Below are 288,358 nucleotides of genomic sequence, written 5' to 3' on the forward strand. Positions count from 1 at the left end.
TTTGTATGTCCTGTGTACGACTTCTTCAACAAGGCACACGTTTTTGTTCATTTTGATTATTTCTAAATTTTTGCTATTATAAAGATATGCCAACCTTAGCATGATCCAAATTACCCTATTTTTATAATAGTCAGTGAGAAAAGCAATGATCTCTGCTCCTTCCTGGCTTCATGAGAATAAGATGTGACATATCTTAGAAGTCGACAACTCCACTGGGCCTGATCTGAGAGCTCACCCTGGATCGGCCCTTCTAGAACTTTATAGGGTTTCAAAGACCACCGGAATCTACAAACCAGGGCGATCTGAGAATGTTCTGCCAGCAAGACAGACAGATAAGTCTCCAGCTTCTCTAAGAACCAACAAAGACACAGTATTTGAAGAAAAAGGGTTGTTTAGCTTGAATCTTTGTAAGACATTTGCAAATAAAATGTGAGCCAAATTAATTACGTAATTTAAAAACCTGCTAATTTCAAAGCGTCCTAAAATGTAAAACTTGAAAATGGTGGGATCATGCTAAGAGCCTAGTATGAAGATGGTCTAGTAGCATATGAGTGGAGAAGAAGAAAGGAATTTGAGGTGTAAAGATGTTGCAGAAAATTTTGGAATTCAGTGACCCCACACAGATAACCCAAGTGATCAGGCACTTTTGAGGTGAAGGTTCATCACATTTCCTTGGAAAACAAGGTGTCCATCTTTATGTCTGTCAGTCAGCCTGGAGTGTGGAAGGCTGTTATGAGGCAAAACAATCTGATCATTTGCTCTTTGAGTTCGTGCTGTCATTAGCACTTTTATTATAAACAAATAAAAATTTACGTGTCCTGTAGTGAGATCTCTACGGATGCAACACTTCCAACCAATCTACTTCTTGGGGCCTTTGAGGACACTTTACATCACTTGTTATAAACTTCAGTGCCCTGAGTGGCTCTCTGAGGCAGAAATGTGAGGAGGGAGGAGTCCATGAACTATTTTCAATATTTGAAAAGATATGTGGATTACTTACTATAAAGCATCTTGGGCTAATACAATGTCAATTTCTCTTTGGGTTGATTTCTACCAGCTTAGGATACTTCTAAGTATTATCTCAAATGGATTGCTCTGATTGACATTTTTCTAGGTCTTTGATTAATACATGGAAGGGAAAGCCAATTGTTTAATAAACTCGGTCTGTTTTCCCTAATCACGTAGGAGTTCACGGTGGGTAGTAAAGGGAGTCTCTGAGGGAACGAGCGTGGGATGCAGAGCAGAATGTCCTCTGTGGTTCTCTGTGCCACTGCCATTGAGGCAAAACCTGCCCAAACAAGAAGATACTCTTGACGCTGCAGTTGACGGCGTGGTGGGGATTTCCTAGGAAAATCCATTCAAATCTTAGATCATGAAAGAGAGAGATGACATCTATGGAGGGTGGGTGGGGCGGAAGCCATCCATTGATGACTGGGGAAGAGGCATGAATGTGACAAAAATAGGGGCCTCAGCCAAAAAAGATGATTCATGGCTGATTCAATCTGGAGGCCCCTCACTTGATTTTATTAGTAGGAAGAGAGGCAATGGGGGATATGGGGGTGGGGGAGAGAAAAGAAATTAAAACACCGTGATCCCTTTAATACGGTCCAAGGTTTACTCTGCATAATCCAGCTATATTTTTGATAAGAAATTCATGGCTCCTCTGTCCCCAGTAACAGAACGGTGATCTTTATGGGGCCGGCGTGAGGAAGGTGGTGGGCACAGCCCCCGTCACATTAAACTGTCTCATTGAAGAGGCAATTTGTTTGATATTAAGAGTTATAAAAATATCGGTGCAGAGCAGTTATGCCGGGGATATTGCACAAGCCAATCTGAATTTTAATGTAGTCTGAGCAGTAAGCACCGTATTTCCCGTGCCTATGCCACACTCCCTCTCTGCAAATATTTGAAGAGAAAAAAATAGAGGTTTTGAGTGTCTTGCCCTTTTCCACTTCTGCCTCGCACGGGCTCATTCCTCACCAGATGTGTGGGAGCTGGCAGGGGTTTCTGGGTGCCTGGGAGCCAGCAGCATCCTTGAAATTGATAGCAGAGAGAATTAGAAACATGGCCACGTGGACCGGCTTCCCACACCCGCTGTTCACGCCCCTCTCTCACGCAGGCATCCATCCCGGTCCTGCTCAGGACTCAGCCCTCTCTGTCCACCAGCCTCTCAGGATTGTCATTCCAGGCATCCTTTAGTTTTCTTAATCCAGTGGAATGCCATTTCTCAAGCATCCCACCCGCCTCAATCGTCTAAATCCACCCTAAAACGCTCTTCTTATCTTCTCACCATGCCCTGGTCCCATCCCCTCTCTTCAGCTAGCTTCTAGGTGCGTACTTTGACCTCTTCTCTCTGTCTCCTTCCATCAGTCTTCTCATTATTTCCATTTACTGTCATTCCTCTTCCTTCACCTCCCAGTCACCTCATCCCTGCCTCTTCTCCCATAAATATCCATTCAGCCTTACAGATAGATCTTTCTGAAACATGCTAACCAATTAATTTCACTTCCACAGGGCACCTACTTCTCATCAGGCACTGGGCTTGTAGCTGAAGGAGACACAAACATGAATGACTGGTGGTCTCCACTCTCCAGGGACACACAGTGCGGTTGGGGGTGGGGCGGGAGGGGCCAGACAAGCACTCTGGTCATTTTCTTTTTTTTTTTTTTAATTAAAAACTTTTACTGTTAATTTACAATGTTGTGTTAGTTTTTGCTGTACAGCAAAGTGAATCAGCCATACATACACATATATCTACTCTCGTCTAGACTCCGTTCCCATATAGGTCATTACAGAGCACCAAATAGAGTGCCCTGTGCTATACGGTAGGTTTTTATTAGTTACTTTTAAATATAGTGTGCATATGTCAATTCCGATCTCCCAATGAATCGCCCCCCCTTACCCCCTTGGTAACTGTAAGTTTGTTTTCTGCATCTGTGACAATTTCTGTTTTGTAGATAGGTTCATTTGTACCCTTTTTTAAGATTCCACATATAAGTGATACCATATGATATTTGCCTTTCTCTGACTACTTTACTCAATATGACAGTCTCGTTTGGAGCAAAATGAGGTAAGATCCCCAAGAGGCGTCCAAACAAAAGCAGCAGAGGACCTAAGGAGGGAAAATCAGAAATACGTCACAGAAGGGCTGGCTAAGCAGCTGGGCCTCCAGAGGGGATGAGGGGACGGGTGGCGACTGGAGAACTGGGTGGAGAAGAGTATATTTCAGACAGAGCGAAGAGAGGCTTGGCGGGAGGGATTCATGGGGAATTTTTAAGAGGTAGTGAGTCACCCAGTTTGGTTGAAGAGGCTCAGAGAAGTTCAGAGGTATGTCCAAGCTAAGGAGAAGTAGAGTATGATCTAGTACCTGGGGTTGTCTGATTCCCAGTTCAGGACGCTTTTCAATATACAACAGCAGTGGTTCTCAAAGTGTGGTCTGGGACTCCGGGACTACCTGAGACCCTCCCAGGGGGCCTGTGAGGTCCACACTACTTCAGAATCGTTTGCTTCTGCCTCGCTCACTTGTTCCCAAGTGTACAATGGGTTTTCTACTGTACATTTGGAAGATCTGCAGAGATCAGTGAGCTAACATTTTCCAAGTGACCAATGTGTGATGTTACAAATCACGCTTGGGTGAAACATCCACTCAGGATGCAAATCAGATTGATGCATTTAAAAGTAGGAGGGAATAAAAACCTCGTTGATAGTGTTTCAGACTCCACATTGCAAATCACCTTTAAGAAAGTGCCATTTGTTGAATTGTGAGGTCGTGTCAAAGAAGAATGCCCACAATTATCCGAAAAGGAGTTAATAAATGCTCCCCCCCCCCCCGTTTTCAACTACATGCCTGGGTGAGGCCAGAGTTTGTTCGATACACTTCAGCCAAAACAACATATGGCAACACTAAGCGTCAAAGCAGGTGTGAGGAGACAGCCGTCTCCTATTAAATCAAACACTGAAGAGATGTGCAAACGTGGATACTAATGACCTTTGGCTCACTCGGTTTTCAAAATATATTTTCCATAAAAATATATTACCTATATTAACATGAATGAGTTTATTATTACTTTAAAATGAATTAATATATCTTTTTAAAATGTGCCAGTTTTGACTTATAAGACGACAAATATTGATACCTGTAACCCACATAAACAAGGCTCTTGGGCTGCTCAGTAATTTTTTAGAGTGTAAAGAGACCCTGAGAGCAAACTTTTGAGAACTGTGGGACCAGAGCTTGTCTCTGAAATTTATTATTTATCCGTTTGATTGAGTTTGGCTCAGAAATAGTGAACCCACTCCTTGACTCCCCCTTCCCCGCCCCGTCACCCCTCTCTTGCTCTCATACTCCACCCCCTTCATTCACAGCAGCCCTATCCTTGAACCCCTCCCCTCCTTCTGGAAGTTTCCTTCCTCTCCCTTCTACCCAATTTCCCTTTCACAGCACCTCACTCCTTCACTTTCCCCAGATTCCAGGTCCAAACTACTTACATTCCTCAAGCTTGCCTCCCTTTCTCATCCGCTCTTATCTCCTTCACCTCAAACTCCCTCTCGAATCTCTCATCATTCTTTCGCAGACAAGCTCCCTGTTCCTTCTGGCCATTATTGAGGCCATACACGCTCCTCATATTTCCTCACCAGCTTCTTCTCAAAAGGCTTTATCTGTGGCGGTGAGAACTGTCCGCACCTGTGCTGAGAATAGAACTCATCAGTTTCTTTTTGGAGTCACGTGACATTCTTCCTGCTCTTCCCAGCCTGGCCTCTGGCAAAGGAGGAGGCATGTCTTGGGTACAATGAAACGAACCCACCCGGGCTTGGAGGCAGATCCCAGCTTTGCCACATGTTAACAGGATGCCTAATAGCCACCAAATCACTCCATCTCCCTGAACTTCAGGTCCTACCTTTATAAAGTGAGGATAATACGACTCACCCTGCGGAGTTCTTTATGAAAATGAAATCAGAATATACATACATGGCGGAGAGTAAGTCCCCATGAAGATCCACTATTATTTTTATTTTTTTTTTGCGTTATGCGGGCCTCTCACTGTTGCGGCCTCTCCCATTGCGGAGCACAGGCTGCGGACGCGCAGGCTCAGTGGCCATGGCTCACGGGCCCAGCCGCTCCGCGGCATGTGGGATCTTCCCGGACCGGGGCACGAACCCGTGTCCCCTGCATCGGCAGGCGGACTCTCAACCACTGCGCCACCAGGGAAGCCCCAAGATCCACTATTATTATCAGAAAGAAACTTGACAGTAATCAAGAAACGTGACTTTTACAAACTAGTTAATTATTTGCCTTGATAATGATAAACTAAGGTAAACTATAACCTAGATCATTAGTTCTCAGACTTCCACATACAGCAGAATCACTTGGGCAGCTTGGTGGGTATAGGGAGGTGCCCCCAGAAATCCCGATTCAGTAGTTTATGGATGGGGCCTACACATGTATATATATTTTTTTCATAAATTTATTTATTTTATTTATTTATTTTTGGCTGCACTGGGTCTTTGTTGCTGTGCACGGGCTTTCTCTAGTTGTGGCGAGCGGGGGCTACTCTTCGTTGCGGTGCGTGGGCTTCTCATTGTGGTGGCTTCTCCTGTTGTGGAGCACGGGCTCTAGGCACGCGGGCTTCAGTAGTTGTGGCACGCAGGCTCTAGAGCGCATGCTCAGTAGTTGTGGTGCACGGGCTTAGTTGCTCTGCAGCATGTGGGATCTTCCTCGACCAGAGGTCGAACCTATGTCCCGTGCATTAGCAGATGGATTCTTAACCACTGCGCCACCAGGGAAGTCCCATGTATATATTTTTAAACGAATTCTAATGCACGCCAAACACTGGAGCAGGTATTTCCTGAATTGTTCTGAATCTCATATTTTCTCACTATTTTATGGCACTTTCCAGTTCTTAAAAATCTGCCCAATTTGTGTTTGATAATTTTTAAAAATATTGAATATGTTTTCATATGCATCATATTTACTGATAAAGGGGCTGGCTCAGTATTTCACCATGTTCTCATAACCACCACTCCCCACCCCCACCAATTCCCCTTTAACAGGTGTGCAGGGAAGCCAAGGCACCTTGGGTATTATTTAATGTTGCTGAACCTTTATTTCTTAGCTTTAAAGCGGTGACAGCCATATCTCTTGAGGATATTGTGAGAATTACGTGGACTAGTGGGGACCTTGTGTGATGTGCTATCCAAATGATACTTTAAATTATTTCCTTTTGTGCAAAGCCCATTTGCCCATCGATGAAAAGGAGGAATTGGAGTCAGCAGTCTCCAAGGCATTCACTGTTTTTGGACCATCCTGAGCTCCCGAAGACTCTGAGCACAGTGACGGCTCCGGGTGGGCTGGGGGAGAACCGGGGACTGACTTCCTGCTGCATCCTTCCTCTCCCATCCAACTCCAACCAAACTGAGCCTCTGACCAAGCACTGTCTGTACTCAGCTGTCTCAAATGCGCTCAATGCTTTGGAAGTCCTGTCGTCTTGTTTTTCTTTTCTCCCTACTTCATTCTTTGGACTTGTTTGATGTACTTTGACCTGGAGGAGTCCTTATGTAATCTGAATGCTCCTTCACCACACTGCCTGTGGGTGCAACGAGGTCACAGTGATCTGTGTGCCTGGTTCCTGGTACTGGCGAGATCATTTCCGGCAACTTGAGGCCATCATCCCCCCTCCGCCACCCCCTCACCTTCCCATGGCTCTTCCCATCCATCTCAGGCAGTGCCTGGGGTGTCATGATGCTCTCATGAATCTCTTTGCTCTCGTCATCTGCTGACGCTGCTCGCTTCTTGGCGGCGCTCCCATTGTCACTCCGCTCAGGTGGCTTGTTGAAGTGTGGCCACCACCTGTTGCTCCGGATGGCTATTTGCTGAGAATCTGCAAAACAGGAAAGGAAGAGGCCCCTCTCTTCTGTGAGTCCCTTACAGCATGTTGGAGCAGAGTTGCTTGAACCCTAAGACTTCGCTGCTCACTTAACTGCGCATATACACAGCCCTTTCTCTGTGGAAGAACATCCCAGCCACCAGCGAGGCTGGGCAGACTGAGTGCACAGAGTGGAGGTCTCGCCCTGTGCAGAGTCCTTTCCATCAGCTGCTCAGGTCCCGTGTCCAGATTGATCCAATGGCGCCTGGAATTCCTCACAATCTGGCTCCCATGAAGACCCCATCAATGTCACCTGTGTACGTCCAAATCCCAAACTGTTTTCTCAGGAAGAGTCTTAGCCCTGCGTAGGTCAGTCAACATAGATAGACTCTGAGTGGTATGGAAGGGGAGAGTGCAGGGAACCCAAAGTCTCATCCTGGATGTACAGTTATACCCGAAAAGCATGCTAAAGTGGGCAAAAATCCTCTCTCCCATTCTTCGTGTGAGGAGCATTTTTAGGTAGGTTTAGGGTTGGAGTTTGTGGGTGGGTGGTGGGAAAATGAGCTGGCCTTGCCTCTGGGGAGAATTTTTCCTTTCTTTTTGTTTATTTATTTGGAAGATAGCATCATAAGATGAACATTGAAGGGAACAGGAACTCTGAAGTGTCTTCTAGACAGAGGTAAAGGAAAAAGCTGGGAAGTCCAGTAGCAGGAGAAGGTGAATGAACCAGACCACCTGTTCCCACAAGCAGGCTGTTGAGATCACCAGTGATTCCCCATCACGGCCCCTTCCGCAGCTGTCATGTGGATGCTACTCAGTGAAGGGCAGTGGTCCAGAATCAGGAGAAAGGGACAGAGAGTGGATGGTGTGAAGGTAGGGGAGCAGGGATATGTTTTCAGATTGGTTTTGAGGATGAAAGAAACCTGAAGAATTAAGAAGAGCCTCGAAATTACTGTGTCCACCTTGGGAAGATAGGACAGAGAAGACCCCTCTCCCCAAGGAGAAGCCAGTGTGGGGATCATCCATCCAGCACCCAACACTGACTCTGGAACACACCTGTATCAGGGAACTGGCAATGGAGATGCCTGATGGTGTCGTGAAGGAAACACTCTGGGGCTCCTAGCACAGAGGGTGCGCCTGGATCAGGAGTGGTGTGTGAGAACGGAGAACTCGGAGTCTGGAGTCCTTGCTGAGAAAGAACAGACAGGACCCAAAGAGGGAGTAAATGCCAAGAAAAGAGAAAAATGAAGAGCGATGACTGTGCCGTCCTAAGGCTAATTGAGCTGCCAGCAGTAATAGGGAAAGTGGAAAGGGGCTCTGGTTTGGAAGGAAAGATAACAAGCTCTGCTTTAGACAAGTTTTGTTGCAGGGGTTGGAAGGTCAAACAAATAGAGATCTTCCATGGACAATAAGAAATATGAGATGGGAGAGGGCCAAGGGGTCAGGGTTTGAGATGGACGTTGAACGGCCGTAGGATAATGGGAACAGGGCAGAGCTGCTTAGATAATTCATTTCTCTGCTTAAGAAATATCCACTGGGTGCCTACTGTGTGCTAAGCATGGATCTGAGACCTGGGGATATTGCAATGAATCTGGCAGGGCAGGCATCTTGAATGATTTGTGTAGATGAAGAGAGTAAGAGATGTCGACTCCAGGGGAAAGAGCGAGCATCAGACTGAGAGGTCAGCCTGTGATGCAGGAGGCCAGGAGAGGAATGAATAGCATGATGGATCAGGTAAGGCCAGAGTTGACCCACATGTAACGTGAAATCCAAATAAAGTGGCCTAAATAAAGCAGGGGTGTATCAGTCTCTCCCAAAGCAAGGAATGTGGATGTGACAGCGAAGCACTGGTGCAGGGACTCCACCAAGTTACTAAAGACCCAGGCAACCCACCCCTCCAAAGCCATATTGGCAACGGCCCACATCATGTGATCTGAAGGTCAACCATGGTCCCTCTGTCTCCAACTTCAAAACTCTATATTTCTTCCTTCTCTGGTTTAAGGCTGTGTTTTTCAAAGTATATTCCGTGGAGCCCTAAGGAACTTTGGAGGTACCTCAGGGGCAGCAGAGGGGGCTGGTCCTCACACACACTTGGCCACATAAACAATGATATATGATTATACATATTTGACACATGCCCTGAAAAAGGAGTGTTTCCTGGAGATCAGATTGCCTGAGCAGCTCTTCTCTACAGTAAGCAGGGGCTCATTTGCTGACACCAGTACTGCCAGAGGCGTGCTCTACCCAGGCCCCTACTGGTGTGTGTGTGTGTGCACATGTGTACATGCATGCTACTCATGCCCAACTGACTTGTGTGCACTCACCTGTCCATCTCTCAGTGCCATGTGCCTTTTCTCCCCTCAGTGACCTGAGCCCTTACCCATTTGAAACCTGGGTCTTCTTTTAGATTCTTGGCCTAAAACACAGTATCACATTGTAAATCCGTTTAGGACTTGCAGTTAAGGGGCATTTGAGGTGGTGCGGGAGGAGAAGAAAGGGGAAAGGAGAAAGGTAACCCAGAGAAGAGACATAGGGTGCCAAGACATGCTTGCTTCCAGAGAGGAAGTCTTTGGGGAGAGTTGGAAAAGACCTCAACGTTTGTTGAAAGAGCAAATTCTGTGCCTGACTCTGTTCCAGGGGCTTTCCCATAATTGTCTCATCTTTGTACCAGCCCTGCAAGGCAGGTGATTTTACGCTCATTCTATAGGCAAGGCAACATGCCTCTGTTTATAGATTTAGTTACTGTGACAGCCAAAAGAGAACACACGTAAGAGAACTTTACAAACCAGAAGCGCTGTCCATGTGTGTGGGTTGTTGGCACTGGCTAACTTTCTAGTTGACCAACTTAAGGAAACTCACTCACCCTCTTCCTGCCTCTAGTCTGATGATTAGGAGAACGAACCACGGAAGGGAGAAGGCCCAGGGTGATGTCTCTAGCCCCAGGGAATAATAAGATGCAAGGGCTACTCTACGAGCCTCCAGACCAGCAGTGTAGAAAGATAGGCAGACTCGGGTTTGAATCGCAGGTGCACTGTATACCTCTGGCTGCTTACTTAATCTCTCCAAGCCTTAGTTTTACATCTGTATCATGGGATCTCTAATAGGACCCACCTCGTGGGGTTGTTGTGAGGAGTAAGTCAGTGAACGCATGTAAAGAACTTTGCGGTGTCTATCATATCGAGAAGTCTCAGTGGCTGTTAGCTTTGGTTACTATCGTTTACAAATGGGGAAACTGAGGCACACTTTTTCCAAATCCCAACCTGGGAGAGGGATGCTTCAGCAGACTTTGGACTGAGATCCTTGGAGTTCAGACTGATCCACACTCCCCTTCCTCCCCTGCTTATGGCCCAGCTCACTGGAGCCCCTTATGTTGTTTACACATGTTGTGTGGGAAGTGCCATTGTGGGAGGGCATGTGAGTGAGCCTTTATGGCCTGAGGAGGGTTTGGAGTAGTGTTTCCCATCCCTAGGTCTCATTTCCTAGTCCAGAAACATTTATTCTACTCCTCACTTTTCTCAGTGCCCCCCTGTAGTCCTCCCTGCCCTCTCCCTTTGTGAAGGGTCTGTTTCTACTCTTAGCTTTGAGACTAACAGCTGGGAAATTTTTTCCATCCCAAATTTCTAATTTTAGTCATTTATAACCATCTCAAAAGTTATCCAGAGGGATGAAATGTCCCTTATTTCATCACAGCCCCCAGATAGGATCTTTAAAGTCTTTCTACCTTTAACTTTGAAAAAAATCCATGGAACTATTTTTGAGGCAGGTAAGCATGAATGAGGGCCTATGACAGAGAGAGAGAGAGAGAGAGAGAGAGGTGGAGGGATACGTAAGTTTTTATTTATTTTTTTGCTGCTCTGCTTGGCATGTGGGATCTTAATTCCCTGACCAGGATCGAACCCATGCCTCCTGCAGTGGAAGCGCAGAGTCTTAACCACTGGACCACCAGGAAATTTCCAAGTAAGTAAGTTTCTTTCTTGGCTGACGTACCCAGAACAACCAGACACTATGGATTAGAGTCAAAGTCCTCTGGGGGTGGTGACTGGCCCCAATGTGGGGAACCCCCAGGAGCCGTGAGGCTGAGACACTGACCCAAACCTGAGACTGGTCAGGACATAACACAAGAGGCATGGAGTAGGTGGGGTGTGTCTCTCAGGGGCACAGATCTCCCAGCAGCTTGGTCATGGTACTTTCCCCAGAACTGAAATGTGCATGTCTCAAGTACCTCCTAGTGAAGAATTTGAGTGGAACTCTCCTGCCTTGGTGACTTCAAAAGGCCCCAGGAAAATGTAACCCATTTACTCATATTAGCCATTAACATTTCAACCCAGAAGAGTTTACAGAACCCAGGATATTGGAGTCTGAGACGAGCAGGAAGCAGCGGGGCTGAGGAAAGAGACGGGGCCCAGTCCAGGGCCAGGTTTGGAGGCACTGGTGACCCAACGACTTGGAGGAGAGGAATGCTGAACTATTGGATGGACAGATTTTGTATGGTCTTCACGTCCTCCTTGGGCCAGTCCATTTTTTTTAAGACCGAAGGCCTGGAAACGGAGGTGGGTTGGATTGTGAAGGAGATGAGAAGGGACAGAAATCAGGATATTCTCCAAAGTCAGTATGTTAAAAGGCAAAATCTAGAAGACATAATCCAAAGGAACTCATATTTGATAGTGAAAAGTCAAGGGTTCCAGAAATAGCACAAAGACAAAGAGATACTGGCTGTGCCCAGGCCATAGGAACAGACACTCATACATAAAAAATTGTGCCAAGCCGAGTTCTTGGCTGGACTAACCAGTGACAAGGGGTCTGCCTTCTTCGAGATCCTTTGAAATCTCTTTCTGTTGATGCTGAGGGGCCTTCCGGGAAGGAAGAACAGTTCAGACACCCCTGAGGCAGACTTTGAGCTCTGCCTCCCACTCTCACCAACTCATCCTCAGTATACTTGACTCTCAGGGCTGAAGCCAAGTCTCCCAGTTGGAACCTCTCACCTTTAGCGGGTGGATGCCCCTCATGCAGAGCCTGAACTTAGAGAACAACACGGCTGTGGGTGTCATGACTTGAATCTGCCAGTGTTATTTTATTTTCTCCTCTCCTGGCCTGCAAGATCACCCTCTGTGTTTAAACAAACAAAAAAAGCTAGAAGGACGATGACAACTACAACAACTAAAGAGAGTATTCTCAGTGTCTTGACTCTCACCTGTCTGTGGGTTCAGGTGATGACACCTTAATAATAATTTTGGAGCTCGCTAACTTTGACTCCCACTTCTCCGTGCAATCTTTTCCTTCTCTCAAACATTTCTGTACTACCCAAGGGGTAGTGTCTATAGGCATTTTAGTTTGGCCTGCTATGGTGCTGGCTTCTGTTATTTTGGTCTGTCATCTCTGCTGGTCAGCAAGAGCCTTTGCTCTTCCCAGAAATGCCAACACTGGGGGCTCTCTCATCCGAAGCCACTGCTCAACCACTAATGCTCTTAGGAAGTGAGAACATTGTACCCTCTGTGCTCAGTTGGGGGAAATCTCCAAGCAGGGCTGCCTATACCCCCAAAGAATCAAAATTTACTGGAACACCTGTTTCAATTTATAGACACACAGAGCTATTTTTTCCCTTGTGTCCTCAAGGTAGCTGATTTGGGACAAGTTCCCGAAGTAACTCATGCTGCACAGGATACCATGACCCTCTAACCCTTGGTGCTACCATTGAGTCTGGCTTGCTTTGAAAGATTTTCTTCCTAATGGTGAATTACCTTACGAGGTCCCTGTCATTCCTTCCTACAAATGGGCTTCCAGGGGGAACCACCCAAGAGCTCATCAGACATGTTTGTTTATATACAGACTCCTACAGACTCAGTTCAAGATTTTTCTGGGAACCATCTCAGCTCTGCTATAAGCAAAGACCCAGACGGATTCTTGGGAGAGATATATTTCTCAAGTCCATCTACCAGATTGTACCAGAGTCTCTGCTCTGTCTCAACTGGGAGACCCTGTTATTCCAGTTAACAGCATTGACTAGGCAGATAGCCCAGGGTCAGAGCTTTCCTGAGGACCAACTCTGCTGAGAACTGGCACCAAGGAGAGTTACTCTGACTTATCCTGACACCACTGTGAGGCCCAGGACCACCTTCTCTACCCATGGGCTTAATGGATCACAATGCTGGGCAATACACTCTCCCAAGTCCCTGTACCAAGTTATCCCGTCACTCAAGATCTCCAGCCTTCATGGAAATACTCTCTTCTCTCTTATACAGAAGAGGAAGAGGACCTCAGGGTCCCAGAAGCGAGAGAGATTTTTGCTTCAATCAGCATGACCTATAATGCAAGGAAGCTGTAACCATGTTCCAGAGCGGATGTTCCTAAGATAAGGCAAAGAGCCCTGTCTAAGACCCATGAAGTCTCACAAAGTGCCTTCTTCTTGGTCACTTACTACTTGCAGGCCACGCATATGTCCCTCATCAGTTTCTTGTCGTAATACCCTCACTGCCCATGATTTTTCCTCTCTTTTCCTTCCTTCCTGTATCCCTTCCTCCACCCCTCCCTTTCCTCTCCCCTTTCCTACTAATTAAATACTTACTATATACCTTACACTCTGCTGGATACTAGAAGGATGAGAGATGGGTAAGACATTGTCCTTGCCCTTGAAGGGCAAGCACATCATACGGTGGGGAAGGCAGATGTGTACACAATTAACTATAATAAAATATGTTGAGTGATATAACGGAGTCCTGCCCAAAGTGTCATGGGAGCACAGAGGAGGGAGTGAAGGAGCCGCCTTAGAGGTCAGCGGGAAAAGCTTCACAGAGAGGGTGATTTCTGAGTTGCCTTTTGAGGAGTGAATAGGAATTTTCCAGATGAACAAAGACAGGAAGGGCATATATCAGGCAGGGGGAACAGTGAGAGTCTGTCATGGCCAGAGCAAAGCGTGTGGATTGGTTTTGAGGGTTTGAGAAACACTTTGAAAAGGTAGCTGACGATCGGGGTGTGATGGGCTCTGAGTATCATGCTGAGGAACTGGCATCTTATCCAGTACGTGATAGAAAGCCAGGCACAGGATCTTTCTTTCCAGGACATTTTTTGGTCTGGCAAGGCTGACAGAGCCAGACTCAAGGTGGGCAATGAAAATGTGTATATACTAGTGGTTAATCAATTAACTGATCGAATATTTATTAATGGTCAGTGTGCACCAGGGTCTGTGTTAGATACTGTGGAAGTGCAAAAGAAGCATCATGATTAGATCATGAGGTCATGAGGGGTTCACACTCAGAAAAATTTGAGGGTAAGAAGAAGGAGTACAGTATGAGATCATGTGGTTGAATGGCTGTGAGTCAAGGGCGGGAGAGAGCAGAGAAGACTGAGTGGGTTTGAAGGATCAACAAGAGGCCATTCTTCACTCCAGAAGCCACATGGGCGAAGAGATGCATTGAGCATGGTGTGGACAGTGCAGAATCTGGCCTGTCTGGACACATACTTGGAAAGAAGATGGATACAGACATGAGGTCAGGCGAAGGAGGGCCTTGAAGTCAGGTAGAATAGTCTAGAACCTCTGGGTGAGGAGGAACTTTTTAAAGCCTTCTAGAAAAACTCTTCCTACCTTGCTAATCCCACACGTGGGTCTCTTTTATGATAACCCTACCTGTGATCATCAATCTTTGTTGAAACATATAGAGACAGGAGCAGACAATTTCATCCTTAGATGTCTCTGACTGTTGGAAAGGTCTTCTAAAATCTAGCTCATGATTTCTTTTCTTTCTTTCCCTTTCTTTCTTTCTTTCTCTCTCTCTTTCTTTTTCTTTCTTTCTTTTTCTTTCTTTCTTCCTTCCTTCCTTCTTCCTTTCTTTCTTTCTTTCTTTCTTTCTTTTCTTTCTTTCTTCCTTCCTTCCTTCCTTCCTTCCTTTCTTCCTTCCCCCTCCTCCTTCCTTCCTTCTTTCTTTCTTTCTTTCTTTCTTTCCTTCTTTCTTTCTTTCTTTCTTTCTTTCTTTCTTTCTTTCTTTCTTTCTTTCTTTCTTTCTTTCTTTCTTTCTCTCTTTCTTCCTTCCTTCCTTTCTTCCTTTCTTCCTTTCTTTCTCTCCACCACATGGCATGCAGGATCCTAGGTCTCCAGCCAGGGCTCGAATCAGTGCCCCCTGAATTGGAAGCATGGAGTCTTAACCACTGGGCCACCAGGGAAGCCCTAGCTCATGATCTCTTGTGTCCTCTGGTTCCAGACATGTCCCTCTGTGTCAATCAGCTTCTGATCCTCCTTGAGGATTTTCAAATTAAGCTCAAATGTTTAGCCTCCCTTCTTCCAGTTTGGAAACTCTGTTTCTTCAATCACTCTTCCACAGGGAGGCTGAAGCCTGGGGTCTCCTCCCAGTTTCGGCTGGTACATGATGCTGTTCCCCCAGGGCTGATTCTTCTTTCAGGTGGGGTCTGCTCGGTCCTATGCAGTCTGGACACAATTGAGTAGGTGGTGACCAGCCTCTGTCAAATGACTTAGTGGAAATGTTTTGTGAAGATGAGTCTGGCCTCAGAGTTCAGGGTTGGGGGCAGGTGAAACCTGGGGGACCTTGGCAGGAGTCCAGGCATAAGAGCTAGATCAGGGTGATGCTGGGTCAGGGGATGAATAGGAAAGAGTGAAGCCAGGGGACATTTCAAAACTGATAAATGGGAGAAGAGACAATGATGACTCTAAGTTTTCTGATCTGAGAGCTTGGAAAAATGGCAAATGCATGGGCAGAAATGGGGTGGAGGAAGGGCGGCTGACTGTAGGGACGAAACTGAATGTGCCCCAAGAGCTGGGCACTTATACTGAGGTGCTTAGAAGTGGTTGCCAATGTGTCCTGGGAGCCCAGGAGTGTGGTCAGACTAGAGATAGCAGTTCGGAGTCATGAAAGGCAGGAACCTGTATAGGGAGTGAAAACACACAGAGAAGGAGTGAGCCCCCAAGAAAGCGCCCATAGAAAGTCTACGGTGGGTAGATGGGAGGGAAAAAAAGACACACACGAGGGATACAGGCAATGAGCTGTCAGAAGTAGAGCAGTGTCAACGATGCCAGAGGAGTAGAGGGCTTCCAGAAAGAAGAAGTGGTCAGTGAGATCAAATGCCCAGGAGGACAAAGAAAATGAGGCCACCCGTCTTACCCAGGGGGAGAAGGGGGACCAACCTCAGTAGGATGGAGGGGGGCAGAGCAGCCCTGGAGGAGATGCAGAACGGACTGGGTGGTTACCCCCTCCTCACACCGTCACACTTAGACGTGTATTTCCCCTTTGTCTACCTTCCTACCTTCTCTCCCAGTTTCCATGCCGGCCCACCAGTGGTTTCTTAGGTGGCATGGCTGGGTCACTTCCATAGGGCAGGAAGCTGGGCTGTCCCACTGTGGGGTGCTGCCCCTCAGGCTGCCCAGCCCCGCTGTGAAAGCAGCATGAGCTGCTGGTGCAGGAGAAGAACTAAGGTGCTGCTCTGGCAATGATATCCTCGTAGGCCCCCAGGGATGCAGCTGAACTGCCCACATCTATTTTCCTAGACACCCGAATGCTGCAGTTTCCAGAGGGCAGAGGGTGAGCTCAGAGAAGCTCCAGCTCCAGCTCTTCCTGGTCAGCCCTGTCCCTCCCAAGGCTCTCCAACTTCACCCTGCCCTCTGCCCTCCCATCCCCCACATCCCCCTCACCCCCCAACCAGTGCCTCCCATTAACGCCCTTCTTCTGTCTCCCCAGCACTGAGCAGCCATCTTTCCCCTTGTCCATCAGTTTCTTTCTGCCCAGGAGGTCATCCCAGGCTATGCCAGGGGCAAATGTGTCTGCTGAGGCTAAGGGGTTATTTTCAAGCTTCCCCGGCAGAGACCCCAGAATTCTCGCGACCAGGGAGGCAGGTTAGGCCAATCCTGCTTCTCCCAGGATGCACTGGGAGCCTGGGAACCAGGAGGGAGGGAGGAGGCTCAGCTGAGGAGCTCAGGATTTAATTCTATGCATCATTAAGTAGTCCTCTGAAAGTAGTGTCCCCCTATACATCATCCATGCTTAGTAAACAGCACGCTGACATTACATTAGCGGCTGGAAATGAATTTTCTCTTTTATAGGGAAATTGAGAATCCGCCAAGAAGAAAGAAAGAAAGAAGAAAAAAACCCTCAAAACCAATTATCTAGGCATTTATGAGTTCCACACTGGTCCCTTTCTCTCTCCTCTCTCACTCAGATGCAAAGAAGCATTTAATATTTAATATATTAAGAAAAGAAAGAAACTTTGATAGATTATGTGGAATCTGGCATTAATTCCCTCTGCCCCTCCTTACTTTCTCGTTCTCCCCTCCTGAAAACCTACGCCTGATTCTAGCTGACATTTAAATGGATGAAGGTGTTCCGATTTCCTTAATAGTGTTGACATTTTGGAAATATTTCTGCCTTTTCTCCCGCTCCTCGAAATAATAATAATAATAATAATAAATAAATAAATATTGGAGCTGATCTTCCCCCTCCACTTGGCACGCGGGCTCCAGCTCTGTCCTGCTCTCTTCAGTGTTGATGAAATTTACATTCCCCGTTCTTATTTACAAGATCAAGTGTGGAGAGAAGTCAAAGTCCTCCTTGGGAGACAGAAGGGGTGAGAATGGGAGTGAGTTTGTGACTGGTCAGGAGGGAATTTCGCTGATTTCCCCTCTTCCTAGGGCTCAGGAAAAAATTATTTCTCTCTCCTGTCCCCTCTTTCCCTCCATCCCTGGCAGATGGCTCTTCCTTCATGTGATCGCACTGTCCTTCCTGTACGTAATGTGTGGTTTGCTTCATTTGCAGACCTGCATTCACATGCCAGGTCTTCTACCACTTGGAAGCATGGCCCTGTACCCTGCTGGTTGAACATGAAGAGAAGGACATGAACCTGACTCCGCCTGTCCTCTATTCCCTGGAGTTTGTGTAGCCTCTCTCGCACTGTGCTGTGGTGCGTTCCCATGTCTATCCTTCAAGGTACCCGAGTGCGGGGTCCACGTTACTTTATCTCTGTATCCCACTTCAAGTGCAAAGCTTATACATAGTAGGTGCTTGAAAATACTCATTTAATGGAAGGCAGGCAGGAGAGAAAGGAAGGAGAAGGGAAGAAGGGAGAAAAGAGGAAAAGGAAAGAAGAAGGACCACTGACAATGGGAAGTTCTCATCAGCTGACATTCTCAAAGCCCTGAGGCTTCACGTGGTCCCCAAACAAAATTCAGTCAGTCGATGTATTGAGTTTCATGATACCCACTTCTGTGCTGATTCCTGCCCACAAGTTTCCCATGATTTAGTGGCGGTTGTTTTTTGCCCTCAACGTGGGTAGAAATATCTGACAATACTTGTAGAGAGCCCAGTGCTCCTTAGAGATGTCTTTTTATGAATATCAGCTGGAAGGAGATTAAATTAGATGGCCCTGGAGACTGGCCCTGCTCAGTCTACTTTATCTCTCAAGACTCAGTTTTCTCATATAGAAAATCGGGTAGTAATCCCGACCTGAGGGCACTATTATGACTGTTACAAGGATAACGCACGTTCCCGGATTAAGATGGTGCCTGCACGTACTGAGTAGTCAACTGGTCAACAAGTTGTAACCGCCCTGTTTGCTGTTGTGAGGCACGTCATCCAGTATCTGAACAATAACAGCTTTCACCAATCAGGCTAAACTACCAATATTTGAAAATAGTCCCGAAAGGAAGAAGGAAGTAACCATCAGATCCAATTATGAGTTCTAACCTATCTCTTCCTCGAGTTCTGCCTTTACATATGGATGCAAAGAAGCATTCAGCGTATAAACAAAATAAAGCAACTTGGATAGATTTTTCAAAGAGGAGTTTCCAGCAGTGTCTGCTAGAAGAATTTCAACTGAGTTTTGCCTACTGCACCAGAATTACTATAGGATCAATGCAGACTGTGGCCTGAGCGATTGGAGGTGTGATTAATTCCACCCAAGGTTCACACTTCTCTGTGCATGACTTTCCACCCGCCTCACTCACCTCGCTGTATTTCTGCACGTCTTCCTGGCCTTGTCACCTGCCTGTTTTTATTTGCAGGGCGCCCTAATGTGTTTTCCAGGGATCAATACCCGAAAGAATTTTCATTTCAAATGCCGTATTTTCACAAAGCTGGCTTCTATTCAACCTTCTAAAGATATCTCAGCCCAAACTTTATGGGCCCACTTTATCCCCTGGGCTGTGTGTGGCCCAGGCCAGGTGTATTGTGTGCATCAGATTTGCTTGGCTTGAGAGGACTCAGCGAGACTTCAGGGCTCGGTTTAAATTGCTTTTTTACATCCTAGCCATAATCAGCCTAGAGTCTACTTTGTATTTTACCCTTCCTTCTGACTTTGAGATCCCTACTCTGCTAATCTATTGATACTTGAGTTTTGGAGTCACTGACTTAGGTTCACTGCTTTTAACGCATATCAGGATCTGTTCATTTCAAAAGAAGTATGTGTCCAACATGTGATCTGTCAAGTGCTGTAATAGGTGCAGGATGAACAGATGAATAGGACACACTTCCCTTCATCAAGCCTACAGCCTAGAAGGGCCGAGAAGGGCATCACGCTTGCAAATCAGTAAAGAACGTCCATAATCAAAGTACGTTTGAAAGACCGAACAAGGGTCAGGGCAAAGCACGAGTGAGTTGGAAAAGAAGAGGCAATTCTCCAAGCCGACTAGTGAGGGTGGGGTAGTGGCGAGAGGACTGTGTAGAATTAATAGTCAGTCTTCTTTCCATTTAATAAAGAGGGATTCAATCAGGCTTAGGTTAAATTAGATGATTCTAATTTTATCTTATTGAGTGCATTCAAGAGATGAGAGAAAGGAAGTTCTGCTTGCGGTTCTCAAGTCTTGTTTAGCTTCCTGCTTCTTTCTCCCATTTGCCCTCGAGCTTCTATTAAATACCTTGATGTTATTTAGGCCCTGAGCTGGCCACTTCATTCAGTCTTGCATCTGTCCACCCACCCATCCATCTAATCAATCCTCCACCGTTTATTCCCTCATCAAGTTTTCATTATGCATCTGTAATGATCTATGTGCCAGGCGCTGGCTGTCTAGACTTCAATAAGAAGCACGTAGTGTTGGTACTGGGCTGAGGTGTGTCCAGAGCACTAGATGGTTGTCCACTCTGAATTATAAATATTACTATTCCTTGTCTGGGTCCTCTACCAAACTCCTACTGACAATATAGCCTTTATAGAATATATAAGGTGGAAAGACTTGCACAATGAACACCAGTATAAGCATCACACAGCTCGAGAGTTAGAAGATCACCTGTGGAACCACTGGAGACCCCAGACCCCTTTCTCCCAGCAGGGGTGACCAGTATCCTAAATTCTGGGTCCATTATCCCTCTTACTTTTCTTTGTAGTTGGCCCTGAATCTATGTATTCCAAACAATAGATTGCTTAATATTTCATAGTTTTGAATTTTATATAAGTGGCACCATGCAATATGTATATTCTTGTGCAGCTGAGTTTGTTCTCATTTTGTTCAGTAGATGTTTGTGAGGTTCCTGTGTGTTGATGTTGGCATGTGTGCTTTCTTTTCATGGCCGTATGCTATTGCAGTGCAGGACTATGTCAAAAGTTATTCATCCATCTTCCTGTTAATGAACATTTGCTTGGCTGATGTGTTTCCAGTATATTTTTCTATTATAGTAATGCTGCCACGGACATTCTTTTCACTGTCTCTTGCTGCAAGGGCCAAGTGCCTTTTGGGGTATATATCCAAGAGTATAACTTCAGGGTCACAGGGAACGCTTATCTTCCAATGCAATGGATGCTGCCGAATTTTTTTCCGACGTGGCTGTATCAGGGTACACTCCCACCAGTAATAAGACTTTGCTTGCTTCACTTTTTCCACCAACACTTGGTATTATCAGACTTTTAAATTTTCGGGTGCAAAGTTGTTTCTCATTGTTGTCTGAATTTTAATTTTCCTGATTACCAGTGAGGTTGAGTGAAGTTTTGTATGTTTATTGGCGACTTGCGTTTCCTCTTCGGTAAAATGATTATTCATGATTTCTTTTGACTATTTTTGTCAAATTGTTTGTCTTTTCCTCACTGATTTGCAGAAGTTCTCTTCTGAAAATCTGTTGTTGATTATGTGTTGCAAATATTTTCTCCCAGTTTGTGGCTTGTCTTTTTATTTTCTTTATAGTGTATTTTGATGAACTGACGTTATTAATTTCAACTTAGTCAAAGTTAACAATCTTTTCTTTATGAGCTTTATTTTTTATATTGTGTTTGCAGATAAAAGTATTTCGTCTCCTGAGGTCATAAAGATATTCCCCCCCAGTTTCTTCTAAAGCTTTAAATTTTACTCTCCACAGATATTAAGCTATCTTAAATTGATTTTATATATGCTGTGAAGTAGATTAAAATTTAGTTTTTCTTTATGGTTTACCAGTTGTCCCAGCAAGATTTGTTGAACTGTCTATTCTCTCTTTGTTGATCTGCAACACCAGTTGTATTCTATATGAAGCGGTGTCCGTCCACATGCAGGTCTGTCTCTGGGTTCTGTAGTCTATTTCACTGGATACTTTGTCTATCTCAGCCCTGCTGACGGACTAGAAGACTCAGTGAAGCTCTTGAGTCAATATACTATGAGAAGGAGCCCCAAACATTTGGTTCACTGAGACTTTTCTTTACAGGGGTGGTATAGTGAAAAGAATATGGGGCTTGAAGAAAAGAGTTAAAATTCCAGCCCTGATAGTTATTTGTATGACTTTGGGTACATTCTTAATTTTTTCTGAGCCTCAGTCTCCTTGTCTGTTAAATGGGAATACTTATTTCAACCGTAGAAGTTTCATTGAGGATTGGATTAAACTGTGTATTTTAAAGGATGTGAAAGTGCCTGGCGTCAGGATGGTCCCAGAGGATGTGCTCTGGGAGCACTCCCAAATGGATATTTTCTAATAGCTCCAGTCCAAAGTGAGTCAAGTCTCGGAAGTACACTACACGAAAATAAGACGTAGGCTCCCAGATGAATCATCAGTTTTAGTTCACGAAGCGCTCTTCCTCAAACCTCCTGATTTAGTTCCAAACTCATTTTAGAGGGCATGGGGCTGTGAAGTTTCTCTGCTAAAAATGATTGAGGGTAACTGGCAGAAGGAGACTTGCTATGTGTTACTGAGCTGAGAACGGCAGATGAGGAAAAATGTCGTGCAGGGATAGTCATCGCCAAATGTTTAAAGTCTAGGCTCTGTAGTCGAACTTAAAGACTCTCTTACTATTTATTGGCAACATAATAACAATAATATATCTTTTGGCCATTTTAGAAGATTGGTCTGTTTTATTCTTGTAACACCACGAGGCGCTCTGAGGTTGGGTGTTGACTCTGGGAGTCTGAGACTTGCTCAAGTTCACAGAGCAAGTGAGGTTCCCAGGACTCAGACTCGGGTTGGCCAACTGGAACTCTTATTACTACACAGTGGTGACTGCCTGTATGTGCTGAACCAGTTTCAAACACGTTGTCCCATCATCCTCATAGATACAATTGTAGATGAGATTGCACAGTTCAATTTGGGGTTCAGAAAGCATTGTTACTAACTGAGCCCACATTTCTAGCAGAACTGGGGGTGGGCATTCTTCCCGGCAACTGACAAACTCTCTCCACTCTCAAAAATGAGAGAAGCTTTTAAAGTTTGTTTGTTTTTTGTTTTTTTTTTTTACACAGAAATGTTTTCTAACGGATTCCCCCTCATGCATTTACTGTAAAGTTCTAGCGAGGGCCAAGGTCCTCCAGGTGTATATTGATTGGGGGACAATGGTGAGATTGGTTAGACACCTGTTCACATGACAAGATGGCACCAGGAGATCCTGGCCAGGCTTTAGTAACCTCAAGGATGTGTCTGGATACTGCAAGCCTGGCAGCCAATGGTGGACGTGCTCGAGAGGCTGCTGTAGCTGTCTGTGTTGGTGGCCTTCACCTCTGGAGTGCTCCTGGACTGGCAGGCACACCAGCTGCGGCGGCGTTACCTGGACTGGAGAAGGAAGAGGCTGCAGGACAAGCTGGCGGCGATGCAGAAGAAGCTGGACCTGGCCTGTGACTCTGTGTGGCCACTTCGCCTCGGTTGTGGGGCTCCTGCCCAAGCAAGCCTGCCCTCATACTTTCTGCCCACAGTACTGGGCTCTTCCCAGAATCACTTGTTGAAGATGGATATAGAGAACTGGGCAGAGAAAAAAAGGGATGTAGCCTAGGTCTCCTGGCCCTTGAGTCCTACCCTGGCAGCACCTTGAGAGTAGCATTCTGGGAGCGAAGAGAGTTTAGCAGTTGCCTAAGAGAATCCCAAGTTTCTGAGGCTCTCCTTAGTGGCTGTTAGTGAATCTTTAGTATCAACTTTAAGTAATTTCTGATGCTTTATAATTCTCCTTCTTGAGGAAAAGTATTCTCCACCGAAATAATTCCAAGTCCCTTTCCAGGCCTTCTGGAGGTGTTTTCCAGCCCTTCTAAGTAACAGGACTTGACTTCACCTACATTCATTAACACCAAGGTTTCTCAGTTTCTGTAGCTACTTTCACCACCATGCTTGAGCATCTGTAAAGGTTTGTGTTTAACCTTCCACAGGAACCTTCTCAGTCTACCCACTCCCATGGAATTGCCTCCATTTCCTATGGGTGTCCAAGAAGACTCTTCACTCTTTGGTCACATTCTGCCATATTTGGGCACTGTCATGATTCATGTATATCTTGAGCCATCTACCCTGTCTCTGGCCACCTGAAACTCCTGCCCTGAGTAGCCTACTGGTTCTTTGGCACAGTGGTACTCATTAAGCTCAGAGGAATCAATGGGTGGGCTATTGTTTGTCAGGGCACAGGAGAAGACTGGAGCTGGGCTCCTTTGGACCAGTGCAGACTTAGGCTGGCTACCTTGATGCTTTCAGACAAACTTCCTATTCAGTTCTCATTGACCCCTTTTCTGCAATTGTGTGCTCAATCTTCTCAGCTCTCCTTAGCCTCTAACAATAGTCAGCAACCCACTTCTGTTGCTTCCCTTTTAGAACATGGCCTTGATTCATGCCTTACTGAACACACTGGTACACAGAGCGATAGGCTGCAGTCCTAGGGTCAGAAAAAGGGCTTAGAAGTCAGAAAATCTTGGACCTTGGGAAAGTCACTTACCTTTTATGAACCTCCCTTGTCTTACATGTAAACCAGAAATAGTAATACCTCCCTCTCAGGATTGGTGTACAATTCAATGAGATAATAAACATGGATAAGTTCTGCACCCCATAAAGCACGAAGTGAGGGTCACTACCAGACCCCCCTTCTCTGCACCTTCAGACCTTCCAATATTTCTGTCTCTACCAGCAAATTGTTCTGTTTACCTTTCATCTTGCCTGCTCCCTTCATCTTACCCTGGTTCCAGCAGATTCAATCTTCTCCTCTTCATCCTCTCTACTGAAAAACACCCCTCTTCCCACCTCCACGGCAAGTAAACAATGTTTCACGTGACCCTGTTGCCTGCCCCTACTCCCACAAGCCACTGTCCTCCTCCCTTTCCTTTTGTAACATGAAGTCACACTGCTCATTGCCTGCTCTTTCCATGACTCCTGCATTTTTTTCCCAACTGCTCTCCCCAAGCCAGCAGATTTGTCCATCTTTTCTGTTCTTATCATCCTTAACCCCTCTTCAAAATCTCACATTGCAAGCCATCTTCCTGCGTCTTTAAACTCCTTCTTCTCTAGGTTTTCACAGCACTTTAAACTTTTACTAGAATGTACCCTTCTTGTATCCTCCCTAACGCTTTACCACTTCATGGTTTCCTGTCTCCTTTTCTGACTCAGTATCACCCTTGTCCCCTTATAAGTGGCTTTTCCTTAAGCCTAGGTGTCTGTCTTCTGCTCCGCCTCAAACAGGGAATCATCATCTCATCTTACTCCATGCTGGTTTAACCACATGTGCAATATTGCCTTTACTTCTAGTATCATCTTCTATGAGAGTTATTACAAACTCAGATTTATTCAGCAGGGTGACCAAGATGGTGAGGGAGCTAGAAACAGCTCACCTTATGGAACACTTGAGAGAAGGGATATTTAAACCTCAAAAGAGAAAATTCAGCGGAAACACTCCTTGCTGTCCTAAAACATTTGAAAGGAGGTAGAAAAGGTTTTTGTCTACTGACTTGGTTTCCCACAGAAAACAGAGAAGTTGAAGACAGGTAGGTACGGAATCACTAGCAAGCAATGCCTTCCAGTCCTGTGAACATGTTAAGAGCACAGGCTCTGCAGTCAGATGATACGGGTTCAAATCCCAGTTCTACCACTTCTTCTCTGTATGATCCTGAGAAATCTAGTTCATTTCTCTGTGCCTTCATTTCATCATCTGTATAATGAGAGTAGACAATGATAGTCACTGGAACAAAGGTTTATTATTCGCTGTGCTAGTTATTGTATAGGGATATAGATACAGTCATGCCTAGTGATGACTCACAATCTATTGGGAAAGGTAGGTGCACACATGGGTAATTAAAATACAAAGCAGTTCACTGAGATAGAGGAACAAAAGAAGATCACACTGACTGAGGGGATCAGGAAGGATTGCTTGGAGGAGGCGGAAGCGGTGTGAGTTAAGACCTGGGGATGAGAGAAGGCAGGACTTGTTTGAGGACTGGCAAATACCCCATCAAATGGCACCTCACTTGGAAGCCTTTGCTACGAAGCCAGTACTTTCTTGCTTGTCCTTCTCAAAGCTTCAGCATATACCTCAGGCTGCCAGTCAGATTTTCATATCAGGTTAGGAGTTTTTCAACCTACCCTGCAAATAAATCTTTGTTCCCATATTACCTGATCCCAAAAGCCAAACATTTGATCCACGGGGCAGATGGTAGAAGAGTAGGGGGGAAAGCCTGAGGAGAGGACAGTGGAGAGCATGCCTACTGACCAGGAAGCCAACCAGAGGGAGGAGCAGGTCCAGGGCAGGCAGGAGATGTCCTTGACCTGGGCAGCTGGAGCATAGGTACACAGGTGTCCCTCATGTTCATTGTCTAGGGCAGAGCCACGTGGACAGTGGGCTCCCCATGAATGAGTGAGTGCATGAATGAATAAATGAACATACAGCACCATGTAGGCTTTCGTGTATGTTATAGTATATTTTTACATATAATCTGGGTCAAGAAGAGGTGCAGACATTAGAACAACCTGTGGTTCTCACTTGCTGTTTTCTGGTGAAGTGCTCGGTAATCCTCACACATTGCTGGATGTCTAAGAAAATAACATCTTTGCATTCTGATGCTGTAAAATATTGTTTGGATTAAAAGGGCAGGAACACATTGATGGATCTGAAATTTTTTTTCTTTTGGCTTGGAGATGACAGGGCAATCCATCAGACAACTTCCTTAGCTCCCTGTGACATTTCAAGCTCAAATGTTATAGCTTTCTTATTTTTTTCTTTTCTCTTTTATTTCACCCCCTGGCTCTCTATTGAACTGTGCCTCTAGGAAATGCATCCTGTAGATGTGGCTTCTTTGACACTTGTCATACACAGGCACACAGTTGAGGCTTGTCAGGTGATGGCTGGGAATACTCAGACTAGCTTAGCAGGTTGTGCTAAAGTTGAGGTGACTTCTTAATCTACGGGTGATGCTGTCCCCACCTGTGCCCTAGAGCAAGCAGTTCTTAGAAAACAGAGCAGGCCCTAGACAATGACAAAGGATTCAGATGCCTACATAATGTGATTTCAGAAGCTGGATTGTGTGCACAGAGAAAGCAAGTTGCAATGCTTGGCTTCTTTACCTGTTTCTGCCACTATGCATAATGTAAACTCGGAAAGACTACTTAACTTCTCCAAGCCTCAGCTTCTCTCCTTTTGAGAGAACAAATAAGTATAAGAATAAAATGAGATAATGATCTGGATACATTGTGAAAATATAGAACATAAGTAGGTAACATACACTCTCTGTATTAGTTATCTATTGCTGTATAGATATCCCACAACTTAGTGAATTCAAATAACAGGCGTTTGTTATCTCACATTTTCGTGGATCAGGGATCTGGGAGTGGCATAACTGGGAAGTTCTGGCTCACAGTCTCTAGAGACAGTGTCTAGGGCTGCAATCATCTGAAGGCTTGACTGGGGCTGGAGAATCTGCTTCCAAGATGGTTTGCTCATGTGGATGTTGGAAGGAGGCTGCAATTCCTCAGCACGTGGGCTTCTCCAAAAGACTCCTTGGGTGTCCTCGTGACGCGGCAGCTGGATTCCCAGAGTGAGTGATCCAGGGTAGAAGCCACAATGTGCTTTGTGAGCTAGGCTCAGAAGTCACAAGTTGTGATTTCCTCAATATCCTAATGGTGATACAGGCCAGCCCCCATCAGCCTGGGAGGGCACTGCGCAAGGGCATGAATTCCAGGAGATCATCTTGGAGGCTGACATCCACACCCTCTACCAGTTTACACGGTTCGCCTGAAAAATGAAGAGATTATGGCTGATTGTCTCTAAGGTCTTCACATTATGACCTGGTCCAGATAGCTCTCCTTCAAACCCGCCACGCAACCATTCTCCTCTCCCATCTAGCTTAGAATTCCTGCTACACTGTCAACCCCTTGCTCCACACTAAAAATTCAGTTTCAGTCTTCAATAAGGTTCTGCAGAAATGGATGTGCATTGCACCTGAGGGAGTTCTCTGGAGCTGGGTTGCACTGGTTTGTCACCCGCTCACAAGTGCAGCCCACTGCAGTTTCCAGAGTGCGGTTGCATCCTCATTTCATGTGACACGGAGCCCCTTCTTTGAGAGTCAGTAAGGAGGTGACCAATGTGGACAGTGAGGGAGAGGAGAGTCAAGGTCTCCAGCTTTGGCGATCTGCCTTGCATTTTATATTTTCCAAAATGTGTTTGTTTCTGGGCTCTCTACTTGATTCTGTCAACTCTGAAGGAGACAGAGCTGGCGTTGTTTCTTCCATTTTGTAGATTGAACAACTGAGGCTTAGAAAGTCCTAATTGAGTCATTCGCTGAAATAGGGAACATGGGAGGAAAAGATACTGGATGGTTAAAACGTGGAGTCTGGCTTTAAATGTCTTGAACTTGAGGTGTCTGCAGTGTGTTAAGTGAGGTTAATGTACAACCTTGAATACAGCTTCCAGATGATTAACCGGGCATAGAACAAGATCTAATATCCTGATTATTCTGCTTTGTCTGCAGATTCCTCCACTCCTTCCAGCTGTTCTACTATTCTCTGTCTTCTTGGTCCCAGATGTCCTGGGTTGGTTTCCTCAAAGCCATCCTCCTTAGCTTCATGGACCCCATTGGCCTGGTGGCACACAGCCTCGAGGGCCCTGCAGGGTGACTGGGAGATGCCTTCTAGTGGGGAGGGTTCTGACTGAGGGTTCCATGAGCCCCTTGAAAAGAGAGGCAGAAAGAAGCTTCACCAACCTTCAGCCAAAGGAGAGTTTTCAAAACATAGCTCATCCATCCATGTGGACCACCATGTTCTAATATTTCTGTAAGGTCCTGGGGCCCAGGTCTGCCTTTACCGCTAAGTTAGCTGCGAAGTAGAAGAATTGCAAGTAAAGGCACCTTGGGACCAACTCCCACAGACCTGGTGTCAGCCGCTGCTCTTTGCTGGAGCACCCTAAGCTGTGAATCTTAGGGTACTGGAGCACCCTAAGCTGTGAATCTTAAGCTGTGAATCTTAGGGTACTGGAGCACCCTAAGCTGTCCCCACCCTGTCAACCCCGGCTTAGACCACAGACCCCAGTGAACTCTGCTCCTGCCTTTAGAACTCTTCAGAGGATCCCCAGAAGTAGGGTTCCCCAAGGCCGGTCTCCCCACATGTCCAGTCCCACAGACCCTTCGAGCAGCTGCGTCTCCAACCTTATCTTCCCTCTGCCTCCACGGAAACCTGAGAAAGACGGAAAGGGGGAAGTGGCCTGGTTTCCCAACACAAATAACCCCGCAGAGCTTTCTCAGCAGTGACCCTTAGCCTGTTGTGTCAGCCTCAGGCTGAAGGAGGAAGGAAATAGACCTTCTATTGAGTATTTTTCTTCCCCTGTCAAGAAGATCAGAGGAGCTGAGACGAGGAAAGAAAAGGAGTCAAAAGCAGCTTGTTACCTCCTTTTTCAGGATTCGTGTTGCTCTTCCCCTCCCCTCTTGAGCTCTAAGTAAACAAACTCCCCAGCCGAGGAAGGCCCCAGGCTCCACTCCAACCAGGCCATAAATAAGAGCCCTTCAGCCTTTCACTCTCGGGCAGCAGAGAGGGCACTTCTCAGTGGAACATTTGATAGCGGGGGAGGGTAGGGGCAGAGCGCCCGTGTTAATTGAATCCCAATTTCCTTCTCCCAGGACCGCTCTTATCTTTTTAATTATACAAGGCCTTTCATCTTCCTGAGGACTTGTCTCTGTCATTAATGCATGATCCTGATTAGAGATAGCGGTCTGCTTGGAGTAATGGGAGCCTCGAGCGGAGGCCTTTGGAAACGCTTTTGCTTTTTTGAAACACTCAGGTTTTCCCAGGGCAAATCCAGGTGAGACGGGAGATGCTCTGGGTTCCTCTCAGCTCTCAGGTAATCTTCCTCTGGCTGTCAGTGTTTGAGATGGTCGACTCTGAGGTTAGGGACAAGGGCCTCTTGAGGCCCATCTCTGCTGCTGTGGCCCAGCAGGGAAGGGACAAATGAGCCACTTGCAAGGTAAGCAGTTCAGAGGGAAATCTGTCCAGCTGTATTCAGAGGATGCAGGGCACCAAGGTCAGAGACCCAAAGAGTTGGGGTATTCTGTATTTCCTAAATGTCTGGGTATCCACTAAGTGCTTGTGACTGGAAATGGGTTCTCACGGGCTTTTCCTTCACATCACAGAGATGCATTATCTCCAGGTGACAATGGCTCGGGACCCTCCAGGGTTACATTTCTCTTCCACCCCTGCGCTCCCAGCTGCCCTGTCAAATGGCTAATGAGTTGTAAACCAATACTTAGTGGTGCAAAGAACATGTCCTATTTGAAGGGATTTGCCTCGTAGTCGGTGTTCAATCAAGGTTGGCTAAATAACTTTTTACACGCAGGTTCTGAGAGCCATTCCACTTAAAACATGAATTCCCAAGTAGTTATGGAGCAATTATAGCTCCTCATTTATAGCTTTAAATTCTATTGGAATTTATTTTTCTGGGCCGCACTGTGGCCTTTGGGGTCCCTTCACCAAGGCAGTCTGATATGTCACGTGTGCCACACTGGCCCCTGGATGTGCAGAAAGATGGGTGAGGCTGAGTGACTGCAAGGAGCTTAGTGCTCAGCTTGGAAACATCCTGTCAGTTTAAAAAATATGGTGTAAATATATGTAAGTAAATATGTATATATATGGTAATATATATATTGTATTATATATTATACAACTGTATGTATATACACACAATATCAATACAACTATATAAATGTTCATACATATATGTATGTATGTGTATATATATATATGGATGTATGTATATACATATATATATATAGAGAGAGAGATTCTTATCTTCAGATAAGTCAGCTATGATTTCAGCTATATACATACACATAACACGTACAAATATACAGTTGAAATCACGGCCGACTTCTCTGAGGAGGGGAATCCACACAGCACCATCAGCCAGCTCTCCATCCCAGGTGTGCATTCTTGCAGGTTCTGTTCTGAGTCCCGTGTCTCATCAGCTCATGCCTACAACCACCTCAGAGGTTCTGGAGGCAGCCTGGCAGTTACTCGTGAAGACCTCATAACTAGGAGGTTTGGGAGTCAGGATTTCAATCCAGGTCCAACCACAGAGCCTGGCCCCCCACCCCTGAGCCCCATGGCCCAAACTTCCCTCCTTGCTTGACGCCACGGTTTGCTCCTGAAAGAGTGCCGTTTTGGTCATAAGCCCGCAAGGCTTATGGGAGACATAATGAACCTGGACGTGGTCCAGAGAAGCGCAATTAAAATGCTCAAGGGGAAGGAGAGCCTTCTGTTTGAGGACAGACTTAAAAAAACCAAACAGTGAAGTTTGGAAAGAGGAAGGGTGATCAGGGACGTGATGGGAATCAGTGGGTGGTGGAGGGAACGAAGCAGGAGGAGATAGGTGAGCCTGCCAAGGGCACACTCGCTGCAGCTCAGACGCAGCGGTTTGGGGACAACAAGAAAGTTCTCCTTAACACGTTCCATAGGTTTGCTGCCTGCCGTGCCATCCCAAGAGATGGCACAGGCTCAAAACATAAATAGATTCCCAGCCTATGGATGTACTGTCGTGTGTTTGCTACAGAACATCTGGTTTCCCACTGTCTGACTCGGACTACCTCGGTTTCTGATGGTCTAGACCAGGAGTTGGCAAACTTTTTCTGTAAAACAGCATAGTTATTTTTGGCTTTGTGGCAACCCTGTCCCAGCTACTCAGCTTTGCCAACATAGTCCCAAAGTAGCCATAGATAATAGGTATAAATGGGCTTGACTCTGTGCTAATAAAACTTTATTTACAAAAATAGGCAGCGAGCTGAATTTGACCCGCCAGCTGTAGTTTGCTAACCCTTGGTCTAGGTAAATTCATAAAACTCATAGGTGGGTCGAATTATACAATTTAAAACCGGGAGGACTTTTGGTGACCACACCCTCACTTTATAGAGCAGAAGAGTGACATCGAGAGATGTCAAATGAGCTCCCCAAGTCATACAGCTAGGTACCCATAGTGGGCTATTAGGGTTCTTTGGTTGTTCTAGGGGAATATATTTATATCCTCTGGAGATGATGTTATTGAGGCTGGCAGTGAAGCGTTCTCCTGCTGGATACAATGGTCCAATTTGGCATTTCTGATTCTCATTAAGTATGTATTCATGGTCAAAGACTGCCTTTTCTTAGAAAATGTTTCAGATGTAGGAGGATCTGGAAATATAGTTTACCTTAAGAAAACTAAAGACTACTTTTATTTATTTTTTAATTGAAGTATAGTTGATATACAATATCATATAAGTTATAGATGTACAATATAGTGACTCACAATTTCAAAGGTTATACTCCATTTACAGTTATTATAAAATATTGGCTATATTTCCTGTGTTGTATTCTTGTAGCTTTTTTTTTTTTTCTTTTTTTTTGCGGTACGCGGGCCTCTCACTGTTGTGGTCTCTCCCGTTGCGGAGCACAGGCTCCGGACGTGCAGGCTCAGCGGCCATGGCTCACGGGCCCAGCCGCTCCGCGGCATGCGGGATCTTCCCGGACCGGGGCACGAACCCGCGTCCCCTGCATCGGCAGGCGGACTCTCAACCACTGCGCCACCAAGGAAGCCCCTTGTAGCTTATTTTATACATAGTAGTTTGTATCTTTTAACCCCCTACCCCTATCTTGCCCCTCCCCACTGCCCTCTCCCCACTGGTAACCACTAGTTTGTTCTCTATATCCGTAAGTCTGCTTCTTTTTTGTTATATTCACTAGTTTGTTGTATTTTTTAGATTCCACATATGAGTGAAATCAAACAGTATTTGTCTTTCTCTGTCTGACTTATTTCATTTAGCACAATACCTTCCAAGTCCATCCATGTTGCTGCAAATGGTAAAATTTCATGGTTTTTTTCTTGGCTGAGTAGTGCTCCGTTGTATAGATATACCACATCTTCTTTATCCATTCATCGGTTGATGGACACTTAGGTGGCTTCCATGTCTTGGCAATTGTAGATAGTGTTGCTATGAACATTGGGGTGCATGTATCTTTTCTGATTCGTGTTTTCATTTATGCATGTATATACCCAGGGGTGGAATTGCTGGGTCATCTGATAGCTCTTTTTTTAGTTTTTAAGAAACTGCTCTACTGTTTTCAACTAAAGGCTACTGTTAAATTCTTGGAACTCAGAAAACAAGATACTCCTTGCCCCCTCCCCTACTCCCCTGGTTCTGAGATGGGAAGACATTTTATTTCTTGACAGACTATGCAAGTGACATTGACCCTCAGAGCCGAGTCCCTTGACAGACTGGTGTCTGTAAATGGAGGTTGTAATTGACCTCCCTTTGGTCGACGGGTGTTCCTGGTGGGGCCTGTCCCCTGAAAACATTACCCTCTCACATTTGGACCAGACTTTCCTGAAAACAGCCCCTGCTCTCCATGCTCTGTTGGCAAGAGTCAGGAACTGCCTGAATTAGATGACCCTCAGAGCCCTTATGGGGAAGACTCTGTGTGTGTGTGTGTGTGTGTGTGTGTGTGTGTGTGTGTGTGTGTAGCTGGTGGGGGGAGGGAGGGAAAGGAGCAGTGGTTGATAACACAAGAATGCATCTGTGCTCAGAAAGCCACTATTACATTTGTGGCTTGTTTTTTTTTTCCTAGGGCCCATTGAAGGTCTCTCATGAAAATAACTCACTCAAGTAACCCTCTAGAAGTCCGAAGCCTTGAGCGGAGACAGACACATAGCTGTCCCAGATTTCGTGTCTAGAACTTTTGACAGCAGACTCAGTATTGCCCTCTGTGAAAGGGAACTGGGCTCTGTGCTCTTCGACACCTTAGCCAAATGGCTTCAGGTGACTAAGGCAGCAAAGGTGAGGTGAGAAAATAGGGTATTTCACATTTGGATGAATTGCCTCTGAGGGTAACTTCATGCTTCATGGATAGAAAAGGAAACTATTCTACATACTTTAAAAGGAAGTCCATCAGCTGGAGTTTTGATCCACATGAGTGCCCCCCAAGATGCCTGGTGATGGCGGTGGGGGGAGAACTGCAGTCTGAGAATCCAGCTGGGTTCCAGCTACTCGCTGAGCAACTCCTGTACCAGAGAGATCTCCACCCTAGGACTTCACAAATCTATGGGAGAAAAGTCTCTGTAATAAACTGCAAGATTTCCTACCTGCTCCTTGATCCCAAGAAGGGAATCAGGCTGGGCATATAAACAGGTGACTAGAGCAGGCCTGGCTCTTGCAGAGGGAAAAGGCTGTTTCAAACATGGGCTGAAGAGGCAGGAAGTCCTGGATTGAGATCCCAGCTCTAACTGTTACCAGCTTTACATCATTACGGGAGTTATATTGTTGGTAGATCTCAGACTTGGAGCATCCTGACTATAGCAGGACCACAGTAAATGTCGTTTTCCCTTTTCACCCTGTTGGTTCCCACACTTAGCAGCCCTCTTGTTCAACCTCCCACCCTGTCCCTGACACTCGGTGACAGGGAGGCCTACACCTCATGGGGAAGCTGGTGCTGAGCAGCTCTAGCTGCTACGTCATACTTGAGTCTATCGCCTGTTCAGCCCACAACTGCTCTTCAAAGTTTTTGGGTGGGAGGGGTGTGTGTCACGCTGTGCAGCATGAGGGATCTTAGTTCCCTGAGCAGGGATCGAACCTGAGACCCCTGCAGTGGAAGCGGGGGGCCTTAACCACTGGACAGACAGGGGAATCCTCGCTCTTCAAATTTCTTTTTTTTTTTTTTTTTGCGGTACGCGGGCCTCTCACTGTTGTGGCCTCTGCCGTTGCGGAGCACAGGCTCCGGACGCGCAGGCTCAGCGGCCGCGGCTCACGGGCCCAGCCGCTCCGCGGCACATGGGATCTTCCCGGACCGGGGCACGAACCCTTGTCCCCTGCATCGGCAGGCGGACTCTCAACCACTGCGCCACCAGGGAAGCCCCCAAATATTTTTAATACTTCTTTTTCTGATTATAAAGATGATGCATATGCATTGCAGAAAACTTGAAAAGCATAAAAAAATGGATATGAAAGAAAGATCACTGATAAATATAACATGCAGTGATAAGCACTGCTAGTGCTTTGGTGTATTTCTTCCTATTTGTGGAAGAAATATGCATGTGTTTTACAAAATTTGCATTTCGTTATAGGTTTTGTATCCCGCTCATTCTTTTCCCTGACATTGTGAACATTTCTCATAGCACTGAATAGTCTTCGAAGACATATTTTTAACGGTTGCCAAATTGTCTGTGGCATGGATGTATCACAATGTGTGTGACCCTTTCCTTACTGTTGGACACTTAGGTTGTTTCTAAATTTTCGATATTATAAATAACATGGCAGTAAACATCATTGTAGGAAAATCTTTGCCACATTCTAAGTACTTCTTTGAGCTAAATTCCTAGCAATAGAAATCCTGGACCAAAGAGCATGAGGATTTTAGGGGCCTTGGTATGGAAGGCCATGCTGTTCTCCAAAAAGCGTGTCAATTTCTATGGACGGGGTGTGTTTCTCAGCATCTGCTGTCACACCCGGGTTGGAGCAAGCATTCTTCCATATGACTCCGCGATATCAGAAGGTAGCTGTCAAATCTCCGGGATTCCTGGCTCTTCTAGGTTAAACAGCCTTTTCCTTAAAAATTCTTTCAGTGCTACTTTCTAAGCTCCTCGCCATATCATTCTACTGATTAGAGAATATTCTGGTTTGTAATTATAGTCTTAAAAATGGGCTACCTAGGGGCTTCCCTGGTGGCGCGGTGGTTGAGAGTCCGCCTGCCGATGCAGGGGACACGGGTTCGTGCCCCGGTCCGGGAAGATCCCACATGCCGCGGAGCGGCTGGGCCCGTGAGCCATGGCCGCTGAGCCTGCGAGTCCGGAGCCTGTGCTCCGCAGCGGGAGAGGCCACAACAGTGAGAGGCCCGCGTACCGCAAAAAAAAAAAAAAAAAAAAAAGGGCTTCCTAAAACAGAGCACAACACATCACATGTGGCCTGACCATTTCTACCTGCTGTATTTGGGCTCTTATACTTCTGTTAAGGGAATCTAAGGTTGCATTTGTTTTCTGTTTTTCTTTTAGCCGGCTGTTGGCTCAGATAAGTTTGTGGCAAGCTGACAGTTTGCGGTCTCAATGATCTGATTACTGGGGTCTCTTCCGTTTGATTCTTGTTTAGCTGAGCTTTTGAGCCTAAATCCAGGACTTACATTTATCCGACTGGTAAGAAAGAGTTCAGTGCCCCAGCCTGTTTAAATTCCGATGCTGCCCACAGAAAGCAGGTCCTTGGTGCCTCAGCTGTGTTTCCAAAACACATTGCCCACTGGGCTCCATCTAGGGCTTCTGCTGGCCCTGTTCCTATGCAGAGGTCAGGAGAAGGTCGTGGGGTTGTTGAGATCTGGGCTGCCTGGCGCCACCCTGGCCAGCAGTCCACTTGCAAGCGTTCTCAAGGGTAACTGGGATCTTGGCTTGAAACAACTCTCATGAAGAGTGCAGCTGATCCCTCGGAGAAGGACTCTTGAGTGACGCTGGGTGATTCCACCGGCAGGGTGGGCCCTCCTTGGGGGCCACGGGACTCTGCAGGTGGGGCACCCACCTGACTGGGCTTCTCTAGCCAGATCTAGAGGCAGGCCCTGAGACTTGGCCACGACTCTGGCTTTGCCTCTCTTTAGCCTCTTTCCCAATACAAATAGAATATAATTCCTTTGTGAAGCTTGCGCTTCACTCAGTTTTATGGGCAGGCCTGGGGCCCAACTTGCCCTCCCATCCCAGCTCTGACCTGAACCCCCAGGGGCTTTGCACACCGATGTGTGGCTGGCCTGGTTCCATTGCAGCCCTTCCCCATAACAGCCGCTGTTTGGCCACCCACCAGGCGTAGGCCTGTGTATTGGAGCATGGTCCAGGTGGGCAGGGGGCTCCCGGTGGGCTTGTCTCCTTAGCCCCTCAGACTCTTCATCTCATGGGAAGACCCATGGCTTAGGACGCAAGGCCCTCGGAGTCAAAGGGCTTAGGTCAGGGGCCTTGGTTGTCCTGGGGTCCAAGGCGGTATTGCTCGTGGGTGAACGGCATTCAACTAGCTTTTCAGTCCCTGTAGATGTCTGTGCTTGTGTGTGTGCGGAGGGCACACCTGGATAGATGGCTGGAAGGAGTGGTTGCACAAGTGTAGACAGAAAGCCCAAACGGGAAGGGGCTGGGTCCACGTCTAAGGCGCTCTGCCGTACCGATAGCGGGGAAACTGCAAGGCCATGGAAGGATGTTGAGATGGTGGGAAAGACGTTGGCCAGGGGTCAGGAAGCCTGAGCTCTCATTCTGGGACTTGGTCACCAAATGTTCTGACTGCAGCCCCAAGGCATTTCGGCTCACCAGAGTCTAGGCTCCCGGGTACAGAAGACCACGTCTCCACGTGGCTCCAGGTCTCCTGAAAGCAAATATTCTCCATACACAGCACTCGGCATGACACCCATGCCCTACGCTACCGTGCCGTCCACTTCTCAGTCCCTGGGGGACAGCCTTTCTCTTTCATCTTTGGAGTCACCGGGCTCCCCCTCCCACCTACATTCAGTGTTTGGTTTCTATGAGTAGGGATAATGCAACTCTTATTTAATTCAAATCACTTCCATTCCATCCCATTCAGCTCTCTCCCGCCAACTGCATGTCTGTCCTCTATTGCTGTTTTGAAGGAGATAAAACGGAAAATATAAACATCCGTTAAGAATCAGCCCCTGCCTTATACTTTATATTTTCAAACTGCTTTCACATAAAGGATTTCATTACAGACTCAGGCAGCTGGCGTCATGAAATATGGTCTCGGATGTAGAATCCAATGAAAATCAAATGAAAAGAAATCCTGAGAGCAGAAGGGAGGAGAGAGCAGGTCCACCAGGCCTGCTGCCCCATTCCTGCTAGGCCTGGGGCATGACTGGGTGCCTGCCTGTGGCCACAGCTAGGTCATCTGTTTGGAAATATCTCCCCTTACTTCTAAAATTCTCCTTTATTTTAAAATGTCTTCTTCCCATTTACATACTTCTTGGAAATCAGATCTTAAAACCTCAGAGCTGGAAGAAGCTCTAGTAGTCATCACCTAGACCAGCAGTTCTCAGAGTGTGGTCCCTGGGTCAGCAGCATCCATCCCAGCTGGGAACTTGTTCGAAATACAGACTCAGGCCCCACCCCTACCTGTTGACGGGGTAGGGTCCGGCCATCTGTGTTTTAACAAGCCCACTAGGTGATGACTCTGGTACCCACCCAAGTTTAAGATCACTGGTCCTGACCAATTTCCAAGTTTCAAATGGAGGCCCTGTGGGCAGAAGGGCCACTTTCCTTGCCCCACACGCGGTCAGCTACGGAGCCCAAATGAGAAGCCGATTCCCAAGCTCCATCCTGCACATGTTGCCCTGCCGCCACAGGCCCTCTGTGGAGCTCTGGGCAGTCTCCTCCACAGAGCGGTCCCTGCAGCCTGCTTCCCACTCCATATCTGTGTGCACAGAAGATGGGCCAGGCTGGTAACCACTGTCCCCCACGACATGAGACACCGGTGCTTCTTACCAGGCTCATGGCCCGCAACCTTACCGTCCTGGATGGCATGAGACGTTGAAAGTCACAACCTCTGAGGACACCTGATTTCTGAAAATCAGCATATACATTCCCACCTGCTCCTGGGCTTCCTTTGATCTTTTACCCTAGACTCCAGCGCTTCCCACTGACCCAGCAGAGTCCCCCCGTTCTCCTCCCCAGGGCTCTGGGCTATCACTAGTATATTACCTTGGGTTATAGGAGCTGGGTAGGCCTCCCCCTCTTCAATCCCTGCCCAGACATGGAGTCCAAAAGATGGCAGAGCTGTGGGCAGCTCGATCCCGGATACCAGCATTCTTGAGGTGGTTTTGAAAACTGTAAAAAATATTCCGCGTCAACACAGGGCATGAGTAAGGGGGTGTTTACTGAGCAGCTGTGCTGTACCAGGCTCCACAGTAGGCCTTGCCCCTCCCGACCAGGGCTCTGGGTCAGTGGGTCTGCAGGCCTACACTCAGGCCCACTTCTACCCCCATGATGCCCGCATCCTCCAGCTCTACCCTTTCCGTCCCCCTCCCTCTCGATTGCCCACAGCTGTGCCATGTGGTCTGTGGGTCATCCCTCATGGGATGTGGAGAGGTGCTCATCGAGGAAGGCAAAGTCACCTGCCAGAAAGGAAGGCTGGGGTAGAATCAGGCACCATGGGAGGCTGGAGGAGGTTTGGGGCAACTCAGGTGGAGAATGTGCTCAAAATGGACACGAGACGATTAAAACTGCCCAACTGAGGAGGGAAACAGAAAAGGCATGATGGGGCCTTTGGTGACGTGACATGACCCAGGGTTTTCAGACAGAGTCTATGGATTTTCGAGAGGCAGGGGTTCCAGCAGGTCAGGGAGGATGGTGACGGGCCTGACCCTGAGGGCCTGGCTGGACAAGACTCAAGCCCAGAGGACTGGGTGATGGGTGGCCTAGAGTGGTCGGGGAGCCCAGCGAGGGTGGAGAGGCAGTGGGTGGTTGTCAGTGAGGCTGGGAGGAGGAAAGGACGGTGGCCAGAGTGAGGGAGCTCTCGGGGTGAGGCTGCTGCCCAGACGTTACACCCCAGGGATGAGAGCTGGTAGGAAACGATAACTGTGGTAGCAACATTCATTGAACCCAGGTATCAAATTACCCTGTGATAAGCATTTGGCATGTATTTTCTCATTTACCCCTCATGACAATTTTTCCAGGGCCCGTAATGTGCCAGATACCACCCACGGTCCTTCACATCCCCATTGCCATTTCTTCCACGTTACGACACCCCAGGTGACAGATGTGGAAAGTGAGGAACAGAAATGTTTTGTGACTTGCCAAGGGGCCACAGCCAGCAGAGAGCTGAGCTGGTCCTAGACTCCAGTTCTGTCCACTGAAAAGCCACAGCTCTTCTGGAAATATCTCCCCGGCTCTTCCGCTCAGAGAAGCTAGGACAGCCTGAGGCAGACGCCACATGGGCCCAAACTTTTGGTTCCTCCTGCAACCCGTGCAGGAGAAAGGAAGAAGGGAGCAAAGAGCTGGCACTTGTCCCAGAATGCATCAGGCAGAGCCCCTCCCCATTCCCCTGCATCCCCATCACTCCAAGTGTGGCAGCGTAGAGAGCTCACACGATTGTGCTCAGAAGCTAGATGCTCCCAGGTGAGCCTTGTGCATATCTTGGATAACCGCGTGTGCCACGCGGAACTCTCAGTGATGCCATGAGGGCCAAAGGAAAGAGAGGCTGCTTGACGGTGTGACTAAGCTCAATTCGAATGATGGTGGCTTGTATTTGTTCATCTGACAGGTGTCTATGGACCACCTGTCAAGCCATCATATGAGTGCTGGGGCCAGAGCCATAAGTCAAAGGCGAATTCCCAGTGACATCACAGCAATAGCTAAAGGGTGACGAATGCCACAGTTCATGACTCCCTCAAGTCATTTGTAATCCTTGAGGTCACCCCGTCCTCTTCGTCCTAACACACTCCAGGATTGGTTCCTGACCAATCGATACTGCCTTGATTCTTCGATTGAGCAGATTTTACCTGGGATCAATCATCCAAAATGGGGGTCCTCGAGAGGTGGTCTTTTTCTGTAGCTCAGGCCACCCTGAAATAGCCCTGGGGGCAAGCCTGGGGCCTCCCTGCCTTTCCTGCTGATACCCACTGACTTTGCGCTCCTTCTAGAAGAAACCTCACACCTGCCCCTTGTAATAAGACTTCCCGTCACTTAAATGACCTCAGGTGTACAAATCTGGCAGGGGAAGAAGAGTTAAATCTTGCACAAGTTGGGTTATTTAGGCAAATAGAGGAGAGAGACTTTCTCGGCAGATGTGCTCTTACCTGGTCCTATGTCGTGATTTGGAGTGCGTTGACATTTTACCTAGCCATGAGGCTCCGTCGGTTCTTGGTGCGCATCTTCATTATCCTCTAATTTCCCAAGAAGATGTCCATTCTGGTCCCAGCTCCTCCACCATAAGGCGTCTGGATCCCTTGCTGGAGTCCTGGGCAGAAACAGAGAAGAACTTGAGTTAGAAGATCTGCTGTGTACTGTCCGTGGGACCTCAAGCAAGGCCCTTAACTTCTCGAGTCAGAGTTTACTCCACTGTGAAATGGGAATAAAAATATTCAGCCAGGCTGTGTTAGGGTCAAATTAGCATCACCACCAACCCTCTTACCCAAGTGAACGTTGGCCCTGGCCGAGGCAGCATTTATGTGCATTATCTCATTTAATCCTCACAATTCTGATACAGATGCTGGCAGTAATTTTACTTTTTTAAGCGAGGAAATGAATTGCAAAATGCTTAAATAACTTGCTCGAAGCCATGCAGCTAGACGTGATAGGGTAGGAATTTGAACCCAGGCTGGCTGACTTTAGGGACTGAACTCGTAAGCCTCTGTACTGCTTCCTAGGAAGCGGCCTTTTCCTGATTCCCAGTCACTGTTGAATCGTCTCATTTTTTTCTGTCTTCTGCCTTCCATTTGGCTGACTGGATTCAGTTAATACTTCTCTGGATTCAGAGAAGCAAGGTGGCATCTCTTCCGTGCACCTACTTTTTTTTTTTTAAACATCTTTATTGGAGTATAATTGCTTTACAATAGTGTGTTAGTTTCTGCTTTATAACAAAGTGAATCAGCTATATGTATACATACAACCCCATATCCCCTCCCTCTTGCGTCTCCCTCCCACCCTCCCTATCTCACCCCTCTAGATGGTCACAAAGCACCGAGCAGATCTCCCTGTGTACACCGACTCTTAACTCTTTCTGAGCAAACTGCTTTAAGCCTGGGACCACATTCAATATGGTGGATACCTGGCTCTTGAGTATCAAATAGCTGGTGAGGGTCCCAACTGGGCCTGAGAACAGGAGACAGTGTCTCATGGAATGAACTCAATTTGCGCACTTTCCCAGGGCATTGGGGAGGAAATGACAGTGACTTGTTGCTTGGGAAATGCCGATGGGTGGCTTGGTATCTTGGGAATGTGCTCGGGTGACCAGGGGATGTTTTTCCAGCCTCTCCTTCTCCTCCCCATTCCTAGGGTGGTACTTTGGACTCTTCACCGCTATTCCCAGGCACAAAAGAGAAATCTGAGTCCACTGTTTTTTAATGCTTTTAGTGCTGGTTTAATAACCACAAACCTCTAGTTGTGTATCAGTGTGTGCCTGATTCAGTGCGAGGTATTCCATGCTGTCTAATTTATCTGCAATTCTAAGAGGTTGCTATTACATGAGGAATCAGAGAGGTCAAGAAACGTCCCCAGAATCGTAGAGGTAGAAATGATGAAAGCAGGATCCAGACACAGGGTCTGGACTCTTAATCATTAACTTACATTATTATGACTCATCTGAGTCACCAGGGGCACGTCCCCACCAGCGGAGGCACCCTCCCAGGATGGGCCCTCTTGCTTTTTTGCATGGAGCTTGATTCTGTGTAAGGTTCCATCGGTTGGTGTCTGGCCGGGGCCAAGTTATCTGGCCTCTGGTCTGCCCATGTGTAACGCCCACGGACTCATCTCTCAGAGTCTTTGCAAGAATAAGTCAAAGGAAGGTGATGAAATACACTTGCAACTCACCAGGCATTTATTCAGCTCCAAGTATATCTGGGTGCTAAATAGTAATGCCGGAAGTGACTCAGGCACAGATCCTGACCTCTGGAGAGTGTCGATTTGGGGGAACTAACAGTATGAACTCAGTAGCTCAGATCCAAGGCAGAGTATCCTGAACTCAAATAAAATACTTAGGAGAGGTGGAGGAGAAAATAATCCCAATATTGGGAAATATTTGGAGGACGCAGTCTGAGCCAGGGCTTTGAAGGGAGGATGATAAGATACTTCCAGAGCATCAGGCTAAGAGGAGTGGGGACACGAGACGTGAACGGGTGGTGTGTGTACAGGCACCATGAGTCTGTCTGTCTGTCTCTGGGCTGATAGGATAAAGTAGTGGCCAGTCTATGAAGGTTTTCAAGCCATGATGAAGACTTCAACATGTACCTTCTAATAAATGAGAAGCTCTTGCTCGCTCTGAACAGGGGAGTGACATGATACCATCTATTTGGGGAAGACCCTTCTGGGGTTTCACTGGAGGCTGGGAGGTGGGTGATGGGAACATTGCAAAAATCTAGGCATGGGGTGACGGGGACCTGAGCGAGGGCCGTCTCAGAGGGGATGGAGAGGAGGTGAGGGGCACTGAAGACATTGGAAGAGGAGATGTACAACGCTTGGGCAGGGAGGAGAAAGAAAGGGCCTTTTCTGACATAGTATAGTTACTCTCCACCCCTGCGGCTCACAGCCAGCTTCCCCCGTGCGCTGGGACGCGTACAGTCATTGACACCTCGCTCTGTTTCGCTGGCCTTCTAACTTTGCTCAGAGCCATAGAGCCTCTTCCTCCCTCTGCTTTCCACATATGGATGATTTTCCTTAGAATGACTGTCATAGTCATAACTATAACAATTATGGAGGCAATAATAAGATTCTGAATCGATCGAGAGCCTTTCTCCCGAGGATGCTAATTTGTGTGAGGTGGGGTGGAAGGAGTCCTACCAGAAATATGATTAGATCCAGTTTGGTGGAAAATAACCGTTAGCCTTGAGAGGATGTAGCCGTGAGGGAACTGTATCTGGCCTCTGCTCCTGAAGAAGAACTCACCTCCCACCTTAGTAAGGGTAAACTGTGCTCCTGCTGCCTGGAGAGCTTCTCCTGGGTGCACATTTGCTGGTCGTGATGGAGAAGGATGCTTTGTAGCACTTTGTCTTCCCTCCCCATCTCTGGGAAGCCTTCCCTGGGACCTCTGGTGTACAATAACCCCTCTGTTCCGACTACAGGCTCTCTTATTATTTGACCACACAGTTAGGTTCTAATAATAATAACACATAATATATCATAGCATTTTATGAATTACAAAGCCCGTTTGAATTCATGACTTCATTTAATTCTCACCACCACAGAAACTAGTATTATTATGATCACTCCCACTTTACAAATGCATTTGTACAAACACGCACGGAGCGCCAGTCATGTGCTGAAACTGCACACTTACTTCAAGATTGAGTGACTGACAGAGACCTAACCAGGATTCAGACTCAGGTCTTCTTTCTCCGAGCCATTTTTTCTTTTCCCTTTCCACACTGCCCTCTTTATTTTTAACCGGGTAAACTACCAAGTTTTAGCACTTTATTGCTGCATGTTTCACATATTAATTTTCTGTACCCAAACACATGGCAAAAATTTGTAAAAAATAAAGGACCTTACAATTGCAATTTATTATTATTATTAAACAATATTTTGGAAGAATATTAATGTGCCCATTATAAAGACAGAACAATTAGGAACAATGTAAAGTTTTAGACTCCTTTACAATGGTTTGATGGCTGGTCTTCACTGCATGTAGGTTCTTCAGACAGGTGTGGAAGCTTGGAAAGCCAGGAAGGCCTAATGGCTGACAATTTCTCCAGGCTTTCTGCGTATTCTCCGTGTAAGGTATTAGAGAAGAACCTCAGTTGGCCAGGTATGTGCTGCCACCATGTGGTGGAATTTGATATCTTCTGGTCTCACTGCATCTGCACCTCCCACTAGGGGCCTTGCATCCACTTAGCATGTTATTTGCTGATGGCCAGTTGCACCGCCACGTACTCAATGTTGGGGATGTAGAAGTGAAAGAAAAGAAAGAATTGTTGTCTTATTGGGGCTTACATTCTGGGGTATGTGTTGGGGGGTGGGAAATAAATAAATACAGAAAAAAAAACAAGATTACTTTAGTGTTAAGTGCTCTAAAATGGACCAAGACGATGCAATGCAGCGACTGGGAAGGAGAACTACTTCAGCTGGGGTGGGTGGTGGGGATCAGGGAAGGCCACTCCGAGGAGGGGACAGGGATGCCGAGAACTGTGTGACGAGCAGCAGTCAGGCCCGTGAGGGTGGTTCCCAGGCAGAGGGAGCAGAATGAAGGCCTGTGGGGCTGGATCACAGTGTGTGATACAGAGAGGGCTTTCAGGGGAGGGTGGAGAGGTGGGTAGAGGTCACATCACACAGGGCCTTCCAAGCCATTCCTTGTGCAGTGGGAGCCACAGGAAGGTTTTAAGAAAAGTCTGACATCATTTGCAAAGCCACGGGAGGCTTTGTGCGCTTCTGCCCGGACTATCCATTAAACTGAACAAGCAGGTACAAAGGCCATGCTCAGACCTTCTCCAGAAATTGTAAAGAGACCCATGCTGTATAGGTGTACATTTGGATCATGAGGGGAATCTTACAAAATACTGATGCCCGGGTACAACCCATGGGCAATTACATCAGAAGAGCTGCAGGTGTGGCCCAGGCCTGGGTATTTCCTCCAATCTTTTCCAGTGATGCTATGCACCACGAGAGTTCAGAACCACTGTGTGTTGGGGAAACTTGGCCTTGGCTGAAGGTGGTCAATGAGAGCCTGGCTGTTAAGGTGAGGGCTCAAGAGGGTCAGTGGGGTTTCTGAGACAGCTGACGACCACTCCCATGGACTGTGAAAGGAGAAGGAGAAGAAAACAGGCTTCAGAGCCCTGGGTAATTTTTTTCTTTTTTTAAAAAATTGAAGTGTAATCGACATATAACATTATATTAGTTTCAGGTGTACAATGTAATGATTCAATATTTGTATATATTGTTAACGCTCATCACCATACGTGCATTTCATCCCCATCACTTAGGTATTTTGTAACTGGAAGTCTGTTCTTTTTTGACCCCCTTCACCCATTTCATCCCCCACCTCCGCCACAGCCTCTGGCAACCAGCAAACTGTTCTGTTTCTATGATCTTGCTGGGGTTTTTTTTCATTTCAAGATTCCACATGTAAGTGAGATCAGATGGTATTTGTCTGTCTCTATCTGACTTATTTTACTTAGCATAAAGCCTCAAAGTTCACCATGTTTTCACAAATGGCAAGATTACCTTCTTGTTTATGAGCCCTGGGTATTGATGAGAAAGATTAGAGGCTAGTCTGGACTGGACTTGGAAAGTGACAAAGTGACGCACAATGACTGCACGATTGAATTCATTACAATGGAGGAAGGAGAGGCACAAAAAGGCCCAGATTGGAAGGGAGCCAGAGCAGAGGCCTGGGGACTGGTGGCCCTGGACAGGGTTGACAGTGTACTCCGGTGGCCCCTTGTACACTCATCCTGTCTTCACGCATCCCACTTCACCTTGTGTCCCAGATGCCTCTTCTCTCCCCAGAAGTCTCAGTCAGAGAAGCTGCTCACAGACCCAAGGCCAAGTTCCTGCATTCCGGCACCTGGTCTTATCTGGGAACACCCTTGCAGGCGCCAGTCTCCGATGGATGAATCATCAACGCTCTAATGGTCGCAAGTGACAGAAAGCCAACCCAGAGCTGCTAAAGCAAAGATGGAGTTTGTCAGTTCAGGTGAGAGTTTAGGGGTGTGACTTCAAATGTGGCTTGATCCCAGAACCAATCACTATGGCTAAGGGAACGCAAGGCTCTGGTCAGTTTGTTATGACTCATGGTCCCATCCCGGGAGCGGGGGCTGGACTCAGTACCACCATCAGAAGAAAAGGGCTGAGAGCTGGGAGAGAACAGTTCCCTAGAAGAAAGCTACCAGGTGCTGTTATTCCAGAATCAGGGGCAGTGGATGCTTATGTGATCCAATGAAGCCAATATTCCCTCCCATAAAATGGTAGAGGAATATGGAGTTTATAACCTGTCTTGTCCATTGATCATCTGGGTAACTGTGGACTGGGCTTGGAAATTTGGAGAAACACTGAGGATGTAACCTCATCTCGATTGACAGATGGTAAAAGATACTTGTCATTGAACATAACAGATGTTACATAACAGTAACAGAACAGATGCAGAGTGGAAAATGACTTGTCTGTTTCTTCCTACCTCAGCCCACGCCCCACTACAGTAATTCCTTAGGGGAGAGCTATGCCCACCCACAGTGACAAGGAGAAAGAGGAAGAAGGATTCCCCTTCCCCAACATGGTTGAGGTGATTTATAGGCACCTGTTATGTAAGCTGGACTAGTGCCTCATTGTAAATGGTAATGGGGATGTGATGCAGGCAAGGAACTAAAATCAGACTGAGAGCCCAGTGACTGAATTAGAAATGTTATACGGAAGGGGAAGCAGGGCTTGGTTCAGTACCAGCAGCTAGACTTCTCAGGTTGAAAAGCACTCTCAAGGTGAGACGTGAGAAGAGCTGACGGAGGTGGAAGCTCGGGGGCCCCGGCTGGGCAGGGTCTGAGCTAAGGCAGGAAGAACACTGGCACAGGGGTTATCATGCAGTGATGCTCAAGCCATCATTATTGACAATAATGGAACGCCTCTGAAACGCTCTTGGTCCTGACTAAATTGGGAAGAAAATGCCTAAATTTCTACTACTCATATCTACAAATCCAGAAAACTGTGATTAGAGATCAAGAAAATAATTAACATTGAGAGATTTCAGCTTGGACCTAGTGAGGGCCCAAGCAAGCAGTAGATTCTTCAGCTCAGGCTCTCCAGGTAAATAATAGGCAGAGAAAGAAAAAAAGACAGAAAGATAGGAAGGAAAGAAGGAAGGAAGGAAGGGGGGAAGGGAGAGGGAGAGGAAGAGAGAGAACAAGAAGAAGAAGGGAAGGAGAAGAAACAGGAACAAGAGGAGGAGGAAGAAAAAGAGGGAGGCGTGGGGAGGGGAGGGGAGGGGGGAGGGGAAGGAGAAGGAAGGGGGGAGGGCGGTCACAAAGGAGGAGGAGGAGGAGAAGGTGGGTAAGTGGGGGAGGGAAGAAGGGAGGGAGGGAAGGAGAAAAAGAAGGGAAAGAAAGAACAATTGAAAGGAGAGTGGAAGGAAATCAAGCAAGCAGGAATGTAAGAAAGGAAGAAAGGTTGTCATAGCAGGTTTTTCCATATGCAGCAGTGTATAATTTAAAATTAAAGTGGACAGGAGAGGACTTCCCTGGTGGTGCAGTGGTTAAGAATCCGCCTGCCAATGCAGGGGCAGGGGTTCGAGCCCTGGTCCCGGAAGATCCCACATGCGCAGAGCAACTAAGCCCGTGCGCCACAACTACTGAGCCTGCGCTCTAGAGCCCGCGAGCCACAACTACTGAGCCCACGCACCTAGAGCCCGTGCTCCGCAACAAGAGAAGCCAACGCAATGAGAAGCCCACGCACCAAAATGAAGAGGAGCCCCCGCTCGCTGCAACTAGAGAAAGCCCGTGCGGCAACAAAGACCCAACACAGCCAAAAATAAATTTATTTTTAAAAAATAAAAAAAATAAAGTAGGCAGGAGAGCACAGTGGGAAACCTAGAAGCCCGCCCCCCCCAGCCGCTCCATTTCCTCACCACCCCACACTGGCTTAGGGTCGCTCTCTCACCCCCACACTTGCCTGGGGAAGGAAAAGAGGCCGAGGGAGAGGAGAGCTTTGTTAGAGACTACAGCTAGCTCAAGGCATTCGTGCTCTCAGCTCTTCTACTTAAAAGCTCTAAAGCTTTAAAGAATTCGTTTCTCAGTAAGGTACGTGATACAATTAGACCCTCAGAGGCACACTGGGAGTCATTAACAGCTGAATAAAGGTAACAGGGAACAGACTTACAGAATTAGGAAAAGAGACCAAGCAGAAAGCAGCTAACTTAATGTCCATAATTTAGACAGCAGTGCAATTTAACAACCGTATTGACAGCCTTGAACGTTTGTCAAGGAGCAATAACCTCTAAGTTGTAAGAACCCCTAAGGACAGGAAAAATGGAAAGAAGAACAAAATCATTTTGTTTTTGAAAAAAAATTAACTTTTTCAAAGTAATCAGGTTTGTAAAACCATCATCCTTGCCGATTTGTCACACGTAGGAGAGAAGTCCGATAAAGCAGCTGGACCAATGGGTGTTAACACTTGCCGTCAAGCTCTTCTTACCTTCACTCTTGCTGTTCATCTAGTGGGTTCTCCACGGGCGTTTTTTTCTACTGTCTCCTCTGCCACAGCTGCCAGTGTTCCTTGCCCCATGGGCCCAGCTGTGGGGAAGGAGTTCCCCAGCAGTCGTAGCTCCTAAATTGACTTTGGGTAGCCTGGCATGGTGGCTCCCAAGTCTTAGTGGTTGCAAGTGACAGCAAATCACAGGTAGAGTCACCTGTGGGAGCTGGCCCCACTCCCAGAGATCTGATTCTTGTGATCTCTAATGGGACCCAGGCACTAATCTGTTCAAGGAAGCCTACAATGTGGTTCTAGTGGGCACTGAGGTTTGAGGACTTTTCAGTTCTCTAGTCCTTTTAATTCACAATTGGTGAAGTTCAGGAACCTTGGTGGAGTTTTTTGAGGGCTTTGTCTGAAGATGTGTGGAGAGGCACTTTCTTTCATTACAACTCAAAGGGGTCTCATCCTAGTGGGCTGAGGAACAGTCTCTCACCTCCCACTGAGGGTCCTCACTGCGAATTCCTGCAGGCAGAAGCTTGGGCAACTGTTTTTGTTGGCTTGCTTGTTTATTTGTTTCAGATGTGGGCATAGTGCAATATCAAATTCTAGCACACACACACACAATACACAGACAGACAAGGAGAATGCATATCCAGTGACTCCATAGTCATGAACAAAAAGGAGACATGAAACAACTATTTGCAGGTGACGGATATACCAGAGATGAAACCAGTGACTGTACAGGATGCAGGGAAAGCAGCAGCAAGTATAAAATACGTAACATTAATCCAGACTTTAAAAAGAAAAATAAAATCCTCCATGGAACACCTACCTAAGTAATTAAAATAGTTAGAAAATCAAGAAATCAGTCAGCCCTTGCAAAAAACTAATTGTAACAGTGAAAAAAAATTGAAACTGGAAGACATATTAACCCAAAAATGAAAAACCAAGATTTGATTCTTTATTTAAAAACATGACTAAAAGAGGCTGGCTTGAGCAACCAACAAAAAAGAGAAAGAATATTATGAGAATATTAACTTGTTTTAAAAAGGCAATTATCATCATTTAAAAAGGCAATTATCGGGCTTCCCTGGTGGCGCAGTGGTTGGGAGTCCACCTGCCGATGCAGGGGACATGGGTTCGTGCCCGGGTCCGGGAAGATCCCACATGCTGCGGAGCGAGTAGGCCCGTGAGCCATGGACGCTGAGCCTGTGCGTCCGGAGCCTGTGCTCCATAATGGGAGAGGCCACAGCAGTTAGAGGCCCGCGTACTGCAAAAAAAAAAAAAAAAAAAAAAAAAAAAAGGCAATTATCATCATAGAAAACCCATATTTTTCTTAAATGTTATACATCAGTTCATGTAACCGTAATAGCTACAAACTACTATGCAAATTAAATTAAACTGTTTGAGAATCCAAACTTTCAGAAAGTCTAGCCCTTGGGTCATAAGGAAGACTTATGCTGTCCAAGCTAGGAGGTTCCAAGGGCAGGTGAGACCATGCCTGGGGGACCACTACAGTAGATCCCCTACATACGAACCTTCAAGTTGCGAGCTTTCAAAGATGCGAACTTATGTTCGCCTGTCCAATCACGTCAGGCGTGAGTGAAATTGCACTCCATCTCCTATTGCTGACAATCCTGCAGTTCTACCATCTCCCACCTCCTCCAGTCAGTAACTCTTCTTGCCTGTTCCCTCGACGCCAGCCCTGGATGCCAGCTGTTGTACTGCACTACTGTACTTTTCAAGGGACTGGACTGTACTATGAGATTAAAATTGTTTTATCTTTTGTGATTTTCTTTAATGTATTATTTGTGTGAAAAGTATTATAAGCCTATTATAGTACAGTGCTATATAGCTGATTGTATTAGTTGGGTACCTAGGCTTTGTTGGACTTACGGATAAACTAGACTTACAAACACGCTCCAGGAATGGAACTCGTTCGTATGTAGGGTACTTACTGTACTACCATTGCTACCATTCCCTCCCACCCACCACAGAGGGTGCTGTTGACCCCTATCCCTTCCTGTCTGATGGCTGCTGGTCTAAGTCCCCATATTGGCCAGGAAGGTTTCTCTGAAGGAGGGTGGCTCTGCGGTGACCCCATTCCCATGGTACTACTAATACACAGGAATATGCACCTGGTACTGCATTTCCAGCTACAATAGTACAGCGGAATTCCCAAGCATAACAGTGCATCCTTCTTTGAGATTCCTAGATGAGATCTGTTTCCTTACATTGATCCAGATATGTCAGTTATCATCCCTGGTTTGTACTGATTGGAGACAAATAATATCAGGGCTTTGCCCTACTCTCTGCTGATTTGACCATAACTGGGAAACTATATTCCACTCTGGGCACCACACTTTTAGAGGGTCATAGGTCACCCAGACCTCATCAAGAGGTGAATGGCTAGGACCCTGCATGTGTTTCATTCTCTTGGGGATCAGTAACTAAAACTGGGGATATTTAGACTAATTTCTTTAATCTTAGTCTTTGTTTTATGAATTCATTGTGATTATCACCAGTCTTTATTCAGTCAACAGAATATTTTGAAAGATGACTGCTATGCTCTGAATGTTCAGAAATGTCTAAAATCCATATGCTGAAAATCTAACCCCCAAGATGATGGGATCAGAAAATGTGGGACAAAGCAGAAAATAACACAACATTGTAAAGCAATTATACTCCAGTAAAGATGTTTAAAAAAAAAAAAAAAGAAAATGGGGGCCTTTGGGAGGTGATTAGGTCATGAGGGTGGAGCCTCATGAATGGGATTAGTGCCCTTATAAAAGAAGCCCAGAGAGCTCCCTAAGTCCTTTCCACAGTGTGAGGTTACAATGAGAAGTGTGTGACTCAGAAGAGGGCCCTCACCTGATTAATTGGCACCCTGATCTCAGACTTTCAGTCTTCAGAACTGTGAGCAATGCATGTCAGCTGTTTTTAAGCCACCCGGTCTGTGGTTTTCATTACAGCAGCACAAATGGACTAAGATAATGACTATTCTTTTCCTTGCTGTTTCTAATTTATGTGTTAATTTTTAACGATTTTATTTATGTGGGTTCTCATTTTTTCTCCTTAGAATTGCACTCTCTTTCAGTCTTATTCTGTTTTGTTTATGTTCTCATCTTTGGGCTCTTATTTTGTTGAATTAAATTCCTATTGACTTACTCTATGGTGTAAAACAATTGTGAAGAACTTCCTTCAGTTCTTTGTGGCATTATCATTGCAGCTAAGTGATCCATCGAGTACAGTGGGCACAGTGCCCAGGACCCACAGTACTTTTAGGGGCCCAGAGAAATGTATTAATTTTTATTTCTTTTAAAATCATAAAAAAATATATATAATAATATTGAATACATAATATTGAATTCACCTTGAACTTAAATAGTCTTTACACCATTGTGGTCATAAAATACACTTTTTAATATTTTTCCTATGGAGGAAGGGGCCCACAGACACAAAAGTTTCTAGAACACATAAAAGTTATAATGTGACCCTGATTTTCGTAACTAACAAAATAAACATTCATTCCTTAATATCATTTATTACATTGTTCATAATTGAATTTCTCCATCATAATTGTTGTTGTTTTTTTTTTGTTTTTTTTTTTGCGGTACGCGGGCCTCTCACTGTTGTGGCCTCTACCGTTGAGAAGCACAGGCTCCAGACGCGCAGGCTCAACGGCCATGGCTCACGGTCCCAGCCGCTCCGCGGCATGTGGGATCTTCCCGGACCGGGGCACGAACCTGTGTCCCCTGCATCGGCAGGCAGACTCTCAACCACTGCGCCACCAGGGAAGCCCATAATTGTTGTTTTATAGCAAGCTTCTGAGCATAAGGATCCAAATAAGCTTAACGATTAAATTTGGTTGTCGTGACTCTTGAGTCTGTAATCTACAATGGCCCCTCTTTCCTTTAACCCCCTTGCCAGTGACTTGTTGCAGACATCAGATTAACTGCCCTAACCCGGTTGGTTGTCTTCCTACTTGGACTTGTCTATTTGCTTCTTTGTGGTGTCATTTAACTTCTTTCTCTGTTTACTATATTTCTTATAAAAGGAAGTTAGCTCCACAGGCTTAATAAATTTATGTTTGACTTCTGTGGCAAAAATACTTTACAGAGGTGCAGTGTGCCTCATGTCACATCACAAAGGAAGCTCCCAATGTCTGTTGTTCCGATTTTCTTTTTTTTTTTTTTAAGATAGCTTTTTTGATATGGACCATTTTTTTTTTTTTTTTTTTTTGCAAAAAAGCCTTTACTGGATTTCTTACAATATTGTTTCTGTTTTTATGTTTTGGGTTTTTGGCCACAAGGCATGTGGGATCTTACCTCCCTGACCAGGGTTCGAACTCGCACGTCCTGCATTGGAAGGCGAAGTCTAAACCACTGGGCCGCCAGGGAAGTCCCTGTTGTTCCGATTTTCATGATGCTAAGATTAATCATTACATTCAGGTAGTGACAGATAATGATTTAATGCATTAGTAATTGTTGCCTGAAAAAATGTTTTTCATTAGGCTTTGAAAATGGTGATTTTTCTACTTCGTTCATTCTTGTCACAGCAGTTTTTCTCATCATTCAGAACGATTTTGCTCATATAGTTTATATAAATAAGATAGGATAAATGCTGACGTTTTCCTTTGAATTGCCAGTTTTCATATTAAATAGTTGTTATGGTAGTTGCTTTCATTGCTATCCAGTGGATTGTTCTCCTTTTCCTCTAGCTCTCCTGAAAATCTTAGAAGAAATAACAATCTGATAACAATGAGTGTGTCCAGAACCAGCATGTGATCCTCTCAATACTAGTCTTTACTAAAAGGAATCAGAATTTCTTAAAAGAATGGCTGATTCCGGGTCTGGAGCAGGAAATATACAAGATGATCCTGGCATATTTTTCATGCTAGAAAGCTAGGAAGTTAAAGAGTAATGGCTTGGGTCAAAAGACATAGACATACATATGAAGGGGTTCTTATTAACCAAAAGTAGAACAACATGAATATCAAAAAAGGATAATGAAAGCAATTGATTAAAACAATTGACTCTATGAAATGTATGAGTTCACTATTGAGAGGGAGAAAGAGAGATAGACAGACAGAAATACATGTATAATGTTTCAGACATTGTCAAATTTCCCTCCATAAGGGTTGCACCATTTGTATCTCTTCGAAGAATGTATGAGTATCTGTTCCCATACAGCCTCACCAACAGATATATTGTTGAATTTAATAGGTGAGAAGTGGCATTTCATTGTAGCTTTAATTTACACTTATTATGAGATAGGTTGAGCAAGCTATTCTTATGTTTAAGATCTATTTTCAATTATTTCCCTATGAACTCTGTGTTCTTATGTTTCAAATTTTTTTCTATTGGATTGTTGGCCTATTCCTCAATCAACTTCTAAGTGCTATTTGTATATTAGAGAGAGTAGTCCTTTGTCTGTGATATAAGCTGCAATATATTTTCCCACTTTCTCATTTGTCTTTTGACTTACCTCTTTACTTGTGGCCATTTTAAAAATCACTTTATTGATGTATGATTGACATACGCAGAACTGTATTTATTTTGCGTATACAATTTGATGAGTTTAGAGATAAGTATATACCCATGTAACCATCACACAATCAATGCCATAAGCTTATCCATCACGTCCAAAAGTTTCCTCCTGTTCTCTATCTATCTATCTATCTATCTATCTTCCCATCTATCTATTTTTTGTCTTAACACTTAGCATAAGATTTACACTCTTAACAAATTTTTAAGTATACAATACAATATTATCAATTATAGGCATTATGCTCTAGGACTTAATTGCTTTGCATAATGGAAATTTTGTATCCTTTACCAATACCTCCACATTTCCCTCCCTCTCAGCCCCTGGTAACCACCATTTTACTCTGTTCCTAGGAGTAAAACTGTTTTAGATTCTTTATATAAGTGGGATCAGGTAGTATTTGTTCTTCTGTGACTGGCTTAGCATAATATCTTCTGGGTTCATTGATATTTTCACAAATGACAGGATTTCATTCTTTTTTAAGGTTGTATGTAAGCAAATATCACGTTTTCTCAATCCCTTCATCCATTGATGGACATTTAAGTTCCATGTCCTGGCTATTGTCAATAATGCTGCAGAGAACATGGGAATGCGTACATCTTCTTGAGATCCTGATTCAAATGCCTTTGGATATAAACCCAGAAGTGGGATTTCTGGATTATATGGTAGTTCTATTATTAATTTTTAAAGAAACCCCCATATTGTTTTCCATAGTGGCTGCACCAATTTATATACTGACCAACAGTGTACAAGTGTTCCCTATTCTTCACATCCTCACCAACATTTACCTTTTTTTTTTCTTTTTTTTTGCTATGGAGTTGTAGGAGTTCATTATTCATTTTAGGTTTTAACTCTTTAGCTGATATATGGTTTGCAAATATTTCCTCCCATATTACAGAATGCCCATTCACTTTGTTTATTGTTTTCTTTGCTGTTCAGAAGCTTTTTAGTTTGATATAATCACATTCTTTTCCTTCTGTTCCCTGTGCTTTTGGTGTCATATTCAAGAAATCATTATCAAGGCCAATGTCAAGAAGATATTTTCTCCTTTGCTTTCTTCTAGGAGTTTTACAGTTTCTGGATTTATGTTTAAGTCTTCAATCCATTTCGAGTTTATTTTTGTGTATGGTGTAAGATATGGATCCAATTCATTCTTTTGCATGTGGATATCCAGTCTTCCCAGCACCATTTATCCCTTTCCCATTATATTCTTGGTGTCCTTGTTGAAGATTAGTTGACTGTTTACATGTGGGTTTATTTCTGGGCTCTATTGTTTCGTTTGTCTCTGTGTTTGTTTTTTTCCCCAGTTTTACTGAGCAATAATTGACATACATCATTGCATAAGGTTCAAGATATACAGCATGATGGTTTGACTTACTTATATTGTGAAATGATTACCATAATAGGTTTAGTTAATATCCACCATCTCATAGAGATACAATAAAAAGAAAAGAGAAAAAAAGTCTCCTTGTGATAAGAACTTTCAGGATTTGCTCTCTTAACCGTCTTCCCATATATCATACAGCAGTGTTAACTACAGTTATTATGTTGTACATTACGCTGCTAGTATTTATTTATCCTGTAACTGGAAGTTTGTATCTTTTGACCATCTTCTTCCAATTTCCCCTCCTTCCACCTTTTGCTCCTGGTAACCACAAATCTGATCTCTCTGATTTGGTGATTTTTTGTTCTTTTAGACTCCACATGAATGAGATCATACAGTATTTGTCTTTCTTTGTCTCACTTATTTCACTTAGCATAATGCCTTCAACGTCCATCCATGTTGTTGCAAATGGTAGTTTTTAATGGCTGAATAATATTTTTCTTGTATGTACATACCACAACTTATTTATCCGTTCATTTATTGATGGACATTCAAGTTGTTTTCATGTCTTGACTATCGTATATAATGCTATTATGAGCATGGGGGTGCAGATATATTTTTGAGTTATTGTTTTTGTTTCCTTTGGATATATTCCCAGAGGTGGAATTGCTGGATCATATGGTGGCTGTATTTTAATATTTTGAGGAACCTCCATACTGTTTTCCACAGTGGACGTGACAATTTACAATGCCACCAACAATACACAAGGGTTTCCTTTTCTCCATATCATGACTAGCATTTATTATCTCTCAACTTTTTGACGATGGTTTTTCTAACAGGTGTGAGGTGATATTTCAGTGTGGTTTTAATTTGAATTTCCTTAATGACTAGTGATGTTGAGCCGTTTGTATATCTTCTTTGGAAAAATGTCTCTTCAGGTCCTTTGCTGCTTTTTAAAATGGATTATTTATTTTTAACTCTTATTGTATGAGTTCTTTATATATTTTAGATATTAACCCCTTATCAGATATATGGTTTGCAGGTATTTTTTTCCCATTTCATAGGTTGCCTTTTCACTTTGTTGATGGTTTCTCTTACCGTGCAGAAGCTTTTCAGTTTGGTATAGTTCCACTAACTTACTTTTTATTTTGTTGCTTGTGCTTTAGGTGTGATTTCTGAAAAATTGTTACTAAGATCCATGTCAAGGGGCTTTTTTCTTATATTTTCTTCTAGGAGTTTCATGGTTTCAGGTCTTACATTTGTCCATTTGTCCCTAATTCATATTGAGTTATTTTTTGTGAGTGATGTACAATAGGGGTTTTTATTCTTTTACATGTGAATATCCAATTTTCCCAGCACCATTTATTGAAAAGACTGTCTTCTCTCCATTGAGTATGGCTCCTTTTCAAATATTAGTTGACTGTATATGTTGGAGTTTATTTCTGGTCTCTCGATCCTATTTCATTGTTTTATTTGTTTGTCTTTATGCCAGAACCATACTATTTTGATGACTGTAGCTTTGCAATAAAATTTGAAGTCAGGAAGTGTGATGCCTCCAGCTTTGTTCTTTTTGCTCAAAATTCCTTTGGCTGTTTTTAGTCTTTCTTGTTTTCATATATGAATTTTAGGGTTTTTCCCCCTATTTTTGTAAAGAATTTCCTTGGCTTTTTGACAGGAATTGCACTGAATCTGTTGATTGCTTTGGGTAGTATGGCATTTTGACGATATTAATTCTTCCAATCCATGAACACAGGATGTCTTTCCATTTATAGCTTTTAAAATTTCTTTCATCAACGTTTCATACTTTTCAGTATACAAGTCTTTCACCTCCTTGATCAAGTTTATTCCTAAGTACTTTATTCTTTTTGATGCTAATGTAAATGAGATTGTTTTCTTGATTTCCTTTTTGGATTGTTCATTGTTAGTGCATAGAAACATAGCTGAAATTTGTATCCTGTGACTTTACTGAATTTGTTTATGAGTCCTAACAGTTTTCTGATGGAAATTTTAGGGTTTTCTAGATGATCTATAAGATAAAGTCATCTACAAACAAATAATTTTATTTCTTCCTTTCTAGTTGAAAGCCTTTTTTTTTTTTTTCTTTTTCTTTCCGAATTACTCTGAGGAGAACTTCCAGTACTATGTTGAACAGTAGTGGTAAGAGTAGAAATAATTGCCTTGCTTTGGATCTTAGAGGAAAAGTTTTCAGCTTTTTACCCTTGAATATAGTATTAGTTGTGGGCTTTTCAAAATGGCTTTTGTTGTATTGAGGTACATTCCTTCTATATGTAACTTATTGAGAATTTTTTTTATTAAAGGGTGTTGAATTTTGTCAAATGCATTTCTTGCATCTATTGAGTTGATCCTGAAATTTTTATCCTTCATTCTATTAACCTGGTGTATCACATTGATTGACTTTCATATGTTGAACCATCCTTGCATCACAGGGATAATTCCCCCTTGTTCCTGATGTATGATCCGTAATTAGTTAAAATTAATTAGTTAATTTCCACTTATGTCTCTTAGTTCTCTGAGGGTCATTATTGTCTAGCTCATTATAGAACTAGTACTTGTGGCAATATTAAAAATGATTCAAAAAAGAAATCACTGCATTGTGTATATCTCACCTCCTTGCTCCTAATTAGTGAAAAACTCCGGTGCAGGTGAACATTTAGGTCCAGAGTGAAATTTTCCATCACTGCTGCTGAATGCAGAACTGGCAAGTTTAGTATCTGCCAAGCAAGCAAGCCCTTTATCTGTTCCACAGTCACTAGGAACACACCAAGGATGAACGTTCACTACCTTTCATTCACTGTGATGGTTGCATCGGGTATCCCCTGCTTTTGCTGGGTCCATCAGTGTGGGAACTGCCCTGTACACTTGGAACTCACAACTCATCCATTTTCCCAACTGCTTTGAATTCTTGCATGGTACACAGGCCTACTCTGCTACTATTTGTGGACAGAAAGTGCACCTGCAAACATGTTTGCGGGGACATAGGCTCTTTCTGGAAGGTTACTCATGAAACTAGAGCAGTGGCTGACTCTAGGGAGAGAAGCCGGAGGCTTGGGAACCCCTGTGAATTTTACATCATGCGCTCCTTTGCCTGGGACACATAAATGAATTAATTGAAATGGAAGAAAAGGAAGAAAGATGGAGAATTATATCATGGGTTGATCAATAGTGACTTAATGGGTGAAAACTGAGTCCATGAAGGTGACTGTACCTTTTATGGCATCTGAAAGGTCTAAGAGATCACTGAGTGTTGACCTCTATAGTAAAAAAGAAATAAAAGATTGAAGACCCGTATTTTGACTGAGGTAGATTACACTTTTGTGCTACTCTGTGCTTATCAGATTGCGTGAGTGTTACCATGTTCATTTATTCACTCATCCAACAAAAACTCGTTGTGGTTTACTATGTTCCGTGCACTGGGCTGGGTGTTTAGGATAAACAAAAGAGAGAATAAAAATTTTAATAAAACAATCTTTGTCCTCAAATAGCTTATAAGATGGGATAACCCTGAGAAAGCAGAGACTTCATGAAGACTGAGGGGATGGAGAAGTATGTTCTCCCAAGGCGCCAGCTCTCTCCCCTCTGGGCCCCCGCACATCCTCTTCCTGCTATGTTCTCCTAAAGCCCTAGAGCTCTCCTCCCCACATCCCACCTCTTACTGTTTTCCTATCTCACTCCTTTCAGCTCTCAGCTGAGAAGACGTTTCTTTGGAGCAGCCTTCCTAACCTCTCAAGTCCAAGGAGATGTCTTTTCACGCGTGGCCCAGGGCCCCTGCTTACTCCTATCAAACACATGACACTGATGGTAACGCAGCTGGTTTATGGTTTATTATGTTAGACCCTGAGCTCTGCTCTTTGCTAAATGTCAGGATCTGGCACAATTTCTGACCCTTAAATATTAACAGAATGAAGGAATCAATGGTGGCTATTCAGCTTGGACAACAGAACCCTTGCAGGACCAAGGAGTCAGGTGATCTTGCCTTAAACTTATGAAGTCCTGTCATGGGCTTTGCGGCAGGAAGCAGAATCAAACTGATGGGTGGAAATTCAAAAAGGCAGAGTTTGCCTTTGTATCTGGAATGTTGTCATAATCAGAACTAACCAACTATACAGTAGGATGTACGAGGGAAGTAGAAGTCTTTCATCACAGGCATTTTTAAAGTAAAGCCAAGAAATGGATGGTGCCAAGGGTGTGTTCAATGTTTGCTGATGCCAGAAATACAGTTATGGTTGATCAGTTAAATCTACTGGAAAGTTCATGGCAGGTTTTTTTTTTTTTCATATTTGTTTTAAAATACAAGAGTAATACCAGTCCATACTGAAGAATTTGAAAATCATATAACATTAAAAAGAGAAAAATGACAACAACTGATAATCCTATTAACAAGGATAAACTCTCTCAAATTTTGGTTGATTTCTTTCCTATCTTTCTTTTATAGTCAATATTGAAATGTAATAATAATTTTAAAGTTATCTTGATTTTTTCACTCAACAATATACGTTTTTCTTATATCATTATTTTTAGTTACTATTATCAATTTTAGTGAGTATTACTATTTAAAAGAACCATATGCTTTCCCCTCACCATTCTTTTTTTGAATTCTTGGCTAGTATTTAATTTTTCCCTAATATAAATAATGCTGAGATGAACAGAATATGTAGATTTCTAGTCATTTTTAAATGAATGTCATGTAAGTAATGCTTAAAGAATGTTACAGTCATAATTAGCCAATACAAGGCTTAAAGGGATTATTTTTGAACATTCCTTCTTAAGTGTGTTCTCTAGGAGGTTTTCCTGATAAATTATTGTTAAATTGAAAAGGTGACTCTTTCTGACCTTCTCTGATAATCACAACTGATGAGGAAAATGGAAAAATCCAAGAAATTCTTTGCCTTTAAGTGCAGGGAAAGAGTACCTTACAGCGACCAAATAGAAAATAAAAAAATAAATTAAAACCCCAGCCTTTGTAACGATCGCATGTCTTCCTCTAGTGGTCAAAGTGGGTAAGTGCAACTTCTCCAAACACAAGCACCAATATTGCTTAATTTATATTTACAGACTCACGAGATGAAGAATTAGGAGGAATCCTAGCGAGTACATAGTTCAATTTCCTCATTTACAAAGGAGCAAAGCAAGTTTCGTAAGAAGGAAGTGACTTGAGCAAGGCCATACAGACGTTAGGAACTGAGCTTAGAACAGAACTGTCGTTTCCAAATGCCGTGGTTGATGCTTCCTGACGGTCCAGCCCTACTCCAGATGCTGCAGCTCTGTCTGGTTTCCTCCTCACCACTCTTTCTGGACCTGAGGGGTGTGTGTGTGTGTATGTGTGTGTGTGTGTGTGTGTGTGTGTGTGTGGCAAGGAGGGTAGGCATTAGGAGTCCTTCCTTGTCAATAATCTGAGCATCGTATAAATAAGCTGCTACCTGCATATATGCAGTTTTCCTAGCTACACCCCACCCACAACTTCCCCCAACGCAACTTCTTCTCCTGATATTGTATTGGGACTCTCATACAATCTGAAAACAAATGTTGCCGCAGAGTCTTATGGTCCTTCCCACGGAATATGACCTGAGCACCAGGCCCTCCCCCTCCCCTCCACCCCCGCTTCCACCAGCATGAGGAAACCTCAGCGGGGCTCCTGATGCCTCATTCTCACCTGGGCTGCAGGGGTGCTCTCCAGAGGTAGGGTCTTACAAAATGAGTTGTGCATTCATTTCTCATACCTTTAAACTCTGAAAAGCTCACGTAACTTCTGGCAAGACAGGATTCTAGAGGACCAGAATCTTATTCTTCACAAAGATCATTTCTATTGGGTATTAATAAATCATAATGGGAGACTTTTCCTAGGCTGCAATTTCCCTGGGAACAGCAGGGCTGAGGTTAATTTTGGAGGATCATGGGTTCCTACACAGAGTTCCAGGTGGATCCTTTGCTGGATCACAAGCACACTCTATATTTAATGGAGCTTTCGTGTATGCAAGTCGGCTGGGCAGAGGAAGAAAGAAAGAGAGCTGAGGAGACAGTCCAGACGTGCCAACATTTAAAGGGAGAGCAGAAAAATGTATTCAGTAAAAGACAGCTAGAGCCATCAGAGAGGAAGTAGGAGAGTTAAGAGAGAAGAGACTCACCCAAACAAAAGGAGAGGATTTGAAGGGGGGGATGAGCAACAGTGTCTGATGCTGCAAGCGGAGCAGGTAAGAGAAGGGCTAAGACGTTGGAATTGGTGGTTGCGTGGCCACTAAGGGTTTGGCAATGGTGATTTTGCAGTTTCAGTGACGTGGTGAGGGCGGCATTCAGTAGCAGCTTGAGGAGTGAGAGGATGGTGAGGGATTGGAGGCAGTCAGTGTAGACAATGCTTTCAAAAAATGCTCTTTTTTCCAGTTTATATATATATATATATATTTAAATTAATTTTTATTGGAGCATAGTTGATTTACAATGTTGTGCTAGTTTCTGCTGTACAGCAAAGTGAATCAGTTACGTCCACTCTTTTTTAGATTCTTTTCCCATATAGGTCATTACAGCGTATTGAGTAGAGCTCCCTGTGCTGTACAGCAGGTCCTTATCAGTTATCTATTTTATGTACCGTTGTGTGTATATGTCCATCCCAATCTCCCAATGTATCCCTCCCCTCCCCTTTCCCCCTTGGTAACTATAAGTTTGTTTTCTCTATCTGTGGGTCTATTTCTGTTTTGTAAATAGTTTCATTTGTACCACTTTTTTTAGATTTCACATATAAGTGATACCACATGATATTCGTCTTTGTCTGACTTACTTCATTCAGTATGACAATCTCTAGGTCCATCCATGTTGCTGCAAATGGCATTGTTTCGTTCTTTTTTATGGATGAGTAATAGTTCATTGTATACGTGTACCACATCTTCTTTACCGATTCCTCTGTCAATAGACATTGAGGTTGCTTCCACATCTGGGTATTGTAAATGGTGCTGCAATGAGCACTGTGGTGCATGTATCTCTTCGAATTATGATTTTCTCCGGATATATGCCCAAGAGTGGGATTGCTGGATCCTGTGGTAGCTCTATATTTATTTTTTTAAGGAGTCTCCATATCTCCATAGTGGCTGTACTAATTTACATTCCCACCAACGGTTTAGGAGGGTTCCCTTTTCTCCACACCCTCTCCAGCATTTATTGTCTGTAGATTTTTTGATGATGGCCATTCTGACCATGTGAGGTGATATCTCACTGTAGTTTTGATTTGCATTTCTCTGATAATTAGTGATGTTGAGCAATGCTCTTAACTTAGCAAGTAAAGGGAGAGAAAGAAAGAAAAGTGTGGTAGCCACAGGGAATCACAAATCCAAGGCAAGCAGGCTGGTATTTGAGCATTTTGATTGGCTTAGGAGGAGAGCTCAGTGAGGGGAAGGTTGGAGATGCTGCAAAAAGGGGGACAGTGGATAAAGGTAGATCTGGAGGGGCAACAGTGGAGGGACAGTCTTCTTGTGAGACCAGAGAATGGTTGGGGGCACTTCCTCTTCTCTTAGAATCTTCCATACTCACTTTCCTCACGCAGGACCCAGAGCAGCAGGATACAGGAAGCTCATCTGAGTCTCCACGTCTGTGCTGTTATGTGCCTGAGGCTGATACCTGGCCAGCTGGGCCAGCAAGGATGAGTAGGAGGAAACCAAATAGCCCTTCCCCTACCCCTTAGCTTCTAGTCGGGTGTGAATTGTGTAGACTAAAGAAATCGTTCTTTGATCCTGCTGGTTTAGGTCTCAATTTGCCTCCTCAGCTGAGAATCTCCATTTTCGCTCAATTCTATTAACTAATTCATCTCAACTTTGGGGCTCTCATTGTCTGGAATTTATCTTTATTAAGTACTTTCACAGGTCAGCATGTTGGTGAGGGATATCATTCTATTTTTCAGGTGATGCTTTCTTCCAGAATATGTTCTGTCTGTATTTGGTAAGCATCCTTCTTTTCTTACAGTATGTTTCAAAGTTGCATTTAAAAAACTGGTATAGAGTGAAGTAAGTCAGAAAGAAAACATCAAATATCGTATATTATCGAATATATGTGGAATCTAGAAAAATGGTATAGATGACCTTATTTGCAAGGAAGAAATAGAGACACAGACGTAGAGAACAAACTTATGGATACCAAGGGAAAAAGGGGGGGTGGGATGAATTGGGAGATTGGTATTGACATAAATACACTATTGATACTGTGTATAAAATAACTGATGAGAACCTGCAGTATAACTCAGGGAACTCTACTCAGTGCTCTGTGGTGGCCTAAACAGGAAAGAAATCCAAAAAAGAGGGGATATAGGTATACGTATAGCTGATTCACTTTGCTGTACAGTAGAAACTAACACAACATTGTAAAGCAACTACACTCCAATAAAAATTAAAAATATATATATGCACATATACATATATTACACTTCCTATTTATTTTTATTACTATTTTTTTTTGCGGTACGCGGGCCTTTCACTGTTGTGGCCTCTCCCGTTGCGGAGCGCAGGCTCCGGACGCGCAGGCTCAGCGGCCACGGCCCACGGGCCCAGCCGCTCCGCGGCATGTGGGATCTTCCTGGACCGGGACACGAACCCGCGTCCCCTGCATTGGCAGGTGGACTCTCAACCACTGTGCCACCAGGGAAGCCCTACACTTCCTATATTTAAAAAAAAAACCTGGTATAGCTCTTTCTAATGACTCTCTTGGCTCTGATGCAGCAAATCTTCTTGAATCCCTTTCTGTTATATCTGGATCATTCCTTCCTTTCTAAGTTAAGGTTTGAACTCTGACTATTGGATTCTGGACAGGTTTCTGTCACTTGATGGCATGGGGACAGGGGAGAGTTCTCATACAACCTTGGTCTGGGGACCCAAGAGTTGCTTTCCTTTCTCTGTCTGTATGTGGGTTCACACAACCTATGTGGTTACAAGAACTGCTCCAATAGAAGGATATCCCTGGGGTTCAGATTATTACCTCAAAATCACTTTGGACCTGGAAATTCTCACTTCTACAAGAGGCACACTCCTGACAGTTGGATTTATAAGTTTCACCAATTTTCCTTTATCACCCATGTCTTGTTTTCATGAATTTTTCTTTCATCACCCATGTTTTGTTAAAGAAGAATCAGAACCGGGCAGTAGTTAAGTGATAAAAACAGGTTTTGTCCAGGACAATTGCAATAGGGGAAAAGAGACCTCAGTACAGAGGTTCAGCTCTGAATATAGACAGCATGGACAAGAAGTGTGGCTACAAGCTCTGTGGATGAAAAATTACTAAGAGGAAACATCAGGGGTAAGGGGATGGGATGGTCTGGCTAAATCACCCTAAAATTGGATAATGCAGAGACAAACATGGAACCTAAAAGTCTGTATAGCACAGGGAACTATACTCAGTACCGTGTAATAACTTATAATGGAAAAGAATCTGAAAAAAGAAGATATATATGTATAACTAAATCACTTTGCAGTACGCTTGAAACTAACAACATTGTAAATTAACTATACTTCAATCAAAAAAGAGTTTTTGCAGAAAAACAAGAACAAAACAAATAATCAGGGCCTATTTGAAGAAGGGTTCAGGGGAGCCTGAGTAGAGTTTGGACAAGGAGAGAATCTTAGTTAGTTAGTTACTTAGTTAATTTTATTTCCTATCAGGTTCACTGGGGAGAGTGCTGTGCCAGGTGAGGACAGGGGACCTCTCTCAGCTGCAGGGGAGGAGCAGGGATTGGGGGTGGGGAGACCTGTGATCTGCTTGATCAGTGAGATATAAGGTGATTGAGGGTGCAGTCAGTGTTTCCCTAAAGAATTGTGAACCCTCATAAAAAGACAAGAGGTGAAGAGCAAAGCCCTGCCTTTAATCCTGGAAGAGTTATGAGAGAACATGATGCTCAGAGCCATTGCAGCCCTCTTGAGTCCATGAGGTATTAAGCCCAAGATCAAAAAACCAATGAGGTGAAGGTGGCCAAGCAAACATATAGAAAGAAACGAGGACGTTTCTGCTGTCACTGAGCTGCTGCATCAACTCTACAAGCTCCAAACCTCAGGCTTCTTGTCATTGCTTAAACTTCTATCATTTTTTAATTTGCTTCTAAATTTATTCTAATTTATACAGAAAAGGCAGGTAAAAGGAAGAGGCTGGTGGGACCTTAGATCTACTCTTTAGTAGAGGAGAGTCATTATCAACATGTGTGTGAGTGCTGGTGGGGATTTGGAGGCATAAAAGCAGGAAACATAAGTAATGCTCTCCCAGGCATGTCATGCTATGCCCACGGCTAGAGAAACCCAAACCACTCTGAAGAGTTCATGAATTCTACTCTTTCTCTATCTTTATTTCTCTTTTTATATCTTTAGGATGAGACAGCCTCTTGTTCTCCTTAATCCCTCCATCCTCCAGGGGTCATTCAAATAGAATTGTGGTCAAGAAACAGGAAAAGTTGGAAAAGACCAAGTCTGTGGAATATATGAGTCTCCTCAACACCAAAATTGTGTTCCAGGTTTTCCCTCCATTCTCAGCTGTTCCTGCAGGGGAGATGCTGACTCATCCTGCCATTTCCTATCAGGGTGCAATCGGAGGATTTACAAAGAAAAATTAATGCTCGATTCCTGGGATGGGAAGCAGGAAGATGGTTCTGGATTTAGGATTCACAGCATGGAGGAGTCCAGAGTGAATTCTGAGAGGGGCTATGCATGTGGGAAGAAAGAACTTAGACCCCAGACCTACGGCCACAGCCTTAGGAGCTGGAAGGTGAGGCCACTGGTCAAAGAGCCTCGGGGATCTGAGCTGGTTCTCATCAGGAAGTCCATTTCAACAGTGGACATGCCTGCTTGTCTCTCTTGATCGATCCCTCCACATGGTCCCCGAAACAATGGCTGTCAGGTCCCTCAGTGGAGGTTGGATGGATCCCTCTGGATGAAATAGGCTTTACCCAGGGGTGTGTGTGAGCTTGAAAGTGAGACCCCATTCAGAAAGCAGATGGGTTGCTGATCAATAGAATAAAATAACAGATGAGCATAGGAAATCCTCAAGAGTTTATACCCATTGTACTAACATCTTCTAAACTTCAGGAGTTTCCCACTTACAGTCAATCTACTCTGTAGCTGTTGAAATCTAACATCTTGTGTGATTCTGGGCTGGCTAAGAAGAAAAGTATCACAGGAGAGCTAGTTCTTGCCTTTTTCTCCAAGTGTGGTTAGGATAGAAAAGTTCCCTCCTAAATAATTTGTTTTCTTTACAAGGGTTCCAGCCCCCATCTCAGATCAGAAACCCCACAGCCACAGAGGGCTATCTGAATCCTTTCTTTGGTGCCTCTTCTTTTGCATCCCTCCCCTGTCTGCTGCACCAGCACACCCTCTGCCCAGTCTCTCTGTATGGGTCTGATGCACTCCCCAGTCTCTGAGCACTTCCTACCAGGATGTTACTGCAGACTTAGGGGCAGCTCCTCTGGAGCCTGGCTTTCTGGATAGCAGGTCAGCAGGGAGGCTGTGGGGCGAGACCAGATTAGTAAACCCTCTCTCTTAAGTGAACACGCATGCTCTGTGCATGTCCCCTGCTGTGCACCATGAATGCCGCTTTATTATTTTAATTTTTAGCAGTGAGTGGAGACATCATCCTGACCCAGATGCCCAGACATCAGGACAGAGAGTCACCATTTCCTATCAAGCCAGTGCCAATGTATACAGAGAAATATCTGGATCTGAATAAAACGTGGACAAAGGTTTGAGCCCTTTATATCTCACATCTCTACCTTGGCCCCTGCTGTCCCAGCCCAGCAAAGCAGCAGGGGAAGTAGAACCTACTAAGCCTTTAGCATCAGCGCCCTGGAGCCTGGGGACTCCGGGCAGTGTTACTGCAGGCATGACTGCAGGTAGCCAAACCACAGTGGTGCAGCCTGTGCAAAAACACTCCTGCTGCCTTAGGGCCTGAGTTTCTAAGGAACCTGCTTGCCACTAGGCAGCCAGTATCCTGTACCAGAGAGATGCAGCTCACATGGAGCTCCTGAGTGAAAATACACATTCTTTTCCAGGTGGATGTAGAAGTTGCTGTTGGTACCCTCAGGCTTTCCACTTCCGTGCGCCTCTGCTGACCTCCTAAACCCCATCTGTGCCTCACTGCTCACGCTGAATAAGGGGGAAACAGCTGTGCCTGCATGTGTCGCAGGTCAGAGGGCCTGGAATGAGCACCTCCTAGGACAGCCCTCAACAGAAGGAGGTGCGTAAATACCTCAGCGCCCTCACATCTCAGGTGGAATAACTCAGGGACATTCACCTTGTTTCCACGGTGGGGTTGAGGTCCAGTCAGCCTCAACAGCAACAGGCCTGCTGATGTGTGCTGTCACGGTCCATCTTCTCTTCCCTCCTCCCCTGGCAGTGCTCCCTGCACCTCTCACATATGCTGCCTGCATGGACATCCTTGCCACTGGCAACTCAACCTGACCATAGGCAAGTTCTTATTCTTGGAAGGCATCTCTGCTCTGAAATTTTTCCATTTCTCCTTTACTGATGGATAGGAAAACTTAGGAAACATTTAATTTCCCCTTACCAATCTCTCTTAGATTAGGTTCAAGCAGCAAGTTTTTTCTTCTGTGGCACTAAATCAGAGGAACCTCTGCACAGACGGTTATGCCCTGTGAATTCCTCATTAGAGGAGTCTCTCAATCCCTAAGACCCACAGACCAGAGGGCCCCTGAGTCTCAGATTCCTCCCAGCTTTATGGATTCACATATCTGTGTATTGCTCCCCGTTCTCTCTTCCTCCTAGCCATGTGCTTTACGATGTTCATTTAGGGGAGAACTAATTTATGTTCTGGCGATATTAGAGGGGTTGATGATCTGAATTATGTCACCCCGCAGTTGCCAAAGATGTCCACATCCAAATCTCTGGAACTTGTGAATGTCACCTTCTATGGCAAAAGGATCTTCGCAGCTGTGATTAAGTTAAAGATCTAAGGGGATATTACGCTGCATTACCTGGTGAGGTGGTGCTAAGTAATCACAGGGGTCTTTATAATAGGGATGTTGGAGGGTTAGAGTTACGGAGAGGAGAAATGATGGAAAGAAAGGCCAGAGGGATGTGAGGAAAAGGCCATGGGCCAAGGAAAGAGAGTGGCATCTAAAAGCTGGAAAAGGCTGGGAACAAATCATTCCATTTCGCTGCCACAAGGAACATAGTGCTGTCGGCCCCTGATTGCCAACCAGGGAGACCCAGCCAGACTTCCCACTCACAGAACTGCAAGGTAATAAGCTTCAATTATTTGAAGCCAATAAGGTCGTGGTGATTTTTTATAGCAGGGAAGTTATATGAGGAGAGGGAACATCTACTGCCTCTCTGGGTGGATAGATATTCTCTGTTCTCCCAAAAATTTCTGACTTTTTATCATTTGGTGTCAATTTTGATAAGAGATGGAGAACATTTTACTGCAGGAGAAGCAGAATTTCTCTTAGGGAGAAAAGTCTCTTGGATAAGATGCCTTGCTTAGCTCTTGTACAACCTGGGTATCTGAGAGTTTGGGGTTAGCTCCCAAAGCACATGTGAAAAGGGGGAAGTTGTTGTTATCTTTTTTATTTATTTTTATATTATGCTGGATTATCTGGGGAGGTTGAATTTCTTCATAGGACACAATCTTAGCAGGGAGAGACAGAGGTGGAGAAATGGGAAGGACACGTGGAGATGAGGAAGCAATCGAGGCAATGCAAGAAGTGCCTCTTCTCACAATCTGGAATAATGTCACTGAGAGTTTGCAAAGGTTTGGAGAGAGTTGTGCTTTATAGGAGAAACCGCTGAGGGCTGAGTTTAAGGTGAAGGTCAGCATGGTGTGGGGCAGGAGCCCCAGGGAGCTGTAATCTAACAAGGTCCTTCTGGTTTTGTCTTTTCTCCTACTTTATAGGCCATGAGCTCATTTATGGGATGGATGTGGCCTCATGGAAGGAACAGATTTAATGTCACACAGATCTGACTTTGAATTCCAGCCCAGCACCCGCTGACCATGTGACATTGGCCAAACCACACATGCGCTCTGATGAACTCTTCTCTTATCTGTGAAATAGATCACTACACACGTAAAGGGGTGTTGTGAGGGTTAACCAGATGATGCACCACGATGTGTGTGTGTGTATATATATATATTTTGTGTGTGTGTGTGAAGAGTACCCAGGTGGTCTATTTTACGCACCCTTGAATATTTTAGAATGAGGGTGCTATGGAAGATATTACTAGCCATATATTATCATTTCTACTGAAAGTCATCAATATTATTCCACAAAATAAATACATCCCTCACTGTAGCCTGTGACGTTTCATGTGCATTTTTTCTACCGTAAAATCTCTTTTCCAGAGATTTTTCTTTTCTTTATTTTTAATGAGGAAAAGGGATTTTGAGGGAAGGAGGTGGGGAAGACAATTAGCTTTCCCAGGCAGCAGATGGGGCAGTGTTCACTGCTCATGCTACTTCCCTCTTCCCTAGAGCATCACAGGACCCTTCTTCCCCTCGTCTCCAGAGCCAGGGGTGAGGCTCCCACAAGAATCACCCAAGGGGCAAGCTCCAAGGGGCAGACTGAACTCCCTTTTTATGCCTCTGTTTTCTAGGCTTTGCCAAACTTTGGAAAAAGTCTGACTCTGCTTTGAATGCTAGGGAATTCCTCAATTTAGATAGATGAGAATCTCAGTTTCCAGTGCTCAGGGCATTTCTTATCAAGAAGGGGATAATTACTGAGGAGCTGTCACCAGACCACAGGCACTGTGTGTAAACCCAGCCTTCACCCTCCTTTCCTGTGTCCTGCAGAGCCCGTCCCATTCCCTGCAGGGCTGGTAGTCTCAGAGCAGTGAGCTTGGTTCACTGACCTCATATCTGGTGGTCAGTGTTGGCTGTTGGCTGAGGGGCCTCAGTTCTCTTCCACATGGCCTCTCATCCTCCAATAGGCTAGATCAGCTTTCTTATATCCAAGAGGGAAGGTGGAAACTGCAAGGTACTTGAGACCTAGACTCCAGAACTGGCACAGGGCTCCTGTCATCACATTCTGTTTGTCAAAGTGAGACCCTAGACCCAACTTGATTCAAGACATGATGAATTAGACTGCAGTCTCAATCGGCGTAACATATTTTCTGATCTACCATAATTGTCTTATAACTTTAATTATTAATTATAAGTTTAACAAACATAAAAGACCCCAAATAGCCAAAGCAACCTTCAGAAAGAAAAACATGGAGCTGGAGGAATTAGGCTCCCTGACTTCAGACTATACTACAAAGTTACAGTCATCAAAACAGTATGGTACTGACATAAAAAAACAGACACATAGCTCAGTGGAACAGGATAGAAAGCCCAGAAATAAACCTATGCAACTATGGTCAATTAATCTATGACAAAGGAGGCAAGAACATACAATGAAGAAAAGACAGTCTCTTCAATAAGTGGTCCTGGGAAAACTGGACAGCTACATGGAAAAGAATAATACTAGAGCATTCTCTAACACCAAACAGAAAAATAAACTCAAAATTGATTCATGACCTAAATGTAAGACCAGATACTATAAAACTCGTAGAGGAAAACATAGGCAGATCACTCTTTGACATAAATTGCACTATCTTTTTTGATCCACCTCCTAGAATAATGAAAATAAAAACAAAAATAAACAAACGGGACCTAATTAAACTTAAAAGCTTCTGCACAGCAAAGGAAACCATCAACAAAACAAAAAGACAACTCTCAGAATGGGAGACAATATTTGCAAATGAAGCGACTGACAAGAGATTAATCTCCAAAATATTCAATCTACTCATGCAGTTCTATGTCAAAAAAACAAACGTCCCAATCAAAAAATGGGCAGAAGATCTAAATAGGCGTTTTTCCAAAGAAGACATACAGATGGCCAAAAAGCACATGAAAACATACTCAACATCACTAATTATCAGAGAAATCCAAATGAAAACTGCAAGTTATCACCTCACACCAGTCAGAATGGCCATCATCAAAAAGTCTACAAACAATAAATACTGGAGAGGGTGTGGAGAAAAGGGAACCCTCCTACACTTTTGGTGGGAAAGTAAATTAGTACAACCATTATGGAGAACAGTATGAAGGTTCCTTAAAAAACTAAACAGAGAACTACCATGTGATCCTGCAATCCCACTCCTGGGCATATATCCAGAGAAAACCATAATCCAAAAATATATATGCACCCCAGTGTTCATTGCAGCAGTGTTTACAATAGCCAGGACATGGAAGCAACCTAAATGTCCATCAAAAGAGTAATGGATAAAGAAGAAGTGGTACATATATACAATGGAACATTACTTAGTCATAAAAAAGAATGAAATAATGTCATTTGCATCAACATGGATGGACCTAGAGATTATCATACTAAGTGAAGTAAGTCAGACAGAGAAAGACAAATATCATATGACATCACTTATATGTGGAACCTCAAAAAATGGTACAAATGAACTTATTTACAAAACAGAAATAGAGTCATGGATATAGAATATAAAAGTAGCTTTAATATTTATAACAATTTCTCCATTTTGCTTCATATTTGTTTGTATTTCTTTCAGGTGCTTATCTTTTGACTTCTTTCACTACATGGTTGATTAGAGGGCTGGAATTTCAGGATAGGAGCCTGCTACCTAGTAGAAACACCTATTTGTCTTGGTACCTTCATAAGCCAGGAGTAAAACCCAGAATCTTTTTGCTACCATCATTAAAAAAAAAAAAAAAAACAGGTCAAGGAAAGCAAAAACTTTAAGAAATAGATAAAATGAAAGAGTAAATAATATTTTGAACAGTGAAATATGGAACACGTGTAATTCTACTTGTACCTCTACACCATGGCTGATCTCCGTTAACAAGATTATTGCCATAGGGTTCAGAGTTTAAAGATGAACATAATTTTTGCTCAGTTATTTTTTCAGCATTGTTTCAAGATTTTATTCTTGAATATTTCCCAGAGAATATTCAGACCAGATGTTCTTGTGGAATCTTACATAGTATCGTATTAGTTAATTTGTCTTGGTCAATTAAGTCTGACTTTGGATTTAAATTATCCAAACTTCAATAAGATGGCAAAGTCAACTTTTTCAATTTCTCCAAGGTTTTATTTTCAAGACAAAAGCAATTTGACATTGGCACTATGTTTCAGGAGCTGTTCAATTCAACATGACCTGCACCAGGCTGACACATGAGAATAGTCGTGTTCTTTTCCTATTTAATGAAAGCTGGTGTGACAGACTGATGCCCTGAGCAGTGGTGGTCTGGAACTGTGTTCCATAATGACCATTCTTAAATAAAAGCCCAGGAATGTGTCAATGATAGACATAGGCTGCACTGAGACGTTAAAATAAAGGATCCAGGGCTTCCCTGCTGGCGCAGTGGTTGAGAGTCCGCCTGCCGATGCAGGGGACACGGGTTCGTGCCCCGGTCCGGGAAGATCCCACATGCCGCGGAGCGGCTGGGCCCGTGAGCCATGGCCGCTGAGCCTGAGCGTCTGACGCCTGTGCTCCGCAGTGGGAGAGGCCACAACAGTGAGGGGCCCGCGTACGGCAAAAAAGGAAAAATAACTAACTAACTAAATAAATAAAAATAAATAAAGGATCCAGTCATTGCTTTTCTCAGAAAGGGCATCTCCTTTTGAAATGTAGACTCATGGCTGTGGCTTCCAACATATTGGCTAGTGAGAACCTTAGGTCCTCACACAGAGCTGACAAGACCCAGGAAACCCTGCAGGACCTGGTTCTACCAGGTGAGAAAGAGTCAACAGGAGATGAGTTTTTCTAAGCACCACTCAGAAAAAATAATATAAAATCGTTGTTTTTTCATTATGTTCCATCATCCCAAGTGAATTTTTTCCTTTGATTAATCTGACATGTATATGTGTATATATATGTGTGTGTGTGTGTATGTACAAAACATATATATAGAGAGAGAGACAGAGAGACAGAGACAGAGAGAGAGAGGGACAGAGACAGAGACAGAAAGAGACAGGGAGAGATAGAGAGACAGAGAGAGACATAGAACTATGATAGATTATTCACCAGAGTAAAACAACTGGTTTTCAGGTATTTCATTTTACTGTCAAGTTCTTGTGATTTAAGTGGTCTTTGAAATATAATTCATGAGGTCTCAGGAAAAGACCAGTTCTAACACCTGTTTCTAACATTCTTAAACAGGTAACCTGGGAACTGCACTTACCTGACAGCTCTTGAAACAGCTTGACTCTATGCAGTTATTTGGAGAAAGTTCTGATGGTCATTACTAGTGGGGAAGGAGCTGTTCTCTTATCTAGATCAGCCTGGAAGAATCAGAGCAAGATGACTGTTCCCCTCCCGGATATTGACCCTGGACACACATGTCTTCACTTCAGGGTCTCGTATGCTTTCTTAGAGCCACAAGCCATGTGCAGTGTGTTCTTGCAATCAACCGGGACTTTCACAGTGGGATTCTTCCTCCCACTATTCCAAGCAGTAAGGACTTTTGCTATTGGTTTTCATCTAAACACAGAAGACCTTTATTTCACTTTGCCCAAAGTTGAGCCCCTCCCTCCCTCCCCCTGGCTCTTTCCACACAGCTGCCCACCCCCCAGGGGATTTGCATGTTGTTCCCAAGGGAGGACCTTCCCCTGCAAGTCTGAGATAAAAGCTCAGCTCCAGTCTTGCTCTGACTTATCAGGACTCATCAATTCCAGCTTCTGAAAATGGGGTTCCCTGCTCAGCTCCTTGGGCTGCTAATACTTTGCATCCCAGGTAAGGATGGAGGGGAGATGAGACTGAGGATGAGCTTTGGAGGCAACACTGCTCACCATGTGTGGTCTGTCTGCATGTTAGATGTGTATGAGTTGTCCTGCAGACTGGCATGGGATGTTTAGATCTGTGAGAGTGAGGAAGTTTCCAGAAGAAACAATTACCTGGTCTTTGTTCAGGACTGTGACAATGGAAGTAGGGATGGTGTAGGTAATGTTTAGAGGCCTCTTTGCACTTCGCAGATGTCAGGTTCATTACTGTGACTGTACAATTTTGTTGTATAGATGACAAGCACAGATAATGAGAGTAAAACAAAGTCGCATTTTAGATAAAATAAATAAGAATTGGAAATGATAAAAATGGCTGCTAATATTTTCATGGAACTTGGTACTTTTTGTCATGATTTTAGGATCCAGTGGGGACATTGTGATGACCCAGACTCCACTCTCCCTGACTGTCATCCCTGGAGAGACTGCCTCCATCTCCTGCAAGTCTAGTCAGAGCCTCGTACATAGTAATGGAAACACCTATCTGAATTGGTTGCAACAGAAACCAGGCCAGTCTCCACAACGACTGATCTATAAGGTTTCTAACCGTGACTCTGGGGTCTCAGACAGATTCAGTGGCAGTGGGTCAGGGACAGATTTCACACTCAAAATCAGCAGGGTGGAGGCTGGGGACGCTGGAGTTTATTACTGTCATCAAGGTACACAAACTCCTCCCACAGTGGTACAGCCCTGAACACAAACTTCCCCGCCTCGGGCTGCTCAGCTGCCCCAAGTGCACCTTCTCTGGGGAACTCACAGCAGGTTCTCTGCGTCTGTATAAGAGGACGATGTTGGAGATCTCAGGGGAATAGTTTGCAGCTGAGGGCTCTGTACCACGAGTGTCTCGGCTACATCTCAGGCACCACATGTTAAGGTATCAGCTGCACGGCCTGGTCCTGGCAGAAGCAGCAGGGGAAGGTAGGGGGTCCTGTGTCCTGTAGCAACCAGTTACGTGAAAGGGAGACTGAGGGAAACGTCAACCTCATCCTCTCTGCCTTGTCTACGTTTGTCAATTAAACGCATCCAGTCCAATAATCAGACAAATGACACTAATACATGGCAACAAAAGTTTAACGCGTTTGCAAATGCATAGTCTGGGGTATATTTTCCTCAGGATAATTTTTGGTAATATTGGTAAATTGGTATTTTCCCTCTTTTTCAACTTCCTACTTCTTTATACTTAGATGACCTCCTCCTCTAACATGTTCCAGAAAGTATTCTACACAAGCTGTCCTCAGGGAGACTATGAATGAGAATAATCGGTAAAAATGTTTCATCTTTGAATATTTAAATAGGCTCTTTGAAATTCACAGAAAATAAAAGATCTCAATGCCAAAAGATTTTTTTTTTGCCTCTTTTTTCTGAGTGAAAAGGCTTGCAATTTCAAATGTGGGCTTTGACTATAAACAGCAAAAAATGAATAATGGAGGACATAAGGTTTACTGAATGTGCAACAGGAAAAACCTAGATATGACATTCTCTTTTTACTCCCAAATTGAAAACAATATTGAGAATATTTAACCGAAATAGTATTTTAGATATGACAAATTTGGTAGTATATTGTCATAAGAAAAGTTTTCAAACAATGAATAAGTTCACTGTTTTCACATGACATAGTTATTAACTGAAAATAAACATGAAAAAATGTATTTTAGTTGGAAATGTACATAAAATGTATGCATTGCATAGATTTCATTTACAGTAGTGACCCAGATGAAATCTGACCGAATAAGGGGTCCTGCCACTTAAGTGTCAGAACACAGTGTGATAGAATTATTATAAGGATGAATGGATGAACAAAACAACATGATCTTAATTCTCGTTAAGAAAATGAAGCATTTTAGAGTTGATTGTCTATTCTAAGAAAATGGACTCCATGGCAAGTGTAGTGAAAATCCCAATGTGTCAATTGCATTAGGTTTCAAGGTGTATGGGAAAATATATATAGAAGTAAGCAGACAGGAGCCTTCAAATTGAGGAATTTAAGACTCAATAAATTATTTGAAAATACTAGTTCATCACTGAGTTGAAAGAGGTTGTGGAATGCACTGGGAGAAAAAGGAAGCGAAAGTAGGAAGAGTAGGACTTAAACTTTTCCACAGTCATCTGATCCCTTGCGAGATTGATAACACCCAGAGTTTCCAGGCTCAGAGAGGAGATAAAACCAAAACCAGCGCCAAGGTGGTGAGATAAGTAAAGGAATCCTACAGAACACGAATACCCCAAATGGCTAGATTCTCAAAATGAAATGATCTCAAAAACTGAAAGAGGAATTTTGGGGGAATGATTGTCTGGATTTTTCCTGTGGTCTCCAGTGTCCCTCAGTTCAGATGTGCAGACATATTTCTCTCAGTCTCACAATATGTGGCCGAAAACTATCACTTCCTGAGTAGCAGAGCTAATTGCCTGGGCAAAATAGTAAATATTTGGATTGCCCATCAGTCTATGGACATATATTACCACATACAGATACAGCTTTAGAATATCCTACAGAATCTTCAGGCAGACATATACTTCTAGGAATAAGAAACTTTGTTACAGCAAGGCCCCAAATTGCATGACAGGAAGCAGGCATTTCCCAAATTGGTCATTGTGTGTAATGATGAAAGAGCTTGCTATAAATTTCACCCTTGGATCAAACCTATTCATTCTTGCTATCATGGTCACTTTTTCAAAATATACAGAATATCTTAATGGAGAGTTTCCTAAGTCTACAAGATGCCACACCTAAGCAGCCTCCTTTGTGTAATATTGTGTTTGGTAGGATTAATGGATGCTGTGATCAGATAGATGTCTATTGTTATATGACTTTTTTCACAAAGTAAGTTCCTTGATCCAGTGGCTTCTCCTATGGGCAAACCACAGGCCCTGTGAATCCGTAGATAGTAACAGCAGCTGAGGCTCTGTGGGTAGGGAAGGCTAATCTCTATCCAGATTGCAACTAATCCCAGGAGCAATGCATCAAAACTTCTCAGGGAGGAAGTGATTTGGGGTACAAAATACCACCATGTGGGTGCTGGTATTGATGCCTAATGCTGGGAACACTGATATCCAAAGATGACAGTATGAGATCTACACTGCTCGAGGTGGTGGACGTGGTGGACATGGGCTCATGCTGTTGGGCATCTGCACAGCCTCCACCCATGTCACCAGGGCTGCTCTATTCATGGACACGCAGAGGAAATACTGTAGTAGTTGTGACAAAGTCTGGGGCTACTTAATCTGCTCAGGTATGTAAGAATCTTCTGGTGCTTGGTTGTTCGGAGTCTTGTCTGTGGTAGATGTTCTGCAGCTACTCTGAAATCGCTGTAAACCCTTATCTCGGGCCAGTTCTCTATGCAGACTAAGATGATAACCAGGGGCACTGCTCATGTACCTGCCAGCTTAACATTTTATTTCAGACCCTGCCATTGATTGGGCTGTAGTGTGGGAACTGTACACCTTTGCTCAGGCCAACACATGATACCAGCATAGCCATGGACAAAGCCTGGAGGTTTTTTTTTCCCCTATGGAATTAGCTGGTTTACCACTCCCATGAAGCCAAAATATAAGCCCATGCAGAGGTGTTAGGGCAAGATTGGAAAGTGATATGGGGACCTGGGATACTTGTCCATGGAAATGAAGTGTGCCTGCTGAATTTGCTCAGGCCCAATCCTAAATGAACCATCTCCTTTCTAAGACTGACTGCGGTTGCGACCCATCCACCCTGATAATTTGATGAGTGTGAAATTACCAGGTTACAGTAGGAAGCTCAATCACACAGCTTCTTAATGTCCCATAGACACATCTACCAGAGGTCTGTGACATCCTGTGAGCTGATTTTTGAATAGTGTATAATATTTTTATTTTTTAAGGATGTCATGATCTTGCACTACAAGCCTACAAATCTAAGATGTGAGTTTATAATAGAGCTTTCAGAGTGTGCTCACGATATCCTTATCTAATCCAAATGTAACCTGCACCAGGTGATGTGTTAGATCATTTGGTCCAAGTGATGGAGCTGCTCATATTGCTACCTGAACCTGATGCAGAGTCCTCTCCTGCTGTGGGCCTCCTGCGATCTGGAAGCCTTCTAATATACCTGATCAATGGGATGTGGTAGTCCCCCTACCTCCTAAGAATGCAATGTGCTCTCTCAACATTTCATGAGGCCTACAAACCTCTGTGCTTCACTTTCTGTGGCAGGAGACGCAAGGTGCGATGACTTGCTATCTATCTTGAAGAGCATGTGCCATCCTGCCTCAGACCTCTGGACCCGAGCCATATTCACTGATAGGGCAGGTCATGATTTTTTTAAGTATTTGCATTCCATCCTCTGACCTTGTATATTTACAAGTCACCAAGAGTTCTTGCAATTTTTTGATCATCGGGTTTACTTAAAATGTTTTGATCAGCAGGGAGTTTATAGTGCAACACACTGCGGAACGTCCAGATGATCAACGTTTCTTTGGTCTACATTGTAACAGAGATCAAGACGGTTAACACTGTCCTTGGACAAGACTGAGGATATGAGCTGGTGTTCATTCTAGATGCAAGCAAACTATATCAGAGGACCACCTTAGATTGTGTGTCTTCACTCTGCTGTTCTGTCATGTAAATGATCAAGTATGGACAAAATTCTATTAAAATAATGGGTATAAAGTTTTAGTTATGCAAGATGACTGCGTTCTAGAGACGTGATCTAGAACACAGTGCCTATAGTTAAAATTTGTTAAGAGGGTAGATCACATGTTAATATTCTTACCGAATGTACACATACACACAAACACACACCCACAGCTAACAGCAGCAACAACAAATAAAATGGATGCAAGGAATCTTTTGAAGAATATTTAATATATTACATTTTTCCCTTTAGGTTGTCCTTTGCTTAACCATTTGTAACATTTTGTAGATTGTCGATACTGGAAAACTTGAAGAAATTTAACAGGTTATCTTATATCCAGCAGTGACCAAGGTGCAGTAAGAATGAATCTTAAGTCAACCTGTGTCTTAATGACCTCTAACAGAGAGATGCACTCTTTCAATCACTGAGGAGTAGATCACCTATTCCAACGACCTCCTTTTACACATAAAGACAGAGAAACCAAGAGACCTGCACTCCTTGGAGATAAAAAAATTCACTATTATTTCGTCTCATTGTAAGATGAATCCTGAGGCCCCTTTCATGTCTGTGAGTGCCCTGAGAAATCACTGAATGGGATGTGTTTAGTCTCAATGATATTTGTGATCATGTGACTTTAAAAAAATGAAGTTGCCAGTGGAGACTTGTGCTCACCTAATTTGTAACATCCAGTAAAAGCTTCAAGAGAGAAAGTCACCATCAGCTGCAAAGTATCAACATATTAGTACCCACTTGAGCAGATACCAATGAAAACATGACAAGTCCCCAGTCTTCTCAAACCATACGTCCATCCGTCCCCTGGTATCCTTCTTTGGTGTCATTACACTGAGTCTGAGACAAATTTCACCTCTGCAACCATTAGCCTAAAGGCTCAAAATGCACCGTATTATTACTACCAACAACATAAGAATTTGTATCTCAAAATGTGACAGCCCTGAACAAAGAGAGTCCGCTGATTCAGTTATTTCTTCTTATCCAGGTTACCAATGTCTAACTGGGGAGATCTGGTGGAAAGCTCAGGGAAAGGGACTTAGAAATGTTGTTTATTCCCATCTCAGATGACAGTGGCTGGAACCATACATCCTTCTGTTTTTGCAAGATGTTATATATTTCCAGGTCAGATTAGGACAACTACTACAAGCTATTTGGTGTGTACAATTAAGCATGCGAGAATGAAAAGCTGTACTCATTACAAATATGTTTATGGGACATTCCAGGATAACATGACAGCTAGTTTGGAACAGTCACAATAAACAGGACCCTCTGTATACAACATGATCATCTATAGGATAAAAGGCAACTAAACATGCGTTGATGCACTATATAAAAGGGTGAGAATTTTATAATTCTATTTCAAGAGATCTTGATATACTTGTTTCTCATAAAAACAATTATGGATTTAAGATATAGATTTGAATTTTGCAGCAAACTGTAGCAAAAGGCAAGTTAAAAGGATAAGTCAGGGCTTCCCTGGTGGCGCAGTGGTTGAGAGTCCGCCTGCCAATGCAGGGGACACGGGTTCGTGCCCCGGTCCGGGAAGATCCCACATGCCGCGGAGTGGCTGGGCCCGTGAGCCATGGCCGCTGAGCCTGCGCATCCGGAGCCTGTGCTCCGCAACAGGAGAGGCCACAACAGTGAGAGACCCGCATACCGCAAAAAAAAAAAAAAAAAAAAAAGGATAAGTCAAATGGAAGAATAATGTTTGAGGAGCATATCATTTTCTGTTCTTCATCCTTTGCTCCATTGGCAATTCTTCTGCCATAGTTCATCCCCCAATATTGTTAAGTGCCATATCTGCTCAGTGAGGGTTTTATTTTTTCCCCTGAATCTGAAAATCTAACAGCCAGTGAGGTAGATTCCTCATATCAAATTATCTATATTGATGTTGACACTAAAAAGTACAGTTTTGCTTATTTAATACTTGAAATAAAGACAAAAATCTTATTTTAAGACTGGGTGTTATTTTTAGTTGGCTACTTATTTCTATACCCTCATTCTCAGGAGCTAAATCCCCATTGGGAAATGAAGTTCTGTCTCATCTATGTCTGTGCATAAAATGATTGAGCTTTCTGAAGCTATGGCTTTGGAGACAACATCTACCAGTGTCCTCTACCAGAGTCTGCATTCCCCTGCCTGGGGTGGTGAAATATTATTGTGGCCCTTAACTCTATTCTTGAGATATATCAATTCCTTATTTTCTTCACTATTGAGTCTTAGGAAACACAGAGACGGTATGAAAGCTAGCTGTGTCTTTGTCATATTCTGCGATTTAGATTCTCTTCTTTTTTTTTTTTTAACATCTTTACTGGAGTATAATTGCTTTACAATGGTGTGTTAGTTTTTGCTTTATAACAAAGTGAATCAGTTATACATATATATATGTCCCCATATCTCTTCACTCTTGCATCTCCCTCCCTCCTACCCTCCCACTCTCCCTATCCCACCCCCTAGGTGGTCACAAAGCACCAAGCTGATCTCCCTGTGCTATGCGGCTGCTTCCCACTAGCTATCTATTTTAATCCCGACTTGCCCCTAGGTTCTTCTGACCATTTTTTTTTCTTTTTTTTTTTTTAGGTTCCATATATACGTGTTAGCATACAGTATTTGTTTTTCTCTTTCTGACTTACTTCACTCTCTATGCAGTCTCTAGGTCCATCCATCTCACTAAAACTAACTCAGTTTTGTTCCTTTTTATGGCTCAGTAATATTCCACTGTATATATGTGCCACATCTTTTTCCATTCATCTGTTGATGGACACTTAGGTTGTTTACATGTCCTGCCTATTGTAAATAGAGCTGCAATGAACATTTTGGTACATGACTCTTTTTGTTTTTTGTTTTTTACATCTTTATTGGAGTATAATTGCTTTACAATGGTGTGTTAGTTTCTGCTTTATAACAAAGTGAATCAGTTATACATATACATATGTCCCCATATCTCTTCCCTCTTGAGTCTCCCTCCCTCCCCCCCTCCCTATCCCGCCCATTTAGGTGGTCACAAAGCACCGAGCTGATCTCCCTGTGCTATGCAGCTGCTTCCCACTAGCTATCTATTTTATGTTTGGTAGTGTATATATGTCCATGCCACTCTCTCGCTTTGTCACAGCTTACCCTTCCCCCTCCCAATATCCTCAAGTCCATTCTCTAGTAGGTCTGTGTCTTTATTCCTGTCTTACCCCTAGGTTCTTATGACATTTTTTTTCTTAAATTCCATATATATGTGTTAGCATACGGTATTTGTCTTTCTCTTTCTGACTTACTTCACTCTGTATGACAGACTCTAGGTCCATCCACCTCATTACAAATAACTCAATTTCATTTCTTTTTATGGCTGAGTAATATTCCATTGTATATATGTGCCACACCTTCTTTATCCATTCATCCAATGATGGACACTTAGGTTGTTTCCATCTCCTGGCTATTGTAAATAGAGCTGCAATGAACATTTTGGTACATGACTCTTTCTGAATTATGGTTTTCTCAGGGTATATGCCCAGTAGTGGGATTGCTGGGTCATATGGTAGTTCTATTTGTAGTTTTTTAAGGAACCGCCATACTGTTCTCCATAGTGGCTGTACCAATTCACATTCCCACCAGCAGTGCAAATATCTAGGAATAAACCTACCTAAGGAGACAAAAGACCTGTATGCAGAAAATTATAAGACACTGATGAAAGAAATTAAAGATGATACAAACAGATGGAGAGATATACCATGTTCTTGGATTGGAAGCATCAACATTGTGAAAATGACTATACTACACAAAGCAATCTACAGATTCAATGCGATCCCTGTAAAACTACCACTGGCATTTTTCACAGAACTAGAACAAAAAAATTCACAATTTGTATGGAAACACAAAAGACCCCGAATAGACAAAGCAATCTTGAGAACGAAAAATGGAGCTGGAGGAATCAGGCTCCCTGACTTCAGACTATACTACAAAGCTACAGTAATCAAGACAGTATGGTACTGGCACAAAAACAGAAATATAGATCAATGGAACAGGATAGAAAGCCCAGAGATAAACCCACGCACATACGGTCACCTTATCTTTGATAAAGGAGGCAGGAATGTACAGTGGAGAAAGGAGAGCCTCTTCAATAAGTGGTGCTGGGAAAACTGGACAGGTACATGTAAAAGTATGAGATTAGATCACTCCCTAACACCATATACAAAAATAAGCTCAAAATGGATTAAAGACCTAAATGTAAGGCCAGAAACTATCAAACTCTTAGAGGAAGACATAGGCAGAACACTCTATGACATAAATCACAGCAAGATCCTTTTTGACCCACCTCCTAGAGAAATGGAAACAAAAACAAAAATAAACAAATGGGACCTAATGAAACTTCAAAGCTTTTGCACAGCAAAGGAAACCGTAAACAAGACGAAAAGACAACCCGCAGAATGGGAGAAAATACTTGCAAATGAAGCAACTAACAAAGGATTAATCTCCAAAATTTACAAGCAGCTCATGCAGCTAAATATCAAAAAAACAAACAACCCAATCCAAAAATGAGCAGAAGACCTAAATAGACATCTCTCTAAAGAAGATATACAGATTGCCAACAAACACATGAAAGAATGCTCAACATCATTAATCATTAGAGAAATGCAAATCAAAACTACAACGAGATATCATCTCACACCGGTCAGAATGGCCACCATCAAAAAATCTACAAACAATAAATGCTGGAGAGGGTGTGGAGAAAAGGGAACCCTCTTGCACTGTTGGTGGGAATGTAAATTGATACAGCCACTATGGAGAACAGTATGGAGGTTCCTTAAAAAACTACAAATAGAAATACCATGTGACCCAGTAATCCCACTACTGGGCATATACCCTGAGAAAACCATAATTCAAAAAGAGTCATGTACCACAATGTTCATTGCAGCACTATTTACAATAGCCAGGACATGGAAGCAACCTAAGTGTCCATCGACAGACGAATGGATAAAGAAGACGTGGCACATAAATACAATGGAATATTACTCCGCCATAAAGAAAAACATGAAATTGAGTTATTTGTAGTGAGGTGGATGGACCTAGAGTGTGTCATATAGGGTGAAGTAAGTCAGAAAGAGAAAGGCAAATACCGTATGCCAATACATATATGTGGAACCTAAAAAAATATATTGGTTCTGAAGAACCTAGGGGCAGGACAGGAATAAAGACGCAGACATAGAGAACAGACCTGAGGACACAGGAGGGGAAGGGTAAGCTGGGACAAAGTGAGAGAGTGGCATTGACATATATACACTACCAAATGCAAAACAGATAGCTAGTGGGAAGCAGCCACTTAGCACAGGGAGACCAGCTCGGTGCTTTGTGACCACCTAGAGGAGTGGGATAGGGAGGGTGGGAGGGAGATGCAAGAGGGAGGAGATATAGGGATATAGGTATATGTATAGCTGATTCACTTTGTTATACAGCAGAAAGTAACACACCATCTTAAAGCAATTATACTCCCATAAAGATGTTTTTTTAAAAAAACTCACAGTCAATATTCTTTGAGACTCTGCATTGAAAATTTTATGAACTGCTGTATCACAAACTGCCGTTAGATGGCAGACATATGCTGAATAAACACAAGACATAATCCTGTTCTCAGAAATACTGAGAAGGTAAGTGACACTGTACCATTTTCAACAGGAGCCCCTAAGGCTTGAATAGCTTCTGGCATGGTGGGGACACCTGGGGAGGAGCTGTCTTCTGCTGAGTGGTGGAGAAACCCTCCTAAATGCTTTGTGCTCTGTGGCTGGAAGCCCTGCCTTGTCCCTCCCCTCTGTGATGGCTGTGTCCCCAGTGCCCATCTCTACCCGCCTCAGGAAGCACCTCGGGAAAATGGGGACGCCAGCTTTTCTCCTCTTCCTCTTGCTGTTCTGACTCTGGTGAGGAAGGAGGACTCAGGCTTCAGCCTCAGTTTCTCTGAATTGAACATGCACATGCCCTTGAAGAGGAAGTTGTTAGCCTGTTATTTTCTGATCAGAAATGCATCAAATGGAATGAGCTACCTACATGCTTCGTTTGCATATTGGGGATGTCAATGTTTGCTCTCCCACTGCGATGCCACTGGGGACACTGTGTGGACACCGTCTCCAGCCTTCCTCCCTGTGTCCCAGGAGAGAGGGGCCCCATCACCTGCAGGGCCAGCCAGAGAATTCACAGCGTCACGGCCTGACATTAGCAGAAAGCAGGACCAACCGCTGAGCTCCTGCACACTGACACTTACCCCTGGTCATGAGGCAGTGGGTCTGCACAGACATCACTCTTATAACCAGCAGGAGAACTGCCTTCAGGAGTCCTGGGACACTCCTCCTGTCAGCACTCTGAGCCCAAGCCTAACCCAGCTTTCTCTCCTGGAGCTCTTAAGCTTCCTTGGGCCATCTCAGGGGAATAAGCCTGGGCCAACCCCCTCTCCTCCTGACCCTCCCTTCCCACCTCCTCTATGGGCACCTCCAGTGCATCTCACCTTCATCACTGAGTGAAGCACTTTGGTGTGTTCTATCGACCTCCTACTCTGAATTCACTGATTTCAATTCATCTTTATGTCATACACATGCATTCTCATGTTGAGATTTGAGGCCCTTGTTCCTCACATCCTGACCCATTGTTATCCTGTAGTTCTAATTCCACTCCATGAATCCTTGTGGAGGAGTCGTTGTTGGCAGGTTGAGGTTATTGGAAAGCATAAAGTAAGATACAAATACTCAGATGCTAGCAATAAGGGACAGGGGAAGGCCTGGCCCATTGAGAACAAGAGTCCTGGCAGCCATGAGAAGCAATGAACCCTGGGGCAGGGGGGACATCCCTCCTCACTCCGAGTCTGACCCAAGGCTGAGAACAGGCTTGAGTGTTCTCAAGTGGAGTGGTTTCGTTTGTGTGACTACACTTGCACCTGAGGTCACCTGTGCTGCTCTTAGGGAGAGAAGCCACCAGGGGAGGTTCTGCCTATGGGATGAGCTCTGGAAAGAAATATTTCTCCTCTTGAGTCCCTGGCACACTATATATCTCCCCAGTGCCTACAGCTTCACAGGGTCCCCCAGACCTCCCTCGGATCACTCAGAGTCCTCAAAAATGAGCAGGTCCCTGATGGCCCATCAGGAACGTGGGTGTGGGGTCCTGGGCTTCATCACCATCAGGCTCTGTAGTGGGGAAGTGGCCATAGAGCAATGAACTCACTGTTGATTTGAAAGGTTCATGCTCATTTTTCAAAATATAAAATCATTTTTATGACCACCTAGAGGGGTGGGGATAGGGAGGGTGGGAGGGAGACGCAAGAGGGAAGAGATATGGGGATATATGTATATGTATAGCTGACTCACTTTGTTACACAGCAGAAACTAACACGCCATTGTAAAGCAATTATACTCCAATGAAGATGTTAGAAATATATATATAAAATCAATTTTATAATGCAATTTAGGTTATGGTAATTTAGCAAAACAAGGGAAAACAAGAAATGTGTCACACTTATACCAATTTGAGGATGTTGATTTATGTTACTAATGTATGTAACTTTAATTTGATTTAACAGTCTCTGCCAAAATAAACTTTATTTCCTATAACTTAAAATGTTTATATATGCTGAGAATATAAAACATAGGTAAAAGACATTGAAGATGATTCAAAGAAATAGAATATATCCCATGCTCTTGGACTGGAAGAATTGACATTGTTAAAATGGCCATACTACCCAAAGCAATCTACAGATTTAATGCAATCTCTATCAAATTACCCATGACATTTTTCACAGGACTAGAACAAATAATCCTAAAATTTATATGGAACCACAAAACACCAAAATTACAAAGTAATCCTGAGGAAAAAGAACCTAGCTGGAGGCATAACCCTCCCAGACTTCAGACAATAGTACAAAGTTACAGTAATCAAAACAGCATAGTATTGGCACAAAAACAGACCAATGGAACAGACTAGAGAGCTCAGAAAAAAAGCCACACACCTACTGTCAATTAATCTTCAGCAAAAGAAGCAAGAATATTCAATGGAGAAAAGACAGTCTGTTCAGCAAGTGGTGTTGGGAAAGTTGGACAGCTCATCTAAACCAATGAAGTTAGAACACTCCCTCACAAAACACACAAAAATAAATTCATAATGACTTAAAGCCCTAAATATAAGACATGGCACCATAAAACTCCTAGAAGAGAACATAAGGAAAACATTCTCTGATGTATATTGAAGCAGTATTTTTTCAGATTAGTCTCTCAAGACAAAAGAAATAAAAGCAAAAGTAAACAAATGGGACCTAACCAAACTTACAACTTTTGCACAGAAAGGAAACCATAAACAAAATGAAAACACTACCTACAGACTGGGAGGAAAATATTTATAAACGATGTGACCAAGAAGGGCTTAATTTCCAAATATACAAACAGTTCCTACAACTCAATGTCAAAAAACTAACAATGCAATCAAAAAACTGGCAGAAGACCAAAATAGACACTTCTCCAAAGAAGACATACAAATGGGCAACAGGCACATGATAAGATGCTCAACATTGCTAATTATTAGAGAAATACAAATCAAAACTACAAAGAGATATCACCTCATACCAGTCAAACTGGCCATCATCAAAAAGTCTACAAATAGGAAGGAGCTTCAAGATGGTGGAAGAGTAAGACGTGGAGATCACCTTCCTCCCCACAAATACATCAGAAATACATCTACATGTGGAACAACTCCTACAGAACAGCTACTGAGTGCTGGCAGAAGACCTCAGACCTCCCAAAAGGCAAGAAACTCCCCATGTACCTGGGTAGGGCAAAAGAGAAGAGAAAAAACAGAGACAAAAGAATAGGGATGGGACCGGCACCAGTGGGAGGGAGCTGTGAAGGAGGAAAGGTTTCCACACACTAGGAAGCCCCTTCGCGGGCGGAGACTGTGGGTGGAGGAGGGGGAAAGCTTCGGAGCCACAGAGGAGAGCTCAACAACAGGGGTGCGGAGGGCAAAGCGCAGAGACTCCCGCACAGAGGATCGGTGCCGACCGGCACTCACCAGCCCGAGAGGATTGTCTGCTCACCCACCGGTGCGGGCGGGGTCTGGGAGCTGAGGCTCGGGCTTCGGGAGATCGCAGGGAGAGGACTGGCTGCCTCAACACAGCCTGAAGGGGCAAGAGACTTTTTCTTGCCTCTTTGTTTCCTGGTGCACAAGGAGAGGGGATTAAGAGCGCTGCTTAGAGGAGCTCCAGAGACGGGTGCGAGCCGCGGCAAACAGCGTGGGCCCCAGAGACGGGCATGAGACGTTAAGGCTGCTGCTGCTGCCGCCACCAAGAAGCCTGTGTGTGAGCACAGGTCACTATCCACACCTCCCCTCCCGGGAGCCTGTGCAGCCCGCCACTGCCAGGGTCCCGGGAGCCTGTGCAGCCCTCCACTGCCAGGGTCCCAGGATCCAGGGACAACTTACCCGGGAGAACGCACGGCACGCCTCAGGTGCCTCTGCCGCGCAGGCCCGCGCCGCACTCCGTGCCCCTCCCTCCCCGCGGCCTGAGTGAGCCAGAACCCCCGAATCAGAGGCTCCTTTAACCCCGTCCTGTCTGAGCGAAGAACAGACGCCCTCAGGCGACCTACACGCAGAGGCGGGGCCAAATCCAAAGCTGAACCCTGGGAGCTGTGAGAACAAAGAAGAGAAAGGGAAATCTCTCCCAGAAGCCTCAGGAGCAGCAGATTAAATCTCCACAATCAACTTGATGTACCTGCATCTGTGGAATACCTGAATAGACAATGAATCATCCCAAATTGAGGAGGTGGACTTTGGGAGCAACTATATATATATATATTTTTTTTTTCCCTTTTTCTCCTTTTGTGATTTTGTGTGTGTGTATGCTTCTGTGTGTGATTTTGTCTGTACAGCTTTGCTTTTTACCATATGTCCTAGGGTTCTGTCTGTCCGGGGTTTTTTTGTTTGTTTGGTTTTATTTTGTTTTTTTTTAGTATACTTTTTGGTGCTTGTTATCATCGGTGGATTTGTTTTTTGGTTGGGTTGCTCTCTTCCATAATTCCTTCTTTTTTTCTTCTTTCTTTTATTACTTTTTAAAATTGTTTCTAATAATTATTTTTTATTTTAATAACTTTATTTTATCTTCTTCTTTCTTTGTTTCTTTTTTTTTTTCTCCCTTTTATTCTGAGCCATGTGGATGACAGGCTCTTGGTGCTCCAGCCAGGAGTCAGGGCTGTGCGTCTGAGGTGGAAGAGCCAAGTTCAGGACATTGGTCCACAAGAGACCTCCCAGCTCCACGTAATATCAAATGGCGAAAATCTGGCAGAGATCTCCATCTCAACACCAAGACCCAGGTCCACTCAACGACCAGCAAGCTACAGTGCTGGACACCCTATGCCAAACAACTAACAAGACAGGAACACAACCACCCATTAGCAGACAGGCTGCGTAAAATCATAGTAAGGCCACAGACACCCCAAAACACACCACCAGATGTGTACCTGCCCACCAGAAAGACAAGATCCAGCCTCATCTACCAGAGCACAGGCACTAGTCCGCTCCACCAGGAAGCCTACACAACCCACTGAACCAACCTTAGCCACTGGGGACAGACACCAAAAACAATGCAAACTACAAACTTGCAGCCTGTGAAAAGGAGACCCCAAATACAGTAAGTTAAGCAAAATGAGAAGAAAAACACACAGCAGATGAAGGAGCAAGATAAAAATGCACCAGACCTAACAAATGAAGAAGAAATAGGCAGTCTACCTGAAAAAGAATTCAGAATAATGATAGTAAAGATGATCCAAAATCTTGGAAATAGAATGGAGAAAATACAAGAAACGTTTAACAAGGACCTAGAAGAACTAAAGAGCAAACAAACAGAGATGAACAACACAATAAATGAAATTAAAGATTCTCTAGAAGGGATCAATGGCAGAATAATGAGGCAGAAGAATGGATACGTGACGTGGAAGATAAAATAGTAGAAATAACTACTGCAGAGCAGAATAAACAAAAAAGAATGAAAAGAATTGAGGACAGTCTCAGAGACCTCTGGGACAACATTAAACGCACCACCATTCGAATTATAGGGGTCCCAGAAGAAGAAGAGAAAAAGAAAGGGACTGAGAAAATATTTGAAGAGATTATAGTTGAAAACTTCCCTAATATGGGAAAGGAAATAGTTAATCAAGTCCAGGAAGAACAGAGAGTCCCATACAGGATAAATCCAAGGAGAAACACGACAAGACACATATTAATCAAACTATCAAAAATTAAATACAAAGAAAACATATTAAAAGCAGCAAGGGAAAAACAACAAATAACACACAAGGGAATCCCCATAAGGTTAACAGCTGATCTTTCAGCAGACACTCTGCAAGCCAGAAGGGAGTGGCAGGACATAGTTAAAGTGATGAAGGGGAAAAAGCTACAACCAAGATTACTCTACCCAGCAAGGGTCTCATTCAGATTTGACAGAGAAATTAAAACCTTTACAGACAAGCAAAAGCTAAGATAATTCAGCACCACCAAACCAGCTTTACAACAAATGCTAAAGGAACTACTCTAGGCAGGAAACACAAGAGAAGGAAAAGACCTACAATAACAAACGCAAAACAATTAAGAAAATGGGAATAGGAACATACATACATATCGATAATTACCTTAAATGTAAATGGATTAAATGCTCCACCCAAAACACACAGACTGGCTGAATGGATACAAAAACAAGACCCATATATAGGCTGTCTACAAGAGACCCACTTCAGACCTAGGGACACATAGAGACTGAAAGTGAGGGGATTGAAAAAGATATTCCATGCAAATGGAAACAAAAAGAAAGCTGGAGTAGCAATTCTCCAATCAGGCAAAATAGACTTTAAAACAAAGACTATTACAAGACACAAAGAATGACACTACATAATGATCAAAGGATCAATCCAAGAAAAATATATAACAATTGTAAATATTTATGCACCCAACATAGGAGCACCCCAATACATAAGGCAAATACTAACAGCCATTAAAGGGGAAATTGACAGTAACACATTCAGAGTAGGGGACTTTAACACCCCACTTTCACCAATGGACAGATCATCCAAAATCAAGGTAAATAAGGAAACACAAGCTTTAAATGATACATTAAACAAGATGGACTCAATTAATATTTATAGGATATTCCATCCAAAAACAACAGAATACACTTTCTTCTCAAGTGCTCATGGAACATTCTCCAGGATAGATCATATCTTGGGTCACCAATCAAGCCTTGGTAAATTTTAGAAAATTGAAATCGTATCAAGTATCTTTTCCAACCACAATGCTATGAGTCTAGATATCAATTACAGGAAAAATTCTGTAAGAATACAAACGCATGGAGGCTAAACAATACACTATTTAATAACCAAGAGATCATGGAAGAAATCAAAGAGGAAATCAAAAAATACCTAGAAACAAATGACAATGAAAACACAACGACCCAAAACCTATGGGATGCAGCAAAAGCAGTTCTAAGAGGGAAGTTTATAGCAACACAATCCTACCTTAAGAAACCAGAAACATCTCAAATAAACAACCTAATCTTACACCGAAAGCAATTAGAGAAAGAAGAACCAAAAAAACCCAAAGTTAGCAGAAGGAAATAATCATAAAGATCAGATCAGAAATAAATGAAAAAGAAATGAAGGAAACGATAGCAAACAAATAAAACTAAAATCTGGTTCTTGAGAAGATAAACAAAATTGATAAACCATTAGCCAGACTCATCAAGAAAAAAAGGGAGAAGACTCAAATCAATAGAATTAGAAATGAAAAAGGAGAAGTAACAACTGACACTGCAGAAATAAAAAAGATCATGAGAGATTACTACAAGCCACTCTATGCCGATAAAATGGACAATCTGGAAGAAATGGACAAATTCTTAGAAATGCACAACCTGCCGAGACTGAATCAGGAAGAAATAGAAAATATGAACAGACCAATCACAAGCACTGTAATTGAAAGTGTGATTAAAAATCTTCCAACAAAAAAAGCCCAGGACCAGATGGCTTCACAGGCGAATTCTATCAAACATTTAGAGAAGAGCTAACACCTGTCCTTCTCAAACTCTTCCAAAATATAGCAGAGGGAGGAACACACCCAAACTCATTCTACAAGGCCACCATCACACTGATACCAAAACCAGACAAAGATGTCACAAAGAAAGAAAACTACAGGCCAATATCACTGATGAACATAGATGCAAAAATCCTCAACAAAATACTAGCAAACAGAATCCAACAGCACATTAAAAGGATCATACACATACAGCAAAAGAAACCATAAACAAGATAAAAAGACAACCCTCAGAATGGGAGAAAATATTTTCAAATGAAGCAACTAACAAAGGATTAATCTCCAAAATTTACAAGCAGCTCATGCAGCTCAATATCAAAAAAACAAACAACCCAATCCAAAAATGGGCAGAAGACCTAAATAGAAATTTCTCCAAGGAAGATATACAGATTGCCAACAAACACATGAAAGAATGCTCAACATCATTAATCATTCGAGAAATGCAAATCAAAACTACAATGAGATATCATCTCACACCAGTTAGAATGGCCATGATCAAAAAATCTACAAACAATAAATGCTGGAGAGGGTGTGGAGAAAAGGGAACCCCCCTCTTGCACTGTTGTTGGGAATGTAAATGATACAGCCACTATGGAGAACAGTATGGAGGTTCCTTAAAATATTAAAAATAGAACTACCATACCACCTATCCCACTACTGAGCATATACCCTCAAAAAGCCATAATTCAAAAAGAGTCATTTACCACAATGTTCACTGCAGCTATATTTACAATAGCCAGGACATGGAGGCAACCTAAGTGTCCATCAACAGATGAATCGATAAAGGAGATGTGGCACATATATACAATGGAATATTACTCAGCCATAAAAAGGAACGAAATTTAGTTATTTGTAGTGAGGTGGATGGACCTAGAGTATGTCATTCAGAGTGAAGTAAGTCAGAAAGAGAAAAACAAATACCATATGCTATCACATATATATGGAATCTAAAAAACAAAAAAAAATAGTCATGAGGAACGTAGGGGCAAGACGGGAATAAAGATGCAGACCTACTAGAGAATGGACTTGAGGATATGGGGAGGGGGAAGGGTAAGCTGGGACAAAGTGAGAGAGTGGCATGGACATATATACACTACCAAACGTAAGATAGATAGCTAGTGGGAAGCAGCCACATAGCACAGGGAGATCAGCTCGGTGCTTTGTGACCACTTAGAGGGGTGGGATAGGGAGGGTGGGAGGGAGGGAGATGCAAGAGGGTAGAGATATGGGGGTATGTATATGTATAACTGATTCACTTTGTTATAAAGCAGAAACTAACACACCATTGTAAAGCAATTATACTCCAATAAAGATGTTTAAAAAAAAGTCTACAAATAATAACTTCTGGAGGGGGTGTGGAGAAAAGGGAACACTCCTACACTGTCGATGGGAATGTAAATTGGTGCAACCACTATGGAAAATAGTAAAAATTTCCTTAAAATAAAAACACAGTTACCATATGATCCAGTAATCACACTCCTGGGCATATATCCAGAAAAGACGAAAACTCTAATTTGAAAAGATACATGAACCCCAATGTTCACTGCAGCACTATTTACAATAGCCAAGACATGGAAGCATCCTAAGTGTCCATCAACAGATGAGTGGATAAAGATGATGTGAGATATATATAGATATAGATATAGATATAGATATAGATGAAGGAATATTACTCAGCCATGAAAAAGAACAAAATATTGCCATTTGCAGCAACACGCGTGGACCTAGAGATTATAAGACTAAATAAAGTAAGTCAGAGAAATACAAATGTTATATGATGCCACTTGTGTGTGGAATCTAAAAAATAACACAAAGGAAACTTGCAAAACAGAAACAGACTGACAGAAATAGAAAACAAACTAATGGTTACCAAAGGGGAAAGGGGTGGGGGAGAGATAAATTAAGACTATGGGATAAAGAGATACATGAGGATCTTAAAACAGGGAGATTATCCTGGATTATCTCTGGTTTACCCCTGCTGGTGAGTCCTTGTTCACTCAGGCTGGGGCTATTGACATTTGATAGGTCCTGTAGATAAAAATATTGAAAACTTTAGCCCTTGCTTTCAAGGAAGACACTGCCTTTTGGGGAAGATGATCCCTTAGATATACAAATGACTACAGTATAACTGATTTAGGCTGTGGTTATAGATAAAGACAAAAGGGACTGTAGTGGGAAAAGGGTGGAACACTGCACAAAAGAGACACTGCATGAGCAAAGTTTTTACAGAGGAAAAGGGATTTTCATGGGTATAAGATGGGGAAGAGTATTTCTTTTCCCCGGGAAGAGGTTGGGGTAGCATCTCACTGCTGTTATGAAGTCTCACTTTAGGGATGTCCCTTCCCTAGGGCATCACAGAAATATTCTTCACTCTTGTAAGGAAGCAAAGTAGAGGGAGGCCCTACACTTCTTTCCAAGAACCTCAGCACCCTTGAAGGGTCAGACTGAGTTCTTTTTCTCATGTCTCTGTTTTCTAGACTATGACCTACTTTAGGGAAAGGCTGACTCAACTTTGGATGCTGAGGAGTTCCAAAATTTAAATGGTTGAGAATCTGTTTCCAGTGGGCACGCCATCTCTCACATGGGCAATGACCATGGCGGGGGGTGGGAATCAAGGAAGGGAAAATTTTTAATTAAAAAATGCAGTATATATATATATTCCATTTTATATATTATATATTCCATTTTATATATTATATATATAATCTATAAAAGGAGCTGTGAAAGGAGGAAAACCTGCCATTTGCAACAACAGGGATGGACCTCGAGCACATTATGCTCAATGAGGTAAGTCAAAAAGAGAAAGACAAGTACTGTATGATATCACTTATATGTGGCATCTAAAACAGTTAAACTTGTAAGAAAGGGATGATCAAATCAGGAGTTTTCACCAGGCCACATATACTTGTGCAAACCCAGCCTGCACCCTCTGCTCCTGTCTCCCACAGAGCTCGTCCCATTTTCCTGCAGAGCAGTGAGGTTGCTTCCGTCACACATAACACATCACTCAGGTCCTAGTCCTGCCCCAACAGGATCAACAGGGCTGGGTATGGAGCTGATGCTCTGCTGACCACTGGCAGGTCTGCCGCAGAGAAGGCTACTGAATCTCTCTGCAGCTTGATGCTGGCTCTCTCTGCTCCAAGGCTCTGGTACTTGCATGGACTATTCTGTGGAGGTCAGGGTGACATCAGTGAGCTGTCACCTCCATGACCACACAGGGCCACACAGAACTCCTCCCACTCTCAGACCCCAGGCTCATTTTTTCCATTAAAATCGATCTCAACCTGCTGATTCCTTTCTTTGGTCACTAAAGATGCTTTTGTAGAATCAGCAAAAGTCCCTACCTACAGTGAGGAAAGAATATTCCAGTTCAAAATGCTTCCTTAAATTCCTGAGGATTCTACATGCAGCAGTAATGAGATTGTTCAGCCTGCTTGTTTGCCCAGGTCTCATGTTCTCTGGGAACATGTAGTTCTAAAGTCAAAACAGTCAGAGTGACCACAGGACTGTGTCCTGTCCCTGGGGAACTGCCTACCACCTCATTTCCCTGCTGTGTTCAGTTCACCCCTTATGGTAACTGACAGGGTCCTCCTAAGGAAGGTTGCCAACAGACAGATAGACCCACAGAAAGAAAGAAGGGGCCCAGACTAAACCAGACAGGCAGGCGTGCTCCATGATGGTGCAGAAGACTAAAGGAGACTCCTGACATCCCAGGAGGTCTTCACGAACCTCACTCCCACAATCATCGCTCAGTCTTGTCCATGAGAGCCCCAGAGCTACAAACTTGTCCCAAAGACCTGAAAATAGTACAGAGGACTTGATCTGAGACCCTGAGACTCCCCAGCTTACAACACACAGGAGAGAACCCAAGGGCCCCACTGTGGTCTCTGAGGGTAGCAGAACATCATCCTTCCTCTGGAGACGTGGGCTGGACAGGCTACTGCATTGTTAGGTCAGCAACATATACCCATATGCTCTCCGTCAGTATGTGGCTTCCCATATTAACGTTTTCCTTCAGCAACAACTTAATTTTAATTGCCAGTCTTTGTCGGTAGTGGTTGTGTATATTTGGAAATACATTCTCTGTGATGAAGCCTGGCTGACTTGGCTTTCCTGTGATATCTGATTGGCTGGCTTGGTCTTCAATCAAGGGTAAATTTGGAAACTGGTTAGAGCAGAAAGTAAAACAAGCCCCCATTTCTGTAAGAACAGACCCTTGGGTGACCACTCCGCAGGCATCTGGCTGGCTCTGGAGTGAGCTCTGTCCCAGCCTCTGGAGAGGAGCCTGTGAAGGGGGCAGCCTCACTGGTACCACCCAGTCCAGCCTAAGAGTCTTTGGGACCAGAGGCACCTCCCTCACCTCCAAGTCCTCCTGCAGCTGTAGGTGCAGTAAGCCTGCTGCCCCCAGAGGGCTCTAGAGAAGAGCTCTGGTCAGGCCATCAGACATGCAAATCAGCTCCAAGGAAGCCTGTGTTTATTTAGTCCCAGGGCTCAGCCTCAATTCCAAAGCAGTACTATCTCCTGCCCTTTGGTACAGAAGCAACGGATTCCGAGGACACTCCAAGATGAGCTCCCAGACCCAGCTCCTTTGTCTCCTGGTGATGGGTTTTCAGGGTAAGCATGTTTCCCACTGCAGATTCTGAGCTAGAACTTTAGCCCTTGACAAAGAGATCATGTGCTCATAGGGCTTTAGAAATTACCATGCAATATGTAGAGTTGGTTTTTTTTTTTGTTTTTTTTGTTTTTATTTATTTTTGGCTGTGTTGGGTCTTCGTTTCTGTGCGAGGGCTTTCTCTAGTTGCGGCGAGCGGGGGCCACTCTTCATCGCGGTGCGCTGGCCTCTCACTATCTTGGCCTCTCTTGTTGCGGAGCACAGGCTTCAGACGCTCAGGCTCAGTAGTTGGGGGTCACGGGCCCAGTTGCTCCGCGGCACGTGGGATCGTCCCAGACCTGGGCTCGAACCCGTGTCCCCTGCATTGGCAGGCAGATTCTCAACCACTGCGCCACCAGGGAAGCTTACTGTAGAGTTGTTTTGACTTAACTCTTATTAGCATCCAAGGCAGAGCCCAAGGTTGACAATGAGGCAGAGGCACAAAGAACCTGGAACCTGTCCTCTTCCCCTGAGGATGATGGAGCCCTCTGTCCATGCCCCCACCCCATGTCCACCCTCTCCTTAGAGGTGCACCAGGGACCCATTTAGACCAGAATGAATGGACTCATCCCTCAGCCCCTGAGGATGGGACTGTCCCATGTTCTGTCACCTTTCACAGCTTGCCCTTGTCCTGAGGACATATCAATAGCCACTTCGATGTGGATTCTGAGTCTTTGAGAAAAGTAACACTTTGTGTTGCCTTGGTGGGGTGTCCTTACAGGCTGCTGGGGACAGATCACACTGACCCAGACTCCAGAGACCCTGGCAGCATCTCAAGGAAGCTTTGTCTCCATAACATGTAAGAGCAGCGTGGAGGTAGGTACCTCCATGGCCTGGTACCAACAGAAACCCAAGGAGCCTCCCAGGCTGCTCATCTTTGGAGCTTCTGCCCGGGCCTCAGGAACCCCGTCCAGGTTCCGAGGAAGTGGCTCTGGCTTTGACTTCTCCCTCGCCATCCATGGAGTAGAAGCTGAAGATGTTGGGGTGTATTACTGTCAGCGGCACATCAGCCCGCCTCTCACAGTGACAGGCCCTCAAACAAAAATATCATTTCTGGTCTAATGATGCCCACTTGGTGAAAAGACACCTGCTTCCTGCAAGAAGCCACAATGTGAGATGTAAGATGTCCATATTTTAGATGGCCATGTTCTAAGTTTCTGTGCTGGGTGAAGCAGGGGCATGCTGGAGACTTATTACCTCACATTTAAACTGGATCTACATAGGGGAAAGGGTGGAGGAGATTGGAGCCAAGCTGTGATCCAGACAGAAACTTTAAAGTGATCTTGTTGTTGTTGTTATTTCCATTATCAACTGCGGCATAAAAGAACACCCCCCAAATCACAGCTTAAAAAAGCAACAGCTTATTATTTCTCGTGATTCTGTGGGCTGGCTGGGTGCTTTCTCTGCTGCTTTGCCAGGGGCTCACCCATGCTGCTGCAGTCAGCTGAAGGTCACGCGGGCTGAAAGGTCCAAGCTGTTCTCAGCCACAAGTCTGCCTATTGGTTCTGGTTGATGAGTGGGGAGTCTTGGTTTTTCCCTTAGGCACATGTAAGGGAAGTGGAGGTTGGTGAGAGACCTGCACCTCAGGTGCAGGCTCTAAACAGTGAATTGACTATAGAGAATTTTAAATAAATAATAATGCTACTTTTTATTATCACTGTGCACAGAAAATTCTGAACAATTCTCCTCCCCGCAGGAAGGACCACTCCCACTCCCCTAGCCATCCTTGTCATGCCACTGGATGGCCTTCTCACATGTCTGGTGGTCAGTGCCGGCTGTTTGCCCAGAGCCTCAGTTTTCCTCTATGTGACCTCTCATCCTCTAATAGGCTACATCTGCTTTCTTACATTCAAGAGGTGAGATGGAAGCTGCAACACTATTTGAGACCCGCTATCCAAAACTGGCACAGGGTTCTTTTAACCACATTCTGTTTGTCAAAGTAAGACCCAAACCCAACTTGATTCAAGGCTTGATGAAATAGACTGAAGTCTTGATTGCAGAAACATGCAGCAATGTTTTTCTGATCTACCATAACTGCCTGACTTATAAATTTAAGGACGACAAAGAAGAATGGCTGCAATATTTATCAAATGCTTATTATGTTCCAAGAACTGAGCTAAGTCTTGCTATGAGAAGGATGTGTTATTCCCATCTTCCAGTAGAAAACGTGGTGGCAGAGAGAGGTTATAAGATGTGTTCAAGGTCATCCAGATAGTAAGGATAGATTCTAATCAGAAAATCTGATTCATAGAAGGCAGTGAGTATTATGAGGACACAGAAGGATTCTGTGTGGGTAGCTGATTGGAAAGATTCTGTGAGAGGCAAGGACACTGGAACTCGACAAGGCTCCACATGTAACTTGCTGAGGACGGGGTTTGGGATCTCTTAATCCCTTTTTTTTTTTTAATCTTTGTTGGAGTATAATTGCTTTACAACGATGTGTTAGTTTCTGCTGTGCAACAGCGAATCAGCTATATGTGTACATATATCCCCATATCCCCTCCCTCTTGAGCCTCCCTCCCAACCTCCCTATCCCACCCCTCTAGGTGGTCACAAAGCACCGAGCTGGTCTCCCTGTGCTAAGTGGCTGCTTCCCACTAGCTATCTGTTTTACATTTGGTAGTGTATATATGTCAATGCCACTCTCTCACTTTGTCCCAGCTTACCCTTCCCCTCCTGTGTCCTCAGGTCTGTTCTCTATGTGTGCGTCTTTATTCCTGTCCTGCCCCTAGGTTCTTCAGAACCAATATATTTTTTTAGGTTCCACATATATGTATTAGCATATGGTTCTTAATACCTTTTTGTACCTTCACTGACAGTTCTGAAACTAATCAGTGTGACCGACTAAGATGACATTTGATCACTTAGAACCAGAGGGAAAATGTGATATTTTATTTTATTAAGATGATGACAAAAAAAACCCCAACAACAACAAGAAAATAACATACAAGCGATAGAGAAAACACTAGACTGAGGCCTTTTGATCAGAGATTAAGACTCTTAGTAGGGAGTAAACTGACCTTCTCCTTGCAGAAGACAGAGAAAACCAGGAAAGGAGGTGTGAAACAAAGGTACAATCTTGGTTACTCAAAGGAAACCTAAGAGGAAATGATGATTCTTTTTCCTGAGTGCCAACAGGCAGAAGGAATATTCTCATTCAAAAATAAATAATTAAGAGTGATTATAGTTACAGCATACTCAACACAGTAGGCTGGGAATCCTGGAGCAAAGAGAAGTGGACAAATAATCCCAGATCTCCGATATATCCCAAATCTGACCACCCCTGATCACCTCCACCTTCACTGCCCATCCTGGTGCAAGCTTCCACCATCTTTTACCTGGACAAGGGCCACACCCTTCCCAAAGATCAACATGTCTATTCTCAAGTCAGCAGCCAGGGCAATCTTTTAAAATGTGAGGTAAGCTTGTCCTCTGTTCAAAATCTTGCACTAGATTCTACTTCACACAGAGGAAAAGCTCAAATCCTTACAATGCCTATCAGGTTCCAACTGACCAGGACCCTCCCTGTTACTTCTCAGACCCCATCTCCTATGGCTCTGTCCACTGACTCACTGAGCTTCAGCCTCACTGGCCACCTGGCTCTGCCTTGAACAAGCCACACACAGTCCTGCCCTTGGACCTCTGGTCTTACTGGTCCCTCTGACAGCAAAACATTTCCTCCAAACACGCATTGTGTTAACGCCTCATCCGTCAGTTCAGCCCAAAGCTTCCCTTCTCAATGATCACCTCAATCCTGCATGAATAGTACATCCTGCTCCACACTTTTGTTCAAAGCACTTCTCAACTTTATTTATTTCTTTTTTTACATTTTTGGTCACACCCTGTGGCTTGCAGGATCTTAGTTCTCCAACCAGGGATTCCACCCTTGCCCTTGGCAGTGAAAACTTGGAGTCCTAACCACTGGACTGCAGGGAATTCCCAAGTTTATTTATCTCTTTTTGATGTTTACCCTTTAGAGTGTGATTCTCTCTGGTAGAATTTCAGTTCCATAGGGTCAGGGACATTTGTTTCCTGTGAGCATTGACGTATCTCAGCGTTACCCAAGAGTACCTGGCATATTCAAGGTGCTCAATAAACATCGCTGCATGAAGGTTGTACATTCTCATTAAGAAAAATGACCACAAAGAAAGTAAAAGCATCCCCTCTAAGACAGTGTATCATTAAGGTATTAAATTTGTGCTGTGGTATTGCACTAAAGTAAGCAAGAAACAGAGTAGCTAAGGAAAAGCCCATGCATCTGATACCAGGAAACCTGGTAAGTCCAGAGTAAGCTAGAGTGAGGATTTCAGAGGTGATATAAAAGCACACGAAAGGGCTTTCTTGGTGGCGCAGGGGTTGAGAGTCCGCCTGCCGATGCAGGGGACACGGGTTTGTGCACTGGTCCGTGAAGATCCCACATGCCGCGGAGCAGCTGGGCCCGGGAGCCGTGGCTGCTGAGCCTGCGCGAGCAAAAAAAAAAAAAAAACAGGCTGTGAATTTAGTCCTTTCATGTACTTTTTTTTTTTTTTTTTTTTTTTTTCGTTATGTGGGCCTCTCACCGCCACGGCCCCTCCCGTTGCGGAGCACAGGCTCTGGACACGCAGGCCCAGCGGCCATGGCTCATGGACCCAGCCGCTCCGCGGCATGTGGGATCCTCCCGGACCAGGGCATGAACCCGTGTCCCCTGCATCGGCAGGCGGACTCTCAACCACTGCGCCACCAGGGAAGCCCTATATGACATTCTTAATGGAAAGACGAGATAATAAAAAGGTCAGTGGTTGCCAGAGATTGGGTGCAGTGGGGGACAAATGAAAAGGCAGAACACAGAGATTTTTCAGGGCTATGAAAATACTCTGTATAATATTAAAGTGATGTATAACATTTCATTATACATTTGTCCAAACCCACAGAATGTACAACACCAAGAGTGAACTCTAAGGTAAATTATGGACTTTCAATGATCTTGATGTGTCAGTGTAGGTCCATCAATTGTAAGATGTACCACTTTAGTGAGTGATGTTGATAATGGGGGCGGCTGTACATGTGTTGGGCTGGGGGCATATGCGGAATCTCTTTACCTTCCTGTCAATTATTCGACCAATATATTTTAAGCGTCATTTATGTTGGTGGTGTGGCAGTAATTTGTTCCCTTTCACTGCAGAATGTCTTATATATGAATATATCAAAATTAATTTATTCATTCTTTAATTAAGGAGTTGTTTTCAGCTTTTATGAATATAGCTGTTTTTGGAATATTTTCAATGTCTTTTGTGGACTTACGTACTCATCTCCCTTGGGTGCGTTCCTAAGAGTGGAAGTGCCAGGTCATAGGATGGGGATGGGTTTGGTAAAACTGCAAAATAGTTTTCCAAAATGGTGAACATATTAAAATCCATCAACCACGTATAAAAGTTCCGGTTGCTGCAATCTTTTCCAATATGAGGTATTGTCAGACTTTTTAAAAAAATCTGTATTGGTAAACCTGAAGTGATGTTGTATTTAAAATTTATATTTCCCTGATGACCAATCATGTTGAATGACTCTTTATACATCTACCTATACATGTTTATGCATATTTATGTAATATGAATCATATATAATATATAAATTATATATCATTTGAAATTCTTAATTATAAAGCACTCTATTATCTCTTTTGTTCTCTTGTGTTTGCTTCATGTGTTTATGTGTGTGTTCTGTTCAATAAATTTTTGCCTACCTTTAGGGCCTAAAGATATTTTCCTATACTTTCTTCTAAGAAGCATCAGTATTTTACCTCTCACATGAAGACTATACTCTAATTCATATTTTTGCCTGGCGTTAGATGGGTCAGAATTTCATTCAAATTCCTCATGTGATTTACATTTCCATATCTAATAGCTCCTCACCACTTATTGTGAAACAAAAACAAACAAACAAAAAACAAACAAGCAGCTCAATATCAAAAAAAAGAAAACCCAATCAAAAACTGGGCTAAAGATCTAAATAGACATTTCTCCAAAGAAGACACACAGATGGCCAAAAAGCACATGAAAAGATGCTCAACATCACTTATTATTAGAGAAATGCCAATCAAAACAATAGTGAGGTATCACCTCACACTGGTCAGAATGGCCATCATCAAAAAATCTACAAACAATGGATAAGAGTGTTATCAGAGGAGGAGGAACCAAGATGGCGGAGCAGAAGGACGTGCTCTCGCTCCCTCTTGTGAGAACACCAGAATCACAAATAGCTGCTGGACAATCACCGACAGGAAGACACTGGAACTCACCAAAAAGATACCCCACATCCAAAGACAAAGGAGAAGCCACAGTGAGACGGTAGGAGGGGCGCAATCACAGTAAAATCAAATCCCATAACTGCTGTATGGGTGACTCACAGACTGGCGAACACTTATACCACAGAAGTCCACCCACAGGAGTGAAGGTCCTGAGCCCCACGTCAGGTTTCCCAACTGGGGGGTCTGGCAATGGGAGGAGGAATTCCTAGAGAATCAGACTTTGAAGCTAGTGGGAATTGATTGCAGGACTTCGACAGGACTGGGGGAAACAGAGACTCCACTCTTGGAGAGCACACACAAAGTAGTGTGCGCATCGAGACCCAGAGGAAGGAGCAGTGACCCCGGGGGAGACTGAACCGGACCTGCCTGCTAGTGTTGGAGGGTCTCCTGCAGAGGCGGGGGGTGGCTCTGTTTCACCGTGGGGACAAGGACACTGGCAGCAGAAGTTGTGGGAAGTACTCCGTGGCGTGAGCCCTCCCAGAGTCTGTCATTAGCCCCACCAAAGAGCCCAGGTAGGCTCCAGTGTTGGGTTGCCTGGGGCCAAACAACCAACAGGGAGGGAACCCAGCCCCAACAGTCAAGTGGATTAAAGCTTTACTGAGCTGTGCCCACCAGAGCAACAGTCAGCTCTACCCACCACCAGTCCCTCTCATCAAGCCTCTTAGATAGCCTCATCCACCAGAGGGCAGACAGCAGAAGCAAGAAGAACTACAATCCTGCAGCCTGTGGAACAAAAACCACATTCACAGAAAGATAGACAAGATGAAAAGGCAGGGAGCTATATACCAGATGAAGGAACAAGATAAAACCCCAGAAAAACAACTAAATGAAGTGGAGAAAAACAATTACAGAAAAAGAATTCAGAATAATGATAGTGAAGATGATCCAGGACCTCAGAAAAAGAATGGAGGCAAAGATCGAGAAGATGCAAGAAATGTTTAACAAAGACCTAGAAGAATTAAAGAACAAACAAACAGGGAGGAAGAATAAAATAACTGAAATGAAAACTACACTAGAAGGCATCAATAGCAGAATAACTGAGGCAGAAGAACGGATAAGTGACCTGGAAGACAGAACGGTGGAATTCACTGCTGTGGAACAGAATAAAGAAAAAAGAATGAAAACAAATGAAGACAGCCTAAGAGACCTCTGGGACAACATTAAACACAACAACGTTCGCATTATAGGGGTCCCAGGAGGAGGAGAGAGAGAGAGAAAGGACCCGAGAAAATATCTGAAGAGATTATAGACGAAAATTTCCCTAACATGGAAAGGAAAGAGCCACCCAAGTCCAAGAAGTGCAGCGAGTCCCATACAGGATAAACCCAAGGAGAAACATGCCAAGACACATACTAATCAAATTGGCAAAAAAAGACAAAGAAAAATTATTGAAAGCAGCAAGGGAAAAACAACAAATAACATACAAGGGAACTCCCATAAGGTTAACAGCTGATTTCTCAGCAGAAACTCTACAAGCCAGAAGGTAGTGGCATGATATACTGAAAGTGATGAAAGGGAAGAACCTACAACCAAGATTACTCTACCTGGCAAGGATCTCATTCAGATCCGATGGAGAAATCAAAAGCTTTACAGACAAGCAAAAGCTAAGAGAATTCAGCACCACCAAACCAGCTCTACAACAAATGCTAAAAGAACTTCTCTAAGTGGGAAACACAAGAGAAGAAAAGGACCTACAAAAACAAACCCAAAACAATTAAGAAAATGGTTATAGGAGCATACATATCGATAATTACCTTAAACATGAATGGATTAAATGCTCCAACCAAAAGACACAGGCTTGCTGAATGGATACAAAAACAAGACCATATATATGCTGTCTACAAGAGACCCACTTCAGACCTAGGGACACATGCAGACTGAAAGTGAGGGGATGGAAAAAGATATTCCCTGAAAATGGAAATCAAAAGAAAGCTGGAGTAGCTATACTCATGTCAGATAAAATAGACTTTAAAATAAAGAATGTTACAGGAGACTAGGAAGGACACTACATAATGATCAAGGGATCAATCCAAGAAGAAGATATACCAATTATAAATATATATGCACCCAACATAGGAGCACCTCAATACATAAGGCAACTGCTAACAGCTATAAAAGAGGAAATCGAAAGTAACACAGTAATAGTGGGGAACTTTAACACCTCACTTACACCAATGGACAGATCATCCAAAATGAAAATAAATAAGGAAACAGAAGCTTTAAATGACACAATAGACCAGATAGATTTAATTGATATTTATAGGACATTCCATCCAAAAACAGAGTTTACACTTTCTTCTCAAGTGTGCACGGAATAATCTCCAGGATAGATCACATCTTGGGTCACAAATCAGCCTCAGTAAATTTAAGAAAATTGAAATCATATCAAGCATCTTTTCTGACCACAACGCTATGAGATTAGAAATGAATTACAGGGAAATAAACGTAAAAAACACAAACACATGGAGGCTAAACAATACGTTACTAAATACCCAAGAGATCACTGAGGAAATCAAAGAGGAAATCAAAAAATACCTAGAGACAAATGACAATGAAAACACGATGATCCAAAACCTATGGGATGCAACAAAAGCAGTTCTAAGAGGGAAGTTCATAGCTATACAAGCCTACCTCAAGAAACAAGAAAAATCTCAAGTAAACAATCTAACCTTACACCTAAAGGAACTAGAGAAAGAAGAACAAACAAAACCCAAAGTTAACAGAAGGAAAGAAATCGTAAAGATCAGAGCAGAAATAAATGAAATAGAAACAAACAAAACAATAGCAAAGATCAATAAAACTAAAAGCTGGTTCTTTGAGAAGATAAACAAAATTGATAAACCATTAGCCAGACTCATCAAGAAAAAGAGGGAGAGGACTCAAATTAATAAAATTAGAATTGAAAAAGGAGAAGTTACAACAGACACCGCAGAAATACAAAGCATCCTAAGAGACTACTACAAGCAACTCTATGCCAATAAAATGGACAACCTGGAAGAAACGGACAAATTCTTAGAAAGGTATAACCTTCCAAGACTGAACCAGGAAGAAACAGAAAATGTGAACAGAAAAATCACAAGTAATGAAATTGAAACTGTGATTAAAAGTCTTCCAACAAACAAAAGTCCAAGACCAGATGGCTTCACAGGTGAATTCTATCAAATACTTAGAGAAGAGCTAACACCCATCCTTCTCCAACTCTTCCAAAAAATTGCAGAGGAAGGAACACTCCCAAACACATTCTATGAGGCCACCATCACCCTGATACCAAAGCCAGACAAAGATACTACAAAAAAAGAAAATTACAGACCAATATCACTGATGAATATAGATGCAAAAATCCTCAACAAAATACTAGCAAACAGAATCCAACAACACATTAAAAGGATCATACACCACGATCAAGTGGGATTTATCCCAGGAATGCAAGCATTCTTCAACATATGCAAATCTATCAATGTGATACACCATATTAACAAATTGAAGAATAAAAACCATATGATCATCTCAACAGATGCAGGAAAAGCTTTTGACAAAATTCAACACCCATTTATGATAAAAACTCTCCAGAAAATGGGCATAGAGGGAACCTACGTCAACATAATAAAGGCCATATACGACAAACCCACAGCAAAAATCATTATCAATGGTGAAAACTGAAAGCATTTCCTCTAAGATCAGGAACGAGAAAAGGATGTCCACTCTCACCACTATTATTCAACATATTTTTGGAAATCCTAGCACGGCAATCAGAGAAGAAAAAGAAATAAAAGGAATACAAATTGGAAAAGAAGAAATAAAACTGTCACTCTTTGCAGATGACATGATACTATACATAGAGGATCCTAAAAGTGCCACCAGAAAACTACTAGAGCTAATCAATGAATTTGGTAAAGTTGCAGGATACAAAATTAATGCACAGAAATATCTTGCATTCCTATACATTAATGGTGAAAAATCTGAAAGAGAAATTATAGAAACACTCCCATTTACCATTGCAACAAAAAGAATAAAATACCTAGGAATAAACCTACCTAGGGAGACAAAAGACCTGTATGCAGAAAACTATAAGACACTGATGAAAGAAATTAAAGATAATATCAACAGATGGAAAGATATACCATGTTCTTGGCTTTGAAGAATCAATATTGTGAAAATGACTACACTACCCAAAGCAATCTACAGATTCAATGCAATCCCTATCAAATTACCAATGGCATTTTTTACAGAACTAGAACAAAAAGTCTTAAAATTTGTATGGAGACACAAAAGACTCCAAATAGCCAAAGCAGTCTTGAGGGAAAAAAAATGGAGCTGGAGGAATCAGGCTCCCTGACTTCAGACTATACTATAAAGCTACAGTAATCAAGACAATATGGTACTGGCACAAAAACAGAAATATAGATCAATGGAACAAGATAAAAAGCCCAGAGATAAACCCACGCACCTATGGTCAACTAATCTATGACAAAGGAGGCAAGGATATACAATGGAGAAAAGACAATCTCTTCAATAAGTGGTGCTGGGAAAACTGGACAGCTACATGTAAAAGAATGAAATTAGAACACTCCCTAACACCATACACAAAAATAAACTCAAAATGGATTCGAGACCTAAATGTAAGACTGGACACTATAAAACTCTTAGAGGATAACATAGGAGGAACACTGTGACATAAACCACAGCAAGATCTTTTTTGATCCACCTCCTAGAGAAATGGAAATAAAAACAAAAATAAACAAATGGGACCTAATGAAACTTCAAAGCTTTTGCACAGCAAAGGAAACCATAAACATGATGAAAAGCAACCCTCAGAATGGGATAAAATATTTGCAAATGAATTAATGGACAAAGGATTAATCTCCAAAATATATAAACAGCTCATGCAGCTCAATATTAAAGAAACAAAGAACCCAATCCAAAAATGGGCAGAAGACCTAAATAGACATTTCTCCAAAGAAGGCGTAGAGATGGCCAAGAAGCACATGAAAAGCTGCTCAACATCACTAATTATTAGAGAAGTGTAAATCAAAACTACAATGAGGCATCACCTCACACCAGTTAGAATGGGCATCATCAGAAAATTTACAAACAACAAATGCTGGAGAGGGTGTGGAGAAAAGGGAACCCTCTTGCCCTGTTGGTGGGAATGTAAATTGATACAGCCACTATGGAGAACAGTATGGAGGTTCCTTAAAAAACTAAAAATAGAATTACCATATGATCCAGCAATCCCACTACTGGGCATATTCCCAGAGAAAACCATAATTCAAAAAGACACATGCACCCCAGTGTTCACTGCAGCACTATTTACAATAGCCACGTCATGGAAGCCACCTAAATGTCCATCGACAGACGAATGGATAAAGAAGAAGTGGTACATATATACAATGGAATATTACTCAGTCATAAAAAGGAGCAAAATTGGGTCATTTGTAGAGACGTGGATGAATCTAGAGACAGTCATACAGAGTGAAGTAAGTCAGAAAGAGAAAAAGAAATATCATATACTAGCGCATATATGTGGAATCTAGAAAAATGGTACAGGTGAACCGGTTTGCAGGGCAGAAATTGAGACACAGATGTAGAGAACAAACGTATGGACGCCAAGCGGGGAAAGCGGCGGGAGGTGGTGGTGGTGGTGGTGGGATGAACTGGGCGATTGAGATTGACATGTATACACTGATGTGTATAAAATTGATGACTAATAAGAAACTGCTGTATAAAAGAATTTTGAATAAAAAATAAAAAGAGATTTTGAACAATGTAGAGGAGACATAGCTTCTCCTATGGCTAAGGGAGGAGGTTTATGTTTGAGGCTGAAGCACTGTAAGAGGCTTGCTATAATACTGCTGGCAATACTAGACTGCCACATCTTCAGGCCGGACGCTGCCTATGGTGAGAGGGAAATCTGTCGTGGACTCTCTGCCACTAAATCAACCAGGGCTCCCAGACGCCTGGATGGATGCCCAGGAGGTGAGCAGCTCAGGAGGCTGTTCTGGTTTCTGCTGGTACCAGGCAAAATAGGTTTTCTGGTTGGAGTATAAAAGATTCTGGCTGGACCTGCAGTTGATGGTGACCCTCTCCCCTGTGGACACAGCCAGGGAGCTTGGAGACTGGGTCATCACGATGGCCCCAGAGACACCTGCAATCACAATGGACCAGTGACCATATATTGCATCATAAATATATTAAAATATATATCTTAAAAATGTACGGTTTGTTCTCTGTCAAACCTAATCACGCTGTTTTAGGTAAAATGGTTTATTCATTCTGCATTGTAAAATCAATTTTTTGTTTTATAAAGATATTTCTCCTTTAAATCTCTCCCCTGAGACCCAGAGAACCAGGAAGATGAGAAGTCGTGGCTCTGGCATCATCTTGATGCTGCCCACCCGTCTGATGCGCTCAGGCCCCATTTCCAGGAAACCCCATGAATAGAGCCTGACCAGCCAGCCTAGGGTTCCAGGAGCCTATGCAAAGCATCAGAGCATGAAATCAGAAGTGCCTGTGCAGTCAGTTGTAAAGACAAATAATGAAAATAAGGAGACAAAAATATCACTACCCCAGGAAATGTGATTGTATGCCTAAAAGAGGCCCAGAAACTAACTTAAAACTGTGATTTTCAATACAATTCGCCGAAATTCCCAAATGTAAAATTTTCTTAATACAGCTGTACTTTTTCAAAATGGTTGAAGGAAACTTGGAAACATTAATTAACTTATAATAAATAAATTAATTGTGAGTATGTCTACAGGACTTACTTAAAACATATAAATATGGCATCAGTATATAAAATATAGTCATGTCACTGAATAGAATGAAGATATTATGCACACATTTGTATCTATCTCAGATTCTCTTTACAATTTTAAATTCATATTTGAAGTTCCTCTTGGACAGCTCATAAGCTCTCAATACATCCAAATTAAATCTCTCATATTTCCCTCAACACATATGCTGTATTAGAAAACGAATCACCACATACCAGTGAACCACCCTTGTTACTAATCTTTAGGTCAATCAGTTAGTTTCTCAAATATCATTTTAAGTCCTCTCAGATTTCTTTCTCTGACCTAAAGTAAATAGCTTCAGCTCCCAAGCACTGCTAGAGCAGTTCTTTATTTATTCCTACTCCAAATGAAATATATATATATAGAATTACACAAATAGCAAACAGTATCATGAACTCTCCTAGGCACAGGACATTTTGAACAACTCCATCAGAACACTTGACCTCAGAGAGCTTTCAGTCTAATGGGAGGGACAGATAATAAAGAAATAAGCTTTCTGCTGTTCTTCCTGGCCTCTCCCTCTGAGATTCCTCCCCTGAAGAAATGTCATCACACAGGGTGAATGGGGCAATGAATGTGCAGGTGCACTTATTTTATCCTCATCCTGCATCATAAAAAAGAGTCAGAGGAAAGCGGAAAAAATCAGTGCAGTTTAACACTTGTGTTTCCTGGGAAAATAAAGTCAATTGTAGTCTCATTGATTGTCAGATATTCGAATCATCTCCTGATTACAAACAGTGGTCTTTCAGTTCATCATGTCTCTGCAGCATGAAACTACACAAGACACAGGTTGGTGACAAAAATCAATACACTGTATACAAAAATGACCTGGATCTGGTTTTAGAAGAGCACTTTATGTTTAATACTCATGTCTCGTAAAGGGAACCTTCCTCCATTTTACCCTTCTCCATTTTTTCTTGAAAAATGAAGTTTTCCTAGATGAAAGAGACATCCACTTATTCTTTTTGTGCCTCAGATTTATAGTGACTCCTCCTTGAGGCACTTACATATTCCTCTTGTAATCCTTAATTCAGAGCCTCACTCCTTGGCTTGCAAATTGCCGTCTTCCCTCTGTGTCTTTACATGCACTTCCCTATGTGTGTGTGTCTGTGTTCCAATTTCTCCTTCTTTAAGGACACCAGACATACAGGATTAGTGGTCACCTCTCATTTTAACTTAATTACCTCTTTAATGATCCTATTTTCAAATACAGTTACATTCTGAGGTAATTACCACTGGCTATTACAACATATGAATTTGGGGGTTATGATTCAGCCCATAACGTACAGCAATATCCAGAAGCAATGTTCTGCTCTAGTCACTGCATCCTATCAGGTGGTGCATGATTTCAATCTGTCCCATTACTGATGATGTTTCCTTAGAACCTTGAATGAAGGTAGTGTCTCCCAGACCTCTGAGGCATAGTTACTTTTGCCCCTTTGTACTTAATAAGAACGTATGAATAAGTTCTTTGATACTATATGAATCCCTATTCCTCATCAAAACATCAATATGAACTCATGGATTCCTATTTTCATCAATGGGCTATAATATGTTACCATCATTAATTATTTTGGTACTCAAAGTTTCCCAGATTTGGCCAGTTGGTGAACCATTGAAGTTGGCTTCTATTTCCTTCTGCCACAACCCCATCATTCTTTGAGCATTTCTTTAGTTTCTGGAACTAGATGGTCCAGGCTCATCTGGCTTTTTTCCTGTCCTAAATCCAGAATCAGACATTTCTCCAAGAATTATTGGTTCCTTTTAGTGGAGAATGGTATTTAGACACCAAGATTTGAGCACTATGGATGCTATTTGGGACCGGGGTGTCACTGCTTCCAGCTTAGGGAAAATTTATCTATCTATCTATCTATCTATCATCTATCTATCTACACACACACATGTATATACACGTGCACATTCATATCTGTATCTACAAAAGCCCAAGGGTTTACACTATCTCCAATTCCAATCTACACCATAGAGTTTATTCTAATACTCTCCTTCGATTATTCATGACTCTTTCTCTAACGCTGATAATTTGACTCCAAGTATCATTGTTGCGTTTAATTACTTGATCAAACTACTTGATCAAATTGATTTGAAATCAATCTCCGGTGGTGGCCGTCCCTTCCACCTCCTGTGCAGACAACTCCACCTCCCTCCCCACACACACATATACCTTGCTCCAGCTCTGATAGCCCTTGCACAGCCACCACCATTTTGTGCCTCCTGCATGGGTGGGCTCCTCACCCAGTCTGGGCTCTGACTTCTGCACTGTGGGCCCCCACCCACGTGAACATCCTCCCAACCACCCACCAGCTGGCACACCCAAACTGGGAAAATAGTGCCATCATTCCCTGCTCTAGCCCCAGCAACCCATGTTGCACTTCCAGCTCCACCCCACACAGATGCCCTTTCCATATTATGGGCTCCAAACCCCACAAGGGTCTTCCCCCTTCATTTTCCTATGTGGTTGCTTCCTCATCATGCTTGGGCTCTAATGTCCTAAATGCAAACATTGAAAACTATGTTCTCTTAAGATCTGGAAAAGATTTGGTGATAGTATGGTAGAATATGCAGGTTTAGGGAACATAGTAGATGCAAGGGTATACATGAACATTTGGTCTAAGGAAGACCTTAACTTCTAGAGGAGAATAGCTTGGGTTGAGAGGAAATAGAGAGCAGTGATGTGTGCAATGCAGAGAGCATCTAGCATGTAATAGCAAATAGAGTTAGGAAGGTGGCTGATACTTCTCAGATGTAGAGAGAGAAAATTTCTGACTTTGGCTGGCCTTGATGGAAATTGTGGGACAGAACATTCATAAGTGCTTAGCTGGAGGTGAGCAGTTGGTGATGACAGATAACCAGTGCCTGGTCCTTTCTTTACAAATCATGACCTTGCATATTTTTATTGCTCTTCTACTTCATAGCATCTCTCATTGGTACTGCTAATAATTTATCTTATCAAGAGCATCAGAGAGTCAAAGAGAAAGCCTCTCTGGCCTCAGTATCCATAGGTTCTAAGTTGAAGGAGGTTATAGAATTCCTTGCAGTTTCTGGTGTTGTGTCATACCTGAAAAACCCTGCCTTAGTTGGAGAGACAGCAAGAAAAGCATGTTCTGAACTCTGAAGAGAGCAAAATATCACTCTAATGATAGGACCGCAGACAACCCAGCATCATCACTAGTTCCCCAGCTCTCAGAATTTTAAGACAGGGGACGGACCAAACCCTACTTGAATGTGCTTCCAAGAATCATCAGCAAGTTTGGATTCATAGCAAGAAAACTTCATCAAGTCATAGATTAAACAGAAAAACGAGCAAATTGCATTAACTATATAGCAATCATTTGACAAACGAATGAAAAGTGACCATACTAGGCTTCAAATCTGTCTTACTAGTAGTATGGTCTATGTGACCTGTTGGTTTGTCTGGGTATGAGACTATTTACCCTATACATATATAATACTGTGAAAAGTGTGTGACATAAGCTTCTCCTTAACAAAACTGTGATCAGTGATCAAGAACCTCCTCCCCACAATACAGAAAAAATTTTACTCTTAAATGATACAACTCGTATTAGTACAAATCTTAAGTACAAATTCAGATATGTCCCCATAGCTCAGTGGTATAAAGAAGATAAATAATATTAATAAATGTGGGCTTCCCTGGTGGCGCAGTGGTTGAGAGTTCGCTTCCCAATGCAGGGGACACGGGCTCGTGCCGCGGAGCGGCTGGGCCCATGAGCCATGGCCACTGAGCCTGTGCGTCCGGAGCCTGTGCTCCGCAACAGGAGAGGCCACAACAGTGAGAGGCCCGTGTACCGCAAAAACAAAACAAAACAAAACAAAAAAACTAAAAGCTGGTTCTTTGAGAAGATAAACAAAATTGATAAACCATTAGCCAGACTCATCAAGAAAAAAAGGGAGAAGACTCAAATCAATAGAATTAGAAATGAAAAAGGAGAAGTAACAACTGACACTGCAGAAATACAAAAGATCATGAGAGATTACTACAAGCAACTCTATGCCAATAAAATGGACAACCTGGAAGAAATGGACAAATTCTTAGAAATGCACAACCTGCCGAGACTGAATCAGGAAGAAATAGAAAATATGAACAGACCAATCACAAGCACTGAAATTAAAAGTGTGATTAAAAATCTTCCAACAAACAAAAGCCCAGGACCAGATGGCTTCACAGGCAAATTCTATCAAACACTTAGAGAAGAGCTAACACCTATCCTTCTCAAACTCTTCCATAATATAGCAGAGGGAGGAACACTCCCAAACTCATTCTACGAGGCCACCATCACCCTGATACCAAAACCAGACAAAGATGTCACAAAGAAAGAAAACTACAGGCCAATATCACTGATGAACATAGATGTAAAAATCCTCAACAAAATACTAGCAAACAGAATCCAACAGCACATTAAAAGGATCATACACTATGATCAAGTGGGGTTTATTCCAGGAATGCAAGGATTCTTCAATACATGCAAATCAATCCATGTGATACACCATATTAACAAATTGAAGGAGAAAAACCATATGATCATCTCAATCGATGCAGAGAAAGCTTTCAACAAAATTCAACACCTATATATGATAAAAACCCTTCAGAATGTAGGCATAGAGGGAACTTTCCTCAACATAATAAAGGCCATATATGACAAACCCACAGCCAACATCGTCCTCAATGAGGAAAAACTGAAACCATTTCCACTAAGATCAGGACCAAGAAAACGTTGCCCACTCTCACCACTCTTATTCAACATAGTTTTGAAAGTTTTAGCCACAGCAATCAGAGAAGAAAAGGTAATAAAAGGAATCCAAATTGGAAAAGAAGAAGTAAAACTGTCACTCTTTGCAGATGACATGATACTACACATAGAGAATCCTAAAGATGCTACCAGAAAACTACTAGAGCTAATCAATGAATTTGGTAAAGTCGCAGGATACAAAATTAATGCACAGAAATCTCTGGCATTCCTATACACTAATGATGAAAAATCTGAAAGTGAAATTAAGAAAACACTCCCATTTACCATTGCAACAAAAAGAATAAAATATCTAGGAATAAACCTACCTAAGGAGACAAAAGACCTGTATGCAGAAAATTATAAGACACTGATGAAAGAAATTAAAGATGATACAAATAGATGGAGAGATATACCATGTTCTTGGATTGGAAGCATCAACATTGTGAAAATGACTATACTACACAAAGCAATCTACAGATTCAATGCGATCCCTATCAAACTACCAGTGGCATTTTTCACAGAACTAGAACAAAAAATTTCACAATTTGTATGGAAACACAAAAGGCCCCAAAGAGCCAAAGCAATCTTGAGAACGAGAAATGGAGCTGGAGGAATCAGGCTCCCTGACTTCAGACTATACTACAAACCTACAGTAATCAAGACAGTATGGTACTGGCACAAAAACAGAAATATAGATCAATGGAACTGGATAGAAAGCCCAGAGATAAACCCACGCACATATGGTCACCTTATCTTTGATAAAGGAGGCAAGAATATACAGTGGAGAAAGGACAGCCTCTTCAATAAGTGGTGCTGGGAAAACTGGACAGGTACATGTAAAAGTATGAAATTAGAACACTCCCTAACACCATATGCAAAAATAAACTCAAATTGGATTATGGACCTAAATGTAAGGCCAGACACTATCAAACTCTTAGAGGAAAACATAGGCAGAACACTCTATGACATAAACCACAGCAAGATCTTTTTTGACCCACCTCCTACAGAAATGGAAATAAAAACAAAAATAAACAAATGGGACCTAATGAAACTTCAAAGCTTTTGCACAGCAAAGGAAACCATAAACAAGATCAGAAGACAACCCTCAGAATGGGAGAAAGTATTTGCAAATGAAGCAACTGACAAAGGATTAAATCTCCAAAATTTACAAGCAGCTCAATATCAAAAAAACAAACAACCCAATCCAATAATGGGCAGAAGACCTAAATAGACATTTCTCCAAAGAAGATATACAGATTGCCAACAAATACATGAAAGAATGCTCAACATCATTAATTATTAGAGAAATGCAAATCAAAACTACAATGAGATATCATCTCACACCGGTCAGAATGGCTATTATCAAAAAATCTAGAAACAATAAATGCTGGAGACGGTGTGGAGAAAAGGGAACCTCTTGCTCTGTTGGTGGGAATGTAAATTGATACAGCCACTATGGAGAACAGTATGGAGGTTCCTTAAAATACTAAAAATAGAACTACCATACGACCCAGCAATTCCACCACTGGGCATATACCCTGAGAAAACCAGAATTCAAAAAGAGTCATGTACTAAAATGTTCATTGCAGCTCTATTTACAATAGCCAGGACACGGAAGCAACCTAAGTGTCCATCGACAGATGAATGGCTAAAGAAGATGTGGCACATATATACAATGGAATATTACTCAGCCACAAAAAGAAACGAAATTTAGTTATTTGTAGTGAGGTGGATGGACCTAGAGTCTGTCATACAGAGTGAAGTAAGTCAGAAAGAGAAAAAGAAATACGGCTAACACATATATACGGAATCTAAGAAAAAAAAAAAAGGTCATGAAGAACCTAGGGGCAAGACGGGAATAAAGATGCAGACCTACTAGAGAATGGACTTGAGGATATGGGGAGGGGGAAGGGTAAGCTGTGACAAAGTGAGAGAGTGGTATGGACATAGATACACTACCAAACGTAAAATAGATAGCTAGTGGGAAGCAGCCGCATAGCACAGGGAGATCAGCTCGGTGCTTTGTGACCACCTAGAGGGCTGGGATAGGGAGGGTGGGAGGGAGGGAGACGCAAGAGGGAAGAGATATGGGAACATATGTATATGTATAACGGATGTACTTTCTTATAAGCAGAAACTAACACACCATTGTAAAGCAATTATACTCCAATACAGATGTTAAAAAAAAAAACAAACCAATGAGTTAATGATAAAATCAAAGAGAAAATCCTAAGAATGGAAACTAGCTCTTTTACATTGTTTGTCTAATTTTAGACTTCATTACTGCCTAAGGATTCTCATATTACAGGATCATTTTTCTGATAACAAAATTGGGGTCAAAAAGAATAATTTGTCCACAATTACACAAGAAAGTATTCTAACCCAGGTTGGCCTAGTGACAGGGTCTATATTATTTCTATACATCATATTCCACAGCCACTCCTTAGAGCTATCTTATATAACCTAAGTTAACTTAAGTTGAAATACAATGGTATTAGTTGACCAAATATTTCATGATCTATGAAATATAGCCTATATTACAGTCAGAAAATCTCTTAAGATATGCAGCTCTTTCTATAGACTGAACTAAAAGTGGTGGTCATTATTATACAATTTTTAAAAGCAAGGCTCAGAATCATAGTCAAAAGTATGCAAATATGTATATAATACATATATGTTAAATTAAAATATACATACATATGTTAAACTACAGATATGGAGATAAGAGAGATAGAGGTAGAGAAAAAGGAAGAAAGAGAGACACACAAAGAGACCAAAATATTTATATAGGGGTAATAAGTTTACTGGTGTATAGGGGTTTTGTTTTATTTTACTTTTCTACCTAAATTCTCCATAAAACATTCATAAATCTCGTATGGTTTTTAAAATAATTTAAGATTGCTCTGTACCTGCTTTTTTTCTCTGCAAATCTTACCATGACTTTTTGACTAAAGACAATAAAATCTGACGTGGCTTGTAATACTGCTTTTGTTATCTTGCAACCTCAGGGATCCAGGGAAGACTAGGTGGCCATTTGCAGTCTTGTTGGCTTATACAGCATTGCTATCTACTGACAGAACTTCATAACTGCACCCTGACTTCAGCGTGAGGCGAGTCACAGTCAGCAATGTGACACTGTTTCTTTTAAATTATTTTCATTTTTAATGTTTATAGAAATGGTCAACCTTATACAAAGATATATAAAACACACATACATTGGAGTATTTTGAAGCGAAACCATTAAGAATTTCAGTACACTGCTCACTGATGAGGACCTTTCCCCAAGCAGCCACCATGCCACTATAATACAGAATTATGAGCAATTCCCTAACATATCTAATAACCAGTTTCTATTCAAATTCGTTGATTCTCTCTAAATATGTTGTTACAGAAATTTCGCTTCGGTCAAAGTCCAGGTCCAGATAACTGTATGGTTAAGTTTTACCAAAACCTCAAAAAAAAAAACCCCAAAACCCTGTATTTTATGAAAATTGTCCAGGGAATAGTAAAAAAGAGTAAACTACCAGTATTTAGAACTATAAATCATGTCATGAGGCTAGGATAATCTTGAAACCAAAATTAAAGACTGAACATGAAGAAAGAACCCAAACACATTTATTGTCCTCGATGTAAAACTCTAAGAGAAAGTATTAGAAAGCTGTATCTGTTAGAATTTCACTTGGCTGCACACAGTTGGAGTCTAAACAGGGAATCTTTATAACATGAGGGAGTGTTCTTTTCTCACAGAACCTGGGGCAGGGGACTCAGGGATGGAACAGGCTCCTTTCCCTCCTGCCCCCTCACCCTAGTTCGTGACCTTCACCCTACTTATCACAAGATGACTTTTCCAGTGTTCCAGGCAGAACCACTTGGACTTTACCGGTGTGGGTGGAGGTGGGGCCACTGTCTTTTCTGTGACATTTGCCTGTCTCTGTGGTTATTGTCTAAAAGTTTTCTGTCTTTCTAGGCTGCCCCTTTCCTAGTCCTTTGGCAAGAAAGAGCCAGCATTTGTTAAGGCTCTTTCTTGTCTAAGCCCATTTGTGTTCCCAAGTTGCTAGTTTCTCCAACACCTGCTCTGTGATATATGAGGCAAAAAGAAAACCTAGGCAGTTTTCTGTCATTTTTCAGATCCCAAGACCCCTACATGGTCTGCCTTATTCTCTCTACCTGTGTTAATTTCCTAGGGTCGCCATAACAAAGTACCAAAAACTGGGTGCCTTTTAAAGCCACAAACTGGGTGACTTTTATAACAGATACTTATTCTCTCACAATTCTGGAGGCTAGAAGCTCCAAAGAGGGTGTGGGCAGGGCCATGCTCCCTCTGGAACCTGTCAGGGACAATCTTCCCTTACCTCTTCCTAGATCCTGGCAGTAGCTGTCAATCTTTAGCATTCTGTGGTTTGCAGCTGCATCACTTCCATTTCTGCCTGTCATCACATGGCATTCTCCCATCTGGGTTTCTGTGTATTTTCTTCTTTTTATAAGAACACCAGTTGTATTGGATTAGGGACCAATCCTTTTCCAGTATAACCTTATCTTAATTTAATTAATTATATCTGCAACAACCTTATTTCCAAATTAAGTCACATTCTAAGGTACTGGGTGTTAGGACTTCAACGTGTCTCTTGGGAGGAACACAATCCACCCCATAACATCATCTTTCAGAGTATTATTTTTTTTAACAAGATGCCTGGGGTTTTTAGCTGTACTTGGTGGGAGGAATAAGGAAAAGTACTTCTTTCTTTTGGGAAGTGGAAGTCACCTTGTATATTTTTTAAGCGTTCAAAAACAAAAAATAGCAGCAACAATAAAACAAGGAACCAGTATCAGCTTTAGGTGGAATATTCAATGGTCCAAATATACATCCACAGTTCAATAGTGAAGACAACTGAATATACAGGGCTTTTAATAAATTTATATGCATAACTACTCATATAGTAAAAGCTGAAGGCACCTTATATTTACTAAGCACCTATCTTGTTCTTGACAAGAAAGCAAAAACCCATTCCCTGTAAAAGGTGACTTAGCAGTTCAGCTGCCAGGTCACTGGAGGGCAAAGTAGAGAGGGTGGTACCCTTGCCCATCCACCCATGACAGGATTCCTGCTCTAGGAACTGAATCATCAGTTCCTTAACAATTAAATATTGTTTGTTAAGAACATTAAGTGTTTTAATAATTAAATGTTGTTGCTGAATGCCTTAAAAATAACAAGGTGTCCAGTCGTTTAAATTTCCCAGGTTTCAAGTTGAGGATGTGAACCAGTTAAAATGTAGGGACTCTATAAAACAATCTCATTCTAGCTCCATATAGTTTGTTTTTGTTTTGTTTTGTATTGTTGTCTTTTTATGCCAATACCATACTGTTCTGACTACTAAAGCTTTGTATTATAGTTTGAAGTCAGGAAGTATTATGCCTCCAGTTTTATTTCTCTTTTTCAAGATTGCTTTGGCTGTTTGGGGGTCTTTGTGTTTCCATACAAATTTTAGGATTGTTTTTTATATTTTTGTGGAAAATGCTATTGAAATTTTGATAGGAATTGTATTGAATCAGTAGATCACTTTGCCAAGACTATGAGAAGGAGTCAATCTCACAAAAAGACAAAATAATCAGCAGTAATTTTTCTAAGGCTATAATAGTAAAGACCTGTCCAGAAGAAAGAACTTTCTGTATTTGTCATCTCCTTTCTGTTTAATTATTCCATGTAAATCTAAGTGCTACAATCTCTCTCCCCACCTCAGTCACTGCCCTACTGCTCTGGGAGGTATAAATAGGATGTGGCAGCCCTTGGGATGAAGCCTGCATGGCACTGGGCAGGAGAGACCCTGCACCCATCTAGAGAATATTTGATAAGATATGTGGTTCTCCATGTTCTTCAAGGATCTGTACATATTTTGTCATACCTCATGACATTATGTTACCGCTGTCTGCACAACAGTGGACCCCAGCAATACTAGTGTGGAGAAAAAAGGAAGGAAGGAAGGGAGGGAGGGAGGGAGGAGATACTTGTTGATTTATCCATAAACATTCTAATTTTTCTAATTAAATTATATATCCAAGTAGTTTCAATGTGACATATTCCCAAATATACATATTTATCAAATTCAGTTTGAAGAGCCATCACTGAGTACTCAGTATAGAGGCACGATGGCGAATACAGAAGTATTTCAAGCTGTTCAAATATGATTATAAAATTCCATGATGTAAGGCAGGATGTGGGAAGTATGATAAATAGCACTTTACCAAAGTGATTGCCTACCTACCTGGAGAGTTTGGGTCACTCGAGTTTTACCCTCTCCTTCAACAGCCAAAATCTCTTAGGCAGCAATGGAGAACTTCATTATGTGTAAAGCTCACCATCCACAAAGCCTCCATTCTAGCCTGGAACTCCAGCCCGATTCAGTGGCTGACTGTGAGGTCAATTTTCCTTTCCTAATCAGTAGTCTTGCAACTCATTACAGGAGCTTTAAGCCGAAGATGGCCTTCGTCAGCCTGTGTTCCTCCGAGACAGCATGAGACAGAAACCCTACCCTCCACTGCCAATTAGAACTTCACACAAGTGAAAAACCAATTTCCAGTGCATTAAGTCACTGAAGCTTTGGATCGTATCTATTAGAGTAGCTATCACTGCTCTTAGTTAATACACGTATCAGGCTGAAGATTATTCCAACTAGCAGCGTTTAGTGGAAATCACAAACTGGTTCTTAGAAGGCAAAGGTTTAGACCCTGACTGTGCTCCTACAACCTCAGTATCATTAAGGGGCCTTTGTTTCCTCAGTTATAAAAGTCAATAGTTAAGGCTCTTTTCTATATTAAATGTGATGTTTGTATCCTGACTGAGTTCCGGAGCAGCTGTCACGCTGAAGAAAGAAACGTGTTTTCATGCTGCACAGACTCATTTTTCATTCTGTCACTGGATTTCAGAAAATGCATTAAAATGTCTCCTCTGACTTAAGGGAAACAGATGGCAACTGTGCAAACAATTTTCCTGGTTTACGAAGGTTTTGCCAAGTGCCTCAGGAAACGTAATGGAAGTACTTTAATTGGGAGGCAAGGCTCTACAAAGACCCTCCAAGATCACACTAAGCCTATATACTATTCAGTCTAACATGGTCCCAGGCTCAGCTGCAGCCCAGACAGTCCCAGTTAAGGCACCACCTTCAGAAGCAGTTTTCAGGGCTTCAGAAATTACCGAAAGTGATCACCAGATGGCGCGCCAGAGCAAGAGAGGAGAAAACAGCAAGTACCATGTGACTGCTGAACAATCCTTGTTCATTTCACTCATTCATTTGGGTAAACATGTATTGGACACCAAGTGTATGCCAGACACTTGTTAATCACGGAGAGTGCAGCGGTGAGTGCGATCCCTCATGAGATGCCTGTGCGATGCAAGAAATAATGAGGGATGTGAAGAATATTCTTTTTCATAGAAGTGGAAGATATGATATCCTGGGCAGAGACAAGTGTCAATGATACGTTGTGCGTGGTTATTTTTGCGATCTTGGTTTTTCCCTAGGTTGATGTATCCCGGTGTATGTGCCTTACATTTGGGTAGACTCCTCCTGGTTTCTGGTATTAATTTCGTCAGCTACTCCTTGTCTAGTACTTATCCAAATTCCCAGCCACGCCAATTACAAGATTGATTAAATATTTACCCTTTCTCCTCACTTCACTTTAAAGGGCCATGAAATTTGCGGTTCAAGGAATAGAGATGAGCCTTTCTAATCTGTAAGGGTCCTAGGTTTCATTTGAGGACTGCTCCAGTCCACTTGCAGTATCACAGTCATGCCAAATCAGAGAATAAATTGAAAAGTATTCCATATCTGTGTATCTCCTTGACATAGGAATTATCAGTTTCAAAAAAAAACAAAGCTTATAAAGAAACTGCTTGAAAACTGTCTTGTATTAGGTTCTTTTGGAGGAGGTAGGTCTTTGACAAACTCCTCAATTTCTTCTAAAATTAGTGTCTATCTCTTCTTGGGCAAATTATTCTATTTATTTTGGGAGATAAGGAATTGTGCCCTTCATTTAGATGTTCAAAAAAGCAAAAGCCTATCTGGGGGGAGGGGAAATTGGATGAAGGTGGTCAAAATGTACAAACTTTCAGTTATAAGATAAATAAGTACTAGGGATGTAACATACAACCTGATAAAGATAATTAACACTGCTGTCTGTTACATATGAAAGCTGTTAAGAGAGTAAACCCTAAATTCTCATCGCAAGGAAAAGGATGTGTTTTCTACTTCTTTAATATTGTCTCTGTATGAGATGATGGATGTTCACTAAACTTACTGGGATCATCATTCCATGACGTATGTAAGTCAAATCATGATGCTGTATGTCTTAAACTTACAAAGTGCTGTACACCAATTATATCTCAATAAAACTGGAAGAAAATATTAAAAATTTAAAAACAAAATTTTAAAAAAGCAATGGCCTATGGGGGCTTTAATCTGAATATGGGTAGAAAATGAGAAGAATAAACATTCTATCAAACCAACACTGCCTAACCTAGAAACCCTGGACAAGTGGGTTTCTGGAAAATAAAGTAAGAGGACGAGTCAAGCATGAAGTGAGGAGGGGCAGAGAGAAGGCAATGGTACAGGAATCATGACAGCAGTCAGGGAGATCAATAATCCCATTGCCATAAGAATCTGAAACAGGAAGGGACCACACGTTTGAGAAGCTTCTGAGACTCCTTGAAAAGGTGCAGCCTTCACCAACATGTCACAGGGAGGCCCGGGCAGTTTTATTTGAATAACAAAAAAGGGTGAATTAACTGATTAATGAATAAACAAAATGTGGTATATCCATGCAGTGGGATATTATTCATGCTATAGCAGAGATGAACCTTGAAAACATTAGGCTAAGTGAAAGAAGCCAAACACAAAAGACCACATATTATGATTCTACTTTTATGGAACGTTCAGAATGAGAAAATATAGAGAAACAGGAAGTAGATTAGCAGATGCCAGCAGCTGGGAAGGATGAGAATACTAAGAGGTGGTAGAGAAGGAGAACCGGGTTTCTTTTTCGAGGTGATGAAAATATTCCCAAATTATGATGACGGTTGCATTTGTAGTGTGATATGGTGAATATACTAAAAAACACTGAGCTGTGTATTTTAAATGGGTGGATTGTATGGCATGTAAATTATATCTCAATAGCGAGGTTACCCCCAAGTCACTACCAAAAAAGGAAATGGAAAAAAATAATAGGATGGCCCCAGAAGGCTGGAAGAATGGGGGAAATCCAGGCAGCACGTGCTTTAATTCTTTTTTTTGTTTGTTTGTTTTTGTGGTACGCGGACCTCTCACTGCTGTGGCTTCTCCCGTTGCAGAGCACAGGCTCCGGACACGCAGGCTCAGCGGCCATGGCTCATGTGCCCAGCCACTCCGCGGCATGCGGGATCTTCCCGGACCGGGGCACGAACCCGTATCCCCTGCATCGGCAGGCAGACTCTCAACCACTGCGCCACCAGGGAAGCCCTGCTTTAATTCTTAAAAGCTTTTTGGTATGCTGTAATCTCTTTCTCATTCTCAATGTCTATATGTGTTTTTCTCTTTTTCTTTGGTCACACTGTCTAGAAATTTGTCTATTTTATTGATCATTTTCAAATAAATATCTCTTGGTTTTATTCACCAAAATAGCTTTGTCTTTTATGTGCTTCTGTTTTTATTTTTACTAATTATGTCCTTCTACCTGCTTTTGGTTCATCTTGTTCTGTGGCTAGCTCCTTGAGTTTAATGCTTAGTTTATTATGTTTGATCTCCTGGCTCTTTTTCTTTAATAAATTCATTTATTTTATTTTTGGCTGCGTTGGGTTTTCGTTGCTGTGCACGGGCTTTCTCTAGTTGCGGCGAGCTGGGGCTACTCTTCGTTGCGGTGCGCATGCTTCTCATTGCGGTGGCTTCTCGTTGCAGTGGCTTCTCTCGTTGTGGAGCACAGGCTCTAGGCACGCGGGCTTCAGTAGTTGTGGCGCGTGGGCTCAGTAGTTGTGGCTCGCGGGCTCTGGAGCACAGGCTCAGAAGTTGTGGTGCACGGGTTTAGTTGCTCCGCGGCATGTTAGTTGCTCCAGCATGCTTCCCGGACCAGGGCTCGAACCCGTGACCACTGCATTGGCAGGCAGATTCTTAACCACTGTGCCACCAGGGAAGTCCTTTTGGCTCTTTAATCAGTAAAGAAAACACATTTTCATTTGAGACCCACTTTGATTCCATCCCATGAATTTTAATATGCAGTATTAAATACTAAGAGTATTTAATAAATACTTAATATTTAATAAATAAAATACTGCATTTTAATATGCAGTATTCTCACTGTTGTTGACGCTTCAATAATTCGTTGCTCTGTAATTTGATATATTTCCTTTTTAAGATTTTTAGAGTGGTCATTTTTTTAATTTCCAAGTCAGTAATCTGTTAGTTGGCTACTTTATGGCTAAGTTCTAGGTTTATTGCGTTGTGGTAAAGATAATGTGACCAAAATGATTTCTACTTTGGGACAATGTATAAATGTTTCATTCCCTTTTTGGTCCAGTACACAGCTAAATGTTATAAATATTCCATAGGCATTTGAAAAGATTATGTTTTCAATGTTATATACCCAAGTATCTACTGATATATATGTGTGTGTATATATTATATATATACACATATATGTTAAAATGAATTGAGACATATATCTCTTTTTCTTTTTCTAATGGGGGTCAGTATGTGGATTAGAAAGAATCTATTTGAAGCTTGTGCTTCTCCACCAGGGAACTTAGACAGAAATATTCTCAGCTACTTTTGGAAATGTGCCTTATTACATAAACACACTTGGGAAAGAGGCAAATAATCTTTAACATGTTGATGCCGGCAAAATTATTTCACACTATTGTCAGTTCTGTTATTCCACACCGGATAGGATGATGGGCCTGGGAAGGAATGAAGAAGGGAGAGAGATTCCAGTTTTCATTGTGTTGGTCCCAACTTCTTTGTCTATATAGAAAGTCTTCTTCTCTGCTACTTACTAAATGTAACCTTGGACAAGTTACTTAAGATCATCCTACACCAGTTTCCTCATCTCTTACATGAAGAAAGCAACTATCTAACAGAATTAATCTCACAATCAAAAACGGTGATATATATATATATATATATATATATATATATATAAAGCACTTAGCACAATACTGACTGCCAGTAATAGTTTAATAAAAATACCTATTATTCCCAATAGGCAGGAAAAAAAAAAAAAGAAAGTCTTCTAGTGTAATCGTCATTTTCTCAAGTTCTTACTGTGTCTCTAATAAAAATTTTTAATGTATTTTGATGCATTTTGACTCGGTATAAAAGTCCATCACTATTAAATCTTCTTGGTAAATTGTATCTTTTATCTATAGGCAAAATATCCTAATTCACCAGCTGAGGATTCAAAATACACGGAAGAACAGACAGCAATGGACATTCCATCTCCTAGCTGCATCCTTGCACCTCCTAAGAGCAAACCACCCTCCCCTTCTGAGGAATTACTTCTTTCCGATTAGGCGGAGTCAGCTGAGGATGTCATGGGACTGACACTTTCCTTAGCCAAGGGGTAGCCCTTGACCCAAGCTGGGCTAAACCAACCTCCCCGCCTGCTGAATCCCGAGGAAAAGGACCCAGAGACTGAAAGCATTTCATTCTATCTAATCACTCAACCTGAGCAGGCCGTTCCCGACATAAGAACATTTGAGGATGAGCGTGAATATAAGTTAGAGTCTTGGAGGCACTGCCGTGACTTCAAGTGAGTTTTGACCCTCCCCACCTTCCTTCCCACCACTGCCACCACCAGCCTCTCTCTCAGCCCCTAATGGTCCCTGAGCCCCAACGGACACACCCCTCCTTGGGCCCCAAGCCCACCCATTTCCTGTCCTTGGGAAAACTGGCAGTCTCAATACCCAGTGCCTTGCTCTCATGCTTTGCAAATGGTATTCACAAAAACAGAACAATCTGATATAAATGTATTTCGCACAGTCTGAGCTCTTCAGTCTTTTTATTATATTTGATTTTGTCCCTGGAAGTGTTCTTTCCTCTAATTCTCTCTCTCCACTATTACACATTGCCCTTCCTTCAGCTAGCAGTTACCTGACAATCCTCATCCATTGCATTAGTTGTTCCGATCATTTTATGTTTCAGTTTTAAATACATCTCTTTTCAACAACATACGGCCAGATTTGTGTGTTACATTCACTGTTCTTGGTCTTTCGGTTGTAAAGTTTTTCTCATTTATATTGTCAAGGTACAAATTTTTCCAAAATAATTTAACGTTCTCATGCATATATATGGTGAGCATGTGTCAAAGATTCATTTAATTTATTGATGACAGAACCAGATGATAAAGCTGGTGAAAGGAGGTCATAGATAGACACACACACACACACACACACACACACACACCTATCAAGGCCAGAATAAGATTGCTAAACAAGATTCAAAACTGGTTAATGTCCTACAGAGCAATAAAACCATAAGGCTTGGAGTGGTCTTCCCGGACAAAAATCATTTGTCATTTTCATGATATCAGTTTTTTCTAGGCTAATAGCTAACTTTTTGGAATCTAGTTTTGTTTTTTTTTTTTGCGGTACGCGGGCCTCTCACCGCCGCGGCCCCTCCAGTTGCGGAGCACAGGCTCCGGGTGTGCAGGCTCAGCGGCCATGGCTCACGGGCCCAGCCGCTCCGTGGCATGTGGGATCTTCCCGGACCGGGGCACGAACCCATGTACCCTGCGTCGGCAGGCGGACTCTCAACCACTGCGCCACCAGGGAAGCCCTGGAATCTAGTTTTTAATCAGTAATAAATGCAGGTCAAACAAACTTTATTTCTCTAGCAAATCAAAGGACCTTGAAAGGACATATAGGGTTGAAGAAAAATCATGTATGACAGTTATTAAAGAATGGTAAGGCTTGGGAATTTCCTGGCAGTCCAGTGGTTGGGATTCCTCTCTTTCACTGCCAAGTGCCCAGGTTCGACCCCTGGTCAAGGCTCCCACAAGCCACGCAGCACAGCCAGAAAAATAAAAAATGGTAAGACAGACCCTATTCCGGACCATTACCATCATAAGTGTAGGGACCACCACGCAGCAAAGGGGTTATACAGAAGGGGAGAGAGATTGGGCTTCAGATACAAGGACTAGTGGGAATTTATAGCCAAGGAGCAGGGTAGGGGTCAGTGGATAGACAATTTCTAAGAGGAAACATCAGGGGTAATTCTGATTCTGGCTGAACCAACCTGATGGGAGCCTTGCTGAAGGCAGACCAGGGTCCTCAGACATTACCTGGGAGATGATGGAATATAAGGAACTCAGTTAGATACCAAGGAGGATGCAGGATGGGGAATTCTGGTTAAATTGACTTAGCAGGATTCTTGCTAAAACTGGACAATGCAGTGATAAACACAGAAGCCCAAAATTCAGGGCCTGCTTGAGAAGAGAGTTCAGAGGAGCCTGAGTAGAGTTTGGTCAAGGAGAGAATTTTTCTCAGTAGTCATCATTTTGCCTTATCTTCAAGCTTTGGATAACTTAACTTTTATTATAGTTTGTTCTATTTGGACTTGGCCTGCCCATCTTATTTTATATTTCGGTTTATCATATTTTTCTCTTGATTTTTTATTTCCTTGTCCTGAATTTTGCTACTTTGGTTTTTTTTTTTTTTTTCTTCTCCTGGTGCTTTGGAACACTTTTATCCCATTGTTGTTGAATGCCTGTCACTTGACCCCTTTTTATTTCCATCACTAGTCACATGGCCTGAAGGGCAAGTGTCAGGCATCCGGGTGTTACTCCACATTCCACCAGCCCCCATCCCACTTCCAGTCCCAATGTCTTTTAACTCTGAGGTGCATGTGATTTTTTTCAGGGCTTTGTGGGGAAAACTAGTGTTGGCTGCTTCAAGGGCCCCTGCCTATTTTTGTGATGGAATGGAAGATTCTAGATTCTAGTTGCTCCATCATTTCAATCATGTAATTTAAATCTGTGCAGTTTTCCCCCATTCTTTTTTTCTCCTAACAGGATCCTTTGTGATGCTGCAATCATGGAATCCATTTATTCTCATTTTTATATTTTTTCTGTCATTGCAAAGGGAGTTTGAGAGTGGTGGACAGGTCCAGCATATTCAATGTAAAAGTCCACATTATTCCTTGCTTCAGTTGTTGGGTTTCTTGATTTTTCTTTTTGTTTCTTTGTTGTTTGTTTTCTCACCACCCGGCCCTCTTCCCATCCTTCCCTCTTAGGTTCGGAACTCTAGTCTCAGCCAGGATGATCCAGGCACTTTGGGGTGGCGGGTGCGTTAAGGGGAAGGGAGTGATCTGTGCTTCTTTCCCCAGCACCAGACTAATAGCCCTTAAATGCAATACTGATTAGTACCGGGAGAAGAGCCAGGAACCAGCCTAGTTTAACCCCACTTAGAACCCAAAGGAGCCAATTTAAGAAAGATACAGTTTAAGATGATGAATTAAACTCACACATTCAATCACAATACGCCCTCGTTTAAAAAAAAATTAAGGGGCTTCTCTGGTGGCGCAGTGGTTAAGAATCCGCCTGCCAACGCAGGGGACACGGGTTTGAGCCTTGGACCGGGGAAGATCCCACACCTCCCAGAGCAACTAAGCCCGTGCGGCACAACTACTGAGCCTGTGCTCTAGAGCCTGTGGGCCACAACTACTGAGCCCGCGCGCCACAACTACTGAAGCCCGCGCGCCTAGAGCCCGTGCTCTGCAACAAGAGAAGCCACCGTAATGAGAAGCTGGCGCACTGCAACGAAGAGCAGACCCCGCTCGCCGCGACTAAAGAAAGCCCGTGCGCAGCAACAAAGCCACAACGCAGCCAAAAAGTAAATGAATAAATAAATAAATTCTTTAAAAAAACAACAAAATTTAAAAAAACCTAAAAATAAATTTTTTTTTAAGAAATTATTTTAAAGAAATAAACCCACAGGGAATTCCCTGACGGTCCAGTGGTTAGGACTCTGCACTCTCATTGCCAAGGGTCCGGGTTCAATCCCTGGTCAGGGAACTAAAATCCCACAAGCTTCACGGTGCAGCCAAAATAATAATAGTAAACAAACCTACAAGGACAAGAAGAACAGGGCAGAGTCAACAGCAGCAAAATATTAGGTTGAGTGGTAACCGCCTTAACTGACCCGTGGAGCTGAACAGAAGCTCAGCTTCTCAGAAGAGCTGGTGGAACTAGAAAGCAAAGAGAGATTGAAATCCTTTTGAAATGGGATCAGGATATACATATTAAGGGAATGAGGCAACATCGCAGAGTGGGCAGGAAAGATGCAGAGCCCAGGTCCTTAGTCAAGATAAGCAAGACTGGGGTGGGGGGGGGCATGGTCAGAGGGGTGGAAGGGGGCACTCAGTGAGGGTCCCTCAGCCAGCACAAAGCACAGTGGAGTGTCCATAAAGGACCTGAGGATTTTGACAACAAAGGCAAAAAGTGTGAAGAGCCAAACCTGAATTCACGTAACTCCACAGCTGCCTGCGGAGCTGGTCCGTGATGAGTTTCTCTGAATAGGGTGAGAGGAGACGCAGGGCTGGATGCCAAGCAGACAGACAGGGAGCCAGGGAACTCCAGGGCCGAGCTCAAAGGGCTCATCACTAGTGGAAACCCGCTGCAAACCACAAGCCTCAATATGTAAATCTCCAAGGGTCCATAAGCCCTGGTACGTTGCTGCTGTTGTCTCTTTCACTCTAGAACGTCAAGAAACACCTGCAGCCTTAATGTCCTCGTGGAAACAAGATAAGTGTCTACATTTTCCAGAGTGGGACCAAAATCTTGAGTCATGTTTACGGCACACGCATTTGCACATGGTTGGGCAAAGGACTTTGCTTCTCTCAGCATGTCTCTCTTCAGAGATGAATGGAAAGACACAGCTCCAAAGCAGCGAAGCAGCAGCGAGTTTTCAAGTGACCTCCTCTGCCTCCCTCCTTCCAGGCTAATGGAGCCATCCTTGCCCCCTTGGAGACGCAGGGCAGATGTCCATCTGTGGCACTCTAGCCCGAAGACCGGCAATTGATCAGATTCTGAGCACCACTGAATGTGGACTCCAGAATTTCCTCCCTTTTGGAATATCAGCTTAAGTCAAGTACAAATGACAGACAATATGATCCTAAGGAGGGAGGGATCAAACTGAAGTCAAAAGAATCACCTGCCTGGGACTCTACTGTGAACGATGAGCTGAAGAAAACCTTTGAACCACAGACTTCAGGATGGATTATCAGACACAAATATTCAGCTGTCAGGTAGGGAAGCCCCCATCCTTCAACCTTTGCGAAGAGCAAAGTTGTGTCATTGTGTCTCTAAAATGCTGGGTGATTTACTCTATGGTACTGGTGGGAGGCAGACCTCTCAAATAGGCTGGTTAATCATGTCAAATAAAAACCAAAAAAGGTGTTTTTTGAAATATTAGACCTGAGGAACATTGATAAGATAGATAGCTTATCAAGAGTTTTCAGGGTGGGGCTTCCCTGGAGGTGCAGTGGTTGAGAGTCCGCCTGTCGATGCAGGGGACACGGGTTCGTGCCCTGGTCCGGGAAGATCCCACATGCCGCGGAGCGGCTGGGCCCGTGAGCCATGGCCGCTGAGCCTGCGCGTCCGGAGCCTGTGCTCTGCAGCGGGAGAGGCCACAGCAGTGAGAGGCCCGCGTACCGCAAAAAAAGAGTTTTCAGGGTGACTTATAAACACGCACTTAGCCTCTCCCTCTCTCTCTCTCTCTCTATCCCCACAAGCAGTTTAGAATTTATTCTAAGAATCTAACTTTGTTGCGGGCCACATGGAAAGCAGCTTCAGTGATGAGTTTGTTGGAATTCTCCCCCAAATTTTCTATTTCCATCACTCATGCATAAATCCAAGAACCTCTCAGACTAGTTTATTGACACGGCCTTTCCTCAGTAAGTCAATCTTATCGAGGTCCATCCTGGACACTCTGTAGAATGGTAGATGCTCACAGATGCTTCTAAGACATCCTTTGCCTTCAAATAATCCATATTACATGTCCTCGTGGAAACAAGATGAGTGTCTACATTTTCCAGAGTGGGAGCAAACATCCATATTAAGGATCTCAACCACTTCTCAGTGATACACGTGATGTCATAGCAAACATGACAACCATTCCTATTGATCCTACTGTGTATGATCAACAAACTGGCTTGTGCCACAATGGTTCTTATGATAGCCATCTTTTATCAGTAGCAAATTCTGCTTTATAATGCACTTCACTTTCTGCTTGCACGCTTCACTATGTCTCCAATTTACTCACTTAAGAATATATTCTCCAGCCACACCCACATCTCCTGCACAGAACCAGAAAAACCCCTACCTTTTTGTATTCTTAATCTAAAGATTATAAAAAAATATTTGAAAAACAAAGAAAACTTAAGAATATGCAGATATTATTTAAAAATTATATTTATACATTGCACATAAATACTGAGAATTCTACTGGGCAATATCAGACTTTACTTTTTATCACAATTGGTACAGCCTTGGTGTTTCTGAAAGCCACAAAATGAATGTATTCATATAATTTTTAAAAATCAAATAATCTGCAATATACAGGACAGTAGAAAATGTCACTACTCCCCTTTCTTCCACAACAACACACCTCTGTAATCGATTTCAGGAGATAACCACTGAGCACAGTTCATTGTATTCCCTTCAGCAATTAGCCTGTATTCATATCCATACATATTCAATTAAAATTTCCACTCTCCTCTCTATCTCCAGTTTGCTTTCTTTCTTCATCTTCTGGTGAGATTCACTGCTGATTCTGCTATTCAAGGTAACTAGCAAAGCTCTCAGTGTCAAAATCAATGAAGGCTACCCTAATCTTCAGAATTAGTATTACAATTTCCTTTGTAAAACTTACTATTGCAGTGGTCTGTATTAGTCCTTGGTCCATTATAATTTATCAGCTCTGATCTATTATTGATTTTCAACTATCTGTGGTAGGGTTGTATTTTTGTTTTTCGGGTTTTTTTTTTTTTTCATTCATTCTGCAAATGTTTGTTGAGCATTTACCAAGCGAAGATGCTGGACTGGGCCTTCCAAATATAAGACAATGAAACATCAACCAGCTTACAATCCAGTAGGGTAGAAAGAATCTGACAGCAGATAAGAGCAACTAGGTGTTCTAGGCCCAGTGACCTGCCTCTGTACTCTACAAAATTGAGTCACTTGCTAGGAGATAACCCAACAGAAGGTCTCTCTTGAGTTGAGTCTTGAAAGGCAATTTGTTGTTCACAAGCTCATGGAGGTGAGCAAAAGTGTCTCCAAGAAGAGGGAGGGTTTTGCAAAAGCTGGAGGTCACAGAAGTACAGTAAGGACTTGAAGATGCTGGGAGCAATGTATGCTAAGGTGGGAATGGAAGGTTAAGAGGGAAACAGGACTGCAATAGGCTGGACTCACAGCAAAATGAGGTCTTCAGGGCCCTTGATGCGGTTACTGTGGAAACACCAAGGCACGCCATGATTCCCTGGCAGCTCCAAAGACAGCATGCACCTGGTTCAGCTCATTGTGGCATGGTGGGTACCCCTCTAGCTCTACCTATCCTGTGACAACAGACAACCAACCAAGTAAAGTCTGCTTTTCTACTCTTTTGATCTTTGTTTTTGTTTCACAGGCCATCTATAGCTTCATTCCAAAATAGATTTCAAAATAAGACATGGGCCTTTGTTTGATATGTATTTAGCCTTTTTTGAAAAACACGGTGGCAAAGGAGAGGTTCAAATAGGAAAACATTCTTTATTAATATTATTAACGAAAGAAGCTAAAAAGTTTCATAATGGCATTGAATGAGGTTTATCATTTGCAAAAGCCCCCCACCCCACGAGAAGGTATAAAGAAGTGCACTTTTTTTTTTTTTTTTTTGCGGTACGCGGGCCTATCACTGCTGTGGCCTCTCCCACTGCAGAGAACAGGCTCCGGACGCGCAGGCTCAGCGGCCATGGCTCACGGGCCCAGCCGCTCCGCGGCACGTGGGATCCTCCCGGACCGGGGCACGAACCCGTGTCCCCTGCATCGGCAGGCGGACTCCCAACCACTGCGCCACCAGGGAAGCCCAAGAAGTGCACTTTTTAAAATGAGCTTATTTATAAAACAGAAATAGAGTCACAGATGTAGAAAACAAACTTATGGTTACCAAAGGGGAAAGGCAGGGGAGGGATAAATTAGGAGTTTGGGATTAACAGATACACACTACTATATATAAAATAGATAAACAACAAGGTCCTACTGTATAGCCCAGGGAATTATATTCAATATCTTGTAATAATGTATAATGGAAAAGAATGTGAAAAAGAATATATATATAAAAATATATGTATGTGTGTATATAGCTAAATCACTTTGCTGTACACCTGAATCTAGCACAACATTGTAAATCAACTATATTTCAATTGCTTAAAAGTACAGGGTTGTTTTTTTTAATGTGCTTATCTTTCTTTGTAATTTATATTCAACCTACTTTCCAAAAAATAAACAAATTAATAAATAAATAAACAGCAGTCCAGATGTGGGAGACTGCTAAAACATGGGACCATCAGGCCATAGACATAAAGAAATCATCTTCTAGGATTTTAGAGCTCACCTAAGAATGACAAACATTCTCTGTCAGGGAAGCCCCAGGGCCTCCACTCCTGCTTGAGAAGGGAGTTAAGCTTCAGTAGCTGACCCAGGGTTCTGCTCCCCTTAGGTGAGAAGGGTTTTTGCACAGTGAGACGATGGACAGCTATCACTGTGGTGGACGTTCAGTGGAGGAACCAAGCTGGAGATCAAACGTGAGTAAAATCTAAACTTTCCTCTCTCGGTTGTCTGTGTCTTACGGTCCCTTTGTCTCTGAAGTGATCCGTATGCTGACTCTTTGAAACCAGACTCTGAGATCCTCCAGGGCAAAGCTACAGTCCGTAATCAAACTGGAGAATTGATTGCACATTTTCTATGAAGAACAAGAGTCAGGCATTGGGTGAGAATAACTTGTCTGAGTGATAGTTTCAGAAATTTATTGGGGAGCAAAGCATATGTTTTGAACAGAGCTTTGCTCAATGCTCAGGAAGGGACACAGTTTTTGTACAGGAGCGAGGTTAAGAGGAAACTTTGTGTATACTTTCGGCTCAGGAACCAAAATAGAGATCAAACGTAAGTATTTTTTTCAACTGGTTCTTTGCCGTTTCTGTCTAATTGGTTTGCTTTTTGTTCCTTTTTTTGCGTGTTTTCATTAATTAGGTGTCAGGGATAAAACAAATTTCATTCCCAGATTAGGTACAGAGGAGGGGAAATTGTTCTACAGGAGGCTAACTGATGACTAATTTTTAAGATTTCCAAACCAAAATAACTGAATTGGGGAAGGGGACTTGCTGCCCTTTCAGGGTAGGGTTTTGTGCGAGTGGAAGTTAAGGGGAATCACCATGGTTCACCTTCAGCCCAGGGACCACAGTGGAGATTAAATGTGAGCACATTTTTGCTCAGTTATTTGTGAGGTTTTTGTCCTGCTGTATCCTTTGTGCAAATTTGTGACATTTTGGTTAAATGAGCCATTCCTGGTGACCCAAAAGTTAAAAGGCAGAAAACCAGAAGATAGTCAATTTTTAAGCTGAACAGAAAAGTGGATGAATTTGTAAGGAGAGTAGGGTTTGTGGAGAGAAAGGGGAAGAAAAATCTGGATTTTTCTGTGAATTAGCCTTTTTCCTGTGATTGGCTTCAGAGGGAGGTTTTTGATCGGGGGGGGGGGGGTGTTAGCTCACTCACTGTGGCTTATACGTTCGGCCAGGGGACCAAGGTGGAAATCAAACGTAAGTGCACTTTTCTACTCCTCTTTCTTATAGAGTCGTGAAATTTGGGGGTTTTCATGCTTGGGATGTGAGTTGAGGTCACTTTCGAAGAGAATGGGATTCTTCTGAAAATGAGATCAGAAAGGGACTGAAAATCAGGTTGTCTCAGAAGAGCAAAGAGCTAGTTAGTTGACGTGGCATCTAAATGGCCAGATTTTCTCTGTATCCGACAGTCAAATGACTTTAGCAGCAAAAACAGATTTTTGTTGAGGGGAAAGTAATTAAGTTAACGCTGAGGATCACCTTTGGCCAAGGGACACGTCTGGAGATTAAACGTAAGTAATTTTTCTCTACTACCTTCTGAAATGTGTCTGGGTCTAAATGCCAGTGTTGACTTTTAGAGGCTTAAGTATGAGTTTTGTGGAGATGGGTAAATGAGAACATTTGAGATTTTTTATCAGTTTCAAAAGTTAAACTCAGCTCCAAACCTGGGTTTGTAGACAAAAAGATTAATCTACACCGAATGACTCAAAGGGAAAAAAAATTAGTGTCGATGAAAAAGGAATACTTGCAGCTCTAAAAGAGTTAAAGCGAATTAATTTTCATTGAAATGTGCCAAATATTGTATTGATTTTTGCTTGTATGTACAACACGGAAAAGTAGAGAAATGTATTTCTTAGTCTGTTTTCTCTCTTCTGTCCGATATATTATTTTATAAGAATAAAAATCAATAGGATGCATTACAAAATCAGTAAGAAGTTAGAAAAGCATACTTATTTGTGTTAAAGTTGCCGCTTAATTGCGCATCAGAAGCACCGTCATTTTTAGAGGCTAAAATGAGTGCTAAACTGTCAATATTTAGAAATTCTATAGAGATTCTATACCTTAACAGATTACTCTTTTTTAAAAAGCCACATTTCTATATTAGACTAAACTGGAAATGATCTCTTATCATAATGGAGGAAAGACGGTTTTCCCCAAAAGCTCAGTTTTGAAGTAATTTGTTTAAGTGAAGGAAAATAAAATAATTGCGTTTTTCAGATGCCCACGGACATGTAGAAAAATAGGAAATATTTTAATTAGTATGTTCTTTGTTATTACTTGCTGGTGTTTTTATACTGCAGAGGAGGCCGTGGCACAGCTAGGGTGGTCTGTAGACTTCTTGGCGGTCTCTTTTCGTGATTGAATGACGTTGGCGGCCGGGTCCCAGGGCTCTGGTGACGGCGCACCTGGCCGCTAAATGCCGCCAAAGGCCACGGCAACCCCGCGATCGCCTGTTCAGCTGTGCTGTGGCCCTCTTTCCTGACACAGTGATACAAATAATGTCGCTAACGGAAGAGAACAGAAATGTGATGGGCATGAGTTAACATGGGGAAAACAGGGAGAAACCTGATTTTTATTAGCGATTCCAGAAATGAAATTCACATTATATCCTCTTAATAAAAATTTCCAGTAGAAGACTATAAAGAACTTAAAAGCTATTTTTTTGCAGTGATATGTAATTTCTTAAATATCTTCTCATCAAATGTATTTAAGTAATAAAGGCTCAATCCAAATGAAATACATATATATACATATATATATATATGCATATATATATATGTATATATATATATAAATTCTTTCAGGGCAAAATCGACACCAGCAAAAATATAACCGAAGGCCAGCAACAATCTGGCCGTTCAGGTTTTGATCAATTAATTTTTACTGAGTTCAAAATAAATATCATTAAGATATATTTGCTGACAAAAAATCAGATAAATTTGTGACATGTTTTTAATTTTCAGAAATTTAATGGCTTCAGTAGGATTATATTTCAGGTGTACAAAATATCTAACCATATGTAAATGCCATTGATAAAAACTTAATAGAATATATTTTCCAATCCCCACATTCTGTGATTAGAACATTTTTAATCGGGCTGTTTTAATTATATACTCTTTAACATAGTTTAGTTATTTGTTATTGTCATTGTTGTTTACTCCAGGTAATTTCAAAAGCAATACTTGAAAAAGATTATTCTTGGTTTGTGACAACCTGACGACTATTTTAGGCCATTTTAAAACTCTTTTCAAACTATTTAAACCATGTAAGTATTTTCAACTGTTCTAAAACTGTATTTAGGGCCTTTTAAACATCTTTTAATAAATTTTAAACTCCATTAGAAAGCTAGTAAGAGGTCTTACAAGAGTTTCCATATCAAATATGCTAATTGTTTAATGCAAGATAGAAAGTTTAAAGCTATCAAAAATTGACCCAAATAGGATATCTTCATAGAATATTTCCTCTCCCTTTTTTCTAGAATTCATATTATTTTGCTACTAAGGCTATTTTATAAAATTCTCTGAAAAAAATAGTGATGATGGTTAAAAGAGAAGAAAGTATCAAAACATTAAAATTTCAGTATCTTATATTAAACTGCTTGGTTAACATGGAGGCTTATAGCTTTATAAAGGTTTATAGCTTTATAAAAATCTCTTCACTTATCTGTGACTTTTCACAGCAAAAGAAGAGTCTTGGTTTGTTATTTAACTCATGCTCTCCCACCTGAGGGCTTGAAGGCCCACAAAGGGGATTCCCAGCAGGCCATCTGCCAGCTGTTCATGGTCAGAAGTGAAGCTAGCCAGTTCCTCCTGGGCAGGTGGCCAAAATTACAGTTGACCCTCCTGGTCTGGCTGAACCTTGCCCCATACGGTGACAGCCATCAGGCCAGGACCCAGGTCTCCCTCTGAGGCCTTGGCGAGGAGTGGGTGAGTTGCTGGCCTGATCGCAGAGGGTGAAGTGGCCGATCCCCCCACCGACCTGGGCCCAGACTGAGTTTGGGGCTCACCCTGCCTGGTGGGTCTGACCCCAACACGCCCGAAGGAAGCCCAGGAAGTGAAAGGCAGCCTGATATCACTGCACAGAACTAGGAAACGATCTGCGCAAGTCCTGTTCTCACTTCTAAACTCTGACGGGTCCAATGAAGTGGTTTTGTTTCTTGGCCTGAAGCACTGGGTTCTCTGCAGGAGGTAGAGAACACAGATGAAGGAGAGAAAGGTGAGGTCAGAAGGGCATGCAAAGAGCTTCGAAAGGCTGCAAAGACTTCAAACAGAACAATTTAGAACTTTCTTAAGGGGTAGGGGCTAGGGAAAAATCTCCAAATCATGGCGATGAGAAATATGCTTCCTGGCTTCCCTAGTTGCTCCCTGGATGCCACAGAATAAGCATGCTGCTCTCTGCATGTCTGTCCCTTACAGTTCCAGGCTCACCCACAAACAATGCACCCAAGTGGAGAAGTTCCCTGTTACTTAAACACCACTCCCTATGCTTCCTTCCTCAGGGTCTGATGCTCAGCCATCTGTCTTCCTCTTCCACCCATCTGAACAGCAGTTAGAGACCGGAACTGCCTCTGTCGTGTGCTTAGTGAATGGCTTTTACCCCAAAGCTATCAAAGTCAGTTGGAAAGTGGATGGAGTTGTCCAAGCCAGCAACATCCGGGAGAGTTTCACTGAGCAGGACAGCAAGGACAGCACATACAGCCTCAGTAGCACCCTGACGCTGTCCGGGTCCGAGTACCAAAGCCATAGTCTCTACACCTGCGAGGTCAGTCACCAGGCCCTGGCCTCCGCCCTGGTCAAGAGCTTCAATAAGGACGAGTGTTAGAGCGAGAGGCCTGCAGGCTCGTCCATCACCTGGGCTGGGTCCCAGCCCCCTTCCTCGCCTCTTCAGGCCTCGGGCCCTTTTCCCTATTGCAGTCCTCAAGCCCATCTCCCCACCTCACCGTCCTCCCCCTCTTTGGCTTTAATCATGCTAACGTTGGGGGGAAAATGAATAAATAAAGTGAATCTTTGCACCTGTGATTTCTCTCTCCTTCCTGAGTTAAGCTTTTTAAACATTGTTTTTCTTTTCCTTTCTTAACATGTTTATTGGAGTATAATTGCTTTACAATGGTGTGTTAGTTTCTGCTTTATAGCAAAATGAATCAGCTACACATATACATATGTTCCCATATCTCTTCCCTCTTGCATCTCCCTCCCTCCCACCCTCCCTATCCCACCCCTCTAGGTGGTCACAAAGCACCAAGCTGATCTCCCTGTGCTATGCGGCTGCTTCCCACTAGCTATCTACCTTACATTTGGTAGTGTATATATGTCCATGCCTCTCTCTCGCTTTGTCCCAGCTTACCCTTCCCCCTTCCCATATCCTCAAGTCCATTCTCTGGTAGGTCTGCATCTTTATTCCCGTCTTGCCCCTAGGTTCTTCATGACCTTTTTTTTTTTTTTCTTTAGATTCCATATATATGTGTTAGCATACGGTATTTATTTTTCTCTTTCTGACTTACTTCACTCTGTATGACAGTCTCTAGGTCCATCCACCTCATGAAGATACACAGATTGCCAACAGACACATGAAAGAATGCTCGACATCATTAATCATTAGAGAAATGCAAATCAAAACTACAATGAGATATCATCTCACACCAGTCAGAATGGCCATCATCAAAAAATCTACAAACAGTAAATGCTGGAGAGGGTGTGGAGAAAAGGGAACCCTCTTGCACTGTTGGTGGGAATGTAAATTGATACAGCCACTGTGGAGAACAGTATGGAGTTTCCTTAAAAAACTAAAAATAGATCTACCATACAACCCAGCAATCCCACTACTGGGCATATACCCTGAGAAAACCATAACTCAAAAAGGGTCATGTGCCACAGTGCTCACTGCAGCTCTATTTCCAATAGTCAGGACATGGAAGCAACCTACATGTCCATCAACAGATGAATGGATAAAGAAGATGTGGCCCATATATACAATGGAATATTACTCAGCCATAAAAAGGAACAAAACATTGTTTTTCTAATGACCCAGTTTATCTTCCAAGGCAGAGGTCCCCAGTGGGCCGTACGGTAGGAGGTGAGTGGCAGGCAAGTGAGAGCAGCTTTGTCTGCAGCTCCCCAATAGCCTGCATTACCACCTGAACCATCCCCAACCCCTCCCCCCACCCCCCACCCCGTGAAAAAATTGTCTTCCACCTGGTCCCTGCTGCCAAAAAGGTTGGGGACCGCTGCCAGCAGTTCTAAGGAACTAAATATTGAGTTGCTAAAAACTACACCATCATTTATAAAAATCATCATCCATTCCACCCTACCGTACTGTCCTCTATCAGACACTCTTCCATGAAACCCATAAGCCACCTATCTTCCCAGTCCTCTCCTGGGTCATGCTATGAGAGGCTTGCTTCTTTTTTTTTTTTTTAATTAATTTATTTTATTTTTGGCCACGTTAGGTCTTCATTGCTGCACACAGGCTTTCTCTAGTTGCAGCAAGCGGGCTTCTCATTGTGGTGGCTTCTCTTGTTGCGGAGCACGGGCTCTACGTGCACAGGCTTCAGTAGTTGCAGTGCATGGGCTCAGTAGTTGTGGCTCACGGGCTTAGTTGCTCTGCGGCATTTGGGATCTTCCCGGACCAGGGCTCGAACCCATGTCCCCTGCATTGGCAGGCGGATTCTCAACGACTGCGCCACCAGGGAAGCCCCCCTTTTTTTTTTTTAATTGAAATATAGTTAATTTACAATGTTGTGTTAGTTTCAGGGGTACAGCAAAGTGATTCAGTTGTACATATACATATATCCACTCTTTTTTAGATTCTATTCCCATATAGGTCATTACAGAGTATTGAGTACTGTTCCCTGTGCCATACAGTAGGTTCTTATTAGTTATCTATTTTATTGGGATTGAGATGCTTGCTTCTTTGATTCCCCTCTTCAGCAGGCCCTCAGAGTCCTTTTAAGGGTGATGGTTCTTACTGTCACATATTCTTTGATCCAGTCGAATCTAATTTACCAAAAGCAAATGTATCAAAAGAAGGGAACAGCTAGAAAAAGAGTCATCCATGTAAAATAACATCTGTGTAAAATAACAAAACAATGATAACAACGTAAGTGAACAAGCAATAGGAAATGTTTAAGTCCATTATGGCACTTCAACTTAAGGGAATATGATGCCTTCATTACATTTTACATACAATACGTATTGAGGGCCTTCTATCTGCCGAAGACCATGCTGACTGCTTTCCACAACATAATTTAATTCTCACTACGTTACACGGTTAAAAGCGTTCATTAAAACGTGAGTCAGGTTCTATAAAGCTGAGAGATATTCATACTCTATAATCCAGCAATCCTACACCTGAATGACTGTGTCCCTGTCCACCAAAAAAGCTCATGCAAGAATTTTTCAGAGTAGCTTCATTAATAAAAGCCAAAAACTGGGAACAATCTAAATGTCCACCAACAGGAGAATGGGTCATTAAGTTGTAGCATGTTTGCACATTGGAATACTATTCAATAAGAGAACTAATAAACTACAACTGTACCCAACAACAATGATGCATCTCATAAACATGACATAAGCAAAAGAAACCAAACACAAAAGACATGTCCTATATATTATCATCTATATAGAGTTCAAAACCAGGAAAAATACAACTAGAAATTGAGATAGGGATTACTTTTGGCTGGGGGGTGGGGTGAGGTAGTGCCTAGGAGACAAGAAGGGGCTTATGAAGTTTTGATAATGCGATGTGTGCCACTTTGTGAAACTTTATCGAGCTGTAAAGTTATGATCTGTGCACCTCTCTGTATATACATTCTACTTCAAGATAAGTTCACATAAAGAAATATACTCAATTTACAGGTAAGAGAGGCTAAGAGGCATAAGTAATAGGTCAAGGCCACATAGCTGGTAAGTGGTGGTCCAGGAATCAAATCCCTACCTGCCTAATTCTGCTCTCTCTCTCTCTCTTTTTTTTTTAATACTTATTTATTTGGCTGCGCTGGGTCTTAGTTGCGGCATGAGGGATCTTTAGTTGTGGCACGAGTGATCTTTTAGTTGCAGCATGCGGGATCTAGCTCCCTGACCAGGGATCAAACCCATGCCCCCTGCATTGAGGGCGAGGAGTCTTAATCGTTGGACCACCAGGGAAGTCCCCTAATTCTGCTCTCTTGACACCTATACAATTCTGCCTTCCAGTACTTACACTGCTGCACAGAATAGAGGGTCAAATGCTACCTTCCCAGGGACTCCTCCTCTATCCGGCTAACCAGGAGCATACATACGTAGAAATGGAATGGAACAGACATTCAACAATGGGCAAAGGATGGAATTAACATGGACCAGGTATTGGGATCCCATGTATGAAAGGTTATGTGTTTGGGAAGCGGGGGGCAGGAGGGGCACATATAAAACCAACTTTGACTGTCCTCCCCCAGACCCCAGCCCTTCCCCTCTCACCTACTCATCCATCCAAACATTTACTGAGCACCTTTCTTAGCCTATACCCCGAAATAGGTACAGAAGTAACTAAAATGCTGTCCTTTCCCTAAATAAATTTATAACCCAATTTTTCTTCTTTTTTCCTTTCCTTTGTCAGTCCTGGAGCACGTGGGAAAGAACACTCATGGAAAGAAGTGGATAGAAGGACAACACTGACACTGTACCTCTTGAGAATATTCATTATTATCACGTCTTTGAAATTTTGGGGGTCTGAGTAGAGTTCAGAAAGACTCAGTAATGTCCCTTCAAATGACATAAACTTTCTCATTCATCTCTGGTGGCAAAACTCAACAATCAATGGCACGTCTGATCCCAAGCAAGGGTCTTCTCATAAAGCAAAACTCTGAAACCAGACCCACCACGACCCAAAGAAGTGAAGACAGGTGTTATGGGTTGAATTGTGTCCCTCAAAAAGATATGCTCAAATTCCCAGTCCCTATAAATGTGACCTCATTTCGGAATAGGGTTTTTGCAGATGTGAATACTGAAATGCTGGTGAAGATGCAGTGAACTGGATCTTTCATACACTGCTGGTAGAAAAGTAAGATGCCTCAGGCAACGCTCTAGAAAATAGTTTGTCAGTTTCTTAAAAAACTAAACAAAATACACCAGCAATTGCATTCCAGGGCATTTAACCTCCCAAAATGAAAAAGTACATCCACACAAAAATCTGTACCTACTTTTCATAACAGGTTTGTATGTATAACTAAAAACTGGAAACAACCAACATGGCCCCCGATAGGCGACGCAAAAGGTGACTCAGCAGATCCCTCAACATGCTTCTCAGTAGGCTGAACAAATTGTGATACATCCATGTCATGGATGCCGTGTAGCAATAAAAAGTACTGATACATGCAACAACTTGGATGATTCTGAAGTGTACTATACTGAGTGAAAAAAAGCCAGTCTCAACAGGTCACATAGTACATGATTCTTTTTTTTTTTTTTTAATTGGGGTATAGTTGTTTTATAATGTTGTGTTAGTTTCTACTGTACAGCGAAGTGGAGTTCCCTGTGCTATACAGCAGGTTCTTATTAGTTATCTATTTTACACATATTAGTGTATATATGTCAATCCCAATCTCCCAATTCATCCCAACCCCATCCCCCGCTTTCCCCCCTTGGTGTCCATACAGTGTTCTCTACATCTGTGTCTCTATTTCTGCCTTGCAAACCAGTTCATCTGTAACATTTTTCTAGATTGAACATATATGTGTTAATATACGATATTTGTTTTTCTCTTTCTGACTTACTTGACTCTGTATGACAGTCTCTAGGTCCATCCATGTCTCTACAAATGACCCAATTTCGTTCCTTTTTATGGCTGAGTAATATAGTACATGATTCTTTTTCCATAACGTTTTTTTCTTTTTTTTTTTTTTGGCTGGGCCAAAGACCGCTGGACTGCCAGGGAAGTCCCCTACATAACATTCTTGAAGTGACAAAATTGTAGAGATGGAGAATAGATTACTGGTTGCCAGGGGTGAGGGATGGTGGGGGGAAAAAAGACTGAATGTGACTATGAAGGGAGATCTTAGTGGTAAGGGAATAATCCTGTTTCTGGATTGCAGTGGTGGTTCCATACATCTAGACACGTGATAACATGACATAAAATGATACACACACATTGTACCAATGTCACATTGCTGGGCTTGATACTGTGCTGTAACCATGTTAAGAAGTAACCATCCGGGGAAACTGAGTGCAAGGCACACCAGACCTCTCTGTTCTATCTTTGCAACTTCCTGTTAATCTATAATTTTTTCAAAATAAAAAGTTTTAAGGACTTCCCTGGTGGTCCAGTGGTTAAGGCTCTGCACTTCCACAACAGAGGGTGCAGGTTCGATCCCTGTTCAGGGAACTGAGATCCCGCAGGCTGTGCAGCCAATAAATAAATAAATAAAAGGTTTTTAAAGAAAGTTTTAAAAAAGGAGGTCATTGGGAGATTGGGATTGGCATATATACACTACTATGTTTAAAACAGATAACTAATGAGAACCTGCTGTATAGCACAGGGAACTCTGCTCAATGCTCTGTGGTGACCTAAGTGGGAAGGAAATCCAATAAAGAGAGGATGTATGTATACATATAGCTGGTTCACTTCGCTGTACAGCAGAAACTAACACGACATTGTAAAGAAACTATGCCCCAATTTAAAAAAATAATAAAAGAAAATGCAAATAAAAGAAAAAGGAGGTCATTTTGGATTAAGGTGGGCCCTAAATCTAATGCCTGGTGTCCTTCTATGGAGAGGAAGATTAGAGATACAGAGACACACAGGGAAAAAGCCAGGCAGAGATTGGAGTAACGCAGCTGCAAGCTAATTTACGTCAAGGATCATTGGGGAGCCACCAAAGCTAGGAAAGAGACACGGGGTGGCTTCTGCTTCAGAGCTTCAAGGAAGAACCACTTTAATTTCAGGCTTCTGGCCTCCAGAACTGAAAGAGAATAAACTTCTGCTGTTTTAAGCCACCCAGTTGGTGGTACTTTGTTACAGCAGCCCAAGCAAACTAACATAATGGGGATGACAGAGATGAGAGTTCGGTTCTCAACAAACTTCCATCTGTACTGACAAGTCAGCCTCAGTAAACCATTAATGCTCTTACAGTCTAATAGGACAGCCAAGTGATGTACAAGAAGGTTACACCAGCCCCATGAAGCAACAGCATCAGACAGGAGAATGGTTTAGGGAAATGGGAAATGACCAGTAATCTGTGGACCTGTGGCACCTTCTATGGGAAGATGAAGAGGCCTGGCAGGCACCTGAGATCCCTGGGGTCCGGGGTCTCAAGAAAGAACAAAGAGACTTGTTAGGCTGCGGACACAATGGAAGAGTTAGACCTTGGAATTGTCAGTTCTTGAATGAGGCACAGTGTAAAAAGACAAACAGATAAACATCTATCTCCACTTCCCCTTTCCCTTTCCTCTTTCTACTAGAATAACCCAAGCAAGAGATGGTGCTGCTTTGAAAGTAGGGCTAAGAGGACATGCTGACAGTGTGGATGTGGGGAAAGACAGAGGAAACAAGGGTGCATCCAGGGTTTTTTGCCTAAGGAATCGGAAGGATAGAGTTGCTCTAATGAAATAAGAAAGCTTACAGAATGTGCAGGTCTGGGAGAAAAGACAGGAGCTCAATTTTGATCCATCTGGAATTAATTTTGCATATAGTATGAGGTATAGGAGTCAACATACATTTTTTTTCATGTAATATCCAGTTGTTCCAGCACCATTTATTTTTAAAGACTTTCCTTTCCTTTGTTGGATTACTTTGGCATATTTGTTGAAAAAAATTGACTCCGTAAAGTAGGGTCTATTTCTACGCTTTCTTTCCCATTCCATGGCCTATTTGTCTATCCTGATACCAATAGACATTGCCTTGATTATTGATGATTTAAGAGCTCTATTTTGGACATGTTAAATCTGAGATGCCTATTAGACAACCAAGCAAACATGGCAGGTAGACAGCTGGATATAAGAACCTGGAATTCAGAAGAGAGAGGTCAGTACTAGAGACATAAATGTAGTGTCATCACCATGCAGATGGTGTTAAAAGCCGTCAGATTGCAACAGACTGTGAGAGGGTACCTAGCTAGTGAGCACGGATAGAGAAATCCAAGCACTGAACTGGGAGGCACGCCAACATTAAGTGATTACTGAGATGAGAAGGAACCAGAAAAGAAGACTGAAAACGATTGGTCAGAGAAGAAGGAAAATCAGGAGAGTAGTGTTGTCCTGAAATCCAAGAGAAGAGATGTTCCAAAGAGGGAAAATTGATCAGTTGTCAATTGGAATGAAAATGGACCATTGGATTGAGTGACGTAGGGGGTCGTTGGTGAACAGATAAGAGCAGTTTCTATAGAATGGCAGGCAAAAGTCTGATCTGAATGGATTCAAAAGAAAATCGGAGGAAAGAAAGTGGAGACAGTGGGCATGAACAACTCTTTCAAGGAAAGAGTTGGAAAAGGGAAGAAGAGGAGTGAGGCAGTATCTGGAAAGAGAAGAGAAATGACAGCATTTTTGAATGTGTCGGGAGCAAAACTTGCCACCCCAAAATGTCTCTCTGGCATGTGGATTATTTTGAGCTGAAAACAATTAAGGCTCAAAAGACTCAGGAAGAAATGTTGACCTTCCCCCTAACTGCCTAAAAAAATTTAGATTGAGGGCCTGTTCCCAGAGTAGAGCTATCACCAGACATGTCTACAAAGAACATGAGCTGCGTGTGGTGGGGAAACTCTCAGAGATCAGAGTCCACCCCATGTCCCATTATCTCTGCCTGGCCCAGCAAACATTTATTTACCCACCATTTACCTTTCCATCTCCATGTGAATTGCCTTCCGCCCCTTTCAAGTCCCAAGCCACTGCCCCCAACATCCTCTTTCGTCTTTAGCTGAAGATGGTGATTAAGGTGACGGTTGCAGCCATTTGGACGAGTTGCTCAGTTTTTCTGGGTCTCTCCCACTTATGCAGGTTATTAAACTGTGTTTTTCTCCTGTTAATCTGTCTCAGGTCAATTTAAATCTCAGACCAGCCAGAAGAACCTAGAAGGGTAGAGGAAAATTTCTTTCTTCCTGACATATGTTTATGAGAATCATCTAGTAGAGAAAGAAGATCTGGTGCTGTAGGAGAGAGAAGGGAAAACTACTGGAGCATGTCCTTGAGAAGGTGAGGTGGGAAAGGGGAAGCACAGGTGGAGGTGTTGCCCTTAGCTAGGAACACAGACAGCTCACCCAGTAACAGAAGAGAAGGGGGTGTCATGGGCACTGATGTCCTTGCCTCATGGATGAGGAAACTGAGACTAAGAACGTTATGTCAAGTACTTAGTATTACAGAGCTCATGCGAGGTAGAACCATGACTTAAACTACGGTTACCAAGCCCAAACCACCATGTCTTTTTCATAGTTTTGCACGTGGCAGGTTCTCTGTAGGTTTTCAATGTTATTGGTTTGTAATCGTACCAGTTAGGCCTCAATCAACTCCTGTAATACTAGCAAAAGGGTTGGGCTGGATGGTGAATAAGGATCTTCTCTCTCTATGAGTCCTTTTCAAGAAAGTATACAAGTTTTTATTTCATCAGGGGCTCACAGAGCAAATGAGGAGCTGCCTCCAATCCCTGACACTGTAACAACATGTTGATGGTCAAGGTAGGAAACAAAGAATACACAGAGAAGACCTTCTGTAATACTGTTGGTGGCTCAACACATGTTGAGTTGTAATAGGTTTGTACTCTATGATAGAGTAATGGATAGTAATGTCTCAACACTGACAGAGATCATGTCACTGAATCCTCCAACAACCCATGGGTAGTTTGTATTATAAGGAAACTAAGACTTAGAGTAAACACTGTGTCCAAGTCACACAATCAGTAAATACCAAAATCAGTTTTCAAACTCAGGTAGCCCGGTCAGGAGCCCAAACTCTAAAGCACAATCCCTTAATAACCACTATTCACAGCTGCCATTTTCAGGGGCAAAGAATCATTGAATCCTAGAGTGAGAGGAGCTTAGAAATCAAATCTCTCATTAACAGACGAGGAGACTAAAAAGCATGGCATAGCCATGAATTGAGATTCGAAGCCAGTGTTCTGTTTTGTTTTTACTAAATGTAACAATGAGCTCATTACAGACTTCTTAGGGGGAGGAATTCAAGACCCTCAGCAAAAATGGAGAGTCAGCCAAGCCTAAGACAACTAGGTATGTTGGTCTAGTTTGGAAAAATAACTCATTAACCAAACGTCCCTCTTAGCGCCTCCAATGTTTTTCACCATCACAGTGCTGAGGCCCCCAAACCATGCCCAGACCACCCCAACCCCAGATTGGTTCTTACTGAGTTTCATGGTGACTGGCCTGAGAAGACCAAAAAAGTAATGACATCTTACAAAGGAGAGCGCCAAGGACGAAGATAGCAACTGTCATAGCAACGGTCACACCGCTTTGGTCAAGAAGATCTTTTGGGGAACTGAAAACAGAACCTTGAGCACAGCTGCTGGTTTCAGTCCCATCCTCCCTCAACAGGCTGGGTGGTACACTCCACGCCCTTACAGTACTTTCCACGGCCCCCTGCACCTGGGGCCCCCATAGCACCTGGCTAAGTCCGTGTCCAGCACTGCAATGGAAGTAACATGGACCCTAACCTTGTTTAATACCATTCTACCAAACCCCACTGCCCCATCTCCAGTCCTAGAATTCTCCTACTTGAAAACCTCAGCCCAGAATGGTCAGCATCCCCTAAGTGGTCTGATACAGTGATAGAATCTACATACACAGCATGTGAGAAAAAAGTTGTGGGCAAGCAGGTTCCTCATGAGGCCCACAGAGGTCCTGGAAGTGTTTGAGAGCAGCAAGAAAAAATTCATGCTGAGTAGTTTGGGCATCTCAGGGATAGGAGGCTGGGAGGGATAGGGATGAGTCACAGAAACATTTCAGAACATATTTCATAAATTTCCTAGTGCCCAGGACAGAAGCATTCTCTGCTCTTGTACTATCTCCCCCTTCCATCCATGCGTGTAGCCATCCACACATCCACCCGGCCAGCTGTTGGCCCTTACCCTAGGCACAGGGTTAGCTGTTTGCCCTTCTGCCCCAAGCAACCCTAACTACTATAGGAACTACCCGTTGGAGGCCCACCTTCATTCATTCCACAAACCTTAGGACTAGTATCTTCACTACCGGGCTCTGTGTAGCGCTATGTTCTGCAGAAACATAGTAAACAACACAGAGCTCTCAACCTCAAGGAGCTCCCAGCCTAGGGCAGAAACAAGTTAGCAGAAATCCCACACAGAGCAGTGGGATGGAGGGTGGGATGTCTAAAGAACCCTGTGGGACCACACAGGATGGGCCCATAATACACGTTGGAGGTCAGGGAAGATACATACCTTCATCCTCCTGCCCAAACATTAGTCAACCTGGGATTTACCTGACACCAAGGATATCCTCACAAATCACTCCAGGGCTCCAGCCCTGTGACTGGGAAGCCACAGGCTAAGGACCTCTGACATGGGGACTCATCACTTCAAAACTTAGTTACCTCCTCTTGGTCTTAGGTTCTTTGTCTATACTAAAGCAACAGAAGTAAAACCTCTGTCTCAGTATTACTATGAACATTAAATGAAATACTGTATATAATCTACTTAGGACAGGGCAGGTCACAGAGTATATGGTCAATCCATGATCCTTTCTGATTCTTAATTATTAATAGGCTCTCGGATTCCATGGCTGCGTTCAGTGGATATTCTCCCTGCAGTGATTCCACAAAGAAACCTTTTTTTAGTTTGGTTTGAAATCTTCATTTCTTCCAATTTGCAATAAGACATCACAGTCCTTCTGTTCCTCTTTACCTATTTGACATGTAAAGAAAGAAAAATCTCTCAATCTGAAAAATAGAGAAACTGAGCCATGGAGTGAAGGAACTATTTGTTGCTACAATGTCTCACCCACAGGCCTAAGGATCAAGTTCAGTTCAGGGTATTTCCTCCCCCAGCGCATCGTTCCTGACACCGTAACGGAACATAAGAAGGTTGCAGGATTAAGGTGGAAGGTGCATTTCCCAAAAGAACAATATTTCATGCTGAAAAAAAAAAGAAAGAAATGTGCTCTCCAGATATCACCACGTGGTTTCAAGTGTTCCAACCATTCAGCTGTCTTCCTCACCAGAAGGACAGTGAACTAAGAGCGTGTCTATAGCCTTGTGGAAAGGATACTCTGGAGTCTAAGGCATCACAAACTCTTCTTGGACGGAAGACCTGGCTTCCCACCCACTTGGTTCATGGGCAGACAGGTGATGGCTCATTTACTGAAATCCTCTAATAACCGAAACTGGGGTTTTTGCCCTTCCCTGTTGGAAAGAGACACATAACAAGGAAAAAACTAACATCACGGATAGAGAGGAATAAGAAAATAAATAGATAAAGAGCTTGGGGAATCAGAATATATTCAAGCCATTGTCTTACAACTTCTGACCTGACACCTATTCCTGGATTCTTTCGTTCTATAGACATTTATGAGCACTAGGGTCTGTGTCCTGGGGGCTGGGAGGTAGGCGAGGGAAGATGCACCGTGGAGGGGAGTACACAGCTGCCCCTGACCTCATGGGGCTGCCGCATGACCTACCAACACTCACCTTGAGCCCTTTAAGATCCTCAGTCACCAAACAGAAGCTTAAATCTGTTCCCTGGACCTGAATAAAATGAGGACCTCCTCCTACTCCCATTCACTTCTCTATACTCTCCACAGACTCAAAGATCCACATATGGGTTTCCCACATATATTTTCTTTTTTTGGCCCACAATCCAGACATGAGGAAATTCTGGACTGAGGATCACCAATCCAAACAGACAATCTGCCCCAGACTTCTACATTCCGGAGAGCTGTTTAAGTTCTCTTCTTTTGTTTTAATCAATAGAAAATATTTCGTGTGTGTGTGTGTGCAGTGTTTTATTTAGCAAACTAATGTTTATGATTTTATTCCAAAGCGTGTTGAATTAAAGCACATTTTGTACAGGATTCGAGGGAAAAGGAAAATAAAGAGAGCTGGAAGAAAGACAAAAGATAACAGAGATGGGAACAATGAGAGAGACAAAAAGACAGAGAAACAGAGAGAAACTGGGTAGGCTCTGAACACAGTGGTCACCAGGCCTTTCCCCTGAGGGCCCAGCCCAGGCTGCGGGTTTCTGAGAGAGGCTGTGCATTGAGGTGATGATCAGCTGGTCTGCCATGCACTGTATCAGGGTTCCAATGCTATATGATAATCTAGCAATTAAATAATCTAGCAATGATGATCTAGCAAAGAGTCTCCTATGACTTTATTGACTAGAGCAGCCACCCTGAGATGGAAAGATTTCCTCGGATTGCAGCAACTGCAAAGAGAGCCCCAAACCGAAGGGCTGGATGGGACTGAGCTTTCCTGCCCTGATGTGAGCTTGTCTTCTCCTCCCTTCCCCCTCCCTACTCTTTGAGGATTATAAATGCTTGAAGACACAGTGTCTCCTAAATTGACTGTAAAAATCCAAAGTTCTTGAAACAGGAGAAGCTTAACAGACAGATGTGAAAAATGATACAATGCAACCCTCCTCGTCCCCAACCAACACACACGCAGACCCACAGACACACGCTTCTGTCCAGAGCATTTCTCACCCCAGCCACTGGCTCCCTCCACTCTCAACCTCAACATGGTTTTCTAATATGCATTTTGCTCAGAAATATAGTAACCCCTAATTTTTAGGTAAGAAAAAGGAATGCACTTCTTCCAGTTACTGCGGTCAGAGTTAATAAGTAAAATCAAACAAGTTGTGTTTTCTCTAGGCCTATCTGATATGACAGTTGCAAATAAACTTCTCACCCGTGTTGTCAGATTTACGACACACTCCAAAATGATGAGGCACGAATGGTTTGTTCAATGGAACAGTATCAAACTTGTTAACCTCATAAGTCATTCGTTATTTATCTGCAGGTATGTCTGAAAATCAATGAAAACTTGGTTCTATTTTCAGCTGACCTCCAGATATCCCCCAGATATCCCACCTTCCCTAAAAGATCATCTGTGAATAATGAGAAACTCTGCTGATTTTACCCAGAGTCTACTCTCTTGATTCCCCACATCACTGTGCTCGGTACATACGATCCATCACTTATGTATTTGATTTGTGTAAGACCCAAGGATCTCTGCCTTTATTTCCCATTAAAATATAAGCTCCTAAAAAGGAGGGCCTTCTGTCCATTATAAAGAAACTGGCACTGTTTTGCTCAAAAGCTGTGCACCAAAACGATATTTGAGGATCACAATAGTAGCTGGAGAACCAACTGAAAGTCATTCTTTATTTCCATGCTTTGGTTTATGATTCATCTACCATTTATTAAGGACTTGAACTAGAATTTTCGCACCTTCATTTTTATGCAGTTGTATACTTGTCGCAGTGCTTGGCACAAGGCACAGTGCCTTGGTTGCAAAAGCGTTTGTTGAATAAATAAATGAGTGAATGAATAATGAATTGTTTACGGTTGATATATGTTGGGAGAACTATTATAGGGGTTGTTTTTCTGTGTGCGTGGTTGTGTTTGTTTGTTATTTGGATAGACCAACTCACAGAGTGTGACAGTATTACCCCAGTTTACAGATGAAGAAACAGAACCGGAAAGACTGAGAGACTTGCCCAAGTGGAAAAGCCATCTCTCAGATACCTGCCCTCTGATTTCAAGCCTGTTCCTCCTTTTGCTCAACACAACCACCTGCCTGGAACAACATAATTGGATCTGACCATCCAGGTCCTCCTAAAGAGTCCCGCCTGGACTTGGAATCCACCTTCCAAAAGTGAACTTCAGGGACTGGTCTTCCTGTTGCTTTGCTATCCTTCTATAGCACATCTGCTCTATGCTGCCTTCAGTTCCAATGAATGTAAGCTCCGATTTCATGTAAGGATAGGAGATTGCACCTTCTGGAGCCAGCCACCTAGAAATGAAGTGTCATTTCTCACAATCCCATATCATCTAATCCAAATCCACCAACACCACACCCTACCCAGCACCATGCCATTCTCTCCACCTCTGTGCACACACGATGGGCACTTTCTCTTTGAGTGGAAAGGAAGTACGCTTTTGGGCAGAATGGTTTGACCAGAGGTGAGAAGTCATTGAGTTGACAGGAAAGAACTGCTTATTTGCACCAAATAACTTAGAATCACTGCTCTTTCACAACTGGAAATGACTGTTTGTGTTTCACACCAGACAGATTTATCAAACAACCTCATTTAGTTTTAAGAATAAATCTTTAAAAAAATTTTATGTGTATAAAGTTACTTCCAACATTTACTCTAAAAGGAAATATTGGAGCTATAAAAATTCAAGGATTTATTTAAATTTTGATAACTTTTTACTCTTGAGTGTAGAATGTTTTATAGACAGGGGACTCTAAAAGAAAGGAGAGACTCACCGAGAAGAATGTCATTTTTACAATGGCCCTAAAAGTTCAGGTCACTGTGAGGAGATATAAGGACATGGAAGTCACAAGTTCTACCCTCAAGAAGTCTGTGTAAAAAATAAAACATAGGGCTTCCCTGGTGGCGCAGTGGTTGAGAGTCCGCCTGCCGGTGCAGGGGACAAGGGTTCGTGCCCCGGTCCGGGAAGATCCCACATGCTGCGGAGCGGCTGGGCCCGTGAGCCATGGCCGCTGAGCCTGCGAGTCCGGAGCCTGTGCTCCGCAACGGGAGAGGCCGCAACAGAGAGAGGCCCGCATACCGCAAAAAAAAACCAAAAAACAAAACCCAAACATAATCCTTGCCCCCCCCCACAAAATAAGTATAGACATGGGAAAATTAGAATAGTGCCAAATTGAGCGCTATCACCCTGAGAAGAGCCAGCTAAAAGTATCATAGTGATTGGGATTTGGTTTGAATGAATCAAGAAGTTTGGATAAAAGAGCTGGAGGTGAATTCACAGACCACTAGGACTGAAGAGAAGCGGCCAGAAAAGTCAGTCTACCCTCTTTAGTGTAATAAATATGGAGAATAAGCCCTCGAGAGATTGACTGACTTATTCAGCACTTTGTAATTTGACTAAGTAGATAACTAGTTAACTTCCAATGACTTAGCAGTTGAAGTTGAGCTGAGACTAGAAGCCAGTCTTGAGGCTCTCTGCCCATTTCTCCTTCCTCTAGCAGACTCAGGCAAGGAGGCCTTGAGAAGTTGGCACATCGAGTGAGTGGAAAAGGGCTCCAGGCTTCCCCGTGGTGGCAGGAAAGATTAGAGGGCAACCTGGGCCAGGCTGCTGTGTTAACTTCTGATTCGGGGGGAATGACTGATCCTCAGTCACTGGCCCAAAACATCCACATGTTTTCTGGACTGGTTAGATTGGACTAGTTTGCATTGGATGGGCTTGCACAGAGTCGAATCAATTTGACTTAAATCGAATTGAAAGCTGGAAGACCACTGAGGGTCCCAGTTGTGTTGCATCTCCTCAGATTCTTCCCCTTAACAAGAACCCTAAAAAAAAAAAGGGTCAGAGTTAGGGTTAGGGTTGGTCAAGCTCTAGCAGAACCAGCCCTAAGTATTCATGACTTGACCTATAGGGCAAGTCACTGCATGAAAGCAATGTGTTCCTGAAAGGTCAATATATTTTTAAGGGATATTTATGAGGAATTCTTTTGAAAATAAAGGGTCCGTCTGCCAAAATAAAACATAAATTATCCATTTGCCAAGTTGACTGTTGGTATATTGTTTTTTTTTTTAACATCTTTATTGGGGTATAATTGCTTTACAATGGTGTGTTAGTTTCTGCTTTATAACAAAGTGAATCAGTTATACATATACATATGTTCCCATATCTCTTCCCTCTTGCGTCTCCCTCCCTCCCACCCGGTATATTGTTTTTTTCTTGAAGAGATATGAGCCTCTATTGGGGCCGACTGATTCATGGAGGAACCAGACATTTTCTAGAGAAGTAGCAGGACAAATCCACGAAGTTCAAAATCAGAGCTCTCAGGGCCTCTCCCTCCTTTTGGATTCAATATCAGGTTGTAGGGAATTTAGGAAGAATTGTAAATGTAATGGAAGGAATGTAAATGGAAGAGGACTCCACAACCTACTAGACTTATACTTTTTTCTCTTTAAAAAAAAAATCAAGTCATTCAAGACAGAGATCACATTGAATATCAGAGAGGAAGTCCTACCCCAGAGAAGGATGGAGCCCTCACCCACGCACTGGCACAGTATTCAATCCGAGCCGTTATTCAGTATGAAGTTATTCAAAATATTTGGTCTATGTCAATTCTTAAAAGTGAAAGACTACTAAAGAGAATGTTTTCGAAATTTATCCATAAATCCATAACCCTAATACATCTATTATTTTCATTCCTCACATCATATTATTTTCTAATATTTATTTATGTATTTCATTCATAGTGACAGGGGTAATTCACATCATTACCACAATTTTGTGTTCAACTTCTTTCACTTGCTGTTCTTCCCAGCACTTCTATTTTTGACTTAGATATTATATTGATCATTGTGAAAGATACACATCATTCTCTCTTATTGATACTGCATAATTTTACTCAGCCTTTTCCCCATTGTTGGAACCCACAGCCTATGGCCTTGACTCTTTCTTAGAATGGTCAGCTATGCTGGCACACCACTCTCCTTGAAAACTTGACTCAGAGACCATCACTGTGAGAATTTGCCTGCTCTGCTTGGGGCATCTTATCCCCAGAGCAACAGCTGGTCATGTCCTGATTTAAGCTGTTCTCTAATTGTTTCATATGTTTATTTAGTCTCATTAAAATATTGCTAGCTTCTTGAGATCATGGGGCCAAATCAGTAGCTAGGCCAATCAACAGGTAGCACACATGAGCAGAAAAAATGTAACTTATTATTTGACCCTAAGTGAACAAACATTTTCTGTGTGCCTAATATGTGTCAGACACTTCCTAAGCAGAGCCACATCCTTTTTCCCATTTACTTCCCATAACAACCCCATGAAGGAGGCATTACTATTCCTAAATTACAAAAAATGGAGAAGAGGACTCAAAGATTAGTTTGACCATCAGGAAAAAAAGCCAGAGGAGTTTTATAAACATCAATTTCTTAAAGTCTAATCTCTTGGGACTTCCCTGGTGGCACAGTGGTTAAGAATCCGCCTGCCAATGCAGGGGAAACAGATTCGAGCCCTGGTCTGGGAAGATCCCACATGCCGCGGAGCAACTAAGCCCGTGCACCACAACTACTGAGCCCACGTGCCACAACTACTGAAGTCGGCGTGCCTAGAGACTGTGCTCTACAACGAGAGAAGCCACCGCAACGAGAAGCCCGCGCACCGCAACGAAGAGTAGCCCCCGCTCACCACAACTAGAGAAAACCCGTGCGCAGCAACGAAGACCCAACGCAGCCAAAATAAATAAATAAATAAATTTATATTAAAACAAAAAGTCTAATCTCTTAAGATTTAGAACTTTTGAAAGGAATCTTTAATTCTTATGCCAGAAAGGAAAAAACAGCTCTCATGGAAATAACCCTCCCTGATGTTAAATTAAATCACCTGTTGTTTTCTGTGGTCCTATACGTATACATGGGGATTTATTCAAGGTTTTGAATGGTGCTTGACACTTGTTGCCGATGCAGAACAAATGGGAAGTCAAGATAGTGGGATGACGTACTCTAACCAACAAGACTCATCTGTAGGCCCAGCTACTCCTGCTAGAATAATATTGCTGGGAGAATGAAACAAAATAGAGATGGTGAATTCCAAGATCTGAGCTCTCAGCAGAAGCACGGACACAGAATATCAAAGCTAGGAAGGATCCTCGAGGTTACCTCTATTTTACAAGTGAAGAAATTAGAAACGTCAACTGACAAACAGAAGGTCCCACAGAAGTCAGGAAAATGGCACGATGGAAAACAGATCTTCATCATTTCATGAATCTGAACAGCAGGTGAAGGGGCGAGGGGGTTTCCATGTGGCCACGTCACATGGAACAAAGGCTTCTATTTTAAGAGGCCAGCCCTGCACCTGCGCTATCCAGCTGGGCTTGGCAAGAGAAGAAATGAAAACAGGCTTTTTTCACTAGGGGGCCGGCATGAGGGTCCAGCTCACAGGTTGCTTAAGCCACAATGGAGGAAGCAAATGTTGCTGACGTGTACCCCACAGTGGCACCTTTTCTCCTAAGACTCCCAGTTTCAGTTACTGGGAGGGGAAACACCAAGGGGAAAGTAAGGAAAAGTCAGAGAAAGAGACTCTAATACTCTGGCTGATACAGGGGCTCCCCCAACCGCTGTGAGCTGATTACGCAGGAGAAATGGGACACAGGAGAAGGTCCAGCCCAGCCATAGTTAGAGGAAGAGAAGTTAAGAGCCCGCACATGTCCAGAAAAAGGAAATCATTCAATCTTGGAATAAATTGCCAAGAAAAGCAGAAAAATATTTTAATCATAGTTTTTTCAGCATGGTAATAAAAGTTCAATGAAAAGATTATGGACTTCAGAACAGGCGGACATGACCTTGAATCCAGCTCTACCATAACTTGGGTGACGGGCCTTGAGCAAGTTAGTGACACTCTCAAAACATCAGTTTCCTCGTCCGTAATTTTAAGATAATAACAGAGCACCTCTTTGAAGGTTACTGTAAGAACAGTGACAACATGAAAGCACCTAGTGCGGAGCCTAGGTAAAAGGAACCACTCTTGTTCCTTTTATCAACCTACACGCAAGCACTGCTTTACAACTTTCAAGCTCACACGAGATGCTTCACTGCTGTTTCTTCATTTCGGACCATACGCAATCAATCCCACCCTCAGGGCTCCACTAATGATACAGCAGCCACTCTCTAGCACCCCCCTCCTCTTCTCAAGACACTGTCATTCAAATTCAAAGGATTCTGTGAATTTTAATTTAAATCATGTCATTAGACCTCCTTGTTCTATCAAAACTTGATGATATAAAATCTGCTGTGTGTAGTTATCAAAATCCACAAACCCTATTTCTTTCACAAAAGGTGAAGGAAGAAGCATCCAATGGAGGACTAACAAAACCGCCAAAATTTTTTAAGCAACCTCAGAAAATTCCCTGTTAGCTGCCTTACTTAAGGAATGGGTTATTCTAGTTAAAGTAAACAGATTTTAAAAGATCATGACTGAGGTGAAATAAAACCAGTAGATCTGGTTTCCTCTCTCTAGTAATTTTATTTCGTTGATAACTCAGAAGACACTTCAGAATCTCCCCCAAAATTACTGTAGTACTATAAAGGGGCAAAATGTTGGCCAATTAAGAAACTCAGAAAATAGCAAATAAATTTGATTTTATGTATTCATACTTCTGAGTATGAATTCATACTTCTGAGGGTGCAAGAGATTTATAAACTACAAAGGGCTTCACGGTTGTAAGGGGTTCCCATGATTATGAATATTGTATGCTTCTGATTCCAGAACTAGGGTATTTTTCTTTTTGTCTGCTCTCCTTTCATAGAAGAGCAAACATCAGGTGCTCATTACACAGTCTTTAAAACAGTGGACTGGAATCCAAAGATGTGCTGGAGACCCTCCTTAGCACCACTTTGCTAACAATCTAGAGCAAGCCAGTGGGCCCCAGTTTTCCAGTCTGTAGGATGAGCAGGTTGAACTGGGTGTCTGTGAAGTTTCCTTCCACATCTAAGGTTCTACGATTCCTTCATGACAATACGAAGAATTTTTTTTTTTTTTTTTTTTGGCGTTACGCGGGCCCCTCACCGCTGTGGCCTCTCCCGTTGCGGGGCACAGGCTCGGGACGCGCAGGCTCAGCGGCCATGGCTCACGGGCCCAGCCGCTCCGTGGCATGTGGGATCTTCCCGGACCGGGGCACGAACCCATGTCCCCTGCATCGGCAGGCGGACTCTCAACCACTGCACCACCAGAGAAGCCCAATGTGAAGAATTTTTAAGGTCCTTTCTTTGAACATGACTTGCTAAGTATAATATAGAAATAAATACTTTAATATGAAAAAGAGGCTTTGCAGTATTCCTTTTAGCAAGGATTTTTAAAGTTTCAGCAGATGAAAAGGTGTATAATGAGGCACTGCTCTAAGGAACGTAACTAGCCAAAGAGAAAGTAAGATAACAGCCCCACCAGAGATGGACTGGGCCCACCATGCAGGTTAACCTATGACCCCTCTGATGTGTGGGTCTTGTACCAGGCCTCCAGAGACCTTTTAGGAGCTTATCACCTAAAGCAGGCCCTCACCCACATGGGTGTTGAGAATATGCCTACAGAGTGCAAGAGCGAAAGTAGGAGATGTAAACAATGCCGTCAGAAGGAAACAAATTAAATCTAGAAATCCCTGAGTATCCTGGTTTGGGTACCCTATCCAATGAGTCAACATTGGACAAAGTTGCCAAGGCAACTGATCTAATTTCCCCTTCATCTGTGCTGGGGATGCAGATTGAGAGATTTCTGCCCTCAAATGGCATGTTTTTAATAAGTGGCCTGGGACTTCCCTGATGGCACAGTGGTTAAAATTCCACCTGCCAATGCAGGCGATGTGGATTGATCCCTGGTCCGGGAAGATCCCACGTGCTGCAGAGCAGCTAAGCCCATGTGCCACAACTACTGAGCCTGTGTGCTGCAACCACTGAAGCCTGTGCACCTAGAGCCCGTGCTCTGCAACGAGAGAAGCCACCACAATGAGAAGCCTGTGCTCCGCAACGAAGAGTAGCCCCCGCTCGCCTCAATTAGAGAAAGCCCACGTGCACCAATGAAGACCCAACGCAGCCAAAAATAAATAAACAAGTGGCCTAAGATGGCAATAAAACCTAGTAAAACCACACTGGATTTGAATACAGACTTTTGTACTTGGCTCTGGTTCTGCTCCTGTTCTGCTGACTGCGTCACTTAGTCCAGATAAAATAAGTCTTAGTATAAAATTGAGGATAAAAACACCTTATGTCCTACACAGTGTTGAATAACGGTCACACAAACAATGTTTAAGAAAACTCCTGGCAAGCTTATTGTACCCAGTCTTCTGAACAACAGCTCCCACGGACAGGCACAGAATTCATTTCATAAAAAGCAACATGGTGCCACTTCCTGCCCCACCGGCAACGTGAAGCACAACTGTTTTCTCCATGTGTGGTGGGCTCACAGGCATGCTCTCCTTTCTGCCTCCAGGCCGGGCACTTACTTAGTCCTGAATAATTACATGGGTGGGGACAATTTCCCTCAACTCCTTCTTTCTGGAGAGACACCTGTGATCATAGAAACAGAAAGTCAAAGTCTCCACTGTTTGCTGATAAGGGTTTGAGACCAAAAACTTACAGAATCGTGCTCTCAAAAAAGACCTAATGCCAGACTTGAGGCCTGGAGCTAAGTGGGTTATCTCTGTATTTCTCAATGAGATAATATCTATAGAATTTAGTGTGTGAAGCTTAGACATTCACAGTGAACATACGGGTATTTATGTATGTCTAGGTCTTACTCCACCCTCAAGCCAGTTTTTTTGCTGGCTGTACAGGAGAGATACAGATGTGTGTAAATAGACTGTAACATAATTCTCCTATGGTTGAAAAACGACACTTGTGAAACACTTAATTGGCATTGTAAATTGGTACGAGCTTTTGAAAATAAATTTAGTAACATATCAGAAGCCACTAAAATCTCATTCCCTTTAACTCAAAAATTTCAAGAAGTCTAAAAACCAAACATTAGAAAACTCTTACATGCCCAACAATAGAAATGGCCAAGGAAATTATGGAAAGCCAACTCAGTGAACTAACTTACGGTCATTTGAGAGGAGGCTTCTGAAGCCTGTACTGCAGCATGGAAAACTCAATTAATGAGGCATCTGTAAAGTGTGGAACTCTATATGCCTTACAATCAGCTTTCTGTAAAAATACATGTGCCTCCGAACAAAGGCTGGAAAGAAAACGTGGACAAAATGCTAAAACTGTTATATTAAGTCCAAATTTGTGAATTTTCTTCCTCCGAAATTTTTGTTATTAGAATATCATTTCCCAATAAGTAATATTTAGGAACAGGAAAATATTGCCAAGATTGCACAGTGGAAGTCAGGAATAAATCGTTTTGTTTTCAGATTCAAATAGAACCAATACCTCCTGAGCACAAGCTCTGTGCCAGGCCCTGGGCAGATCATTCCCCAGCTGTGAAGATCCTGCCCCAGCACCCAGGGTAAATAAAGCACTGTTATTTAACCAGACAAGCATGAAAGCTTATTGCTTCCTAACAGTTTGCACTAAGTGATTTGAAAGGTTAAATTCTACCAGTTACAGCAAATAGTTCTCAGAATCTGAAATTATCCTTTATTGTCAAGTGACACGTGAACTACAAAAATAGGTTCAGTCATTCTGGATTGAGAACTGAAAATACTTTAGGTTTAGACAATTGTCTAAAATAAATTACCAAGGGTATGTTTGGGTGCAGATGCATGCTTTAGTCAATTAAGTTGCTTCTCTCTAATTTCTCACATCCATTTGTCTAGTTCCATTCTTGAAAGTACTTAAAAAGGCAGAAATAGGTTAATGAAAAACACTAAAGGGCATCAAGCATTTTACTGAAAATTTTTCCATTTGATTGTTAAAAAGGTAATCCATGAACTTGGCAAAACACTCATACAGTACAAAAGAAAAATCATGGGAAATAATTCTCTCTCCACCTCTCCATATCCCCCAGACTAATAAATTTTTAATAAAACACTTTAGTTCTCAAGTAGTTTTAATAAAAGTGGACTGAAACCAAAAACTGGAATGTTAGAAAAGACATAACAAGAAGTGAGACCTCAAGGTACATGCTGTATAAACCCTCCTTACAGAGCAAACTAATTTTTGAACTACTTCCAAAACCAATACTTCTGGAATTCTTCTAGAATTTTCCTTACTATAAAAATTCAAGTTATCAAAGTGTTAATTATTTTAATTACAGAAAAGTATTCAAAAAATAAGTTCTAGGATTCAGTCTCTTATTTGGATAGATATTTGGGGTCATTTACTAATTGCCATTATTTATATCTGGTATACAAAAATGAGATGATCCACCGAGGTTCCTATGGATAGGGGTACACAGAAAATATATTTTGCCCCATGGAATGAATTTATAATTAATGAGAGTGGAGGGATAAATTAGGAATTGGGGATTAACAGATATACACTACTATATATAAAATAATCAACCAGGACCTACTGTAGAGCACAGGGAACTATACTCAATATCTTGTAATAACCTATAACGGAAAAGAATCTGAAAAAATATATACATATATATATATTTGTATGTATAACTGAATCACCGTGCTGTACACCGGAAACACTATAAATCAACTATACTTCAATTTTTTAAAAAGGAACAAAAAGAAAAAATTATAATTAATGAGTACTTGCCATAATTAAAAACAAAAATCTACAAGGTTACTTAGAGAAAGATTCCTCTTTTCTCCTCAAAACTTTTAAACATAAATGTAAAAATACTTATGCATACATCTTATATAACAGCAATCAATTTTAGGAAGGTGAATGCATTGAGGTGAATTTTATTGTATGTGAATTATATCTCAATAAAAAATAAGAGTGCATTAAATAAAACCCAAGAAAATTGTACTTGAGAGAAAGGAGCTGATCTAAGCCATCAGCCCAGAGGACCCAGCTCTCACCTCTGCAAAGTACCCCAAGAACTTCCCAGATCAACATTTACAAGCATTATCAGCCTGGACTCATGCTTAATCAGAGACTCAACTTTTCATGCCTAAAATAGTTTACTTTGATGAAAGTATGCTTATTTTTCCCAATTAAAATTGCATCTACCAGTTAAGGGAAAAGAATTTCAAAAAGAATATATACATATCTGAATCACTTTGCTGGACACCTGAGACTAACGCACTGCAAATCAACTATACTTCAACTTAAAAAAACAATAAAACTAAAAAAGAAAATTGCATGTCACCCTCTTAACACTTACTCATTGTATTTTGCTTGCGCAATCTCTTTAATTACATTTCACCAAAGCAATCTTTTCCTTAGAGAAGTTTTAACTCATTTCCCAAAACAGAAACGCATAAAGTTGTAAAGTATTCTATACTTCCACCTCACTGGACCTGCCTTGGATTTTCCAAGAACACACACACACACACACACACACAGCCTGGGTGGGACTCCAGGGCCCAGCTCTTACCCCAGAGTTTCTGCACAGGCAGCAGGTTGGCAGCACTCACTGTGGGAGCCCTAGTGGCAGCCCAGGGCGGCTCCTGATGGGGCTGCAGCTGCCTTCATTATCAGAGACCTGCTACATTTTTACAATGTCCACTATTCAGAATGTGACCCCTTCTCCCCCGGGGAAGCTTCCCCACTCCCCAGAGCAATCTCCTGTGACCCCTGGGGACCTGTATATAGGTGTCCAGAGAAGATCAATCTGCCTGAAGAGGTCATGGAGTTGCTTCGGGAAGGCAGGAATCCCAGCCCAGCCCAGCCCAGCCTGCACGTCCAGCCGTGAGAAAGCTCTGTGTACCCCGGGGAACAGGCAAAGATAAAGGTTAGGTGAACAGAGGTACCTTAACGTCAAGGTACTCATGTTGACCGCCAAAAAAAAGTCCTCTGGCCACTCAGTAATGCAGCTCGAACTACTTTTGGCATTTCGCTGGTTAAGCAGCCCAAGCTGGTCTACCAGAATCAGTCACTTGAGGTGAGACCGTTTGAAGAAACAGCAGAAACTGTAAAATATGGAGCCTTGCACACAGCAATTTCAGGTCCACACTCAAGGCAACGCCACGATGGATTCATACAGCATTTACTGTCATATGACACCTAGGGCTGAGAGTCTAACCAGTGACCACTGGCACCTCCAGGAAAGTCCCTTTAGGCCAAGCATCAGCAGGACAGTGGGGCTCAAGATTCAATGGACACATGTGCCAAACACCCCAAAGGGACAACGAAAGCCCCTCCAGTTCCAGTGGTGCCTGTCTTGGCTTTCTCATGAATCTTGGCAATAGCTTGTCTAAAATGGAAGGGAGGGGCAGCTCTGAGATGGAGGCCTGAAAGAGACAAATCTCTTGGGGCCAGGCTAGTCAACAGAGCAACCTCTCCCCTAGGGTCTCACTGGGCAAGGGCCGCCGGAAACCCCAGCCTGCCAGCCAGCCTGTGCGCTGGGCTGGCGTGCCCCCTACTGGCTGCCATGAAGAGAGAACATCCAGCGCTAGGAGGAGCGCTCACTAAAGCCTGGAGCTTAATGAAAGAGACCCAGTATCTAAAACGCTGTTGTTTGACTGCATCACATCCATCCTTATGTACGTATTATCTTTGTAAGAATATCTGGCATCTCCCCTGAATATACTCACCATTGTTTTTAGTAATATTGTTTGGGTTCTTTAGAAAACACACAAAAAAAACATGAAAGTAAAAGTCATATATAATTCCATCAGCAAAATATTAATTTTAACATCATTTAATAGGCACAATTTTCATCTAGTGGAGATCATGCTCCATCTACTGTCAGATGCATTTCCTGCCCCAGGTTCCACTGCCGACTGACTTTGGCTGGTTGGCTGATGGGAGGCACTGGCAAAAGCTTAGAGAGTGGGAATTAGGGTTAAAGCAAGGCCTTAGTCCCTCTCTGCTTCGGGGAGGAATTTTCCAGCAGTGGCTACATCTCCTCTGTGGTCCTAGCTTCTACCAAGTGCCCAGTTTCTGGGTTCTGGTAACACCACGTCCTCCAGCCCTGGGAGTGCAGTGGCCTGTGGCTGTCACTCATCTCTGAGTTGCTTTAACATAAGGATTGATTCTCTGCCCTTCCATCTCCTGTGAAGCATTTCCCATAATGAGTTCCCTTTGTTTGAAATGCCTAGAGTGGTTTACTTTTCTGACTAGGTCATGACTGACATATGTCACTCACACCTATAATTTTTGGTTAATTTATCCCTCAATATTATTCTATAAAGTTTTTCTGGTATCTTTCACTATTTACAAAACTTTCTTAATGGCTGCATAATACCTCATGATATCACACGTTAACTCATTTGTGTCATTCAAATTTCTAATGTTTGCTAGATTATAACATTGGTATGAATATCTTTGTACATAAATTTCTATTTACATTTATAAGTATTTGATCAGACTAGATTCCTGGATGCGACTAAAAAGGATTGATTCATTTGAAGATTCTTGGTAAATATTGCCCCAAAATCCCCAGAAAGAAAGATTAGACCAGTTTTCAATCCTACCAGAGGTCTAAAGAGAGCTTGTCTCACCTTGCCCTCTGCAACACTGATTACCTTATTTGCTAATTTTATAAGCAAAAAAAAAAAAAGGCATCTGGTGGTTACTGTTTTATCTTAGATGTGTTTTGTTTTTGTTGTTAGTGAGGTAGAACTTTTTTGTTTTAATTTACTTTATTTTTGGCTGCATTGAGTCTTCATTGCTGTGTGCAGGCTTTCCCTAGTTGCGGCGAGTGGGGGCTACTCTTCACTGTGGTGCGCGGGCCTCTCACTGCGGTGGCTTCTTTTGTTGTGGAGCACAGGCTCTAGGTGTGTGGGCTTCAGTAGTTGTGGCATGCAGGCTCAGTAGTTGTGGCTCACGGGCTCTAGAGCACAGGCTCAGCAGTTGTGGTGCACGGGCTTAGTTGCTCCGTGGCATGTGGGATCTGCCAGGACTAGGGCTCAAACCCATGTCCCCTGCACTGGCAGGCAGATTCTTAACCACTGAGCCACCAGGGAAGCCCCAGTGAGATAGAACTTTTTTGGGTGTTTATTAGCCATGTTCTTTTCCTCTTTGGTAAATTATCTATTTTACTATTTTACTGTACAGTCCTTGCTGATTCTCTTATTGATTGGGGTATCAGGCAGAGTTCTTAGATATAAACAACAGAAGTTGGTTCTGGATAAATTAGGCGGAAATGGGATTTATTTAAAGAGTATAACGCAGCTCCAAAACAGATGGGAAGACTGGAAAATTAGGTTTAGAAAACAGAACCAAGGGTACCTGACACACTGGAAATATGGCCAAGATCTAACCCTAAAATGGTCTGAATACGATGCTATATTGTTTTTGTTACCCTGAATGTCATTCCTGGCCTTATTGCCACCCACCACTGAATTCTGGTTGCCACCAGCAGAAGAACATTGTGTCTGTTTCTCCACCTCTGTGAGTCTGGGCTGGCATTTTGACTTGCTTTGAGCAATATAAGTGAGAGAGACATTGTACAATGTCTGAGAAAGCCTTCCAGCTTCCACAAAAACACTCCTTCCTGGAATCCAGCCACCATGCTGTTAGGAAGCCCAAGATGGCCCAGGGAGAGTGAGAGGCCCAGGCATCTCCCAGACATTCCAGCCTCTGCCAAGTTTCCCCAGCTGAAGCGACATACAACAGCGATGAGCCATCCCCAGCAAGCTCTGCTCAATTTGCAGGACTGAGCAAATGAATGGTGGTGGTGGTTTTAAGCTACTACACTTTGAGGTTGTTTACTATGCAATAGATAGCTGGGACGCTGCCTTAAGGTTCAAGTCTTGGGCAGGGGCAGCCCACTGATCAAGCCTCAGTCCATGCCCTAGGAGCCAGGGAGTAGGAAGAATGGACATTTCAGCTGTGGTAGAAAGGGCAAGACATGCCTCACATCAAGTTCCCACAGTGAGGAATTCCCCAGATATATATAGGGGGCTCAGATGCTGGGGAAGGGGAAAAAAAAAATCTGTTAAAGTCAGTACCTGCCTTTTATCTGCCTCTGCATATCTGGCTTTTATATACTGATCTTCCTCTAGAGACATTGATGATTGTGTCTCCTTCCCAAGTATCCTATTTCTTACTTCCACTTTATATCTCATCGTGTTTGGGGGGTTCCTAAACAATGGATCATTTTAACGGAAACACTTTGAAGGTAACTGGATTTAGGAAGTGCCAAAGTTCCTGCCCCCAGGGTAACTAGTGACGCTCAGAAAAAGTACCCACATGATATAGACCATTTCCTGGCATCTTGTACAACCCAGACTTGCTGTGTCCTGAAACTGTAAAGAAAACATTCTACCAGCCTTTAAAAAAAAAAACACAAAGTCTTCAAATAAACTGGGAAGCCCTTCTGAACATTTTCTATAGACTCATCACTGATTTCTCCGGCCCAGACTCTGCCTTGTTCATCCCACCCTCCTCCCTGCCGCCAGCAATGACGGATCATAAGTCTCCGTTGCCTAAATCCCCCACTGTCAGGATTAAGACCATAGTCCATTGCTATGGTGAACATGGCCCTTCAGTAAGTGGTTCCTGCCTTCCCTTCTCTCAGCTCCTCCCCGAAGCCACCATCACCTGTCACCCATACACAGCTCCTCAAGTTTATCCGTACCCACCAGGTCCTCACTAACCCTTGCCTTTGCACATTCTGTTCCCCCTCCATGGAATGCTTCTTTCCACTCTTCCCCCACCCACCACTGCCTACCTGGTGGTCTTTTACTCTTCCTTCAAGATTCAGCAGCTAGAACAACCACTTTAAAAAGTCACTAAAATATAAAGAGTAAAAAAGAAAACAAAAAACAGAGGAATTAGAACAGTAGGCTTTAAAATTTATTTAAATCGAAAGAAGGAAGTACAAACAGACAAGGAGATAACAAAAAACATACCTTCACACAAAAACTTGTACATCACTGTTCATAGCAGCATTACTCATAAAAAGTGGAAACAACCCAAGTGTCTATCAAATGACGAATAAATTAAATGTGGCATATTCGTACAATAGTATTCAGCAATAAAAAAGAATGAAGTATCGATACACGCTCCAAGAATGAACAAGAACTGAAAACGTTATGCTAAATAAGACACAATGAGATCATATATTGTATGACTCCATTTATATGAAATTACAGAAGAGGCAAATCTATAGAGACAAGAAGTGAATTCATGGGACTTCCCTGGTGGTGCAGTGGTTAAGAACCCGCCTGCTAATGCAGGGGACGTGGGTTCGAGCCCTGGTCTGGGAAGATTCCACATGCCGCGGAGCAACTAAGCCCGCGCACCACAACTACTGAGCCTGCGCTCTAGAACCCATGAGCCACAACTACTGAGCCGGCGTGACACAACTACTGAAGCCCACGCACCTAGAGGTCGTGTTCTGCAACGGGAGAAGCCACCGCAATGAGAAGCCCACGCACCACAACGAAGAGTAGCCCCCGCTCGCCGCAACTAGAAAGCCCACACGCAGCAACGAAGACCCAATGCAGCCAAAAATAAATAAATAAATAATTTTGAAAAAAGAGGTGAATTCATGGTTGCCTGGGACTGGGGGGTGTGGGTGGGCGGCACTGAGGGGAAACAGGGAGTTGCTGCTAATGGACAAGGGGTTTCTCTTTGGGTTGATGGAAATGTTCTAGAATTGTGGCGACAGCTACACAACTCTGTGAATATACTACAAACTGAACTGTACACTTTTAAGTGGGTGAATTGTATGGTATGTGAATTATATCTCAATAGAGCTGAAAAAATTTTTTTAAAGATACAACTAAATGACCACCTACGCTACGAGGCTTTCCCTGACTTTCCCAAGCAGAACACACACATATACTCACACATCTCGATAATCCTATATGGCACTTCATAGGGGCATCTAAAATTATTGTAACAATGTTTTCTTTCAGCAAATTCCAGAACAAAAGTTGGCAAGCCATTTTAAGAAAAATTTTATTATGGAAAGTATCACACATTCAAAAGCAGAGGGCAGTGAACCCCATGTACCTATGACTCAGTTCACTGTTTCCCCATCCAATGCGCCCCCTAATTATTTTCAGCAAGCTATTTTTGCACGTCCCAATGCTCTTCATTGTGAGGCCCAAGGAATCTAGAAAATGTAAGTCCACAGCAGTCTAATGAGAATAAAACATTCAAGTGCTTTATGTGCCAATAACTGCTCGAAGCACTTGGCATGAATTAATTCGTTTGATCCTCAAGATTACCCTAAAGGTAACATTTTTATAGCCATTTTACACTGAGGAAATCAAGGCTTATGAGTGAAATAACTTATTCCAAAGTTAGTAAGTGGAAGAATGGAATTCCAAACCAAGGTTACTATCTTAATCATACTTACCTCTCTCAGAAAAAACAGTATATCTCAACTAAAATAGTCATTTAACTCAGAAGCTGAAGGGATGGTATTCTCTTTCCTGGAGTTAAGGCCACTTACAAGGTCAAAAAAGTCATCTGCTTGATGGGAATTCCCTGGTGGTCCAGTGGGTAGGACTCCACACTCCTAATACAGGAGGCCCGGGTTCGATCCCTGATCGGGGAACTAGATCCCACTTGCATGCCACAACCGAGAGTCAACATGCCGCAACTAAGACCCAGCACAACCCAGATAGATAGATAGATAGACAGTTAGATAAAGAGATGCCAAAAAAAAAAAAAAAATTGGGGCAACTGAGTGGAGCCCCTGGGGAGCCCTCTATTTGACTCAATGCTCTGTGGGTTTTAAAAAAAAATCTAGGGCCACAGGAGAACCCAGGCTTGCTCCTGTGAATCAAAGGAGGCTTTAAAAAGCCAGAACAAGGACAACACCAGAGTTCCACTTGAATTCTAGAACCTTGTTCCACAATCCTATAGTCACTACTGAGCACCTGAAGTGTGCCTAGCCCAAAATGAGATGTACTGAAGTAAAATATACATGATATTTTGAAGACTTAGTAAAAAAAAAAAGAATGTAAAGTATCAACTATGTGTTAAAATAGTAATATTTTGGATTCGCTGGGTTAAATATTTTATTAAAATTAAGTTGTCCTGTTTTTTGGTTTGTTTTTAACCTTTTTAGCGTGGCTACTAGGACATTTAAAATAGCATATGTGGCTCACATTTCCACTGGGCAGTGCTGTTCCTGACCATACCTGTACTGCCCTGGGTGCTAGCTCCCCGCGGGCTCTCGCCTTGTGAATGCTTCCACAAGTTCACAAAGAAACAGGAGGCAGCACCACTAGCACAGGAACATGGGCCAAGCAGAGCTAAACTCAGATCAGAGCTCTAATCTGAACTGAACTCATCAGAGACTGGAGACTGGCCTAACACTCCACTAAGAACAGCTTCTGAAATAAAATGAGGATGCGTGCAACTCTCCTATTTGCAACTCAGGTTGGAACACCCTTGAATCTGGCAAGTCCCTCCAATGTATTTCTGTCATCAGGGAGACATTTGGGGGTCTTATTGCCCACGGGCTGAAGCTGATAGAGATGAAGGCAGCCAGGGCTTCCGTTCCCAGAGAAGCTGCTTCCTCTCCCACCCTGCTGCCGAGCAGAGATGTTCTCAGTGACGGAGTTTCAACACTGAATCAGGCTGCATAATGCATTGTCCACAGAACACTGGGGTGGCCTTTGCAGGGAAGACCTTTCCCTTCCCCTCTGGATTCCACCTTACCACACCGCCCTCATTAACCATCACACTTCCATCCCTCTCAAAGCATCGTGAAAGATGTTTATTTGCAGAGGTCAACTTGGGCACGTTTGAATGCGAGGCTATATTGCAGTGTTTTGCTGTCCTGCAATACAAGCTGGTTACTAAAGAAGCAAAGGCACTGAACCTGTGTCAAAAACATCATGTGATTACCGGGTTAGTGGAGAGTGCAGGCTGGTGCAATCCTAAATCTGGCTGCATCAGCCGCTAGGTGGGACAGGAAGTGAGCAAACTTCATGGCACCAATGAAGTCTCCGAAGGCTAGAGTCACATCATAGGGTATCTGTGGCCTGACTCTTCCATCCCAGTGCCCAGGACACAGAAAGTACTCAGTACCTGTTAACCGAAGGGAAGGGAAGAGTAGCTCACAGAACACTCAGGTCTCCAGACCCTGGGGTCAGAAGATCCTGAGAAAGAGAAATGCAGCCCCTGACAGCTGGGAACTGGCCAGGCTCTATAGCCCAGTCTTGGTGTTGCTAAGAGCTGGCCTGGCACACCACAGCAAGGCTGCTGTGCTCCCCTGTGCGTCATAAACAATATCACAGAGCACCATCAGACAAAGCCACTGTGACTGTGAGGACAAACACGAGATGCCTCCAAGACCATTTCATGTCTCCATAAAAGAGACGACGCATGAACGCCATCCAAACCACAAATAGGACCAGACATCCTCCTCCCCTGGCTATTTGAGTGCCTGCTGCTTCTTTACCAATCCCAGCTTTAGCCTCACTCCGTTCTTCTTACCTTCGCAGTAAAAATTAAGATGCCCGATCACAGAATTCTCCTGCTGCTTTTTTTTTTTTTTTGCGGTACGCAGGCCTCTCACTGTTGCGGCCTCTCCCGTTGCGGAGCACAGGCTCCAGATGCACAGGCTCAGTCAGCGGCCATGGCTCACGGGCCCAGCCACTCCGCGGCATGTGGGATCCTCCCGGACCGGGGCACGAACCCGCGTCCCCTGCATCGGCAGGTGGACTCTCAACCACTGCGCCACCAGGGAAGCCCTCTCCTGCTTCTTGATGACATCCAATCCAGTACAAAGCCCTCCCCCAAAGCCCCAGGCATAAGCCTAAATCCTCTAAGTCCTAACACCCTTGGACAGACTCCCCATGGCATGTGACGTCCTTCACTCAATGGGTCAATAAAACCAATTTTGTTCAACTACATGTTCTGAAGAGTCTTTGGCTACAGGGAACTAACAACCCTTAGCCATAAACATCCTCCCCAGGCTAGCAGTGCCTACGGTTGCCACTGTGCGTACATCTTGGAAAGGGGAGAAAGGAAACAAGCATGGGAGGAGAGAAAATCAGTGATGGCATTAAGGACCAGCTCCTACAAGGGCCTTCCCACAGCCAACCCTAGGTTGTACAGTGTGCTGCTCCTTTCTCCCATTAAAAGAAAGCTCATTAGAGAACAGAAATTTATTAATATTATAGGATTACCCATGAGTCTATACACATACAGACATACACAATAAACCATTCACTAACTTCAGTACTTTAACAAATTACTTGTGATTCAGGTTACAAATGATGGATACAACAATTAAGAACACCAACCCTTCAGAGTCCTACAACCACCTGCAACTATGAGCCAGAAAAGTCTGGCCTGCTTTCCAGTGTATGACCTGAACAAGTTACTTAAACTGAGCCCGTTTCCCGCTCCGCCAATGAAAAGAACAGACACCACCAAGTTGCTGTGAGACAACGGGCCAAAGGCCCAGGCCAGCACCTGCACACAGTAAGTGAGGACAGGTAGGGCTCTGTCACCAGTCGCCTGATAACTTTTCCTACCTCGTGGCCCCTCCTCCTCACTGTGCTGACAATTCCTCTATCTGTCTCACCCAAAAGGCTGGAAGCATCTGGAGCACAGGAGGTGTCTCGTCTCTGTCCCCACCCTCCCCCACCACGGCCCCCAACTATTCCCCACTAAGAACTGGCACATGATGGGGACTTGCTGATTGAAAAACACTTGATGATTGAAGAGTATCAAAACTCGATGAGCTCTAGCTGAAACCAAAGTAGAATCGATCTGATTCAAATCCAAGTGATTATTTTTCCCCTTTGATGTCTTCCAGAAAGGTGGCAGCTTAACTTGGTTATAAACCTTTCCCAAACACCGGACTTGCAGCTTGCCCTGTGCCCCTCCGACTGATCACAAGCCTGCAAATTGTGTCCATCCAACAAGATCACATTTACTAACAATTTTCTTGAAGAAACGTTAATCAAAATTGACCTTTAGAACAAACTGCAGTATGCTACCTGAAGCACAGCAGGCGTTTTTTCCTTCTTCACGAGAAAAAAAACCTCACATTCACACTTAAGGGAACTGCAGTTGGGTCACAGGTGTGAAGGCGTATGAAAGCCTCTGAGGATTTACATGTGCTGTGGAGCGTGCAGGCGTTTTTCAGAAGCCCAGTTTAACTTTGTTTATCTTTATGCCTGAATTTAATCCAAGAGCTTTAAAGGATCATTCCAAAAATCAGTTCTATCAAGTTTTCTCAGCTAAGACCTAGTGCCCATTTTGTGCAAAAATTACCTATCACCCAGACCAAAATAGTCTTGGAGAAAAATAAAGCGCTCCTAACAACAGGTTTCCCAACAATGTGTGAGGCAACTATTTTTAAACAGCACCTTAAGAGCAAAGAAGAGAAGGAATTCGGCAAAGAAAGCCTCGTCAGTGCTCAGTCCTGATTGATTGACTTTTATTCTGCAACTTGACATAGCAGGAATTCCAATGCCACTAAGTTTGGCAGCTATAATCCAAGCTTCAGAACAGAGGCCAAGGCGAGTGAAATGACTAAGGATCGTGCGAAGTCAGCACGTGGCGGGGTGGGGGGAGGAATCAGGGCTCTCCGCACAAACACCTTTGCAACAGGATGGATTCCCGAGTCCCATCTAGAATCATCACTGAGCTGACCACAGCCTTTCCGTTCCCATCGGAGGCTTTCTGGACGGTTCACTGCTCGTCAGGCACACTGCGAAGATTACAGACCGGGAGAACACAGAGAAAAGTCAGGTTACCCACTTTACTGCTCGTCGGCTTCCTGGATCCAAAGTCTGACTGGTGTGAAACTTGGGGATAATTTGTGACTTTTGTTCAGCTGTGTTATCCTCTGTTAATAAAGAAAACTAATGTCTTATTTGACAGAGGTCTCTGGAATAAAACTGACATCAAGCTCTCTCAGAAATAAAGGTAATATTTGTCTACTCTTTGGCTCAAGATTGCTTGAGTGAATTCTACCCCTTATCAAAGATCCAATGTAAAGTGGGTGAGCAAAACTGATTCCTATTTTACTGCAAAACTGACAAAAATTCTATAGTAAAGACAAACAGTCAAAATGGCACCATACTGTTTTATTTCAACCTTCAAACAATATAAAGAGGTAACAACTTCTGATGCCGAACCATGCAAATAACAATAAAGGAACAAAAAAAATATTAACGACGAAAAGACAATCATTCAAAGGTGTTTCACAGCAGTGCTTTGGCGGTACTGGCAAGTACTTCTAGCCAACGGCTTCCAACAAGAGGGGTCTGAATGAACCCCCTGTTCTCAGCAGAAGAGCCCCCATATTTTCCCCCTGGTGGTCTACACACTCTTGAGTCACGCACACCACACCCCTACGCTCGCCGGATTTCTGTCATTCACATCTTACAACACGTAACTACACACTGTGCGTCTGTACACAACAAAAACTAAAAATAAAACAGTGTGGTAGAAAAGTAAACAAACTCCAGTGTTTCCAGTAAGGCATCAGGGAATCGCTGCTGGCTGGGCCCTTCATCTCACCAGTTTAAAGAAAAGTTTGATTTACATTTCTCAGCAAACCCAATATTCAGAGGCTTCACCATAACCAGCAGGCTCAAGTTAAAAGTTTAAAAGACAGTCCTCCTTTTTTTTGGTAAATGTTTCATATAAAACATGAAATCAAGTTCTACTTTATAAAAAAACAACTAAGTATTTTTAATAGTAAAAATATATATGTTTATATTTCTCTTTTTAAAAAGACATTTAATAACAATACTTCAGAAGACCAGATTTAACCCTCAACCCCCCCACCCTGCCAAGTGTCCACCTGGCACAGATACATTAAGGCAAAGGCTCCTGGAGAGGCATGTCCGCCTCGGCGGCGGGCTGGGGACACAAGGGGAACACACTCCGCTCCTGCAGGGCCAGTTTAGAAAGGCTTCTCCCTCATGTTCACCGAGCCGTCCTGCATCCCAAAGTAGACTCTCTCCGCCATGTTGATGAACAGGCCCGTGTCCACCACGCCTGCAGGACGAAGGACGGGAGGGAGCATTAAGTTTCAGGTTCCCAAGGCAAGAAGAAAACCAGGATCACAGGGCAGGGTCCGTAGGAGCAACTACCATGAACAGCACTGGACAAAGAAATGACAAGTCTAAAGCCCTCCCTCCCTCATGACAATGAAAAGAGATTCTGATTACTTTTATTTCTTCTTGCAATGCCTTCTCCCCTGCAATCTTGGCTTTCCCTCTGTACTCAGATGTGCAAAGCTTTTCCTGGCCTTCGGGCCTTTGCTCACACTGTTGCCTTAGTCTGGACTGGCCATCTTTTCAGAGAGGCCCCCCCAGGACTGCTCGAAGTACCCCCACTTCCAGTTATCCTCAATCACACTATCAGCCTTAGAACTTTCTCCCACAAGGGGCTGGAACGTACGTGCAATGCATATACCACATCAAAACATATAAACTCTCCAAATCAATAAGACGACAGGCAACCTAGTAGAAAAATGGGCAGAAGACTTGAAGAGGGACTCCCCCGGTGGCGCAGTGGTTGAGAATCCTTCTGCCAATGCAGGGGACACGGGTTCGAGCCCTGGTCCGGGAAGATCCCACATGCCGCGGAGCAAAACTAAGCCCGAGCACCTAGGAGCCCATGCTCTGCAACAAGAGAAGCCCACGCACAACAATGAAGAGTAGCCCCCGCTCGCCACAACTTAGAGAAAGCCCACGTGCAGCAACGAAGACCCAAAAATAAATAGAAAATTTATTTATTTATTTATTAAAAAAAAAAAAGACTTAAAGAGGCACTTCACAAAAAAGGTTATCCAAAATGGCCAATAAACAGAGAAAACGGTGCTCAAACTAGTCAAAAGAGAATGCAGATTAAAACAAGACACCACAACACACTCACCAGAATGAGTATAATGAAATTTGACTAGAATGCAAAGACACTCCCACACGCTAACGGTAGGAGTAAATTGGCAAAACTACATTGGAAAACGTCTGCTGGTACATCTTCTAAAGCTGAGCATATTCATACCTGATGATCCAGCAATTCTACTCTTTGGTATATAAGCTATATATTAGGTATATATATGGCCCTCAAAAGACGTGTATGAGAACGTTCACAGCAGCACTTTTACTAATAGCTAAAAACTAGAAACACCCAGATGCCCGTAAGAGTAGAATGGATATACAGACTTTTTTTCACACACATAAATATGATGGTATACTGTTCAGCAGTGAGAATTAACCGTAAGCAACCTTCACTGAAAATAGTTACGTATATACACGTGCTACAATGAGATGATACAGCAAATCCCCTACATGCGAACCTTCAAGTTGCGAACTTTCAAAGAGGTGAACGTGCGTTCGCATGTCCGATCACGTAAGTTAGTTCACAGGTCTGGCGTACACTGCTACGTCCGTGCGTCCTCTACAAGTGGCTGTGCTTTTGTGTACTTTACTGTGGAGTACTGCATAGAGTACAGTAGTATACTATCCTTGTTTCAAGCCCGGGATGTCTGGAAGCAAGCGTAAAAGCAGCAGTGATGTAGCTGGTACTACTGTACTTTTCAAGGTACCGTACTGTAAGATGTTTTCTTGATTTTTTTGTTTGCTTTTTATGTATTATTTGTGTGAAAAGTGTTATAAACCTATTACAGTACGGTACTATATAGCCGATTGTGTTAGTTGGGCACCTAGGCTAACTTTGTTGGACTTACGAACAAATTGGACTTACGAATGCGCTCTTGGAACAGAACTCGTCCATATGAGGGGACTTAACTATACTGTTCAACTGTCGAAAAAAAAAAGTTTGGGAATTCCCTGAGGTCCAATGGTTAGGACTCCGAGCTCTCACTGCTGAGGGCGCAGGTTCGATCCCCGGTCAGGGAACTAAGATCCTGCATGCCACACAGCGCAACCAAAAATAAATAAATAAAATTAAACTAAAAAAAAAAAAAAACTTCGATGGACCCAGTGCATAGGGCAAGCGGCACCTGCATACACTGTTAGCAGAAGGGTAAACTGGTGCTATCCATCGAGGGCAATTCTGCACCAACAGCAAAATCAGATACACTTATTCTCTGATCTGGTAATTAATTCCCTTCTGAAAAAAAACAAAAACAAAACAAACTGGAAACAAATATCTGCCAGTGGGGACCTGGTTAAATAAATTATGTGATGGCCACAAAATGGGATGCCATGCAATTATTTTAAAAAAATGAGGAAGCTCTTCTGTGAACCATTACATAATAATCTTCAAGATGGGAAAAAGTAGGAAGCAAACCACTTGTCTAGTGTGCTGTCACTTATGTAAAAGGAGATGGGAGCTGGGGCTGATTTGCGTTTATGAAAGATCAACTCAAGAAGGACACACGACTTTGGCAGCACTGGCTGCCTCCAGACAGGGGGAAGGGCAAAGGGACAGAAGATAGAGACTTTTCACTGTTTACTTTTGTAATTTTGAACTACATATATTAAAAAGGATAAACAAAATTAAAATTTTCAAAGACAGCCCCCAATACATAAACAAATAAAATCATTTACCGGCAATAAAAAGCCATCAGATAGAGAAAGGAGCTGCTGAAACACAGAGGTCTCCAGCACCACACTGGGCCGCCACAACTGGGGCCTCCCAAAGACATGCCAAGTGGCCACTCAAGACCCATCCTTTTCAAAAATTTTGTAATACAAGGTGACAGCTTCCACCTGATCCAAGAGAAAGCCATACTGGCTCCAGAAAAGACTTCAAAGAAAGCGCAGAGATGCATGGCAGCAGTCTAAGGTCTGATCTTAGAGCAAACTCTCTTCAGATTACTGAGATGCTAGGAGCGACTAACCCATTCCTACCCCCACCCTCCCAATTGGTGGAAAGGGCAGAGGTGGCTCAATGTGAACATGGGGGAAAGAACCTCTGCTCTGCGTGCAAACAACGGAACACGCAAGGGCGTGACCAGCCATGGACCGGTTTAACTGTCCTTTAAGTGTCCTCACATAAATGAACGTACATGGGACAAGGGCAGGGTGACAGGACAGACAGGGTAGACAGGGAAACTTGCCCTCTTTTCCTCCCTTGATCATGGTCCAGCAGCAAGTATCTTAAGAGACCAAAGAGGAAGAGGATAGAGAATGAGAAAGAGAACAAAATCTCACTGATGATCCTGGTGGCACTGCACTAAATAATTTAACATCTAGCTTCTCTTTTTTCGTTTTCTTCATTTTAAGTTCCTAATGAAACTCTGAACTTCTCTAGGATGTAGCGTCTACTTACTAAGGTGGAGAGCAAAGCGTGGGAGAAATCTGCTCACCAAGGAGATCTCAATGTCTCAATACACCAAGAAAGGTCTAAACAGGTGCAACAGAGCTACCTAGTGGGCCCTGCAAGAAATCCACCTAGAGAGGAACAGCGCTGGCAATGGTGAGCGGTTTCCTGTGCGTCCCTGGGTTTGTCTGTATTATCATTTGGGGCTAATCCTCCCACGTTACTGACAGTGACCTCTATGGCTTCTCTTCCTCCTGCCTTCTTAGAAGGCTCTTTAGTTCTTCCACTAAAAAGTTAACACTAAGTAAGGGAATAAGCTTAATTCAACCCATCTTCTTTACATAGTAAATCTGGGAAAAGATTGTCAATAGAAGACTAAAATAGTAGAGTAAAGTAAGGTTGGAGAATTAGCTCTTTATTACATGTCTATATACTTTTCATTTTACATATTTATATGGATTCCATTCCCAAATAGCACGGGTAAATCAGAATGTAATCTAGCAACTTAATTAATGGTGAAGACAGTATACTTCCTTCCTAGGGATGTACTCATTCAACAAATATTTCCATGTGTGCTGAGCACCACTTTAACCCATTTACTCCTCCCAACAATCCTAAGGTAGGTACTAACAGCAGACTCCTTTACAGAGGAAGAAACTGAGGCGCAGAGATGTAACTGACTGCACAAAGGTCATACTGATAGAGCAAGCCTGGGTTTGGATCCTTACCCAGGATGTCTGCTCCAGAATCCACCCCTAGCCACTACAATCTACTAGACTGACTTCATCTGCCCCATTAGCTTGCTCTGGCCCAAGAATACTTCATGTCATGCAATATTCCCAGTTGGAATCTCAGTCGCTCGATATACCTCTCACATCTGCCTCCTCTTTTTAATCCCCTCGTATGAGCCCTCAGTACCACGTCTGGCCTGGACTCATAACCCACCTCGATACTGCCCACCCAGCCTTCACCCAGGGCCCGGATCCCTGGCACGAGGTGGACTGGAGACACCCCACTGCTCCAGGTGTCCGTGTCACACAACCCCCTCCTGACCTGGCTCTCGACGAAGGAAGGACTTAGAGTTCAGGGTCTAGAGGCAGACAACCCAGGCTCCCACCTTGGGGCTGCAGCCCTTGAGCAAACCATGTACCCTTCCTCGATCCGTGTCTTCCTCTGTAGCTATCTTATTAAATTGGGGGATCAACGAGACGTTTCTCAACACTTAGCACAGTGTCTGGATCACTCTACACTAAGGCAGAGGTCCAAAGTCACCTCTCCTCCATGAACCTCCCCCTGCTTCGCAGAAGAAGCAACTCTAGACTCCTGGTATTCCACATTCCATCTTATTTGTAGGCACAGCTTCTAGGCAGCCCCACACAGCTTTCCCCAGGTTCACATCAACTCTCCCTGAGGCAGAGCCCATGTTCTATTAACAGGAGAACTCCCTGTAACACGTGTCACAGCGCCCTGCCTGTGGCAGGAATCTAGTGTGTGGGTGACCTGAGTCATTCTCCCCCAGAGAACATGCCAAAATCAAAGAGGCTGCAGTCAAGCTCCTGAAAGGAAAGGCTCTTCGCAGAGAGGGCGGGCTTATTTCAAGGCAGGCCCCATCTGACACCCCATCAACTCCAGGCCTACCCCAACTGAATGGGTTGTGAAACGCCAACCAACGAAGCTGCTAGGTGAGCAATAACTCTTCTCGGAAGGAAAAGGCAAAGGCGTGAAGTTAGGAATTCCAAACACAGCATGAAGGAAATTCTTTCCAACCAAGTCTTGCAAAGCCCACATCCATCCACGGCCAGAGGCAGGGGACAGCTACGAAGGGCATGGGCGTCTGTGCTCAGTGAACGCCACTCCCATTACCTGGGATCATTTTGATAGTTGTGTTCACTTCACTCCATTTGTGGACCCGGTCAAACTTCCAGTCCAGGATAAAATTCCCATTATCCGTCACCACAGGACCCTAGAAGATAATTCCCCACACTTACAGAGGCCATGTAGATACAGGCAGGCAGAGAAGAGCAGGAGAGTGGAGGTGATAACCAAAGGCAAGTATCTTAATTAACCCGCTCCAACCAGTACCCCTGCCTCATGCTTTCTAGGAGGCAGGAACTTGGGAGTCAGAACTGGAGTCTTGAAGCCATCCAGGCATAGATCTCACAGGAGCCATTAACCTCTGTAAGCCTCAGATTCCTCAATGGCAAAAAAGGGATAATGAAACATACCTCATCAGGCAGCTTGTGGGAAAGCCACATGGGTAACGTCAGCCACAGCGAGGGCTCACTGATTCTTAGCTATTATTAGAGTGAAAAACTACAGCAACAGAACAGACTACCAACACGGCTCAACATTCCCACAGCTTCACGTTAGGAACCATCGGTAATGCAACATAAGACAAGGCTCCCCCAGGTGGGGCAGACCCATCCAAAAGACAGGGAGCAGAGAGGGGTCCTGGGGTCAAGCAGGCTGGGGGTAGTTTTAGTTAAGTAAGCCAGAATTCCGCAACAGCTTTGCGCACTAGAAAGCGTTTAGCAGCATAAACGTTGACAGAACGCTACAGTCGAAGGCAAGGAAATGAGGACTCCTCTGCAAACCGGAGAAGGGCTGGGAGCCCAGTGCAGAACCCCACGAAGGCACGATGCTGGGCTCTAGTGTGGAGGAACCCCAGCCATGAGAGAGCACCCCAACAATCTCCTCTTGGCTTTTCAGCTACACAGGGAGCCAGAGTCAGAGCTCTGTACAACCAGTATGGTTAGGGTTACGATTTTGTAAAAGTCACAAAAACACCAGGCAGAAAACACGCCACAATAAAAGTTCGTCAGGGTAGAGTTACAGATAACTTGCTTTCCCTTCTGCACGTTCCAAACTTTTTATATATATAGTTCCGTCTGCAACTACAGTTATTTTTTGGAGTATTGCTGTTGCTTTTTTGTTTAAGTGTAAGAAAAAAAAAGTTCTGTGCAACCCACTTTAGACACTGAAGAGAAACATCTGGACGAAGTTTCCGGAGCATATTCCTGGGGAGGAATTCACATCTCCCAAGAAACTCTACTTCATTTAACCACAGAATGAGAAAGGAGGAGGAAAAATAAAATTACACCATGAAACCTGAATAACTTTCTGCCCCAGGTGGGCCTCCCAAAACCCATTTTTAGCAGCTGTTAGTCAGAGATCCAGGCCTCGGGTACAAAGACCAGATAACCTAAGGAGCATAGATCCCGAGCGACAGAAAATACGTCCATCTGTACAGAGAATATGCATTGCATTAAGTATAGTCTTATCTACATGAGTTTGAATGTGGAAACTGATAAAGCCAGCGCTCTAAAAGTAAGCCAATAGGCTGATTAAAAATAAATAAACAGAAGCCACCTGCCCAGTCTAGGCACAGATCTAATGGAAGCAGGAAGGAGGACACAGCCCTGAGAGCCTGGAATGCCTTCCAGAAACCTCCCCGGCCACTTACTGCCTTGTTGACAGCCATTCGAAGTTCAATCACACCCCCAAACTTCTGGGTCACAGCTCGGCTCACTGGGACATAGGCCATCGGGATGACCTCGATGGGGATTCCCCTGTGCCACTGATCCCCAAGGTTCTTTGAATCTTTCCTGGAAAGAAAGAGAAAGTACAACAAATGTAAATAAGCTCAGTGGTACAGACACAGCAAATTCAGGCATGGGGGTAATAATGAGGTAAGAGGACAAGGGAAGCGAGAAGGGTCGAGTGCACGGGGCTTCAAATGCATTGGCTGTGTTTTACCGTTTAAGAAAAGCAGTAGCTTTTGTAAGTAAATATGACAAAAATGTTAAAACCTGGATGTGACTGGCTTGTCATATACAGGTGTGAAGAACATCATCATTTACAGCTGTAATTTTTTTTTTTAATTAACATGCTCGCTGAAGTGCCTTCTATCAGACTCCCTGCAGGAGAATTTGACAGCCTGGTCAAAGACTGTCCACGACACAAGTCACGTGTGACCCCAGAGGCTGCAGGGATGCTGGGTCACTACCCAGGGGCAGGGCTTGACCCGCTTCTTCTGAGGCTCCTTGCTAGGAACGCGCTCTGTTAACAAGCGTGACAAGCTGTCTCCTCCTCCTTCCAGTGGACACATGAAATAGCAGTGCCTAACTTCAGCACGAAAGCAGAGCTTAATCCTCCACAATACTGCCCTCCGTCATAGACTATTAGGAAAGCCCCTCCCTCCACCTGTTTCCTCCTCTGTAAAATGAAGCCTGGGGTCCGATCTACCTCCTCAGTGGACAGTTCAGAACACCGAACATCGTACCTGAAATCGGCAATCACGATGAAGCGACTGGCATTGCCAGCCACAATTTTCTCCTGGGTCAGGCAGCCTCTGGGGGATGGGGAAGAATCAGCAAATGAACACAGGGGTAAGTTAAGACAAAAACTGAATTTGGGAACTAAAGTCAGATACGGGAAACCAAAATCCACTCAATTCTGGCACTTAAAGAGAAATTGAGTTTTTAATTCTTAAAGGAACCCCCCCCAACTCCATCATACTGTGCAACGGGCTGACTTGTGTCTCCCGGCCCCTCCCCAAAAATTCAATTGTTCAAGCCCTAACCCCCAAAGTGACTGTACTTGGAAGATGGGGTCTCTAAGGAAGTAATCATGGTTCAGTGAGATCATTAAAGTGTGGCCCTGGGCTGGTAGGATGGATATCCTTTTAAGAAGACACCAGAAAGCTCTCTTACTCTCCCCTCCCTCCGCCACAGGAGGCTGCACTGAGAAGGCCGCCATCTGCAAGCCCAGGGCTTCCAGAACTGTGAGAAATAAATTTTTCCATTTAAGTCACTAAGTCTAAGGTTTTTGTTATGGCAGCCCAAGCTAAGACATGCTGTTTCCAGTAAATGGACTATGGAAACACAGCCTGTGTCTGGGAGAAATGGTTCCCAGTCAGGCAGCGGGCGTAATCCCATCTAAGATGCATCTGCCAGGAAGCACTGTGCCTGGGGAGAAGCCACCTGAGCACGGCATGAGGCGGAGGTTCTGCAACTGGAGAAGTAAGGACAAGCTCTGAACAACCTGCCGTATCTGCAGTGTGACAGCCAGGTTATAAGGTGGAGAGAGCACAGTGAGATGTGAAGCAAATTCTGTGTCACTCCACAGTCTGCTTGATTGTACGAACGAGGAGACCAGGACTTCACCTCCTTCAACTCACCACTTCCTAACCCCCCAAAATCAACACCTAAGAAACACCCAATAAATGTTTTCCAAATCAACGAATACATACATCACTAACTGCTCAGAGCCCACAGACCTAGTAATCTAGTCCTGGTAATATGTTTGCTTTAGCCTGTACAGTTTTTAAAGTTGGAATCAGCAGAAGGCAGCAAAGAGAACCCTTTAAGATGAATAATTTCATTGAAGAGGCCCAGGTTCCTGTCACCAGACTGCTACTAACAACCAGAAATGCCAGGCTGGTTCTACAGCCTTATGCTACCCACATCCGAGTAGAGAGACAAACTCATGTACATCACAGCGGCGATGTGTTTATTCTGTATTCCACTTTGCTTTGCTAAGGATTAACCAGCAGATACTCTGCAAAAAGCTCCCCACAACACTCACCCACCACCCTTGATGAGATTGAGATCAGCGTCTACTTCATCAGCACCATCGATGGCAAGGTCAATCTGTGTTGAGGGTAAGGAAAGATATAAAAACCACTAAGCTTGAACATGCCATAGCTCATCAGGTCCCAGCAGCCCTATTAGCCAGCACAGTTCTTCCTATTTAGCCAGTCAGGAAACTGAGGCCCTGAGACGTTAAGCTATTCCACTAAGGTCACCAGGAAACAAACAGGGGAACCACACCTGGGTCCAACTCTTATCCACCACTTTACACTCCCTTTACTCATTGAAGGGCTTCTCTGGGGATGAGCTGGAATTATTGACAGCATGCAATCTCAACGTGAGTAACTTCACCTCCAAGTACAGAAGGAGGTATACAGTATACCTGTGAGATTAAAATTTCATTGGGGGTGGGCATTAATGGAAAAAAGGCTGAGACACACTGATTCAGAAGTCTCCGTACTAATGTGGCAAAAATACCGGCATGCTGACACACATCTGATGCAATACAGAACTGGAAATTTTCTGAGGTACCCCCGCTATGACCCACCAAGGCACCTGTCTGGGCTGGCCCACTCCCTTTACAGGAAGCTCCACTGCCAGGCCCAAAAGCAGTGGGAATAGGTTCATTCATGTTTCAAAATTCGAAATCAAGAAAGGCATGTACTTCTTGTCACTCCTGGTACTCTGCAGAGACAAGGTGGGAGCCTCAAGTATGGTTTTTAAAAGAGCAGTATAAAACCTCAGGGCGCAAATTCAGTTCAAGCTGCAGTTAGAAGCTGCTCGGCCCAGGGCCTACAAAGCTTCAACGGGGCATCCCCGCTTCCACCCTTTCACAAGGATGGAGGTACAGCCTGCGATGTTCCTCCCCTCTCTGCACCATGGCAGCTCTCTGGGGCCTGGAAGGCGGCAACCTTTTCTGTCTGGGTTTCACGTCCACCTTCAGCCCAAACCACTCTCCCCACAGAGCTGAACAGCTGATTCAGCCCGTGCCCTGGCTTTACCCACAGACATCTCTGAACAAGCCCTTCCCATGGTGCTTACGAACCCATCTGTGGCCCACATGTCCCACGACACAGTGGGTTATTAGACCACCATCAAGTCTGTCTTCAAGCTGCCGAAATCCCAGCTCGCTCTTCCAATGCAGCCTTGCCCTCTCCTCTCCTTCTCCCTCTCCCCCTCCCCATGCTGTGCACAAAGCCATTCCACTCACTCGGTCCTAGACACCCCAGCCAGTCTCAGCACTGCACACATGCCAGACTGGAGCCTCTCCCATGGTTCCCATCTACCCCTCTCTGGAATGCTCTCTCCTGCCCTTGCCACCTAGCCTTCACAGCCCTGCTCAAACTTTACCTCTTCCCACAACACCCTTCTAAGCAGCATCCTCTAGAGCCAGAAGCACCTGGATTCACTTTCAGGCTCTGCCACTTACAAAGAGCACGGCCTTAGGCAAATGCCTTGCCCTCTCTGTGCCTTTCTCCTATCTGTAAAATGAGGTAATAATGGTACCCACCCTCAAGACTACTGGAGCTTAAATACAGTTGACCCTTGAACAACATGGGTTGGAACTACACAGGTCCACTTATACAGACTTTTTCCCACTAAATACGTACTACAGTACGTGACCCACGGTTGGTTGAACCCACAGAGGCTGAACCGCAGATACAGAGGGCCAACTACGGGACCTGAGCATCTACGGATTCCGGTATTCGCAGTGGGTCCTGGAGCCGCTCCCCTGCGGATACCCAGGGACGACTGTGGTGTAATACAGGCCCGGCACTTAGCGTAGCAACTGGCACACAGTCAGGGCTCAGTAAACGCCAGCTGTGAGCATGCTGCTCGCTCCTCAGTCTCCTCCAGACTGTGTGTTTAATCACCTTCACCACACAGCTTCATTTTAATCTGTTTTCAAAGACCCATGGCTGCCTCAGACGATGCTTCTTATCTCCACTTAGTTCTGAGGGCCGCCCTGCTCGTATACGTCGTATACACGTCTGTGTGAGAGCTGCAGGAAGCCCTGGGTCCCTGAGCCCTCTCGGTTAAACCACAGGGAATGTCCTAGAAATTAATAAGCTCTTCTCTTCTGACCTCAGCTAGGATTAATATTCAAAGTCCTAGGAGAAAAGCTAGTATGACTAACTGACTCTTCTCCTAGACTCAACAAGATATCCAGAGCCCATGAACAAGTGACAGCTATTTAAAAAAAAAAAAAAGAAAGGAGACCAAAAAACCCAGCAGCCTCTCTCTACTTACCTCTGGGTGTCGGTCCAGGTCACTGAGAGTTAAGCCATACTGCAGGATGAGCTGACGGGCCTGTGGAGGACAGGAAAAAGCACCCTTAATCATTAACTCTTAGTGACGGCAAGAATCCCCAGAATCCTCTTGGATTTAAGTGTCAGACACTGAGTCCCACCAAGGCTTCCTCTCAAATCCAACCTGGTCCACCACGAAGTAGGAGATCTAGCCCCATGAACAGCAAAAGTTAATTCATTCCAGAAGCTGGAAGAAGGTAGACAGCACATAGTGAACACTGCTCCAGTGCTAGGCTGAGAGTTCCTCCTCAGTGACCTGTTACTTAAGATAATGTCAAGGGGGACTTCCCTGGTAGCGCAGTGGTTAAGAATCCACCTGCCAATGCAGGGGACAAAGGTTTGAGCCCTGGTCCGGGAAGATCCCACATGCCACGGAGTAACTAAGCCAGTGCGCCACAACTACTGAGCCTGCGCTCTAGAGCCCACGAGCCACAGCTACTGAGCCCATGCACCACAACTACTGAAGCCCGTGCGCCTAGAGCCCGTGCTCCACAGCAAGAGAAGCCACCACGATGAGAAGCCTGCGCACTGCAACAAAGAGTAGCCCCGGCTCGCCGCGAGAGAAAGCCTGTGCGCAGCAATGAAGACCCAACGCAGCCGTAAATAAATAAACAAATAAAGGTAGCGTCATGGCCTCCCAAAGCCTCTGGTAATACAGTACCAGTAGTTCCCTCCCCACCACCACCCCCCTCCCCCTCCACGGCCATTCAAGGTTTCACTTTCCACGGTTTCAGTTACCCAGGGGCAACCTTGATCCAAAAACATTAAATGGGACATTCCAGAAACAAACAATTCACAACTTTTAAACTGCACGCCATTTTGAGTAGCTAGCCCTCATCCCTTTGTCCTGCGTACCCTGCCTATTTGTCATTTAAAAGCCATCTCAGTTATCAGACTGACCGTCACAATACCACAGTGCTTGTGTATCAAGTAACCCTTACTTTACCTAATACAGGCATACCCCGTTTTATCGTGCTTCACTTTACTGCACTTTGCAGGTACCGCATTTGTTACAAGTTGAAGGCTGTGGCAACCCTGACTCCAAGGAGTCTAGGGGTACAACTTCTCCAATAGCATTTGCTCACTTTGTGTCTCTGTGTCACATTTTGGTAATTCTCGCAATATTTCAAACTTTTTCGTTATTGTTATTATATTTGTTACTGTGATCTGTGATCAGTGATCTTTGATGTTACTACTGTAATTGTTTTTTGGCATTTTTAGCAATAAAGTCTATTTATGTATTCATTTATTTATTTATTTATAGCTGCATTGGGTCTCCACTGCTGTGCGCGGGCTTTCTCTAGTTGCAGAGAACGGAGGCTACTCTTCGTTGTGGTGCGCGGGCTTCTCATTGTGGTGGCTTCTCTTGTTGCGAAGCACAGGCTCTAGGCGCGCAGGCTTCAGCAGTTGTGGCACGCAGGCTCAGCAGCTGTGGCACACGGGCCCAGCTGCTCCACGGCATGTGGCATCTTCCCAGACCAGGGCTCGCACTTTTGTCCCCTGCATTGGCGGGCGGATTCCTAACCACTGCACCACCAGGGAAGTCCCTAGCAATAAAGTATTTTTAATTAAGGTATGTGCATTGCTTTTTTAGACATAATACTATTGCACATTTACTAGACTGCGATGCAGTATAAACATAACTTCTATATGCACTGGGAAACCAAAAAACTCATGTGACTCGCTTTACATCATACCCACTTTATTATGGTGGAATGGAACCAAACCTGCACTATCTCCAAGGTAATGGTCCCAAGGCGCAATAGGGATGCTGGCAATTCAGATATGCCAAAGACAAGCCATAAAGTCCTTTAAGTAAAAAAGTGAAAGTCCTCAATTTAGTAAGTTAAGAAAAAAAAGTTACATGCCGAGGTTGCTAAGATCTATGGTAAGAATGAATTTTCCATCCATGAAGTTAAAGAAGGAAAAAGAAAGCTGTGCTAATTTTGCTGTTGCATCTCAAACTGCAAAAGTTACAAGACTACAGTGCATAAGTGCCTAGTTAAGATGGAAAAGGTATTAAATTTGTACAGTAGGATATTTTGAGAGAAAGAAAAACCATATTCATGTAACTTTTATTATAGTGTATTGTTATAATTGTCCTATGTTATTATTTGTTGTTGCTAATCTCTTACTGTGCCTAATTTATCAACTAAACTTTATCATAGGTATGGCTGTATAGGAAAAAACACAGTGTATACGGGGTTCAGTACTATCTGTGGTTTCAGGCATCCACTGGGGGTCTTGGAACATATTCCTCCTGGATAAGGGGGAACTAACATTTTTTTAAATTTCCTAAACTAAGAGCCAAACCTACAAAATATTAGAAACGTCTCTAAAAAAATCTAACAGTATGAAAAAAGACTGTGGAAGATCACTACAAATTGATACATACTGATTTCCAGGCTACACTGTTGAATAAAAATAAGCAAAAGAATACATACACTCAGAAGAATATGTAAAGGCTGGACCTCCGGAATGGCTAGGTGAGAGCACCTGAGAGCACCAGACTGGGAAAGATTTAGGATGTTTGTAGGAAAAGTCAGCACCACCGACTCTATGGACATGCCTTTCACACAGGCTGACTGAAGGGGAGGGTTACCACCACCACAGGGCCCAGAGCAGAATTCGTTGCTGGAATAAATGCACCGTGAACCTCTGAGTGTGACCACTCAAGTTCAAGTGATAAGGATCTGTGTTCATGCCACTGCTTACAATACGCAGAGGAACTAAAGGATGGAAAACTTCTTTTCAAAAGCCACGTCTTGAAAATATTTTCTGCTTAAAAGTCAAAAGCACCTGAAATGTAGGATCCGGAGGTCTCGGTTCTAATCTTAAATGAACCAGCCACATGACCCCTGGCAAGTTTTCTCATCTATAAAAAGATGCAGATGGGTAATGACCAATGTCAATCTTCAAATCCAAAATCCTAAGACTCTAACAATAAAGTACAAAGACCCTGGAATTTGCAATATATGGGACCTATTCGGATCCTGATTCAAACACACTGTAAAAAAGGATAAGACAATAGGGTAAATTTGAATCCTGGATTTTTATTTGATCCTATTAAAGGTTATCGTTTGATTTTTTTTAGTATTGTTGAGATGTTTCAAAGTCTCCCTACTTTTCAGAGACATAATAAAATACATACAATGAAATCATACTACGGCTAGGATTTGTTTCAAAATAACAAAGGTGAAGGAGAATGAGGTACAGATGAAACAAAACTGGCCGTGAACTGATAACTGTGGAAACTGGGTGTTGGGTCCGTGGAAGTTCATTACATTATTCTTTATCCTTTTTGAAGTTTGAGATTTTCCACAATAAAAAGCTAAAATAAAATACTGACTGAAAAAAGTTCAAAAGAAAAAAAACCATCATTTTGCTCCTATTAAAGAGAAATAATATATAATGAAGGGAGAAAACAACAATAAAAATGGTATTTCTGGATTATTTCTCAGTTCCTAGGTTTCTCCAAATGTAACATTGGAGGAACCATACTAATTCCAGACCCTAAGCCTATAAAAACATTTGGAACATCTGGAAGATGAACCCCCAAAGTCCCCCACGCCTCTTGGTATTCGTGCCTTTGGGGAATCTCTGCCCACAACGTCCCAAGGCTGTTCTGTGTTACCAGTGGCACACAGCAGAGGAGATAGCAAGACACTTCTGCGATTAGTTTATAAAGAAGGGGGGGCGTGCTCCCACAAGATCCTTCCCTCCCTCCCTCCTTCCCCCTCACCCTCGCTCTCTTATCACACACACTGGGGGAAACCAGCTGCCAAGTCCTGAAGACATGGAGACAGCCCTGGGGACAGGCCCCTACCCCACAGGCTGTGAAGAATTAAGGCCCAGAACACCCACAAGACGGAGCTGGAAGCCCTGGCCAAGAGCTTAACGGCAACCTCCCCGGAGACCCGAGGCCAGAGCCCCCCAGGTAACCACTCCAGGTTCCTGCCCCTTGGAAACTAGGAGCTAATAAATGTTTGTTTTAAACTGCTAAGTTTGGGGGTAATTTGTTCCAGCAAAGATATCTAATACAGATGGTGCTGGAATAATGCTGGGAACTGCATAAAGTTCAGTGTGATGTTCTATCATGCAAATAAAACTGTTATATACTATGGTTCCTGTTAATTTTATGTACTACTTTAGAAACAATACTAAACTGCATTCAAACGTATTACATGAACACTGGGCGTCAGGAAACTGTTTTATCATGATTCCTATAGGGAAACATCCTGTATATCATTGTAATTTAACATTCAAGTGTTAAGACTGCCTGCACCACTTGGCGGTGTTCCTCTTTCATGAGGATGTCCTGTTTGTCCATCTAGATTGTAATCAGAGAGCACATTTCACATACACTTTTCACCCTATAGCCGTTAGGGTCAGTTAAGCCAATAGTTGAGTGAATAATCAATTATTTTGAGTTCAGTCAAGTTACCTAGTGCAAACTCCTGTTTTAAGAAAGAAATGGATGCCCAGAGAGGTCCCAGTGCTAAGTTAGGGGCAGGGCGAGGACCAGAAATACAGTCTCCTGCTCTCCTGCCCTGTCTAGGGACTAGGAAGGAAATCAGAAGATAAGGCAAACAAAGGGAATGTAGAAGAAAAAGGAAAGGAGAGGACGGCCTCTGCTTATAAATGGAATTGACGTCATCTTACATAATAATACTATGCTATTAATAACGTTTTTAACAATAACAATTTTAAAAGGAGTTCTTTGGCATTCCCTCCTCTACCTGAAATGCCCTGCCTCCTCCCAAACTCCAGCCCCTCACGCCCGGCTTTCCAGGAAGCCCCCAATCCCCTGTGCAAGGAGTGGGCTCTCCTTCCTCCAACAGGCACGTTACCTCTACTTCTTCTCTACCATATATTTGTAAAACATGACACACATAAATGTAGCATTTATTCATCCAACAAGCAGAGTGCCTACTAAGAGCCAGGCACCACACTGGGCACGAGCACTGCTGAATAACACCCGCCGTGCACAAGGAGCCTTGCACCCCTTTGAAAAGATAACCCCTCGGTGATCACTACGCTGACTGAAATCTGCCTCACCACCACCACCAGCTGCCTGTCTCAACACCCGTCCAGAGTCCGCACACGAAAGGAGCCCAGCAGATACGTTTGTCTATGTTATGTGGCTGGGAGGCCACCCCAACCTCCACAAGCCCCGTGTCCTCCCAGACAATAAGCAGTAACGTAAGGACAGGATCTGTTCTCCCTTTAAATCGTCTGTATCCCCCCCTTCACAACGTGGAGGACCCTGTACAATGATCTCAAAGAGCCCACTGGGGTCGGACCCTTAAGTCCTGCTTCCATCAGCAGGTCCTCCAACTCTCCCTTCTCCCCATCTTTGACCGGACTCCGCACAAGACCCCTGCGAATGGCCCTGCACACAGAGAGAAGTCATCATCTCAGGTGGCATGAGCTTCCTCCTCCCTGAGTGTTATGGGTTATACTGTGTTCCCCTACAAAAAGGTACGTTGGAGTCCTAACTCCTAGTAACTCTGACTGTGACCTTATTTTGAGATTGGACCTTTACAGAGGTAATCAAGTCAGAATGTCATGAGGGAGAGCCCTAATCCAACAGGACTGGTGTCCTTAGAAGGGCAATTTGTACACACAGACAGAGGCACACCGGAAGAACGCCACGTGAACAGGAAGGCAGAGAGCAAGGATATGTGCCTACAAGCCAAGCAATGCCAAAGATTGCCAGCAAACCAGCAGAAGCTAGGAGAAAGACAAAACAGATTCTCCTTCATAGCCTCTAAAGCAATCAACATCTAGCCTCCAGAAATGAGAGGCAATAAATTTGTTTTTTAAGCACTCAATTTGTGGTTCCTTGTTATGGCAGCCCTGGGAAACGAATCCACTGAATTCAACACTACAGCCCTACTGTGGAGATATGGACCCATCACTGGCTCAGCCAGTACTAACGCAGACACAGGTGCTCAACTGAGATCAGTACCTGCTAGACACCAGACACTCCAGGCTCACAAGCTAAGGGGCTCCTGAGGGTGTAGAGCAAACAGCTGTCTCTTCCAGCTCTTAAAAGTGCAGGGAGCAGGAAAGCTAATGATTAGCTTGTAATTTTGAAAAAACAAGACAGGAAGCAATGCCTTCTCATTGCAATCCCACAGCTGGTGCCCCCAAATGCCTCATGTGATCAAGGACAGTGGCATGTGGCAGGCTAGCAGTCCTGTTTTTCATCAATTTCACAATAATACCTGAAAACGCTGCACTTCCCCTTCTATCAACTAACAGAGGTAGACTGAAAGCCAGCATGGGCAAACACTGTTTTTTTTTTTTGCCTAGACCAGATCTGGCTTTTAAATCCTTTTTTAAAATTTTCCTCTCCCAAAAGCTTTTAACTTTAAAGGGAAAATCTACAAAAATCCTTTTAAACACCTATGGGTTTACTTGTTTAAAAGGCACAACATGAAATATCTTGATTTCCTTTCAATCATTTCAGGAAGATTGCGGCTGGCTGAACTTAACACAAAATAAGTTTGGGTTTGATGCGGCGGGGGGGGAAACAAAACAGTAACTCTGGACAAGTGAATTTTTTAAAGTCCTGTGAACTGTGAATGATTCCTCTACCTGATCAGCTGGAATTGGCCAGCATTTTCCAGTCTGGGTACATGGTTATTACTAACCACCACAACATAGAGGTGGGCTGGGAGGATGCTATCTTAAAAACACAGATCAAACTTCCCTTTAAAGATAGCAATTGAACACCTGTATTTAGCTCAGCTGTTTCCCTAAACCTCTCTAAATCTATAGTACAATAAAGGAATTTTTCTCAATGGCATAAAGCAAAAAGAGGAGAAAACAGCAACCAACTTCTAAAAGCTAGGTCCCTGCTGCACAATGGTAAATGGCAGAAATGAGAGAGAAATCCTAAGCCAGTGTCCTAAACCAGTACTGGAAAAAGCTAAGAAGCGACCAGATAAACGGCACAGAACCTCCCGAAAGGTTCAAGGACCGGCAGCCCTGTGAACTTCAGAAAACAGACACAACGGTGGGAGTGAAAAGCATCTTGCTCCACTACTGCCAAAGCAGCACGTTTATTCTCTGGCGGTCAAACAGCAGGTGTGAGGGCTGGGCTGCGAGGCGCAGCTGAAGATGGGGTGCTGCAACAGCAAGCTTTGGCTGCAGCAGCCACCCCAAGACTCAGAAGCTTAAAAGAGCCTCTCATCCTCCAGAGGAGGAGCCGAGGCCTGTTCACATGGCCGCAGAACGGTTTCAGCAGAAGGGCCAAGCCACAAAGCAAAGGCACTCACTGTTCAAGCCACTGATGGCCTGCCATTTGGTCACATCCCATTGGCAAAACACGTCACACGATCAGGCCCAGAGTCAAAGAAATACTGCAACGTGTAGCAGGCACTTTTTCCCCCGTCTACCACAGGCACTACGCTGAAAACGGGGGTTACGTCCCAAATAATGACAGACGTCTTCTAGCCCTCTTCTCTTACTTGGCTCCCGGGACACAGGCAGCCATGCATACCCCTCCTAAAAGGGCACTGGGCAGTCTTCTCTGGGAAACCTGACCAGCCAGAGGAAAAAAAAAAAATGATCTGACACTAGGGGTTCCCCAATGATCTGTCTGCCACGCGTGCTCTTGGCAGACAGGCCGAGAGCAAGGACCACCCTCACCCTGAGAGCTGGTTTCCGGTCAGCCTCTTAGTCTACTAGTCTTCAAAATGAGCTGCAATTTTAAAAACAAGAACAAAGCATTCTAACAATATTTGACTGTGTTGGTTGTTACATGACTATGTCAAAACTCAGAATTATACACTAAAAAGAGTAAATTTGGGGGCTTCCCTAGTGGCGCAGTGGTTAAGAATCCGCCTGCCAATGTAGGGGATACAGGTTCGAGCCCTGGTCCGGGAAGATCCCACATGCCGTGGAGCAACTAAGCCCGTGTGCCACAACTACTGAGCCTGCGCTCTAGAGCCCACGAGCCACAACTACTGAAGCCCACGTGCCACAGCTACTGAAGCCTGTGCACCTAGAGCCTGCGCTCTGCAACAAGAGAAGCCACCGCAATGAGAAGCCTGCGCACCAAAACGAAGAGCAGCCCCTGCTCACAGCAAATAGAGAAAGCCCGCACGCAGCAACAAAGACCCAACTCAGCCATATTTAAATAAATAAATAAATAAATAAATTTTATAGATATTAAGAAAAAGAGTAAATTTTCTATGTAAATTATACCTCCAACAAACTGTAAAAAAAAAAAAAACTTTGAGAAAAGAGATATAGGAGAAGAAATACTAAAACAAAAACCAAAGTATTAACATCCTCAGGGAGCTAAGAGAGAAGAAATTGAAAAAAACTGCACCCATAAAACAAACAAAAACCTTTTCAGAGAACAATAAAAAAAAGAGTTATTTGAAATTAAATACATGAGAGCAAAGAAAGCTCAACAGAAGGGTTAGAAAAAGGTAAAGCTGAAAAGACAAAAGGACAAAACAAGCCACAAGCACCAAGGGCACAACAAGTACCCTAAAAGGAAAGACCAGAGCCAGAGAAAACAGAGAAAAGAAAATTAAAGGAATAATAGGGGGAAAAATCCCCAAAATTGAAGAGTGTGAATTTGTAGAATGACATGTCCCAGCAAGCGCCCAGCATAGTGGACAAAAATAAACCCACACCAAGACACAACATGGTGAAATTTCAGAACACTGTAGACAAAGAAAAGATAATATAAGGGTGTAAGAGTTCAGAGAGAATGAAAAATAGGTTTTATACAAAGGATCAAGAATCAGAATGGCTGCAAGCTCCTCAACATCAAATTGAAAGCCAGAAGAGGGAATTCCCTGGCGGTCCAATGGTTAGAGCTCTGCGCTTCCACTGCAGGGGGCACAGGTTCCATCCCTGGTCGGGGAACTAAGATGCTGCAGGCTGTGCAGTGCAGCCAAAAAAAAAAAAGCCAGAAGATACAACAGAGTACTAAGAAGTGATTTAGCACAGAATTCTCTACCCAGGGGACTTCCCTGGTGGCACAGTGGTTAAGACTCCGTGCTCCCAATTCAGGGGGCCCAGGTTCAATCCCTGCTCAGGGAACTAGATCCCACATGCGTGCCGCAACTAAGAGTTCGCATGCCACAACTAAGGAGTGGGCGAGCCACGACTAAGGAGCCCGCCTGCCACCACAACTAAGACCCAGCGCAACCAAATAAAAAAATAATTAAATATTTTTTTAAAAAAATAATTAAATATTTTTTTTAAAAAATAATTCTCTATCCAAATAACTGACTTCCAGAGGGGCTAAAGACTTTTTCAGACAACCAAAGTGCTGACAAGTTTGCATCCCGTGCACTTGCGTAGCTACCTAAAGGATGTGATTCACCAAAACTGAAGGAAGCAAAACCAAAGGGTTTGGGGGAGTAGTGAGGAGGAACGGGATGATCCAAAAGAGCAAGACAGAGGGCTTCCCTGGTGGCGCAGTGGTTGAGAGTCCGCCTGCCGATGCAGGGGACACGGGTTCGTGCCCCGGTCCGGGAAGATCCCACATGCCGTGGAGCGGCTAGGCCCGTGAGCCATGGCCGCTGAGCCTGCGCGTCCGGAGCCTGCGCTCCACAACGGGAGAGGCCACAGCAGTGAGAGGCCTGCGTAGCTAAAAAAAAAAAGAGCAGACAGAGAAGGAAAGTTCCTGACAGCAAAGGGAGATCCCAAGACAACAGCCGAGGGCATCTGCTACCAACCAGAGTACCAAGAAGATGAAGCTCATGGGAGTAGAATATCCACTGGGCCAGAATGAGGTGAGATTTTCCATCCAAGTAAGAGTTTGGGGTTGACTTAGTAAGGAGTCTGCAGACAACCAAGGAAATGGAAAAAACAAAGGCATCATTTACTTAACTTTCAGGAAAACAAAATAATGAGCAGGCACGGAAGCGTAATCATAGCTGACTGCACAGTTCAGCTGTAGCTTGGACATCACAATTCTGAGTGAGGCCTCACCAAAACGTAACTGTACTGCAGACTAGGAGAAGGGTGTCTGACCTGTGAGAGCAAGGAGGGAAGAGATAACCGAATGCTCGTCTTCCCTGCATCCATTCAGCGTGGAATTATTACCTCAAGTTGAAAAAAAAATTTTAAATGGCAAGAAAAGCATGGAGTTTCCAGACTTTGGAGCAAATACCCAGTCAGCTAAAAGAGTTTTAAAAGCATGTCCATCTAAAGAGCAAGAAATGGTGGTGGTCAGGAGTGGGGGAGGGTGTGAAGGGAGTGTCTTATTTTTTAATAAAATGACTTGAATTATTTGATTCTTCAATCTATGTGTATGTATAGCTTTAATTAAAAATAAGCACCAATATGAAATAATTTTATTCAACAAGAAATAAAAATAGTAGATGATCAAGTCACTTGGAAAAATCAGACACTTCGCTTTTTCAAGAGTGAGGCAACCCATCACAGCCCCTCTGACTTTAAGAGCATCTCCTCAGAACATCAGGATTTCCAAAGCAAGAAAGGCCAGGTAAAACCACTCCTTTTCTAGCCTGAAGCAGGAATTATGGTATTGTCTTCAGTTCCCTGGGTGTCCGGGCAGCTTGTCAGAGCCTCCAAGAGATTTAACTTCAAAACAGCTCCGACAGCGCGCACTATCCTTCCTAACTTCCTATCCTGCCTACCTGGAATCCTTCCTCCACTCCCTACTCTGACAGGCTGGGGCACACACCTGACACATCCTGCCTCCAGGACTGAGAGTTTCTTAAGACCTAGCTGTCCAAAACCATGTCCACAACATCACAGGAGCACAAATCACCAGCAATGCCAACCTTTAACCCCAATTCACAGGATCCCTGCGACGAAGCCAATGAGAGACGACACACATACCCTCCCCACAACAGCCAGGTGAGGCATGGGGCTCTATCTCGGCACCTCTCTTCCCTCCTTTCCTGAAGTCTACTATTTCCTTATCTCTCCCTGTATTTAACTGGCTCCACTGCTTTCCTTCACCAGCCCCTACTATTTTATGGTGGAACAGCATTAGACATGGACTCAAACTACTGTACTTGCATTTCTAATGCATCACTTAACGCCCTTTAGCCTCAGTTTTTTCATCTATAAATGGAGATAATACTCCTTGAGGACGGAGACCATGTGGTTATCTCTACGTACTCTGTGGTGCCTAATACAAGATACACTAAAATATTCACGTCTAAAACCATGCTTCCAAGGAGCAATCTCCAATCACCTGCGCTCCCGCTCCTGGCTCTCTCGCCCAGAAAACCCTGGTACACAACCCAGAGCCACACCCCTATATCCTCAGGGACCCAGAAGATTCATCCAACTGCCAAGATGCAGAATGGAAAGCAGGACATACCTGGAAGGAAGTGGGAATACAGACGAGGTTCAGATTCTCTTGTTTCACTCTTTCAGCTGTGGAGACAAAAGCCGCGTTGGTGGTTTTTCTCTCTCCTCACCTTATTTTCCTTGTACTCACATTTGCTCAAATCCCACAGAAAAGGTCCAACCCCTCCCCCCACTGAAATGTCCCTTTCATTCTATGTCCCCACCCTTGCTGAAAAGTTGGTAAACAGCCTTCACATGTCACTAGACAGGGACAAAAAAGCCTAAGGAGGTAAGTATTAACCACAGAAAGAGCAACGTCAGTGTCTGCTAGTATGTGCGTGGCGATATTCAAAGAATTTTGTACACATGAACTTTTAATCCAGTAACGCAAAGATAACTTACAATTACTATCCCCACTTTACAGATGAGGAAACTGAGGCACAGAGAGGCAAAGTAACTGGTACACAGTTAACAAATGGCAGAACTGGGATCTGATCCCAGGCAGTCTAGTGCCAGTCTTAACTACTTCCCTATATAGGCTTTTACAGAGAAAAGCTAGAATTTGACTTTTACAGTTAGTAAAAAAATATAATCATTTATAGACCCCAGGGGGTGGTTAAAGAGGGTTTATTTATTCCCTTCGGATTTGTACATTTCGGGAAAACTTGACTTAAAGAAAAAGAAAAGTCTTGGGAATTCCCTGGTCGTCCAGTGGTTAGGACTCGGTGCTTTCACAACCGGGGCACGGGTTCAATCCCCGGTCAGGGAACTAAGATCCTACATGCCGACGATGCGGCCAAAAAGAAACAAAATACAAAAAGGAAAGTCTTAAGGGATGCAGACAAAGAACGTCTCCTGTCATTTCAGTAAACAAAGGATGTCTGCAGCCATCAAGCCCTCAGCCACTGCAGCTGCCCCCAAGCGGTGCACCCCTGAGAGAATTCAGGACGGAAAAAACAGGATACTGGCTCTAGATTAAGGTGCACATCAAAGGAATAATTTCATTGAGCCCAGACCCTTGCATCTTCCATACACAGGAAAGCACTACATTCGTTAACTTGAGATGTCTGGTTTTTCTTTAATTAATCTTTTGATGTTTGACTGCTCAGGGTTTTTTTTGCAAAAACTCCTATATATCCTGGCTCCTCAACAGTCCCTCAGAGCTATCTGGGAGGCTGCATCCCAGGCTTAAGTCCTCAGTAACACCCCCAAATAAAACATAATTCTTGGGCAATTCTCTGGCGGTCCAATGGTTTAGGACTATGCGCCTCCACTGCAGGGGGTGCAGGTTTGATCCCTGGTCGGGGAACTAAGATCCCACGTGCAACACAGCATGGCCAAAATAAATAAATAAATAAATAACGCACACATACAACATAATTCTCAATTCTGAGGCTGTGTATTTTTTTTCAGTCGACAGGGAAAAACTGTCTTATTAAAAATTTCAGGTCTCCTTAATCACTGGGTGTACACCTTGGGAGATTCAGATGACACTATTATGAAATCCACAGTAATCCCTGTGCCCTAAAATCCTTCACATACTCAGTGCTGAGGCAGAAAGGTGTGCAACACTGAGTTTTCCAGAAGCCATCACACCCGCACCACAACGATTCCTTAAAGACAAAGCATTCCTGCGCTTTGTCCCCTGAGCACAGCCCCTTGGCACCTACCAGAGGAGATCCACATTCAGGCAAGCCTGGCCTCTGGGCTCTGTTCTCACAAACAAGAGCAGGGCGGTCAAACCTGTCCAGCAGCCACCGGGGTTGATAATTCTTGAGCCCTTCCTGAGCCCAGAGACACCCAAATCAGAAGGCAGTCAGCATCTACAGAGCCTGCCACCAACTGCAGGGTCACGGGCAGGCCGAGCCTGCGCTGGCCCGGCCGACCTCGATTTGTTTGCTTGAGAAACCGCAGGCTTTAGAGGGTTTGCCTGCTGACAATTAAGATTCTGTGGAGACCTCACCCTAAGTCAGCTCCTCACCCAGCTCAGCAGAGTAAACAAAGCCAGGGCAACCCCAAATTTGGGTGAAGAGGCCCAAGAATCCCACCCAGAGAAGAGCAGAAACACTCACCTGGCCACAGGCTCCACAATGCTGGTGCCAAGCTGTGCCCGGCTTCCTCCCTCTCCTCTATGCCCCCATCCCCACCACCCCACACAAACATCCAGGAGTCAGCCTGAAAACATACCTATTCGCTGCACAGCGTGGACGATTGTAGAACCACTCCCGATTCCCAGCACTTGGTTATTCTGCAAAAAAAGGAGGAGGGAAATCCAAGACTTATTAATACCGTGTTTCACTCCCTTCTCCAGCCCACTTCCTTAGAGCTATAAAATTATTAGGAACAGCAATTCACCAACTTGGGTGCAAGGTACTGTGCCCACAGAAACATAATCACTGAACCTCAAAGCTGTACTATGTCCTGGTGCCCAGTGGCAATTTATCAGCAGAGCCCTCCTCCTTTCATTCCTGACAATGACATCACCATTTCCTCCTGTAAAAAGATAAACTGAAGCCTATTAAAAATTTTAAGCATTTATTTCAGCAAAAATCAATTTGAATTGGGCAGCACTCAGTCTAGCAGGCAGAAGGGAGCTCTGAGGAGCTGTACAAAATTAAGACTTTTATAGCAAGAAGCAAGCGGGGACAAGGAAGTTATATTGGGCAAAAAAGCAAGCTGGTTATTGTAAAGTTACTTCCCTTTAGGGGACGGCAGGGGTCTACCAGGCAGATGACCTCAATAGTGTTGATAAGGTGATTCCTGATTGACTGAGCTAAGATTCCATTTCCGGGAGAGCCAAAAGTGTAACTAGGTATTGTTTGGTGACGCGGGGCTTGGCATAAGCGACTCCATTTTGGGTCTGTTGTCTCATTTTTAACACTCCCTACCTCTTATCAGCACAAAAGATTTGGCTTATTTACAACATAGAGCAACTTAAGTCAGCCTCACAGAAATGGCCTGCAGATGGACACTGAACGATTTTTGGCCATCCCCGGGAGCACGATCAGAAAGGAAAGACCCTAGGAGAAAAACAGCCTAGCTGAACGTTAAGAGCAGAAAACAGAGGTTTCTGGCTTCAGCGACTTTTCACACAAGTTTAACATCTACACGGTCCCCATCAAGTTGGTGGCATCACAGCGAACCTCAGAGACACATCAAGGCTACCATCCAGAGCTCCAGCCCAAGTCAACAGAAGAGAGTCTGAAGCAACCTTGAACAGCAAATCACGTCAACTCTGTCCGACTGATCCCAAGGGGTCCTCATTTTGCACAAGCCTGCTTCAGACAAAATGGGGAGAGGGTGAAGGCTTAGGGGGGAACATGAGAAACAGTCTTCATCTGCCATATAGGAAGCCACTCCTTGAGTACAACGGAGAAGAAACAGGCATCTTACTACTGAGCCTATTATCTTAAGAAAAGGGGGCAGGTACCTCAGAGTAGATCAGGGGCAGAGTAGGGGCCCAGCCAAGGTCAGTTAGACCACAAACGGCAAAACAAGGTCAGAGTACAAACAGTCAGGAACTAATGTGAAGCTTGGTTCCTAACCAACTTCCTGGGAGTAATCTCCTGCCTGTTTAGGGCAAAACAGCTACAAGCCAAAGCTTAATTTCATCTGTTAAGCACCTACCAAGAAGATTCATAAATGTTAATATAAGTCAAATCTCACAACAACCCCTTGTGACCTCAAGGCCCTTAGCCTCACTTTAGAGATTTAATCCAACACCCTAAGGAAAAATTTAAGACTTAGAAATGAGCAAGAGATTATCAGACATACTTTCAATGAAATGCTGGAATCTGCAGGTAGTATCTGATCCTACAGGGGAGCGTGCCTTTGCTCAAAGTTTCAAAGTCACCAAATAACACCAAGGGGCCTTAAAACAGAGCTTGTGCTAGGTCAGGATTTCACCTGTGATGATGCCCTCAAGAAGGCAATGCATCCAATAGCCATTTAGCTACCTGGGCAAACCTCAATAGCAAGGTCTTCAAGACCAGTAAATACTACATCACAACACAAAATAGCTGAATATCAGAAAATGTACAAACCTTCAAGTAACGAGGAAATGTCTTGACTAGGTAGGCTCAACCTGACCTTCACACCCAACCTGAAGCTGTGAGCTCTAGCTATACAGTAATTCAACTGTCAGATTCCTCATTACCATACACTGCCATATACTCACGTCACCCAGCAGGCAGGTGGCACACACATGAACTTGGGTGAGTCACACAAGCTCTGTGCAAGGCTCCTCCCTTGGCTTTTGAAAGAGGCCAGGAATTGCACAGGCCTGCCAGGCCCAAAGCTCCTCAACCCTGTGGTCCTGCTACCTTGCAATCAAATGACTGGCCAAGAATCAGTGTACCAGCCAAAGCCAAATAGATGTGGCCCAACAGCAGAAGGCTGCCAGGCAGGCTCTGCTGTAGGAGCAGGCTCCTCCTAATGGCAAGTACTGACAACAGGTCATACGTGCAACATCACAACTTGGGTCACCTTGTCCAGTAGGGTAACCTCTTCTGTTGACCAACTGGAACCACTGCCCACCAACTCCTTCAAGCCAAGCCAGCCAAAAAGCTAAGCCCAGGCTCCAAAGAGAACAAAGGAGGCTAGGGACCTTCAGGAGAGCATGGCCCTGCATGGTGACCCATCCTGCAACAGGCACATCTGAGTCCCGGGTGGCTACCCAAAGGCTTCAGCTGAGAACTCTCCAAGTTTTCCACCCACCCAGAAATGCAAGTAGTCACCAATGGGCTAGGGAGATTCACCCCACAACCTCCATATTCGTGTCCACACTCCGCATAATTCATCAAGCATTTACTGGGAAGGCCCCACTGTGACCAACACGGAATGAAAATAAGGTTAACTACCCTCCAGAAGCTTACCCTTCAGGGAACTGGGAGACGCACATACACATAACTAGACCATAAAGACACCTAAGAGGCATAAGGCACCTAAGAGGTATGGAGTGCTACAGAATTCAAGGGGAGAACTGCTTCCCCTACAAGACTAAGGAAAAACTGAAAGGAAGAATGGCCTTTGAACCAAACCCTGAAGGACATATATGATTTTAATAGGCAAAAGCAGCGGACAAGAAAAAGCACTCTTGGTCAAGGGTTTTGATATTAAAACACACACTCTATGCCGGTAGTCTGTCCTTTCCAATGTTCTGGTACATGGGAGAGAAGGGAGCAGAGAAGGAAACAAGACTGTGGGCTTAAACACAAGAACCAGAGCCTCTCATCTGTGTATCCCCTCCACCTGCCTCAGTACTGGTTGACAATAGATGCTCCTGATGTGTCTTATGGAGGTTAGGACGAGGCCACCTGAGGGGCACAGTGACAAGAGTAGATTAAAGCTTCAGAAGATGGTAATGCACCACTTGGGTGGTCGACAGAGGGGACGAGATAAGGGCAACTGCAATCTTCTGGCCATGAGGAGAGCCTAAACCGGGAAAGTTGGCAGGCCAACAGGAAGGGTCAGTTCTAAGAACATTCCAAAGGTGGAACCAACAGGACCTCGCACACAACCTAGCTTGATAAACTTACACAAGTGAGTATGAAACGGAGCAGGACCCTATGGGGTCCTCCCGTACAAATCCTTTCCGTGTCCTTCGCTTCCTGTTTGTAGGAAATAGGCTTCTTTCAGCCTCCTTGACCTCCCCTGAGTTCCAAAGGGCAGATTCAAACAGTTGCTAATCCGGGAAGGAAGAGACTGCAGAAACCAGGGAGGTGCAGTCAAGACAGGCAAGGTCCCGGTTCCTTCTCAAGGAATATACAAAACAATACAACTCTGAGTTCCTGTACGGGAACTAAGGCCCCACCCAGGTGGAAGATGGTAAATTCACGCTGGGCGAAAGACTTCCGGCTAACCATCACCCAGTTATCTCACCATCAACCAATCAGAAGAAAGTCTGCACTCAGTGGAAGATAAGACTCTGAACGCCCCCTCCCCAAATGATTAACCGCGATTAACTTCCCCTTTCTCCCCTGGAGTTGATCCTTGGGAGTCTGCCTTCTCCCCAGGTTGCCGGCCTCCAGAATAAAATAACCTTTTCTTTCCAACCAACACTTGTCTTTGGAGGGGTGAGCAGCCAAACCTGGGTTGTGTAACAAGTAAACAGTTTCAAGACACAAAGTGCTAAAGGAAAACTCGGCCTTAGATGGAAAAAAGGATAGGATACCCCCTGGAGAGAGCAGCTAAGCCTTGACAGTGAGGTACTGGACTATGCTCAATAAACCTGTGGTTCTGAATTAAGTTATCTTGTCTGCAAAGTATCCAGGACCAGCCTCTCCTCCTCCCTTTAGCCACATTTCTGACCACCACACCAACTACCTACACATAGTAGGCACTCAACAAATACCTGCAATGAATGAATCAAAGTTACAAAGCAGAAAATACAAAATTCAAGTAGTGTTGGCATCTCAGAAAAGAAGTTTGAAAAGGAAAGTGGGTGTAACAGATTGGGGTGAGTGCCCCCAAAAGGCCTATGACGATCTCCCCAGGATTGCCTGGTAACTTCATGCAATAATGTGGCCAGAATCCAGTGTTTTGCGGCTCTGGCCTAAGGTGGGAGCTTGCAGATTGTAATTTAACCAAATACAAAATAATAAAACAATGGTCAGGGAGGGGCGTGCCACCAAACAGGAATGCAAATAGGTTAACAGGAAATGTAATACATGGGTCTTTTCTAATTGTATAGATCTCATTTATCCATTACATTTATCCATTATGATTCACTTTATCCGGGCATTTTGAAATTTCAGCTTACCGTCCCAATTTTGCAGCTGAGGCACGTGAATCCCAAAAGGAGAGCCAGATTACACATTTTACATTATCTCTGTGAATCCCCACAGAAAATCCTATTGCTAACCACACTATTAAACCAGAACAGAGCAGCTGCGTAACAGGTGGAAGGGCACTGGAACGGAAGTCACTCGGTTTGGGTCCTGGAGGATCCTTGGTCATTCCTCCTACAGAACACGCTGAGCCAAAGGTTACCACACTCGCCCCTCCCACTTAGCCAGGCGGTGGGAGGATCAAACATCTATCTACGCAAAATAACTTTGTACACGAAAGCATTACCAAATGTAAAGAATAAAGAACCATTACTAGAGAAAAGGGAATCTGATACCACTTTCCAGGAAGCAGAAAAGAAAGACTAAAAGCCAATAAAGTCAAGGAAACTCCACCTAAGGGCAGAGATACTCAACTTGGCCGCCGGTATTACAATTAAGATAACTGCTGACAGCAAATGCGCTCGGGTTAAAAGACTCCACCCAAGAGGACCACACCCGCAACACAGCAAACAAGTAGGGCCACGACCTCGCCAAGTAAGAGCTAAACATCTCCACATCCCGACCTTAAAGAGGGTCCTCCAGACTTAAAGTGTCAAAAGGAGGAGGTTTAAGGCCTGGGTTTCTCCTCTGGCTCAGTCTCCTCTTCCCTCCAACAAGTACACTGAGGAGCGGGTGCGCGCCCAGCTAAGCACTTTCTTGGAGTAAAATTTCAAAACACTTTTAAAATCAGCTCCCCCCCCCCGCGACTTCCCAGGACAGTGAAGCGAGTGAAGACCTCTCGCAGTCCCAGTCTCTTATTTGTTGAAAAGGAAGCCACACGCTAAGTCCCTACTAACCCCACTCCAAACATCAGACGCACACCACCAGGCTCCACTTTGCAAACTTATCTGGCCTGACAAGCAGTCTTTAGATAGCACAACTTTAGGGGACGCGACCCCAACCGATCCCACATCTAAAAGGCCTTGAAGGAGCAGGTCTCAAGGCGGGTGAAATGCGTACCCCCTCCCCTCTCACGCAGCTCCCTCCCTGCCAGGAACTAGGCGCACCCGGCAGTGCCCAGAGCGCGAGCCCATCAGGCCGAGCACGGGCGCCCCACGTCCTGAGCTGCTCACCCTCACGTGGTTCTCCACGGCCGCGCGGCCCGCCAGCTTCTTGGCCTCCTCGGCCTTCGACATCGTGGAGGGGGCCGGGCAGACGCTGTTAGCGTCCCCGCCAGCTGTACTCGTGCTGCCAGCGCCGAACTGCGCCCGTCCCGGCAACTGCACGTGGGAACCCGGAACGCCCCAGCTGTTCCCACCTCCGCCAGAGGCCGCGCCCCCGGCCCGCCCGGGCAGCGGGGCCAGGACCCGCCCGTAGAGGGTGCTGAAGGGCCCGGGTCGCTGCATCCCGCCGCCCCGCTCCAGCCTCCGCCACGGTCCCACCCCCCCGGCTCTGCCGGAAGTCTGGTAGCTGACGTACTAGGTCCGCGTCTGCTGCAGCGAGGGGCTTTCTGGGAAATGTAGTTCTACGGCTTCAGTGGCCTAAAGCCGTGCCCCAGCCTGGACTACCAGCCCCACAATGCTCCGCGACCGGGTTCGCAAATCTCGGCGACAGGCATTGGCGCAACGGCTTGTACCGCCCAAGTAGCCCAGGTGGGGTCAATCCTGGAGATTTTTCTCTTTGCCCCAGCATCTGCGAAGGGAGTGTTAGACCTGACCCTGTTGTTTTTTCTAGAAGTAAGAACGTGGCGGTGGACGAGGCCTGAGGGCAGTCGCTCTTCTAGAGATGTCCTTTTGGGAGTGACTTCTCTAGACTGACGCCGCAGGGAAACGCACCTGGGGGCCCCGGCTCCCACTTTAGTCCATATTTAGGCCCCCCCCGCCCCCCACCGCAGGCCCAAGGCTACAAATTAGAACGCCCAGCCTTAGATGTTGTTCTGCATTGGGCAGCGTTGGATGGCACGGTTTCCCTCCAGATGGAGCCTGGCTGGGAACATACGTGTGACCTGCAGAAACCCTGCAATACTTGTTGACTTAAAAAGGGCTTTCACTGAACCTAACAGCTTTCTCTTTTCTTCTCTACCTTTAAAGTATCTTGCTGTAGGTGTGGACGAAAAAAAACGCACGACGTAAGGGCAGTGACTTTCAGTTTTATTCCGGGACCTTACTAGGGACTCTAGCCTGGGAGATAAACCTCTCAGCTATGTGGAACTATTACGAAGAGATAGGGGAGGGGCCAGTATATATATATATATACATATGTATACATTTATATGTATATGTATACATATGAATTTTTGATCTAGGAAATGTATTTAAGCATACATCTTGGTAAAAGATGACTGCTAATCATTAAAAATATATATATTGAATATATCTCAAGTTAATGATTTTAGTGCTTTCCCAAATATGGGAAGATCCAAGAATCTAGGGTCATTGAAATTCCTCCTTAGATATGCATTTAACTATCTAGGGGCCATGTATCCAAAACACAAAATGCTTCATACTGTTTTTCTTCATCCTGAATTCCCCTCAGGGTGCACTGCTGGTGGGGCAACTGCAGGATTGAGACTTAGCCCTTCGTGTAACTGGATGATGAGTGGGACTCTTTGTCCTTTTGTTTGTTTGTTTACAGAGGGAATAGGGAGGGTCAGAGAATTCTTATTGTCCCCATTTTACAGGTGAGAAAGCTATTGCTAACACCAGCCATATAAACTACTTAGAGGTCTTTAAAAAGCACTAGCCTTTGTGCTACTCCTCCAAGTTGGTGGAATCCATTCTGTCTGCCATGAATTCATCTCCTTCAAAGTCACTTTTCAGGTCTTCTCCCTCTTCTGTGTGCAAGGCACCGGTAAAAGTTGTGTTATCGCCCTGGTCACCTGGATTCTCTTTGCCATGACCCCTGAGGCTGTCAGCCCCTGCACCTTCTGAAAGGAAAATCAAAATGGAGTCGGTAAGAGAGTTCTCTAAGATGGAGTCAGGAGGCCGTTGGGGAAGTGTGATTTATGCACATCTAATCTGACCACTTTCTGTCTTAAAGCAGGCATTCAGGACATCTGCCAGAAGCTCGGGATACTTATCAGACCCTTACCCTAAAATAACTCCAGACAGCCTATCTACTTATTGGGACCCTTACCCTAAAATAACTCGTGACAGCCTAGTCTTTCAGGACAAATATTTTCTTACCTGCATTGAGAATCAATTACAATTCTTGCTAGACAACTCTAATAACCTTGTGGTTTTGTCCGTATAAGCTCCTGGCTTTTTCTCTTCCCCAGAACACTCTTGAATTTTACCTGAATCTGTGTCTCCCGAATTGCAATTCTTAAGACCCCAAATAAAGCTCCTTCTGCTTGACAGCCTCGATACTGATCCCACTACAATCGCCCACCAACAGTTCAACCACCTCCACCTTGGCCTGCAGGAGGGAAAGTTATTTGAGGTGATACTTGAATCCTACGTTTTAGGCAGAATTTGGAAATTAGCGCAAAGTGCTGGCTGAGATGCAGGAAAAAAGAAAAATACGTGCATCTTCACTACAGTTGGTCTCTACAAACTTGTGGCCTCTCCTGCATCCTCTTGGGGGCAGTCTCCCCCCCTTCAGATTTCTCCATCAAAAGGTTACTGGAGCAAATATCAGTGCCAATCTCTGCTTTACCCACCTCACTCCCCACCGCCCCCAGCTGCCCCCAGTCTCCAGCATTTGCACTGGGGCTTCCCACCATCTTGATTGCCCTGCCTGTCTGTCTGTCCCTCTCTGCACTGCCAGCTCCATCTTATTCTTTAGACTCAGCTGAAATCCACCTCCTCAGAGAAGTCCCCCTGACTACCCTGTCTAAATTGGGTTCCCACCCACCCATCCTCTATCACTTTACCAGTGTTTCCTTTCATTCATAGAACTTTCCTTGATTATTTATGTTTACTTGGTTTTGTATTTGTTTGTCATCTGTCCTCTCTAGAAAATAATATTCTGGGAGTTCCCTGGCGGTCCAGTGGTTAGGACTTCGACACTTTCACTGCCATGGCCCTGGGTTCAATCCCTGGTAGGGGAACTAAGATCCTGCAAGCCGTGTGGCGTGGCCAATAATAATAATATTTCTGAGAAGAGGGAATTTGCTTTTTTTCCTCTACAGTATCCTCCGTGTGTTTGACATGTAGATGGTCCGTAACAAATACCTAAAGCATGACTAGATAACGGATACATTTCATGCCTAACCCCACACTTCACCTTCAGCTGTACAGAATTTCAATTCCTGCACACATGCTCTTACCTCCATGTCTTGAAAACACTGTACTCTTCTCTCAGATGTTCCTAAGGTCTCCACTCTTGTGCATGTTACTCTGTAACCCTGAACCCCACTGCTTCCGGGGTTGGCTGCCCTTCTGTGCTTCCACTCACCTCTACCCTCTCTGTGATAGTTCACCTTGCTCTATTCATGCGACTGTCTCTCTCAAAAGATTGTGAGACTGTGTCTCTTGATAGCACAGACAGTCTATTCCTCATAGAATGAACAGTGCCCGGCTCAATATTTTGGGAGTAAGCAGTGTTCTAAAAGGTCCACCTGTCTGTGCCTCTGTTTTTGTTTCTTTTCTTTCTTTCTTGTCTCTCCTCTCTCCATCTTGCAATCATTTCTCATTCCTGCCTTCACTTTTAACCCTTCTCCTTAGGTCTGCCAATGGTACCCAGTGACTCTCACGGCCAATCTGAAATTCCACTGGCGGCTCTTGGGGCTGAGATTATGCCGACCCTTAGAATAGTTTGAGTATCGTGTTCCTATGACGCTTTGCATTTGCATATGTATTAATAACAGGCACCATGCTAAATGCTTTGCGGATGTTATCACATTTAATTTTAACAGCTCCAAGAAGTGGGTACTCGTATCCCCATTGTTCAGATAAGACATGAAAGAAGTCCTGACTGACCCACGGTCACACTGCTCATAGGTGAAGCTGGGCTGCAAACCTTCAGTGACTCTAGGATCAAACTTTGATCTAACAGAATCACCTAGATGGATATGTATTAATTGTCTTCCCACACACAATATAGCCCTAAACTTTGTATAAACCACACAGGTAATGTTTTTTCTCTTTAAAGTCACAAGTAATAGCAACGGACCTTAAGACAAAATAGTTAATAAGGGAAAAAAGGAAGGAAAAACTCTATAAATGAAGAAGTAGTAACTGAAGGGAAGTCCAAGTTTTGGCTGCTAGACCGCTTTCAGGGTCTCACAGAGGGGGGATCAATCTGTGTTATAATCTTAACAAACCACTAAAAATTCTATTTCTTTCTAGATTAGTTGCACTGGCAAGAACCACATGGGGCTCATTTTCCCCTCTTTCATGGGCCCTAATATCCTTGGAAAAGAGTCTTCAGGGACAGAATGAAGGATCACAGAGCCCATTTTCCAGCACTATTATTGATGGTGAGAGGGAGGGCCTTGAGCACCTCACCTCCTTGATGGCTCCAGTGTGGTTCAGTCTGAGAGGAAACAAGGCACCTTGGCCACTCCCTCAATCCCAGGATGTAGGCTCCCCCAGGGAGATACACAGCCAGCATGCGTGCCTGCCTGGGCTTCAGCAAAGCAAGAAAAACTCTCTCCCTCCCCACTTCCCCACTTCCCTTTCCACTCCCTTCTCCCTATCTTTTTCTTCAGTGTGTTCATTTGGAAGGGGACTCCAGGTCCAGGGAAGACTGTCCAGATGCTGGGATGGACTTGAGGATCCTGACAGAGACTGGCGTGGGGCTAGCTCAAATACACCTCAGGCTAGAGTTCGGATTCCCCTAGTTTTATTCAGGAGTTAGACTCATTTAGAAATAGCTCACATTCTCTTAGCATCCAACTCCCACAACCTTAGAATGGGCCTTTGGAGCCTCAACCTGTGGCCTGACTTCCTTCATCCCGTTTCCACAAGAACAGGTTTATTGTCTACTAGTAATTTTGATTGAGATTTAAAGCATTGGAAGAGAATGAGACCTTGTTATTTCTGATGGTCTAGTGATCAAAATGAGCCATGGTTAATATACCAGTGTTCTGACCTTGCTAGACACTTAGCACTAGAAGGAAGCATAGAGCAGGCCGTTTACCAAAGGCAAGTCTTCCTTCTGGTTGACCACATGGTCAAAAAATATGTCTAGGACAATTTCTTACTGCTGTGTGAAACCATTCCTTGCGTAAGGATCAAGCTGCCTTTTGAAATCTTTACAGCAATGGTTGTCAACTCGGAGTGATCTTGTCCCCCCACCGGGGGACATTTGGCAGTATCTGCAGACATTTTTAATTGTCATGACTGGCGGCTGCTACGGGGCAGAGGCCAGGGATGCTGCTACACATTCCACATGCACTGGTAGCCACAGAGAATTTTCCCACCCAAAGTGTCAGTAGTGCTGAGATTGAAAAACTCACCTTAAAGCAACCTCAAATGGAAATTCACAGGTGGGTCTTCTACCCCAAGCAGTTTGTTTCACCTGCTTCACCCAGAACTTTCACGTGATCGGCCTTCTCCAGTCCATCCTATTGCCAAACATCTCCCCACCTCCTATCACCACCACCCCTGTTGGTTGTCTCCTGTTCCCCAGAGTGCCCTCAGGAATTCACCTCTTCTCTTTGGTCAAGGTCGTCGCTCAGTTCCATTGTTCTTTTTCCTCTGGATGGAGCTGGAAGAGGCTTCACATCCCTGTGAGTTGAGGAGGGGTCGGAGGACACGAAGGAACACAAGCTTTGCCTGGCGGGCATGGGAGGTGGGGGGAAACATCCACGAGAAGGTTCATCCTTTTCACACCGTCAGAGGGATCAGCTCTGGCCCTAATGCCTGCACTATTACCCCAAGAGCCTGTGTCTGTTCAGCCTTGAGCAGCACCAGCCTGGCTTACCAGGTACCCGGCCCCAAAGAAGGGAAGGATTTGTGTCCTTCTTAAAGAAGGAGGCTGGGGACTTCCCTGCGGTCCAGTGTTTAAGACTTTGCCTTCCAATGCAGGGGGTGCGGGTTCGATCCCTAGTCGGGGAGCTAAGATCCCCCATGCCTTGCGGCCAAAAAAAACAAAACATAAAACAGAAGCAATATTGCAACAAATTCAATAAAGACTTTAAAAATGGTCCACAGTTTTCAATGTGGTCCAACAGGTCCAAAATAACCTGTTCTGCCACTTCAGTGTACAAATGAGTCCTCCAGAGGAATCAGGGGCACTGTCTAAGGCTGGACCACACGTTTTAGCCATGGACCTTCACTCTCCCTCAGGTTCCTGCCCACTCCCAGGTCTTCCCTGACCGTTTAATAAAGTACCACTGCCCCAACCCTCAGCCCTCCAATCCCCACCTCGTGCCCACCAGATTGTCCTATTTTGCTGTAACATCATCTCTTTAAGTAATCTGTTTCTTTGTGTATTGTCTGTATCCCCTATCTGTAGACTATAAGCAGAAAACTTGTCTTTCTTATTCACTGCTGGATACATGCACTTGCAGAATGAATGAATCCACAGCCCTGGGCCCCTCCTTTCCCTTCATCCCCCAACTCCCCGCCTTCAGCCTCACTGATGTGGAATAACCTCCCTCTTTATCAGCTTACAAGAATGTTTAAGAGTGTAAGAAATAGTTTTACCAAGAAATTATGATAAAACAATGGACCAAGATAACTCTATCCCAAATGTTTCTCCTGCATATCTGGAGCTGTTTGCTATGTATGAAGCACACTGTAGGCACTACTGGGTGCTCTGCACAGTGTCTCTGATGTTTTTTACAGTAACTGTTTCCTTGCTGATTTCCCTGACTCAAGGCCCAGCCAGAGCTCAGAAGGGAGGGGCTTCTGGTAGAGACTGCTGGGCCTTGGTGTCACCACACATGTGCGCGGTTCAAGGAGGAGCTGAACAGACCTGAGGTCAGCCACTTCTGTTCTCCCCACTAGAAAAGCAGGACACCATGTCTTGAACACCATTTAGAGTGGCCGGACATACGTTCTAGTAATGAAAAAGGGAGCTGCAGGAAAGGAGCACTGTTTTTATTATTACCGGGAGAATAAAAGCGAAAACGAGTTACTAGTCTTCTGAGCATGTTTTTCTTAAGTTGGTTAGAAAGTCCATGCTCTCCCAAGCTTCAATGTCTTCTAAATTATAATCTAAATATTTATTGGGTTTATGAATAACATGTTTTGATTATAACTTTTGAAAACAGACTTTATTTTTTAAAGCAGTTTTACATTCATAGTAAAATTGAGTAGAAAGTAAGATTTTCCACATACTCCCTGCCCCCGCACATGCATTGCTTTCCCCCATTATCAACGTGGTAATAAACATAGGGTAATCCCACACCAGAGTAATATATGTATTACCATTGATGAAACTACATTGACACGTCATTATCACCCAGAATCCATAGTTTGCATTACGGCTCACTCTTGATGTTGTACATTCTATGGATTTGGACAAATGTATAATGACATGTATTCACCATTGTAGTATCATATAGAATAGTTTCACTGCCCTAAAATCCTCCGTGCTCTGCCTATTCATCCCTCCTTCCCGCCATCCCTGGCAACCACTGATCTTTTGACCGTCTCCATAGTGGTGCCTTTTCCAGAATGTCCAGTAGTTGAGATCATATACTATGTAGTCATTGCAGATTGGCTTCTTTCACTTAGGAATATGCATTTAAGTTTCATTCATGTCTTTTCATGGTTGGATAGCTCATTTCTTTTCACACTGAATAATATTCCATTGTTGGGATGGACCACAGTTTATCCATTTTACCTACTGAAGGACATCTTAGCTGATTTCAGGTTTTGGCAATTATGAATAAAGCCGCTCTAAACATCCAAATGAAGGTTTCTGAATGGATATAAGTTTTCAGCTTCTTTGGGTAACTACCAAGGAGTGTGACTGCTGGATCATATGGTAAGAGGAGGTTTGGTTTTGTAAGAAATTGCAAAACTGTCTTCCAAAGTGCACATACCATCTTGCATTCCTACCAGCAGTGGTTGAGAGTTTCTTTCTCTCTGCATCCTCGCCAGCATTTGGAGTTGTCAGTGTTATGGATTTAGGCCATTCTAATAGGTGTGCAGTGGTATTTCATTATCGTTTTAATTTGCATGTCCCTGTTGACATATGTTTTGGAGGATCTTTTCATATGTGTATTTGCCATCTGTAGATCTTCCTTGGTGCAGTGTCTTTTAAGGTCTCGGGCCCATTTTTAAAATCGGATTGTTTGTGTTATTATTGTTCAGTTTTAAGAGTTCTTCATGTATTTTGGATGATAACGGTTCTAACAGTTCCCTTTTTCTTTTTGGGCAAGCCTAGTGGCATTCGGGATCTTAGTTCCCCGACCAGGGATGAGCCGTGCCTCTGCAACAGAAGCGCGGACTGCTAACCACTGGACTGCCAGGGAATTCCCAATAGTTCTTTATCTGATATGTCTTTTGCAAATATATTTTGCCGGTCTGAGGTTTGTCTGCTAATTCTCCTGACAGTGCCTTTCACAGAGCAGAAAATTTTAATTTGAATTTGAATGAAATCTAGCTTATCAGTTCTTTCTTTCATGGCTTTTTCCTTTTGGTGTTGCATATAAAAAGTCATCGCCAAACACAAGGTTACTTAGATTTTCTCCTATGTTATCTTCTAGGAGTTTTATAGTTTTGCATTTCATATTTAGGTCTGTGGTCCATTTTTAGTTACTTTTTTTTTTTTTTTTTTTTTTTTTTGCAGTACGCGGGCCTCTCACTGCTGTGGCCTCTCCCGTTGCGGAGCACAGGCTCCGGACGCGCAGGCTCAGCGGCCATGGCCCACGGGCCCAGCCGCTCCGCGACATGTGGGATCTTCCCGGACCGGGGCACGAACCCGTGTCCCCTGCATCGGCAGGAGGACTTCCAACCACTGCGCCACCAGGGAAGCCCTTGAGTTACTTTTTGTGAAGGGTGTAAGGTCTATGCCTAGATTAATTTTTTTGCATGTGGATGTCCAGTTTTCCAGAACCCTCAGACCTCATGGCCCCAGAAACCTCTGTTTGTTCCCCCTGCTTAACAGGTATACTTCCTGCTAGTAGACAACAAAAGCTAGGCTCAGGCTTTTTGGGAACTCAAAGCTTCCACTTTTTAGTGATGGAATACAGCTGGTGGATTTCTTAAGTACGTTTTTCCTATTTTATATATTTCCTATTATCCCAGTATGTTACCTTGTATTATCCCCTTATATATTCACCTGGGGCCAAAAATATAGGCAGCACTGTACCTTACATATTTTATGAACGCCTTTAATTTTTACCCCAGAAGTGTTTGATATAAATGAGTTTAGGCGAATTTCCTGGCAGTCCAGTGTTTAGGACTCCACGATTCCACTGCAGGGGGCACAGGTTAGATCCCTGGTCGGGGAACTAGTCACCCTCTGTTCATTCAAATTATGCTCACTGTCTAGACTGGCCCATGCAATGTGCACCAGATGATAGAGCTGCCAGCAATGTCGGGGACTGCGCATTCCCTAGCACCCTACCCATTTAAACACAAGTTTCTTCCCATTATCAAGTCAAGTTTTTCCTCCCCTTATCAAGTCAATTTTTTCCTCCCCTTAAAGAAATCTCCCCTTCTTTGTCCCCGCAGAGAACACAGGTCTTTTCTTTCCCTTTTTCTTCTAGAATCTACTCAGCTTCAGCAGAAGGTTTCCATTCAGTTGCCTCGCATATTCCCTCAGCAGATATTTGTGGAGCAATTCCTATGGGCTGGATGCTGCTCCAGGCACCAGGAATGCAGCAACGGGCCACACAGACAAACGCCCGTCATTCTGAAGCTCTCGGGGGAGGCTGGGTTCCTGCCTCCATTGCCAAGGCCGGGGCATATCTTCCAATGGAAATGATTCCATTTCCTCAGCACCTCAAAGGTAGATGATGCTGTTAAAAGAAAATTCTCCAAAAAAGATGAAGTATGACCCCGATACAGGGTTTTTTGGTTTTTCTCTTTGCCTACTTTCTTTCTTTCTTTTTTTTTTTTTTACAGTGTGCGGAATATAGTCATTATTTTTTTTAATTTTTAAATGTTTTTCTTGAGGTATAGTTCATTTATAATGTGTTTCAAGTTTACAGCAAAGTGATTTGGTTATACATGCATATATTTGTATTTATATATACATGTATATATATATATTCTTTTTCAGATTCTTTTCCATTATAAGTTATTACAAGATATTGAGTAGAGTTATGTATTTATTTTTATATATATAGTTATTTATATTTATATATAAATATTTTTATTTACATTTATATATAAATATTTTTATTTATATATAAATATTTATTGTATATTTATATATATACATATACCTGAATCACTTTGCTGTACAGCAGAAATTAACACATTGTAAATCAACTATACTTCAATAAAATAAATTTTTTAAAATTAGGGTTGAAGAAAGAAATGGATGCTAGGAACTTGAAAACAGCACATGGCTGCCACGCATGGGAGTACAAAGATTATCAGTCTTTTGCTTTGTATCCACTGAGTTTAGGCTTATTGTATCTGTGTTTTCATAGTAGGCTGTTCCAAATTCTTTTTGGAAACAGGTGGAGTTATAAATACATGAGACAATCAGTCAAATATTAGAATGGGTTGGTATCTCTCGCATACCCAGCTGGCATCTCTCGCGTACACATCTACCATCTGCTAGTGTCAGGGATATGATCAGTGAGTGAGCAAGTGGCAAAGGGAAAAAAATAGCTGCAATCAATTCACTTTGTTATAAAGCAGAGACTAACACACCATTGTAAAGCAATTATACTCCAACAAAGATGTTAAAACAATAGCTGGAATTAAAATATTTTTGTAGCCAATTTCCATCATGGATATTTTATACAAAATAAAGGAAAGCTGATCTGCAATGCTTTCTGACATAGACCCACACCGGGGATGTCTCTATCTCCCTGCAGGTGATAGATTTAAGCAACCAATAAGCAAGAACCATTGCAATGAATGAATTAACAAATTCTGAGCTAGGATTTTAAGAAGAGTCCTCTCTCTCTCTCACTCTAGTCAGTTAATTACTTTTACCTACAGGTCCTACGTCCTTGATAACTCTCAGACCCGGCCCCTTTCCCTGTGTCTGAGGGGACCTTCCTGTTCCCGCATCTAGATTACTGCAACAGCTTCGTAGCTTCTCTCCTTCCTCATCCTCAGCTCCCTTCTGCAGTCATCAGAGCAATTTTTAAAAAACAAATCTGGGGCTTCCCTGGTGGCGCAGTGGTTGAGAGTCCGCCTGCCGATGCAGGGGACACGGGTTCGTGCCCCGGTCCGGGAAGATCCCACATGTCGCGGAGCGGCTGGGCCCGTGGGCCATGGCCGCTGAGCCTGCGCGTCCGGAGCCTGTGCTCCGCAACGGGAGAGGCCACAGCAGTGAGAGGCCTGCGTACCGCAAAAACAAACAAACAAACAAACAAAAAAACCCAAATCTGATCATATTATCCCTGTTTAAATCTTGATGGCTCCCCATCGTTTTCAAGATGAGTTCCAAACGTCTTAAGGCATGCCAGGGCTTCCCAGGAGCTGACCTTGACCTTTTCCTTCAGCATCCTCCTCTCTCAGTAGCACCCTCACTGCCTAAGCACCAATCATAGCCAGCCAACAGAGTTCCCCGGTGTACCCCTCCCCTCCCCACTCCCACTTCATCCTCTTCTGGCTAACACCTGGTCATCCTCTAAGACCTGGCTCAGGCCTCACTTCCTGAATAAACTCATCATAGTACTTTTCACACTGATATACATGTGTTTGCCCACTAAAGGGCAAGCTCCTTGATTCAGAGCCTAGAGCCTGCATCTTCTCTGTCTGTGTCCGCAGGGCTTTACAGTGGCCCAAGGTAAGTGCTCAGTATGTGGTTCCTGGATGATGAATAGACAAAATCAGCATGTTAAGATTATGGTACAACCCAGAAATTGTATAATAGCTTACAATTTATTAAAATATGATTTAACATATGCAGCATATCTGATTTAACTTATAACATCATATAGCAACGGTAATGATGCGATGGGAAGAATAAAGAATTGAGTTAGAAAACGCCACTATGTGTAAAATAGATAAACAATAAGGACCTACTGTATAGCACAGGGAACCATATTCAATATCTTATAATAACCTATAATGGAAAAGAATCTATCTACCTATCCATCTATCTATCTATCTAAAATGGAATCACTTTGCTGTACACCTGATCAAGTATAGGTGTAGATCAAGTATACTTCAGTTTAAAAAAAACCGCGTTTCAAGAATCGATTTTTAGTCCTGTCTCTGTCACTAACAGGTAGACGCTGCCTGCATTTCTTGGCTGACGGCTCCTTCCTACAACACTCCAATATCTTGGTTTTGCAGTCACATTTCCTACTACTCACTCTGATCTCCTCGACTCCTGTTATTAGGAGCCTTGTGACTACACCCGACCCACATGGATAATCTAGGATAATCGCCTCCTCTCAAGAACCTTAATTTAATCACATCAGCAAAAATCTCTCTTGTGATACTGAGGCAGGAGGTAGATGGGCCCCAGGCTGAGCAGCTGGAGTTTGTCGCCTGTGGACAGATATTCCAAGATGAAGAAGAGGAGGAGCTGAGCCCTGCCCAGATAAGAGACCACATATTTCTCATTCTCAAGGTCAAGGAGACCCTCCCGACTACACAGGCGCAGAAAGGCTCCTTGGAGGTCAAAGAGGGAGTGATGTTCAACCTACCCATAGGCCTCTTCACTAGAATCCATCTTGACTAAGAGATGCGCAGGCACACATGGGAGGACCCTGAGATAAACCAAATACAGACTCAGAACCAGGCAAAGCAAGATGATTAGCCAGAGGAAACCTGGAAGGAATGCCCCATAAAAGTGATTCAAACTACCACCAGGGCGCTCTCTCTCTCTGAGCCCGCCCACGTGTCTATCCACACGTACTCTTTTTCCTTCTAATAAGCATTTTAACTTGTTTCACTAGCTTCCGTTTCTTTGTGGAAATTCATTTTCTGAAAAGCTGTATGGGCCAGGGCCTTGTCACTGGCCCCTGGTCTAGTGGCCAGGACTCAGTGCTCTCACTGCGGTGGCCTGACTTCAGTCTCTGGCCGGGAATGGAAATCTTGCTTCAAGCCGCTGCAAGCCGAGGCCACCCAAGATCAATACAAGGGTACAAGGTAACATTCACAGGATCCAGATATTAAGATGTGGACATCTTTGACGGGCTGCTATCCAGCCTACCGCAAATAACCATAAGAAAACAACGGCAAACGTCAATGTAAACCTCACACTTTTAGAAGATTACTGAAAGAAAAACCCCTTTTGCCTCTCTGCTCTACTATTACTCTCAATACTTAAAAAAAATTTTTTTTTAACTTATTTTATTTATTTATTTTTGGCCACATTGGGTTTCTGTTGCTGTGCACGGGCTTTCTCTAGTTGTGGCTGTAAGGCCAACTGGCCCGAGGCAGGGTAACGCAATCAGATTCACAGGTTGCATCAGACCGAAACTCCCCAGACCACCCAGTTCCAGAAACTGACCTGGAGACTCTCCGGACCACCCAGTTCCAGAAACTGACCTGGAGACTTTCCGGACCACCTAGTTCCAGGAACTGACCTGGGGACTTTCCACCCGGCCCAGCCTTCCCGCCTTTCGAGGGGCGGGACTAACGGTCCCCCAGGATACCCGAAAAGACCACCAAATAAGGAATACCCTGCGCCCTCCCGGATTCACCACACCCCTTTCCCTTCTTCCCCTATAAAATCTTGCCGAACCCTCGCCCGGGTGCGACTTCTCTGGCCCCTTTCTCTCGGACCAGTGAACCTCGCCCGGGAGCGCTCCCTAATAAAGCTCACTTGAAGCGTTCCTCTGTTTCGCGGTGCCGTTTGTTAACATCCGACCTTACATTTGGTGCCGAAACCCGGGAGGGGTACCAAGCCCCGCGGGATACCATGCGGGCCGCTCCTCCCCTCCCCCAGGAGACAACCAGGGAACCTCTACTCATCCACCCGATCCGGCAGAAAACGGGGTAAGTCCCCCTCCCTTGTTCCCTCCGACCCTCAGAGTCCCTGCCCACCGGACTCCCTGTCCTTAATCGCGGCCGCGTCAGGGACTCCTCCGTCCTCTCTCCGGGCCTCGGGCAACTGTGGAGACGTCCCAATCGCCTGACTGCCCTCCGACCTGCCGTGAATTGGAGACTGAGACCAGGGACGCCTCTCTCCCTCTCCATTCACTCAGGGACAGACTGGGGGTCATGGGAACCTCACAATCGAAACCAGATCCTAAGACGCCCCTGGGGTGTCTCCTAGCCAATTTTACAGCCCTCGGTTTCTCCCAAGATCTCCGATGGCTTATCCTCTAGACAATCAATCCAAATGGCCTCCTGAAGGGACTTTCGATTTTAACATCCTCCGTGATCTAGATAATTACTGCCGCAGGACGGGCAAATGGTCTGAGGTCCCCTATGTCCAGGTTTTTTGGTATTTGCGCTCCCGCCCCTCCCTTTGCGTCAATTGTTCTACCTCTCAAATCCTCCTTGCCAAACAAACATCTCCTCCATCCAAAACCTCAATCCCCTTGGATTTCTCCCCACTAACCGACCCTCCCGAATCTCTTACCACTCCCCGCTCCAGAACTCCTCTCCATCCTCCACCCTACCCTGAAGCGGTCCCTCCTCCTCCCGAACCCGCTCCGGCCCCTCCAACCGCTCCCCCGCCTCCCTCAACGGTTTCTCCTCCCACGCCCCTTGCTTCGCCAATTAGTGCACGTACACGCGCTCACGATTCCCAAGATGCAAATCTCCTGTGCCCTCTGAGGGAGGTAGCAGGAGCTGAAGGACTGGTCAGAGTCCATGTCCCTTTCTCTCTCCAGGACCTCTCTCAAATAGAAAAACGATTAGCCTCCTTCTCTGCCGACTCCTCCCACTACATCAAAGAATTTCGCTACCTCTCTCAAGCTTATGATCTAACCCGGCACGATATCTTTGTGGTTCTGTCCTCTACCTTAACCCCTGACGAAAGGGAAAGAATTCAAACTGCTGCTCGAAACCACGCAGATCAGGTTCACCTTACCGACAACTCCATGCCTGTCAGAGCGACTGCCGTACCCGGCACCGATCCAGGCTGGACTTATCAGGATGGCCAAGATGGCCGCCGTAAACGCGACCTCATGATCCCGTGCCTCCTGGCTGGCATGCAGGCTGCCGCTCATAAGGTAGTCAATTTTGAAAAACTAAAAGAGATAACCCAAGACCCTAATGAAAATCCAGCTATCTTTCTCAATTGCCTTACAGAGGCCTTAACTGTCTACACCCGGCTGGATCCCGACACCCCGGCAGGGGCAGCGGTCCTAGCCACCCATTTTATCACCCAATCATCCCCTGACATCTGAAAGAAATTAAAACGGGCAGAAGACGGCCCTCAGACCCCTATTCGAGATCTGGTAAAGATGGCCTTTAAAGTCTATAATGGCCGTGAGGATTTGGCAGAATCCAGCCGACTGGCTCGGATGCACCAAAAGGTGGCTCTCCAAACCCAAGCTCTTGTAGCCGCCCTAAGGCCGGCCATCTCCCATAGATCACAGCATCCACGGGGTCCGCAAAAGGCAACCCCACCGGGGGCCTGCTTTAAATGCGGAAAAGAAGGCCACTGGGCTCGCCAATGTCCCAATCCCTGACCTCCTTCTAAGCCCTGTCCCAGCTGCGGGCTAACGAGCCACTGGAAGAGTGACTGCCCTACGACTGGCCCTCCCTCAGTGTCTCCACGCAGGGGGCAGGCCGACCCAACGGCATTACCACTCAAACTGCTGGGATTGGCTGACGACTGACAGCACCCGGACTCGAAGACCCCCATCACCCTCGCTGAGCCCAGGGCAATGCTACATGTAGCGGGTATCTCATTTCTGGTGGACACGGGGGCTACCTATTCGGTCCTGCCTACTTATTCCGGGCCAGTTTCTCCTTCCCAGATCTCGGTCATGGGTATCGATGGCAAACCATCCTTCCCACTCCAGACCAGTCCACTCCCATGTCGTATCGAAGGACTCCCTTTTACTCATTCCTTCTTAGTCATACCATCCTGCCCAGTTCCCTTGCTAGGCCGAGATGTCCTTTTCCACATAGGGGCCTCCCTCCAGCTGGTTAGACTTGACCCTAAGGTCCCCTCCTCCCAACTCCTGCTTCCTCTTCTCGGCCTGTCTCTAGAACCCTCCCCCTCCTATCCCCCTCTTCCAATCACACCGAATCCAATCAATCCCCAAGTCTGGGATACTTCTAAGCCCATAATAGCAACACACCATTCCCCCGTTCTCATCCGCCTAAAGGACCCCTCCAAATTTCCATCAAGACCCCAATTTCCCATCTCTGAAACTCACCTTAGGGGCCTACAACCTATTATCACCAGACTCCAAAACCAGGGACTCCTTATCCCCACTGACTCTCCCTGCAACACCCCCATCCTGCCTGTCCGCAAGGCCTCTAGGGATTATCGCCTGGTCCAGGATCTCCGACTAATCAACGAGGCCATAATTCCTCTCCACCCAGTAGTCTGGATCCCTAACTTTGCTCTCCTCGCTAAACCCTTATATCTAGCCGCTAAAGAAACCCCTCAAGGACCCCTCACCTCTCCTTCCGCCGTTCTACAGGCCTTTCTCACCCTCCGTAACGCTCTGATATCTTCTCCTCCCCTTTCTCTGCCCAACCCAAACCGACCTTTTCACCTTTTTGTGGATGAATGGCCCGGAATAGCCACTGGACTCCTTGCCCAGCCTGTAGGGCCTTCCTACCGCCCCGTGGCTTACCTCTCCAAACAGCTAGACCCAACCATTCGGGGATGGCAACCATGCCTTCGGGACCAACAAACACTCAAACTGCCTCTGTCCCACCCACTAACTGTGTTTTCCTCCCACCGGCTGGTCGACCTCCTAGGCCACAAGTCTCTCTCCCTCCTGGGCCCCTCCCGCATCCAGGAGTTCCACCTACTGTTCATTGAAAACCCTGCTATCTCCCTCGACCTCTTCCCCCCTGCCTAAACCTGGCCTCCCTCTTGCCTATCTCCGATACCGGGACCTCCCCTTCCCACTCCTGCCCCCAAGTCGTAGAGGCCCTCAGCCCGCCGAAAGAGGGACTCTTTGACACCCCTCTTTCAAAAGCGGACCGCACCCTCTTCGTAGCATGCTTGCTCCCTGTTTTCTTAGGTTCCTTCGCAGGCGCATGGAGGAAGTCTCTCGGGTGGCCACAAACCAAATGCTCCTTGGTCCTTACACCTTGCTTCCTACAGAACCCCCCACTGGTCTCCCCTAAGCCTCGGACCTCTGGTCGCCTGACTCCCCTTTAGACGCCCCCATTCAGCATGAAGTAGCCAGAGATCAGAACGCCACCCCATTAAACCAAAGATGTCGGGATGTAAGGCCAACTGGCCCGAGGCAGGGGAATACAATCAGATTCACAGGTTGCATCACACCGAAATTCTCCGGACCACCCAGTTCCAGAAACTGCCCTGGAGACATTCCGGACCACCCAGTCCCAGGAACTGACCTGGGGACTTTGAACCCAGCCCAGCCTTCCCGCCTTTCGAGGGGCGGGACTAACGGTCCCCCAGGACACCCGAAAAGACCACCAAATAAGGAATACCCTGCGCCCTCCCGGATTCACCACACCCCTTTCCCTTCTTCCCCTATAAAATCTTGCCCAACCCTCGCCCGGGTGCGACTTCTCTGGCCCCTTTCTCTCAGAACAGTGAACCTCGCCTGGGACGCTCCCTAATAAAGCTCACTTGAAGCTTTCTCTGTTTCGCGGTGCCGTTTGTTAAGATCCGACCTTACAATAATAAGGCTACAGACACCCCAAAACACACCACCAGAGGTGGACCTGCCCACCAGAAAGACAAGGTGCAGCCTCATCCACCAGAACACAGGTACTATTCCCCTCCCCCAGGAAGCCCACACAACCCACTGAACCAACTTTAGCCACTGGGGACAGACACCAAAAACAACGGGAACTACAAACCAGCAGCCTGCAAAAAGGAGACCCCAAACACAGTAAGATAAGCAAAATTAGAAGACAGAAAAACACACAGCAGATGAAGGAGCAAGATAAAAACCCACCAAACCTAACAAATGAAGAGGAAATAGTCAGTCTACCTGAAAAAGAATTCAGAATAATGATAGTAAAGATGATCCAAAATCTTGGAAATAGAATAGACAAAATGCAAGAAACATTTAACAAGTACCTAGAAGAACTAAAGAGGAAACAAGCAATGATGAACAACACAATAAATGAAATTAAAAATACTCTAGAAGGGATCAATAGCAGAATAACGGAGGCAGAAGAACGGATAAGTGACCTGGAAGATAAAATAGTGGAAATAACTACTGCAGAGCAGAATAAAGAAAGAAGAATGAAAACAACTGAGGACAGTCTCAGAGACCTCTGGGACAACATTTAATGCACCAACATTTGAATTATAGGGGTCCCAGAAGAAGAAGAGAAAAAGAAAGGGACTGAGAAAATATTTGAAGAGATGATAGTTGAAAACTTCCCTAATATTGCAAAGGAAATAGTTAATCAAGTCCACGAAGCACAGAGAGTCCCATACAGGATAAATCCAAGGAGAAACACGCCAAGACACATGTTAATCAAACTGTCAAAAATTAAATACAAAGAAAACCTATTAAAAGCAGCAAGGGAAAAACAACAAATAAAACACAAGGGAATCCTCATAAGGTTAACAGCTGATCTCTCAGCAGAAACTCTGCAAGCCAGAAGGGACTGGCAGGACACATTTAAAGTGATGAAGGAGAAAAACCTGCAACCAAGATTACTCTACCCAGCAAGGATCTCATTCAGATTAGATGGAGAAATTAAAACCTTTACAGACAAGGAAAAGCTGAGAGAGTTCAGCACCACCAAACCAGCTTTACAACAAATGCTAAAGGAACTTCTCTAGGCAAGAAACACAAGAGAAGGAAAAGACCTACAATAACAAACCCAAAACAATTAAGAAAACGGGAATAGGAACATACATATCGATAGTTACTTTAAATGTAAATAGATTAAATGCTCCCACCAAAAGACACAGACTGGCTGAATGTATACAAAAACAAGACCCATATATATGCTGTCTACAAGAGACCCACTTCAGACCTAGGGACACATACAGACTGAAAGTAAGGGGATGGAAAAAGATATTCCATGCAAATGGAAATCAAAAGAAAGCTGGAGTAGCAATTCTCATATCAGACAAAATAGACTTTAAAATAAAAACTGTTAGGAGAGACAAAGAAGGACACTACATAATGATCAAGGGATCGATCCAACAAGAAGATATAACAATTGTAAATATTTATGCACCCAACATAGGAGCACCCCAATACATAAGGCAAATATTAACAGCCATTAAAGGGGAAATCGACAGTAACACAATCATATTAGGGGACTTTAACACCCCACTTTCACCAATGGACAGATCATTCAAAATGAAAATAAATAAGGAAACACAAGCTTTAAATGATACAGCAAACAAGATGGACTTAATTGATATTTATAGGACATTCCATCCAAAAACAACAGAATACACATTCTTCTCAAGTGCTATGGAACATTCTCCAGGATAGATCATATCTTGGGTCACAAATCAAGACTTGGTAAATTTAAGAAAATTGAAATTGTATCAAGTATCTTTTCTGACCACAATGCTATGAGACTAGATATCAATTACAGGAAAAGATGTGTAAAAATACAAACACATGGAGGCTAAACAATACACTACTTAATAACGAAGTGATCACTGAAGAAATCAAAGAGAGGAAATCAAAAAATACCTAGAAACAAATGACAATGGATACATGACGACCCGAAACCTATGGGATGCAGCAAAAGCACTTCTAAGAGGGAAGTTTATAGCAATACAATCCTACCTTAAGAAACAGGAAACATCTCGAATAAACAACCTAACCTTGCACCTAAAGCAATTAGAGAAAGAAAAACAACAAAACCCCCAAAGTTAGCAGAAGGAAAGGAATCACAAAGATCAGATCAGAAATAAATGAAAAAGAAATGAAGGAAACGATAGCAAAGATCAATGAAATTAAAGCTGGTTCTTTGAGAAGATAAAATTGAAAAACCATTAGCCAGACTCACCAAGAAATAGAGAAGACTCAAATCAATAGATTTAGAAATGAAAAAGGAGAAGTAACAACTGACACTGCAGAAATACAAAAGATCATGAGAGATTACTACAAGCAACTCCCTGCTAATAAAATGGACAACCTGGAAGAAATGGACAAATTCTTAGAAATGCACAACTGCCAAGACTGAATCAGGAAGAAATAGAAAATATGAACAGACCAATCACAAGAACTAAAATTGAAACTGTGATTCAAAATCTTCCAACAAACAAAAGCCCAGGACCAGATGGCTTCACAGGCGAATTCTATCAAACATTTAGAGAAGAGAGAACACCTCTCCTTCTCAAACTCTTCCAAAATACAGCAGAACGAAGAACACTCCCAAACTCATTCTACGAGGCCACCGTCACCCTGATACCAAAACCAGACAAGGACGACACAAAGAAAGAAAACTACAGGCCAATATCACTGATGAACATAGATGTAAAAATCCTCAACAAAATACTAGCAAACAGAATCCAACAGCACATTAAAAGGATCATACACCATGATCAAGTGGGGTTTATCCCAGGAATGCAAGGATTCTTCAGTATACGCAAATCAATCAACCTGATACACCATATTAACAAATTGAAGGAGAAAAACCATATGATCATCTCAATAGATGCAGAGAAAGCTTTTGACAAAATTCAACACCCATTTATGATAAAAACCCTGCAGAAAGTAGACATAGAGGGAACTTTCCTCAACATAATAAAGGCCATATATGACAAACCCACAGCCAACATCGTCCTCAATGGTGAAAAACTGAAAGCATTTCCACTAAGATCAGGAACAAGACAAGGTGTCCCACTCTCACCACTCTTATTCCACATAGTTTTGAAAGTTTTAGCCACAGCAATCAGAGAAGAAAAGGAAATAAAAGGAGTCCAAATCGGAAAAGAAGAAGTAAAGCTGTCACTGTCTGCGGATGACATGATACTATACATAGAGAATCCTTAAAGATGCTACCAGAAAACTACTAGAGCTAATCAATGAATTTGGTAAAGTAGCAGGACACAAAATTAATGCACAGAAATCTCTGGCATTCCTATACACTAATGATGAAAAATCTGGAAGTGAAATCAGGAAAACACTCCCATTTACCATTGAAACAAAAAGAATACAATACCTAGGGATAAACGTACCTGAGGAGACAAAAGACCTGTATGCAGAACATTATAAGACACTTATGAAAGAAATTAAAGATGATACAAATAGATGGAGAGATATACCATGTTCTCGGATTGGAAGAATCAACATTGTGAAAATGACTCTACTACCCAAAGCAATCTACAGATTCAATGTAATCCCTATCAAACTACCACTGGCATTTTTCACAGAACTAGAACAAAAAATTTCACAAGTTGTATGGAAACACAAAAGACCCCGAATAGCCAAAGCAATCTTGAGAACGAAAAACGGAGCTGGAGGAATCAGGCTCCCTGATTTCAGACTATACTACAAAGCTACAGTAATCAAGACAGTATGGTACTGGCACAAAAACAGAAAGATAGATCAATGGAACAGGATAGAAAGCCCAGAGATAAACCCACGCACATATGGTCACCTTATCTTTTATAAAGGAGGCAGGAATGTACAGTGGAGAAAGGACAGCCTCTTCAAAAGTGGTGCTGGGAAAACTGGACAGGTACATGTAAAAGTATGAGATTAGAACACTCCCTAACACCATACACAAAAATAAGCTGAAAATGAATTAAAGACCTAAATGTAAGGCCAGAATCTATCAAACGCTTAGAGGAAAACATAGGCAGAACACTCTATGACATAAATCACAGCAAGATCCTTTTTGACCCACCTCCTAGAGTAATGGAAATAAAAACAAAAATATACAAACGGGACCTAATGAAACTTTAAAGCTTTTGCACAGCAAAGGAAACCATAAACAAGACAGAAAGACAACTCTTGGAATGGGAGAAAATATTTGCAAACGAAGCAGCTGACAAAGGATTAATCTCCAAAATATACAAGGAGCTCATGTAGCTCAATATCAAAAAAACAAACAACCCAACCCAAAAATGGGTGCAAGACCTAAATACACATTTCTCTGAAGAAGTTATACAGATTGCCAACAAACACATGAAAGGATGCTCAACATCACTAATCATTAGAGAAATGCAAATCAAAACGACAATGAGGTATCACCTCACACCAGTCACCACGGCCATCATCAAAAAACCTACAAACAATAAATGCTGGAGAGGATGTGGAGAAAAGGGAACCCTCTTGCACTGTTGGTGGGAATGTAAACTGATACAGCCACTATGGAGAACAGTATAGAGGTTTCTTTGAAAACTAAAATTAGAACTACCATACAACCCAGCAATCCCACTACTGGGCATATACCCTGAGAAAACCGTCATTCAAAAAGAGCCATGTACCACAGTGTTCATTGCAGCTCTATTTACAATAGCCAGGACATGGAAGCAACCTAAGTGTCCATCGACACATGAATGGATAAAGAAAATGTAGCACCTATATACAATGGAATATTACAGCCATAAAAAGAAACAAAATTGAGTTATTTGCAGTGAGGTTGATGGACCTAGAGTCTGTCATACAGAGCGAAGTAAGTCAGAAAGAGAAAAACAAATACCGTATGCTAACACATATATATGGAATCTTAAAAAAAAAAAAAAAACAGGTTCTGATGAACCTAGGGGCAGAACAGGAGTAAATACGTAGACATAGAGAATGGACTTGAGGACACGGGGCAGGGGAAGGGGAAGCTGGGACGAAGTGAGAGAGTGGCATGGACATAAATACACGACCAAATGTAAAATAGATAGCTAGTTGGAAGCAGCCGCATAGCACAGGGAGATCAGCTCGGTGCTTTGTGACCACCTAGAGGGGTGGGATAGGGAGGGGAGGGAGACTCAAGAGGGAAGCGATATGGGGATATATGTATACATGTAGCTGATTCACTTTGTTATACAGCAAAAACTAAAGCAACATTGTAAAGCAATTATACGCCAATAAAGATGTAAAAATTTTAAAGTGTATGTAGCTCATAGGATTAAATGGATTAATTCAAGTAAAGTTCTTAGCACAGTTCCTGGGCCAATAGACATTAGCAGGAGCCAGATCTTATAGGCCATGATGAGGGGTTCAGATTGTATGAGAGACAGTTCTAGCGGTAGTATGGAGAAACAAGTAGAAGACAGGCAAGAAGCAGGGATACTAGCTAGAGAGCTTTCGCAAATATTCCGTCAAGAGCTGGTGATAGAGCATGGACCTGGTTAACGGAGTTGGAGGTAGTTCAAGTTTGGAGGAAACTAGAGCAGGGTTCATGGAGGGAAATTATTTAAGCTGAGCCTTGAAGGAAGATATTTCCAAGAGAACCTTGGAAAAAAGCACAGATGACATGTCTTTAGCAGTGAATAGTCAATGTGGTAATGGAACAAGAAATGGAAGAGGAAGTTGAAAGATTGAGACCAGAAAGGTGAGTACTTTCAGAGCCTTACTTCACCTGTCTATTTGATGCATAAAAGAGCAGTGAGAGAAATTAATAGAACAGAAAGACATGGCTATGTCTTAGGAGTGACAGAGGAAGACCAATCAGACAAGAGGATCAAAGAAAAAGGGGTTATCAACCATGTAAATATTCTGGTAGGATGAAGATTAATGCCACTGATAACTTGAGGCAGATTCAAATTGTAGCGGCTGAAGACAGATTGCAAGCAACTAAGCAGGTGGGGAAAACTGCAAGTCTTCATTTCACTACAGGCTCTTTCTTGGATTTCAGCAGATAAAGGTAAAGAACTTTAGCTTGAAAAAAGTACTAGGAGTCTAGGAGGGAATGGAAGTGGCGGAGGCTGACAAAGCGAAAACCAGAACATGACTGTAGGAGAATGCTTGAAGATTAAGATGCAGGGCAAGAGAAAAAGAAAAAGAAAAAAAAAAAAGCTGCTGGAGCTCTGTACCAGAGAGTGAACATAAGGTACAGTGTGATCCAAGACAATGATGGAAACCATGCTTTGTGAAAAGAAGGCTATCAAGCTTCAATATGTGTTTTTGCCATGGCAATTTTAGAGACTCATGTTTTTATATAAACACCACACTAAAGAAGGAATATCACAAGTGACTTCATGAATCATCAGAATGAGAATTTGCTCTTGAATGTGAACACTTTACTGAATATAAAATCCTCTAGATAAAGTTTCACTTTTGTAGCAAGGTCTCTTTGATTATAAGATCACTTATAGAAATTAAATCGTTTCACATTATTTTACCTTTTTATTTTCTAAAAATGTGTTAGGTAACATGCAGAAAATGTGTGAATTTCGGGGTTACCTAGAGTCTTAAATTTCTTTGAGTAAATAGGAACTAGACTCTGGAAGTAGCTATAATGAATACCTGTTATATGGCTGCCCGGTATCTATTTTTCTTCCTTCTTGGAGTAATAGCCTGAATTTCTTTTCAGCACCTACCCCGTCCCTCCATTCTCACCGTTGTGATTTAGATAGAAAATGGGCCTCACCTGCCCCAGAGAAAGGCCCTGACTCATAGAGACAATCTGAATGTGCCATCTCTGAATGTTTTAGAATTGGCACGATTACCTAGGTTGGTCCAATCAGTGACTCTTAGATACTTTCTCTGAATGTATGATATAGATTCTCTTTGTTTCACAAAAAGGATTCATGTAATTCTTAGAGTTCCTCAAAGTCAGTTTAGGATTATGAGCTGGGGGGTGGGGGGGGAGGGAGTGAGTTTGTCCAAAAACAGTCAACACCAGGGAAGTGACAGTTAAAAACTGAAAGAAACTAGGTTCTAAGTCACATTATGTGAGCTTCTAGCCTCACTCCTAGCAACATGTATCTCTGTAGTTTCAAAGGAAGTTAATTGGTTCACTCTATGTAAGCCATTCTCAGTTGGGTTTTTCTATTACTTGCTGTACTTGAAAGCTTCCTAGGTGACAGAATCTGTGATCTAGACCCTAAAGCCTATGTGTCACTTTTCCATCAGCTGTCAGGATGTTGGTGAACTCGTCTATGGAAATAGATGTCATTTTTACGAAAAGTGAGCATTTTGGGACCCTTATATATGTTGTATAGGTTCTTTAAAACGTTTAGTTTTACAGAGAAACTTTTTTTTTTATAATAAAGATATTCAACTCACCATGAAAAGCATAAGAGACTTAGAAAAATAACTAAGACCTGCTTATAGTTGAAGGCCCAACTACACAAAAGTTGGATTTGAAGGTTGTCCCTTATCTATTTTCTGACAGCAAATATTGCAGGATTATTTGTTTATATTAATGTAAGTTTCAATATATGTTAATTATGAATAGAACAAGCCTAGAAAGTGATAAAACCAATTCACACTCAACTTGTCAAAAGAAATAGTAATAAGCTTCTTCCCTTAAGTGAAGCATGTTAACCTCTTCCCCACCCAGGTTCTAAAGTAATTCATAAGTAGACAAGAGGTATGTGGAACATGATGTATTATCTTTCTTACTAATAACACTCATTCTCTAATTTCAGCCTTATATCTGTGTAAAAGAGGGCTTCCTTACACTGAGCCCCATAATGATACAGACATACGCATCCAGCCGCAGACAGCACTGGACCCAGACTGTTTTGCCGCCTGCCCTTGTAAGACTTATGGAGAAACGGGGCCCAATGCATGCTTTCTGTGAGCAGCTTATTCCCAAAGAGAGGGGAGAAAGTGCTACTCATGCTCACTTCTTTGTCCCACACTCAAGCAAGTCATCACACCTCTACCAATCTAGGTCCAACCAGGAGACAGAACACGGTAAATTTAACCAGAATTGTTAAGCTATAATAGAGTGAAATAAATACAATTACCCCTCTGTACCACGGGTTCTGCACCCCGGATTCAACCAACCATAAATTGAATTGCAGTAGATTGAATCCTTGGATGCAGAATCCTCCAATGTGGAGCCCCGGGGTACTGAGGGCAGACTGTTCTACTCCATTTTATATAAGAGACTTCAGCAATCGCAGGGGACTGGGGGGGCAGGGGGAGCCTTAGAACCAATTCCTTGCTCATGCTGAGGGATGACTGCGTGTTGAGAACTCTTAACAGTACCCTAGGGCAGAGGGAGAGTACCCAAGGAAAGGCAAGCTTGGAAGAGGATCCCCCTCTGGCATTCATACCTCTGATGGAATAAAATGTAAAGGCAGGACAAAAAAAATTAAACACAGAATTCTGTTCGGGCCTTCTCCCTCCCTAACGTCCAGTGTGCATCTGCATTACACATTAAGCAGACCTCCTCACATCTTCACGATCTAAAACAGAGAGAGATGATAAGTATTTTAGCTACTCAAAACTTGAAAGAGATACTCGTTATATATCTTCTCGCCGTAGATCAGAGAGAGAGTGAAGGCGGAGCAGGTCTCGTTTAAATCTGACAGAGGTTCTAGAACTAGTTCATCCTATTCTCGGTCAGAACGATCCCATTATGACGACTCTCATTATGATGGTCGTTACCATAGGAGTTCCCCTTATTGAGAGAGGGCACGCTAGTCTCGGCCATACACAGATAACAGGTCAAGACAAAGTTCTGACTCGGATGGTTAGTATAAGAAGACATACTCAAGGCGCACCTCGTCTCCTCCTTGCTCTTACAGAGACCTAAGGACGCCATCCTCCTATTCTAAATCTGATGGAGACTGTAAAACTGAGTCCTCTTACTTAGAGATGGAAGAAAGACGAAAGGATTCTTTAAAATTAGGAGAATCCAAAAGGACTTCAGAAAATGAAGCAATGAAAAGATGTTATTCTCCCACTAATGAACAGGGATTCCGACGCGAGTCATCATATTCCAAGCACGGTAAGAGTGCTTCCCGTTATAAATCTGCCCCCTTCAAAACCTGCACCCAAGTCTGATAAATTTAAAAATTCTTTCTGTTGTACAGAATTGAATGAGGAAATCAAACAGTCCCATTCTTTTCGTTTACAGACTCCTCGTTCAAAAGGTAGTGAATTAAGAATGATTAGTAAAGCTCCTGAAAGAGAGAAGATCGGTCTCCATCTCCATCAAATCGATCAAATGATTCACCTACTTTTAAAAAGCTAGATGAATCACCTGTTTTTAAGTCTGAATTTATAGGACATGATAGCCATGATAGTATTAAGGAATTAGACTCTTTATGTAAAGTGAAGAATGATCAATTAAGAAGTTATTGTCCCACCGAATTTAATACAAACGGATCTCCTGGGGCAGAATCTGATTTGGCAGCATTTTGCGCTTCTAAACGTGGCACTGTTTTGATGTCTTCTGATCAGAGTGTGACTGGATCAGAGGTATCCCCTTTGGTCAAAACGTGCATGCTTTCATCAAATGGATTTCCAAACATTAATAGATGTAAAGAAAAAGACTTGGATGATACTCGCATGCAGCACAGTAAGTCAGAAAGCCCATTTAGAGAAACAGAACCTCCAGTGTCGCCACACCAGGATCAACTCATATCTTTGCCAGTTATGACTATAGATTATTCCAAAACAATAGTTAAAGAACCAGTTGATGTGAGAGTTTCTTGCTGTAAAACCAAAGATTCAGATATATACTGTACTTCAAACGACAACCCCCCTTCTTTGTGTCATTCCAGAGCTGAAAATACTGAGCCTTTAGTAACAAATATTTCTTCAAATAGCTTCATGAATGTGCATTTGAAATCAAAAACAGTTATATGTGATAATGGAAGTCTGACAGATCAGCACTCAAAATTTGCATGTGGAGAATATAAGGAGAGTGTTGGTAGTACTAGTTCAGCTTCTGTTAATCATTTTGATGATTTATATCCACCTACAGGGAGCTCATGTATTGCTTCATCTCTTCAGAGTCTTCCACCAGGGACAAACGTAGACAATTTAACTCTCTTGCAATGTGGAGAGAATGCATCTCCAGTTTTGGATGCTGTGCTGAAGAGTAAAAGCTCAGAGTTTTTAAAGCATGCAGAGAAAGAAATAATAGAAGTAGCTAGTGGCCTTCCTGATTCAGGAAGAGGATTTGCTTCCTGGGAAAACAGGCATAATAATGGACTATCTGGGAAATGTGTGCAAAAGGCTCAAGAAGAAGGGAACTCCATACTGCCTGATAGAAGAGGAAGACCAGAAATCTCTTTAGATGAAGAAGGTGGAAGAGGACAGACACATACTTCTGATGACTCAGAAGTTGTATTTTCTTCTTGTGCTTTGAATTTAATCATGGAGGACAGTGATGGTGTAACATATACCTTAAAATGTGACAGTAGTGGTCATGCCTCAGAGATTGTATCCACTGTCCATGAAGATTATTCTGGTTCTTCCAAAAGTTCAAGTGATTCGGAAGATACAGATTCTGATGATAGCAGCATTCCAAGAAACCGTCTTCAGTCTGTGGTGGTTGTGCCAAAGAATTCTACTTTGCCCATGGAAGAAACAAGTCCTTGTTCTTCTCAGAGCAGTCAAAGTTACAGACACTATTCTGACCACTGGGAAGATGAGCGATTGGAGCCAAGGAGGCATTCATATGAGGAAAAATTTGAGAGCATAGCAAGTAAAGCCTGTCCTCAAACTGAGAAGTTCTTCTTTCATAAAGCAACAGAGAAGAATTCAGAAATCTCTTTTACACAGCCCATCCAAAAACAGATAGATAATCACCTGTCTGAAATTGCTCATCCTCAGAGTGATGGGGTTGATAGTACAAGTCACACAGACATAAAATCTGACCCTCTAGGTCATCCAAATTCTGAGGAAGCAGCAAAAGCCAAAATAACTTCTAGGCAGCAAGAAGAGCTGCCAGTTTATTCTCCTGATGATTCTGAAGATGTCTCAAGCAAGTCTCGGCAACAGACCACTTTCCCTAACAGGCCAGATAGTAGACTGGGAAAAACACAGTCAAATTTTTCTTCTTGTGAGATCTCCCGAGTGGATGGTTTCCGTTCATCATCGGAAGAGCTCAGAAATCTAGGGTGGGACTCCTCTCAACAAGAAAAGCCTACTACCACATATCAGCAACCTGACAGCAGCTATGGAGCCTGTGGTGGACACAAGTATCAGCAAAGTGCAGAACAGCATAGTGGGACACGTAATTACTGGCAAGGCAATGGCTACTGGGATCCAAGACCAGCAGGTAGACCGCCTGGAACTGGGGTTGTGTATGATCGAATTCAAGGGCAGGTACCAGATTCCTTAACAGATGACCGTGAAGAGGAGGAGAATTGGGACCAACGTGGAGGATCTCGCTTTTCAGGCCAGTCCAATAAATGTTTTCTGTCCCTTCAGAAGGACAAGGGGTCAGTGCAAGCACCTGAAATAAGCAGCAATTCCATTAAGGACTCTTTAGCTGTGAATGAGGAGAAAGATCTTTCGAAAAACTTAGGAAAAAATGATAGGAAAGATAGAGGGCCTCTTAAAAAAAGGAGACAGGAATTGGAGAGTGATTCTGAAAGTGACGGTGAGCTTCAGGACAGAAAGAAAGTTAGAGTGGAGGTAGAGCAGGGGGAGACAGCAGTGCCTCTAGGCTCAGCATTGGTTGGGCCTTCGTGTGTCATGGAGGACTTCAGGGACCCGGAGCGGTGGAAGGAATGTGCCAAACAAGGGAAGATGCCTTGTTACTTTGATCTGATTGAAGAAAATATTTATTTAACAGAGAGAAAGAAGAATAAATCCCATCGGGATTTTAAGCGAATGCAGTGTGATTGTACACCTCTTTCTAAAGATGAAAGAGCTCAAGGTGAAATAGCATGTGGGGAAGATTGTCTTAATCGTCTCCTCATGATTGAATGTTCGTCTCGTTGTCCAAATGGGGATTATTGTTCCAATAGACGGTTTCAAAGAAAACAGCATGCAGATGTGGAAGTCATACTCACAGAAAAGAAAGGCTGGGGCTTGAGAGCAGCTAAAGACCTTCCTTCAAACACCTTCGTCCTGGAATATTGTGGAGAGGTACTTGATCATAAAGAGTTTAAGGCCCGGGTAAAGGAGTATGCACGAAACAGAAACATCCACTACTATTTCATGGCCCTGAAGAATGATGAGATAATAGATGCCACTCAGAAAGGAAATTGCTCCCGGTTCATGAATCACAGCTGTGAACCAAACTGTGAGACTCAAAAATGGACTGTGAACGGACAACTGCGAGTTGGGATTTTTACCACCAAACTGGTTCCTTCAGGCTCAGAGTTAACATTTGACTATCAGTTCCAAAGATACGGCAAGGAAGCACAGAGATGTTTCTGTGGGTCGGCTAATTGCCGGGGTTACCTGGGAGGAGAGAACAGAGTCAGCCTCAGAGCAGCAGGAGGGAAAATGAAGAAAGAACGATCTCGGAAGAAGGATTCGGTGGATGGAGAGCTAGAAGCTCTGATGGAGAATGGTGAGTGTCTCTCTGATAAAAACCAGGTGCTCAGCTTATCCTGGCTAATGGTTAGAATTGAGACTTTGGAACAGAAACTTACCTGTCTCAAGCTCATACAGAACACACATTCACAGTCTTGCCTGAAGTCCTTTCTGGAACATCATGGGCTGCCTTTGTTGTGGATCTGGATGGCAGAGCTACGTGATGGCCGGGAAAGTAACCAGAAGCTTCAGGAAGAGATTATAAAGACTTTGGAACATTTACCCATTCCTGCTAAAAGTATGTTGGAGGAAAGCAAAGTGCTTCCTATTATTCAACGTTGGTCTCAAACCAAGACTGCTGTCCCTCAGCTGAGCGAAGGAGATGGGTATTCTAGCGAGAATACATCACGTGCCCACACACCGCTCAACACACCTGATCCTTCCACCAAGCTGAGCATAGAAGCAGACATAGACACCCCCAAGAAGCTAATGTTTCGCAGACTTAAAATTACAAGTGAAAATGGCATGGACAGTGCGATCTCTGATGCTACCAGCGAGCTAGAAGGCAAGGATGGCAAAGAGGACCTTGACCAGTTAGAAAACGTCCCTATAGAAGAAGAGGAACAACAGCTACTCACACAACAGCTGCCTGAATCTGAAGTTGGTAGTGACATCACTGTGGAGGCCATTAAGCTACCCACATCTGAACCAGAGGCTGACACTGAAATAGAGCCTAGAGAGAACAATGGCACAAAACTAGACGAACCTATTGCTGAGGAAACACCATCCCAAGATGAAGAGGAGGGTGTGTCTGATGTGGAGAGTGAGAGGAGCCGGGAACAGCCACGTAAACCAGTAGATATAAGTGACTTGGCCACCAAGCTCCTGGACAGTTGGAAAGACCTAAAGGAGGTATATGAAATTCCAAAGAAAAGGCAAACTGAAAAGGAGAGCACAATAACCGAACGAGGAAGGGATGCTGTTGGCTTCAGAGATCAAACAGTTGCCCCAAAGACTCCTAACAAGTCAAGAGAGAGAGACCCAGACAAACAAACTCAAAATAAAGAGAAAAGGAAACGAAGGGGCTCCCTCTCCCCACCACCTTCTGCCTATGAGCGGGGAACAAAAAGGCCAGGTGGCAGATATGATACACCAACTTCTAAAAAGAAAGTACGAATTCAAGATTGCAATCAACTTTCTACAGAGGAGCATCGAAAGTTGTCTGAGCAGGAGGTAGCTCAAAAAAAACAGCAGCAGATGCAGAACCTGGGAGTGACGTCTCCACTGCCCTATGACTCTCTTGGCTACCATGCCCCTCATCACCCCTTTGCTGGCTACCCACCAGGTTACCCCATGCAGGCCTATGTGGATCCCAGCAATCTTAATGCTGGAAAGGTGCTCCTCCCCACACCCAGCATGGATCCTGTGTGTTCTCCTTCTCCTTACGATTATTCTCAGCCCTTGGTGGGACATTCTACAGAACCCCTTGCTGCCCCTCCACCTGTGCCAGTGGTGTCACACGTGGCAGCCCCTGTGGAAGTTTCCAGTTCACAGTATGTGGCCCAAAGTGATGGTGTGGTACACCAAGACTCCAGGGTCACCGTCCTGCCAGTGCCAGCCCCAGGCCCAGTCCAGGGACAGAAGTATGGTGTTTGGGATTCAAACCAACAGTCCGTGAGTGTACAGCAGCAGTACTCTCCTGCACAGTCTCAAGCAGCCTTATATCATCAAGGACAGGCTGCTCCAACTGTCTATGGTGTGACGTCACCCTATTCACAGACAACTGCACCAATTGTACAGAGTTATGCCCAGCCAAGCCTTCAGTACATCCAGGGACAACAGATTTTCACAGCTCACCCACAGGGAGTGGCGGTACAGCCAGCCACAGCCGTGACTCCAATAGTTGCACCAGGGCAGCCTCAGCCCTTACAGCCACCTGAAAAGGTTGTGACAAATAACCTCTTGGATTTACCACCCCCATCTCCTCCCAAACCGAAAACCATAGTCTTACCTCCCAACTGGAAGACAGCCCGAGACCCAGAAGGGAAGATTTACTACTACCATGTGATCACAAGGCAGATTCAGTGGGATCCTCCTACTTGGGAAAGCCCAGGAGAGGATGCCAGCCTTGACCATGAAGCTGAGATGGACCTGGGAACCCCAACATACGATGAAAATCCCATGAAGACCTCAAAAAAGCCTAAGACAGCAGAAGCAGACGCCTCCAGTGAGCTGGCTGAGAAAAGCAAACAAGTATTCAGAAAAGAGTTGTCCCAGTTCATCGTCCAGTGCCTGAACCCTTACTGGAAACCTGACTGCAAAGTGGGAAGAATTACCACAACTGAAGACTTCAAACACCTAGCTCGCAAGCTGACTCACGGCGTTATGAATAAGGAGCTGAAGTACTGTAAGGACCCCGAGGACCTGGAGTGCGATGAGGATGTGAGACACAAAACCAAGGAGTACATTAAGAAGTACATGCAGAAGTTTGGGGCTGTTTACAAACCCAAACGGGACACTGAATTAGAGTGACCTTCAGGGCCAGGGTGGGAGGACGGGCAAGCTGGTAGGAGGGACTCTGGGGAGAAGAAATCCCGTGGGCCCTCTCTCCCCACCCCACTGTCAGGGCTGTGCTACTGATGTCACATCACCCTGGGGAATTCAAACCTGCAGAATGAGCTCACAAAAATGAGCTCCATCTACAACAAGCGGTCCCTGGTTGTGAGCTGTTGGTAGAGGCCATCTGAGGCAAGGGTTTAGGTCCTTGAGACCTTCCCTTCTGAGACCCCGGCCAGGCCTGACCCCACTCGCAAGGCTGGGTCTCCTCCTTGGAGGTGCTGTCAGCGCACAGACTCATGCGCATCCCCACCCACGACCCCTTACCCTGACGATCTGTATTATATTTTAATGTATATGTGAATATATTGAAAATAATTTGTCTTTCCTGGTTTTTGGCTTTTGTTTTGCTTTTAAGCCTCTGCGTGCTAGGATCACAGAAGACTTTGTAAGGATGGTTTAAGTTCTCCTGCAAGGTTTAATGTGTTATCATGTAAATATTCCAGAGCAGGCTGCCTTGTCGTTTCGGGCAGCCTTGTGCTATGTTGATAAGATTGATTTACTGCTTAAAATCACTTCACTTGGGCTTCCCTGGTGGCACAGTGGTTGAGAGTCCGCCTGCCGATTCAGGGGACGTGGGTTCGTGCCCCGGTCTGGGAAAATCCCACATGCCGCAGAGCAGCTGGGCCCGTGAGCCATGGCCGCTGAGCCTGCGCGTCCGGAGCCTGTGCTCCGCAGCGGGAGAGGCCACAGCAGTGAGAGGCCCGCGTACCGCAAAAAAAAAAAAAAAAAATCACTTTACTTTGTCCAATTTTTACTGAACTTTTTATGTAAAAAATAGAATCAATTAAAGAAAAAAAAAGCATAAGTCCTATGCCTTCAACTTCTAACAGGTGGAAGAGCTCTCAGTGCTCTCTGAGAATCTGCTTCCCAGGTTATAATACTCAGTCTGGCTCCAACAGAATTCCCTTTTTCTTAACTTGATAGTTAATTGGATTTTGGAGAAGGTGCGGTTGGAGACAACCACTGGCTGGTGAGAACGTTTGCTGGGTTGCCTGTGCCAGAACTGGTTTAGGGTCATCTGATAAACAGGAAACAATCACCTAGGACACAGGCAAGCCAAGGCATGTAAGCAGGTTGCTGAGAAAGCTGGGATGTTTCTGCGGGTGCCAAGCCAGAGCGGACATTGCCCACCTTGGAAAGGTCTCAGGAACAGCCCTGCAGGGGGCAGGAAAGTCAGGCCTGGTCATGCCTGGGAGTGTGCGTGGTGAGGGCTGTGGGTTGCTACAGCATGAAGCCAGAAGCACGCGGTGTGCCTCTTAAGGCCGCAGCAAGGTGATCACCAAGGCTCCTGGGCTGGGGCTACAAGGTAGTCAAAGGACTGAGCACTCTGGGTGTGCAATTGGAGAATGAATTTGGAGCTGGGAAGCAATAAGTTCATAAGCAGCTCAGTCGACCCCTTTGACTTCTCAGCTTTCATATGCACCATTCTACACACATTTCAATGCCTGCCCAGCAAAGAAACTACATTTTAGCAAGAAACAGCTAACCCTCTGATAAGTGAAGTTCTTGCCCTTCCCCCAGGTAAAACACAAACCCCAACGGTCATTGAATCCATTGCTGCCTATATTAATTAGGCCTCAATTTCAGTCTTAGGTCCCACTAAAGACTACATTGTAAAGTTGACCTCCACCTAGTGTTATATAAAATTAAAATGGGAAGGAGAAGTTAGAATAAACACATACATATAACAGAAAATATGCAAAGCTACCAGTCCTGGTTTCTGTAGTTATTCACGAGGTCAGAGTTGACGTCTATGGCTTCCACCTTCACCCACTTATTCCCTGTTTTCCTTGCCCACAGCCAGAACCCACAGCTCCATCCAGATTCTTTACTGGTAGAATGATTCAATCCTTCCCTTCTGAATGGTCTGAATCCTCAATTGTCCTGCCTTTTTCCAGTTCCTGTAGCTTTCCATTGATCTTTACTGTTGGCATGGAAGTATTGAAGGGAACCTCAGAAAATCTCCTGGGTTCCAGAAAAAATCCTCCTTGCTTCCATTATAAAGGCAACCAATTTCCTGCGGTAACTGAGATCATAACACCAGTAGATTAACCTTTTTCACCTGTTGGTTCAGTGGTATAAGGAGTGTGAGATGGCCAGGGGGCAGTCTGTGGTAGGCAGAATTCTAAGATGGATCCCACAATTCCTGCCCCCTGGGGTAAACACCAGTGTAATTTCCTTTGAGCATTGTACAGACCTGTAAATACCATTGGATATCACCTTCATGATTATACAACAATATGGCAAAAGGAACTTTGCAGATGAAATTAGGGTCCTAAACAGCTGACTATAATTCAATGGGAGATTATCCTGGGTGGGTCCAACCTGTCTAACCAGGCAAGTCTTTTAAAAGCAAAAGTTCTATTCTCCAGGATAGATCACATGCTAGGCCACAAGACAAGTCACAGTAAATTGAAGATTAAAATCATATGTTGGGCTGTACCCCACAGGCTTGCAAGGCTTGTAGTTGCCAGCCTCAAGACTGAAGAAAGAGCCTAGAGACAGCAACAGAGACATCAGTGACTTATTGGACAAGGGATCTTACACACCTGAAGCAAGGTCCTGGAGCAACACCTCACGGGTTTGTGGCAGACAGCAAGCAGGACATGGCAGCAGTCTTTGCTACCCGGGGGAGGAGGAGGCTACCATTTATAGGGGGAATTAACGGTCAGCTTGGCACATAAAATCACCAGAGAGACCAGCAGCTGGGGCAGGAGGCAAGCACTAATTAAGGCAGTTACTAATTAAGGCCTATAATTAAGAAGATTGGATAGTCATGTGAGTGAAGCAGGTACTGGCTGAACAGGGGATATACAGAGCAAGAGGACAGTCATCTTGAATGGCTGGTCAAACACTCCACCCTTACATACCCTGTACGACCTCTATAATCTTGGCCCATACTTCTTCTGCTATATCCCCGAGGACAGGTAGGTAGAAGTGAAACTGCAACCAAATACCACAAATGCAATACAGACAGTCCAACAGGTGGGCAAGCTTTGGAACCAGGAGCTTATCAAGTCAATTTTTCATGGACTCTCAGAGGTTGACAATGGCATTTCGCTGTAGAGCCAGCAATCAAACTCATTTCTCAGTGAGGCCACCATCGTCAACCAGTCCACAAACAGATTCCCTTCACTCAGAGTAGGACAAGCTGCAAGGTGTCTAACAGGCACAATATAGGGAAGATCATGACCATTAAGCAAAATACAAGCAGTAGGGCTTCCCTGGTGGCGCGGTGGTGGAGAGTCCGCCTGCCGATGCAGGGGACGCGGGTTCGTGCCCCGGTCTGGGAGGATCCCACATGCTGCGGAGCGGCTGGGCCCGTGAGCCATGGCCGCTGAGCCTGCGCGTCCAGAGCCTGTGCTCCGCAACGGGAGAGGCCACAACAGTGAGAGGCCCGCGCACCGCAAAAAAAAAAAAAATACAAGCAGTAACATCATTCTGAGGTAATGCTATCCCTGTCTACGCGTTTTGTCCTGGCCTGCAATACCATACCACCTGCCCACCCTCAGTCTCCACAGCCAGTGCCGAATACTGGAGAGGTGGTGCAACAGTGCACAGGGTTAGCATAATGGTGCCTTTCGACAGAAGAGGCCTGGATTAATTACCGTAGTAATGTGAGGTGGGGCTGGGTAGAAGACAGGTGAAATCTGTACATTCCTTTCTGATCCTATTCCCCAATGGGACAGCAAACCCAAACCACTGAGGACTTACCTACCAGTCCTAAGGGCTATTTATAATATGTTCCCCTGGGGATAGATCCTGTGAAGGATGAGTTGCTGTCCTGACCTGTAGTTGGCAACAGTCCTTCGGTGGTCAACAGTTGAACTCGAACAGTGTTGACTAGTTACCTCTGGGTTAACATGGCGTCGGCACTGGGATAAGTGCTCCTGGGATGTGTCCACGTGTTAAGAGTGAGTTTCCCATCTCAGCAGTTGTTTAAGTAGTCTCTTCATAGGCCGGTAGCAGTGGGGTTGTAAGGCAGGTGGAAATGCCCCTGTATGTCCTTTGTATCGGCCCATTCCTGAACTTCATGGCCAATAAAGTAGATTCCTTGGTCACTATCGATGTCCACGGGGATCCTATATGTTGCATACAAATGAATAGTGGTTTTTTGCATGCTCAGAGAATCGGGTAGTTTTTTGTAATGTCTTCCACCTGTTGTAATGTATCGTAGACTGCATATAGCTGTTGTTCCATTACACTCTATCATTGCTCTGCCCCCTTCCATAGTTGGGACCAGAAGCCCAAGGGCACTCTTATTATTTCGCTGTTGCCACAGATCTCAACCAAACACTCCCGGGTAATTGGCCATGTTAATTCACAAGTCTGTCTCTGAATTCATATCCCTAAAGGCTGTGTCTCTAATTGTTTAGGGGTGGTAGGTCAGGGGTATGCTTGTATTTTGTAGATAATCCAGGTCCTTGAGTTTTGTCTCTATTCACCAGCCACCCCCGTGCAGTCAGATGAATGAGGAGCACTGGGCTGCTACTTTTAAACTGGGAAAAGACTGAGGTTAACAGGATATCATCAACATAATGGAAGAAAAAGACATCTCTCATGGAACACAGCTACCACAAGGCCCCACGTGCTAGTAGACGGCCTCCTCCCGATCACCTCCACAACTTTCTGTTTCCCGTCCTTATGTCCTGACATCTCAGCTCCCAGGAGTTTTCTCACCCAGAGACAGCAACAGAGACATCAGGGATTTATTGGACAAGAGAAACCTACACATGAAGCAAGGTCCTGGAGCAACACCTCACTGTGCGTGGCAGACAGCAGGCAGGACATGGCAACAGTCTTCACCACTCCGGGGAGAAGGCGGCTACCATTTATAGGGTGAATTGATGCCAGATTAGCTCATCAATTACCAGGAAAACCAGCAGCTGGGGCAGGGGGCAAGTAGGTAGGCAGTTATAATTAAGCCCTATAATTAAGAGGATTAGAGAGTCATGTGAGTAAAGCAGGGACTGGTTGATCAGGGGAGGTACAGAGAGCAAGAGAACAGCCATTTGAGGGCCTGACCATACATCATAGCAAGCATCTTTTCTGACCACAGTACTATGAGACTAGAAATCAACTACAAGGAAAAAACTACCCAAAACACAAACACGTGGAAGCTAAACAATATGCTACTAAACAACCAATCGGCCATTGAAGACATCAAAGAGGAAATAAGAAAATACCTGGAGACAAATGAAAATGAAAACACAATCCAAAATCTATGGAATGCAGCAAAAGCTGTTCTAAGAGAGAATTTTATAGTGATACAAGTCTACCTCAGAAAGCAAGAAAAATATCAAATCAACAATCTAACCTTACATCTAAAGGAACAACAAACAATACCCAAATTTAGTTAAGGAAAGATATCAAGATCAGAGCAAAAATAAATGAAATAGTGACTAAAAAAATAAAAATAGAAAAGATCGATGAAATTAAGACCTGGTTCTTTGAAAAGATAAACAAAATCGATAAACCTTTAGCCAGACTCATCAAGAAAAAAAGAGAAGGTCCCCCAAAATAAAATCATAAATAAAAAGGGGCAGTTACAACAAACACTACGGAAGTACAAAGGATCATAAGAGATTACAATGAACAACTATATGTCGATAAAGTGGACAAACTAGAAGAAGAGGACAAATTCCAATAAAGGTACAATCTCCTGACTGAATCAGGAAGAAGTAGAAAATATGAACAGATGAATGACCAGGAATGAAATTGAGTCTGTAGTAAAAAATCTCCCAAAAAACAAAAAAATCCCAGACCAGATGGCTTCACAGGTGAATTCTACCAAACATTTAAAGAAAAGTTAACATCTACCCTTCTCAAACTAGTGCAAAAAACTGCAGAGGAAGGAACTCTTCCGAACTTATTCTACGAGGCCAGCATCACCCTGATACCAAAACTAGACAAAGGGAACACAAGAAAACAAAATTACAGGCCAATATCACTGATGAACACAGATGCAAAAATCCTCAACAAAATATTAGCAAACTGAATTCAACAACACATTAAGAGATCATACACCACGAGCAAGTGGGATTTATTCCAGCGATGAAAGATTCAATATCTACCAACCAATCAGTGTGACACACCACATTAACAAACTGAAGAATAGAAATCATATGATCAGCTCAACAGATGAAGAAAAATCTTTTGACAAAATTCAACATCTATTCACGAAAAAAAAAAGGCCACCTACTGAATGAAAGAAGGTATTTACAAAGACAAATATTGTTTGGTTTCACTTATATGTGGAATCTAAAAAACAAAACAAATGAACAAGCACAACAAAACAGAAACAGAGTCATAGATTCAGAAAACAAACAGCTGGTTGCCAACCAGATTTATCATGGCGATTATTTTGAAATGTATAGAAATATCGAATCACTATATTGTACAAAAGGAACTAACAGAGCGTTGTAGGTCAATGAGGTTTCAAAAAGAAACAGACAAACTTATGGAAAAAGAGATCAGATTTGGGGTTACTAGAGGTGGGGACTGAGGGGAGGGGGAAGTGGATGAAAATAGTCAAAAGGTACAAACTTCCAGTTATAGAAATAAGTACTAGGGATGTAATGTACATGACAAATGTAATTGACACTGCTGTATGTTATCTGTGAAGGCTGTTAAGAAAGTAAGTTCTCATCAGAAGGAGAAAAAAAATTTTTTCTCTTTCTTTTATTTCGTAACTATATGAGATGATGGAGGTTCACTAAACTTATTGTGATAATCATTTCAAGATGTACTTAAGCCAAATCATTATGCCATGCACCTTAAACTTATACAGTGCTGTATGTCAGTTATATCTCAAGGAAACAGGAAGGAAAAAAAAAGCTTCATAATATCCCATGCTGGCTAGGGTAGGGAGAACAGAAATTCTCCAACACTATTGGCAGGAGTGAAAACTGTCCTAATAATTGAGGGTAAGTCAGTAATATATCAAAATTTGAAACATGCTTCCTCTTGGACCCAGGGATAATTTTCCCTACAGGCACTCTTGCAGAAATGCCCCAGGACATACTGTGTGTGCAAGGAAATTTCACTGCAGCATTGTTTGAAACAGCGGGAATAGGAAACAATGTTAACAGTCAGTCAGTCACTAGGGTCTAGCTAAATAAATGATGATCTATTACTACAATGGAATGCTGTGCAGCTGTTTACGAGGATGAGGTAAACATACGTTTGTCTACATGAGAAGACATTCTTGGGACTTCCCTGGTGATCCAGTGGTTAAGACTCTGTGCTTCCACTGCAGGGGGGAACGGGTTTGATCCCTGGTTGGGGAACTAAGATCCTGCATGCTGCACTAGAGGCCAAAAAATAAATAAATAAAACAAAATAAATCCCACCAAAACAACAACAACAACAACAAAAGATGTTCTTAGTGTTAAATGAAAGATAAAAACATGTTTCAGAACAATAAAAAAGCAGAAGAGTTCTCTTGCTAGTCTGGAAGCAAAACAGCCATGTTGAGATAGGAGGGGCCGCGTGGCAAGGCCCTGAGAACGACCTCCAGGTGCTGAGAGCCATCCCCAGCTGACAGCAAGAGAACAGGGATGTTAATCATGCATCTGCAAGGCACCGAGTTCTGCTAACAACCACATGACCTGTGCAGAGGACCCTGAGCCCCACATGAGATTGAAGCCTCAGCCAACACTTTGATTTCAGCACGGTGACACCCTGAGCAGAGGACCCAGCTAACCTGTGCCTAGATCCTTGACCCACAGAAACCAGGGGATAAAGACATTTCTGTTATTTTAAACACATAGTCTCATCTTCCAATTCAGTGGGAACATTGTTGTATCCCCTGGCAGAAGCATTCCCTTATTGGATACTTAGATATCCAAACCAGCAGAGCTCAAAGTTGTCAGGACAGGAAGCAAAAATCTGCAAATGGGTTATAAGATGTAATAGTGAGAGAAGCCACTTCCACTTCTGCCACTTGTATTCTGGCTATAGGAGCGAGAACACCACGTAATGCTTTCTGATCCAAAGCATATACTGCACCTGTAAGACAGAACCCCATTCTTTCAGGATGTTGTCTACCAACTGGTACCATCAATGAGTCCTCAGTAAGCCATTTCCCCTCTCATTTAGGCCAGTCACTTCCAGGTGATGGGGGATGTGGAAAGACGAGTTAATTCCATGGGACAAGCCCTATCGCTGCACTTCTTCGCTGTGACATGAAGTTTCTTGATCAGAAACAATGCTGTTTAGAGACTTACCTGGTGGTCCAGCAGTTAAGACTCCGCGATTCCAATGCAGGGGGGCCTGGGTTCAATCCCTGGTCAGGGAACTAGATCCTGCATGTCGCAACTAAAGATCCCGCACGCGGCAATGAAGATCCCACATGCTGCAACTAAGAACCAGCACAGCCAAATTAAAAACAAAAAATTATATATATATATATATTTATGTATAAAAGAAACAATCCTGTTTAGAATGTAAGGTGGTGGATAAGGCATTCTTGTGAGTCCATGAATGGTAGTGCTAGCAGAAGCATTAAGGGCAGGGAAGACAAATCTGTATCCAGAATATATGTCTATTTCCATGAGAACAGATCTCTGCCCCTCCATGATAGAAGTCCAGGGTAATCAGCCTGCCACTAGGTGACTGGCTTGTCCCCCTGGGAATGATGCCATATTAGAGACTCCAGGCTGGACTCTGTTGGCCCATTAGGCACTCAGCAGAAGCACTAGCCGGGCCAGCCTTAGTAAGGGAAATTACATGTTGTCGAATCCATACATAACCTCCGTCCTTGCCACCTCAGCCTCTTTGTTCAGGGGTCTATTGAACTAGCACTGGAGTGCCGGGGAAAGAAGCTGACTCACATCCATAGCGAGTTACTTTGTCCACCTCATCATTAAGAACCTCCTGTACAGTTGATGTCCTTTGGTGGGCATTCACATGGGACAAAAATACCTTCACAGTCTGTGCCAATTCAAAGAGGTCTTAACTAATGTTCTGGTCTCCACTCAATACGTCCTTCATCCCAGGCCCCATGTGTCACAATTTTTCCCCATCTTGGTTAACTTCTACCTCTCTTCAACGTGATTTCATCTAGACCCCCTCTCACCCACTTTTCCTTTCCAGGTTACTCTGAAGCAAATTCCAGACGTCATATCACTTTATCTTGAATATTTCCGTATCTCTAAAATATAAGTGCTATTTTAAAATAACCACAATACTACTTCACACCACAACCCCAAATCATTTTATATCAAATATCTATCAATGTTTAAATGTCCCGAACTACCTCAAGCATCCAATTAAAGTCCAAACACCGAAAAGAGTTAATATCTATTAACTCTTTTAATCCATGTTTTCCTTTTTCTCTTTTGCTGCAGTATATGTGTTGAAGAAACCCAGTCGTCTTTCAAGTTTCCCATAGTCCTGACTTGCTGATTATAATCCTGACATGTCAATTAACAAATTCTCCTATCCCCTGTATTGCCTAAAATTTAACGGTTGTATCTGGAGGCTAAATCAGATCCAGGTTTTTACTTTTTTTTTTTTTACATCTTTATTAGAGTATAATTGCTTTACAATGGTGTGTTAGTTTCTGCTTTATAACAAAGTGAATCAGTTATACGTATACATATGTTCCCATATCTCTTCCCTCTTGCGTCTCCCTCCCTCCCACCCTCCCTATCCCACCCCTGCAGGTGGTCACAAAGCACCGAGCTGATATCCCTGTGCTATGTGGCTGCTTCCCACTAGCTATCTACCTTACATTTGGTAGTGTATATATGTCCATGCCTCTCTCTCGCTTTGTCACAGCTTACCCTTCCCCCTCCCCATATCCTCAAGTCCATTCTCTAGTAGGTCTGTGTCTTTATTCCTGTCTTACCCCTAGGTTCTTCATGACATTTTTTTTCTTAAATTCCATATATATGTGTTAACATACGGTATTTGTCTTTCTCTTTCTGACTTACTTCACTCTGTATGACAGACTCTAGGTCTATCCACCTCATTACAAAGAGCTCAATTTCGTTTCTTTTTATGGCTGAGTAATATTCCATTGTATATATGTGCCACATCTTCTTTATCCATTCATCCGATGATGGACACTTAGGTTGTTTCCATCTCCTGGCTATTGTAAATAGAACTGCAATGAACATTTTGGTACATGACTCCTTTTGAATTATGGTTTTCTCAGGGTAGATGCCCAGCAGTCGGATTGCTGGGTCATATGGTAGTTCTATTTGTAGTTTTTTAAGGAACCTCCATACTGTTCTCCATAGTGGCTGTACCAATTCACATTCCCACCAGCAGTGCAAGAGTGTTCCCTTTTCTCCACACCCTCTCCAGCATTTATTGTTTCTAGATTTTTTGATGATCAGCATTCTGACTGGTGTGAGATGATATCTCATTGTAGTTTTGACTTGCATTTCCCTAATGATTAGTGATGTTGAGCATTCTTTCATGTGCTTGTTGGCAGTCTGTATATCTTCTTTGGAGAAATGTCTATTTAGGTCTTCTGTCCATTTTTGGATTGGGTTGTTTGTTTTTTGTTATTGAGCTGCATGAGCTGCTTATAAATTTTGGAGATTAAGCCTTTGTCAGTTGCTTCATTTGCAAATATTTTCTCCCATTCTGAGGATTCTCTTTTGGTCTTGTTAATGGTTTCCTTTGCTGTGCAAAAGCTTTGAAGTTTCATTAGGTCCCATTTGTTTATTTTGGTTTTTATTTCCATTTCTGTAGGAGGTGGGTCAAAAAGGATCTTGCTGTGATTTATGTCATAGAGTGTCCTGCCTATGTTTTCCTCTAAGAGTTTGATAGTTTCTGGCCTTACATTTAGGTCTTTAATCCATTTTGAGCTTATTTTTGTGTATGGTGTTAGGGAGTGATCTAATCTCATACTTTAACATGTACCTGTACAGTTTTCCCAGCACCACTTATTGAAGAGGTTGTCCTTTCTCCACTGTACATTCCTGCCTCCTTTATCAAAGATAAGGTGACCATATGTGCGTGGGTCTGTCTCTGAGCTTTCTATCCTGTTCCATTGATCTATCTTTCTGTTTTTGTGCCAGTACCATACTGTCTTTATTACTGTAGCTTAGTAGTATAGTCTGAAGTCAGGGAGCCTGATTCCTCCAGCTCTGTTTTTCGTTCTCAAGATTGCTTTGGCTATTCGGGGTCTTTTGTGTTTCCATACAAATTGTGAAATTTTTTGTTCTAGTTCTGTGAAAAATGCCACTGGTAGTTTGATAGGGATTGCTTTGAATCTGTAGATTGCTTTGGGTAGTAGAGTCATTTTCACAATGTTGATTCTTCCAATCCGAGAACATGGTATATCTCTCCATCTATTTGTATCATCTTTAATTTCTTTCATCAGTGTCTTATAATTTTCTGCATACAGGTCTTTTGTCTCCTTAGGTAGGTTTATTCCTAGATATTTTTTTCTTTTTGTTTCAATGGTAAATGGGAGTGTTTTCCTGATTTCACTTTCAGATTTTTCATCATTAGTGTATAGGAATGCCAGAGATTTCTGTGCATTAATTTTGTATCCTGCTACTTTACCAAATTCATTGATTAGCTCTAGTAGTTTTCTGGTAGCATCTTTAGGATTCTCTATGTATAGTATCATGTCATCTGCAAACAGTGACAGTTTTACTTCTTCTTTTCCGATTTGGATTCCTTTTAGTTCCTTTTCTTCTCTGATTGCTGTGGCTAAAACTTTCAAAACTATGTGGAATAAGAGTGGTGAGAGTGGGCAACCTTGTCTTGTTCCTGATCTTAGTGGAAATGCTTTCAGTTTTTCACCATTGAGGACGATGTAGGCTGTGGGTTTGTCATATATGGTCTTTATTATGTTGAGGAAAGTTCCCTCTATGTCTACTTTCTGCAGGGTTTTTATCATAAATGGGTGTTGAATTTTGTCAAAAGCTTTCTCTGCATCTATTGAGATGATCATATGGTTTTTCTCCTTCAATTTGTTAATATGGTGTATCATGTTGATTGATTTGCATATACTGAAGAATCCTTGCATTCCTGGGATAAACCCCACTTGATCATGGTGTATGATCCTTTTAATGTGCTGTTGGATTCTGTTTGCTAGTATTTTGTTGAGGATTTTTGCATCTATGTTCATCAGTGATATTGGCCTGTAGTCTTCTTTCTTTGTGACATCCTTGTCTGTTTGGTTTTTGTATCAAGGTGATGGTGGCCTTGTAGAATAAGTTTGGGAGTGTTCCTGCCTCTGCTTTATTTTGGAAGAGTTTGAGAAGGAGAGGTGTTAGCTCTTCTCTAAATGTTTGATAGAATTCACCTGTGAAGCCATCTGGTCCTGGGCTTTTGTTTGTTGGAAGATTTTTAATCACAGTTTCAATTTCAGTGCTTGTGATTGGTCTGTTCATATTTTCTATTTCTTCCTGATTCAGTCTTGGCAGGTTGTGCATTTCTAAGAATTTGTCCATTTCTTCCAGGTTGTTCATTTTATTGGCATAGAGTTGCTTGTAGTAATCTCTCATGATCTTTTGTATTTCTGCAGTGTCAGTTGTTACTTCTCCTTTTTCATTTCTAATTCTATCGATTTGAGTCTTCTCTCTTTTTTTCTTGATGAGTCTGGCTAATGGTTTATCAATTTTGTTTATCTTCTCAATGAACCAGCTTTTAGTTTTATTGATCTTTGCTATCGTTTCCTTCATTTCTTTCATTTCTTCTGATTTTAATGATTTCTTTCCTCCTGCTAACTTTGGGTTTATTTTTTGTTCTTCTTTCTCTAATTGGTTTAGGTGCAAGGTTAGGTTGTTTATTCGAGATGTTTCCTGTTTCTTAAGGTAGGATTGTATTGCTATAAACTTCCCTCTTAGAAGCGCTTTTGCTGCATCCCATAGGTTTTGGGTCGTCATGTCTCCATTGTCATTTGTTTCTAGGTATTTTTTTTTATTTCCTCTTTGATTTCTTCAGTGATCACTTCGTTATTAAGTAGTGTATTGTTTAGCCTCCATGTGTTCGTATTTTTTACAGATCTTTTCCTGTAATTGATATCTAGTCTCATAGCGTTGTGGTCAGAAAAGATACTTGATACAATTTCAATTTTCTTAAATTTACTAAGTCTTGATTTGTGACCCAAGATATGATCTATCCTGGAGAATGTTCCATGAGCACTTGAGAAGAATGTGTATTCTGTTGTTTTTGGATGGAATGTCTTATAAATATCAATTAAGTCCATCTTGTTTACTGTATCATTTAAAGCTTGTGTTTCCTTATTTATTTTCATTTTGGATGATCTGTCCATTGGTGAAAGTGGGGTGTTAAAGTCCCCTACTATGAATGTGTTACTGTCGATTTCCCCTTTTATGGCTGTTAGTATTTGCCTTATGTATTGAGGTGCTCCTATGTTGGGTGCATAAATATTTACAATTGTTATATCTTCTTCTTGGATTGGTCCCTTGATCATTATGTAGTGTCCTTCTTTGTCTCTCCTAATAGTCTTTATTTTAAAGTCTATTTTGTCTCATATGAGAATTGCTACTCCAGCTTTCTTTTGATTTCCATTTGCATGGAATATGTTTTTCCATCCCCTTACTTTCAGTCTGTATGTGTCTCTAGGTCTGAAGTGGGTCTCTTGTAGACAGCATATACATGGGTCTTGTTTTTGTATCCATTCAGCCAATCTGTGTGTTTTGGTGGGAGCATTTAGTCCATTTACATTTAAGGTAATTATCGATATGTATGTTCCTATTGTCATTTTCTTAACTGTTTTGTGTTCGTTATTGTAGGTCTTTTCCTCCTTTTGTGTTTCTTGCCTAGAGAAGTTCCTTTAGCATTTGTCATAAAGCTGGTTTGGTGGTGCTGAACTCTGTCAACTTTTGCTTGTCTGTAAATGTTTCAATTTCTCCATCAAATCTGAATGAGATCCTTGCTGGCTAGAGTAGTCTTGGTTGCAGGTTTTTCTCCTTCATCACTTTAAATGTGTCCTGCCAGTCCCTTCTGGCTTGCAGAGTTTCTGCTGAAAGATCAGCTGTTAACCTTATGGGGATTCCCTTGTGTGTTATTTGTTGTTTTTCCCTTGCTGCTTTTAATAGGTTTTCTTTGTATTTAATTTTTGACAGTTTGATTAATATGTGTCTTGGCATATTTCTCCTGGGATTTATCCTGTATGGGACTCTCTGTGCTTCTTAGACTTGATTAACTATTTCCTTTCCCATATTAGGGAAGTTTTCAACTATAATCTCTTCAAATATTTTCTCAGTCCCTTTCTTTTTCTCTTCTTCTTCTGGGACCCCTGTAATTTGAATATTGGTGCATTTAATGTTGTCCCAGAGGTCTCTGAGACTGTCCTCAGTTCTTTTCATTCTTCTTTCTTTATTCTGCTCTGCAGTAGTTATTTCCACTATTTTATCTTCCAGGTCACTTATCCATTCTTCTGCCTCCGTTATTCTGCTATTGATCCCATCTAGAGTATTTTTAATTTCATTTATTGTGTTGTTCATCGTTGTTTGTTTCATCTTTAGTTCTTCTAGGTACTTGTTAAATGTTTCTTGCATTTTGTCTATTCTATTTCCAAGATTTTGGATCATCTTTACTATCATTATTCTGAATTCTTTTTCAGGTAGAATGACTATTTCCTCTTCATTTGTTAGGTCTAGTGGGTTTTTATCTTGCTCCTTCATCTGCTGCGTGTTTTTCTGTCTTCTCATTATGCTTATCTTACTGTGTTTGGGGTCTCCTTTTTGCAGGCTGCTGGTTCGTAGTTCCCGTTGTTTTTGGTGTCTGTCCCCAGTGGCTAAGTTGGTTCAGTGGGTTGTGTGGGCTTCCTGGTGGAGGGGACTAGTGCCTGTGTTCTGGTGGGTGAGGCTGGATCTTGTCTTTCTTTTGGGCAGGTCCACGTCTGGTGGTGTGTTTTGGAGTGTCTGTGGACTTATTTTGATCTTAGGCAGCCTCTCTGCTAATGGGTGGGGTTGTGTTCCTCTCTTGCTAGTTTTTTGGCATAGGTTGTCCAGCACTGTAGCTTGCTGGTCGTTGAGTGAAGCTGGGTGCTGGTGTTGAGATGGAGATCTCTGGGAGATTTTTGCCGTTTGATATTACGTGGAGCTGGGAGGTCTCTTGTGGACCGGTGTCCTGAAATTGTCTCTCCCACCTTAGAGGCACAGCACTGACTCCTGCCTGCAGCACCAAGAGCCTTTCATTAACACGGCTCAGAATAAAAGGGAGAAAATGTAGAAAGAAAGAATTAGTAGATGTAGAAAGAAAGAAAGACAGACAGAAAGAAAGAAAGAAATAAAGAAAGAAGAAAGAAAGGAGGGAGGGAGGAAGGAAGGAAAGAAGGAGGGAAGGAAGGAGAAAAGAAAGAAAGAAGATAAAGTAAGATAAAATAAAGTTATTAAAATAAAAAATAATTATTAAGAAAAACAAATTAAAGAAAAAAAAAACGGACGGATAGAACCCTAGGACAAATGGTGGAAGCAAAGCTGCAGACAAAATCTCATACAGAAGCATACAGATACACACCCACAAAAAGAGGAAAAGGGGAAACAATCATAGATCTTTCTCTCAAAGTCCACCTCCTCAATTTGGGATGATTCGTTGTCTATTCATGTATTCCACAGATGCAGGGTACATCAAGTTGATTGTGGAGCTTTAATCCGCTGTTTCTGAGGCTGCTGGGAGAGATTTCCCTTTCTCTTCTTTGTTCTCCCAGCTCCGGGGGTTCAGCTTTGTATTTGACCCCACCTCTGCGTGTAGGTCGCTTGAGGGCGTCTGTTCTTCGCTCAGACAGGACGGGGTTAAAGGAGCTGCTGATTCGAGGGCTCTGGCTCACTCAGGCCGTGGGGAGGGAGGGGCACGGAGTGCGGGGCGAGCCTGCGGCGGCAGAGGCCGGCGTGACGTTGCACCAGCCTGAGGCGCGCCGTGCGTTCTCCCAGAGGAGTTGACCCTGGATCCCGGGACCCTGGCAGTGGCGGGCTGCACAGGCTCTCAGGAGGGGGGGTGTGGAGAGTGACCTGTGCTCGCACACAGGCTTCTTGGTAGTGGCAGCAGCAGTCTTAGCGTCTCCTGCCCGTCTCTGGGTTCCGCGCTTTTAGCCGCGGTCTGCGCCCGTCTTTGGAGCTCTAAGCAGCGCTCTTAATCCCCTCTCCCGGCGCACCAGGGAACAAAGAAGAAAAAGTCTCTTGCCTCTTCGGCAGCTCCAGACCTTTTCCCGGACTCCCTCCCGGGTAGCCGTGGTGCACTAACCCCCTTCAGGCTGTGTTCACGCCGCCAACCCCAGTCCTCTCCCTGCGCTCCAACCGAAGCCCAAGCCTCAGCTGCCAGCCCTGCCCGCCCCGGTGGGTGAGCAGACAATCCTCTCGGGCTGGTGAGTGCCGGTCGGCACCGATCCTCTGTGCGGGAATCTCCCCGCTTTGCCCTCCACACCCCTGTTGCTGCGCTCTCCTCCGCGGCTCCAGAGCTTCCCCCTCCGCCACCCGCAGTCTCCGCCTGCAAAGGGGCTTCCTAGTGTGTGGAAACCTTTCCTCCTTCACAGCTCCTTCCCACTCCCTCCCACTCCCTCCCACTCCCTCCCGTACCTATCCTTTTGTCTCTGTTTATTCTTTTTTCTTTTGCCCTACCCAGGTACGTGGGGAGTTTCTTGCCTTTTGGGAGGTCTGAGGTCTTTTGCCAGTGTTCAGTAGGTGTTCTGTAGGAGTTGTTCCACGTGTAGATGTAGTTCTGGTGTATCTGTGGGGAGGAAGGTGATCTCCGCGTCTTACTCTTCCGCCATCTTACCCCTAAATCTCCCAGGTCGAGGTTTGATTCTTTCTTGCAAAACAACTTCTTGGGGAGTGTTTGTGCTTTCCTTAGGGGGCACATAGTCTTCTTCTCATGCTGGAATGTTATTGGTCACTGATGATCATTGCTAGAGCCCTAAAATCATGCAGGGTTGAAAAGAGGGATATCGTATCACTTTCTTCATTTGTTATCTATACCAATATATATTGCTATAAAATACACACACACACACACACACACATTCTACAGAGAAATTTTCCTTCATCAAGTTGGTTACCCAGAAATACAGTTCATGTAGAGAAAGCAGAACAAATGCTTTGCTTTTTTCCCCAAATTTCAAAGTAACAAGTTGATTTCTTGGCATCCTCTAAGTTGACCAATGAATTTTATTTTAATATCATTATGAACTCATGCATTTAAACATATCTGATGTGTTTCAAACCATTCCAGTTGTTATCTTCATTGATGCTTAAATCGTATCATCTCTGCCAGTGAGAACCAATCCACATTGGCTCTTGGATCCTGTTGAGTTGTCTTTCATAGTTGCCAAGATGTTCCAGGCTCATCTTGTACATTTCCTGCCCCAGAGCTGAAATCACCCATTTCTTCACAGAGCCTTAGTTCCTTTTAGTAGGAAATGGTATATAGAGATCACAACCCAGGCATTAGTAGTTTGGTCATTATTTCTAGGTCTTTTCAGTAAACAAAGCTAGGAGATTCTGTTGTTAATTGTTTTATAGCTCTATTTAAGATAAAGTAACTTATGAGCTCATACTGACACTTCCAAGTCAAGCCCAGGATTTACTTAAGTTTATCAGTCTTACACCTGTACTTCTTACACGATGACCCAAAACCTGTGGGACACAGCAAAAGAAGTTCTAAGAGGAAAGTTTATAGCAATTCAGTCTCACCTCAAGAAACAAGAAAAATCTCAATCTAACCTTATGCCCAAAGCAACTAGAAAAAGAAGAATAAAGAAAACCCAGTTAGTAGAAGGAAAGAAATCATAAAGATCAGAGCAGAAACAAATGAAATAGGAATGTAGCAAACCATAGCAAAGATCAATAAAACTAAAAGTTGGTTCTTTGAGAAGATAAACAAAATTGATAAACCTTTAGCCAGACTCATCAAGAAAAAAAGGGAGAGGACTCAAACCAATAAAATTAGAAATGAAAAAGGAGAAGTTACAACAGACACCACAGAAATACAAAGAATCATAAGAAACTATTACAAGCGACTCTGTGCCAATAAAATGGACAACCTGGAAGAAATGGACAAATTCTTGGAAAGGTACAACTTTCCAAGACTGAACTAGGAAGAATTAGACAATACAAACAGATCAATCACAAGTAATGAAATGGAAACTGTGATTAAAAATCTTCCAACAAACAAAAGTCCAGGACTAGATGGCTTCACAGGCAAATTCTATCAAACATTTAGAGAAGAGCTAACACCTATCCATCTCAAACTCTTCCAAAAAACTGCAGAGGGAGGAACACTCTCAAACTCGTTCAATGAGGCCACCATCACCCTGATCCCAAAACCAGACAAAGATATCACAAAGAAAGAAAATTACAGACCAGTATCACTGATGAACATAGATGCAGAAATCCTCAACAAAATACTAGCAATTCAAATCCAACAATACATTAACAGGATCATACACCATGATCAAGTGGGATTTACTCCAGGGATGCAAGGATTCTTCAATATACGCAAATAAATCAATGTGATACACCATATGAACAGATTAAAGAGTAGAAACCATATGACCATCTCAATAGATGCAGAAAAAACTTCTGACAAAATTCAACACCAATTTATGATTTAAAAAGTCTCCGGAAAGTGGGCATGGAGGGAACCTACCTCAACATAATAAAGGCCATATACAACAAACCCACAGCACACATCATTCTCAATGGTGAAAAACAAAGCATTTCCTCTACAATCGGGAACAGGACAAGGAGGTGCACTCTCACCACTATTATTCAACATAGTATTGGAAGTCCTAGCCACGGAATCAGAAAAGAAAAAGAAAGGAAAGGAATACAAATTGGAAAAGAAGTGAAATTGTCATTGTTTGCAGATGACATGATACTATACATAGATAATCCTAAAGATGCCACCAGAAAACTACTAGAACTAATCAATGAATTTGGTAAGGTTGCAGGATACAAAATTAATGCACAGAAATCTCTTGAATTCCTATACACTAACAACGAAAGATCAGAAAGAGAAATTAAGGAAACAGTTGCATTTACCATTGCAACAAAAAGAATAAAATACCTAGGAATTAACCTACCTAAGGAGACAAAAAGACCTGAACTCAGAAAACTAAGACACTGATGGGCATTTCCCTCTTTTCCCTTATGTTCTTCTCCTCTTACACCAAGATGACTGCTGTTGCCAAAAACACAAACACAACCCGCGAGTTAGAATCTAGCAGCAGCATCTGTCTCTGGCCACCTGTCCTCCAGCTGCTGCCTGGTTTAGCATCTTTTAATGTAGAAACCCTCTTTTCTGTTCTCAAAATCAGTAAATGCTTTGTTTCAAAAGCTTCTTTTATTTCTGCTGCAGGTCAGTGGACCAGGCACAGATTTTCTTACCCTGGCCTCATCGTACCTTCCCTGACTTGAGGAAACATTTGGATAACAACAGACAGAGAAAGAAAACCCCCAGTGGGATGTTTTCTCATTGAGTACAAGACCCTCGGTTGAAGGTTTTTAGATCCTCTTTTCATCCAGAGGAATCCCCTTTACACCTCACATAGCGGGTAAGCAAAACTGAAGTGTACCGGCTTGGGGTATCATAGGGAACAGAAGAGCATTGCTTCCAGTACAGGTCACAGACATGGGACGGGAGAAAGGCTTCGTTGTCTGTCGTCTTATGGAAAGAGGATCTTAGCATAAAAGGCTGCCTCGCTGTGGCTGGTGCACGCCCGCGGTCACTTGCATGGTCACCTTTGGGTTCCATGGTTTGGATGCTGAATGAGCCAGTAAGAAATGCAGGCATTTCCCACACCAGCTAGAAGAGCCACGCGGTATGATCCTGGGTTCCTGCCATCAGGAGGAAGTTACGAGATCTTCCCACTGCTTCCCAAGCCCTCTTCTCTTATAGGCATTTCTGGAAAGCCTATTAGAAAAGCAAAGAGAATCCGAATCCAGCTTCCCTCCCCAACCCTACCCCAAGAGTCAAAGTAGATGGTGTTGTGTGAACATTTATACATATACACACATATGTTTGCACTGGTTTAGTTTCATATATACAAGTACACGTTTATGTATTGTGCCCTAAATAATAATAACAATACTAGGGAAGGTTTTTCCCAAGCTTCTTGTTCCTTTGTTCTGGCTTACATTGGGGACTGTGCCACTGACCTGGCTTAGTGTTCCGGTCGGGGTTTGGGGAGATCAGGGTAGCCAGGCACCCTGGGGGAGGTGGGGACCACAGGGGCAAGTGTCTCAGAAAGTGAGCAGTGCACACTCCCAACCCCAGAAAGGTGACTTAGACAAACCAGGGGAGCAGGGCTCTTGCTCAGGAACCCCAGGGGACCGCTTTGCTTTCAGGCCTGTGTTTGCCCCTTCCCCCCACCCCAGGTCTGTTACCACAACTCCCTGGTGTCTCTTGGTGTTTATTATTTCTGTAGGACAGTGGAATCCTTAGTCTCTCCAGAAAGGGGCCTCAGCATGGCCTTGAAGGCCTGACCAGTGAATTAAGGGATTCTGCACCCCACATTTCCTGGTCCGTTAACCTTGGGGTAGAGGGCAGCAGGCAAGTCCCCAGGCGTGGTACAGAGGCCAGAGCTGTGCCAGAACGGTGCGCCTGTCACCTCCAGGCTTCCTGCCGTGAAGCCTTGCGTTTGCCTTTGTTTTTAACCTGTGCTGTTGTGAGTTTTGGTGTGTTTCTCTGTGAATTTTTATTTAATTGCGTAAGTTTGTTTCTCCATTAGTGTGAAAGTAAGGTGTTGTACTTTTAATTATTTTTAACAAATGGTACCGTTCTTATTTAAGAGAATAAATTCCAAACAGTCTTAAAAACAAAAAAAAGACACTAATGAAAGAAATCAAAGATGATACAAACAGATGGGGAGATATACCATGTTCTTGGATTGGAAGAATCAACATTGTGAAAATGACTATACTACCCAAAGCAATCTACAGATTCAGTGCAATCCCTATCAAACTACCAATGGCATTTTTTTTCACAGAATTAGAACCAAAAGTTTTACAGTTTGTATAGAAACACAAAAGACCGCTAATAGCCAAAGCAATCTTGAGAAAGAAAAACAGAGCTGGAGCAATCAGGCTCCCTGACTTCAGACTATACTACAAAGCTACAGTAAGCAAGACAGTATGGTACTGGCACAAAAACAGAAAGATAGATCAACGGAACAGGATAGAAAGCCCAGAGATAAACCCACGCACCTGTGGTCATCTAATCTATGACAAACGAGGCAAGAATATACAGTGGAGAAAAGACAGCCTCTTCAGTAAGTGGTGCTGGGAAAACTGGACAGCTACATGTAGAAGAATGAAATTAGAACACTCCTTAACACCATACACAAAAATAAACTCAAAATGGATTAAAGACCTAAATGTAAGGCCAGACATTATAGAACTCTTAGAAGAAAACATAGGAAAAACACTCTTTGACATAAATCACAGCAAGATCTTTTATGACCCACCACCTAGAGTAATGAAAATAGAAACAAAATAAGCAAATGGGACCTAATGAAACTTAAAACTTTTGCACAGCAAAGGAAACCATAAACAAGATGAAAAGACTAACCCTCAGAATGGGAGAAAATATTTGTCAACAAAACAACTGACAGAGGATTAGTCTCCAAAATATACAAACAGCTCATGCAGCTCAATATCAAAAAAACAAAAAACCCAATCAAAAAATGGGCAGAAGACCTAAATAGACATTTCACCAAAGGAGACATACAGATGGCCAAGAGGCACATGAAAAGCTGCTCAACATCACTAATTATTAGAGAAATGCAAATCAAAACTACAGTGAGGTATCACCTCACACCAGTCAGAATGGCCATCATCAAAAAATCTACAAACAATAAATGCTGGAGAGGGTGTAGAGGAAAGGGACCCCTCTTGCACTGTTGGTGGGAATGTGAATTGATACAGCCACTGTGAAGAAAAGTCTGGAGGTTCCTTAAAAAACTAAAAACAGAACTACCCTATGACCCAGCAATTCTACTACTGGGCATATACCCTGAGAAAACCACAATGCAAAAAGGCACATGTAACCCAATGTTCATTGTAGCACTATTTGTAAATAGCCAGGACATGGAAACAACCTAAATGTCCATGGACGGATGCATGGATAAAGAAGATGTGGTACATATATACTACGGAATATTACTCAGCCATAAAAAGGAACAAAATTGGGTCATTTGTAGAGATGTGGATGGACCTAGAGTCTGTCATACGGAGTGAAGTAAGTCAGAGAAAACCCGATATCATATATTAATGCGCGCATGTGGAATCATAGATGAACCTATTTCCAGGGCAGGAATAGAGACACAGATGTAGAGAACAGACGTGTGGACATGTTGGCAGGGGGAAGGGATGGATGGAATGAATTGGGAAATTAGGTTTGACATAAATACACTACTATGTGTAAAATAGCTAGCTCATGGGACCCCGCTGTATAGCTCACGGAGCTCAGCTCCTTGCTCTGTGTTGATGTAGATGGGTGGGATGGGGGTTGGGAGGTCCAAGAGTGAGGGGTATATGTATGCATATAGCTGATTCACTTCATTGCATAGCAGAAACTAACACAACACTGTAAAGCAATTATACTCCAATCTAAAAAGAGAAAAGAAAAAAAGGCCCCACATCTGCTACTGGTAGCAGAACTTTTGCAAACACTTGTTTCCATGTATGGAAGACATGCATGTCTTCAGTGTGGGAATGTTTAAATTGTTATAGGTATACATCCCCATGTTTCTTTTTAATTCTAAAAGGCCAGGACAGAGCATTTAAACATTTAAATTCAGTTCACTTTAGTAAATATATATATTGAGAATGTAAGTGAAAAATTTCAAGGCTTTATTCCAATTCTAGGCATTAAGAAAATAAAGTTTTATTTTTGTGTGCTATGTTTAGTGTTGTCTAGCATGTTTATTAGTTATGAGATGTTTAATGCCTACATTAGATCAGCTAATACTCCTACATGTTCACACATTTAAAGGCATTTGAAAGATGGTTATGATTTTATCTTCAGGCTAGCTCTGTAGGAAATTAAGTATATATGTGTATATATGTATATATATGTATATATCCTTTTTTTCTCTCTCTAAAGGAAAGAAGGCATAGGTGGGTTTTACAAAGGAATTGCCCCCAATTTGATTAGAGTGACTCCAGCCTGCTGTATTACATTTGTGGTATATGAAAATATCTCACATTTTTTACTTGGCCTTAGAGAAAAGAAAAAGTAAACTAAAAGAAGATAATTCCAGTACATCTGCCCAAGGCAGCCATGTGCTCCTTTGTATTTGAGACATGAAGCTCAGAAGAATACTGCACAGCAACATGGCTCATAATTGAACTCGGTCTATAATCATTAGAAGTCACAGAACTGCTAAGCCTTCACAATGTTTTTCTGCTTTTGCTTTCCCCATACGTATGGGACTTGGCTTCCTCTACCTGAAATGGTTGCCAGCAACACAACCGTAAAACTGACACCAAATGGAGAGTTTCACAGATTTTCTCCATTTCATTGTCCAAGTAGAAGCTGATTTGCAGCATTTGCTGAATGGGTTTGAAGACCGCTCCTTTTTCTGAACTCGTTTGTCTGTATTGGCTTTAAAATCAACCTCTGTGCAATAGCAAAAAAAGCGGCTTCTTAAAAGATGTCATTGCTGTTTCAAGTGTTTGCTGGGAAAGATGCTGCCCAAATCCTGACCATTTTTGAAACGGGAAAGTTTGGTGGGGAAAAAACTCGACTGTAAATGTGCTTTTGTTTTAATTCATTTGGAATGCAGTTATGTACTTCTCTTAATTTGAGAAGTACCTGACATCTGTTGTCATTCCATCACTAATTTTTTTTCCCAGAAGCTCTTTCATAATTTAAAATGTAATCCTGGATCACATTATTATTTTTTGGCATAGGTAGTTAGTGTCTTTTTATAAAATCTGAACGAGGATCCAGCTGTGTCGGCCCTTACTTAGCATGTTTGTCTATAGATCACTTTACTGGTGTTGCTAATAGATCACCTTATATAGATACTAGAATGACTGGGGTACGTTTGTTGACAAACTGTATGGAAATGAGAAGCTTTAGCTTTCTACTTCAGATTTCAGATATGTGGGTCCAGATCCCAAATAAGTTACCAATCTACACTGGTTGCTCAAATTCAGGTTTAAATACAAATTACACTAAAGGCCATTATTGATTTTACTTTTGAGTTGCGGTAATTTTTCTATAAATATAAAGGCCTGCCCCAAAAGGGTGCCAGAATGATACTAACATTTTTATTTATGTAAACATCTATGAATGCTTTTTGCAGTACCATCTATTTGTTATAAATAAAATACTGTGGCTCTCAAAGCCATATTTAAATGGTTCTTTGAAAAGAGGTCTATTTTTTTATATTTTGAAAATGGCTTTGTTTTAAAAATAAAGATAAGTACCTAATCGTATTTACTGTATCTCGTTACATGCAGAGGAATGCATTATAAATTAAATGTGATGTATTTTCCTCCTTCTGGATAATACTATTATTCATATGAAATCCTGATAGTAGTCCCTGTATGGAAAGACAAGTTTTACAGTTGATATTTGGAGTTTTAGAGGTAGTGCCATTATTTGAATGCCTCCTGTGTACCCCTAAATTAATAAGCCATAATTCCTGTCCTCTGAGAGCATACAGGCTTGCAGGATGAATAAGCATTAAATAACTACAGTTCTAGATTAAGAACATGCAAGAAGATTTCTACAAGCCCTGCACGAGTTCTGAGAAGAGAATTCATTCCACTTGATCAACCGTTACAGTACTCCTTCCTGCGCTGTGCCATGTATGTTACCAAGCATTGAGGATATGGCAGTAAATGAGCTACAAAACATTCCTGCCCTCAGGGAATTTTCATTTTAGTGTGAAGTGACAAAACATAAATATGCATAATATAATTTCAAATATTAGATGCTAGAAGTAAAACTAAGGAGTTAGGAATAGTGTTGCTATGCTAGGTAGGACAGTTGGGGTCAGGAAAGGTCTCTGAGGAGGTAGTATTTGAAACATTTTGACATAAGTGAGGAAGCAAGCCACTATGAGATGTTGACAAAAATCAGTCAACCTAAGGAATGGAAACTGTTATTCGAGCCAAATCTGGATATTACAACCCGGGAAGAGCATCTCAGAAAGCTCTGAGAAGTGAAGTAAAGGCACAGTTATAGAAGTTTGTTGAGACAGAAGGCTATACACCTAGATGACGTGTTGTTGACAGTTTACACAATCCAAGTCTAAGCATCATCTTGGCCCCTTACAAGATCAAGAAGGAATACTATCTTTTAAGGAGTTGTCTTTCTGATGCTAGGAGAATGTTGCTCTCTATGGTTGAGCAGGTATTTCTGCCAATGGGGAAGGTTTGGCCGATGCATAACGCAGACACACTATGCATAGTAGTGAGGAGAGAGGCCACCAAAGGGCAGAGAAAAGTTTAAGTTTTTCTTGTCTTGCCATAAAATATGAACTTTAATGATCAATGGGGGGAAACTGTGAAATAATCTTTCAGTAGAAAGTGTTAGGTGATCAAATATTTGGTCCCTCAAAACCAGGGTGGCTGCTTGCCTGTCCCTTGATGCTTGGTCTTAATTGCCCGATTCTCTCCTTTCGGGGGAGTTGTACTAGCAGGATGTTTGGCAAGGACTGACATTCAATTCTAAGTTGTCCGGTAAGACTTAAGCCAATTTTCCTCACATGTGTGTGGGGTATGTCCATTATTTTATATAGAACTACAGGCGTGATCTATAGTTTCAAGTCATTTAGACATTATCTTAGTACGAGTAGGTGACACAGCATGAAAGGCAGGAAAGTATCAACTTATAAGTTCCACAAACTAAATTGGTAGTAGTAGCAATATCATTAGCAAAGATTTAAGCCAAAATCCTCCTGAACAAAACCATTTTCCTAGTATTTCCCCTAAACTAGGAAGAGGATTGTTCAGAGCAGAAATCTGACACTTCATGGGTCATAAGATGAGTAAACAAATATCATGGCTAAATGGTCATGCCATTTGGAAAACTGATAGTAACCAGAGTACTCACATTACAGATTGACAGGGGCTGTTTCCACAGTAGCCATAGGTGACCTTGAGCCCAAGGGAAACCAGTTTTTTATCTTCTTAACCAACCTGGGGAGAGCCAAGGTCATAAACTTGTTCAGTAAATCCATTGGGTCCTGTTAGGAGCTACCCAATATTCAACATCTAATAAAAAAGGAGTATTATGACCAGGTTCAGAACATGCACCATTAATTGGCCAGGTAAGAGGGTATCACTTAGTGATATTGGTGGCAATGTTAGCTTGCATGGTGCTAGAGTTTCGTTTGAAATAAAATTTCTAAGAACCATCCAGTTAGAGCTTTGGAGAGGAGAAATCCACCAAGGCAACCTGGGAGTACTGGTAATTGGCCACAAACCCAGCAATTGGATTGATTATTTTTTTGAAACTTGCATGGGATTGAGCCCAAGAAATACATTTGGTTCATTAGAAAAGTGTGAGCAATTGTCAAAGTAATCAGTATACAGACCTGCTCTGGCATCTTGGGTCAGCTGTCTACTTCTGATGTAATATTCTCACCCTGGTCTGGTAGTGCTGGTCTTAGTCTGAGTCAGGTGTGGAAATTGGAGTTGCAGTTCATTCAGTTGTAGAGGTCTGATAAGGTCCCTTCCGAAGTGGCCCAAAAGAATCCTTTATCTGATGTCTTTTCCCGTATGCATAACCTGGTTGCAGGTCATCATGCATCTTGATCTTCTTCCAAAGTTAGATTACTGTGATAAACGTCAGAAACAGTGTCTTTTTAACGACTAAACTTAACAAGGAGTTATCTGGGAAGTGAGTCTTCGCCAGTAAATACAGACATCAATTAACAAAACTAGAATTCTGTATTCACTGAAACAATCTTTTTCTCTCTAAAATACCCTCATTTCTACCAAATATAGCCAAATTAAGACTTATTTGTTTGCAAAATAAGTCTGGGTAATTGACCACATAGACTTTTAAATTGGCTGTGCTGGAACTTTTCATAAAGAATCTCAGATTGAACTTTAAAAACCTCAGGGCTAGGAAACCCATACCAAAGGTATGTCATAGATTCAACCTGTGATATCTATAGATTTGGGTGATGGATTTAGGCGAATTCCTCTCTTCTCGAGGTCCCCAAAATACAGTGAGGTTCCTGTACCTTTTAGGAGGTGGCCTTCCTTACAGGCCTGATAAAGCTGCTGGGAGCCTAAGTGGTTCCAAATTCTGGAGGCATCTGGTAGAGAGAAAAGATAAGGTTTCAGTTCTACTTACAGAGGTATATTTTAAAGGTTTCCTTATATCTGGAAAACAGATTAAAACCCAGTAATATTTCAGACAAAAACCAAAAATTATAACCATAGTCTGTTCACCCACTCCTATGTGACTAGTTCTTGATCTTAATCTTCTGGTAACAGTTACACGAAGCCATCCAGTTTATTAGAATTCTAATTTCTTACCCAGTTCAGCAGTACGATGTGAAAATTATCAGAAATCTGTTCACGGCAGAAAGTACTTTCTGTGGATCTTCTTGAAGATGAAGCATTTTGCAAAAAGAGTACAATAGTAACTGCCTATAAACGTCAAAAGACTTAAAAAGTCAAGGTTAAAGACCTGATTATAATGCAATTGGAAAACTTGGTTACTGCTGTGACACACAACAATTTAAGATAATTACTAAAATTATGACTGATATAATTTTTACCAGGACCTACCAGAATTTTAGGAGTTCCATATAATTTCTAGAATATGTATGTTGGTAACATTTACCCATAGGGTACAATCTAAGAAGTTTTATCACCACCTATTTGACAATGCTTCCCATGTAATTTAACATACCAAAGAAGCCTAAGTAGTTTAATATACCTCTCTCTGAGATGGAGAGAAAACAAATATTTTGAGGTATTCTAGGGACCCTTTGGAAAACTTCAAAATTAGCTAGAGGTCAAATGAGCGTCATTTAGGATTTTATCTTTGGGAGGTTTGTCAAAAATATCAAGAAGTTTTACAACACTTGGTCAAATAGAATCACAGGTCACTGTGAAACAATACCCATTCACTTAACTAAAGTGACAACAGAAGATCTCACTGGCAAATACAGATCACTTAAACACAAAGAAACTCACAATCTATTATCAAAAACAGTTCAATATTTTAAGAAAACTTTGTCCTTTCAGAGAACCAAATTCAGGTTTTGTACGACTTTACTTTTAAAATTCACTTTCTTAATTAAGTTCAGTCTTAGCTCATTTAGGCCAATCCTGATCATGTACAAAACTCTCAGTGTTCCCTTTCCACAAACATTTGACCACTTTATGTATCCATTTAGAAACAACCAGCTCTAGGCCAAAATGACCTTTTTTTTAACAAAATGTATTTTCATTCCTCTTTTTATGGCTGAAAACACACATCCTACTCTCCTTGCATACTGAAATGTTTCCCTTATAATTCTTAACCTTAGAATCTTAATCTCTAGCAAAAACCAAGAAGCAAGTAATTATAAACTGTCATACCAGCATTTCCTGATTGACAATTATGAACGTATTTTATAACCTCTAGAAACATACACCTTCTTAAAGAATTTCTTTCTTCAATGTGATACAAGACGTGTATCTAATAAACATCTTCAGTTTCTCATAAGACAAAAGTAGGTAAGCTTAAGCCTGCCCAGCAATTAATGTTCTAGTATTTTATCCTACTTGTAATGACCCAGATAGTGAAGAAATTCTCGTAGTTTAACTTAGTTTTGTTTCAGGTTACCAAAATCTGGAGATATTATCCTTAAAGTAGACATTCCCAAAACAGTTATTCCTAAAGAGTTTACCTAAAGTTCTTATCTCATTTACCTCTATTTTATTTACTTAAAACGTTTTCATACCATTATTTTTCTTGCTGACAAACTTTAACAGTAATAAGGTCTTATTTGATTTCTAGTAAAACTAGGTACAGTAAAAGTATTATATTTAATATTGATGACTCAGGCAGGAAAGGGGCAGGGCACAACCTTTAAAAGAATTGTAAGGCCAACTGGCCCGAGGCAGGGGAACACAATCAGACTCACAGGTTGCATCAGACCGAAACTTTCCGGACCACCCAGTTCCAGAAACTGACCTGGAGACTTTCCACCCCGCCCAGCCTTCCGGCCTTTCGAGGGGCGGGACTAACGGTCCCCCACGATACCAGAAGAGACCACCAAATAAGGAATACCCTGCGCCCTCCCGGATTCACCACACCCCTTTCCCTTCTTCCCCTATAAATTCTGCCCAAACCCTCGCCAGGGCGCACTTCTGTGGCCCCTTTCTCTCGGACCAGTGAGCCTCGCCCGGGAGCGCTCCCAAATAAAGCTTGTTTAAGCTCTCCTCCGTTTCTTGGTGCCATTCCTTATATTTGGTGCCGAAACCCAGGAGGGGTACCAAGCCCCACGGGTTACCGTGCGGGCCGCTCCTCCCCTCCCCCAGGAGACAACCAGGGAACCTCTACTCATCTACCCGATCCTGCAGAAAACGGGGTAAGTCCCCCTCCCTTGTTCCCTCCGACCCTCAGAGTCCCTGCCCGCCGGACTCCCTGTCTTTAATCGCGGCCGCGTCAGGGACTCCTCCGTCCTCTCTCCGGGCCTCGGGCAACTGTGGAGACGTCCCAATCGCCTGACTGCCCTCCGACCTGCCGTGAATTGGAGACTGAGACCAGGGACGCCTCTCTCCCTCTCCATACACTCAGGGACAGACTGGGGGTCATGGGAACCTCACAATCGAAACCAGATCCTAAGACGCCCCTGGGGTGTCTCCTAGCCAATTTTACAGCCCTCGGTTTCTCCCAAGATCTCCGTAGCCGATGGCTTATCCTCTAGACAATCAATCCAAATGGCCTCCTGAAGGGACTTTCGATTTTAACATCCTCCGTGATCTAGATAATTACTGCCGCAGGACGGGCAAATGGTCTGAGGTCCCCTATGTCCAGGCCTTCTGGTATTTACGCTCCCGCCCTTCCCTCTACATCTCCTACATCCAAGCCCCTAATTTCCTTTGACGATGACCCCTCTCCACTAGCCGACCCTCCCGAATCTCTCGCCACTCCCCGCTCCAGAACTCCTCTCCAACCTCCACCCTACCCTGAAGTGGTCCCTCCTCCTCCCGAACCTGCTCCGGCCCCTCCAACCGCTCCCCCGCCTCCCTCAACGGTTTCTCCTCCCACGCCCCTTGCTTCGCCAATTAGTGCACGTACACGCGCTCACGACTCCCAAAATGCAAATCTCCTGTGCCCTCTGAGGGAGGTAGCAGGAGCGGAAGGATTAGAGTTCATGTTCCCTTTTCCCTCCAAGATCTCTCTCAAATAGAAAAGCGATTAGGCTCCTTTTCTGCCGACTCTTCCCGCTACATCAAAGAATTTCGCTCTCTCTCTCAAGCTTACGATCTAACCTGGCACGATATCTTTGTGATCCTATCTTCTACTCTGATCCCTGACGAGAGGGAAAGAATTCAAACTGCTGCTCGAAACCATGCAGATCAGGTTCACCTTACCGACAACTCCATGCCCGTCGGAGCGACTGCCGTACCCGGCACCGATCCAGGCTGGACTTATCAGGATGGCCAAGATGGCCGCCGTAAACGCGACCTCATGATCCCGTGCCTCCTGGCTGGCATGCAGGCCGCCGCTCATAAGGTGGTCAATTTTGAAAAACTAGAAGAGATAACCCAAGACGCTAACGAAAATCCGCTATCTTTCTCAATCTTCTTACAGAGGCCTTAACTCTCTACACCCGGCTGGACCCCGACACCCCGGCAGGGGCAACGGTCCTAGCCACCCATTTTATTACCCAGTCAGCCCCGGACATCCGAAAGAAATTAAAACGGGCAGAAGACGGCCCTCAGACCCCTATTCGAGATCTGGTAAAGATGGCCTTTAAAGTCTATAATGGCCGTGAGGATTTGGCAGAATCCAGCCGACAGGCTCGGATGCACCAAAAGGTGGCTCTCCAAACCCAAGCTCTTGTAGCCACCCTAAGGCCGGCCATCTCCCATAGATCACAGCATCCACGGGGTCCGCAAAAGGGAACCCCGCCGGGGGCCTGCTTCAAATGCGGAAAAGAAGGCCACTGGGCTCACCAATGTCCCAATCCCCAACTTCCTTCTAAGCCCTGTCCCAGCTGCGGGCTAACGGGCCACTGGAAGAGTGACTGCCCTACGACTGGCCCTCCCTCAGCGTCTCCACGCGGGGGGCAGGCCGACCCAACGGCATTACCACTCAAACTGCTGGGATTGGCTGACGACTGACGGCGCCCGGACTCGAAGACCCCCATCACCCTCGCCGAGCCCAGGGCAACGCTACATGTAGCGGGTATCTCATTTCTGGTGGACACGGGGGCTACCTATTCGGTCCTGCCTACTTATACCGGGCCGGTTTCTCCTTCCCAGATCTCGGTCATGGGTATTGATGGCAAACCGTCCTTCCGACTCCAGACCGGCCCCCTCTCATGTTACATCGAGAGGCTCCCTTTCACTCATTCTTTCTTAGTCATACCGTCCTGCTGGGTTCCTCTGCTACGTCATGATGTTCTCTTCCAATTAGGGGCCTCTCTCCAACTGGCCAGGCTTGATCCTAAGGCCCCCTCCTCTCAACTCCTGCTCCCCCTCCTCGGTCTGGTAGCGGTACCCCCTCCCTCCTCTCTCCCTCCTCCCATCTCCCCCAACCTGATAGACCCCCCAGGCCTGGGATACATCAAAGCCCATAATAGCAACACACCATTCCCCCGTCCTCATCCGCCTAAAGGACCCCTCCAAATTTCCATCAAGGCCCCAATTTCCCATCTCTGAGACCCACCTTAGGGGCCTACAACCTATTATCACCAGACTCCTAAACCAGGGACTCCTTATCCCCACTGACTCTCCCTGCAACACCCCCATCCTACCTGTCTGCAAGGCCTCTGGGGATTATCGCCTGGTCCAGGACCTGCGACTAATCAATGAGGCCATAATTCCTCTCCACCCAGTAGTACCAAACCCATACACCTTGCTCTCCCATATCCCCCCATCCACAACCCACTTTACGGTTCTGGATCTCAAATATGCCTTTTTCACTATCCCCCTACATCCCGACACCTATTTCCTCTTCGCCTTTACCTGGACGGATCCGGATACTCATACTTCCAGTCAGCTCACCTGGACAGTTCTTCCCCAGGGCTTCCGCGACAGTCCTCACCTCTTCGGTCAGGCGCTGGCACGGGACCTCACTTCCTGCTCCCTTACCCCCAGCACACTCCTTCAATATGTAGATGACCTCCTCCTCTGTAGCCCATCTCAGCCTCTCAAGACAACATACTGCAGATCTCCTCAATTACCTTGGCTCTCGCGGTTATCAGGTCTCCCCAGCCAAGGCTCAGTTATCTGTATCTTCTGTAACCTACCTGGGGCTCCACCTTAACCCCTACCGCAAAAAGTCTAACAGCCGATCGCACCCGGATTATCTGTGAACTCCAGCCTCCGGAAACAGCGGAACAAATTCTCTCCTTTTTGGGCCTTATAGGATTTTTCCGACACTGGATCCCTAACTTTGCTCTCGTCACTAAACCCTTATATCTAGCCTCTAAAGAAACCCCTCAAGGACCCCTCACCTCTCCTTCCGCCATTCGACAGGCCTTTCTCACCCTCCGTAAGGGATATACATCACAATCTGACCCTTCTGTTTGAGTTCTACAGGAGCTCGGCCCCACCTAGGTGGAGGATGGAATGGTGATGTTGACCTTTTCTGACCCTCATGACTTCAGTCAACTAAAGTTTGGACACTGTCATCCTTTGCCCCAGTTCTGTGCTGAATTCTCTCCTGCTCAAGCCCCTTCATGAAGCTTAAAACTTCCCCAATTTTGCTGTTTGAGGAGACAGTGAAACTGGGCAGGACCCTGTGGGGCTCCTGTGCCCAGGGCCTTTCTGTTCAGCTTCCTTGACCTTCCCTGAGTCCCAAAGGGCAGGTTCAAACAGTTGCTAATTAGGGAAGGGAGGGGATGCAGAGACAAGGGAGGATCAGCTAAGAAACAATAGTGCAGCCTTGGAGGAGGGTCCTGGTTCCATCTCAAGGGATACACATAGCAATATCTTTGAGCTCTTTACAGAACGAAAACCCCCAACAAATGGAAGATGGAACCGCTGGATGAAGCATTCTTCAGAGAAGATCAGGAGACCACCTGAGGCCCTGCACACACCCTGATCCATATCAGCAGCACCACCCTTGAACCATTGCTATCAAACTCCTCACCAAACTCCCCTGGGTTGGGACCCACGGTTTCAAGGGTGGGAGCCCACTGTGTCCCCCTTCGCCTGGCAAAGCAATAAAATTATTCATTTCTACTTTGCCCAAAACTGTCTCCGAGATTCAATTCAGCGCTGGTGCACAGAGGCCGAGTTTTCGGCATCAACACTGCTTTGGAAAAGACCTCTGGTGTTCTGCTTACTTGAGGAAAGTAATAAATCCTTCCTTCTGTCGCTTTTTTTTGTTTTGTTTTTTGCGGTACGCGGGCCTCTCACTGTTGTGGCCTCTCCCGTTGCGGAGCACAGGCTCCGGACGCACAGGCTCAGCGGCCGTGGCTCACGGGCCCAGCCGCTCCGCAGCATGTGGGATCTTCCCGGACCGGGGCACGAACCCGTGTCCCCTGCATCGGCAGGCAGACTCTCAACCACTGTGCCACCAGGGAAGCCCACCTTCTCTCGCTTTTTATCTTGGTTGTGTCTTTTGGCTTGACACAGGTAACGACCATATTGAGATATCACTTCACACTTATTAAAACAGCTAAAATAAAAATGGGTGACAATACCAAATGATGGCAAGGATGTGGAGAAAGTGAATCTCTCTTACATTGCTGGTGGGAATGTAAAATGGTATACCCTCTGGAAAGCAGCTTGGCAAACTTACTTTAGTTAAAAAAAACTAAACATGCAACTAAAATATGACCCAGCAATTGCACTCCTGGACATTTAGTTCAGAAAAATGGAAACCCACGATCACACAAAAACCTATGTGTGACTGTGCATCAAAGCTTTATTTGTAATACTAAAAACTGGAAACTAAACTAAACTAAAATACTAAAAACTGGAAACAACTAAAATGTCCCTCAGTGGGTGACTGGTTAAACAAATGTGGCACATCGTTTCCATGGAACTTCACTCATCAATAAAAAATAATGAACTATTGATACATAGGACAACATGGATGGACCTCAGAGCATTACATTGAGTGAAAAAAAGCCAATCTCAAAAGGTCACATACTGTATGATTCCGATTAAATAACATTGTCAAATGACATCATAGAGATGGAGAGCAGATTAACGGTTGCCAAGGTGTAGGAGTGGTGGGAGGGAGAGTTGTGGGTGCGTGTAGTGTAAGTAACTGACAATTATACAGCTTTTTTGATTGTAAAATGTACGTGTCTGACATTAAGCTTTCGATTGCTGCGGCATCTACTTCAAAGTCATTCATCTTGAGCAAACACACCGCTTATTACACAAGCAGTTAAGGAGCCAGGCTGCCCCAACCATGAAGTTCCCCTTTTGGAAAGCCCTGGCTGACCTCGACAACTGACCATTTGAGTGAGCGACCCCGTTTTCCCTTCCCACACTTCAATTCCGAAAAGAGTAAACCTGAGAAACCCTAGGCAGCCCATCCTCGAGCCCAGTAAAGGCAGAACCCCAGGTCCGTACTCTCTTTCTCTCTCTCTCTCTCTCTCTCTCTCCCTGTGACCTTGCTGTGTGGCCCCAGACATGCTGTGTACCTTCCAGGACTTGTGGGTAATAAACCTTGTTTTTACAAAGTTCCCTGATGGTTGTTGACAAGGTGTGTCTTGTAATCATAATAAGAACCACAAGGGCCGGTCCAGCCACAACACTGGTTCCAAAAGGGGAAATGTCTGAGGGGGCTTGTCAAGAACATTATAGCCTTGGCATTTCTAGCCCACAGCATCACTACCTGTGGGCTGAGAGGTACACAAAACGGCATGATTTTCAGGGGTATTTGTGGTGATGGAACAGTTCTGTCTCTTGATTGCAGTAGTGCTTACGTGAATTTTTACGTGATAAAATAAAAAGTGCACACACATGTACTGTAGCAATATCAATTTCCTGGCTTTGCTACTGTTACTGTAGTTAGGTAAGGTATAAAATGTTTGCAACTTCCTGTGAGTCTATAAGTATTACAACATAAAATGTTAAACATATAATTATGTTGTATGTAAACTACACCACAATAAAGTTAATTTTTAAGTGATCTTTTAATTGTTTGGCAAAATGCAGTGTAACAGCCTGAATTCATGCTTTGGAGCCAGGAAGAATTGTGCTGTACCCATTATTTTCTTGTTTAATCTCGGAGTAATGTCTTAACCTCTCTGAGTATCCATTTCATCACGTGTAAAATAGATATAATACTATCCATATTACAAGGTTGTTGTGAGGTGAAGAAATTTATATAGAATGTTTAGTTCACGCTCAGTATTCCACAGATTTTGGTTTTCTTTATCTTTTCCTTTATCCCATTATGAGATTTATTACGTAAAAGAATTCAAAGATCATTAAAACGTCTGTCAGGTTTCTCTATTTTAGCGGTTAGAAATATAGTCATAGCATTGGGACTCGCCCAGCCCTTACCTTTCCTTCAGGAATTCTATGCCCAATAAATTCACCCAACACATGAATTGTGGTTTACCAGGGAACAATGCTAAGAGTTACCACCAGGTGGCAGACCATCCTCTCTACTGAAAGATCAGTTTGGTCGCCAGAGGTGATGGTAACTCACTATATTTCCACTATGAAGTCTTGTTGTATTTACTGCTGTGAAGAATTTCTGGAACAGCCCAGTTTCTCCAGATTTTCTGGCCCTGAGATTTTGAATATGATCCAACCCTGTACTCAGTTAAACTTGGTTCAACAGTATATCAAATATTTATCAAGCTCATATGACAGATAACTGTGTGAAGGGCTGAGGGACCAGAGCCGTAGGCTGTATGGCACTGTTGCTTTTAGATTGTGTGTGTGTGTGTTTATTGCAAGGTGGTTTTCCATCAAATCCTCCTATATAAATCACACAAGGTATTGCAAAAAGCATTTATTCTACTTTTCACCCAAACTGCTATGGCCTGGGCCAAGCTAGAAAGAATAAGACCAAGTGGGCAAAAGTGATTCAGTTGGATTTCAAACCAACTACTGTAACTTCTCAAAATATCTGGGGTCGTAGGGTAAACAATCTGTCCCAGTTTTCCCAGGACTTTCCCAGCTTTAGATCTGAAAATCCCACATCCCATGAAAGCCCTCAGTTCCAGGCAAAATGGAATGGGGTAGACAAGTGTGCACAGCCTGTACCTCAGTAATGGATACGCTGCAGTGACTGTGACGGGTTTTCAAGGGAAACAAGGCTCAGGGCTCTGTGGACAATTGCCTCTGTGGCTAGTGTGTTTGATCTCGCAGGGAACCAGAGCCGGAGCAGACAGGCATCCCATGATAATGACTCATAGCACCTGAGAACGGCAGCACCTGGGGAGGGCGGGCAGCAACCATCCAGGCACCCTCAGGAGAACCTAAGTCTAGTCTGGGTGAATCATGAGGCACTGTCACCAGCGTCATCCCCTCCTCCAACCTCAGTGGGATGCAGTCATTTCCTGTGTCATACTTAGGCTCTGATAGAACAAATACAGATGTTTATAAAGATAAGTCTTCCTTTGTCTACTCTTTGGTTAGCCTGAAGTAGCGTTTGTATATGAAATGAAAGATAAATGACTGAATCTTTCTCTTTTTTTATAGGTCACTGTCACTTTCAACATGGTCCTAATTGATAATGCCCCATCCTGATACTTTTACCCTTGTATTTGGTCACCAATATATTTGCATTTCTCCCTCACTCAACTGCAAGCTTCCTGGGGGTAAGAGTGGTATCAATCATCCCCAGAGATTCTAGTTCTCTACCTGCCATATAATTGATAGCCAAGACTGTTTGTTGAATGAGTGAATGACTGTATTCTAGCCCAGGATTTTGTCTGTGTTTTTACCTTTATGCTGCTACCTCAGATACCTTCCCCGCGGGACTTCTCTCGTACTTCTCTGACCTTGAATTAGAGACAGGATGGAGCCGCCTTCTTTTTTTTTTTTTAAAGATCCGTTTTTTTAAGCATTTTTTAAAAATTTATTTATTTTACTTATTTATTTTTGGCTGCGTTGGGTCTTCATTGCTGCACGCGGGCTTTCTCTAGTTGTGGCAAGCAGGGGCTACTCTTCATTGTGGTGCGCGGGCTTCTCATTGCGGTGGCTTCTCTTGTTGCAGAGCACAGGCTCTAGGCCTTCAAGCTTCAGTAGTTGTGGCACGTGGCTCAGTAGTTACGGCTCGCGGGCTCTAGAGCACAGGCTCAGTAGTTGTGGTACACGGGCTTAGTTGCTCCGTGGCATGTGGGATCTTCCTGGACCAGGGATCGAACCCATGTCCCCTGCATTGGCAGGAGGATTCCTAACCACTGCACCACCAGGGAAGCCCTGGAGCCTTCTTAATAAAACCAAAACCCAGGTTCCAAACTGGATATAGACCAAGAATCTCCATGTGAAGTGCAGGCAGCTGGGCCCTGAGGTTGCACCCTTGTTCAGACTCCTTGCTCTTTTTCCTCGCTTGCCCAGCTGTGAACAAACTCTTCCTATTAGACCTTCTGAAACAGCTGTGAGCAAACAATCCCCACTTCAAGAAGGAGTGGGCAATGATATCAATACTTAAGTATGAGGGCTCTTTTTTTTAACTTATGTAAAAAAAAAAAGCTTGTAGATCTCTACTAGTTAGCAGTTGTTTTTTCCAGTATTTGTGAACCAAATGAAACCCACAATGAAATATCTGCTATAAATTCTTCAGTGATTTTAAATATCTTTGAATTTTATTAAAGATGCCATTTCTACATTTATTGGATTGTCATATATGTGTGTGATACATTGTTTATTCTACCTACAGCCAAAGGCTTGGTGATTGCAAGTCTGGCAGTAATTCCTTAGTTCCTAAGGTTGGGATCAACATATGAAGAAAGAGGAGGTAGCTTGGATCCAAGTTACAGCTTGACCCCAAACTCAAGAGACTCCCCCATTCACATAGGATCCTGGGAAAATAAGGGATGCTTAATGCTTCCTTCGTTGATACCAGTTATGAGTCTCCCCACCCTTCTAGAAAGATGTTCCTTCAGGATCCCCCAAAGAAACATTTGATACCTCCAGGAGTTCTTAAGGGCTAGATGCCAGTTCAAAGGTCTTTGACTTTGAAAAACAAGCAACAAAAGGTGGGGGACTTTCACATATAGGGGAAGTCCATGTCCTTACAAGGATCCTGGAAGCCATCAGGCCTGTCCATTGGACGTCCTATGGCTCCACCACTCGTCTCCTTGTAAGCTACATCTGTTTTGAGCCCACTTTGCCTGTGTTCCAGATGTTACCCTTGGCTCATTCAGTGTTACTGGTTTGCTATCTCTTATTATAATTTTGATACCTGGTGTTTGGGTCAAGGTGTACACTCAAAGAACAGAACTGGCTTATGCAAAAAGGATTTAATTTGGAATATTTTAAAGCCTACAGCATTGTTACAAGGCTTGAAGGCACAGGGTCTAGAAGGTTGGACTTTCAGGAACAGCTCCCAAATCCATGCTGAGGAAATGGACCACCAGAGACTCTGCCGCATTGGTAGCCTTCCTCACCCCCCCGGCTCTAGAACACTTGCTACCAACCACAGAGCAAGATGGGTGCCTCTTATCTTGTCACCTCTCCCACTTAACTCAGTCCTGAGTTCAAATGTCACCTGAGTACTTAGGATCAGAGGAATGGGAATCAGATTCAGAGCCGTAGATGCAATGGGAAATGTGGTTTTTAGGTTTCTTGTTTCTACCATACAGGAAGGCACCCTAGAAGAGGCTGGAACTGTTGGGGAGGGGTACCCCCTGCACCTGGCCACACTTCATCTTGGCTTTTACCTGCATTGGAAATCTGATATCCCACCCAGATTCTCTGGGACCTTGTCTTATTTGTTTGTTTGTTTGTTTATTTATTTGGTTGTGCCGGGTCTTAGTTGCAGCAGGTGGGCTTCTTACTTGTTATTCGCTGGCTCCTTAGTTGCGGCATGCAGGCTCCTTAGTTGTGGCATGTGAACTCTTGGTTGCAGCATGCAGGTGGGATCTAGTTCCCTGATCACGGATCGAACCCAGGCCCCCTGCACTGGGAGCACAGAGTCTTATTCACTGAGCCAGCAGGGAAGTCCCTGGGACCTTGTTAATCTAATGTGAGCTATGGACCAATGGACCAACATAATCAGCACCACCTGTGAGTTTTTAGAAATGCAGACTCTCAGGTCTCACCCCTACTTAATTAGAATCTACATTTTAACAAGGTCCCTAGGTGGTTTGTATGAATATTAGAGCTTGAGAAGGACTGGTCAGACACTGGTTCTCAAATTTGACTTCATGTTGGAATTACGGAGGGAGATTTAAAAACTACCAGTGCCTGGGGTGGGGGAGGGATGGATTGGGAATTTGGGATTAGCAGTTGCCAACTATTATATACAGAATGGATAAACAACAGGTCCTACTGTCTAGCACAGGGAACCATATTCAATATCCTGTGATAAACCATATGGAAAAGAATATGAAAAAGAATGTGTATATATATATAGATAGAGAGAGAGAGAGAGAGAGAATGTGTGTATATGTGTATAGAATGTGTATATGTATAGAATGTGTAAATATATGTATATACATATATAACTGCTGTACGTTACATATGAATGTTGCTAAGAGAGTAAACCCTACATTCTCATCACAAGGAAAAGGATGTGTTTTCTACTTCTTTAATTTGTCTCTGTATGAGATGATGGATGTTCACTAAACTTACTGCGATCATCATTTCAAAATGTATGTAAGTCAAATCATGATGCTATATGCCTAAACTTTCACAGTGCTATCTGTGAATTCTCTCTTAATAAAGCTAGAAGAAAAAAAGTGGTGTTCTGGGTTACAGGGTACATACATCAATACAGTGTCTTCTCCAGAGATATTTGTACAACTGGTATTTCATTCAGAGCTGGACAGATCCCACCTGAAAAGACTTGAAGATGAGCCACATAAGTGAACAATGTTCATTTCCCGAAGTGTATCTACACCGACCCTCCCCCACCTCTCTGGCATTAACCTCACCGTGACCTTCTTTAGTCTGTAGTGAGACCATTTTAGGTTAGATGATATAAGATTTAAGTGGTCCCACCCTCCTTAATCCCCTGTATCTACACTGTTAGTAACCAGAATTAGAAAAGTTAACATTTCACAATGGATCTATGATGCCTGAGATGCCTGATGTGTAAAATAAACAAGCAATTATCAAAATCAGTTTGTGTGACTAGTCACCAGGCACTATTTAGTGACAGAGGCCTGGCTTCCAAAAAAGTTCTAACATTGGCATCTCTGAAGAGGAAAGACTGAAAGAAAAAAAAATGCAAGAAAAAAAAAGAGAAAGAAAAGAAAAGGGGAAGATTTTAGAATGGGAAGCGAGAAGTGAAATTTAGAGAATATTTAGTAGATGAAATCATAAAATCTCACCCCCAAAAATAGTTTGAATGGGGCTTCCCTGGTGGCACAGTGGTTGAGAGTCCGCCTGCCAATGCAGGGGACACGGGTTCATGCCCCGGTCCGGGAAGATCCCACATGCGGTGGAGCAGCTGGGCCCGTGAGCCATGGCCGCTGGGCCTGCGCGTCCGGAGCCTGTGCTCCGCAATGGGAGAGGCCACAACAGTGAGAGGCCCGCGTATCGCAAAAAAAAAAAGGGGGGGGAAACTATGACCTGTGCACCCTGCAGTTCTCTTAGGAGCAATCCCTCTGAAATGAGATTCCCTGCTGGCCAGAAAGGAGACAAATATGACCAAGAGTCATCTATAAGGTCTCGTGAATGAGGGCAGGCAGCCTGCAGAGCGGGACCATGTGAGTTGGGCGTGGGTCTGAGCATGGTCCCCCTAGCCCTTTTGTTCTCCTAAAGGAGAGGAAAAGGAGCTTAACTAGAATCACAAACTGGCCAAGCCTAGAGAGCTCTGGGACTATACCTGTAAGCATCCCAGGAATATTTGCATGGGAGAATCTCCAGAAACCCAAGATTTCTCTTAAGAGGTGCTGAGCATTGAATTTTTAAAATATTACCATCATGGAACTTTATTTTGAGGTCACTTGCTGTAGGGTTTGAACATGTGAGTTATATTTGCCTGATACTAAATTGATTGGACAATATTCTGGCACAGATATAAAAGCCACCTATAGATTCATTGCTGTGAGATGGACTCGAAAAATTGAATCAGTTTCTCATCAATATACTCCCCCTTTTTTTTCTCTCCCCCTGGATTAAGCAGAATACGATCAGTTTCTTGTGACATCTCAGAGACTTTAAAACAAATGTGCTTAATGAACCTCCAGGAGATTCCAGGGCTAGAGTGGACTGGCTTTTGGAAACTTATTTATCTATGTGACCCTTTTTTTCAAGAAGCATTTCTTGAGATCAGTGTTTCATGGGACACATGAAATAACTGTAAAGTAATCTTCTATAAAAGACGCTTTTCCTATTAATCCCCAGTTTTCTGTTCTTTTTGCTTGCAGAACAAAGCTCTCAGTCTGACATGAGAGGCCCTTCACACTCTGTCGTCTGCTCTATAGCTGCATCTCCCACAATTTCTGTTCAGTGATGCAGCCAAATTCACCACTCCTGGAACCCATCAAGTCCATGCCCATCTTTTGTTCACGGAAGAAGGATTTATTTGGTTTGTATGACAAGAAAGGCGTATGTACAAAGTCCTATCCTAGTATGTGTGCACAAAGGGCCTTTTGCATTTAAAAAAGAAATAAGTAAGGCTACCAGTTCTGTGAGGCCCTTACCGCTCTGGGAAACGTAATATGAACTAAGAACCAGTCATAAGAGCTGGGGTTTACATTCAAAGGGCTTTTCTGAAAGCTTCTGTCTTCGTGGTTTTGGTTATTTATATGCTTTGGTTTTGCAGAGGACCAATTAGAGTTTCCTCCTTTAACCATCACAGACAAGCAGAAGGAAAAAACAAAGTCTCTGGTGTTACCACAGGCTAAGAAATACGCCCAAATGCCTGCAGAGTGATACCATACCGTAGTCAAGGCTGGACCCGACTTGAGTAGGCGCCTGTAGAAGCCCTTCCATGGCAAAAGTTTGCTGTGCTTGAAAAGTTTCCCTTCGGAGAGAAGATTCTCTCTCTCACCCTGAAAGAACCTTTAGTTGGGGGTTATCTCTGCTCCCCGCTGAACTGCTCATGGCTGGCTACCTGGTACACATTCAAGTTCATGACGTGCTTGGCCTTTTGACTTAGGAAAACAATTCTGAGGAAATGTGGGAGGCCTGAGCTCTGTGTGGAAACCACCCTTCCTGCCTTCTTTTCAGAACTAAGATCAAGAACTTAGTCCCCCCCTTTTCTTATGAAAGGGGGACTTCCCTTAACCTTCCCAGTGGTTAAGACTCCGTGCTTCCACTGCAGGGGGCATGGGTGAAGGTTTCGGGGAACTGAGATCCCACATGCCTCTCAGCCAAAAAAAAAAAAAAAAAAAAAGAAAAAAGGTTTTTTTATGAAAAGGCAGTTTTCCCCCAATTTAGCAAAGAGGGAGATGGTCATCGGAGAGGTGGTCAAAGGGATAAGGTGGAGGACAGTCTTCCACCTTACAGCCTCTCTCTGATCTCCACTTTTTAGCTTCTGCCAATTCTACCAAAATAAACTGGTAAAGGAAGCACAGATCTTCCGCGCCCCACCCACTGGCAGCCTGGCCACAGCCCCATCTGCCTTGGGGTTTCAGAAAAACAGATCCATATCTGAGTCACTGTTGGCCTCTCTGAGTGAAACAGGGGCTGGCCTCCAGGGTCAGGTGATTGTCACACTACTGAAAACGTAATCACCAAGCCAATAGGAGGAGTTTATTATAAGCACACATTCCCTGCTTCTGGAATTCAAGAGCTGCAAGGAAGCTGCTTTCAAATTGAAAGGAGGATTCCAGGATGCTGCAGGCTGCTGGGAAAGGAAGAATATGGAAACATCTCCTTACCTCAAAGCACAGCTGCGAGAGAGGAAGCCTGAGTTTCTACAGGCTCACCAGAAGAGCAAACGTAGCGGGCTGACAACCATCCACTTCGCTCAGCCGTGGTTGATCATTTCTCTCAGAATGTGGTTGTGAGGGGAAGGCTGTAAGGTGCAGGATAGTACTGGCTATGACTCCTGTTCCTGGAGGGGATCTCTGAACTCAGCACTAAGGGAAGGGTGGAGGCCCCCACGGTCTCAATTCCAGAACAAGTGCAGGAAAACACCACTCTTTCTAGTCATTCATTTAATCATTGGTCATTTCACATCATTTCACCAATATTTATCATTTATTTATTTATTATAAATTTATTTATTTATTTATTATTTTTGGCCGCGTTGGGTCTTCGTTGCTGCGCACGGGCTTTCTCTGGTTGCGGCGAGCATGGGCTACTCTTTGTTGTGGTGTGCGGGCTTCTCATCGCAGCAGCTTCTCTTGTGGAGCACGGGCTCTAGGCACGTGGGCTCAGTAGTTGTGTCACACAGGCTGAGTAGTTGTGGCGCATGGGTTCGTTGCTCCGCGGCATGTGAGATCTTCCCTGACCGGGGCTCGAACCCATGTCCCCTGCACAGGCAGGCGGATTCTTAACCACTGCACCACCAGGGAAGCCCAGCCAAATAAATTTTTAAAAATTTAAAAAAGCCTGATGAATAAAGATAACAGCCACCCATCCTTCAAATCTCAGCATCCAAGCTTTAGAATGTGAAAGCCAAGAATTACACAACATGTTAAAGAGGCATCAAAATTATAATTGAAAGACACATTCTAGTTTCTATTTTTACTTTTTGGCTCTTGAGAGAATAAAAAGCCTTAGGACTGGAGGCACCCAGAAAAGACATCTTGAAGTTGATCTTTAGCTGCAAATTTATTGTATATTTACCGATATCTAAGGAAGAAAATTTCATTGCTTCCTGGATGAATCACTTTGGCGTTGAATAACTTCCTTAGCTTTCACCTACATCTAGTCTCTTGAGCTTATCTAAGACGCTCTGGTTTGGTGATCAGGAGTGTTATTATTCTACATTTTCACAATTCAACATCACCGTGCAACAAGCCATATAAGCCTCTCAAACAGGGGGATTTATGTGAGTCGGTGGGCTCAGGTGAACTGGGGGGACTGAAAACACAACCCTCGTCCACTGGGCCAATGGATGGAACCTTCTTTGTCGTGAGCAGGTAGCAGAGCTCTTGCCTTGAGCTACCATGAGTCACTGCATGTCTTCCTGCACAGGAATCTTTCGTGTTGTTTCTTCTCTGTTTTTGCTTTGAAATCTGCTTTTTAATGTCCAGGTAGTTATTTATTTATTTATTTATTTTAATTGAAGTACAATTGATTTACAATGTTGTGTTAGTTTTGAAATGGAGCAGGACCCTGTGGTCTTTGCCCCCCATGTCCTCCGTCTGCCTTTTGTCTATGGAAAAACTTTAGCCAAGGAATAAGTTTAGTCAGAGAAGTGAGAAAATGCAGAAGCAAAGAAAAGCAGTCGAACAGGACAAAATAATAATAGGTTAGTCAGTAAGCAAAGTCAAGGCCCTTTAGTTCCTTCTTAAGGGCTATAGATAATATTCTGAGCCATATCCTCTGAGCTGTCTTACAGATACTAAAACCCCCATCAGGTGGAAGAAGTTAACTACATGATGACCAGACTGTAGCCATGACACAAGCTGCCGCAATTCTGAGAACTGGCCTCAAGGAAATGGGAATAACCCGACCCTGGAACTGAAGAATAACCGTACTTAAAACAATCAAGAGAGGGCTTCCCTGGTGGCACAGTGGTTGAGAGTCCGCCTGCCGATGCAGGGCACACGGGTTCATGCCCCGGTCCGGGAAGATCCCACATGTTGCGGAGCGGCTGGGCCCGTGAGCCATGGCCGCTGAGCCTGCGCATCTGGAGCCTGTGCTCCGCAACGGGAGAGGCCACAGCAGTGAGAGGCCCGCGTACTGCAAAAAAAAACAAACAAAAAAACCCAAAAAAACAATCAAGAGGATGCTGATCAGACTACCGCATGGCCAATTTCAAGATGACTGTCAGAGCCGACTGTGCTGTTTCTGCCTGTGGCCCCCTCCCTCCATCTATAAAAGCTCTTGCCCCTGATTGTTGGGTGGGGGGAGGAGTTGGCCTTTGGACAGGAGTCCACCCTCCCCACCCGCTTCCCATGTTGCCAGCATCTAAAATAAAGCAAACCTTCCTTTCCACCAACCTTGCCTCTCTATTGGCTTTTGAGCAGTGAGCAGCCAGACCCAAATTTTGGTTACAGTTTCTGCTGTACAGCAAAGTAATTCAGTTATACACACACACACACACACACACACACACATATAGATATTCTTTTATTCTTTTTCAGATTCTTTTCCATTATGGCGTATTATAGGATACTGAACATAGTTCCCTTTGTTACACAGTAGTACTCTGTTGTTTATTTTATATATAGCAGTAGTTTGTATCTGCTAATCCCAAGCTCCTAATTATCCCCCCCCTTCCTCTTTGGTAACCATAAGTTTGTTTTTCATGTCTGTGAGTCTGTTTCTGCTTTGTAAGTAAGTTCATTTGTATCATATTTTAGATTCTACATATAAGAGGTATCATATGCTATTTGTCTTTCTCTTTCTGATTTACTTAACTTAGTATGGTAACTTTTAGGTCCATCCATGTTGCTGCAAATGGCAGTATTTAATTCTTTTTTATGACTGAGTAGTATTCCGTTTTGTGTGTGTGTGTGTGTGTGTGTGTGTGTGTGTGCACCACATCTTTTTTTATATAAATTTATTTATTTAATTTTTGGCAGCATTCGGCCTTCGTTGCTGTGCACAGGCTTTCTCTAGTTGCAGCAAGCAGGGGCTACTCTTCGTTGCGGTGCGCAGGCTTCTCACTGCAGTGGCTTCTCTTTGCTGCAGAGCACGGGCTCTAGGCACGCAGGCTGAGTAGTTGTGGCTCACGGGCTCTAGAGCACAGGCTCAGTAGTTGTGGTGCACGGGCTTAGTTGCTCCAAGTCATGTGGGATCTTCCCAGACTAGGGCTCGAATCCATGTCCCCTGCATTGGCAGGCGGATTCTTAACCACTACACCACCAGGGAAGTCCCTATACTGCATCTTTTTTAATCCATTCATCTGTACATGGAATGTCCAGGTAGTTTTAAAACCTCCATTGAACAGGAAGAGGCAGGACAGTCATGAGGCCTCTATTTCTCTAGTGCAGCTCTTGTTTCTCAGACTTCACCAATGAAGAGAAAATCCAGGGCCCAAGTCATAGCCCCAGAGACTGATCCTCTAAGGCCCACTAAGTCTTCCTGGAACTCTAGCTCCACAGTTGGCCATGCTAAGGCCCCACCCTAGAGTTCTTCCTCTCCTCAGTACTAGACATTTGTTGTTTTTGTCTGCCCAGCCTCCATCGCCTCCTTGGCTGATAGAGGAACACTGATTTCCTGTAGGATCATTCCCTTCCCCAAATTACCATATGATCTAGCAATCCCGCTTCTGGGTCCATACACAAAAGCACTGAAAGCACCCATCTTCATAGCAGCATTATTTACAATTGTTAAAATGTGGAAGCAACCCAGGTGTCCATAAATGGATGAATGGATAAGCAAAATATGTTATATACATACAATGGAATATTACTTGGCTTAAAAAGGAAGGAAATTGTGACGTATGCTACAACATGGTTGAACCTTGAGGATACCATGCTAGGTGAAATAAACCAGACCCAAAAAGACAATATTGTATGAGTCCACTTATATGACGTACTTAGAATAGTCAAAATCTTGGAGACAGAAAGGAGAATGGCGGTTGCCAAGGTTATTGTTTAATGAGTATAGGGTTTCGGTTTTACAAAATGAAAAGAAGTCTGGACGTGAGTGGTGGTGATGGCCACACAACGTTATGAATGTGTTTAATAACATTGAGCTTCATCCTTAAAAATGGTTAGGAGAGTAAATTTTACGTTATGTGTATTTTACCATAATAAAAAAAATTGGAAAAAAATCTCTTGGGAGCTTTTAAGCAGCCTGATGCCCATGTTGCATCTCTGACTCATTAATTACATTAGATTCTCTGAGGGTGGGACCCAGGCAGCTATATATATATATTTATAAAGCTCCCTTGGTAACCCCAAAGCGGTTAAAGCAGTATCCTAGTGCACTAAAGGTAAAGTATATGTCACTTCTCCCTTCTCAAACTTTTCTGGAACAACACTGAGTGGAATCTTCATTAGGACCACCTGTACATTAATAAAATATAAAAACCTATATTATTTACGGGGTTATTTCTCTTGTATCATCTTTCTCCACCCCCTCCCACTCTTGCTTCTTTCCCTCACCTTCTCTTCCTTTCTGCCAAGTATAATTTGTGTAAATTCAGTGTTTATATGATGCTCTGTTCCTCCTCTATCAATTTGTCTTCCAAAACAGAGATTCACGCTTTCACTGCCTTTCCACCTCCAGTCTGTATCTTGTCTCAAGTTCTAGGTCTAGTTCCTAACTTCCTGCCCCCCTCTCCTTTACCTTTCATTCCGGAGGAATATAGCTCTCGTCCAAATAATATGCCTGAGGACCTCCCTTGATTTCCAGTATTCCTGAGGTGGCCGTGCCCACCAAGTCCTTCTGGAATCCTCGTTTTCTCATATTTATTGCATAGTGTTGGGTACTCAGGGCTCAGTAAAACACGTCCATATGTAGGAGGCAAGTTCCCTGGGGATATGAGGGGGAAGACTTCTACACCAGGGCCTTGATCTTTTGAGGAGTTCCCCTCCATCCTCTCATCGCTGGCAACAAAGTTTACTCAACCAGTTGACAGCAGGGAAGAAGTCTTCTTTGGGCTCTCTGTAAATGTGTGTGGGGTTAGTTGTTGCCTGGGTTGGGTGGGTGTTAAAGGCAGGACTATTAAGGGGGGTAGAAATGGGAAAGCTCCTTCTGTGCACCAGGCCCCATTAGAGGCCCTAGGGATCCAGTTTTGAAAGGCACAGTACCTGCTCTAAGGAAATCACAGTCTAAGGGGCAGGCAAGTAATTAGGTGATTAAAATACCTTATGGTAAGTGCTGTGCTAGAAGTGAGCATGGGTATTATGGAAACTAATAGGGTTTTAAGGGTACCAAACCTACCATGGGGAAATGAGGGAGTAGTCAAGGAAGGCTTCCTGTAGGAGGCACCATGAGGACGGTGTTTTATTTTTAACTTAAAAAATATAGAGGTAACATAGGTTCACTGTAGAAAATTAGAGTGAATTAAGAAAGGAAACTGAAGATAAACATAAGCATCTTTTTAAAAATGTTCTAACTTGGGCAAAGTTGAAGGGAGTTATGAGACTAAACTTGTGATCACACATCTTGTCCTGGAATGCCATGCTTGGTGACAGGTGCCTGAAAATGCTGATAGAATGCTGTGCTGAAATCAGTGCTCTGCAAAGAGGCAAGTTCCCTGGGGAGACGAGAGGGGAGAGATCTGGATCCCAGGCTGTGGTCTTTTGAGGAGTCCCCCTCCATCCTCTGACATCAAAAGTTACCAACCAGTGAAAATCCTGAGGAGTCCTTTGGCCTGAAGTGTGCCTTAGGCCTTATTTTATTTTATTTTTATTTTTTAACCAAGAAATGGAAAATTTTACTCAAGCCAACCTGAGGATTATAATCTGGGAGACAGTCTTTCAGAAAGCTCCGAGGACTGTTCCTGGGCACCTACTTCAAAAGATACAAAAGGATACACATTTTAAATTCTCCTTCCTGGTTGCACAACTCTGTCAATATATTCAACCATTGAATGCTACACTTTAAATAGGTGAATTGTATGTTATGTGAATTACATCTCAATAAAGCTGCTAAAAGAAGCAAAGAGTCTTCCTCCTATCCTCCCACCCTGGTGCCTTGGCCAACCTGTTTGTTCTTCCAGAAGCAACCTTGGGACCTGTTTTCTTCTTCCAGAGAGATAACAGATATAGATAGGTATAGAAATATATATTTATTTATATAGAAATACATTTATATATATAGAATGAATATATCTAGATAGATAGATATCTTTTTAATACAAAATCCTAGGGCAGAGTCCTAAAAGAATTAGGGGCCATAGCCTAGGAGAGAGATTGGGTCCGACTACCCGGACAGAGAGTAACAGCTGCTGTGGTCACAGAAAGGAGGCGCAGGCAGGCAGCAGAGCTGTAAATTGGGTTATCAGACAGTGAGTGGAGTTGGGGCCGTGTTGAAAGGTGGGAAATACAGCAAAACAGAGACTACAAGGAAGCCTAGGGCTTATCTGTGACACACAGGATCCCTGGTCTTTTGCTGCCATAAAAGGGGACCAATATACCCTAGTTTGCCCAGAACTTTACCTGTTTTAAAACAGAAGATCCCAAGTCCCGGAAAATCCCTCAATCACAGAACTGTTCAGTCATCCTAGCGGGTTGATCCTCCCCCGCTCCCCACCAGGAGATGGTGAGTTTTGTTTTATCTTGCCAGAATAGAGGTTTGATTTGCTCTCGAATGTTCCAGGGCAGAGAGAGACTAGGAGAATGCAGAGGATGTAGAGGTCTATTCGTTGTAATCATCGCCCTCATTTTCATGTTCGCTATCAAAGGAGAGAGTAGCATGACTGCTTGCAGAACTGAACCTGAAGCCTGGATTTTCTTCAGGTTTCTTTGGCTCAGGTGCAGATCAGGCGTCCTGATCCTTTTTTACCATCCTTCCCACCTTACTCCTCTGGTCGTCTTTGTTCCCTCCCTGTACTGGATTAGGGCTGGAGTTGCCACGCAGACCTCTTGGGACGTTCACCCATCTATTTTCTTTTCACCTTTCCTGCGGGTCCTTCCTCAGATGGCTGAGCCGGAACTACTGTTGTTGCTCTATGTCTGAGCTCTGAGATCAGCCTCCCCCAAGCATTCTTCTTTGGTGGAGGGGCTGGCATTTCCTTTGGAGGCTGCTCAGGTATGGGAGGCTTGGAAGTTGGAGAGCGACAATCTTCCTCCTTATTGAATGTTTCCTTTTCTAAAGACTTCTTTCTCTTTTCTTCGTGCGTTTCTGCCAGATGCGGCTGAGGTCCGTCTGTGATGACTTACTTCCTCTCCCCAACCCTTCCCTTTCCTGAGTTTCTTTACTTGGGCAGCTTTTGCGTCTCTCCCGAGGTTGAAGTTCTAGTTTGGGGGAACGCGTCTAGCGACTGTGTCAGTTAGGCTTTGCCCCTCTACAGACAGAGGCTGCTCTTCTGGACTGCAAGGTGCTAGCAGAGGAATCATCTTCCTTGGGAGTACCCTGAGGCTTTACATTCACGTTGGGTCTGTGGGTGGCAGGACCTCTATCATCATGCCTATTTTCATCTCGGGAGCTCCAGGACCGGTCATCTCTTCTGTCATATCTGTCTTCATAGTGGTCCCCTCTTTCTCTGTAGTTATCATCCCTATGGTGCATGACCAAATGGTCTTCCTGCCAATCATAGCCTCTGTCATAGTCTCTACTGCCTCAGTCATCATAGCAATCTCAGCCCCCATATCAATCCATATCCCAGTGTGAACCACCCTACTACTCATCCTGACACCCATCATGGTATCAGTGTGAATCACAATGATCTCAACATTTGTGTCCAAAGCTATCATCACTTCTTCTGGGCAGGTAGTCATCAAAGCTGTCTGCAGCAGAATGGGCCCTACGGTGTATACATGTTTTGTCAGAATACCGATTTCTATCTTGGCCAAAAGAACGATCCTTCCTGTATTC

At 43.6% G+C, this 288,358-nt stretch overlaps 2 protein-coding genes, 2 pseudogenes and 1 gene segment (V, D, J or C); 3 read left to right on the forward strand and 2 right to left on the reverse strand.

Annotated features, from left to right (window-relative positions):
• Positions 1–22,685: 22,685 nt before the first annotated feature.
• Positions 22,686–23,361, forward strand: LOC149747687 (mitoregulin-like; annotated as a pseudogene).
• Positions 23,362–49,249: 25,888 nt separating this feature from the next.
• Positions 49,250–204,959, reverse strand: RPIA (ribose 5-phosphate isomerase A). Of its 6 annotated transcripts, none has more exons than XM_089922829.1 (9): positions 204,664–204,957; positions 198,951–199,011; positions 196,795–196,850; positions 185,404–185,463; positions 183,149–183,213; positions 181,845–181,913; positions 181,026–181,167; positions 179,426–179,525; positions 49,250–49,539 (listed from the first exon to the last, which is right to left on the reverse strand). In XM_089922829.1, the coding sequence occupies exons 1-9, from the start codon at positions 204,934–204,936 to the stop codon at positions 49,331–49,333; spliced, it is 1,035 nt and encodes a 344-aa protein (XP_089778955.1). In that variant the 5' UTR covers positions 204,937–204,957; the 3' UTR covers positions 49,250–49,330. The 6 variants fall into 6 exon arrangements, with proteins under 6 accessions (XP_089778955.1, XP_089778954.1, XP_089778957.1 ...); XM_089922828.1 differs by lacking the exon at positions 49,250–49,539 and adding an exon at positions 99,133–100,721 and having other exon boundaries at positions 204,664–204,959; XM_089922832.1 differs by lacking the exon at positions 49,250–49,539 and adding an exon at positions 100,787–154,171 and having other exon boundaries at positions 204,664–204,954.
• On the forward strand, positions 129,803–138,729 carry LOC111187394 (immunoglobulin kappa constant-like). The segment is given in 3 exon segments: positions 129,803–130,363; positions 133,813–134,255; positions 138,210–138,729. Coding segments are annotated over 2 exon segments (417 nt in total).
• Positions 204,960–228,064: 23,105 nt separating the features above from the next.
• On the forward strand, positions 228,065–237,880 carry LOC111171346 (histone-lysine N-methyltransferase SETD2-like). The gene is given in 7 exon segments (XM_089894204.1): positions 228,065–228,111; positions 229,635–229,688; positions 230,172–230,263; positions 230,897–231,031; positions 231,034–231,494; positions 231,496–231,652; positions 231,655–237,880. Coding segments are annotated over 7 exon segments (6,780 nt in total). The 3' UTR covers positions 237,489–237,880.
• A 42,900-nt stretch (positions 237,881–280,780) lies between these two features.
• LOC149747688 (eukaryotic translation initiation factor 4B pseudogene) overlaps positions 280,781–288,358 on the reverse strand; it is a 12,367-nt pseudogene continuing 4,789 nt past the window's right edge.

The sequence above is a fragment of the Delphinapterus leucas genome, chromosome 13, assembly GCF_059928025.1.
Source record: "Delphinapterus leucas isolate spDelLeu-1000000601 "Yukka" chromosome 13, BTC_Dleu_Yukka2, whole genome shotgun sequence".
NCBI lineage: Eukaryota > Metazoa > Chordata > Mammalia > Artiodactyla > Monodontidae > Delphinapterus > Delphinapterus leucas.

What these genes read in the sequence shown, in the direction of transcription:
- RPIA (XM_089922828.1), bottom strand. Translation starts at nt 204,936, where the DNA reads ATGCAGCGACCCGGGCCCTTCAGCACCCTCTACGGGCGGGTCCTGGCC. An exon ending in CCGTGGAGAACCACGTGAGG is followed by an intron (nt 199,012 to 204,663) that starts GTGAGCAGCTCA and finishes CTTTTTTTGCAG; the next exon opens with AATAACCAAGTGCTGGGAAT. An exon ending in AATCTCATCAAGGGTGGTGG is followed by an intron (nt 181,914 to 183,148) that starts GTGAGTGTTGTG and finishes CCCATCCCCCAG; the next exon opens with AGGCTGCCTGACCCAGGAGA.